The following is a 288,358-nucleotide window of genomic DNA, read 5'->3' as shown; positions in this document are numbered from 1 at the left end:
TTGTATCTCGGCATGGATTTCTTGGTTTTATCCTAGTTGGGGTTTGTGTAGCTTATTAAATCTGTAGCTTATGTCTTTTGCCAGATTTTGGGATTTTTCAGCCATTATTTTCTCTATTACATCTGGCTCCAAACTCTCCTCGGGACCTTAGAATAAATAAAGTGCAGTCTCCCCTTAAACACAAGATAATAGTCAGAACGAGTTTGTACTCCAAGAGTCCAGGTTGATAATACATATTACTTGAGGGAGAGTTTAAATAAATTCATGTGTATTAGGTGTTGAGGGAGAAGGGAACTTTCGTATGTGGAAAACCACTGGGATGCCCGTGAGATACTGCTATCTGCCTAGCAGTAGGGGCTTGGAGGGCAGTGGATTGAATTTGGCCTAAGCTGACATGTTTGGGGTAATTTCTAATTACTTTTAAAGCTTAGTTTTAGAAGTGCGATTCTAAAATACATTTGTTGAAAATAAAAATTGATTATTCCTTTGAAAGATGCCAATTTTGACCATAAAGTTTCGTTGTGTTTCATTGTTTTATGTATATTGTGGGGCTACGTTCTACAGTGGCATTTTAAAGAAATAAGTTGCAGAAAGAATATAATGTACTAGAGGCCCAGTGCACGAAAATCGTGCCTGGGGGGTGGTCCCTCAGCTCAGCCTGCACCCTCTTGCAGTCCAGGAGCCCTTGGGAGAAGTCAGCAGTCGGACATCCTTAGCGCTGCCACGGAGGCAAAGAGGCTCCCACCACCACCACTGTGCTCACCAGCTGTGAGGCTGGTTTCTGGGTGAGCGGTGCTCCCCCTGTGGGAGCACACTGACCACCAGGGGGAAGTTCCTGCCCCCAAGTGGTCAGTATGCATCATAGTGTCCAGTCGTTCCACCATTTGGTCAATTTGCATATTAGACTTTTATTATGTAGGATGGGCCTTGAGATCTTGAAGAAGATGGAAGCATGTATCTGAGTTGTTGCCTTGTCTGTCTGAGGGGCAGGTGAGGGACTACATGTGAAATGCTCTGACAAGGTCACATGTCCTAAAAGGTCATTGGTACCCAAAATTTCACTGACTTTTCTGATGAATCCAGTTCAGTTCAGATGTATCTCACCTAATGTAATTTATTACTAGTGCAAAGATCTGAGTCTGGGTTCATTTTATTAGTTCCTTTTCTGTTTTATAAATAAGTCCTGTAAAATTTGTTTTTGTTAATGATTTTTAAAGTGATATATGTACTTGATTTTTTTTTGGCATTGCCTAAATGTCCTTGTATTTTTTAAAAAAATTATTAGTGAAGGTATTACAAATGTGTCCTCATCCCCCCCATTAACCCCCAACCTCCGCCCCCGACTCCCAGCCCCACTCCCCGCACACTCATGCTCCCATCCCCCTGTTGTCCATGTCCATTGGTTTGGCTTCTATGCGTGTATACAAGTCCTTTGGTTGATCTCTTCCCATTACCCCCTCCCTCCCCAACTTTCCTTCTGAGGATTGATAGCCTGATTGCTGTTTCTCAGTCTTTGGATTTGTCCCTTTTCATCAGTCTATGTTGTTCTTTATAATCCACAAATGAGTGAGATCATGTGGTATTTTTCCTTCATTGACTGGCTTATTTCACTTAGCATAATGCTCTCCAGTTCCATCCATGCCATTGCAAATGGTAAGAGTTCCTTCTTTTTTATACCAGCATAGTATTCCATCGTGTAGATGTACCACAGTTTTCTAATCCATTCATCTACTGATGGGCACTTAGGCTGTTTCCAGATCTTAGCTATGGTGAATTGTGCTGCTATGAACAGAGGGGTGCATATATCCTTTCTGATTGGTGTTTCTGGTTTCTAGGGATATCTTCCTAGAAGAGGGATCACAGGGTCAAATGGGAGTTCCATTTTTAGGTTTTATTTTGTTTTTGTTTTTTATTTCTTACAATATTACAAAGGGTATTACATATGTGTCCCCTTTTTTCCCCCTGCCCATGACAATCCCCTGGCCTCCCCTACTCCCCAGTGTCTTATGTCCATTGGTTATGCTTACATGCATGCATACAAGTCCTTCGGTTGATCTCTTACCCCACTCCCTCCTGCCCCCCAACCCTCCCCGGCCTTCCCGTTGCAGTTGACAATCTGTTTGAGGCTGCTCTGCCTCTGTATCTATTATTGTTCAAAAGATTATAATGGTCTCTATTATCCCTGAATGAGTGAGATCATGTGGTACTTTTCCTTCATCAACTGGCTTATTTCACTTAGCATAATGCTCTCCAGTTCCATCCATGCCATTGCAAATGGTAAGAGTTCCTTCTTTTTTACAGCAGCATAGTATTCCATCGTGTAGATGTACCACAGTTTTCTAATCCAATCATCTACTGATGGGCACTTAGGCTGTTTCCAGATCTTAGCTATGGTGAATTGTGATGCTATGAACGAAGGGGTACATATATCCTTTCTGATTGGTGTTTCTGGTTTCTTGGGATATATTCCTAGAAGTGGGATCACAGGGTCAAATGGAAGTTCCATTTTTAGTTTTTTGAGGAAATTCCATACTGTCTTCCATAGTGACTGCACCAGTCTGCATTCCCACTAGTAGTGCACAAGTGTTCCTTTTTCTCCACATCCTCTCCAGCACTTGTCGTTTGTTGAATTGTTGATGGTAGCCAGTCTGACAGGTGTGAGATGTTACCTCATTGTTGTTTTGAATTGCATCTCTCGGATGATTAGTGACTTTGAGCATGTTTTCATATGTCTCTTGGCTTTCTGAATGTCCTCTTTTGAAAGGAGTCTATTTAGATCATTTGCCCATTTTTTGATTGGATTGTTTATCTTCCTTTTGTTAAGTTGTATGAGTTCCCTATAAATTTTGGAGATTAGGCCCTTATCAGATATGACATTGGCAAATATGTTTGCCCACGCAGTGGGTTTTCTCGTTGTTTTGTTGATGGTTACTTTTGCTGTGCAGAAGCTTTTTATTTTGATGTAGTCCCATTTGTTCATTTCTCTTTAGTTTCAAGTGTCCTAGGAGCTGTATCAGTGAAGAAATTGCTTTGGCATATGTCTGAGATTTTGTTGCCTTTGGATTCTTCTAGAATTTTTATGGTTTCCTGTCGTACATTTAAGTCCTTTATCCATTTTGAGTTTATTTTTGTGTATGGTGTAAGTTGGTGGTCTAGTTTCATTTTCTTGCATATGTCTATCCAATTTTCCCAACACCATTTATTGAAGAGACTATCTTGGCTCCATTGTATGTTTTTGCCTCCTTTGTCAAATATTAATTGAGCATATTGGTACGGGCCAATTTCTGGGCTCTCTGTTCTATTCCATTGATCTATATGTCTGTTCTTGTGCCAGTACCAGGCAGTTTTGAGAACATTGGCTTTTTTAATACATCTTGATATCTGGTATTGAGATCCCACCTACTTTGTTCTTTCTCAGGATTGTTGCTGCTATTCGGGGTCTTTTTTTATTCCAGATGAATTTTTGGAGAGTTCGTTCTAGGTCTGTGAAGTATGTCGTTGTTATTTTAATGGGAAGTGCGTTGAATTTATAGATTGCATTGGGTAGTATGGACATTTTAATGATGTTGATTCTACCAATCCATGAACACGGTATGTTCTTCCATCTGTTTATGTCTTCCTCTATCTCTTTTTTCAACGTCCTGTAGTTTTCTGAGTAGAGGTCTTTTACCTCTTCAGTTAAGTTTATTCCTAGGTAGCTTAATTTTTTTGGTGCGATGGTAAATGGGATTGTTTTTTTAGTTTCTCTTTCTGAAAGTTCACTGTTTGTGTATAGAAATGCCTCAGATAGCTTGGGGTTAATTTTGTGTCCTGCTACATTGACAAATTCATGTATTAAGTCTAGTAGCTTTTTGATGGAGTCTCTAGGGTTTTGTATGTATAATATCATGTCGTCTGCAAATAAGGACAGTTTTACTTCCTCTATTCCAATTTGGATGCCTTTTATTTCTTCTTCTTGCCTAATTGCAATGGCTAATATTTCTTTATTATTGTACTAGAGGCCCGGTGCACAAAAATTTGTGCACTCAGGGGGGGAGGGGGAGGGTCCCTCTCCCTGGCCTGTGCCCTCTCGAAGTCTGGGACCCCTCGGGAGATAATGACCTGCAGGCTTAGGACTGCTCCCGGGTGGAAGAGGGCAGGCCTAATCCCTAGGTGCAGCCCCTGTTCGGGCTCAGGGTATGGCTGTTTGGCGGATTGGGGCACTGCCCCCTGTCACACTCAAGGCAGGGTCGATGGGGAGGTTGCGGCGTCACCCCCTGTCACGCACAGAGCAGGGCCCATCAGGGGGTTGAGGAGCTCCCCCCTGTCACTCACAGAGTAGGGCCGATAGGGGAGTTGGGGCACTGCCCCCTGTCACACACAGAGCAGGACCGATCAGGGGGTTGGGGCACTGCCCCCTGTCATGCTGATCCCGGTGCCGGGAGGCCTCGAGGCTCCACTGATCCCGGTGCTGGGAGGCATAGTACCCTTTTACTATATAGGATAGAGGCCTGGTGCATGGGTGGGGGCTGGGTGGTTTGCCGTGAAGGGTGTCCCGGATCAGGGTGGGGGTCCCCACTGGGGTGCCTGGCCAGCCTGGGTGAGGGGATGATGGCTATTTGCAGCCGGTCACACACCCTTCAGGGTGGGGGTCTCCACTGGGGCGCCTGGCCAGTCTGGGTGAGGGGCTGAGGGCTGTTTTCAGGCTGTGACTGAAGCACCCAACTGCTCCTTTTATTCTTTTTTTTTTTTTTTTTTTATTCTGGGCCAGCTTTAGCCTGGCTCCAGCTCTGAGGCTTCCACTTCTGAAAGCAGGTATCTGGTTTGTTTCAGTTCTACAATCGAAACTCTGTATCAACTCCAGCTCTGAGATCCCAGCTCCCTGAAAGCTGGTTTCTGGGTGTTTTCTTTTAGCTTCTATTTGTTACTATGTTTCTTAAACTGCAGGCTGAGAGGCCAGCAAGGCAGGCGGGGAATGTTGCAGTCCTCCGTCACTGAAGCAAGCAAGCCTCATGTTCAGTTTAAGCTTCCTGGTTGCCGGCCGCCATCTTGGCTGACAGTTAATTTGCATATCGCCCCTGATTAGCCAATGGGAAGGGTAGTGGTCGTACGCCAATTATCATGTTTCTCTTTTATTAGATAAGGATTATGTTTTTTCTTTTTCTTATAATCCTCACCTGATAGTTTTATTGATTTAAGAGTGAGAGAAAGAGAGTCAGAGGGAGAGAGAGAAACATCTATGTGAGAGAGAAACATTGAATGCTGCCTTCTGTATGTACCATGACTGGGGATTGAACCAGCAACCTAGGTATGTGCCCTGACTGGGAATCAAACCTGAAACTTTTGGTGTATGGGACGATGCTCCAACCAACTGAGCTACCCAGCCCACGTGTTTCCTTATTTCTTAAAAAATGAAAATATAAAAGAAGGGGGCAAGATATGATCGCTGTTTATTGTACACTGTTTATTCTACATCTATTAAATGTTTTCTGTACCATAAATATAACTTTTCATAAAAAAGGAAGGCGACATGTCTATGGAAGCATTTATTTTTCTTTGTTGACAAGAGAAATGTGAATGGTGTAAATGCAGACCAAATCTGCACATACCACCAAAAAATAAAAATAAAAAATTGATGTTAATCATTGGGTTCTGATGACTTATCAGAGAATCACTTATTTTTTAAGAGCCCTTAGAATACACTTGGCTTAATAGACATCAGCTGGGACTCAGGGCAAGGTCAGAGCCATGCCCTGAGGGCGGGACCAGTCAAAAGATTGGATGTCACTCAGTCTGACTCTCCTGCCCAGTGTTAAGGGGATGGATCTCATGATGTCTCAGGCCCACCCAGATGTGATGTAACTTCCTGTAATTGGAGTATATAATAAACAGCTTTCAGAGCTGGCTCTCTCTGTGCCTTTCCCTCCAGAGGGCAGACTCTCTCTGTCTGTCCCTGGAATCAGAGGTCAGAAACCACACCCAGCCCAAGCTTTTAATCTATTTTATGTCTGTCTTTCATTATTCTTTAAACCCGAAAGAGCCTCCGAACTTGCTCGAACCGGTTCAAGTCTCCCCACCCTGCGGGATGTGGAGAAGAGACCACAGCCCCAGGGCACCCACCATAGTCATTTATGACTAACTTATCCTAAAAGAAAAATAAATAACAGCCAATAGCTTTTATTGAAACACAATAGATGTATTAGTTCTTCTAATGCAACAGGGAACTGTTCCAAGGCCAATGTGAGACATTGAAACCAAACAAAAACTGAGCTTCCTTATAAAAACTTGATTGTTCCCAATAATTACAGATAACAAGATAGTTGCTGCTCATTACTTACATATGGCTCAATAAATTCCAGTAACTAGCTATGGGATTAGCTTCCCAATGCTTGATAATTTACCTCATTTGTTGCAGGGGATTTGAGGTTTGGCCATTCTGCCTTGTTTCACAAAGTACATTGGACCTCATTTTATTGCCCCTTTGCCATTTCTTCTGCTAAGTTTAGAATGAGCCCTAAAGATTAAAGTAGACAGAACCTAGAGACAGAACCTAGTGAGAGAACATGGCAAAAGATCCTGGACAGAACCCGGCTACAGGAATTGGCTGGAGATCCTAGACAGAACTTGGCTGGAGATGCTGGCTATAGAACCTTGCTGAAGAACCTAGCAAGAGAACATGGCTAGAGAACCTGGACAGAACCTGGCGACTGAACCTGGCTGGAGAACCTAGCAAGAGAACATGGCTAGAGAACCTGGACAGAACCTGGAGACTGAACCTGGCTGGAGAACCTAGCGAGAGAACATGGCAAGAGAACCTAGCTACAGAACCTGGCTATGATGATCACCTGAACGCTGCCTATGTGTCATTCCTTCTTCGCCAACTCCGTCCACACCTTTGGGGACGCCTGGACCTGCTGGGGTTGGACCCCAGCATTAAATCTGATCTTTCGAAGTTCCAAAAAAAAAAAAAAAGACTAAAGTAGCATCCTGGATATTTGGTTAACATTCCCCAAAGGGGTGTGCTTTAGGGATAAATCTCCAATACAATATGTTTCAAGGCAATTTCGAGGATGCAATAACTTCCAGGAACTCTTCACATTTCGCCATTCTTGGAAAAAGATATCCTTGATGCCTAAAAGTGATCATTTCCCAATTGTACTAATTCTAGGAATAACCATGCAAAGCCTTATCTGCACATAGTAATATTGTTGGACTTGGGAGATAACAAGGTCCCTCTGTTTAAAATCCTCCCTGTGTCCCAATCAAAAGAGTGAGTCTATTCTTAGTGTTTTTCTAAATATTTACTGTCCCCTGCAATTCATTTGCCCTGTGTGGTGACTGTCTTTTAGCCATGCCAGTCTTAAAACTTCCAGATAATTTATATAATCTACCAGGTGACATTTATGGTTTATGAACATTCTGAAGTTACAAGAAAAAATACTTGCTCATACTTGCTAATACACCTTAGTTCCCAAAATTTCAGAAGCAATATTCTAAAAGGCCACAAGATGGGGGCATTCCTGCATACAAGCAAATTCTCAAAGCAGTGCACTGAGCTCCCAAGTTTCAAGTTCTGCTTTGTTGTTTGTCTGTTTTTCTAAAATTTCTTTATTGATTAAGTTATTGCATATGTGTCCTTATCCCCACATTACCCTCCGCACCCTCCCCACTCATGCCCTCACCCGCCTGTTGTCTATGTCCAGTGGTTAGGCCTATATGCATGCAAATAAGTCCTTTGGTTGATCTCCCCCTCTTACCTCCACCCTCCCCTACCTTCCCTTTAGAGTTTGATGGTCTGATAGATGTTTCTCTGTCTCTGGATCTGTTTTTGTTCATCAGTTTATGTTGTTCATTCTATGTACCACAGTCCCTGGAGGTCTAGTGGTTAGGATTCAGCGCTCTCAAGTTCTGCTTTGACCAATAAGGGAGTCATTACCCACATGTGGCTAATTTAAAATGAAGTAAAAGGTGAAATCACGCTCCTAAGTTGCACTAACCACCTCTCAAGAGCTCAATAGCCATATGCGGCTACTGGCTACTCTACGGCAAAGTGCAAAATAAAACATTTCTATTCTCAAAGGATTTTCTAGTGATTTTAAAATTAGTTCTCTTTAATTCAAAAAACAGAAAAAAGTTTTAGAAAGTGCTGATTCTTTTTATTATTCATAACACTGAACAAGTGGGAAAAACTTAAATGACCAGTGATAGAATTTTGGTTATCTGAATTGTGATTTAAACATATGCTGGAATATTACAAAGCCATTAAGATAGGACTCTCTTAGAATATGCGGGAAGGTTTATGGTATAATTTTAAGAACAAGGGGAAGCAAAAAGTATGTGTACATATATTTTTATAAATATATGTGCATACACATTTGAATATATAATTCCAAATTTGGCAACTTTATACTGTGCATACATATACATACCTATATAAAACAAAAAAACACACAAAGAAACAAAGGGAAAAGATCATACTATTATCTAACTGTGGGATGTGAAATTACGGAGAACTTTTTATGTTCTTCTTTCAACATGCCTTTATTTTTTTATCTTTTTCCAGTATTGGAGAAAAAAAAATCAACAAAGGAAGAAACTATAAAAAGAATGTGAAATTTTTTGAACTTTTGCAAAAGCCAAAATAAGTTTCAGAAGATTCAGTAATTCATTTTAAAAAAACAACAACTGAAGATTTTTTTCTAAAGAATTTTTTTAAAATAAGTTTTATTGATTTTCTACAGAGAGGAAGGGAGAGGGATAGAGAGTTAGAAACATCCATGAGAGAGAAACATCAACCAGCCGCCTCCTGCACGCCCCCCACTGGGGATGTGCCCACAACCAAGGTACATGCCCTTGACCGGAATCGAACCTGGGACCCTTGAGTCTGCAGGCTGATGCTCTATCCACTGAGCCAAACTGGTACTGGCTAAAGATTTTTTTGATTTATATAAAGTTTTGTATAACCCCTGAAGCCATCTGCATAATTCTTGTCAACAAGACAGGTGTCATGGCAAGTGTCATTCGTAGGATGCTCCCATGTCTACAGAGCAGCTGAGTGGTGTCTGGATTCTCTCTGTAGCTGCACGTGTCTAAACGTTGAGCCCAGTGTGACATTCATTCATTTATTCGGAAGCAGATCTGTAAACATTTTCTATGCTCCAATTGTTCTGAATGAGAGTCTCTTCTGTGTCCCTATTGCTGTCCTTAACCGTAAAAATTCTTTTCCCACTGGTCCTTTTGGAAATTGGTTGAAATTCATGAAGACACCAGCATGTGTCTTAGGAACGGAAGGTCAGACTTTCCATCAGGGAGGACAAGGAAACCCTGGACACAGGAGGCAGCTTGCTCTGGGGGAGCCGACTTGGCTGGATTTGGAACCCCACCAATTCTGGCCTCCTGTCTTCATTTCTCTGACTTCAGTTCTCTGCTTTATAAAATGGGAGGCACATGGGGACCATTGTGGGATTAGAACAATACATGTAAGGTGCCTGAATTATGGAAGACAACTAGGTTTTTTTTTCGTTCTTACTCAGATGTTTATTTAACAAAAACTTATCCATTTTTCCCTTTTATCAACCATTTTGAGCACTGTGAGATTTTACACTGTCTGGCCAGGTGTCAGGCTGTGTTTAACATTTGTGTAGCTGGAGGTGACAAAGGCTCCAAATACCTCTGAGGTCTCTGCTTTTGTTTTCCCTGCTGCCTTCAGATTACCCTAAGAATTCCTTCTCAGAAAGAGTTTGCTTCATGCAGTGCCATTAGTTGGCATGCATTCATAGTTCAGAGGGCTAGAGAGTGTCACACCCAGGGGCAATGGTAAGATTTCTTTGAGGAGGTGGGGAAGGCATAGTTTTCTTTACTAAAATGAGAGGAGAAACTGGGAAAGGTGAGATGGAAAAAAAAATAATCACAGATGACTCCTCAAGCAGATCAAATTTGAAAAGAGTACCTAGAAGGAACAGAATTTAGAAATTAATTTTCTCAAATACTTTGTAAACACTTACATACTCTTGAAAAGTCTTCATGTGCCCTGTTTTCCAGTGTTCTCAAATTTTCCATCAGGGAAGGTCTGTATGGATAGGAAGGAGAAGCAAAGCCTTCTGAGCTCTGGTAACTGTGGGAACAAATGAAGAGATTGAGGACAGGGAACTGCAGATGCCTCCTGTTCCCTCCTCTGCAGCCAGGACTCTCAGAGGGGAGAGGGGGACACACAGACACTGGGGTTAGAATTGGAGGGCTGAGGACTGCTCCCCTGGGATTATCTGGGCAGACTGGGAGCCCCCAGCAGGGATGCTGCATGTCCTCACTCTCTGGGTGAGAACTCCAGAGGGAAACTTGGAGTAGGACCCCACACATGGACCCAGACTAGCTACTCCCTGAGTGACAATAGGAGATACAAAGACTCTGCCCCTGTTGCCAGAAGAACAAAATAGCTCCACCTCCCATCCCATATAACACCAATGGGAAAGGCACTGTGTTCATTTAAAGACAGGATTCAGTTCATGAGGCTGAACTCAGATATTAAATTGAGCTAAATATTTTCTTTTGCTCTTGTCCCCTCTATCCCCTGGTGGGGGACTCAAGAGAAAATCCATTTAGAAATAAATAAATAAGCTATATTTTTTCTGCACATTGAACATACTGAATATATTTGCAACTTTGGTCCGTACTTATCTTTATTCATACAAAACTGTAACTCTATCTGACATTTCTTCTTAAAGGTTTTTCTTCCTCGGTACAATGTGCAAAGGAAATTTCTTATTATAAAAATCATGCTGTGGTTTCACCTGTTGTGTTTCTGTAAAGTAAGCTGACCTTCTTTCACTAGATACTGAGCAGGGGTCTTGTGAAAATAGCATAAAGGCTCTTGTGAGGGGAGAACCCTTCCTAGTATCTAGTGATAAAAGTAATTCAGAATTTGTATATATTTCTTAAAAAGAAACCTTCAAAAGTCATTGCTGAATTCCCACTCAGCACTGGGGACTCTTTGGTCCTAGCACAGGCCTAGGCACCTTCTGAGAGGGAGAGCCAGTACTGAAAAGGTCAGTTCTAGAAATGTCTGTAAAACATACATTTGGCAAATGAATGAACAAAGAAGCAAAGAAACACTCATAGAGAAGATGTTCCACTCTGCTGACTTAAAGTTCGCTTTCCAAAGGAGGTTTGAAGCTTCCTACTGTTTTTTCAGCTCCTTTGGATTTTTAAAAGGCAGGGCCTTTGAAGTCTAATGGGAGAAAGACAAGAAAGTGCTGGGCATTCAGAATCATGGGCAGTGGGAATATTGGGGAACCTCAGACCAGTCACTTCATCTCCCTGAACCAGTTTCAATCTGCAAAATAACTAATGTGTGTTTTTTTAAAAAATGTTTTTATTTATTAAATCCATTGGGGTGACATTGGTCAACAAAAACATACAGGTTTCAGGTGTGGGTTCTATGTTACAGGATCTGTATATTGCACCTTGTGACCAACGCGGGAAGCAACACCAGGCTGGTGAACAGGAGATGAGGTGTAAGGGCGCATCATGGGTCAACTGGCCACCAGAGGCCAAAGGACTGGCCTGTGAAGGACCAGGAACAGGAGCAACATCCTGGCGTGAACCTGGTCTGCAGTCAGAACCCTCTCCTCCCCGAGGCAGGACATAAAGCAGCTACTGCATTTCTGAACAAGAAATTGAGACGCGGGTTTTGACCAAAAAATTAAGATATTTTAAAAATTCATGAATCTATGTGGGATGTCCTAAAGAGGATGAAGATATCATATGTATGTACATGTTAATGAATCAGGTTTATTACAAATAAAAATATATGAAATCCGAAAAGAGCTCTTTGCTCAGGAAATCATTCAGCAAGTGTGTGCTGTCTACCTGGGTCTTGGGGGCGTGGCCTTCACAGGTCACCTTTCAGGTGCTGAGAGGGCCTGAGAGACAGACAGGTGAACAAGAACCAAGGCCACACTTTATTTCAGAAGATAGGAAGAGCCATGAAGAAAATAGACTTAGCTTATATGACTAGGGAGCCACAGGGACACAAAAGATTTCTATTGGTGCCCTGACCTATGACCTTAAACGCAGTGGTTCACAGGACAAAGTGTGGGATCCCAGGTGCTGTGGGTCAGAAACCTGAGGTGGTTCATTGGGTTGCCCTCCTCCCAGGAGGCCTCAGGGTCCTGCACATGGGGAGGTGCAGAATCCATTCCTTATGGCACAGTTCCCTTCTGTGTCCCTGCCAAAGCCACACCCAGCTTCCTGGGGCTCCCCAAAATCTTGGCCTTTGATCCCTTCCTCCAGCCTCAAAGACAGCAACTCAAGTGGAGTTCCTCCCTGGCTTCTCTGACCCACCCTCCCACCCAGTTTTCACTTTTAAGAACACCTAGTTACTGAGGGCCAGGACCCAGGAGAGCCACACCTCCTGTGGTTTCTGTAGAGGGCCTTTGGTATGTTGGGGTCAATAAATGTTTATTCACTGATTTTTAACAACACCACCACCAGAAAACTTGAGAGGTTGGCCCGCATGGCTGGCCTGGCATGGTGGCTAGGTTACCTCTATGACCTGTCTTACCATTCTGACCTCTGTTAGTATTGTGACCTACTGCCAGGTGATATACCATAGGGCTGGCTACATGGGGGCTTCAGAGCAGAGTGACTCCCTAGCAGGCTCAGGAAAGGGCTCCCCAACATGTTTAAACTGAGACATGGCTGTTGAGACAGAGCTGGCGCCATGGAGACCTGGGGAAGCCACCCCAAAAGGAGAGGCAGTGCCCCAGGGCAAGGACAGCCAGGCTGGATGGGAACAGCAGAGAGCGGGGGGTCGGGGGGGGTGCATAGAGGGCCCTAGTGTGGGTTGAAATTGCTATCACAGCAGGAAGGCTTTTAGGCACGAGAATAGGGGGATCTGATTTATATTTTTTAAAGATCACTCGGTGATTTGACATTTGAAATGATATTTGACATGTATCCTGAGAGCCCGGGAGGATCTGGGCAGATGAAGACGGTGAGATGTGCTTCATGTGCAGACAGTGGACATGGCCTGGAGGCAGGACAGATGAACACTGGGGACCAGAGCACATGCCTCGCAGAGCCTGTGAGTGATGGGAACAGGCAGGGAAACAGAAGACCCTGCATGGATGGGGCAGGGCAGGGGAAAGGGGTCCTTCCATGGATGGGAAAGGAAGGGAGGAGAAGGGACCCTTCATGGAGGGGAGAGGGCATGGAGGAAAGGGGACCCTCCATGTAGGGGACAGGTAGGGAGGAGAGGAGACCCTCAATGGAGGGGAGAGGGCAGGGAGGAGAGGGGACCCTCCATGGAGGGGACAGGAAGGGGGGAGAGAGAACCCTCCATTGAGGGGAAAGGAAGGGAGGAGAGGGGACCCTCCATGGAGGGGAGAGGGTAGGGAGAAGAAGGGACCTTCCATGGAGGATGCAGAGCAGTGGGGGCAGGGAATCCTCCATGGAGGGACAGGCAGGGAGGAGAGGGGACCCTCCATGGAGGGGACAGGGCCATGGGGAAAGGGAACCCTCCATTGAGGGGACAGGCAGGGAGAAGGGGGACCCTCCATGGACGGGACAGGCAGGGAGGAGAGGGGACCCTCCATGGAGGTGTCAGGCAGGGAGGAGTGGGGATCCTCCATGGAGAGAAAAGGGCAGGGATGAAATGGGACCCTCCATGGAGGGTGCAGGGCAGTGGGGAACCTTCCATGGAAGGGACAGGTAGAGAGGAGAGTGGACCCTCCATGGAGGGGTGAGGTCAGGGAGGAGATGGGACCCTCCATGGAGGCGGCAAGGGTAGGGAGAAGAAGGGACCTTCCATGGAGGGTGCAGGGCAGTGGGGACAGGGAACCTTCCATGGAGGGGACAGGCATGGGTGTGAGGGGAAACTCCATGGAGGTGATGGGCCAGGAGAAGAGGGGACCCTCCTTTCCGGGACACGTAGGCAGTAGAGGGGTCCCCCCATGAAGGGAACAGGCAAGGAGGAGCGGGGACCCTCAATAGAGGGGATGGGTCAGGGAGGAGAGGGATACCTCCATTTAGGGGAAGGGCAGGGAGGAGAGGGGACCCTCCATGATGGAGAAGGGCAGGGAGGAGTTGGGACCCTCCATGCAGGGGGGACTGTTAGGGTGATGGGAACTCTCCATGGAGGGGACAGACAGGGAGGAGAGAGGACCCTCCATGGAGGGGACAAGACAGGGAGGAGATGGGAACCTCCATGGAGGGGACGGGTCACGGAGGAGAAGGTACTCTCCATGCAGGGGGACAGTAGGGTTATGGGAACCCTCCATGGAGGGGACAGGTAGGGAGGAGTAGGGACCCTCCACGGAGGGCATGGGTCAGGGAGGAGAAGGATCCCTCCATGGAGGGTACAGGGCAGGGAGGAGAGGGCAGAGACGGGGAAAGGGAAACCTACAGTGATGGGCCAGACAGGGAGGAGAGGGGACTCCTCCATGGAGGGGACAGGGCAGGGAGGAGAGGGGGCATTCCATGGAGGGGACATGCCATGGAGGAGAAGGGACCCTCAATAAAGGGGACAGATCAGGGAGGAGAAGGATCCTTCCAGGGAGAGGAAGGGCAGGGAGGAGCTGGGAACCTCCATGGAGGAGATGGGTCAAGGAGGAGAAGGTACCCTCCATGGAGCAGGGAGCGTATGGGACAGGGAAGGGAGAATAGGGGACCCTCCATGGAGGGGGCAGGGCTATGGGGAAGGGATACAGGGAACCCTCTAAGGATGGGCTGGGCAGGGAGGAGAGGGGACACTGCATGAAGAAGGGAGGGCAGGGGAAGTGGGGGCCCTTCATGCAGGAGACAGGGCAGTGGAGCAGGGGACCCACCATGGAGGGAAGAGGACAGAGAGTGAAGAGACCCTCCATGGAGGTTATAGCTAAAGAGGAGATGGGACCCTCTGTGGAGGTAACAGGGCAGGGAGGAGAAGGGACCCTCCAAGGAAGGGAAGGATAGTGGGCATGGGTGCTCTATATGGAGGGGGAAGTGCAGGGGGTTTGGGGAACCGGGAACTCTCCATTGATGGGGCAGGGCAGTGGGGACTGGCAACATGGTACCCTCCAAGTATTGGCCGGTCAGAGAGGAGAGGGGACTCTCCATGGAGGAGGGAGGGCAGGGAAAGTGGGGACCTTCATGGAGTGGACTGGGCAGAGAGGAGAGGGGACTCTCCTTGGAGAGGACAAGGCAGGGAGGAGAAGGCACCCTCCATGGAGAGGGCAGAGCAGAGGAAAAGGGAACCCTCCTTGGATGCGACAGGGCAGGGGGGAGAGGGCATACTCCTTGGAGTGGACTGGGCACGGAGGAGAGGGGACCCTCCAGGGAGGGGGCAGGGCAGTGGTGACAGGGAAACCTCCATGGAGGCTACAGAACAGGTGGGGCAGGGAACCCTCCATGGAGGGGGCAGGGCTCGAGGGGGGGGGGGTGTCCAGGGAACCCAACAGGGATGGGTCAGACAGGGAGTAGAGGGGACCCTCGTTGGACGGGGCAGAGAAGAGCAACAGGAAACCCTCCATGGATGGGACAGGGCAGGGGGGAGAGGGCACACTCCATGGAGGGGACAGGGCAGGGAGGAGAGGGGACTCTCCATAGAGGCTGGAGGGCAGGAGACAGGGAAACCTTCATGGAGGGGGCAGGGCAGGGGGGCAGTGAAACCTTCAGAAAGGAGTTAGAGCTGGGGGATAGGAACTGCACTTGCAGGGATGGAATAGTGGGAACAGGAAACCCTCCATGCAGTGGGGAGGACAGGAAGGAAGGGAACCCCAATTATAGGGGGCAGGGCAGGGAGGAAAGGGGAGACCAGGAACCCTCTATGGGGAGGGGGCAGGGCAGTTGGACAGGTAATCCCCATGCAGAGGGTAGGGCAGGAGGAAAGGGAACCTCACTTTGAGAGAGCAGGGCACAGAGGAGACAGAACTATCCATTGAGGGAGCAGGGCAGGGGGACAGGGATCCCAACTTTAGGGGGAGAGGCAGGGAGGAGAAGGTACCCTCCATGGATGGGGCATGGCAGGGGTGTAGAGAACCCCACTTTGAGGGGGAGGGTCAGGGAGGAAGATTTCCTTCATGGAGGGGGCACGGCAGGGGGACAGAGAACCTCACTTTGAGGGGGCAAGCAGTGGAGAAAGGGAGCCCCGGTTTGAGGGAGAAGGGCATGGAAGAGACAGAATCCTTCATGGAGGGACAGGGCATGCATGAGAGGGAACAGGGAACCCTCCATGGAGAGGAGAGGCTGGGGGGATAGGGAAGCCTACTTTGAGACAGCAAGGATTTTAGCACAGGTCCTGAAATAGATGGCAGGGCAGGGGGGAGAGGGCATCATCCAGGGAGGTAGCAGGGCAGGGAGGACAAAGGACCCCACATAGTCTGAGCAAGATAGGGGGGTTAGGGCACCATCCATGGAGGGGCCAGGGAAGGGGGGACATGGGAGTAGAGATAGGTAACAGGAGAAACAGACCCCTCCATGGAGAGTTCCCTGTTCCCCATGGTGGAGCCCTTGCCCCCAGCCCTGCCCCTTGGCAGCATTCCCTCTCATACCTGTCCATCGGCCCCTCCCCTGGTCCCCTGACCCTGCTGCCCTGCCTTCCCATGGAGGGGCTGCTGTCTCTCCTGCTCTGACCACTCTGTGGTTGGTCCCCTTATCCCTCTGCCCTTTCCCTCCATGCAGGGTCTTCTGTTTCCCTGCCCTGACCCCTCACTCACAGGCATCTGAAGGGCATATGCTCTGGTCTGTCCAGTGTTCATCTCTCCTGCCTCCAGGCCGAATGTCCACTCTCTGTACCTGAAGCATATTCTCACCTTCTTCATCTGTCTAAATCCTACCCGTGCTCTCAAGACACATCTCAAATATCATTTCAAATGTCAAATCACAAGCAGGGGAAGGGGGGTGGAGGGTGGGGGCTGGGAAGTTGGGGGTGGAGGATGGGAGGTGTGGGGTGTGGGGTGCGTGATGGGGGGGCGGTGGGGGGTAGGGTTGGGGGTAAGAGTGGGAGGTGGGGGTGAGGGGTAGTGTTGGGGAATGAGAGCTGGCGGGAGGGGAGTTGGGGGTGGCAGATGGGGGCTGTGCATTGGGGATGTGGTGAGGCAGATTGGGGCTGGGTGTGTGGGGTGTGGGGTGGCAGGTGGGATGGCGTGTGGGGAGTAGGGGGTAAGGTTGGTGGGTGACAGGTAGGGGAGGGAGAAGAGGGCATAGGGGGGATAAATGGTGATAGAAGGAGACTTGACCTGAAGCCAGTGAGCACACAATGTGATATACAAATGATGCATTATAGAATTGCACACCTGACCTATGCAATTTTATTAATGAATGTCACCCAAATAAGGTTGATTAAAAATAAATAAAAGGTGGGTCTTTTGAGGTTGATTAGGTTATGAGGGTGGAGCCCTCGTGAATAGGATTAATACCCTTTTCAAAGATATCCCATGCTAGACTTATCAGGAGATGCTTTTATATGTTATATAAATGTCTGACCACTATTTTGTACACTTGAAACTAATATTGAATGTCATCCCTAATTGAAAAAAAATTAAAGAAGTAATTTTTAATAAAAATGAAAATGCAAATCAGAGTGATCTTTAAAAAATATAAATCAGATCATTACACTCTGTGCCTAAAAGCCTTAAGTGCTCCAGCAGGGGTCAGCTCTCCAGACAGAATCATGCCTGTGAGGGTGTTACACTGCTGGGAGAGGAATGCCCTGTCTTCTTCCTCCAGTAGCTCCCTTCACTGCTCTGGTGATGTGTGGCACTGGTGCAGGGCAGAACTGTGCTTCCTTGAGAGTGAGCTAAGCATCACTTTGGCTGCTTAGTTATAGTGTGGGAGCAGACACACAGAAAATAAATTTAAGCCGTAAAAGTTCTCACAGCATTTCAACCCTCCAAACGGACCTCTATCCTCCCTTCCCTACACTCCAGCCAGCCTGGCTCACCCAGCCTTGAGGAAAGAAGGCAGGGACAGTGCTGCCCGGGAAGCCAGTGAGCATGCATCTGGTCGGAAGTCTGGAGAGAGCTCCAGTTCTCCTAGGACAGAAACGGAGGGATGAATCTGCTGAAATCAGCCACCCATGAGGGGATTCTACTTTTCACTACGTGATGGCTGGATTGCACCTGCATGATCCCACCACGCTCTTGCTCCCCTGTGGGGATCCATGAGTCATCTACAACAGGAAGCAGCTCTCTGGCCTTTGAGAATCCACAGACCTTCTGCAAAGCCCTTAAGCTCACACAGCTGATCTCAGACTACAGATTCCAGACACCTTCAATCCTGGGAAGCAGCCTCTTTTGACTTTTTCATTCTCCTCCTACAAACAATGCCAGGTCTGTGTCTTCTGTACACTGCTCAAGGATGTGTGAGGACCCAGCGGGTGGCAGCTGGACCTGATATCCCCTGGGACATTTGCTGAGTGGCCTCAGACCCAACACTGACACTGAGCTTGAACCTGCATCCATCTGGTGAGCACCACTCACCTCTACCTGGGGACTCCCTGAGAAACTCCCTCATGCAACTTGAGTGCTTCCAGAGACTCTTTCATTAACTGAGACAAACAGGCACCCGGCAGATGGAGGCAGACAGGGAGGCAGAACATGGTGTGCTCTGGGGCTTTTGCTGACCTGCCCCCAGGCTCAATGCTAGTCAAAGCCAGCTTTGGTGCCCTGCTTGGACCTTCCTGTGCTCACTGGGCCTCAGCAGAGGCTGTCACAAATTGTGAATTGCTTTGTAGATGCAAAGAGTTTGCCCTGGGAGAGTCACATCAAGCATCTGACATTGTTCAGCACCAGAGTCCCTCCCAGGAAGCCCCAGGAACAACAAGCCAATAGCCAGCTTCAGAGCACATCAGAGAAGGATACAATTAGCCTCAGAAGCGGCAGATCCAAAGAGAGATCTAGGCAGGCACCAGACCCCGCTGAGATGAATTGCGCTCCACGTGGTCAACACCTGTCAGCAGCTCATACACACAACTGTAGGCAGGGTACACTGTGGTCACAGCCAACTAGCCTGAGCATCTTATCACTACATGAATGGGCCAACAGCCATCAAGAATCAACTGCCACAGGAAGGTTCACATTACACACACGGGACATCCCTGGAGCACTCAACTCAGATGATCAAGAAGAAATTGCCACTGGGTTCCACAGGACTCCTACTACACGAAACCACACTGCCAAGACCTGGATTTTAATACAAAGAAAGAAACACACAGAGGCAGCCAAAATGCAAAGAAACATGCCCCAAATTTAAGAACAGGGGACACATCCAGAAAAAATGCTAAACAAAGTGAGGCAAGCAATATTTCAGATAGTTAACTGAAGTTAGGTGAAGAATGGATGAAATCATTGGGAACTTGAAAACTGATAGTAGGCATGAAAAAGAACATCTAAGCCATATAAAAGATCCAGTCAGAAATAAAGAGTAAAATCTTTGAAATGAAGAATACACTAGAGAAAATAAATAATTTGATTAAGGAGAGAATCAAATTAGTGATTTGGAAGACAAGGTCACAGAAGACAAAAGCAGCAAAAAGAAAAAAGAACTTTTAAAAATGAGGAATGTTTAGGGGACTTTTGGGACAACATGAAACATTAACAACAACCACATTATAGGAGTATAAGGACAAAAGAAAGGTTAAGGGACTACACCATATTAAAAGAAATAATGACCGAACACTTCCCTAACCTGGTGAAGGAAGAGACACACGTCCAGGAAGCACAGAGTCCCAAACAAGATGAACCCAAAAAGGCTTGACACCAGGACACATCATCATGACAATGACAAAGATTAAAGACAGGACATCTTAAAAGCAACAAAAGAAAGACGGTCAGTTACCTACAAGGGAGCTCCCATAAGACTGTCAGCTTATTTCTCTACAAAAACATACCAGGCCAGTAGGGATTGGCACAAAATATTCAAAATAATGACAAGCTAGGACCTTCAACCAAGACTACTTTACCCAGTAAGGCTGTCATTTAAAATTGATGGAGAAATAAAGAGCTTCCCAGACAAGAAACAGGAAAAGAAGTGTGTTACCACCAAACCATTAGTATAAGAACTATCAAGAAGGAATAAAAGGGAAACAGAGTTAAAAGAATAAAACATATCTACAAATAATCACTTTAAATGTAAGTGGCTTGACTGCTGCAATTAAAAGACATGGTAGCTGAATCGATAAGAAATCAAGAACCATATATATGCAGTCAACAAGAGACCTATCTCAGAATGAAAGATATACAGACAAAAAGCAAGGGGATGGCAAAAGGTATTTCATGCAAATACAAATGAAAAATAAGCCAGGGAGGTAAACCTAGAGCTGACAAAATAGACTTTAAAACAAAGGCTATATTGAGCGATAAGAATGGACACCACAGAATGATAAAGAGAGCAATCCAACAAGAGGATATAACCCTTGCAAACATGTATTTCTTCAACATAAGAGCAAGTAAATGTGTAAATCAAATCCTGATGTACATAAATGGAGAGTTCAACAATAATACAGACGTCGTAGGGGATTTGAACAATCCCACTGGCATCAATGGCTGGATCTTCCGCACAGAAAATCAAGAAGCAAAGAGTGGCCTGGTGCTGGACTCTGCAGCAGCAGCAGCAGCAGCAGCAGCAGCAGCAGCAGCAGCACATATAGTAAAGCTGGAATGATGCAGAGGAGATTAGGGTGGCCCCTGCGCAAGGGTGACACTCAAATCAGTGAAGCGTTCCCTTTCCCTCTAGCGTGTGACATGCTCCCCTGGCTCCCCTAGGCTCCCCTGGCTCCCCTGGGCTGGGGCCCCTGCGGGTGGGGGTGGAGGGAGATGGGCGGGGGCTGGGGGGGGAGGGAGACGGGCGGGGGCTGGGGGGGGAGGGAGAAGGCGGGGGGGGGAGACTTGGGCCCTGACCTCCTCCTGGGCTGGGGTCCCTGTGGGTGGGGGCGGAGGGAGACAGGCAGGGGCTGGGGGGGGAGGGAGATGGGCGGGGGCTGGGGGGGGAGGGAGAAGGTGGGGGGGAAGACTTGTGCGCTGCCTCACCCTTGCACAGGGCGGCCTCACACCTAGTCTTTAAAAAAAAAAAAAAGAGTGGACTGAAATAACACAATAGATCAAATGGATTTAATTGGTATCTTCAGAGCATTTTCACCCTGAAGCAGTAGAATATACATTCTTTTTAAGTGGACGTGCAACATTATCTAGATAGACCACATGTTAGGGCACAAAAACAGTCTCAGTAAATTTAAGAAGATTGAAATCATATCAAGAATCTTTTCTGATCATAACTGTATAAAACTAGAAGTCAATTAGAAAAAACTGACCTACAAGTGATCTATTACTGAATTGTACACACCTAAAACCACCCATGCCCCAATAAATTTATTAACAGAGATAAAAGCAATGAAAAGCAAAAATGAATAAATAAATAAAAATTTGGGGATACATGGTGGTGAGAATTGCATGTCAATATACTTGATGTATACTTAAATGTGGTTAAAACTCTAAATCTTATATTTATTTGACCACAATAAAAATTAGTAATTATAGGATTAAAAAGAAAAAGAAAAAACTATAAAACACAGAAAGTCTTGGAGGCTAATTAACATGTTACTAAACAATGAATAGATAACAATGAGATCAAGGAAATAATGAAATAATACCTTGAAACACATGGAAATGAGAACACAACAATCCTAACGCTATGGAGCACAGGATAAGCAGTCCTAAGAGGAAAATTCCTAACATTACAGGCCTACCTCAAGAAACAAGAAAAATCTGAAATACATCATCTAACTTGACACTTAGAGGAACTAGTGCAAAAGAAAAACAAAGACACCATAAAGTGAGAAGAATAAAGAAAATAATAAAGATCAGAGCAGAAATAAACAAAGCAGTAAAAAACAAACATGAGATCAATGAAGCTAAGGCCATTGTGTGTCAGTGGTTAGAGATGTGGTCCACGGAACAAAGGATCATGCGTTCGATTCCCAGTCAAATGCATGTACCTGGGTTGCAGGTTCACCCCTGCCACCTGTTGAGGTGTACATGTGTGTGAGACAACCATTTGATGTGTGTGTCTCACACTGATGTCTCTCTCTCTCTCTCTCTCTCTCTCTCTCTCTCTCTCTCTCTCTCTCTCTCTCCTCTCTTTCTCCCTTCTTACCTCCCTCCCTCCCTCCCTCCCACATCTCTAAAAAAAAATTCATTGGACAATATATACTAGGTGAGAATTAAAAGAAAAAATAACTTCTCAACAAACGCAGGTGCTGGACTGGATGGCTTCACAGTGCATTTCATCAAACAGTCAGAGAAGAACTAGCACCTGTTCTCCTCAAACTCACCCGAAACACTCAAGACAGGGGAAGCCTCCCAAGCTCATTTTATGCGTGCAGCATTCTTCTAATCCCAAACCAGAATAAGACTTTATAAAGAAAAAAAATTATACGCTAATATCCCTGATGAATGTAGATGCTAAAATCCTCAACAAAATATTGGCAAACTGGATCCAGTAATACATTTAAAAGATTACACATCAGGATGAAGTGGGATTTATTCCAGGGATGCAAGCTTGGTACAGTATCTACACGTAAAAAACATGATACATCGTAAACAAAATAAAGAATCAAATTCACATGATTACAACAATAGACGCAGAAAGCATTCACCAAAACACAACACCTATTCATTATAACAACTCTCAGTGAAATGTGAATAAAGGGAATTCACCTGAACATAATAAAGATCATGAAGAAAGAAGAAAGAAAGAAAGAAAGAAAGAAAGAAAGAAAGAAAGAAAGAAAGAAAGAAAGCAAGAAAGAAAGAAAGAAAGAAAGAAAGAAAGGAAGAAAGAAAGAAAGGAAGAAGTGGAAGAAAGTGAAAGAAAGGAAGGAAGACAGGAAGAAGTTGAAGAAGATACAAATTAATAAAAGCACATATGGTGTTCAAAGATAGGAAGAATTAACAACGTTCAAATGTCCAATGACGTAATTCAGAGAGCTACAACAAATATCACAAAAATTTATATGGAAGTACAAAAAACACACAAAAAACACCAAAAAACCCAACACACACACACACACACACACACACACACACAAACAAACAAAACAAACAAAATAAAACCAAACCAATAGAGTAATCTTGAGAAAGAAGAACAAAGTGGGAGGAATCATGCTACCTGATAACAAACTATACTACAAGGCCATAGTAATAAATATAGTATGGTACTGGCATAAAACAGACATAAAGATCTGTGGAACAGAAGAAAAAGTCCAGAATTAAACCCATACATTTATGGTCAATTAATATTTGACAAAGGACACAAGAATATACAATGTGGTAAAGATAGTCCACTCAAAAAATGCTATTGGGAAAATTGGGCACATAAGTGGAAAAATAAATCAATGCAGACTACCTTCTTACACCATATTGAAGAATAAACGCAGAATGGATTAAAGACTTGAAAGTGACATTTGAAACCGTAAAACTTCTAGAAGAAAATAAAGGCAATAAATTTTCATAGAAATATTTTTTATTCTGATGTATCTATTTGGGCAACAGAAGCAAAAGAAAAACTAAACAAATGGGACTACATCAATCTAAAAAGTTGTTGCACAGCAAAGGAAACCACCAAGAAAATGAAAAGACAACCCACTGAAGGGGAGAACATATTTGCCAATGATACATCTGATAAGGGTTTAATATCCAAAATTTATGAAGAACTTAAAAAAACTCAACATCATAACAAAATTAAACAATCCAATTTAAAAATGAGCAAAGAACCTAAACAGACACCTCTCCAGCGAGGACCTGCAGATGATTATTACACAAAAAGATGCTGAGCATCACTAGTCATTACAGAAATGGAAATTAAAGTCACAGTGAGGTATCACCTCACATCTGTCAGAAAGGATATCATCAATAAATCAATAAACATCAAGTGCTGGTGAATATGTGGAGAAAAGAGAACTCTCGTGTACTCTTGGTGGGAATGCAGATTGGTGCAACCACTGTGGTAAGCAGTATGAAGTTACCTCAAAAATTAAAAATAGAACTGCTTTATGACCTAACATTTCCACTTCTGAGAATATCTCTGCAGAAACCTGAAACACTGATCGGAAAGGATATATGCAATGCTATGTTCACTGCAGCATTACTTACAATAGCGAAGATTTCACAGCAGCCCAAGTGCCCAGCAGCAGATAAGTGGAGAAAAGGCTGTGGTACATTAACACAACGGAATACGACTCACCCACACACACAAAAAGGAAATGAAGGAAATCTTACCTTTTACAACAGCATGGATGGAGCCGGTGAGTATTATGCTAAGTGAAGTGAAGTAAGCCAGTCAGAGAAATACAAGTTCCTTATGGATTCACTTATATGTGGAATCTAATGAACAAAATAAACTACAATCAAAATAGAAACAGACTCATAGGTGCAGAAAACTGACTGAATACTGTCAGAGGGGAGGAGGTTGGGAGACTAGGGGGAAAAGGTGAAGGGATTAAGCAAAGAAAAGACTTACAGACACAGACAGCAGTTTGGTGATTATCACAGAGAGAGGGGTGTGTGTAGAAGAGGGCTTAGAAAGGATAAATTGTGATGGAAGGAGACCTGACCTGGGGTAAGAGGGGAGGGAGGTGAGATACATAATTCAACATACAGGTGATGTATTACAGAACTGTATACCTGAAAGCTACATGATTTCATTACCAATCTCACCCCAATATATTCAATTTAGAAAAATAGGCCATTGTGGCACATGCTAAAACCTGGATGGACCCTGAAGACATGATGCTCAATGAAATAAGCCAGTCACAAAAGGAAAAATAGTGTGTGATCCCACTCACATGAGGTCCCTAGTGCCAACAAAGTCATAGAGGTAAGATGGAGGGTACCAGTAATGGGGGAGTGGATGCAGAGTTGTTGTTTAGTGGGGACAGAGCTTCAGTTGGAGAAGATGAGAACAGTGATGGAGCCGATGGTGGTAACGGCAGCACAACAATATGATTGTTAAGTTGAGTTAAGGACCACTTAACAGCACTGGACTGTGCTCTGAAAAATAGTTAAAATGGTAAATTTCAGTGTGTATATATTACTGTGATAATAATATACAAAAAAAAAAAATAGAAGGCTCTGTCCTGGGTGTGGGAGAATCAGGTAGAGCTGTTTTCTATCGGCCCTACATGGGCAGTTGGGTCACTGTCAATATCCTGGTTGTGAGAGTTTTATAAGATATTATTGAGAGAAACCAGGTCAGATTCCATGGGCTACCTCTGCGTTCTCTCTTATAAATAATGGAATCTACAATTATATTTTTAAAAGGTTAAAAACTAAAAGGGGAGACAACCAGATTTGGTTGTCTTGCCCCAGGGAATCTGGTCCAGCAGGTCCAGTTGGGGTCAGGGCTGAGTATAAGGAATTGCCCACAGGAACTGGTGGTCAGTGGGATTGAGGGCCACCATCCAGACCAGTGACCTACACAGCTAAGTTCTCATCCCATCATGAAGCTTCCACAGCTTTTAATACAGCTGCTGTGTCTCAGCCACCTCTAATGCGATCACTCGGGGGAACAGCTCCTTCACTGTGCCACCTGGTTTCTTAAGGGAGCTTCAAACCTTTTAACCATCTCACAAAACACAACACAGGTAGTGCAATCCTCCCACAGTGACCCTCTGCTTCATTAAACCACATCCACCAAGTGACAAGGATGGGCCTTTTGTGCCATTCCAGGAACGCTGGGCCAGGGTCTCGTCGACAGAGCAGATTCACTTCTCCGTGCCTTGGTTGGGACCTGGGCACAGGACCCAGGAGTGACGCAACCCAAGGACAAAGATGAAGGAAGGCAGCATTGTCCTTGGAAGCAGGTGCCTTTTAATCATCTACAGATCTCAACTGTAGAAAGATACCTATGCCCTGTTAAAGGTTAGGAAAGATAAATAGTTTTTCTCTTTGTACTCGACAGAGTGGTGCTCAAAATGAACTAAAAATAATACCCTGTCTTCATATGCTCTCTCCTTCCACAGATGGCTCCAATTTTCCTGTCAACTTGAATGCGAGATGGAAGAAGTAATGCTGGTGGATGAAATCAACACATCCCTATTTTAAGGGGTGAAACGTAGATGAGAGATGGAGTGTCACTCATTAAAGGTTTGGTACTTACTCTGTGGTCAAGTAGGGAGTTTGTAATTGTCCATCCAAACCTGTACCATTAGGGTAATAATGTAGGGCTGTCATGAAGGCCTTTTCAGTGTCTGTACCCCATAAAATCTTGCTCTTTTTGGTCCATGATGTGGGCCAGGGAGCCACCAAAGCTCATCCTCTGCACGCAGTGACTCAGGGCTCCAGGGCTCCCCTGGCTTGTGGATTTAGCTGGCAATGAGCACAGCTCAATGGTGTAGAGGTCGGACAGACGAGTGGTGTCAGGATGGCCTGGGAGCAGCCACTCATGGCTATCCTTGCCTCTGGCCAGAGCTGATTCACATGGTGAGAGAGGCTCAGAAATGCAGAACAGCACAAACTCCTTGCTACTTGGCACACAGGGCAGCACACTCACCCTCTTGTTCCTTTACCTGTGCAGCCAGCCAACTCAGTCACCTTCAGGAAGAATGTCCAGAAAGAATAATAAAATGAAAGTACCTCATGCCAATCCACATAGCACTTCAAAGTACTAAGAGTAAAAACTCACTGTCCATGCATTTCTACAGAAAGGCTACTTGCTGTCCAGACCCATATTCTTGCTCTTTTTTCTTCTTCTCAAAAGAAGAAAACACATCATTCTGGAGCCATCGAGATGGAGCAGATCAATGGCCAGCTGTCCACCCAGTGATGTCAACCATGGTCTCAGAGAGAATAGTATCTGTGGACTCCAGAGAGAGCAGCAGTGGGCTGAGTTGGGAGAGAATTGAGAACTTGACCAGTGACCAGCACGGTGGTGAGCTGATTTGTCTTGAAGGCAGTGAGCCTTAGCACTGCTCTGTGCGCAGGACGGGAATGACTCAGAGAGGACTGGACCAGGGGCCTGTTGGAGCCAGAGTGGCGGCTGCACTGGACCCTTCCCCCTTCTATCCTGGCCGGGCCCTGGACTCCAAAGTATTGTGGTGACTCCTGATTATTTTTCTTCTTTTCCTCTTGCCAGTTTTCCTTGAAAACCATCCTGTTATATGAAGCTTCCACACAGCTCATGGGTGGAGAGGAGTGTAAGGTTCTGAGAGAACCAGAGCTTCTAGCAGAAGGACCAGTAAGGTGGCTGAAATCCAGGGAGAGAGGAGCTGTGGGTGAGCTGGACCCCCACAGAGCGCTCCCCGGAGGCCAGCATAGGCTCTGCGCATGCTGATGCTGAGGTCACCCCCAGAGCTGCTGAGACACAAGTGACTCTGAACTTCATATGCTCCACAGCCTTACACAGGGGGCTCTCACCTCTGACACTCCATGGTGGGAAGACAGACTGTGGAGCACCGTCCAGCAGGGGCAGCAAATCCATCACCGGCCTCATGTGAAGTCTGGAAGGAGAAAGGATGTGCATGTGAACAGGCACAGGGGTCAAGCGCAAGGGGCCAGGGCAGTAGAGCCCCAGCCTGCAGACCCACCACACCCTGCACTTTAGTTCCAAGTACAAGCTCTTTTTTGCAATTGTAACAATTGTAGATTTGACTTTGAAGAAAAAAATAACCCAAATTACATTAGAGATTTCAATTTTGGTTTGTCACATCTTCAGTACATGTTAGCTGAACCCATTGTGGTAGTCATTTCACAATGTAGGTGAATCAAACCATCCTTTTGTCTGCCTTAAACTTATACAGTGGTGTATATTGATTATTTCTCAATAAAGCTGGGAAAAATAAACAGTGCCTTAATAAACAGGAAAAAAAGTGGTTATAGATGCAGTGGAATGAAAACACCATAACTAAGAGAAAACAAATCAGGATACACACATTAGAAATAGTATCATCTTGCCCTGGAGGCGTGCTCACTGGTTGAGCCTTGATCTATGAACCAGGAGGTCATACATGGAGTCCCTGTCAGAGTGCATGGGTCTCCATCCTTAGTAGGGGGCATGTAGGATGCAGGTGATGAATGATTCGTTCTCATCATTCATATTACTACCTCTCTCTCTCCTTCTCCTTTCCTCTCTGAAGTCAATACAACATATATTAATATAAATGAATTAATAGTATCACCTCGAAAAGGTATCTAGATATATAAATGTACGAAAGACAAAAGGAAACACTTTGAAATGTTGACAGTGGTTAACCTTGGATAGTGGAAAGAAGTGATTTCCTTTACTTTATACTATTCTTTTTAAAATTCTAATGATCCTATATTATTTTGATAATGAAAAAAATCTTCTAAAAAACATTTAAGTAACTCTTTTTCGTGTAAAATGCAGTTTGCATCCATGTTCAGTGACCATCCACTTATCTTTGAGAAGCTTAAAAAGTGCTTTGGGTTGTGAAATATCCTTTAAAATGCATTCTTGCACTCCAACAGCTCCTGAATGAGAACACTGGGCTTTGGAGATGCTGGGTCTGCTTGGAAAAAATAATGAGCAGGGGTTGGAGGCGCGGTAGGGGATGGGGCGGGTCAGCAACCCTGAAGAGTGGCTCTTAGGCAGGATGCCTCAGGGTCCACAGCTCAGGCTGTATTTGAAGAATTCCTCATTGGAAGGCTGATATCTACAGTAAAGTTTCAGATTTGATAAACTTAGGATATGAGCCACAGTAACTTTTTTTAAAACGGTTTTTGCCATTCTTATTGCAAAATCTATATATATAAAAGGCTAATGTGCTAAGGATTCCACCACCTGACCACTCGCTATGAAGAGCACTGACCACCAGGGGCAGACGTTCAATACTGGAGCTGCTGTGACCTGAACTGGCCATTTACAGAGGAAGGGCACTGCGCACCCAGAGTCCACAAGCAACACTCCGCTTTTCCCAAGTGGGACACAGGCCCCGCCACGAACCCATGGCACAAAGCCCACAGGCCAGCCCAGCACAGAAATGGTGGCTGTGGGCACCAGGTAATGATGTCACATAGTAATGCCAGGCTTCCTCTCCCTAGCGACTAGCCTCCTTGGAGTTTCTTCACCCACTTGCTTTATAGCCAGGTGCAAACATTTTACACTTTAACCAAATGTCTTTGAAGTGTTTTCATGTGCCTCATCTCATTTGATCCTCACTGAAGTCCCGGAATAGGTAGAGAGGAGACTTGGTAGAATCCTGTTTTTATTTCATTAGCCAGAAAATGGAGGTTTATAATGTTTTAAAAATTGACCCAACTGAAAAGAAGCAAGAAATGGTAGAACCTGAACATGACTTCAGGTTTTCTCACTGCACGGAATATAGTCAAACAGGGCTATAGTTAAATATTTCTCCCTTTGTTATCTCTGCATGATCCACAATAATAATCTACTTTCATATTGGTATTTATGCTGTTTTGCTGGCAATATCCTGAAAAAGAAATTGGGGCACTTCACTAGGCTGGAAAAAGTTTACCTAATCAGAAAGCAGGTCTAAGTAAGTGAGTATATATATATATATATATATATATATATATATATATATATATAATCACTGGCGCCAGTTGCATGTGTTTCCATCTGTCATTGTTTCCATCTGTCATTGTTGATTGTGAATTTGGTATACACTTCTATTATTGAGAATGGGCAAATAGTGATCTTACAGTATTTCTTCTAATTAATTTCCTTTCAATGTGCACGAATTCATGCACTGGGAATCTAGTAATTAAATAATACTATCAAGACTCCTAAGAGAAACATATATATATATACAGAAAAGATTTTTAAAGGATTCAGATCTCCGAAGTCACAGCTCTATGGTTCTAACCTCAACTGGGTCTACAGAGACTGACAGGAAAAATAGAATGAGCACTTGCCCTGGGTTCTCATTTGATCTCTGCTATTAATAGCTTGTGGACTTGGGGATTTCACTTACCCTTTCTGGGTCTCCTAGCTGCATCTATAGGATGAGGGTAAAATTAGACCTCTTAAATAAGGTTTCTACAAACGCTTCAAAAAATAATTGTAGGTTCAGATTTCTACAATGTTCCTAAATATCTCAGCAATAATAAACTTTTCCTTGTTTTAAACTTTGTGGTACAAAACTTCACAAAAATGTAAACACAGTTTTATAATACTACTCATTTCAAAAATATACAATCTCTATAAAACTTATCCTATAACATTTTGGTAGATACTATTAAACATTTCTTAGTAACTGTACTATAACCCAAATTCGTAAATTTAGCATTATCTTTTTAAAACATCAATTGCATATTCTTTGTATTGGTGTGAAAAGGCTCAGAAAATACAGATGTGTTGAGCACTATATGTCACTTGTATTAAAATTCAACAAGTAACTTTCCAGGTATGGAAAACTTCAGCTGAAGCCAATTTTTGGGGTGTAAAAATCAACTCTTGTAAACATCAAATTAAAATGTGGCTGTATTTTCTGCCTTAAAAGTTAAAAAATATAAGAGTTGTTATTTAACTCACTCAAATGGTTTGTGAAGCTGAAATACTTCCATGTAAGGTCTGCCCCATCCTGACATTAGCTTAGTGCACGTACTGAGAGCCACATGTCACCTATTCTGTCCAGGGAGGAAGGGAGCTGTGAGTGAATCATTCCTGCCACTAAGTCCCTTGGACAGCCAGCTGCTAGGCAGCAAGGATGCCAGCCTCAGCTCACAGGTGGCAGAACACTTCTGCCATCTCTCTCAGAACACTTCCAATCTCCGCCCGAGAAGGACAGGCCCTACCAGCCAAGACCAAGTCAGGCCACTGCTGGGCTCTAAGTAAAGACTGACGATTGTCTCTACCTCTTATTTCTTCTGAGACCAAACCAACCAACCTCCCATGCAACCAACCAACCTCCCACCCAACCAACCAACCACCCACAACCAACCACAATTTAATCATCATCCTTGACTGAAGCCACTGCTGAATAAACACCAAGTTGTATATGGGCTCACGTGGTGACTACCCTCCAAGACACATATTCCCAGGCCTGGAATAAGCTCTGCCCCTGCCCATTTTTTTCCCTCAGCTCGACTCTCCACACTCCCCGGCTCACTCCCCCCCACACACACACCCTATTTGACCAGGTTGTTAACTTTCTAGGGACTACAGATCTGTCTTGTCCCCTGGCTTGAGACACAAGCCCCAGAGAAGCAGGACACCTCACTGCCTGGCTTAATAGACAGGGGGCCCTGCTGGGGTCTGGCTGGAACTCTGTCCCCAGCTGCCACCTGTCAGCTCAGCAGCCACAACTCCTCCAGGTTCAGGGAGCACATGTAACCTGGCCCACAATGACAGGAGACCAGACCACACTGGGGCTATTGGTCTCTCACTGGGGCTCTTGGTCCCAGGTTGCAACTTGATGGAACCTCTCCACTCTCCTGCTTTCTCCCAGGAACCAGAGGCTGGCCAAGTCCCACCCTTCGGGAAAGTGACTCCTTGGCTGCCCCCACAGAGCAAGGCCCAGGGGAACCCCAATCCTCCAAGCGTTTTAAATACCCGACAAGCCCAAGTTCACCCTTGGAATGAGCCCTTCCCGCCCACAACAGCCACTACCCCGTGGGACACTCCAAGTCCCAGCACCTGGGACAGCCATGGGCAAACTATGGCCCGCGGGCCGGATTTGGCCAGTGTGAAATAATAAAACTAAAAAAAAAAAAAAAAAAAAGACCGCACCATTTCATGTAATGATGTTTACTTTGAATTTATATTAGTTCACACAAACACTCCATCCATGCTTTTCTTCCGGCCCGCCAAGAACCCATTGTGGCCCTCAAATCAAAAAGTTTGCCCACCCCTGTTCTAGAGACAACTGCCTTTCCAGCTCACTTGAGTGGAGAAGGTCAGGAGACCAGGATGTCTCTCTGTTGCTTCCCATTCTTCCAACGCTCTGGGCAGAAGAACGCCCAGGGCAAGAGATGTTTCTGTTGCTGGGGAAACAGGTGCAACCACCACCACCAATACCCCTCGCCCCCTGGCACGAGGCACACACAGGTAACCAAGGGCAGGCCCTTTCAGCTCACACTTGGGCGCCAACTGGGGGTCACACCTGGGGAGCCCACACCTCTTGCCCCTCATCCCGGCTGTGTGCATGTGTGTGTGTGTGTGTGTGTGTGTGTGTGTGTGTGTGTGTGTGTCCGGGATGGTGAGGGGAAGAAAGCAGGGGATGAGGGATGCTCATCCTGGGCTCAGGAGCAGGTTGGTAAGTGTCAGAAGTCTGGAGGGTGTTGGAGGGTGTGTCATGTTCACTGCCCAGGTCATGGCTCATAGGAAGGGAAGCTGAGTGCTGGGGTCGGAGCTCTGCTACCCACTTGTTAAATCACAGGGGTGCTCAAGGGGTCATCAACTTCACTCCCTGCCTGGAGGTCTTTGCAGATGCCCCTGTCTGCCTGATCTGGGGAGCAGAATGGGTGGTGGGCATCTTCCCCACTGGTAATGCCCGGGGCCCCTGATGCCTCCTGGCCCAGTAGCAGGCTGTGTCTATGCAGAGCTCCAACAAGGGCAGCGTTGAGGAGCTGGCTGACAGGTTCACTTAGGCCCTCAACGGGTACAAAGGGCATTTGCGTCAGGACAGGAAAACCGTCCATTGCCAAACTGAGGTGAGAGCTGGCCCACACCCAGGACCCTGAGGTGACTGGGGTGGGACCAGAAGTCAGACTCAAATCTGGGGCCTCAAAGTTCTCACAAGTCTACTCCCAAAGTGATCTGTACCTTCAGTCCTCCGGACCAGCTCCCTGGTAGGGGAGAAAAGCAGTCATTCTTCCTGTGCTTCTTGGGATCAGAGAAAAGGCATCTGTTGCTGTCTTTGCCTCATGCTCCTTTCAACTGATGAACTCCCTGCCCCAAGTATCCTGTGGACCAGCCCCAGCCTGACTGTCCTTGTAGGCCTTCTCCAAGCCTTACATATCATCCCACTTGATAGTGCTGTGTATTTAAAAAAGAAAAAAAAAGAGGGGGGAAGAAGGGGTAGGGGGGTTAGGGGCATAGGTAGGGATTAAGGTCTTGAATACTTTTCTCTGCAACCTATCACCTCACAGAGGACGAGAAACCATTGCAGCGTGGCCAGCTCAGGAGCTGTGGCCTGACCCAACTCCATATCATCCCAACAAGGACAGAGTTTTCCTCAGTGATTCAGGCTTTCACTGTGGCTCCACCTTGACACAAATCAATTGTTGCTAGCTCAGCAGGGCTGCCAGGAACATCCTCACTGTGTCCTCACAGACTAGGTCTGCCATGACACAGGACCACAGATTGGGTGGAAGGTTCCTGATGCCTCCTGGCACAGTACCCACTCTGTCTTTGCGGAGCTCCAAGGAGGACATCATTGACCCGACTACACCACCTACGGGGTCAGGGTGCAGGTGCACCAGGCTGACGACACAGACCAGTGCCTGTCTGAGGTGAGAGCTGGCCTCGAGGGTCTCTACACCCACAACCTCAACACAACCTGGTAGTGCCCAGAACCCACACTCACATCTGCGGACTCCCCGGGCACCCTCCCAGGACTCTCCCTAGTGTCCCACAGCCCCAAGACAAAAAAATGCGGACCCCCACGCCCCCCTCCAGCTACATGGGATGGTAGAGAGACGCTCCTCACATATTTGTAGCAATATCAGAGAGAGAAATGTCCTGTGACTTCACAGTGGACCATGAGCACTTGGGCATTTCGCTGTTTGTGTTGCTTAAACTACACTTGCCACGTATCCTCTGGAGCACTCAGCTCCACTGTCCTTGCAGACCTGGTCCAGTCGGGGAGGTCGTTTGCCCAGCGTGGCGGCCTTTCAGTGCTGATGGACATGGGCCTAATGCAGTTCAGCTGCCATGTCATCAGTGCTGCCCGGAACACTGATGTGTGTTGCAACGGACTGTGTTAGGTTGCTTGCTTGCGCTGCCATAACATAGGGCCACACTGGGTGGTGTTAACAGCAGACATTTATTTTCTCACCATTCCGGAGGCTAGAAGTGAGAGATGGTGCTGTCAGCGGGGCTGGTATCTCCTGAGGGGGTCGCTCCTCAGCTTGTAGATGGCTGTCTTCTCTCTGTGTGTCACATGGACTCCCCTCTGCACTGCCACGTGTCCTCCCCTCCTCTTCTAAGGACACTGGTCAGATTCAATGAAGACCCACACCACTGAATTCACATCACCTGAATGACTTGCTTGAAGACTAAAACACAAATGCAGACACATAATCAAGTTCGAGGGGTTGCAAAGTCATGGGATTAGGGGTACCCAATTCAGACCACAGGACATGTAATGTCCCCAGCTGGAGATGGACGCCCACTGCTGGGGGAAGGACGAGCATGTGTAAAATTTGAATGGCTGCAGGCAGATTCCAAAACCAAAGGGCTGTGGCAGGGACATTGCCAACAGCAGTTTCTGATGATGGCTGCTGCCTTGCTCCCAGCCTGGCCCGAGAAATCTCACTCATTGAAAGTTTCACCTGGCCGACATCAAGGTGTCCAACTCAAACACAGTGTTCCGTCCCTGGCAATTGCCTCATGGGGACACTGAGGCACCTGTCACTTTACACCTACCACATGGATTACCTCCTCGACAAGTCTTCGGGTCATATTCCTGCCCCGTGATCGCCTTTCTACCATCTGCAGTCTCCAGGCATTTGCCACCTTGCAGAATCTGCCATCTCCATAATGAGGGTCTTAAAATGCCTTTTAATGTAAAAGGATAAAACCTAACTTGCTCTTTTGAAGTCAAAGGCTTTCACAGGCCATATCTACTGTGTACACTGTTCCCACGCTGGGGAGGGACAACGTTCCCACACCCTTTCCACCCATGTCAGTAGCAGGGAAGTCCCCGGTACCTGAGAAGGAATGTCATGCAGGACAGTACCCAGTTCTGACCTGCATGCCCTTGAGCAGGCATCTGATATTTCCTAAGCCTCTGTGTTCTCATCTCTATAACAAGGACCTTTCTTTGGGACTCACAGGGCCCGGGCTCTTCATATACACTATCACGAAAAGGAGGTTGGTTGATCCTCAGCTAAAGGGAAGGGGGCGGGGGCGGGGGGTAAGATGCCGAGAAGGTGGCAATTGTATGAACATGTATGGAACTTCAGTGGCACTTTGAAGACTTAGAACCTTGTCCTGCCAGGACACTCCTGTCCCTCCTCTTGCACTCGTTCCAGTGGGGCTGGGACCTCCTGACTGAGCTCCAAATCTCCATCCTTGTGGGATTCACAGTCATGCCGCTGACATGGATATCCTTCCTTCTCCCACCCAGTGTGCAGATGAGCGAACTGGTAACCTGCATGAGTCCTGCAGGATGCAGGCCCTCCAGGAAGGCACCTCGGAGAAGGTGGCCAAGGCCATGGTACCAGCTTTCCCGGGGGGAATTGTCCCCCACGTCTCCACGTTGGCCTGCTACAGAGCCCAAGAGTTCCTGGACGAGCTTCTAACTAGGTGAGCACACACTTGTGATTCTGCCCACTGCTAGCTGTGAGGCATGAAAACGTCACCACATCTTCCCGAGTCTCAGGATGCTCCTCTGAAAAGTGGGCTGCTGGCGGGGGGGGGGGGTAACTTCATAGCACTGCTGTGTGGACAAGCCATGGCAGGTCTCACCTGCTCCCTGGCTCTGCAGACAGGGTAGCTGGATGTGCGGCGGTTGTTGGTGGCAATTCTTTCACTCTGTCCCATGGAAAGAACTCTGACACACCCATCAGCGGCCTGTGGCATCGGAGGTTGGAAAAGCACATGCAAAGCAACCTGTTAAGCAGTGTGAGATTTCACCTAGCCGGTCCTGGTCCTTGGTGGACCACACTGGGGATTTCTGGGGAGAGCAGGGGCCCAGGCCCACTCAGATGTATGGCATGCTTCTGCTGGGAGTTTCGTTACTCGAAAATGTGCACCCACTTTTGGAGACACTTAGCCTGACTCCAGGAATGAAGCAGACACAATCCCTGGGCCTCAGTTCTGGGCAATGGGTCCAGCAGTCACGCTGTCCATCATTCGCAGGTCGTGTCCACCATCCATCAGGGCTGATGCGATCAGAGTGATTTTTCCATCTGGAGGCACACCTGCTTACAATGCCCGGGCTGACACACCGCAGGACCAAGTCATAAAGTGAGTGGTCTCCGGGTCCAGAGGGAGGGCCCCCAGAGTCAGCATTGTGGGGACTGTGGTGGGTGGAGGGTGGAGAGTGCCTGGCAGAACCCTAATCTTATACATCATCTGATTCCCAAGACAGGCCTGGGCTCAGGAGTCTTCTATTCCAGGAGGATAGGAGTCAAAGATGACAGTGGGTGTGGTCCCGGGCCTTGTAGCCCCAGAGGGGACGCTGTGCGGAGTTGTCCCTCACAGTCCCCTCCCACCCCCCACAGACCCACCCCGCTCTGCCTGCCCCCTCCATATCCATCTCCCCTGACCGCGGTGGCCAGGCTCAGAACAGGACTGTGGTGAGCAGGATGCTCACAAGTCTGTCTCAGTCCTCAGCCCAGATGCCCAGGGCCTGGAGGGTGGGGGTGGGCAGTGCACTGGACCTTTAGGAGAGCTGCCAGTGGGAAGAAGAGTCTGACACAGACTCTGTGTTGAACCTGCTGGATCCCACAACTGCTACAACCAGGACAGCCACACAGGGGCAGGGGGTGGCATGGGGCTGTCCCCTGGGTGGGCAAGGGGGGCCTGCACAGAGGCTCAGATCTAAACAAGTGTGCCATGGGAGGGCAGAGTGGAAGGAAAGACCAGGACTCAGACTCTGCTGCCCACCTGCCTCTCCCCAGGGCCTTTGCTGCGATGGTGGGGACCTGGCTGGACCACGTCCAGGGTTTGGGGCAGCCCCTTCGTTTCGCCTGCTTCGAGGTAGAGCAGGCCTTGGTGCCCGTCAACTCCCCCGCCTCACACCTGGTGGGCCACGCCCAAAATCTATGGTTGGCGCTGCAGCACCTTGAGCCCACCAAGGCAACTCAACAAGGTGAGGCGGAATGATCATCTGGGCAGATCATCGGGGGAGGGCAGGCTCATGGGCTGGAGTTCCCTTAAAGGCGGTGGCATCATTCCTGTCTGCACTAAGTCACAGGAAAGCCAGGAGTGTGAATAAATCTGTCTCTTTCTCCTGCTCCAGGTCCACGCTCAGAGCTCCAGAGTTCTCCGGAGGCAGAGGAAGGGTCTGCTCAGGGGCCAGAGCCTGGTCCAAGGAGAGGCCCTGCCCTGGCCAGGCCTGGCCCGAGGCAGTACCTGAAGCCATTATGGAGCCAGCTACTGGCTGCGCTGGAAGCCTTCTCTCGTGCTGTCAGAAGAGTTCTAGGGGATTATCTTAAATAATTCAGAGGAATACATCCCAACTGTACATTTATAATAGTAAATAAGGATAATTTCTAAAAGTACCCACCTATTTATGTAGACTACGTCCCATTAAGTTAAATACTCCTTTTGATTAAATAAGGTATATTAAAAACACGTGTAGACCATGTCTTCTCATGTACATATACATAATTCCATACAAACACACACACACACACATGTACACATATATGCTGACATGGAAGGTGCTCACTGTATCATCCAGTTTTAAAATAAGTTTTGAAACATTTAATTTCTTCTGATATCTATGTATACACTGATAAAATGGGGAAATAAAGTCTGGAAATATATACACCAAAATGTTCACACTAGTGAACTGTCAGAAGTGAAACTACTAGAAGTGACAGTTTCTTCTCATTTTGCTTTATGTATAGGTTCTGGTTGACACAAGGATCATACCTCCAATATATAGATAGACAGTGGAGAGAGAGGAAGGGAGAGACAGAGAACATAGATGAGAGGTGCACCAGCCACCTCCTGCCCACCCCCGCCATGGAATTGACCGCAAAACCCTGCCACGTGCCCTCCCTGGGAACTGATCCGGAAACCTTTCAGTGCAAGGGGAGATGCCCATCCAATGAGCCCAATCAGCCGGGGCTAGACTCAGTATATATTTTAAAAAATACACTTTGATTGATTTCAGGGAGGGAGAAAGGGCGAGACAGAAACCTAAACCATGAGAGAGAAGCATTGATCGGTTTCCTCCTTCATGACCCCTATTGGTGATCCAGTCTGCATCCAGGGCCTGTGCCCTGACCCGGAATCAAACCAACTGTGCACTCCTGCCTGCTTCACAGGCGGACGCTCAACCACCGTGCAACACTGGCCAGACTCAATCATATCTTTCTAAACTTTCCCAAGTGCCAATTTGTCTCTTGAAATGGTCTCATGAAAGGAAAAATTACTTAATGGGGGGCATTGTACTTCCCTCGCCGTTTAGCTGGATTTGCCATTTGGCCAGAAACAACCAGTAGACTAGCTCTCAACCATACTTAAAATCACTAGGGATAGCAAGAGCATTGCTTTGGTTGCAACAGGAGTAACTCAAAACAACTCCCCCCACTAAACACTTCCTGAATCATTTCCCTTCCTCCATGAGCCCAGAATTTAACTCACCAGTCAAACTCAGCTTAGGGAGAGCCAATGGTTCCACTGGAACAGGACGGTAGGGAAACCAGGTACGCAGCCCTGGTTCTACCGGAGGGGCCATAATTCACTGACACCACCACTGGAACAATCTATAATTGAAACGAAAACCACCATGTCAGAAAATTCTAAGCAGAAAGGACAAAGGAACGCCACTGGTCAGTATTTCAAAAGGAGGCACGCTGTGCAAGAGGGGTCCATTCAGTGCTGTGGCCCAATCATCCAAAGCTCATCGTTCTCATGTGAGCAGCACTCTTGCTCTGAGGGGAGACACATTTCCTTTCTTTCATTTCATATTTGCTTTCAAGGCAAACCAGCTAGCTGGTCAATACACCAAGCCAACACTCCTCAGGTATCCAACAAAAGAAACCTAAATGTCTCAGTGAATTTTAAGTTTTACTAAATTAGAATTAAAAAAAAGTTTCATTTTAAAGTCATATGCGGCTGCCGGGCTGGCGTGGCTCAGTGCTTGAGCGTGGACCCCAGAACCAAGAGATCCCCGTTTCATTCCCAGTCAGGGCCCATACCAGGGTTGCGTGCTAGGGGCTATGGGACCAATGATCTTCTCTCATCATTGATGTTTTTCTCTCCCCTTCCCAGCCTCCTCACCTCCAATACCCCCACCCCCCGCTCTCTCTGTTCCCTTTCCCTTCCTCTCTCTGAGATCAATATAAACATATATGTTTAACCAGTTCTATGTGGATAATATGGACCCTATGAGACAGGGTACTTCAAAACACTAGGCAACCGTTGTGAAACAGTCATCCCTGAATCTCGGGACACCTTTCCTCCACAAGTCCACACAGAAGAAATGTACGGGGCCCTTAGTGATCACAGTAGAAACAGGAAGCTCACCATCCCACATGTGCCCACTGCCCTTCCCCTCACCACCTCCTCCTGGGCTGAGGCACCTCCTTCAGGAGCAGTTTGACACTAAACTGCCCCATGTCTCTTGCAATTCGGCCCGTTCTGCCCAAGGGTTCACACAAGAGTCTCATAGTTGATTTCTGAGACACTAAGTTCCTCCCTGATATAAAGCACAATAGCGAGGAGAGGATTTTTTCCCCCTCTTTGATGCTGGGAGCTTATCCTGACATCACTGAGCAGCTGAATTCAATATTGGATCCACCTACCTGTGGACTTGTTCTTTTGTGAGAAAGACGAGTCCCTACTGTTAGCTTCATCACTATTCTGCTGCTTATAATTCTCAGCTTCCACACTGAATGAGATCCTTAAAATTCCTGAGGGTGGACAAGGGTGTAGCATTTCATGTTATTGCAAAAAAAACAACAACAACAAACACGAAAACACAAAGAAAAAACGATGGGAGCAGAGAGCAGGACAGGGGAAAGATGGGAGATGCCAGAAAGAACACCAGCCTTCCACAGACTCCAGAGGGAGACGTCCGGATACAGGGCATGGCACAGCTCTAAGCTGGGCTGGCAGAGTGTGATGCCAATGAGGATCTCAAAGTGTGACCACAGAAAAGGGGTGAGGGAGAGACAAGACTGCAAAAGAAGCTAAGGTCGGTCCATGGAGGGCCTGGACGGACATGCTAAGGATTTGGGACTCATTTCTAAAGGCCATAGGAGACCACTGTCAGTTTTCAGAAGAGACATGATCATATTGACATTTTCAAAAGATCCTTCGGGCTGCCGGCAGGGAATGCTGAGGGACCTGGCGATACTAGAGTTTGACAGGTCACAGAGAACACATGGGATCAGGAGGCCCTGAAGTCAATGTGGCTTAGTACTCTTGCTGCTCACCTTGATGGCTTCACACTAGAATCATCGTATCAGGAATGTCAAGGTGGAAATCGATCCCACTCATGGGACTTGACAGCTTATGTCTAGAAGTTACAATAAAGTAGCACGATATGCCGTATCTTTTCTCGGACCAAGACACTCTCAGAACAAAGTGAAGAACATACCAAAACCAAGATTTGCTAAAGCGGTAAGGAAAAGGGTGTCGACTCAGCTTCCAGACAGAGTAACAGGTCAGTGGCACAGACAGAGAAAGGGAGAGAGAGGCTGAGAGGAAGGAAGGGACCTCAAGAACTAGAGAACCAGACAAGTGACAGGACCTGACACCCCATCAGCTGGGCTATACTCTATGTTGTTTAGAAGCGAGTTTATGACATAGAGTCCAAACATAACAGAAATACACGCAAATGTCACCATACTGTTCACAAAACTTTTAATGACTCAGATGCTTACCTTGATGAAGTGTGCATACTTCTTTATTTGTTCTGAAAAGCATTGTGTAATCCTTGCAGTAATGATCTAAGTAAAACTCCAATCTTAAGTCCCTACAACAACAAGAACATATAAAATACAAATAACTAGGAAGGTATTACAATATTCACCCCCAACAGTTAGCATTCATCAGTAGAACTTTCCCATTTAAAAACATACTCATGAGAAAAAATATAATCAAATCCAAAGCCCCTTTATTCTATTTCTGGACTTTCCTGTGCCCAGTATTGTAAGTGCAACCTCAACTACTTTTGCTAGACAAATTTTATGTAGGTGAAACTACTGTAAAAACACTGTGATCTCGGTTCTCTTCTATTACCTATTAGTTGTTGATCTTCAACAAACCATCTCTAGAGCCTCAATATTCTCTTCCAGAAAATGGGGAAATACCAGTTAATTCACTGTGAAGTTTTAAAACTAAATAAAATATGTGAAAAATACCAGAGCCCGTTATTAGGGTTGGAAATCATTTCATTATAAAACAGTTTTCATCATAGTAATGATTTGTCCTAAGAGAAATAAAAAAATTAAAAGTGCCATGTCTCATAATACAACTTCTTTATCTCAAGGAAGATCACAAAGATTAGAAAATGTTCTGTAATATTAACTCAGACGTTGATATTTTTATTCCATTCAATTTTATTATCAAGGGTCACAATACCCAAGTGTGTGACCTTTAGAATTCGGTGTTTAAACAGAGTGCTGGCAAGGCTGTGAAAGTGCAGTGTTAGCACCATTTAAATGCAGACACAGAAGGCGACAGCACAAGTGCAGCAGAGAGCCCACAGCTAACCAAGCGTCATGGTCTTGGAAACACACTCTGACAGGTTTTCTCATCACTAATGGGGATCATGATTCCCTGGCCTTGTTGACAATTTATGTAGCTAAACTGCAATTCTCTGAACTGTAAGCACTACTAGAATGTAGGTATTGTTACAGCATAGCAGGTATTGTTATAGACCTTCCACCACAATGCAGGCAGTCAGCCTGTCAACATGAAATGCTCTTCGGGTCACCCCCAGTGTTTACCATGTTTCCTGACTTCCTGCTGATCTTGGGACAAAGATGACTCACAAGCCCTTACATAGCCAGTATCTTCAAACAATTCTGTGTTTTGCAAAAAATGCTCTGGGTTCTTAAGGCCAATTTCTGAGTCACCTGAGCACTCCTGGAAGTTTTCACTCTACACACAGTATTTACCTTGCCAACTGAACAAGGGGGGTCAACAAGTGAATGAATTCCTTCTCCCATCAGAGTATTCCATTTAGGCTCCTCAGAGACCCAGTGAAGTAGGAAAAAGATTGCAGGTATGTGAGAGAAGTGTAGAAGAATCCAGACTGAGATTCTGTGAAAAGTCCTCATCCTTCATCTGAGAAACTTTCCAAAGGATTCAGACATAAAGATCTGTTCAAAAGGTGAGACTCAACCTTCTGGTGGTGGTCTGACTTCAGTAAATACTCCCAATCCCGAGAAGAAGAAACAGATGTTGATTTTTTAAATCATGCCTCCTTGTAATTAGGGGGGTGGGAGTGATCAAGGAGGGGTCGATGGGGGGAAAAGGAGACATATGCAATACTTTAAACCAGTGTTAAACTCAACCTTCCTAATGCCGCGACCCTTTAATATAGTTCCTCATGCTATGTTGACCCCCAATTTCACTGTTACAAATTAAACATAATTAAAGCATAGTTATTAATCACAAAAACAATATGTAATTATATATGTGTTTTCCCATGGTATTAGGCGACCCCTGTGAAAGGGTCATTCGGCCCCTAAAGGGCTCACGACCCACAGGTTGAGAACCGCTGCTTTAAACAATAAAAAAAATTCATTTAAAGCAATTCAAGTTCCATTTTCACATTAAGTTGATCTAAGAATATGAAAAAAAAAATCCCAATGCTGGCCCAGCAGGTGTGGATCAGTGGTTGAGCATCAATCCATGAACCAAGAGGTCATGGTTCAATTCCTGACCAGGGCACATGCCCAGGTTTCTGGTTTTATTCCCAGGAGGGAGTGTGCTGGAGGCAGCCAACTGATGATTCTCTCTCATCAAGGATATTTCTATCTCTCTCCCTCCCCCTTCCTGTCCCTAAAATCAATTAAAACATTTTAAAAATTAAGTAATCACAATGCTGGAAAATGAAAGGAATATCAAAACACCTAAATGACTTTAGTGATCTTCTAAATCCTCTGTTGTCATTTCCAGTCTCCAAAGCACTTTCTCCACGAGATTTGAGGCTCTTTGTTGTCATTTCCACAGTCTCCACAGCACCTTCTCCAGAAAGAGATGTGGGACTCTTCCTTTAATGAATAATATAAAAATGATTAGGCAAAACCACAATTATTCATTTTGTTTTGAACAAGAAAAAAAGAGGTATACATTTGGAATCAAAAAGTTCAATAAGATTCCAAAAAGAAACTTATTGTAGGCTTTTTCAGACTTACCCTGTGATATGATAAATGCCTAAAATTAAAACAAAATGCTTATATAAGAATTGCATCTAAATAATAGCCTATTAACAAATAATATCTAAATAAGAATTGTGGTGAGCTAGAAGGGGACAATAAAAAAGGGGGGACATCTATAATACTTTCAAAAGGAAAGATTTTAAAAATAAATAAATAATTATGACATATAGCTATATACTATCTTCTCACCAGCTCAACACATGCACCATGGGAACTAAAAAAGGTAAAATAAAATTAAACAAATTAATGATAAATATTATAAGAAAAGATAAACTATGTGTGTAAATAAATTTTAAGAAAAGAGTGGACAAAAATTTAAAAATCTACTAGATAGAAGCCTTGCCACAAAAGTGACCTCAAACCGTGGCTCAACCTGTATTGACCTTATGTCCTTTATAAAACTAGAGATTACCAGAAGAGCTATTCATAACCTACAGGTTTCTTAATGATCTCATCATTCTTAGACAGTCAGAAAAAAATCTTTAGAAAAACTAAACTTTCCCTTTCATCTTGCAAAACATAAACTAGGAAATGCCATTCAACTTTCACTAGCATGCCTAACAATCACTTGAAATTATTTAATGGTATTTTATGGGTTTTTTAATTGTGGTTAAATATACATAATGTAAAATTTACCATTATAACCATTTTGTGGTGTACAAATTCAGTACCATTAAATACATTCATTCATAAAGTTGTGTAACCTCAATGCTATCCATTTCCAGAACTTTTCCATTATCCCAAACAGAAACTGCCAATTCAACAACTCCCCCTTTCTCCCTCCCTCAGCTTCTATTATATTTTCTGTCCTTATGAATTTACCTATTCGAAGCAAAGTACCCCATGAAGGTGGAATTATACAGTATTTATGTTATGTTGGGTATAACATCCTCAAGGTTCATCCATGTTGTAGCACATCTCAGAATTTCCTTCATTTTAAAGGCTAAATATTTCATTGTAGACATATACCACATATTGTATATCCAGTCATCTCTCCATACACACTGGGGTTGTTTCCAATTTCAACTATTGTGAATAATGCTGCTATGAACACTGGTGTTCGACTGAGTCCCTGCTTTCAAATCTTTTCTTTTTATTTCAACATTTTTTTATTAAGCTATTACATATGTCCTTATCCCCCCATTGCCCCACACCCCACTCCCGTTCATGAACTCACTCCCCTGGGTCTGTGTCCATTTGTTATGCTTATATGCATGTATACAAGTCCTTTGGTTGACCTCTATCCCTTACCCGCACCCTCTCCTATGTTCCCTCTGAGGGTTGAGCATCTGATCGATGCTTCTGTCTTTTGTGTATATATGCTCAAAAGGGGAATTGTTGGATCATATGGTAATTCTAGGTTTAACTAACACCCCCCCGCTAATTTATCTTGAAATTTATTGTTGAAATTATTATAGATGTCCCTTTCTATCCCCCATTGATCCCCTCCACCCTGCCTAGGTTTAATATTTTGAGAAACAGCAAATGGTTTCCCGTAGTGGCATTTTTTTACTTTTCCACCAGTAATCACAGGGTTCCAGTTTCAACATCCTCACTTATTTTTTTCATTGTTTAATATATCAGTCATCTCAGTAGGTATGACATGGTATCTCACTGTGGTTTTGATTTGCATTTGCCTAATGATTAAACATGCTGAGCACTGTTTCATGTGCTCATTGGCCATTTAGAGAAATGTCCGTTCAAGCCCTCTGTCTAGTTTTAAATGGAATTGTCTGATCTGTGGTTGTTGAATTTAGGAAAACCCAGCATTAGAGCTGCACTCCCACCTGAAATGTCCCAAATCTATGCTGTACCTATTATTGACTCAGCTTCCTTTTATGAAATCCCATCCTCCAAGTCTCTAAAAGCAGATAGTATTTTTTTATTTTTTAAATCTATATTGTTGAAAGTATTACATAGGTCCTCCTTTCCCCGCATTAATCTCTTCCGGGCCACTCCCATCCCCACCCCAATAGTATTGTCATACTCTCCCTTACTCCTGATGTCTCAGGACTTGCACATTCCCTCAGCTCTGTCTCTCATCTCTGTCTTCTCTCTTCAGAGCCAATCTTTTCCCCCTGAACTATCATAGAACAGTATCCTTGACAACAGTCCCTCTACTCTCCAGCCAATACTATACATCCTACACACTGCCACCGAAGTCATATCTTCTCAAAATACAGAACTGAAGATGTACTTTCCATTTTAACAGCCTTGACAGGCTCCTTTTGGGTACAGTTTAAATTTCAAGTTCCCAGGTACAAACAAGGCCCTTCAGTTTGGATCCACTCAGCACCTGCAAGCATCTCTCCACACCCAAACCCTGTGTACATCCATTCTGAACTTAGAAAACATCATGTTTTTCCATAAATCGTTTGGCTGATTCGCTCTGCCTAGAATGCCCTTCTTTTCCCAACTTCCAGTTCAATCAGCAACTTCTTTGAGAAATCCTTCCTTCAGAGCCAGTCCCATGACTCTCACCACACTGTGGACACACAGGTATTATATGGCATTTTAATTTATCTGCATACAGCATTTTAGTTATCTGTTTATTTGTTCAACTAAATCACATGCACCTGGTATTGATTCCTAACCAAATACAAAATATCTTCCCCCATATAGTAAGAAGACTAAAGAACAATATGTTTTCCAGACCAAAAGGACTGAAATTAAAAATCTTATCGTTCTATTTACAAGCAATCTTAAGATAAAGGAGACAAAAGAGACAATTCATCTAACTGCACATCCATGGAATCTAGTAAACATGCAATCATCCTTTGGAGACTTTAAGATGGAAACATAGAAGCAAAGAATTAGTTTGAGCCCCGCCAGCATGGCTCTGTGGTTAAGCATTGACCAATGAACCAGGAGGTCACAGTTTGGTTCCATGTCAGGGCATATGTTTGAGTTGCAGCCTCGATCCCCAGTGTGGGTTGTGCAGGAGGCAGCCAATCAATGATTCTCTCTCATCACTGATGTTTCTATCTCTCTCTCCCTCTCCCTTCCTCTCTGCAAAATAAAAATACATATTAAAAAAAAAAAAACCAAACACTTGTTGGATATCGTCATGCCACTTTCACAACTACACTAACCATATGGTTACATGGGGGTGGGGAGGGCGGGGCGGAAATATCATCAAAATGGTCACTGGCGACCTAGCTGGTTTGGCTCAGTGGATAGAGCGTTAGCCTGTAGACTGAAGGGTCCCAGGTTCGATTCCAGTCAAGGGCACATGCCGGGTTGCAGGCTCAATCCCCAGTAGGGGACGTGCAGGAGGCAGCCGATCAATGATTCTCTCTCATCATTGATGTTTCTATCTTTCTATCCCTCTCCCTTCCTCTCTGAAATCAATAAAAATATATTTTTCAAAACATGGTCACTGGCTTCAACACTCCTGGACAGAAATACTTTTACACATGCCCTCAAGTTTAGGAATAATTCAGTTTATCGTTCCCAGTATATTGTTAGAAGGGTACAATGTTCATCAGGAAACAGTTAATGGGGGAAAACACAAAAAAAGCAATGTCCAGGTACCAAGATTGCAGTGCTTACCACTAAGGAATTTAACATTAGTCAAAAAGTCTTGAAATCTCTTGTCAATAGCCCAATAATTAATTCAACTGCTATAAATATATTCTCCCCCGCCCCAAAACTTTTTATTCTAAAAATATTCAGTAAGAAAAGGTGAAATAATACCGTGAACACCTGTTTCATCTAAATCTAACAGTTGTTAAGGCCTAGCCGGTTTGGCTCAGTGGATAGGGCATCGGCCTGCGGACTGGTCCTGGGTTTGATTCCAGTCAAGGGCACATACCCAGGTTGCGGGCTCAATCCCTAGTAGTGGGCATGCAGGAGGCAGCCGATCAATGATTCTCTTCTTACCATTGATGTTACTGATGTTCCTCTCTCTCTCTCTCCCTCTCCCTTCCTCCCTAAAATCAATAAAAAATGTTTTAAAAATAAACAAATAAATCTAACTGTGGTTACCATTATGCCATATCTGCTTATGTGCATGTGAGGGATTTGACTGGGAGATGCTGACTACCTGAAAATCCCCCACATCATGACTTCATCATGCATTTCCCCAAAATAAATATTCTCTCCTATACACGACAAAACCATCATCTTGCCTAAGAAAAAATTTTTCTAACATCACATAATATTCAGTCCATTTGAAACTTTTTCAAATTTTCCCCAAAGTGTTTTTTTAAGATAATTTTCTAGAACCAGGACTCAATCAAAGTTCATTCAAAATGGTGCAAAAAATATTGCATTTGGTGATGTCCTTTAGTCTCTTTTAACCTAGAATAGGCCCCACCTTTTCCCCCCTCCATGACTCTTTTTTTTTTTGCTTTTTACTACTGTTCTTTTTTATTTATTAATTACATCTTTATTGTTCAGATTATTACATTTGTTCCTCTTTTTTCCCCCCAGAACTCCCCTCCACCCAGTTCCCACCTCAGCCTCCTCCCTCACTCCCCATCCACTGTCCTCATCCATAGGTGCGCGATTTTTGCCCAGTCTCTTCCCACATCCCCCTCACCCCTTTGCCCCCCAAGAATAGCCAGTCCGCTCGCTTTCTATGCCCCTGATTCTATTATAATCACCAGTTCATTCTGTTCATCAGATTATTCACTTGATTTTCAGATTCACTTGTTGATAGATGTGTATTTGGTGTTCAAAATTTGTATCTTTACCTTTTTCTTCTTCTTCCTCTTCTTGAAGGATACCTTTCAGCATTTCATATAATACTGGTTTGGTGGTGATGAACTCCTTTAGCTTTTCCTTATCTGTGAAGCTCTTTATCTGACCTTCAATTCTGAATGATAGCTTTGCTGGATAAAGTAATCTTGGTGGTAGGTTCTTGACATTCATCACTTTGAATATTTCTTGCCACTCCCTTCTGGACTGCAAAGTTTCTGTTGAGAAATCAGCTGACAGTCATATGGGCACTCCCTTGTAGGTAACTGAGTTTCTTTCTCTTGCTGCTTTTAAGATTCTCTCTTTGTCTTTTGCTTTTGGCATTTTAATTATGATGTGTCTTGGTGTGGTCCTCTTTGGATTCCTTTTGTTTGGGGTTCTCTGCACTTCCTGGACTTGTAAGTCTATTTCTTTCACCAGGTAGGGGAAGTTTTCTGTCATTATTTCTTCAAATAGGTTTTCAATATCTTGCTCTCTCTCTTTTCTGGCACCCCTATAATTTGGATGTTGGTATGCTTGAAGCTATCCCAGAGGCTCCTTACACTATCTTCGTATTTTTGGATTCTTTTTTCATTTTGCTTTTCTGGTTGGGTGTTTTTTGCTTCTTTGTGTTTCAAATCGTTGACTTGATTCTTGCAATCCTCTAGTCTGCTGTTGGGAGTCTGTATAATATTCTTTATTTCAGTCAGTGTATGCTTAATTTCTAGTTGGTCCTTTATCGCAACCTCGAGGGTCTTATTAGATTTCTTGTAGATCCCATTAAGTTTATCGGCAGTTTCTAGAAAATTCTTGAAAAACCTTAAAAGTGTGGTTTTGAACTCTATATCCAGTAGTTTGCATTCCTCCATTTCTATCATTTGTGTCCTTCTTCTTTGTCTCCGCATTTTTATGCTTCCCTGTGTTGATAAAGTGGTTTTCTGTGCTGAGTGTCCACTAGGGCCCAGTGGTTGAGCCTCCCCAATTACCTGAGGACACTCTTGGTGCACCCCCTTGTGGTCTTTGTGCACAGTCTTGTTGTAGTTAAGCCTTGATTGTTGTAGTTATCACTGGGAGGAATTGACCTCCAGGCCAATTGGCTGTGAGAATCAGCTGTGTCTGCAGAGGGAGAACTTCTGTGCTGGACACACCCCTCTGGGGCAAGACTTGCTTCAATGGGGCTTTGGTGCTCACTGAGTCTGCCCCCTGAGTGCAACCCAAGCATGTGCAATGACAGCAAATTAGATTTTTTTTTTCTTTTCCCTTACTTTCTGAGTATTTTTACTATGAACTTGATTTTTATTTATTCAACACTTTGCAACCAAATATAATCATGTTCTAATATATTCTTATACCCTTAAATTTAAGTCTTATAAATTTTTTTGGCAATAACTAATTGAATTACTCAAGTGTTTAAACATTACCATGAAATTGACACACAACAGTGCAAAAAATGATGATATAGAAAATAAATGAAATGTTTATTTACCTACCATTATCTTCACTACATGTTAAAACATATATCTAGCTACTGGAATCATTATATATTGTTTTATTATTTCTGTTAAATTTTAGGATAAAAGCTTTGTTTTTTTAAAAAATTACTCAATAATTAATCAAATACTAAAATTCAAATCAACTCACCTGTTGAACAGGACTATCAATTGTAAAGGCCTTGTAAAGAGCCAATGCCTGGCTTTTACTTCCTTTGCTCCAGATCACCATATTTCCAGCCACATATAGTTCCTCGTCATAATCCACTTCTCCAATTTCACTTCCGCCTCTCCTTAACTGCCAGCTTTCCTTAAAAATTTACATACGTAAGACATGTTTAAGCGGTTTTTGTTTCTTTTGCAACATTATGGAGCAAGATTTACTAATTAAAATTGAACAGCAATCCAGATACAAGCCTCCTGCTCTGTCTGTGGAGTAAGACTCAGTCCAAGCCCAACTCTTAGGTTTGGTGCCACTGATTAACAGAGGAGGGGGTGTGGGTGCATGTATCATAGTGTATCTTACAGGATTTCAAAAATGGGAATTTACCTCAAGAATTCTCTATATTAAAGTATTTTATTATTACATTACCATTTTATGCTGCCAAAAACATAAAGAAACAAAAACTATACCTTACCTATATATCCAAAAATTAAACCAACATTCTTGGGAGACTAAAGACATATTAAGCATATGGGGGGTGAAGCAGAGGGGGCAGTGAAGTGCACATGGGACACTGGGGGAGCTTACCCACCATGCAGACTTCCCTGCTTCACAACTGCATATACATTCACCTTCCTGCCCTTGTGCCAACCATCAAAATGAACAGGGCAGAGAAAGGTTTGGATTCCTAACTACAGACTTCCGCTCCTGGAAATTTTGGTATCCCAAAAGGGATACAGAAATGGAATTAAGATGAGAAAGATTGACTGTTTAACATGCACTTACTTCTCATTCCCCTATTTAAAAACTAGTACTGTATCTACTTATGTGGCATTTCTTTTCTCCTCTAGAAACATGTAAGTTTTTGGCAGCAGGGACCATTGCTAACTTGACTATCTAACCATCAAATAACATGAAATCTGGTCCCAATACTAAGTGAAGAAAAAGAGATTTAAATGGACCATAATCATAGTGACTCTCATTATAAATCCCTGAGTTATATGTCTAAACAGCCATATCACTATAATACAATTAAGGTCATTATTTTTAGCTTTCATAAAAATTACCAAATCTTAACCTATACCCTAGAAGTAGCATCATACTCATTTCTCAGTTGCATCTGGGTAGCTTTAAATTACAAGTAGATCGAATCTCTCTACATTTCAAAATCAAACTGAGAATCTTGATAAAACCTTCTGTTTTTCGTGGATTGTAACCTCCTGCAGGGATCCCACCAAGCGAGCAGCACCATCAGAGGACCACAACTCAGAGGCTGGCTGCAGCTGCCGAAGCTGAAGGTTCAAAGCATTAGGGTGGTGTCTGCAGTGGTCTCGACCAAAAGGAACAAATTCCTGAAAATCCCCAGCTGCAATCATTGTTTCCCTTTCTTCAGAGAAGTTCAACATGGCTTTCAGATATCAATATTATTTCTGTATGAATTCAATCACATTCTGGCCAGCTGTTGGAATCAAAACGAGAAGAAAATTATCAGAAGTTTACAGAAGAGCCATTAATCCTTAGATGAGTGTCATACAATCCTATCACACTGTAGGTGTACAAGTAATCATAACATCAAAGGGCATTCCAGATCTGATTCTTTCAGGTAATTAGTTACCATGTCATAGTTACCTTACACTATCAGTACATAATTAACATTACAGCTACATGTTAGTTGCTGAAAAAATCAACTGTAGGAAATCACTGGGTTGAGAGATAAGCACTTATGTCTGACAATATTGATCCTACATTTCCTAGGACTACTCACTAATTTCTCCACATTTCACATTTAAGGATTTTGACAAGTTTTACTTTATAGTAAATGGCTCTCAACATTTAAGGGCATTTCTGTTCAAACGCTGGAACAACATTTAAAAATCACACCTAACAGATCACTGGCATATTGAAATGAAACAAACAAAAACAACATATCATTTCTAATTCATCAAAAGTTGAACCACTTGGTGCTTTAAGAAGCTATTAAATGTCATCATTAATTTTGAGCCTCAATCCACCTAAACATATAATTGCAAGCAATTCCAATTTCTGTTGCAAACCCAAAAGACCAAGGCATGAACAAAATTACTGGCAATGGAACAGTCACGCTTGTTTGCAAACTTAACAGTTCTAGCTTTGAAAGAACATAATCTACTACAGTTCAGCTTATTACTACAAAGAAGTGGATGAGCTGTGGGTGGAAAGAGCCCTCACCCCTTACTTCCAGAACATTTCTACGAACAGTAACTTACAGCCAGTCAAATGTGGCCACTGTATAAGGTGGATGACAGTTCTGTCTCAGACAACTCTTATATGAAAAACGGTTTTGTAGCATAGCGGTTATGCTGCAATCCTCAAATTCAGGAATCAAAACAAACATTCATGTCAGCACTAGACAACCTTTAAAAACAGTGTTTGAAATGGCTTTCACATCACAAACAGTTTAATTTGACTTTGTTTCTCCTCTGAGGTCTTTTTGGCACCAGCAGCTTTCTTGGCTGAAATATCTGAGCCTATGGTTCCCATGCAGCTCCTCTAGGGTTGCAGTTATGTTTTCTGTGAATTAAGTGTTATTCCTGAGATAACGGTTATGTCACATTCATGACACTTTTTCCTCCTTCTGATAAGTCAGTTTTGAGAACACTTAAACTTGGGCCATGACTGAGATAGTGCCTGTGGGAGCCTAATCAGAGTACGCCGGATGTTCAAGGCCAATCTGAGCAGAAGAATCCTAATCAGGATGTTCAAGGCCAATCTAAGCAAGGACACAGATATTTTACTGTACACACTGGGCAGGGGTACCTTAATATAACCCAAATACTGATGTCACTGTTGGGCAGGAAGCCTTTGTGTCTAAGTTAGTATAAACGTGTTACTAACCAGCCGGTGGGTGGCTGCTTGGTATGGCTCCTGTTTGCTACTGTATTAGCAAGGGCTGCTTGGCGCAGCCACTGTGTGAAGCTACTTTGAAGCACCGTTTTGTCTGATGGCTCCTTGTTAGCAATGGCTACATGGCCTGCAAAAGAGACTCTCCTGCCCTAACCGGTTTGGCTCAATGGATAGAGAACAGCCTGCAGACTGAAGGGTCCCAGTCCAGGGCATGTACCTTGGTTGCAAGCACATCCCCAGTAGGGGGTGTGCAGGAGGCAGCTGATCGATGTTTCTCTCTCATGATGTTTCTAACTATCCCTCTCCCTTCCTCTACGTAAAAAAATGAAAATATTTTTTTAAAAAGACTCTCCTATATGCCTCTGTCTTCTCATGTCCTCTTTGTCTACTACCCGGCGTCCACGGGGGGTACAGCCCCTGGCAGAGAAGGACTGTGCACCCCACAGTGCCTTATAAAACTTACACCAAACACCCACAAAATCCAGCCGGCCTTCCTATGTTCTAGTCAAGGGTTAACCAACTTATTAACTCTGAGAGGAAGCCACAGAATCGGTAATTAAAGAATCACCTGCACAGAACAATGACCACTTTGTGCTGATTAGTATTGTTATGCCCAGATTTCAAGATCCCCAAAAAACCACGCCAGGGAGCCAGTCCGATGCAAAAGCGGAGGGTCTCCTCTACAAGCTCGCTTGGTCCCCCCCTTGCCTCCATTACTGGGTGCAAGAGAGAGCCCGGAATCCCAAGAGAACAAAGAATTTATAGGGCTTGGGGTCAGGGGGTGGGCACTGATTTGGCCGATTCTGGTTGGTTGAGTGAGGGGGGGGGCAGTGAAGCAAGGGCAGGGTGCAGCTAGGGTCTGGTTACACAAAGACAGGGGGGGTGGCCAGCATACTTTTGGCCTTGGGCCAGTTTCCCCGCTTTCCCATTGGTGGAGATAAGGGCAGGCCGAGTAACTGATACACCCTGCGGCTTTTTCTTGGAAGAGGGGTTAAGGACACAGCCATCAGTCCTGCTCTGTCCTTTCAGTATATTTAGTTCTTTGCAGCCCCAGCTGTGTGCGGGCTTCCCAGGGCCCTATAACAGCACAGCATTGAACTGATGCTCTGGCAGGGAGACTGCGGCCTAGCTTCCTGGGAACAGGGACCTGCGGACCTGCCAAGAGCACGCGAGGCAGCTGGCGGGGACCCAAAGGCACAGGAGGCACCCGCGCAGGGTCTGGGCCGAAGGGCCGCGTCCAGGGCCTCAGGGTCTGCGAGACCCGTGGGCTGAGATGGGCCTCAGCAGCGCTGGCCTCTGGGCGGGCCCGCCCTGAGCTGAGGCCGCAGGGACACCGCGCTCAGCTGGGAAGGAGGCCGGGGGGGGGGGGGGGGGGGCGGCGCGGGGAGGGGCAGCGCGGAGCCCAGGCCAGGCCGCCCGGGGCTGTCGGGTGCGGGGTCAGGGACACCCGGCGACCAGCACCACTGCAGGCCTGGCCTCGCCTGAGTCACTCGGGACGCCTGAGGCGCGGGAGCCCGGCTGCGCCCCTGGGGCCACAGCAGAGTCGGTCACGGGGACTCTGCCACTGCTGCAGCGTTTTCTCCCCCTCCGCCCCCGCTCCCGAGAACCAGTGAGCGGCAGCCAAGGACCGCAGGCGTTAGCTCCCGATCCCAAACCAAAGGATGGGACCCAGCTGAATTTCCCCTCCTGCTTCGCACGGGGCCCGGGGGCGGGGCCTTGAAGCACCGGGTCTCCCGGGAGGCGCAGCAGTCAGCGGTCAGGCTCAGCTCTCCTGGGGGAGGATGCTGGGTCCGCCCACCGGTACTGCCTCCATCCCCAGCGCTGCTTGGAGCCCAGAAGCAGGACCCGGTCAGCTGGAGTCTGAGCTGTGACTGGACCATCCCTGCCTCTCCATCTGCGCTGGGTCCTGTTACTAGGAGCCTGAGCTGCCTCCACCAGGAGCTGCAGCACTTCCAGGCCAGTTCTGCTCGCTCCCCCATGGGACTGGGGCAGTGAGGGGCGCGCTGATTTCCTCTCTGCTGGTGCTCTTTCACCCTGTAGGGCCAGACCCTGTGAAAAGTGCAGGAAAGACACAGAGGTCCTCACAGAAACATGGAGTGCAATTTCTGAGCTTCACAGACACACCCCCAGGTGACCCCTAGACCTGGATGAAGCACCCCAGCTTTACCGGCCTTCGCTCTACTTGGACTTAGCTGTACAATCTCACACTGATGGAAACTAGAAAACTTTCCTGAGCTCTGCTCTCCCACTGCATAGGATGTCTAGGTTAAAAATATCAATGGAGTCCTAGCCTGCTTGGCTCAGTGGATACAGAGTCAGCCTGTGGACTGAGGGTTCCCAGGTTCGATCCAGGCCAAGGGCATATGCCTGGGTTGCAGGCTCCATCCCCAGTAGGGGGTGTGCAGAAGGCAGGTGATCTATGATTCTCTCACATCATTGATGTTTCTATCTCTCCTCCCTTCCTCTCTGAAATCAATAAAGAAATATATATTTTTAAAAAATATCAATGGAGCTCTGACCCGGTTGTTCAATTGGTTGAGTGTCCTCTTGTAACCAAAAAAGGTTGAGCGTTTGATTTCCAATCAGGGCACATACCTAGGTTGCAGTTTGATCCCGGGTGAGGGGCATGCAGGAGGCAATTGATTGAAGTTTCTCTCTCACATAGATGTCTCTCTCTTTCTCTCTCTCTCTCTCTCTCTCTCTCTCTCTCTCTCTCCCTCTCTCTCTCAATAAATAAATAAATAAATAAATAAATAAATAAATAAATAAATAAATATATCCTCAGGTGAAAACTGTATATGTATATATATATATATATTTTTCAATAGACAACTTATGGCCTAAGAAATCAAGTTCAAATTCTTTATCCAGAAATATAAAATTGGCTGAAACCTATGTCTGCACTAAGATCATCTCCTGAGCATCCCCAAACACACCTTGCACTTTGTGGTCTTGGGATCTGGGTACATCCTCATTTCTTTATTTGGAATGCCAGCCTTCAGGGTTTAGCTCAAATGCCTCTTCTCAGAAGACTTCAATACAAGAAGGAATGTGCTGAGAGGACTGAATACTTGTCCCCACCCCCCCCCCCCGCCCCAAAATTCCCATGTGGAAACCATATGCTGTATGTGATGGTGTGTGGAGGAGGTGCTTAGGTCATGAGAGTGGAGCATTCCTGACTGGCATTCGTGCCCCTTCCACAAAGTGAGGACCCAGTGAAGGGAAGGTTGGCAATGAGCCAGAAAGCAGGCCCTCAGCAGACACTGAAACTACCAGCACCGTGATCTTGGACTTCCCAGCCTGCAGAACCATGAGAAATAAATTGTTGCTTATAAGCCATGCGGTTTATGGTATTTTTGTCATAGCAGCCCAAACACTAAGACAGAGTCACTCTTAGAATTTAGAGTGGCCTGCCGTTCTCTACGGTCATTTCCCTAAAAGCAAACTATCCCCGTATTTCCCTGGCCTGAGGATACAGGGGGCAAAGTTTGATCTGTAGGAATAAGGCAGGAAGGAGCCAGTGAAGTCTCATTTCTTCTCTCTCGGGTGCAAGGAGATTGTCCTGTGTGACTGAGTGGGCACACCTGCCACACAGGTTCTCACCCACTGCCCGCAAAGGGCACGGGAACTTCCCTGCGGTGGCCCGCAGGGCCCTGGGCTGAGCTGCATGAACCTGGGCCTGCACCTGTGCACAGGGCAGAGGGTGGAAGTCCCTGAAGGGCCTGGTCAGGGACGGCTAGTTTGGGTGCTAGAGTGGGAGCTGGAGGAAATGCAAACCTGGCACCCACAGCTGCAGGACTCCTGCCCCCAAGAATCACAGATGCAGCCTCAGCTCTCAGGAGAACACGCCTCCTCCCTGGTGGTTCCATGAGCGGTGATGCTGGGCTTCCAGCAGAGGCCTTTGGAGAAAAGCCCAGTTAATGCTTCCTGTCCTGGGACCCTGCTCCACTTGCTGACCGTCAGGGCCTTGGGTCAGGAATGGTCAGGCTGTGGGACAGAGACACACCCAGTCAGATCACTCAATGACAATTCAGCGGCCACTTCTCTCAAGTTTCTAAATCCAAAGGCTCCTCGTGCCCACACCCTCCTCACACACACACTGTCACTCAACCCCAAATGGTGGCTTTTGGTAGGACACCCTGGCATCCACCCCACTGATTCTGACCCCATCCAGCCCCATCCAGGAACACATCTGAAGACAGCAGGAGAGCACATGTCCACCGTGGGGCAAGGACACATTGACGGGTTCCTCACACAGACTGCAGCGCCCATTCAGCTGGAGTTGCTGGCCCTTTGCTCTGTGGGTTCTGCAGCAGCAAGTGGCCCACGGGTCAAGAAGCTCCCTGTGGCCTCTCGGAGCTGAGGACGCCTGCTGCCACAGCCACAGGAGATCCACCCCGCAGTCCTACACCTGCAGGAAACCGAATTCTGCCCACAACTGGGGTGAGATTGGAAGCATCTCCTTTCCTCCTAGACACTCAGGGGAGACCACAGTCTCAGCCAAATCCCTGGTCTTGTGAGCCCCAAATCAGAAGGACCGCTTAACCAGGGGTGGGCAAACTTTTTGTCTTGAGGGCCACAATGGGTTCTTAAACTGGACCGGAGGGCCGGAACAAAAGCATGGATGGAGTGTTTGTGTGAACTAATATAAATTCAAAGTAAACATCATTACATAAAAGGGTAAGGTCTTTTTTTTTTTTTTTTTAGTTTTATTCATTTCAAACGGGCCAGATCCGCCCTGCAGGCCGTAGTTTGCCCACGGCTGGCTTACGCCATGCCCTGCTCCTGACTGCAGAAGCTGTCAGATAGCCAGGAATGTGTACTAGGTTAGTGATAATAGCAAGGAATATACGCCATGTCCTTTATCAAATCATGTTCTCCGTCCTCAGTTGACTTGTATAGAAGAACCTTCCTATTGGAGAGGGTGCTCATTCATAACACAATTTCCTGAAAGTGAAAGTTACATGTTGCCTGATGGGAGACAGTCCTCTGGGGCTCCCCCATGGTTCTGCTTGTCTTGCACAGAGCACTGTCTGCCCTTGTTCCTTGGTGTGTAGGGAACAGTTTTGGAAGAGCATGTCAGCCTCTGGAACAAAGGGCAGGCTTGCTTTCAGCCCTAGGAGATGCAGATGAGGTCTCCCTTTGAGATGTGGCTGGTCAAGGAGAATGGGCCCTGTCCATGGTGCTGATGTACACTTTGGTCAGGACACTGAAAGCAGACAAGCTCTGAAGGGGTTGGTGGGTTTTGCTTAGCTTATCCTGGTAGACATCTAACTCTTGATTCAAGAAAAGTGGTGTTCTTTCATCTGAACTGGGAGTAAAATAGTTGTATCTCGGCATGGATTTCTTGGTTTTATCCTAGTTGGGGTTTGTGTAGCTTATTAAATCTGTAGCTTATGTCTTTTGCCAGATTTTGGGATTTTTCAGCCATTATTTTCTCTATTACATCTGGCTCCAAACTCTCCTCGGGACCTTAGAATAAATAAAATGCAGTCTCCCCTTAAACACAAGATAATAGTCAGAACGAGTTTGTACTCCAAGAGTCCAGGTTGATAATACATATTACTTTAGGGAGAGTTTAAATAAATTCATGTGCATTAGGTGTTGAGGGAGAAGGGAACTTTCGTATGTGGAAAACCACTGGGATGCCCGTGAGATACTGCTATCTGCCTAGCAGTAGGGGCTTGGAGGGCAGTGGATTGAATTTGACCTAAGCTGACATGTTTGGGGTAATTTCTAATTACTTTTAAAGCTTAGTTTTAGAAGTGCGATTCTAAAATACATTTGTTGAAAATAAAAATTGATTATTCCTTTGAAAGATGCCAATTTTGACCATAAATTTTCGTTGTGTTTCATTGTTTTATGTATATTGTGGGACTAAGTTCTACAGTGGCATTTTAAAGAAATAAGTTGCAGGAAGAATATAATGTACTAGAGGCCCAGTGCACGAAAATCGTGCATGGGGGGTGGTCGCTCAGCTCAGCCTGCACCCTCTTGCAGTCCAGGAGCCCTTGGGAGAAGTCAGCAGTCGGACATCCTTAGCGCTGCCACGGAGGCAAAGAGGCTCCCACCACCACCACTGTGCTCACCAGCTGTGAGGCTGGTTTCTGGGTGAGCGGTGCTCCCCCTGTGGGAGCACACTGACCACCAGGGGGAAGTTCCTGCCCCCAAGTGGTCAGTGTGCATCATAGTTTCCTGTCGTTCCACCGTTTGGTCAATTTGCATATTAGACTTTTATTATGTAGGATGGGCCTTGAGATCTTGAAGAAGATGGAAGCATGTATCTGAGTTGTTGCCTTGTCTGTCTGAGGGGCAGGTGAGGGACTACATGTGAAATGCTCTGACAAGGTCACATGTCCTAAAAGGTCATTGGTACCCGAAATTTCACTGACTTTTCTGATGAATCCAGTTCAGTTCAGATGTATCTCACCTAATGTAATTTATTACTAGTGCAAAGATCTGAGTCTGGGTTCATTTTATTAGTTCCTTTTCTGTTTTTTAAATGAGTCCTGTAAAATTTGTTTTTGTTAGTCATTTTTAAAGTGATATATGTACTTGATTTTTTTTGGCATTGCCTAAATGTCCTTGCATTTTTTAAAAAAATTATTAGTGAAGGTATTACAAATGTGTCCTCATCCCCCCCATTAACCCCCAACCCCCGCCCCCAACTCCCAGCCCCACTCCCCGCACACTCATGCTCCCATCCCCCTGTTGTCCATGTCCATTGGTTTGGCTTCTATGCGTGTATACAAGTCCTTTGGTTGATCTCTTCCCATTACCCCCTCCCTCCCCAACTTTCCTTCTGGGGATTGATAGCCTGATTGCTGTTTCTGAGTCTTTGGATTTGTCCCTTTTCATCAGTCTATGTTGTTCTTTATAATCCACAAATGAGTGAGATCATGTGGTATTTTTCCTTCATTGACTGGCTTATTTCACTTAGCATAATGCTTTCCAGTTCCATCCATGCCGTTGCAAATGGCAAGAGTTCCTTCTTTTTTACAGCAGCATAGTATTCCATCGTGTAGATGTACCACGGTTTTCTAATCCAATCATCTACTGATGGGCACTTAGGCTGTTTCCAGATCTTAGCTATGGTGAATTGTGCTGCTATGAACAGAGGGGTGCATATATCCTTTCTGATTGGTGTTTCTGGTTTCTAGGGATATCTTCCTAGAAGAGGGATCACAGGATCAAATGGGAGTTCCATTTTTAGGTTTTATTTTATTTTTGTTTTTTATTTCTTACAATATTACAAAGGGTATTACATATGTGTCCCTTTTTTACCCCTGCCCATGACAATCCCCTGGCCTCCCCTACTCCCCAGTGTCTTATGTCCATTGGTTATGCTTATATGCATGCATACAAGTCCTTTGGTTGATCTCTTCCCCCACTCCCTCCTGCCCCCCAACCCTCTCCGGCCTTCCCGTTGCAGTTGACAATCTGTTTGAGGCTGCTCTGACTCTTTATCTATTATTGTTCAAAAGATTATAATGGTCTCTATTATCCATGAATGAGTGAGATCATGTGGTACTTTTCCTTCATCGACTGGCTTATTTCACTTAGCATAATGCTCTCCAGTTCCATCCATGCCATTGCAAATGGTAAGAGTTCCTTCTTTTTTACAGCAGCATAGTATTCCATCGTGTAGATGTACCACAGTTTTTTAATCCAATCATCTACTGATGGGCACTTAGGCTGTTTCCAGATCTTAGCTATGGTGAATTGTGATGCTATGAATGGAGGGGTACATATATCCTTTCTGATTGGTGTTTCTGGTTTCTTGGGATATATTCCTAGAAGTGGGATCACAGGGTCAAATGGAAGTTCCATTTTTAGTTTTTTGAGGAAATTCCATACTGTCTTCCATAGTGGCTGCACCAGTCTGCATTCCCACTAGCAGTGCACAAGTGTTCCTTTTTCTCCACATCCTCTCCAGCACTTGTCGTTTGTTGAATTGTTGATGATAGCCAGTCTGACAGGTGTGAGATGTTACCTCATTGTTGTTTTGAATTGCATCTCTCGGATGATTAGTGACTTTGAGCATGTTTTCATGTCTCTTGGCTTTCTGAATGTGCTCTTTTGAAAGGAGTCTATTTAGATCATTTGCCCATTTTTTGATTGGATTGTTTATCTTCCTTTTGTTAAGTTGTATGAGTTCCCTATAAATTTTGGAGATTAGGCCCTTATCAGATATGACATTGGCAAATATGTTTGCCCACGCAGTGGGTTTTCTTGTTGTTTTGTTGATGGTTTCTTTTGCTGTGCAGAAGCTTTTTATTTTGATGTAGTCCCATTTGTTCATTTCTCTTTAGTTTCAAGTGTCCTAGGAGCTGTATCAGTGAAGAAATTGCTTCGGCATATGTCTGAGATTTTGTTGCCTTTGGATTCTTCTAGAATTTTTATGGTTTCCTGTCGTACATTTAAGTCCTTTATCCATTTTGAGTTTATTTTTGTGTATGGTGTAAGTTGGTGGTCTAGTTTCATTTTCTTGCATATATCTATCCAATTTTCCCAACACCATTTATTGAAGAGACTATCTTGACTCCATTGTATGTTTTTGCCTCCTTTGTCAAATATTAATTGAGAATATTGGTACAGGCCAATTTCTGGGCTCTCTGTTCTATTCCATTGATCTATATGTCTGTTCTTGTGCCAGTACCAGGCAGTTTTGAGAACATTGGCTTTTTTAATACATCTTGATATCTGGTATTGAGATCCCACCTACTTTGTACTTTCTCAGGATTGTTGCTGCTATTCGGGGTCTTTTTTTATTCCAGATGAATTTTTGGAGAGTTCGTTCTAGGTCTGTGAAGTATGTCGTTGTTATTTTAATGGGAAGTGCGTTGAATTTATAGATTGCTTTGGGTAGTATGGACATTTTAATGATGTTGATTCTACCAATCCATGAACACGGTATGTTCTTCCATCTGTTTATGTCTTCCTCTATCTCTTTTTTCAACGTCCTGTAGTTTTCTGAGTAGAGGTCTTTTACCTCTTCAGTTAAGTTTATTCCTAGGTAGCTTAATTTTTTTGGTGCAATGGTAAATGGGATTGTTTTTTTAGTTTCTCTTTCTGAAAGTTCACTGTTTGTGTATAGAAATGCCTCAGATATCTTGGGGTTAATTTTGTATCCTGCTACATTGCCAAATTCGTGTATTAAGTCTAGTAGTTTTTTGTTTGAGTCTCTAGTATTTTGTATGTATAATATCATGTCGTCTGCAAATAAGGACAGGTTTACTTCCTCTTTTCCAGTTTCGATGCCTTTTATTTCTTCTTCTTGTCTAATTGCAATGGCTAATACTTCCAGTACTATGTTGAACGGGAGTGGTGAGAGTGGGCATCCCTGTCTTGTTCCTGTCCATAGGGGAAATGGTGTTAGTTTTTGTCCATTGAGTATGATGTTGGCTGTGGGCCTGTCATATATGGCTTATATTATGTTGAGGTATGATCCTTCTACTCCCATCTTGCTGAGAGTTTTTATCAAAAATGTGTGTTGGATTTTGTCGAATGCTTTTTCTGCATCAATTGACATGCCATATGGGTTTTTTTTTTCTTTCAATTTGTTTATGTGATGTATCACGTTTATTGATTTGCGGATATTGTACCATCCTTGCATCCCTGGGATAAATCCTACTTGGTCATGGTGTATGATCTTTCTGATGTACTGCTGGATCCGATGTGCTAAGATTGGGTTGAGGATTTTGGCATCTATGTTCAAGAGGTATATTGGCCTGTAATTCTCTTTCATTGTGTTGTCTTTACCTGGTTTTGGTATTAGGGTGATGCTGGCTTCATAGAATGAGCTTGGAAGTGTTCCTTCCTCTTGAATTTTTTGTAGTAGTCTGAGGAGGATAGGTTTTAGTTCTTCCTTGAATGTTTGGTAAAACTCCCCTGTGAAGCCGTCTGGTCCTGGGCTTTTGTTTGATGGAAGCTTTTTGATGACTGCTGCAATTTCTTCCATAGTATAGGCATATTGAGATTTTTAGATTCTTCCTGATTGAGTTTTGGAATGCTGTATTTTTCTAGGAATTTGTCCATTTCCTCCAGGTTGTCTAGTTTGTTGGAGTAGAGCTGCCCATAGTATTTTTTAACAATCATTTGTATTTCTGTGGGGTCTGTTGTTATTTCGCCTCTATCGTTTCTGATTTTGTTTATTTGGGTCCTCTCTCTTGGCTTCTTGGTGAGTCTTGCTAGCAGTTTGTCAATCTTGTTTATCCTTTCAAAGAACCAGCTCTTGGTTTCATTGATGTTCTGTATTGTTTTTTTTGGTCTCTGTGTCCTTATTTCTGCTCTAATCTTTATTATCTCCTTCCTTTTGCTCACTCTGGGGTTTTCTTGTTGCTGTCTTTCTAATTCTTTGAGTTGTAGAGTTAGATGATTTACTACCATTTTTTCTTGTTTTTTGAGATAGGCCTGTAGAGCTATAAACTTCCCTCTCAGGACTGCTTTCATTGTGTCCCATAGGTTTTGGATTGTTGTGTTTTCATTGTCATTAGTTTCCAGGATGTTTTTAATTTCTTCTTTGATATCATTGGTAACTGGACTGAGAAGGCGAGAGGGTGGCTCACAGGCAGGTCCCAGTGCTGTGGCGGGTTGCTCTGGGCTGCAGCCAGCAGTCCACGTGGCCTTGTGCCAACCCTGCACACTCAGACCGTGTCTTACAGGGTATGTCCCGTGGCCGTGAGTGTCCTACCAGGTGTCCTACCAGTTGATGCACTGGTTTTAAAAGGACTGACTCTTTCAGCATAAACGCCTCAGCTGGATGACAAGAAGGGTCCCTGAGAGGAGCGCGCTGCCACGATGGTCACGTGTGTGCGATGATGCTGGGTCTGTTTCACTCTTGCAGGTCTGAGCTCCCTCTCTGGAGGCCGCGCTGAGGAAGTTCGATGACGTCTATAGAAAGGGAAGCTAGGCACAGAGGGTGGCAGCTGGCTCACCATCCTTGCACTGCTGTATGACTTCCACCTGGTACAGTCTCTCCGCATCTCCTACATGTTGGAAAAACTGACTGGAACTTTCACAGAGAAAGATAAGGAGCTGATCCTGTTCAGGCTGAGAAATGGGGATTTTCATTGAGAAAACACGATGCTATGTCCCTGGCAATGATCAGAGAGACCAGGGCAAAGCCAGCGGGGCAGGCAGCACGATCCGGGACCAGACCAGGGACGGTGGGTCCCTCGAGCTGCCTCCTAAGTGCCTAAGTGCGCAGATGCTGAGCAGCAGGTGAAATAAGTGGGGAAATGCTGTGGGCCATGCCCTAGCCCATCTCTTATCGTCTGCTCCGGGGATGAAGATGTTTTTATCGTGAGTGTGTGAGCAAACCTTATTCCTTTACTAAAACTCGGATATTTTGTGAGTTAAGAATCGATTTAATTCACACTCATCTGTTCAACAAATGTTCACTGAGGAAGGCCGTGTGGCCCGGGGCTCAGGTGTCAGTGACCTGGACTTCTGGCTCAGCAGTGCACAGCAATGTGACCTGAGTCTTCCAAGCCTCAGTTTCCCCTTGTAGAACACAGGGCTGAGCAGAGCTCCTGCCTCTTTTCCTTTTGTGCAGATCAGAGATAGGGGAGGGCAGGGGAGCCCCGAGGGATGTGTGAGGAGTAGGGAGAGGGTTCGTGTGGGGCCCACAGGGGAGCAGGGCAGAGGCCGTTCCAAGGACTTGGGCGTTGATCCTGGAGGCACCTGGAGGGTTCTGAGTGGGAAAATGGCCTGGGAAGGGTTCGTGCTAACGGTCACCGTGGCTACAACGTAGAAGATGGAGGTGGTCAGGCAGGAAGACCCCCTTCAGGGGTCAGAGACGGTGGTGGGAGGATTAGCTCTGTGGTAGTGGATGTGGGTGTGGGAGAGGGTGTGGGAGTTGGAACTGACCAGGCGGCGAATGGGTGGGAGGGAAGGTGGGGTCAGCCCATGTTCTCAGCTGAGCCTTTAGTGGACAGCAGTGCATGCAGGAGACACAGGCTCAAAAGGGAGGACGCGACCATCCTGAAACCTGAAATGCTCACTGGGATGTGCTGTGGTCTGAGCCCTCTGATGACGCACAGCCCTTAACATACACAGTGGACACTGTGAATGGGTGGGTGTGATGATATGAGAATGCTCTCACTGAAAAGTGAATACTTGGGGAAATCTCAGACAGGCTTGTCTGGGAGGTCTCTGAATTGTGCTTGCAACTTTTCTCTCAGTGTGACATTCTTTCCACTTGAAAAGTTAAAGAGTGTACAGGACAGGGGTGGGGAAGGAATGGCCAATGTTGTGGAGAGGAGGGGTGGCTCAGAGCCCAGGGCCAGGAGGAAGGAGTGCAGGGAGGGGGGAGAACCAGTGGGAGGACGAGGGTGGAGGGGAGCAGGAGAGGGAAGGGGAGCTCTGTGGGTAGTGGTCCAGGCCCCGGTGGAGGTCTGGCGGGGGTCTGGTGCCGGGGGAGGTTAAAAGGCTGCAGAGGCTGGAGTGGGGATGGTCTGCCTGCGACCATCGGGTTTATCAGCAGTGGTGGCCACGTGCAGAGTTGGTTTGTTTCTTCCCAAGTTGAAGTGATGGCCATTTGAAATGGATGGCTCTCTCTTTCTTTTCTTTATGTTTTTAAGGTTCGCTGTGTGCTGGACACGATGTTGGTTCTGAAGAACATTGACATGCGGAGGATTCCGGGCTGTGAGCCTGAGCCTGTGGAGAAACTGAGGAAATTGCTAAGAGGGGAAGTGAGTTCCCTGTGAACGTGGACCCACCATGGAAGGGTGGGAGGTAGTTGGAGCCGTGAGTCGAGTGCCCGGCCTGGTCAGCAAGAGTTGCGAGGGATCAAATGGCAGCTGTGTTTCTGCGGTGAGACCCTGTGAGGGGCCCGTGTGCAGTGAGTCCCTGTGAGATCAGCATTCCCCCACACTTAGCCAGTGGTGCTGGACTCGGCTGTGCAGCAGAATCACCATAGGCCTTCTGATCACTTTGGAAGAGGGCCCACCAGGACCGGAGGCGTTAGCCCAGCAGGAGAGGGGCTTGTCTATGTAACCACCCCAGATATTTTTACGTGGGGCCACAGCAGAGACCCACCACCCTCTCCAGTCAGGGCATCCTCTACCCTTACTTCTTTGTTAATTTTTTTGAGGAGAATTCTTATTTTATATATACTTTTATTGACTTCACAGAAAACTGGAGACGGAGCGTGAAAGAGAAACGCCAATGATGAGAACCATTGATTGGCTCTCTCCTGGACACCCCGCACTGGGGATGGAGGCCACAACTGGGACATGGGCCCCGACCTGGAAGCCAACCATAACTGCCTGGTTCTGGTTCATAGGTTGACACTCACCCACTGAACCAGGCCGACCAGGCTCGGGTGCCGGTAAACCTGCTTGTATAAAGAAAAGAATGGTATTGCTGGTTTAGTTAGCTTCAAGGTATTCTTTGAAACTATTGGAGAAGTTGCTAAGAATTGATAACTGAAAATTTGAGAATGACTTTCTTCGACCTAATGGAACCCACTTTTTCTTAAATCCTATGGCAAGGATGTGCTTATTGATTTGAGAGAGAGAATCATTGATGCGAGAGAAAAGCATCAATTGGTTGCCTCTCATACACACTCCCACTGGAGACTGAATGCCCAACCTAGGTATTTGCCCTGACCGGGAATTGAACCCACAGCCTTTCCATGTAGAGAATGATGCTCCAGCAAACTGATCCACACCGGCCATGTCGTGGACCAATTTTTAGAAAAGAAAACATTCTGTGACTCCTAACCTTTGTGCATATCCGTGGTCCAAAATACAGCTCAGTCCATGGGAGTTCATGGAACACCTTGATGACTTTGAGTTGATTGAATGAGATGCAATGTGTACAATGTGCTCTTCACTGTGCCAGGCTTGTGCTCACTCTTTTGTGGTTTCACTCGGCCTCATCCTGTTTTCTATCTCATTCTTATGTATTTTCCTTAAAAATAGCGCTAGGTTCATAAATTTTGCATCGTTTCTCTAAAATGTTGGCCCTGAAAACTGGGAGCAGAGAGTTTGTAATTTTATCATCCAGTTTATATCCCTTTGGCATAAGCTCATCAATTCAACTGTTCTTGAAATCTTGATTTGCATAATGATAAATAGTTTTCATTATCTCAAGATTCCTTAAAGTATATGTTATTTGCTGTGTTCTCACTTCAGGTCACTGCATCTATAATTTTGTTTCCAGGTTACATCACATTTCAATGGACATTAATGGAAATCTCATCATGCTGCCGACAAATGAAGGCGGTTAGATTTATGGAATAGCTTCTGTACGAGGAATTGACTGAGATAGTTATGAAAAAGTAACCACTTTAGGTGGGATTTTTTTCAGTTTTGTTCTTTTGTTCGGGGCAGGACTAGACTGTTGGGGACTCACTGTGATTACAAGGAATACTAATGGTTCGCTGTTAACCATGATTGTTCTGTTCTAATGAGGGAAATCACGTTCTGATCTGGTGGAGAGTTGTCCGCCCTGGGACATGGGAGCTAACAAGGGAATGCAGGCCACCCTCCTTTCTGAGAAAGGCCTAGATCAGCAACCTCGTTGCCTGTAATCTGGTCCCGGAGCCACCAGGCCTCTGCCAACCCCCAGCCCGAGTTGCCTGTAACCTGTAACCACTATACCTTCCTACTTTCCCAGGCCAGAAATGTCTGCTTTCCCATGGGATCTTTGTCCTTCTACACAAGATAAGCAGCTGGCTTATCAGGGGTAGGGGACAGGGGGTAGAGCAGACGTTTGTGGGTGACCTGCTGCTCTTTCCTTCTGCTGCATTCATGGAATAAATGATCTCAACCCTGTCTCTGCTTCATTGGCTCAAGGAGTGACCAGCAGCCCGGACCCATCCAGATTCACTTTCAGTAATTTTATAACAGTCATTGGAGCTGGATAATGAATCGAAATGCTAATCAGTACTCTGCCCCTCACCCCCAATCTAAGTCCAAAGATTTCATCTACTTTAAACAATTTAAATTTATCTTAAATTAAGAATGAGATTTTAATTAACTCAAGTAAAACATTCCTAGTTTAGAAATAATTGATTGGCAGCCTAAATGTTTAAATTCTGTTCTGAGGGTGCCTGTATATTTGTTCTCTAAATGTCTTTCTTGCATGTGCTAATTTAGAACTCCTTGCACAGAAAGCTATATACAAAGTCCTTTTGTTAAAATATTTTCCAGTCTGGCCGGCATGGCTCAGTGATTGAGTGTATCACTATGACCAGGAGGTCACCATTAGATACCCAGTCAGGGCATATGACCTGGTTGGGGGCTTGATCCCCATTATGGGGCGTGCAGGAGGCAATTGATCAATGCTTCTCTCTCATCCTTGATGTTTCTTTCTCTCTATCTCTCCTTTCCCCTCGGAACTCAATAAAGATATATTTTTTAAAAAATATATGAAGTATAGCCCTAGCCAGTTTGGCTCACTGGATAGAGGGCTGACCTGGGGATTGAAGGGACCCAGGTTTGATTCTGGTCAAGAGCATGTACCTTGGTTGTGGGCACATCCCCAGTGGGAAGTGTGCAGGAGGCAGCTGATTGATGCTTCTCTCTCATCAATGATTCTAACTCTCTATCCCTCTCCCTTCCTCTCTGTAAAAAATCAATAAAATATATATTTTTAAAAATATATATGTATATAAAATATTTTTCAAATATATAGCTTTACTTTGTTCATTTTTCTTATAAACTACACATTAGTGAGTGGTCTGTCAAATTGTTTTTTAGGCAATTGACTGGTGGACTTGAGGGGTCTTATGTATGAACTATTGACAGTCGATGGGGAGAATTTCTGAGCTGGGCTCTCTAGGTAAGACTTCACAAAATAAAATGATTGTGTTGTTCCCTGAAAGGAACAAATCAAATTTCTGTAATGTGGCAGATGGGAAAAAATAATTTTTTGAAACATAGACAGACATATCAGAATGAAGTGGTTAATTTCCATTTATAATGGTATAGGATCTATAAACATAACCTTTATGTTTCTTTATATTTTATGTGCCAGATAGATCTTAATCTTCATGGGGAGAGTGTCCTAATTTTTGTGTATTCCTAAAGCAGTTAGCATGGGGCATGAGCCTCTGGCAGAGCCGTTTAGAATGCTGGGCCTAGAGCAGTTTGGTTGGGGGGCCAAGGAGACAGTGGAATGTTAGGTGTGGAGTCGGTGGGCGTGGAGTTGGAGGGTGCTGAGTCGGTGGGTGCGGAGTTGGTGGTGCTGAGTTGGTGGTGCGGAGTCAGTGTGAATTGTCTTTGTGTGAAGAGTCGGTGTGAAGAGTTGGAGTAAGAACAGTCGGTGGTCGTAGAGTAGGTGAGTGCAGAGCCTCTTCCTGTGTGAGAAGGGACTGTCCCTGCCTCCTTCTCAGGGCTCTTGTGAGGAGTGAATGTGCAAAGACAGAGGGCACCTGGCGCAGGGCCTGGGATGGGCAGAGAGACAGTGCCCGGGTGACTCCCAAGTCTGTGAGCAAACCCTTCCCGCTGCCAGGCTTTGATCAGAACCGTGTCCACTGGCGGCAGGTCCACGGCTTCCCTTCTACCAAGAACCTTGGGTTCTGGCTGGTGCGGGAAAGTGAACACAAGGTGGAAAAGCAGGAGCTACCACCCACTCCCAGTTGTTAGAACCGTGTGTGGGGCCAGCTTTGGGAAACTGCCACCGAGAGCAAGGGACACGTCAGGTGCATGCGTGTTCCCAAACTGTGAAGGCGCTTGGGGGGAGACACTGACCAGTGGTTCTGGGAAGGCTCCTGGGTGGGAGCAGAGATGAGGGGAAAGAGCTGACCGGCTCCCGGTGTGTGCTGGGCCCTGGGACCGGAATGGGCCCCGCGGACTCCTCCCCTGAGGGGGCCTGCGAGGGACCAGCCATGGCGTCCCACACCCAGCATGTGCCTGATACCTAAGGGCCCATAGTACCGTTTGCTGTGCCTTAGCCCTCGTTTCCGGGAAACTGCCCAGGGCTGTTGGTTTTCCAAGAGGTTGTGTGTGACCTGTTCACATAGGAACTGGGTGTTGAACAAAAACGAACCAGAACAGCCATTTATTTCCAGCTCCCCGATCAGTGGACTGACCGTGGAATTGAGAGGCCGAGGCTCAGCCCTCACACCCGGGATAGATCTTAGCCCCACCCCTTCCTTGTTAGGGAAACGGGCTCAGGGAAGTCCCGCACCTGTCAGCAGGTGCGCTTGTCCAACCAGATGAGGCTGTACATTTCAGACACTCTCGCATCCTGTGTACAACAGATGGGGGCCGCTTTAGGTTTATGTGGTGCCCTTCTCTGATTTTCTGCTACTGGGCGGGGGCTGCTGCCGACACAGTGACCTGCTACCAGCGAAGAGTCATATGCTAAGCTCAGTGGCTTAAGTGGGCAGCAGTGAAGGCCCTCAAAAGAGGCAGGGCCTGCCCGGCCGGGCCAATGCCCAGGTCGTGGGCTCCATGCCCAGGGGTGGCTTTGGGTAGCAGACGATCAATGATTCTCTCTCATTATTGATGTGTCTATCTCTCCTTCTCCTTTCCTCTCTGAGATCAATAAAAGTATATTTAAAAGAAATTTTATATATATATATATATATATATATATATATATATATATATATATACACACACACACACACACACACACACACACACACACACTAGCGGCCCAGTACACAAATTCGTGCCCCATAGGGGTCCCTTGGCCTGGCCTGCGGGAATTTGGCTGAAACTGGCTCTCTGACAGCCCCTGAGGAGTCCCGGATTGCGAGAGGGCATAGGCGAGGCAGTGGGACTCCATTGGTGTATGATGAGGGCGGGGAGGGACACAGGAGGTTGGCTGGCTAGTGGGGAGGGAACCTGGGAGGGCCCCAGGGCATGTCAGGCCTGTCTAGTTCAGCCCCAATCAGCCAGACCCCAGCAGCAAGCCAACCTGCCAGTTGCAGCGTCTGACCCCAGTGGTCGTCAGTGCACGTCATGGCAAGCTGGTGAGTGGCCTTAGCATATCATTCGTGTACTATGCTTTCATTGGTTGAATGGATGACCGGACACTTAGCATATTAGGTTTTTATTCTATAGGATGTTAAAAAAAACAAAAAACCAACGGATAGGGCTTGACTGCCGTGTTGCTTTCTGTAAGGATGGATGTAGGTGGGTGACTGGTAATAAGGGTCTCTGCTGGCAACTAGGATGTGGGCCGAGCTGTGATTTGGGAGTCCCTACGGCCTTTCCAAGACATGGTACACCAGCGAAGGGGCCTGAGAGCCGCCCGTCCTCCTGTCACCTGCGTCACAGCCCTGTGCTGTGCGTTACTTTGCTCAGACACCACAGAGGCCTCATGGGTCTTCATCACCTACCACTGGGTCAGCATGTTTTTAGTGGCTGTAGGTCTCCCAGCAGGACCCTGTGTTGGAGTCCCTTCTGTGCAGCTGTGCTCTAGGAAGTGAGCAGGTGCATGGAGGCCCTTCATCATGAGGAATGAGGGTAGCTGTACTGGGGCGGGTCGGGGCGGGGCAGGCCAGCGGGTTCCATGGTGCGCATCCTCACCCCACCCCTCTTCCTGCACTAGGATCGTGAACAGATCCCCCAGCAGTTCCTTGAGGAGCTGCTGGGGGACATCATGGCCCTCGAGGCTGAACAGGTCCAGAGGAGGAACCAGCCCGCCCACCAGAGCTGGGAGCCGGAGCTGCTGATAGAAGGTAGGCAGCAGCCCCTGGCACCGGGGAGCCAGCCTGGCTGTGTCTTCTCCCTCACCCAGGGAGCTGAGCCCTTGGCTATGAATCTCCTGGGTCAGCCCACCCTCAGCCCAAGTCAGTAGGGTGTGATTCAGGGGCCATTTGGGACCGTTTCATCGCCATTCTCCCCAAGGGGAACATGAGGGGCCTGGCAGCCTCGAAGTCAGGACATGAACTACAAGTAAGTGTTGACAGATTTCTCAGCGCCCGTGTGGACAGTCCCGGGAGCTTCCAGATGAGAGCACGCTGACCCCAGAGGCTGTCTTAGATCTGTCCTTGGGGGATTGAAAGCTCTGGATGGCAGGAGCTTCCCCAGTGCTCACTCACCTGCATTATAACAGAGGCCTGGGCTGATTTCCTCCGTTCATGTCCACCTCGGGCAGATGGGTGCAGTCTGCTCTCTGTCTCCCTGGGCAGGGGCTGCTCAGTGACCTGTCCTCCCGAAGGACCTCACCCACGGGTGGCAAGTCCTCAACACACGCGCCCCAGATCCGCTACCCCCCGCAGACATACTGGTCAATTGCCGTGCCTCCCACTCCCCAGCTGAGCCACCCAGACTCCCCCCACTCTGGCGGCTGGCCCGGACCATGCCAGGTCTTTGCCGTCTCTGTAAGTGTAGGAAATCCTTGACTGGACAGTCAGGTTAGTACTCGGTAAAAAGTGGTTCCAGCAGTTCCACCGTCTTGAACTTCTGCTTTGGCCTCTCCACGGTCACCTGCCTTCTTCTTAAGCTCTGGATGGCTCCCCTACCGGCCCCCAGCTGAGCCAGCACAGGGGCCACAACCAACAGCGACAGCACCTTGTGAACGACACCCAGCTGACCATCCCCGGCCCTCACACCTAGGCCTCGGTGTGGGGGGGTGGTCGCCTGGGGGGATGGTCCTCTCAGGGCCAGAGTCAGAGAGGGGAAGTGGAGGCCCTGGAAGATGGGCTCTGACTGCACTTTGCTCTTCAGCCTGCACGCGGATCACCGATTTGGAGGAGAATACCCATGCCCTCCAGGGCACAGTCAAGACACTGCAGGAGGAGAACCAGCAGCTCCGGAAAGAGGTAACAGCGGGCGGTGTCCGGAATAGACGGGCAAGCCGGTGGCCAGGTGTCCCGTGGGGTGGCAGGTTTGGGGCTTGCTCTCAAGCCAAGTTCACTCTGTGACCTGACTGTGGCACGGGCTGTGTCTTTGGCTCTGCAGCTGGAAGAGTTGGGGACCCAACTCACCCAGGACGAGGCCAACAGCCAAAAGGAAGAGCTGGAGGGAGAACTCCAGTCTAACATCGCCAACACCGTGAGGCCCTCCAGGGCCACGCAGGTAGGCCCTCCAGAGCGCATGTCCCCCTGGCGCCCCCGCCTGCCCGAGGGAGCCTCCTGGATCACAGCCGTGTCCTGGTCATTGATCAGTGATTCCTGGGTGACCAGTTCTCTCGCTCAGCTGCAGCTCATACCAGCCATTCTCAGCCGCTGCCGGCCGTGGGGGCAGGTGTTGCCTCCCAGGGACACTGGCCATCTTGGTGGTGGTTGACAGGACTGAGGGGAGGAGGAGGTCGGTGCTGCTGGCTGTGCCCAGTGGATGGTTGTTCCGTAAATATCAGGGTCAGTTGGCTGCTAGTGTTGTTCAGATATTCTGTATCCTGACTGATGTTCTATGTAATTTTTCTTTTTCTTTTATTTTTAAAATATTTTTATTGATTAAGTTATTATTTTTTAATGTGATTAATCACTATGCTTTTATTATGTTCAATTTGTAACAATGAAATTCGGGGTCACCACAACATGAGGCACTGTATTAAAGGGTCACAGCATTAGGAAGGTTGAGAACCACTGGTCTAAGGTTTATTTCGACCTCAATTGCTGGCCCCTACCTAGCCTGGCCCTGTTCCGGGCTTGGGCAGGAGGCAACCAACTGATGTGTTTCTCTCACATCGATTCTTTCTTTCTTTCCCTCTCTCCCCCACCCTCTCTAAACATCAAATATCCTCTCGGGTGGTAAACGTGGTCGGGGGTGAATGTTCTTGAGCATCTCCAGGAAGGCCTGCGGGGATGCTGCCTCCACATTCTGGAAGGTGTTCTGGACTCTGCTAAACAGGATGAAGGATTTCTCCTCCAGATCATGAACCCCAAGTGGTTCTCATCGAACAGGATGACGACTCCAGGGTAGCGCCAGTTTGAGGGACATACGGGAACAGTTTCTACGCCATAGAAACACATCCTGCAGGTCCGGGGGTAGTTCTGGTCCCTTGGGCTCACGCCCACAGGCAGAACAAAGGGACAGGCTGCTCCTCTGCAGCTGCAGCCTCGGACTCCCCGACGCTGGGCTGGGCAGGGCTCTGCCAGCCATGGCCCTCGCTTTCCTCGGTCCCGTCTTCTTGCTCTTGCTGCTGCTGCTCCCAGAGCACCTGCTCCTCCATCTCCCGGACCACGCTGGAGAGCTCGTGGAAGTCGCGGAAGATCTCGCCATGTCGCCGCTGGATGCGGCACGTGAGGTGGATCTCTAATATGTGGAATGTGATTCCCGTGATGTGCGTGAGCCTGGCACACTTCCCGTGGAAGCTGAGCATGAAAATCATGAGGCCCAAGCGATCGCATTTGCCTTAGAAGAGGCCTGGCCTGATGAGGTCGTCCGGATGGCTGGGCGGGAGGTAGAGGCGGAGGTAGGTCCGGCAGTGATGCTGCACTGTGACATTCCATATCAGCGCTGTCCGGAATTCCTCCCTAAGCCGCAATGGTGAATCCCTTGGGTGGTCTCTCTACTTGCACTGGCTGGTGAGCCTATCCTTCCGAATCTGCAGGTGGCGGCGGTGGGGCCTATGGCGGCGGCCTTCCATGCCCTCCACCTTGGCTGATTTCCGCTCCTTCAGGCGGATTCGGAACGCGGGCTTGAATTGCATTGGGCCGTCCACATGGGTGTTAAGACAAGGCCTGTACGTCCAACCAGTAATGCCTAAGCCGTCCACCGCTACATACAACAGTGTTTTATAGAGCTCAATATCTCGCCCCCACAAACCCAAAATGTGTCTGTATGGCTGGAACAGCTTGGCATAGACTTCTTGGTAAGAGGTACCTACTGCCCCCAGATTCTGCAAAGTTTCACAAACGCCAACCTCCTCCCGGCAGCGCCTTCTCCAGATGTTGTCGATGTGCAGGATGCGGCGGAATTTGGTGCAGACCTGGGCCAGGCTGGCCAGGTCGGTGACGGGGAGCGAGGCGAAGATAACCACCAGCATCTCCACCCGCAGGTCCTGCAGCTAGCAGTGCGGAGGCGGCCTGGGGCTCGCGATTCTTCCACCCCCTATCCAGCACCCTGCTGCGGTGTCCGCCTCGAGGTGCTTTTCTGCAGGGGCCAGCTTGCCCTTGGCCGCTGCCTTCTCAGCGTGGCGCTCGCGCTTCTGAGGACACCGCTTGCCCTCGGCCTTTGCTGTCTCAGCCGGGCCCTGGCGCTACTGAGGACACCCACATCCCCGCGAAGAGCCCAAGCCACAGAGGCAAGCACACTCCTCCATGCCTCCTTGCTTACCAGCCACCACAGTCGATTAAGTTATTACATATGTGTCCATATCCCCACATTACCCACTATTGGTGGGGGGAGGGAACTCATGCACTCAGCCTCGTGTTGTCCGTGTCCATTGGTTAGGCCTATAAGCTTGCATAGAAGTCCTTTGGTTGATCTCTATGTACTTTAAAAAAAATAGGCTTTTACATGTGGTCACAGAGGGCAGCCAAGGATCTGATCCAGAGAGCGGGCATCCTGTGCCCCTAAAGGTCCCGACTGTGGAGAGGGCACAGGGCTCTTGTAGCACCATGTGGGACCGGCCAGCGCAGTTCCTTCAGTGCTGGGAGAAACGCACTCAGCACAGCTGGTGCTGCCTGCCCCGAGGGTCCCTGCTCTTTTGGGGTGTGCACTTGCCCTGCTCTTCGCCCCTCACTGCGTGTGGGGGTGGTGCAGGGATACGGGGTCTGTTGCTCCCCAGGGCCTGCACCCAGTGAGGCATCCTCACCTTTTCCCTCTGGGCAGGAGGAACCTTCCAGTCTGGGTCCCCAGAACCAACAGGGGGCCGAGGAGAAGGAGCTGGCGGAGCCGGGGGAGCAGGAGAAGCAGCTGCCCGAAGTCCAGGAGGCCCTGAAGCAGGAGCAGGAGGCCAAGGCCCTTGACGCCACCGCCAGAGAGAATGAGAGGCTGCGGCAAGAGAATGAAAGGTAACCGCCCCGCCCCTGCAGCGGCATCTGCCCCCTTTCATTCACACCAACTCCCTCAGCTCCCGCTGAGCTCAGCTCAGGTGAGTCCCCTGGTCATGGTGCCCTTTCACCCGCCCTGTCACCGTCACAGCTGATGGTCAGGAGGGAAGGGCCTCCAGCTGGTGGCTGGGATGGAGCATCGTCTAGGTGTGGGGGACCGCCCCTCCCACATGGATGATGGTGATGACTGTGTTGGGCACGGGCATCTTCATCCTCTCTCACCAGCCATTCCAGAAGGACATACGCTTGCTCCACGTCATTCCCGCGTTCCCTGTTGGCGAACTCACCTCCTCGCTGAGATGCACTTGTCACCCCCCATTGGTCCCCATGGCCTGTCAGGGGCCTGTCCATCGGGCGAGATCCTGGAATTGCCTGATGTGCACATTTGCAGCTGCGGTTGAACAAGGCCTCTGACTCCTGCCTGTTTCAGCTCTCACACTGCACACGAGCGTCCCTTCTGTGGTCCATGGAGTGCCATGGAGTCCTCTTCTCTTGCTTTTTGGTGACGATTTCGCTGTTTGGAACGGCCCCCAGATGGAGTGCTTCAGTGCTGTCTAGTGTCCCAAGTGCACGCTGCGCTGGGCCTCAGGGAAAATATCCGAGTGGCACATGAGGGCCGTTCAGGCCCGAGGTCTGGTGCTGTTGGCTGTCCCAGTGAGCATATGGCACAAAGCGTCCTTATGTCTTGATTGGTTGACAGAAATGTGGTCAGAGACTCACAGGAACTGGTGGGGATAGTTGCAGTCTACACTGCTCAGTGCTCGCGGGGGCTCCATAGGACAGTATACCGTGAATCCTGAGAATTGACTGCGTTTTTATCCTTCTTTTCAAACAGATGAGGAAAGAGGCTCAGAGAGATTCAATAACTTGTTCAGGCCAGTCCTGCGTGTAGTGGCCCAGTCAGGACTCAAATCCAGGTCTTGTCTCAGCCCAGTGGCCTGACCACATGAAGCCTTCGTTCGCACAGCCTTGTTTTAATATGTTTGGAGCTAAAAGTCAGGTGCCTGCGGGGCCAGGCAGGTCCAGGAGGTGGGGAGAGAGTGTCCGCGGCAGGGCAGGCCCTCCTGGAGAATACACACCCTCTGAAGGCGGTCAGCTGCGGGGCGGACCCGGGCTGCCAGGCCATCCTTTTGTTTCTACTTTTTTATTCTTCTTATTATTTAATCCTCATCCCAGGATACTTTTTCCATTGCCCTTCTGAGAGAGAGGGACGGAGGGAGGGAGGGAGGGAGGGAGGGAGAGAGTGAAACAGCGATGGGAGAGACACATCTATTGGATGCCTACAGCACACACCCCTCTATGACTGGGAGCAATCCCACAGCCCAGGGACATGCCACTGGGAATTCAACCCATGACCGTTCCGGACACAGGCTGATTCTATCACTGCTCAGCTGCCCCTGCCAGGGCCTTTGCTTGATGCTTTCTCCCCACCCTCCCAGAATCTCGGTAGCTGAATGTTGATGTGAAACGGAACATTTTTAGAAATATTGAATAACTAATTAATTTAAATTAAATCACGGAGACTGTGTGGGCCTCACAGGGCCCATCTGTGTTCACATGGAGTCCATGAGCCTCTGGTCGTTGAGATTTCAGGTAGAACCCTTACCCCTGGAAAGCCAGTCGGGTAATTATGCCAATGAAAATGATGATGATGATGTCAGTGGCTTTACATAATGCTCCAGAATCTCTTATTTGTGTCAGGAGTTGGGATCAGAAAGGGACTTGGAATTGGGGAGAAGAGCTGGGCAAAGGCAGAGTTTCAGAGCAAAGATGTTCTGATTCCATGTTTTTCAAAAGTGTTTCAGTCGAAGAACCCTTTTTCCCAGGAGGCAGACGTGCAAAGCCTTCCACGGGAAGGATTTTTCACAGGCTGCTCTGTTGAATTGTGTCCGAGCCTGCCTGTCCTGTGTCCCAGCCCAGAGTGTGGCAGCTGGGGTGGCCGCATAGAACCCCAACGGACACAGTTTAAGAACCTCTGAATGTGCTCAGCCCTCATTTCCTAGGGGAAAACCTGAGGCTCAGAGAGGACGGGGGTGTGATTGAGGTGTCCATGGGACAGAGGCTGGGAGTGCTCCTGACCCTGGGCCGTGTGGCTCTCCACCCGCAGGCTCACTTCCTGGACTGAGCTGCTTCAGGCGGAGCAGGAGGAGCTACGCACCCACATCCAGGAGCTGCAGGCCTCCCTGGAGGAGGTGCAGCGGAAGAGGCGGATCTTGCAGGCCGAGTACCGAGACCTGAAGGCAGAGCAACTGCCCAAGGAAATCTTGCTCACTAAGCTGAGCATGCAGTGTGAGGTGAGGCCGGGGGCTGGTGACCCTCAGGACACCGGGCCTGAGCCCGGGGCTGACAGCCTGGGGCTCAGCCAGGTCCGAGTGGGTCCTCATTGGCACCTGTGCCCAAAGACTAGGTGGGAATGTCACCCAGAGGCCGAGAGGAAGCCAGAGGCATTTAACGGGGACAAGCACCTTGGCTGGTGGGGATGTGTTAGAAAAGACCTCTCAACAACCTTTGCTTTTGTATTTTTTAAATCTATTTTTCTTGATTTGAGAGAACAAGGGAGACGGAGAGAGAGATAGAAACATCTCTGAGGACAAAGAATCCTGGTTCCGCTGCCTCCTGCACCACCCCCGCGGGGTTCCAGCCCACAACTTGGGCATGTGTCCTTGACCGGATTTGAACCTGGGACCTTTAGTTTGCAGTCCGATGCTCTCTCCACTGTGCTAAACTGGTTAGGGCCTGACGTTTCCTTTTCGCAGGGCCGGGGGGCGTGCATGGAAGCAGCTAAGTGCTGTTTTCATTCTGTCCTCGCGGCTGAGCTCTTTGCTCTGTGCTCCCCGTGTAATCTCACTGAATTCTCACAATGCTTTTGTGAGCTGGCGCCCATCCTCATCCTCTGAGGTTGGGTCTGAACTCAGTTTGTTTGAAGCCAAAGCTTGGGCTTTCCCGCCACTCCAGCCCAATGATGTTCTGGGTGGAGAGTTGAGCAACCTCAGCCCCGAATTCCTATCCAGCCCGGCATTTATTTTTCTGATGTCAGAGAGAGGAAGGGAGAGGGGGAGAGGGATGGGAACTTCAATGATGAGAGAGAACCTCTGATGGGCTGCCTCCTGCACGCCCCCTACTGGGGATCAACCCCTCATCCTGGGCGTGTTCCTTGACCAGGCATCTCTTTTGTGAACTCCTGGTGCATGGGGGGCCGCTCCACCACCTGAGCCACACCCTTTGGGCTGCTTCCTAATGAGATACTTTACATTCTTTTGAAAAATGGCTGTCAAGTCCTCAGAGCCTCTTGTACATTTTTCACTGATGGCGCCTCTCTGCTCAGACTGGCTGTGTTTTCAGTGCTCAGTGGCCACATGTGGGCAGGGCTGCGCGACTGGCCGGTGCACTCGGCCATCCCCATGTCATTGGCTGTGTTGGTCCTTGTGACTGGTGAAGCTCATGCCGCAATGGCCATGTTCATGCACGTGGCCCTTTTCTCCTTTTGGGAGCAGTTTCCCAGCAGTGGAGTCACAGGGGCCCGTGGTGTTGAGGACATTGTTGATCTGTGTTTCAGTCGCTCACCCGTGCGAAGAAGGACTGGCAAGAGGATAAATGTCGCCTGAGGAGGGAGATAGACACCTTGCAAGAGCTGAACCAGAGCATCCTGGACGCATGTGACCAGCACTGCACTGAGAACGTGTAAGGGGGAGGGGTGACCGACACCTGTCCTCACAGGGCTGCGGGCTTCCAGCTCCACACCCAGGCATCCACTTTCTGGGCAGAGAGCCTGCGGGCCAACTGGTTTCCCCAGGGCAAGGGTACAGACCATCTTCCCAGTGCACCCTGCTCTCCTTTCCCTGGAATGGCTCTAGAATTCTGCAAGGAGCGGTGGTTGGATTTTGCTGGCTTCAAGGACCTGGCCCACTGCCTCCCGCTTCTTAATCTGCTTTTGGAATTAAGCTCAGTTTAAAAATGATGACACAGGTACAGAGAGGTACCTAGGGAAGCCATCCAGGTCGCGGGTTGAGCCTGTTCTCTGTCTGATTTCCGCTTGATGGGCTGGAGAGAGGGTTGTGGGTGCGCCGCTGTTGTCCTCCCTCTGCTGACACGACACGGACCTGGCTGTGGCGGAGGCCCAGCGAGGTGCACAGAACCAGTGACCTGGTGGCCACGCACCCGCAGGGGTGATGGCATGTGAGCAGAGCTGTGTGCCCAGCAGAAATATGTTGAGGAGCTCCAAGGTGGCGGAGAAGGAAGCGTGGTGTGGGAGTTGGGGTTCTGCAGCTGACCCGGATGGGGACAGGGCTACCCGGGGGGGGGGCATGGGGGGACGTGAATGTGGAGCACGGGTGGTCGGGGTGCAGGGAAGGTGCAGGCAGTGGCAGGAGGGAAGGCTGGAGCAGGGGGCACTCAGATGGGGAAGGCCTCCATGCCTTGCTAAGGAGTCAGATTCCCTGGGAGTGAGTGTTTATGGGAGGCTGGTCTAAGGGCCGAGGGAGCTGCCAGAGAGGAGGCAGGAGGAAGAGGCTTGGTGCTGGAAACCTTGGGGTTGGAAGTCAAGTGACCCGAGATGCATCTGGTGGGCCCAGGGTGGTCTTCACCCCTCGGTGCTGAGCTGCAGGCCTGTCCTTCCTTGTGATGGGGAGTGGCTGGCCATGAGGGACAGAGGGACATGGTCACAGTGGCCACAGGGGCACTGACCCAGCACCCCGGGGTCACGGTGCTGCTTCACTTTTCTCCCGGATTCTTCTGCTCATCTACAGCTGGCTCGTCACCTACCCAGGATGGTTTATAGGGAAAGCCACACTGTAGGTTGGGGTGGAAATGACCGTGGCCTGAGTTGGCTCTCTACAGCGCAGCGGGTCCCAATGACCAGCAGAGGTTGGGTAGGTGCCAACTAGAAGCATCGGGGCCTGCTACCCAGGGGGATGATCTGATGATGGTTTTGCATTAAACAGTGTGTGCAGGAGGCCAGGGATTGGGCAGGCTTCCTGAGCTGTTCCGAGTGGAGTCTTCCCAGCCCGGGGTGGGTTGGGGGCCTGTCTTGTGTGAATTTGTGCGCCTAGTGGTGGAGGTCGGTCAGAGCCAGATGGGAAAACGCTCTAGCATAAGGCCCAGCAGCACGGCTGAGGGAAGAGAGGAACACAGACTAGAACAGATGCTGAGCCAAGGCCGCTGGGAGCAGGTCAGGGTCGGTGGTCCTGGGCCCAGCAGTTTGCGAGTCATGGCTTTTCACAGCTGCTCACTTCACGGTGAACTCTCAGAAAAGCCCGTGTCTTAGGTGGGACCTCGGCAGCCTCAGGGCCAAAGGAGACTGAGCTGCTGCCTTGATCCAGGGGACTCATGTTCAAGCAAGGAAACCAGGGTCTCTGCCATCAAGGCCCACGGGTTTGCCATCCTGAGTTGCACATGGTTCGGGGCTTGCTCTCCTGAGATGAGGTCCAGCCTGCTCCTTGGTGCTGCAACAGGTCTCCTCACGTGTTAGGGTTCCCGGACCCACGCCACAAGCTCCCCTCCCCATCTTCCCCACTCGGCGAGCTTGACGGTCATGAGCACCGTGATGCCCGAGTCCCAGGAAAATGCCGGCCCTTCTGGGCCAGGTCCCAGCCGGGGCCGATGAGTCCATTTACACGTTTTATATAAAACCAGACTGTTCTTCTTTGTCCTCTGTTTCCAGTGACACCCGGCAGACTATGCCTACAGGAGAGGCGGAAGAGGACAGAATTGGGGATCCTCAGGAGGCTCAGTGTCCTGCTCCTAGGAAGTGAGTTGATTTCAGCAGCAGGAACTTCAACTCAGAACAGGAAGGTGCTCTTTCACAAATGGGAAAGCCATGTGGAGCAGTGACCAGTGTGTGGGGCCCGCACCTTCCCCTCTATGGCAGGTCCCCTGTGCGCACCTCCCTCCCAGCTCTGAAAGAATTTAGAGTTTCTTTCCAGCCTTCCTCGGGGTTATCCTCTGAGGGATGGCAAATGCCAGCAGCCATGTCCTGTTGAAGGGGCAGAGAGTCTGGATTAGAGCCACTTTAGCAGGACTATCAGGCTGTGTCTCCAGGTTTCAGGACCTAGAAAGCCATGTTTCTGTTTTGGGAAGGAAGCGTGGGCAGGACACCTGGGCCAGCACCCATGGTCTTCAGTCACAGGAACCTCTTGGTCTTCCCTCCATTCCTCTGGAGTCTCTGGACCCCAGGGTGGTTCTCCAACACGTTCCCTTCTGCAGAGCAGCAGCCCCGGTGGTGGGCGGCTCGGTCCCTGAGGCTGCGGGCTTCCATCCAGCAGGCCTTCCCCTGCGTCCGGGCCTGAGCCCCAGGAGCTGGGCCTTCAGATTGTCCTGCCCCAGCCCAGCCTTGAGGCCAAATCACCATGAATCCTGCAAGGGCTCTCTGTTGACATCACAAAACCACATAATTTCCCACCCTCCTCCTGTCCCTTGTGTTGGCGGGGACATTGAGGCCTCGATGAGGAAAGTACTCTAGTTGAGTCAGCACAGTATCGCTCTGTGGCAGAGCCAGGATTAGAACCAGCTGCGGTTCTTCTTGTGACATTAGAATGCCTCCATTTCCGGTTAGCTGCACTGTATTACCCTTTAAGTTCACTGTTTTCATTGATTCATTTTTATTTTACTATATATATATATATATATATATATATATATATATATATGTATGTATGTATTTTAACTGAATTCAGAGAAAAAGGCTGAGGGTGAGAGAGAGAAAGATCAGTGATGAAAGAGAATCATTAATTGGCTGCTTCCTGCACACCCCCCACCGGGAATTGAGTCTGTAACCCGGGTATGTGCCCTTGACCAGAATGGAGCCCAGAACCCTTCAGTCCATAGAGTGATGCTCTACCCACTGAGCCCAACCGGCTTGGGCTATTTTAATTTTGCTTAATCCTCACCTGAGGATTTTTTTTTCATTGATTTTTGGAGAGAGTAGAGCGGAACAAATGGTTGGGGTGAAGAGAGAGAGACATCAATGAGAGAGACATCAATATGAGAGACACATTGATTGGTTGCCATCCAGCACACGCCCCCAGTGTGTCCAGGGATAAAACTGCAACCCAGGTACAAGCCCTTGACCCAGAATCAAACCCTTGACCCTTCAGTGCTTGGGCCACTGCTCTAACCCCTGGGGTACACCAGCCGGTGTCCACTCTTTTTCATCCACATGGCCCACTGGGACCACCCTGTTCCCCCCTCACCCAGACTCCTCAGTGTCCAGAAGGGTCTAAGTCTGCCCGGCTGTCTCACCTATTGGGAGCTCCAGTGGGAAATGAGGAGGCCCTGACTCTCCCTGACATGGCCCTGGGATGCACAATTGCCAGCACACCTAGATGAGCACAGCACCTCTCCCGGTGCCTCCCGGTGACGCAGAGTGGAGGCTGCATGTGAGGTTCTGTTTCCCGAGAGGCTAGTGCGGGTTTCTGCCACAGAGAACGCTTCTCCCGTCCCTGGGTCTGTGCGAATGAACTGCAAATGGTGCTCCACGCCCTGAGGCCACATGCGATGATCCTGGTGCTGGCGATGCAGATTCATGAGGAACCTGGTGCTGAACCCCAAGTGAAGGGCCGCTTCCCCGGCAGGAGGGGCAGTGGGGGTTGGCAGTGTCCTAACCCTCTACTCCTAATAGGAAAAAGCGCTGGAGTCGAGCCAGAGCCTTCCTCAAATTGTTCCAACGCCAGAGAGATGGCTCACGAAAGCAAGCCAAGTCACCAGCAGACAGCCCTCCTGGGCCCCTGGAGGCCACCCCATCGTGCTCATACTGGGAGGAGAAGGGAGACGCCCGCAGTGAGCCCCCACCAAAAGGTAGGAGGGGCTGGCCTGGCTGCAGGAGGGCAGTGAAGGGGAGGATCTCAGGCCTTCCTCGAGGTCAGGGCAGAACCAACGAGATGCGAGCTGGGTGCACACATGTGTGCTTGGAGCCTGAAGGGGGCTCCGCACGCCCCCGTCTGCCCCCTCAGGTGTGTGAACACCCAAGTAGAACATGTAAGCCCACGTCACTGTGGTGGCAGTTTCATCCAGATCCATTTAGTTCCTTCAGCATGAGGAGCCTCCCCATCACGTACACTGTGGTGGGTCCTCGGATATCCAGAGCTGATCTCCAGATAGTTACCGCGGAGACACGCTCAGAAGAGGATGTGTTTGGGGCTCCTGGTCTCTGCCAGGCCTCGGATTAGCCATTTCTGTCGGGAGACCTCCCATGTAACCCGTCGTGGACATCTGCCAGGCCTTCAGCCAGGCTCGGGCTCTGCTCTTGCTGTGGCTCTGAAAAGCAGGTGTGGTTCTCTTCTCCCACCTGACCTGGCCCTGAGTCCTCCCACCAGGGGGCGCTGGACCTGCTCATTGAGGGCTGTGATGGGAGTGAGCCATTGGGTCCACAGTGGATTTGCAGCTGCATGTGCTGCCTGTATTTCCTGGGATCTAAGAGGCTGTCAGCTGTCAGCTGCCCGATTTTGTGCTCATAGAAAGAAAGTGATCGGGTGGTGGCAGTGAGGGTTTTTTCAGAATCGCCACCAGCTGACAGTGACTGGGAGTGATGCTCCAAGCTTCACCCTGATTTCAGAGATGGAAGGTTGCGGGAGGGGGGGGGGGTTCCTCTTAGAACCAATTAAACAAAGTCATTGACTGAAAGGTGGTTTAGTTTTCACATTCACTTTGAAATAACATTTTATTGATTATTTGCCTATAAACCTACCAAACATGCCCCCTGAGGAAGTTAACAATTTGATGAAGGACACTAGGACTTTCTGAAGACCGGGCCAGGCCCGAGACTCATGGGCTCCCAGGGGCTGGGGTGACAGGACCTGAGAGGACCCGGGGCTGTGACAAGGCGCCCTGTGAGTGTGACGGGTGCACCAGCCGTTCCGGGTGGCAATCACCACTGCAAGTCCTGCTGTGTCACTCGAGATGCAGAAATGAAGTGTGCGCACGAGGACACACTGTCTGGGGGATGCTGCTTGCATTCCCGGTCTCACAGGAGGTGAAGTCGGGGAAACTCTCACGTTCAGGTAAATGATCATGAAGCTTACTGCCTTGTTAGCATTTGTTTTCTCCAGAGGGTTCTGTGGCCTCGGGTTTTCATACTGCCTCCTCACACTTTTGGACATGTATCACGTCCACTGGTGTGATTGGTTAAGTTGATGAATGAGCTATAATCAGCCCAATTGAGTTAGCAAAACCTTCTGAGAAAAAACTGCTTGACAGATTCCCGCTGTGGTTTGGATCCGTGAGTGAGCAGGTCAGGGGCTGCAGTTAGTAACGGCAGCCGTGGGAGGGGGCTTTCTGGGCTCAGCAGCCTTTAGGTAGTTGACCCACTTCGTCCGTCTCCTTGAGTTCTAGCTGCCGTGGGAGGTCGGCTCCATTCCTGTCCCCCGTTCAGAGCTGGGAGGGGAGCTCAGGAATGCTTGACCAGGGTCAGCACTGGCCCAGAGAATCAGTGTTGGAGCTGGGACCCGAGCCCGCGTCTGACAGGTTCCGGGGCCCGAACTCTGAACCACTGTGAGCACTGCCTGCCCTTCAAGCTGCTTTGGTCCCTGAAGATGCTCAACCAACTTGGGGCCCCAGCACTGAGGAGTGGGTCCCTTCTCTGTGGTGTGAGCTGTTTCAGCAGGTGGCGCTGTGGGGGAAGTAATAGCAGTGGTGCAGCTGTGCACTTGAATCCTCCATCAGAACTGGAGAAGTCCCTTCTGTTCATGGATTGATGTGTTGAGGAAGTCACTAGACCAATTGTCTGCTCTCATAAGACTAGAACTTAAAGGCTGTGAGGGCTAAACCAAGAGGAGAGGATGCGGCGACATCTACACTGGAATAATGCTTGAGTTTGAGGATGTTTTGGTATCAGATAGAGGTAGGTATTTTCATTATGTGCACAGTCATCCTGAAATAAGAGGCTGTGAGAGGTACCAGAATTCTTAGTGAGCCTGCCCGTTTGTCTCAGTGGTTAGAGCATCGAAGGACCGAAGGGTCGCAAGTTAGATTTCCAGTCAAGCGCACATACCTCGGTTGCAGGGTTGATCCTGGCCGCGGTTGGGGTTTGTGAGAGAGGCAACCAGTGGATGTATCTCTCTCCCATCGATGTTTCCCTCTCTTGCTCTCTCCCTCCCTTCACCTACGTCCTCCCATCCACTCTCTCTCTAAAGACCAATGGGAAAAAATCCTCCCGTGAGGACTTTTTAAAAAGAAGTATGACTGAGGAGTCCAGGTGGACTGTTTCACTGCATGCAGCAGGCCAGAAACATGCCACTAAGTGTTTGGAGAGGAGCAGGATTTAGTTGTGTGTGAGACAGGATGTCCGGGAGCCTGTCATTAAAATGGATGAGTAAGCGCAGCTGGTGTGGCTCAGTTGGGTGAGCATCGTCCCATGAACCAGGAGATCACCTTCTGATTCTCGGTCAGGGCACACTAGTATGGGCATGCAGAAGACAGCCGATCCATCTTTCTCGTCATTGATGTTTCTATCTCCCTCTCCTTCTCCCTCTCTGTAAATCAATAAAAACACATTGGACAAAAAAGCGGATGAGTAAGGAAAGCTGCCCCCTACATCAATAAACACCCTTGCTTAATAATGTAACCCATGGAAATGGAAAAGCAGTCTAAGACATCGACTCCTTGAGCAGTACAGAATGCTCCTCTCCTGCTACGTGGAGCCCTGGCTCCAGCTGCCACTCCAACACTTGACTGGAGTCCGAGCAGAAAGGGTTCACCGGGCCCTGATGCTGGTTGTGCTGGGGGGAATGGTGCCGTCTCTCCCAGGCTGGACTGGATTCTGCCTTCCCAAGTACATTTGGCGAATGTAGCGTCATTTGTCCATTATTCAGTTCATTTACTGGCTGTTTTCTGTGTTTTTATCCTTCCTCCCTTGGTTATCCGGGATGACAATTTAGCGATGGAACAACAAAAGAGTGCCTTTTGGAGCAGAAAGAAGCATGTCGAGGTCAAAGACAAGCCTCCAGTGGCCAGCTCTGCTTGGTCTAACGTCATGAAATGCTGCATTTAATGCACCCACCCTCTCCTCCCTAACTTGCCTCTCCCTTTTTTCCGACCATGAAGATTTATAATCCTTTCCCTTTATCCCTGTCTTGATCATATACCCTTTCTTTCTTTCTTTTCTAATAAGTAAATTTTATTTTTATTGGTTTGAATATCTGTAGTTTATCTAAAAATGGATAAAATTGGTAAAGTTTTGGATCCACACATTTTTTTCTCATTTTTTAAACCAAAGCATAAAACTTTTATAACACACTCCTTATTCTTTTATTTTATTGCTTAAAGTATTACACAGGGTGCCAGACCTCTGAGCCCAGAGGGTTAGAGGGAGACCACGTGACAGATAGCAACCTCCCTTGGGACAGGCACAGCCCCTGACTGGGGAAAAGAGATCCGCAGGATTCCTGGCACTGCCGGGGGATTTGAGAGCTGGGTTCTGTGAGCACAGAGGACTGAGCCTACAGGGGAACAGCTTGAAGAGCTGAGCAGAGCATGCAGTTCCGATAATAGAAGATCTTGTAGAAAGTCAGCCTTCCCCGTTTCTGCGGCTGGCTTTTACTTGTTTATTTTCACTGAATCCTGTTCATAAGATATTTAGGATACAGACACTCACCTGTGCTGAAGAGAGGGAGAAGGTGCGGACGAGTGGAATCTGGGGAGAGTCTGGGGGGGGGGGGGCGGGAGAGGTGGCAGCGGATTGAGTGCTGAGACACCCCTGGGCCCAGGATCGGGGCAGCCATTCTTTCCAGAGGGTGGGACTGACCTACCTAGCCCCCAGGCAAGGAGCACAACCACACCCAGATTCCACCTTGAACAAGATCAAGGATTAAAATAATCTGATCACTCCCTGGGAGTTTACAGGGTCTGGCCTATAGAGGGATTTTCAATCCCAGCAACAACACAGAGTGGTGCCTGGTACACGGTGCCTTGTTGTGTTGTATTTTGTGCCTTTAAATCAATGCAGCAGATCCAAACAACAGCAGCCTCCTGAGCACCACACCCTCTGTCTGAAGAACAGCAGCTGTACGTGAAACCTCCCCCTACCAGGCAGAAGAGCTACCACAGCTGTGAACAGCACCCACCAGAGGAGCTGCTGCCAACTGAGAAGCAGCTGCTACCGCAACTGCCCGAAGAGCAACCACAGCCCAAGGAGTAACTACGACCAAGGGAGCAGCCACTGAACGACTCAACGTCTAGATATGTCAGTGAGATCAAACATGAGTAGACAAAGAAACCCCCAAAGGAAAGAAAAAGAGGTATCGCCAGAAAAGCAGCTAAGTGATACAGAGGCATGCAACATGACCGAAAAAGAATTCAGAATAAGGGTCCTAGAGTTCATAAACTGGACGGAGGAAAAAATCAATAACATATGCAAGAAGCTAGAAGAAACAGATGAAAAAAATCAACAACTTAAGTAAGACCCAAGAAGAAATGAAGAGTGCTATAGCTGCAATAAAAAACACCATTGAAAGTATCAACAGTAGACTAGGAGAAGCGGAGGACCGAATTAGTGAATTAGAAGACAAGGAAGCAAAACACAGCCAAACTGTACTGTAATTGGAGAAAAAAATTAAAAGACAGGAGGAGAGCCTAAGGGAGCTTTGGGACAACATGAAACGAAACAACATATGAATAATAGGGGTGCCAGAACAACAGAAAGAGGAACAAAGATTAGAAAACCTACTCGAAGAAATAATATCAGAAAACTTCCCTGAGGTGGGGAAGAAAAAAGTCACACAAGCCCAGAGAGTCCCAAACAAGGGGAACCCGAAAAGACCCACACCAAGACACATCATAATTACCATGGCAAATGTTCAGGAAAAAGAGAAAATCTTACAAGCTGCAAGAGAGAGACGGAAAGTTACATACAAGGGATCTCCCATTAGATTATCAAATGACTTCTCAACAGAAACACATCAGGCCAGAAAAGAATGGACAGAAATTTACAAAGTGATGCAAAGCAAAGGACTGAATCCAAGAATACTCTATCCAGCAAGGCTATCATTCAAAATTGAAGGGGAAATAAGAAGCTTCACAGACAAAAAAAGACTAAGGGAGTTTATCACCATCAAGCCAGCAATGCAAGAAATGCTAAAGGGACTGGTGTAAAAAGAAGAAATAAAAAGCTCAGAAAGAAAACAGCCACACAAAAAAAGAAATGGCTACAAACAAGTACCTTTCAATAATAACTTTAAACGTAAACAGACTAATTGCTCCAACCAAAAGACATCGAGTGGCTGAATGGATAAAAAAACATGACCCATACATCTGCTGTCTACAAGAGACCCACCTCATTAGAAGGGACTCACACAGACTGAATGTGAAAGCATGGAAAAATATCTTTCAGGCAAATGGAAAGGAAAAGAAAGCTGGGGTAGCAATACTTATATCGGAAAAAAGAGACCTCAAAGTGAAGGCCATAACAAGAGATAAGGAAGGCCACTTCATAATACTAAAGGGATCAATACAACAAGAAGATATTACCCTGCTAAACGTATATGCACCCAATGCAGGAGCACCCAAATTCATAAAAAAAAACTCCTGAAAGATATCAAAGGAGAGATCAACAACAATACAATCATAGTAGGGGACTTTAATACACCACTGACAGCACTGGATAAGTCCTATAGACAATCAATCAGCAAAGATACAGCAATCCTAAATGACTCACTAGATCAGATGGACTTAATAGACATCTTCAGAACACTTCATCCTAATGCCACAGAATATACATTCTACTCAAGTGCTCATAATACATATTCAAAAATAGACCATATATTGGGTCACAAGCAAAGTATCCCCAAATTCAAGAAGATTGAAATCATAAAAAGCGTCTTTGCAGACCATGATGGCATAATATTAAAAATAAACTACAATAAAAACAAACCAAAATACTCAAACACCTGGAAGCTGAATAGCATGCTATTCAATATTGATTGGGTTACCAATGAAATCAAAGATGAAATTCAAAACATCCTGGAAACTAATGACAATGAAAACACAACAATCCAAAACCTATGGGACACAATGAAAGCAGTCCTGAGAGGGAACTTTATAGCGCTACAGGTCTATCTCAAAAAACAAGAAAAAAATGGTAGTAAATCATCTAACTCTACAACTCAAAGAATTAGAAAGACAGCAACAAGAAAACCCCAGAGTGAGCAGAAGGAAGGAGATAATAAAGATTACAGCAGAAATAAATGACATAGAGACCAAAAAAACAATACAGAAAATCAATGAAACCAAGAGCTGGTTCTTTGAAAGGATAAACAAAATTGACAAACCTCTAGACAGACTCACCAAGAAGCAAAGAGAGAGGACCCAAATAAACAAAATCAGAAACGATAGAGGCGAAATAACAACAGACCCTCAGAAATACAAATGATTGTTAAAAAATACTATGGACAGCTCTACTCCAACAAACTAGACAACCTGGAGGAAATGGACAAATTCCTAGAAAAATACAACATTCCAAAACTCAATCAGGAAGAATCTAAAAATCTCAACAGGCCAATAACTATGGAAGAAATTGAAGTAGTCATCAAAAAGCTTCCATCAAACAAAAGCCCAGGACCAGACAGCTTCACAGGGGAGTATTACCAAACATTCAAGGAAGACCTAAACCTATCCTCCTCAGACTACTACAAAAAATTCAAGAGGAAGGAACACTTCCAAGCTCATTCTATGAAGCCAGCATCACCCTAATACCAAAACCTGGTAAAGACAACACAATGAAAGAGAATTACAGGCCAATATCCCTCATGAACATAGATGCCAAAATCCTCAACAAAATCTAAGCAAATCGGATCCAGCAGTACATCAGAAAAATCATACACCATGAACAAGTAGGATTTATTCCAGGGATGCAAGGATGGTACAATATTCGCAAATTAATAAACATGATACATCACATAAACAAATTGAAAGAAAAAAACCACATGGTCATATCAATTGATGCAGAAAAAGCATTTGACGAAATTCAACACCCATTTTTGATAAAAACTCTCAGCAAGGTGGGAGTAGAAGGATTATACCTCAACATAATAAAAGCCATATATGACAGGCCCACAGCCAGCATCATACTCAATGGACAAAAACTAACACCATTTCCCCTAAGAACAGGAACAAGGCAGGGATGCCCCCTCTCACCGCTCCTGTTCAACATAGTACTGGAAGTATTAGCCATTGCAATTAGGCAAGAAGTAGAAATAAAAGGCATCCAAATTGGAAAAGAGGAAGTAAAACTGTCCTTATTTGCAGACGACATGATATTATACATACAAAACCCTAGAGACTCCATCAAAAAGCTACTAGACTTAATACATGAATTTGGCAATGTAGCAGGATACAAAATTAACCCCAAGATATCTGAGGCATTTCTATACACCAATAGTGAACTTTCAGAAAGAGAGATTATAAAAACAATCCCGTTTACCATCGCACCAAAAAAATTAAGCTACCTAGGAATAAACTTAACTAAAGAAGTAAAAGACCTCTACTCAGAAAACTACAGGACCTTGAAAAAAGATATAGAGGAAGACATAAACAAATGGAAGAACATACCGTGTTCATGGATTGGTAGAATCAACATCATTAAAATGTCCATACTACCCAAAGCAATCTATAAATTCAACGCACTTCCCATTAAAATACCAACGGCATACTTTATAGATCTAGAACGAACTCTCCAAAAATTCATCTGGAATAAAAAAAGACCCCGAATAGCAGCAACAATCCTGAGAAAGAACAAAGTAGGTGGGATCTCAATACCAGATATCAAGTTGTATTGCAAAGCCACTGTTCTCAAAACTGCCTGGTACTGGCACAAGAATAGGCATATAGATCAATGGAATAGAATAGAGAGCCCAGAAATTGGCCCGAACCAATATGCTCAATTAATATTTGACAAAGGAGGCAAGAAAATACAATGGAGCCAAGATAGTCTCTTCAATAAATGGTGTTGGGAAAATTGGACAGATATATGCAAGAAAATGAAACTAGACCACCAACTTACACCACACACAAAAATAAACTCAAAATGAATAAAGGACTTAAATGTACGACAGGAAACCATAAAAATTCTAGAAGAATCCAAAGGCAACAAAATCTCAGACATATGCCGAAGCAATTTCTTCACTGATACACCTCCTAGGGCACTTGAAACTAAAGAGAAAATGAACAAATGGGGCTACATCAAAATAAAAAGCTTCTGCACCACAAAAGAAACAATCAACAAAACAATGAGAAAACCCACCGTGTGGGAAAATATATTTGCCAATATCATATCTGATAAGGGCCTAATCTCCAAAATTTATAGGGAACTCATACAACTTAACAAAAGGAAGATAAACAATCCAATCAAAAAATGGGCAAAGGACCTAAATAGACACCTTTCAAAAGAGGACATTCAGAAAGCCAAGAGACATATGAAAACATGCTCAAAGTCACTAATCATCCGAGAGATGCAAATCAAAACAACAATGAGGTACCATCTCACACCTGTCAGACTGGCTATCATCAACAAATCAACAAACGACAAGTGCTGGAGAGGATGTGGAGAAAAAGGAACACTTGTACACTGCTGGTGGGAATGCAGACTGGTGCAGCCACTATGGAAGACACTATGGAGTTTCCTTAAAAAACTGAAAATGGACTCCCATTTGACCCTGTGATCCCACTTCTAGGAATATATCCCAAGAAACCAGAAACACCAATCAGAAAGGATATATGCACCCCTATGTTCATAGCAGCACAATTCACCATAGCTAAGATTTGGAAACAGCCTAAGTGCCCATCATCAGATGAGTGGATTAGAAAACTGTGCTACATCTACATGATGGAATACTATGCTGGTCTAAAAAGGAAGGAACTCTTACCATTTGCAACGTCATGGATGGAACTGGAGAGCATTATGCTAAGTGAAATAAGCCAGTCAATGAAGGAAAAATACCACGTGACCTCACTCATTCATGGATAATAGAGACCATTATAAACTTTTGAACAATAATAGATACAGTGGCAGAGCTGCCTCAAACAGACTGTCAAACTGCAGCGGGAAGGCCGGGGAGGGTTGGGAGGCAGGAGGTAGGGGGTAAGAGATCAACCAAAGGACTTGCATGCATGCATATAAGCATAACCAATGGACATAGGACACTAGGGGATAGCGGAGGCTAGGGGACTGTCTAGCGTGGGGGGGGAATGGACACATATGTAATACCCTTTGTAATACTTTTAGCAATCCTATCTAATAAAAGAGAAACATGGTAATTAGCGTACGACCACTACTCTACCCATTGGCTAATCAGGGCAATATGCAAATTAACTGCCAGCCAAGATGGCGGCCGGCAGCCAGGCAGCTTAAACTGAACATGAGGCTTGCTTGCTTCAGTGCTGGAGGACTCCAACGTTCCCCGCCTGCCTTGCCGGCCTCTTAGCCTCCAGTTTGAAACATTGTAACATCTAGAAGCTACACAAAACACCAGAAACCAGATTTCAGTTGGCTGGGATCTCAGAACTGGAGTTGATACAGAGTTTCGATTATAGAACCCAAACAAACCAGATACCTTCTTTCAGCAGCGGAGGCCTAAGAGCTGGAGCCAAGCCTCAGAGCTAAAGCTGGCCCAGAATAAAAAAGAAAAAAAAGAAAAAAAGGAGCGGTTGGGAGCTTCAGTCACCCACCAGCCTGAAAACAGCCCTCAGCCCTTCACCCAGACTGGCCAGGCACCCCAGTGGGGACCCCCACCCTGAAGGGTGTGTGACCAGCTGCAAACAGCCATCATCCCTTCACCCAGGCTGGCCAGGCACCCCAGTGGGGACCCCCACCCTGATCCAGGACACCCTTCAGGGCAAACCAGCCAGCCCCACTCATGCACCAGGCCTCTATCCTATATAGTAAAAGGGTAATATGCCTCCCAGCACCAGGATCAGCAGAGCCGCGAGGCCTCTGGGCACTGGGATCAGCGTGACAGGGGGCAGGGACCAAATCCCCTGATCGCTCTGGGCCTCTGTGTTTGACAGGAGGTGGGGCCTCAACCTCTCTATCCGCCCTGCTCTGTTCATGACAGGGGAAGGTGCCCCAACCCCCTGGTCAGCCCTGCTCTGTGCCTGATAGGGGGGAGCTCCCCAACCCCCTGATCGCCCTGCAGCTCTGTGTGTGACAGGGTGCGGTGCCCTAATCTGCTGATCGGCCCTGCTCTGTGTGTGACAGGGTGCTGTGCCCCAACCCCCCCACCCCACGGGCCCTGCTCTGTGTGTGACAGGGTAGAGCCATAACCTCCCCATCAGCTCTGCCCTGAGTGTGAGAGTGGCGGCGCCCCAACCACCTGATCGGCTCTGCTCTGTGGGTTGTAAAGCACGGCGCCCCAACCCGCCCCCCCCCCCACGGGCCCTGCTCTGTGTGTGAGGGGGTAGAGCCATAAACTCCCCATTGTGGGTGACAGGGGACGGTGCCCCAACTCCCCTATCGGCCCTACTCTATGAGTGACAGGGGAGAGCTCCTCAACCCCCTGATGGGCCCTGCTCTGTGCGTGACAGGGGGCTGTGCCCCAACCCCCTGATTGGCCCTGCTCTGTGTGTGACAGGGTACCGAGCCCCAAACCCCCTGATGGGCCCTGCTCTGTGCGTGACAGGGGGCAGTGCCCCAACCCCCGGATTGGCCCTGCTCTGTCGTGACAGGGGGTGGCGCTGCAACCTCCCCATCGACCCTGCCTTGAGTGTGACAAGGGGCAGTGACCCAACCCCCCAATTGGCCCTACCCTGAGCGTGACTGAGGGTGGAATCACAACCTCCCGATCCGCCCTGCTCTGTGCATGATGGGGCGGCGCCCCAACTCCCTAATCGGCCCTGCTCTGAGCCCGGCCAGGGGCTGCACCTAGGGATTGGGCCTGCCCTCTGCCACTCGGGAGCAGGCCTGAGACAGCAGGGCATTATCTCCCGAGGGGTCCCAGACTGCGAGAGGGCACAGGCCAGGCTGAGGGACCCTCCCTTTCCCCCAAGTACACAAATTTTTGTGCACCGGGCCTCTAGTAATAAATAAATAAATAAATAAATAAATAAATAAATAAATAAATAAAAAGACTCCTAAGAGAAGCATATGTATACAGAAAAGGTTTTTAAAGGATTCACATCTCCTAAGTCACAGCTCTATGGTTCTAACTTTAACTGGGTCTACAGAGGCTGACGGGAAAAATAGAAGGAGCCCTTGCCCTGGGTTCTCAATTAATCTCTGCTATTAATTAGCTTTGGTCTTAGGGATTTCACTTACCCTTTCTGGGTCTCCTAGCTACATCTATAGAATGAGGGTAAAATTAGACCTCTTAAATAAGGTTTCTACAAACGCTTCAAAAAATAATTGTGGGTTCAGATTTCTACAATCTTCCTAAATATATCAGCAAATATAAACTTTTCCTTTGTTTAATCTTTGTGGTACAAAACTTCATAAAAATGTAAACACAGTTTTATAATACTACTCATTTAAAAAATATACAATCTCTATAAAACTTATCCTATAACATTTTGGTAGATACCATTAAACATTTCTTTGTAACTGTCCTATAACCCAAACTAGTAAATTTAGCATTATCTTTTTAAAACATCAATTGCATATTCTTTGTATTGGTGTTAAAAGGCTCAGAAAATACAGATGTGTTGAGCACTATATGTCACTTTTATTAAAATTCAACAAGTAACTTTCCAGGTATGGAAAACTTCAGCTGAAGTGAATTTTTGGGGGGTAAAAATCAACTCTTGTAAACATCAAATTAAAATGTGGCTGTATATTCTGCCTTAAAAGTTAAAAAACATAGGAGTTGTTATTTAACTCACTCAAATGGTTTGTGAAGCTGAAATACTTCCATGTAGGGTCTGCCCCATCCTGACATTAGCTTAGTGCATGGACTGAGAGCCACATGTCACCTATTCTGTCCAGTGAGAAAGGGAGCTGTGAGTGAATTATTCCTGCCACTAAGTCCCTTGGACAGCCAGCCGCTAGGCAGCAAGGATGCCAGCCTCAGCTCACAGGTGGAAGAAGTGCTGCCATCTCTCCCAGAACACTTCCAAACTCAGCTGAGAAGGACAGGCCCTACCAGCCAAGACCCAGTCAGGCCACTGCTGGGCTCTAAGTAAAGACAGACGATTGTCTCTACCTCTTATTTCTTCTGAGACCAAACCAACCAACCTCCCACCCACCCAACCAACCGCCCAACCTACCAACCAACCAACCACAATTTAATCATCATCCTTGCACTGCAGCCACTGCTGAATAAACACCAAGTTGTATATGGGCTCACGTGGTGACTACCCTCCAAGACACATATTCCCAGAGCCTGAAATAAGCTCTGCCCCTTCCCATTCCCTTCCCTCAGCTCACCTCTCCACCCTCCCTTGCTCACCCCCCCCCACACACACAAACACACACACACACATATACACACACAACCTATTTGACCAGGTCGTTAACTTTCTGGGGACTACAGATCTGTCTTGTCCACTGGCTTGAGACACAAGCCCTGGAGAAGCAGGACCCCACACTGCCTGGCTTAATAGACAGGGGGCCCTGCTGGGGTCTGGCTGGAACTCTGTCCCCAGCTGCCTCCTGTCAGCTCAGCAGCCACCACTCCTCCAGGTCAGGGAGCACATGCAATCTGCCCCAGAATGACAGGGGACCAGACCCGCACAGGGAAGGCGCCTACACTGGGGCTCTTGGTCTCTCACTGGGGCTCTTGGTCCCAGGTGGCGACTTGATGGAGCCTCTCCACTCTCCTGCTTTCTCCCAGGACCCTGGGGCTCTCCAACTCCCGTTCTTTGGGAAAGTGACTCCTTGGCTGCCCCCACAGAGCAAGGCCCAGGGAAACCCCAATCCTCCAAGCGTTTTAAATAGGTGACAAGCCCAAGTTCACCCTTGGAATGAGCCCTTCCCGCCCACATCAGCCACTACCAAGTGGGACACTCCAAGTCCCAGCACCTGGGAGGTGCCAGATAGGCTGGAACCCGCACTCAGTTGCAGGGAGGGGGGGCGGGGGGTTGACTAGGCTTTTAGGCGGGAGGCGCTGGGCAGGTGAGCTGGAGGGCACTCACCTTGGTGACACTGAGGAAGGTGGTCTGGCCCAGCGCTGCCCCTCACCAGCTTCCGCTCCAGCTCCTCCCTCAGATGAGCAAGTGCATCTTGCCCACATGCGGGAGAGGAGCGCCTGCAGGATGGTGGCCTGGACTCCAGGCAGATGCACTTGGTCTGGTGGCAGGGGCGGCTCCACACCAGCTGGGCTAGGCCTCCAACAGCTCCTCCTCCTGTGGGACCCTGGTGGACCTGGATGAGGCAGCAGCCCCCCTCATCCATGTGGGAGGCTGTGGCCAGATCTGCCAGGAGATTTGCCGCTGCTCCGCCACCTGGTGGGGCCTCTGCGCAGTACCAGGAGGCCACTCTGGGCTCCTTGCTGCCAACCTGCTGTGCTCAGTAGTGTGGGTTAGTTCATCCACCCAGCATTGCTTCCTGACAGTCTGTCCCTGCAGAATAACTTCAACACAGGACACTTCTGCATTCTGACCAAGTCACTGTCGAGAGCCAGAATTTTTCATTAGGTCACTGGTTTGCTCATCATCATGTAGAATATCTGAGCTTTTAATTTTGACTTATTTTATTAAATGTTTTATATTAAAGAAGGAACTAATTTTTATAGATGTTATAAAAGAGGATATGTCATTATATTATCTGTATACCAGGTGTCAGGAAGTTATAGTCAGTGGGTGATATCTGGACTATTGAAATACAATATTTGGAAGAAGCATATCTAAAGTAATTTCCGCAAGCTCCGAATATTCGTTTTTAACTTTTATCTACAATGAAACAAATCATATATTTTCATTACTCATTTTCAATCTTTCATCAGTTGCCAATTCCAACGATTATCCTTGAAAGTTACCTTTAAAATTAAATCATCTTTTGATGAAAGCAATGAATTCAAGATTCTATACATTGCTAGTGTCACAATCAAACACATTTTATTTTTTTGAACATTTTCTGAACCTTATGGAAAAACCAACAGGGACGATCAACTGGCTAAAAGAGAGCCTCCCTATTCCGTCTCACTCCAGTGCCTCTCCCCTGAAGCTCGCTGGATTTAGGGTCGCCAAGGTCACAGTTCTCAGGGGACCCAGCGCTGTGTTCCGAGAGTCCACACGAAGGAGGATCAGGGGAGGCGCCCGGAGGAAGCATGTCTGTACCGTGAGACTCCGGAGGCTCGAAGAATCGGTCCCCGCGGGTCAGGGCACACGGGGAGGTCGCACACCGGAGGAATACCGGTGCTCTGCGGCAGAGCGCGGACCGGCAGGACCGCAGTTCTCCTCTGGCTTGTGCACTGGCGGTCCGCAAGGCTGCAGCGTCTTCTCCATCACGTTGAAGCGGACTGGAGCTTTGCTCTCATTCTCCGCAATGGCGAAGTAGTTGAGGAGGTCGAAGTGGCCCAGGTAGGAGCAGTAGGAGTCGCGGTGCTGGTTCACCAGCCATTCCCACTTGGTGGTGTCCGCGTGGCCAGTGCCGATGTACTTGGACTGCAGGTGCTCCAGCTGGCTGTGGATGGTGTAGCGGTCCGTCATCTCGCCGATTTCCTCTTTGCTTGCAGGTCAGAGGCCTCGGAAAATGGGAACTGTCCTAGAAAGCCACACCAGAGAGGGACCGCTCCTCCAAACCTCCTACTTTTAAAACATTACAAGGCACAAGGTGTCCTACTGCACATGACCAGAACAGTTCCCACCACATGGGACTCACTATGAACTATGAAGGCAAAAATCGTATCTTACAATGGTGTCTGTATGGTCGGTCCGTGCGAGCCCTCTTCCAATTGCAGACTTCTGACTTCTTGTATTCTCACTTGGGGAATGTGGCAGGCAGCTCGCTCAGGCCCCCTTTATAACGGAACACATCTCATCATGAGGGCTCCACCCCCAGGACCTAACCCCCTCCCAAAGCTCCAGCTCCTAGTCCCATTAGCTGGGGCAATAGGGTTTCAATTTATGAATTTGGGGGATGGGGAGAGGAGTCACAAGCATTCACACCATAGCACTCATCTTCACTTCACTGTGCTTTATTGTCCTAAATGATTTACATTTTTTAGAAAAATTGGCTCTAGCCGGTTTGGTTCAGGGGATAGAGCATCAGGCTTCAGACCAAAGCGTACAGAGCTTGATTCCAGTCAAGGGCGTGTACCTTGGTTGCAGGCCCAGACCTGGTCACCGCCCCTGCAGAAGGCAAACAATAGATGTGTTCTCACACACCGATGTTTCTCTCTGTATTTTCCTCTCTCTTCCACTCTTTCTAAAAGTCAATGGAAAAATATCCTCGGTGAGGATTAACCAAAAAAAAAAAAAAATGGAATAAAGATAGAATTTGAAAATTTTCCTAGAATTAGCCATTTGGAAAAAAAAAATAATTGTGATAAAGCAATTGTTACTTAAGAAATTAAATCCTGTCATATCCCTCTCAAATCCCCTAAAACCTTGCCACATAATAACTTCCCACACCCGAAAGATCAAGGTTTATAGGCATAATTACAATAAATACATTTATTTATTACTCAGAATGAATCCTTCCTATGACCTGCATGTAGCTCTGTGCTATGACTTTAAAACTGTTTCCCGCCATTCCCAAGAATAACCTGAGTTTTCTGGGCTAATGCTCAAGGTGTAAAGGGAAGAGACGTTGGTCCAAGGCAAAGAGATGAGTCTTCATCTAAGGAATGGATGTATATGAGTCAGTTCAGTGCACTGAACCTAACCTGTAGAATCTGTAAAATTATGATTCCAAAACTATTAATTATTTTTCTAAATTTAATGATAGAAATTGGGTGTTACAATTTGCATTTTAAGGCTTTGAGACTGCTCCTATATGTAATCCTTAAAAGGCCAGGCCCTACTGAATTTTCAGCATTGTAAGACAGGCTGCCGTGATGAGAAGGCTAAATCATTTTGGGGTTGTTTTTTCTTTGAATGTGTTTTTACTGATTTTTAGAGAGAGAGGGAGGGAGAGGGATAGAGAGATAGAAACATGGGAAAGAGAGGAATATCCTCTCTCGGCTGACCGCCTCTTGCACGCCCCCTACTGGGGATCTTCAGAACCCAGACAGGTGCCCTGACCGGGTTGGCAGTGGAACAGGCAACCTCTTGGTTCCTGGCTTGATGCTCATCCGCTGAGCAACACCAGCCCAACTCGTGAGGCTAAAGAGTTTCAACAAACAGATCCACGAGTCTCCAGCCCTTTCCGTGCCTGTGTCTTTTGCCGTGTGACTTTGCTGTTCCTCCCAACAGGAAGCAGAGTATACCTTCCAACCCCTTGATTCTGAGTGTGGCCATCTGATTTATTTTAGCCGATGGGATAATAATGGATGTGATGCAAAAGGAGGCTTGAAAATCTGGGCTTGCTCTGTTGTGCTTCTGCCATCACAAAGAGGATGGGTCCAGCTAGCCGACTGTCCCGGGAGGAGGAAGAGGAGGAGGAGGAGAAGGAGGAGGAGGAGGAGGGTCACCCAGAGCAGAGCCTAGTCAGCCAGCCAGCCCAGCCTAAATCAGGTCCAAGCCTAATCCCCAGGCATATGAGTAAACCCAGTCAAGATCACATGTTGGCCAACCTAGCCGAAGCCTTCAGGCACCTGAGAAATAAATGTGCAGTGTTGTGTGCCACACAGCAATTTTGTGACACTAGCCAACTGCCATAGTTCAGTAAAAATTTTTGAAGAAAAGAGTGAATTTGGCTTCTTGGAAAATGTTTCTCTTTTCTGCTTTTCTGGTGAGACCTCCTTTTCTTTCCTTTGGGGGTTTCTTTGTCTACCCACGTTTGATCTCACCGACATATGTAGATGTTGAGTCGTTCTGGGGCTGCTCCTTTGGTGGCAGTGGCCCATCGGGCTGTAGTTGCTCCTCTTAGTTGCTGGCGGTTGTTGTAGCAGCTGCTCCTCAGTTGGCAGGAGCTCCTGTGGTGGGTGCTGTTCTCACCTCTGTGGTGGCTCCTCTGGCTGGTGGGGGGAGGCTTCACGTACAGCTGCTGTTCCTCAAACAGAGGGTGTGGTGATCAGGAGGCTGCTGTTGCTTGGATTGAGACTCAGAGGAGGTGTGGTGCAGAAGTAAAATACAAAGGTGTGGAGGTGCATGCGGAGAGGGCTGTCGGCTGAGGTCACAATTGTCTTTTTCAATCGGGAGGGAATCTCAGGGTCTGAGCTCCAATTCTGGGCGAGTCTCTGGGGACCCAGACTCATAAGGGAGAAACAGGACTGTCTGGCATCGGTTGGAACTCGAGGGCAGCTTTCTCTCAGAGGCACACGCAGCGATTCTGGCATTTAAATATATAAAATGAATATCAAAAATATAATTTTTTACTATGGTTGCAAATATTAAAAAAAAAGAATATTTCTATATGTGACACGGCACCAGAGTTAAGTTAGGGTTTTTCAAAATTTTGACAATCCGAGCTCAAAAGGTTCACCATCACTGCCTTATAGGGTACTTGTGGTGAAAAATAGATAAACTATGTGTGATTAATGATTGGGCTGTCTAAGTTCAAGGTCAGACTTAAACTGATTTTTATGAGATTGGGTTAAGGAAAATAAGCTTGAAGCCAGTGGACGGTAGAATGTGTATGGTTACCTTTGATCTAGGGGGTGAGATACATTTCACTGGGCAGTGTTTCTAAGAATGTTTCCTCCAGTGTCTTTTAGAAATGCAATGGTCCCCTTTCTTCAGGTGTGTGACTTGGAAAAGATTTGCTGTAACAGATTTCAAGACAATACCGTGGGACTTACATGCACTATCATTTGAAAAATAAAAAAGGGGGAATTTTCCGGAAGCCGTTCCATCCTTGCTGCTTAACACAGTCGCTGCAGGGAAGAAACATCTGCATGGCATATGTTTCAAGGGACCTGGCATATATGGCATACTGTTCTTAATATGTTTGCTCCCCTTCTTGGCGCTATGTGTTTTCACCAAGGTCACATCTCCAAGAAAGGTTATTTCCCCAGGTAGGGATTTTCCCCTGAAGTTAGGGAGGGAATAAAATCCCTAAACTATGTGCCAGGAGGGTAGTTAATCACTTTAACTAAGAAGGATCACGCTTAAGCTACATAATCTTTACTCCCTGGAATGGAGATAAGGAACGCCCCAACTTTGGAATAGAAATTGATAGGATTAAAATCAACTGGTATAAATACAGATGTTACAAGACAATCAAACACAGAACTTCGCTGGAGATCCAGGCTAGAGAACCTGGCTGGGCTGCTGATCAACTGAACGCTGTCTTGGTGTCATTCCTTCTTCACCGACTCCGTCCACGCATTTGGGAACCCCTGGACCTGCTGGGGTTGCACCCCAACAATTGGTACCTGAACAAGTAACTGGCCTTGTTCTCCACCTTTTGCTTTTGGTTCTGCTGACGCTGCCCGGCTCTCGTCAGCCTCCGGCACGCTTTCTCCTTGAGACCGAGCACCATGCCTCCAATTAAATTGCAGAGTTCTGATGGAGAGATATTTGAAGTTGATGTTGAAATTGCCAAACAATCTGTGGCTATCAAGACCATGTTAGAAGATTTGGGAATGGATGATGAAGGCGATGATGACCCAGTTCCTCTACCAAATGTTAATGCAGCAACATTAAAAAAGGTCATTCCGTGGTGAACCCACCACAAGCATGGCCCTCCACCGCCTGAGGATGATGAGAACAAAGAGAAGCTAACAGATGATATTCCTTTTTGGGACCAAGAATTCCTCAAAGTTGACCAAGGAACACTCTTTGAACTAATTCTGGCTGCAAACTATTTAGACATCAAAGGTTTGCTTGATGTTACATGCAAGACTGTTGCCAATATGATCAAGGGGAAAACCCCTGGAGAGATTCGCAAGACTTTCCATATAAAAAATGACTTTACTGAAGAAGAGGAATCCCAGGTACACAAAGAGAACCAGTGGTGTGAAGAGAAGTGAAAAGTTGTGCCTGACACTGTAACACTGTAGGGATTGTTCCAAATACTAATTGCACTGCTCTGTTTATAATTGTTAATATTAGGCAAACAGTAAAAATCAAATAAATAAATAAATAAATAAATAAATAAATAAATAAATAAATAAAAATAAAAATAAAAATTGTCTCCTCAGCCATGTCTAATTTGTTACTTCTGATTTGATGTTTTCTGATTTTGTCCCTTTTTGGGCCTGGCCCCAGGAGGAGGTTTGTGACGTTTCTCCCTATTAGGCCACCATTTTGGGGGAGGGAAAAAAACTTTCTCCACTTTCATTTTACCGTTATTAAAATGGTAAACACAACTTCCCACCAGAAATATTGTACAGATAAAGAGAGAAGAATGTTTGTGAACAATGTTGCACACTATTGACACTTCCTAAATGCTTCCCCCCTCCCCCTGGGTTTCAGAGCATGGTTTAATGCATTCATACATCAAAATTATTTTCAGAAACATGGAAAATCCTAAGTCACACTGTGGATTTCCTCGCGATCCTTGCTGAAGGCTGGGGCTTTTCCAGATGCAGCAAGGGCTGAGATGGAACCTGTTGGCAAAGGACCTAAATAGACACCTTTCAAAAGAGGACATTCAAGAAGCCAAGAGACATATGAAAACATGCTCAAAGTCACTAATCATCCGAGAGATGCAAATCAAAACAACAATGAGGTACCATCTCACACCTGTCAGATTGGCTATCATCAACAAATCGACATACGACACATGGAGCGAGTCAACGTCGTCTTCAATTATGACATGCCTGAGGACTCAGACACCTACCTCCACCGGGTGGCCCGTGCCTGTCGCTTTGCCACCAAAGACCTGGCTCTCACTTTTGTGTCTCATGAGAACGATGCCAAAATCCTCAATGATGTTCAGGTTCGGTTTGAACTCAATGTGGCAGAGCTTACTCAAGAAATGGACATCTCCACATACATGCAGCAGAGCCGCTAACCACACACCTGACATCCCGGAGCCACCCTGCTTCCCACGTGCTGCTTCAAGTCCTTTTTCTAGGCGACTGTGGGGCTTTCTTTTTCTGTTCAAACACTGTACATTTGTGTAACAATAAATTAGTATTATGGAAAAATAAATAAATAAATATAAGGGGTTGTATTTTGCTTCTGACCCCCATTTTTCAAGTCAGTCAGTCATCTACACTAATAAAAGAGATACATGGTAATTGGCGTATGACCGCTACCCTTCCCATTGGCTAATCAGCAAGATATGCAAATTAACTGACAGCCAAGATTGCGGCCGGCAGCCAGGCAGCTTGAAACTAACATGAGGCTTGCTTGCTTCAGTGACGGAGGACTCCAACGTTCCCCGCCTGCCTTGCAGGCCTCTGAGCCTGCAATTTAAGAAACATTGTAACAAATATAGAAGCTAAACAAAAACCCCAGAAACCAGCTTTCAGTGAGCTGGGATCTCAGAGCTGGAGTTATACATTGTTTTGATTACCTACTTTCAGCAGTGGAGGCCTAAGAGCTGAAGCCTCAGAGCTAAAGCTGGCCCAGAATTAAAAAAAAAGAAAAAGAAAAAAAGGAGCGGTTGGGATCTTCCGTCACCCACCAGCCTGAAAACAGCCCTCAGCCCCTCACCCAGATTGGCCAGGCACCCCAGTGGTGAGCCCCACCCTGAAGGGTGTGTGACCAGCTGCAAACAGCCCTCAGCCCCTCACCCAGATTGGCCAGAGCAATTTATGTCTGAAGAGTCACTTTCCATCTAATTTACTGCAGTCTCTCCCATCCCTATGAATACAGTGTTTCTGCCTCAATAGCAGTTTAACCTCAGAGTCTTACAACAAATGTCACAAGATTATGAAATTTTGTACTTCGTAGCACATGGCTCCTTTGCAATACATGGATAAGAGTTCCCCTAAACATTGCTGAGACTTATGTAACATATACTATGAACAGAGACCATAATTCATATTGTTAACAGAAGGACAGCAAAGGTCTCTTCTGGTTGATCATTGACCTCACCAATAACCAAGGTACTGGGATGCAAATTACAACCACAAAGTCATGCCATCTTTCTTTCTTTTTTTATTGTTTTATTGCTTAAAGTATTACAAAGGGTATTATATATGTGTCCTTACCCCCCCCCCCCCGCCCTTGACAATCCCCTGGCCGTATACCAGGCCTTGGGCAGCAACGCAAAATAAGCTGGTTTTGGACCAAGAGTGATTTTTTGCCATCATGCTCTGCCTTCTGAAGCACTGAAGTTTTGATGTCCCCACAATATCTGTTCATATCTACATGCTGACAGATCACAACAGTGCTTTCAAATCATGGCAGGCGGTGAATAGAACCAACACAATTAATGGTACAATAAGAAAAAAGTGTTTTTACCAAAATACCATAAACCAGAGCCAGCGGTGTTCTGATTGGTGAAATAGAACCTGAGCCAGTCATCACAGCATAATGTGGAAACCACAAACTCCCTCAAACAGGTACCATTTCCTTGCTGAGGATGGGTGTTCTGGACAAATCCTGGGTCAGTCCCATTCCATAGAGAGAAAGGAATGAAGATCCTGCCAAGAGTTCAGAATATTCAGAATTTATTTAAGCCCAAAAGAGCATGCAGGGTTTGTGACCTGGTTCACACTGTTCAGGTAAGCCAGGTGGTTGAGGAGAAATCACTTCAGCCACAATCACTCACAGTGATGTCAATCAGACAGTAGGCCAGGGCAGGATAGCAGTGCAAGCAGCTCCTTCAAGCCTCTCTTATACCTGAAACTCATGGGGAATCTAGCAAAGTGTCTGTCCTGATAAAAAGGGATTATATTAAGGTAAATGTGTAAGATCGAGTCACCTTAAGTGTTGCTATTCTGAGTAAGAAAAATGAAATATTCCCGACACATTTAAGGCAGCGTCTGCCTTCCCTGTCACCCCTGCTGCCCATCCCCTAATTTTTTTCTTTGTGGAGAAGAAGCTGCAAATGTTTTGTAGCTGCCAGCAGCTGTTTCCTGTGGAAACCTGGGGTGCCATCCTGTATAGATCCTGTTCCTGGGGGCTGCACAGCCCTCTTACTTTGTGTTATGGGGACTTCCCTATTGTGCCCTGCGTGCACCCCTCCCCAGTTTAGGAGTCTCTAGGGGCAGTGGCCATGTTCTCCCCCTGGGAAGGGGGCCCTGTGCCTCCCTGGGGACTCTGTGCCTGGAACCCTGCCTCATCTTTTGTTCCAGCCAGACCCTGTGGGTCACCCCTCTACCCTGGTGTCTGTAAGCTCTGGTTGGGCCAGGCCAGGATGGCGGGGGGAACGGGCCCTTCCTGTTGGGCTGGATTGTACATATGTTAATAGCAAAGACCCAATGCCACATTTTTATAATTGTGATTAAACTTTATTGTACAAAAAGAACTGTTTGAAAGAAACAGAAAAACAGTATTTCATTGCAAACAAAAGCTAGACAGTAACCGCACACTCCCCCAGTGAACACACTGGGAACCCGTGGCCCTGCGGCTGGCCACGGGCTCAGCGGTACGTGATGCGGAAGCTGCGCTCCCGCTCCTTGTGCCGCCCCTCGCACACCTTGGTCACCTCCTCCACCTTCCTCTGCGGCAGAGGGCCGAGTTCTGGTCGATTCACTGCAGGGAGTCCATGTGAGCGTTGAGGATCTTGCAGATCCGCTGCAGCGGGTCGCTGGTGACGGCGGGCCCCCAGACCTGTTCAGGTGCTCGATGATGTCCCTGAGGTCCTGGGCCACGCGCTTCAGCGGAGCGTCGATGTTCTTGGCCAGCTCATAGGTCTTCTCGTGCTCCTCCTCGGCGTGCTGCAGGCAGGTAGTCCCGCTCTGCTCCTTGACGGACTCCTCCAGAGGGCTCAGCGGGTCCTCCAGCTCCTTCCGCCGAGACAGGATGAAGTCCAGTTCTTGGTCCAGCCTCTTCTGGTCCAGCTTCACCTTCTCCACCTCGCGGTAGAGGGCGGTGATCTTCCCCCCCGTTCTCGATCAGTGGGCGGTCCCAGGCGTTGACCAGGGTGGCCTGCTGCAGGAAGTGCCTCTCCTGGTCCTCCAGGTCCAGGCTCCACTTGTTGATCAGACTCTCTAGCTGGGCATCGGTCATCACAGGACTGGTGGACACACCCAGAGGAACCTGCTCAACAACACTGTGCTGGCTGCCTTCCAGCGCCTTCTCAGTGAGCCCGAGCCCGAGGGCAGAGCGGGAGCCTGAGACTCCGCCCTGGAGCATCAGCTTCCCCGTCCCCTCATTGTAGGCGATTTAGTGGGACAAGACTGCTCCTCTGTAGTATCTCCTTCACCAGCCAGGACAGAGGCGCCCCAGCTACGATGGGAGTATGTGAAGTGTGCCCCTTACATCATGAGCAGCCACAGCCAGAGCCTGCCTCCTCGTGCTGCACCTGTGTGGCCACACTGCCTCCTCACAACTCAACTTCAGTTCCCCTTTTCCCTGCGAATGGAGGGAGATCTGTGTGCCTTTCTTGGAAGGATCCGTTCAGCTGTGGAGATTAAGGTCTGATGGTCAGGGTGCCAGGATCTCCAGGGTGGGGTCAGGACCCTAATGTTCAACTTCCACAGTCTGCTGCTGTGATGCCCCACGGCCACCAGGTGGTGCCAGAGGGCACCCCAAATACACATTCTTCACCAACTGATGGATAGAGAGGGTGGTGCTGTAGGGCTCAACCAGTGTCAGACACTTTGGGTGAAGATAACCACATTGTGGGTGGTCCTGATGCGGTCGGGATATGCTTCATAGATCATGCTAATGAGCAAGGTGCCCATCCAAGAGCCCATGCCCCTGCCCAGTGAGTGGGCCAGCTGGGCAGAGGCTGAGTGGGAAGCACATCTGTCCTATTGATGCCACTGTGACATGGATCCCAAGAAGTGGCACCAATTGACTACTCTGAACCATAGCCACCTCGTTGCCAATGGCCGTCCTTGAATAACTTGTGACAACACTCAGGAAATTGATGGAGACTTGAATTCTCAATCTTGGAAAAGTATAGTTAGTTGTACAAAAACACACCCCCTTTCCCCCTCCACCAGTTTCCAACAATGGCCACTGTTTGTGTTGACTCATTCTGAAACCTGTAGGTATGGTCCTTCAACCAGATGTTTCTCTCAGGGCATAAGTTAGGGCATAGTGATCCCTGAAATCCTAGTCCCTGCCAGAAGGACAAGGGGAAAAGGGGACCCACAGTGTTTGGGACAGCTGGACATGGGAGATTTCTGCCCTGGGGGCTGGCTAGCCTGCAGAGGAACCCCCCTATGCCTTCACTAGAAGAGCCATGAAATAAATGCTAGGCAGATACATGCTGGAAAAATGCCACTGTCACCAGCGAGACTCATCTACATGTGCTGGACATGTCACATGTCCACAATATGCCAGTAAGAGAGTCACAAAGACAAAAAAAAATCAACAAAATATGCTGGTAAGTGAAACAGTGAGTTGCCCAAGAGTGGGAGTAGAATGTTCCAAGCATGATGACTCCCGGATTTGCTGAGACCCTGTCCATGCTAGGACGATCTGTATGGCAGCCCTGTGTACTCACTGCTACAGTAGGCCTGTTCCTCTGCCTCGAGTGCTCCCGGGACTTGCTGTTTTTAGGGCAAACAGGCTGGAGTTGTGCACACCACACCTTATTTGCAGTCGCTTCTAGGCACAGCCAGCGCGGCTGGCAGGGGGCACTTACAAGGGGGTGCTCTAGTTTGCTTCTGTGTCAGCTCTGGTCTTACCTTCCGGGGCAACCGTAACCAGGAAACCAAGGGATCTATCATCCGGGCTGCCGGTCACTGCCCCTGCCAATGAAGCAGAGACAGGGTTGAAGCCCATATGAGCTTTTATTCCAATCCTGCCAGCAGCAGGGAGAGTAGCAAGCCACCCACAGGAATCTACACTGAACCCACCCCCACCCCCCTACCCACCCGCCAGTTGACTGGGTAGATGCACAGGAGGGAGAAGAGAGCTGTGGGGCAGCTGCGGGCTGCAACTGTAGCGGGGAAACGGGAGGGTAGGGAGGCCGCAGTCCGGCCTGCAGGAGCTCACAGTCCCATAACCTCCTTGTTCTGATTTACATTTGGGAGGAGGCAAAAGTGAAAGTTCCAGGGTTTCTCCACCTTCTCAAAAACTAGGAGTGTGAGTTTGTGCAGTTTCGTCCTTTGTAAAAAGCTTCTGACTTTAAGAATGTTAGATTTCTGCAGCACAAGTGTCAGGTGGGGTAGCATAGCCAGGACTTGATTCAGGGAGGACCCACCTAAACCTTCCCACCCCTCCATCCCCCGCCTCCCCCACTCTGCCTCCTGCTAGAAGAAAGGACCACAGCAGGAAAGCTAGCATTCAGGGTCCAGGCCTTGGGCTTCTGCGGGATGATGGGCATCTAGGGGCGCAGCAGGGGCAATGGGCTGCTGATGGGTGTCTCAAGGCGCAGGCAGGGGCACTCACCCTGTAGCTTGTGCTTGTGTCCTCCATGAGAGCCGTATAGTGGCCCTTGTGCTGCCCTTGGCGCTTACAGTGCCAGCAGATGAGCTGGCCCTCATCCTCTCAGAAGAGGTGCAGCCCCACCCAATGCTCCTGGCAGGACAGCTCCTGCTCCTGCTCAAGTTCCTGCTGCTGCTCCTGCTCCTGGAGGGTGGCGATGAGGCTGACCAGCTGCTTGTTTGTCCGCAGGCTGCCTCTCTGGCAGGGAGCCGAGCACTGGAAGCAGGAGAGGGTCACCCTGTGTTGCTGTCTCCCTGGGGAGGAGGGTGGGCCCATGAAGCCCAGGAAGCAGGATTGGCAGTAGCTGTGGCCTCCGCTGATGCTCACGGGCTTGGCCATCAGGTGCAGGCAGATGGAGCAGGTGGCCTCCTCCCGCACCTTCTTTCTGGTGGAGGCCAACGCCATGCCTCTGCCGAAAGCTGCAATGCCAGACCCAGAGGCTCCCCATAGCGGTGGAGTTGCCCCCACCCGCACTTCCTGTGGGCGCTCGGCTGCCAGTCCCCACGGGCCTTGAGCTCTTATCTGGAGGGAAGACCCAGTCTGCAATGTAGAAGATGCAGAGAGTGCAGATGTGCTGTGGACTAAGTAGGGACCCCAATTCCATTTACTAAATGAAATAGAATTTAACATTCAGATGTAGCCTCACCTGAGAATATTTTTCCATTTATTTTTAGAGAGAGCGGTGGGGCAGGGGGGAGGCAGAGAGAGACACTTCCATTGGTTGCCTCCTGTGCTATGGTGAGGGACTGTGACATGGAAAGCTTACAGAATGTGGAAAGGGGAGGGACTGAGATATGGAAAGATTACTAATTGTCTTAGGAAATAAAGTGTTATGATATGCTCCAGCCAGGTGTGACCCTGTTTTCCTACTGAACTTTTACCCTGCCTCTTACTGCTTTGTAGTTCTCGCAAAGAAAAAGCCTTGCGGGACCCTTGGTATGCACTACAAGCTGTGAGGCTCCCAGAGGGGGAGGGACGTGTTGTAGTCAGCTGCCCAGCTTAATAAAGGCTCCGAAATTTAAATTCTAAGTCAGTGGTCTATCTCGCTGATTGAACCCATAACATTTGGAGGCCCCAGCGAGATCCCTGGCAGGGGTGAGAGGGACCCCTTATTTAGGGCAGGAGGCTCTCCCCCATTTATCGCTGGGCATGCAGCGAGATACCCCACACCTGTGGGGAACGACTACCAAGGAGGCCTCCAGTCTCCGTCCTGGGTCCCAGGGAGGCGGAGGAGATTCCACCCAAAACTTTTGATTCAGAAACCGAGGCACCCGGACTCTCAAGAGGTAAGGACCGGTCGTTAAACAGGAATTGGGACATCCCACGGAGGGACGTATATGGAGGGCTGGACGCAGCAGTAATCCTGGTCCTGATCCGCGGCCATGACGGTGGCTGGGGTTCTTGGTTTGTGCGGCTTTAGGCTGCACCGGGTTTGTCTGTCTGGTGTTTGTTTGTCTTGGTGCTTGTTGTCAAAAAGTTATCTGCTTCTGTGCGCACCCTGCTGCAATGTTTTTTGAAAAATTTTCAGGACTTCAAGGAGTGAGTTGCAGGTTCCAGGCAACCTTAGGTTGCATTTGTCTGGTTTGTTTTGTCTTTGTTCTTTGTTGTCTTTGTCTTTGTCAAAATGGGTTAGGGTCAGTCGTCTTCGTCGACCCCCTATCAGTCAGGCCCACTCCGAGTGAGTGGAAGGGGAGCTTGATCACCTCCTGGGAAGCTATAGAGCTCCCTCAGGAATTGGGAATTAGTTAGGAATTGGGTGGATTGTTTAAACTCTGAGTGAATGTCTGGTGAAAGTGTGTGAGTGTGGAGGGAGGGGGCCTTCCCTCTCCTCTCCCGTGTGTGGCTCCATGACTTCGGTTATGGAGTCCGAGTGGGCCCCAACCTGAGGTTCTGCGATTCGTCATGTGGCATAACGGTGACTCACCCTCACATGGAGGTGACCAGGCCCGGGGTTTATACGGGTGCACCTTAGCTACGAGGTGCACCTAAGCTCCCAAGGGACACGGCCAGGCAGGCATCTGAGTGAGGATCTGTGAAAACAGGTCACCCCCTCCCTTGTTTGTCTCTCGCCACCAATTATCATGGGGTGGGGACAAAGTTTGTTTGTGTGGGACTAGTCAATTTACTACGGAGAAGGGGGACTGGATATAGCTTCAGCCTGGGCTAGTCTACTAAGAGAGTGTAAGTACGGGTGTTTGTCTGCCTTGGCTGCTCATTACTGGTCTGTGTGAAGTGAAAGCTACTTTGATTTATTCTGCTTTTCTGTTGATACGCTTGGCTGAACGTTTGGGCTGGACCCGTAATGGTCTGCAAAAGTCTCTTGCAGCTGTGAGAATTATTTTTCTGAGAATCTTTTGCTCACTATTAAAGGAGAATAAGTTCACTTCAATAATAAAGATTTCTGTCTATCAGTTGCTCTTACCTAGATTGTAAATTTTTTGTATTAAATTAAAGTTCTAGGGTAGATTTAAATGTTATGATGTTAATGCTTTTGATTTGCAGAAATTCTGTGAACGGGAGTGGCCCACTTTCCAGGTGGGATGGCCGGACGCAGGGACTTATGATTTAACCACAGCTTTTCAGGTTCACCATGTTGTCTACGGCCGGCCGGGTCACCCTGCCCAAATTCCCTATATTCAAGTGTGAGTCGATATTTTGACTGAAAAAACAAGGTGGTTAAAGAGTTGTCAGAATAAGGAAATGAAATTGGGACAGAGACAGACAGTCCTCTTGGCTTCGGCCCAGAAGGGCAAAACTCCTCCTGTTCTGCAAGATCCGGGTGAGGAGGCACTCCCCAGGGTCAGGCCTCCCCCGTATGCTCCTCCACCCACCTATCCCACGGTGGCAAATGACCCCTATCCGGAGCCCCTGCCTCCTCCACAGCCAGTTTTCTTTCCTCCAGAAACACCAGTCCAGGACCCGGCTCCATTCTCCCCTCCTCACACTAGGTGAGGGACAGCGTATGGAGACAAAGAGAGGGAGGGGGAGAACCTGCGGGACACTGCGACATCCGCCAGTCTTGCAGTTCCTATGTTGCCACTGCGGCAGGCAGTCTCTACGGGACCAGACGGGCAGCCCTTTGTGGTCTGTGTCCCCTTTTCTACCGTTGGCCTGTACAGTTGGAGGGGCCGGGGTCCTTCTTTCTCCCAGAACCCACAGGGGTTAATCTCTCTTTTGGAGTCCGTTTTTTTTATGATTGTCAACAGTTGCTGCAAACCCTTTTCACTTCAGGAGAGAGAGAGAGAGGGTCAGGGAGGAAGGGAGGAAACTTGTTCTGGGTCCGGATAGACAGCCTACATCTGACCAAAACAGATTAGAGGCTGTGTTTCCCTCCAGGCGACCCGACTGGAACCCCTATAGTGATAGGGGAAAGGAGGCTCTCGATCGATATCACCACACTCTATTGGGGGGCATCTGAGCTGTTGCTCAGAGACCCACAAACCTCTCTAAAGTAACAGAGAAGTCCAGGGGCCTAAACTTGATGACCCAGAAAATCGGAGGGCTGACATTGTTGCATTTGTTTCCCAGTCGGCCCCAATCATTAGAAAAACAATTGCAGAATTAGAGGGCTTTGAGGGGATATCAATCTCCAAGTGGGTTTAGGTGGCCCAGAAGGTTTTTAACAATCAGGGAGAACCCAACGTCAGGTTTAAACACCCAGATGGTGAAGGTCCTCCTGGCCATAAGCAAGGGAAAATGTCCAAGGGGCCAGAGAGACAACAAGGGAAAATAAAAGCCTCGCCAGAGAAAAGGAGTCCGACCCCGGCTTGGGAAAAATCAATATGCATTTTGCAGAAAGGAAGAACATTGGAAAAGGGTTTGCCCTGAACGTGGAGGGGGAACTGACTCCCGTGCTAATGGAGGAGGTGGATTAGGGTTTTCAGGGCTCAGCTGGCCCCCAAGAGCCCAGGATAGCCCTGACAGTGGGGGGCCAAACGGTGGACTTCCTTGTGGAACTCATAGCACTCACTCAGGCCCTCTGGTAGGAAAGGGAAAAAAGAGTAAACATTTCAGCTTCCTGAAAACAGCTGCCTTGAACCCTGCCACACTCCTCCCTGACCAGGAGGCAGAGGCCCCTTTGCATGACTGCAAGGAGACACTGATTACCCTCAGTTTCCTCCGTGAGAACCTTGTGGACCAGCACCTGCAGAATCCGGATGAGACCCTCTACATGGGCGGGAGCAGCACCATAGAAGAAGGTACCTGGTATGCGGGGGCGGCAGTAGTGACATAAGGAGGAGCCAGGGGAAATCTACAATCCACCAGGATTAGAAAGAAGCCCTGGTGAGTGCCCCAGCACTCGCCCTGCCAGACCTACCAGGGAATGCAGGGATATATCTCCTCACACTGCCCTTACAGGAGGACACGGGAGCCACCTTAAAGAAGTCTCCTGACTTCAGGTGGAAAGTAAAAAAGCTCCTGAGATACTAAACCACCTAGCAGCCATATAGGGGCCAAGGATGTGGCTAAAAGACCAGTAGGGCCCCTAGAAGTTCTCGTAGCCCTGCCAGCATGAAGGCTCCCAGAGAAGCCTACTCATCTGCCAGAGGAGCAGATGCTAGCTGAGAAACTAAGGGCCTGGGAAGGAGAGGCTGGATGGCTAATTCTGCCAGATGGGAGGCCTATAGTTCCAGAAGCCCTGGGGTGAACCATCGCTTCCCAGACCCACCACAGCACCCACCTGGGGGGAAGGAGGCTATCAGAAAATATCCCAAGAATTGGCTAGATGGTGCCAAGTGTGTGCCCGGGTGAACCAAGGGCCCACTGTTGTGGCCACGCCGGGGCAGTGATTCCGAGGTCAGAACCCCGGAGGACACTGAGAAGTGGACTTCACTGAGATCCCAGGAGGACAAGGAGGGTCTAAGTACCTGCTGGTTTTCATTGATACCTTCTCTGGCTGGCCTGAGGCTACCCAACCAAGGCAGAGACTGCACAGGTAGTAGTTAGGAAACTCCTCACTGAAATTGTCCCCCGGTTTGGCCTACCACTCTACACGGGGTCCGATAATGGCCCAGCGTTTATCGCCAAAGTTACACAATCCATAGTTAAGGCCCTGAGGGTTACTTGGAAATTGCATTGTGTCTATAGACCACAGAGTTCTGGACAGGTAGAGAGGATGAATCGGACCTTAAAGGAAACATTAACAAAGTTAAAATTAGAGACTGGCGAAAACTGGGTAAGTCTCCTTTTTGCCCTCCTCAGAGCTAGCTGCACCCCATACATAAAGGGCTCACCCCTTTTAAAATTATGTTTGGCAGGCCTCCACCTCTTCTTCTCCGCCTAAGGGAGGAAGAAATTGCCTGGCTGTCTACCCGAAATTTGCTTAAGTCCTTACAGGTTTTGCAGAGCAGCGTCACGTTGGCACAATGGGTGGTGAGAGCCGTACGGGAGGAGGACGCACTGAGAACCAGTCCAGCTCAGCCTGCCTTCTCTCCGGGTGATCTCGCCTGGGTGAAACGCCACAACCCTGGCAGCCTGGAACCTAGATGGGATGGACCCTACCAGGTGGTGCTGAGCACTCCAACCGCCATCAAAGTCGCAGGAAAGAGGCACTGGATCCATCGTATGCAGGTTAAGAAGGCAAACGACAGTGTCAAGGGATGGCGGGTCCAGAAGAACAGAGACCCGTTAAAGGCTCTGTTGTTGGAGTAGGGTCGCCCGGCATCCAGACAGATCTCTGCAAACTGTTTGGAGAAAACTGCGGAAATTCCCGTGGCCAAACCACATCAATCGGGTATGTGTATTGTTCAGAAAAAAATTGTGTGTATGTGTATTTGTAGAGTATGGCCCTAGCTGGTTTGGCTCAGTGGATAGAGCTCCAGCTTGCAGACTGAAGGGTCCCGAGTTTGATTCAGGTCAAGGGCACATGCCCAGGATGTGGGCTCGATGCCCAGTAGGGGGTGTGCAGGAGGCAGCCGATCAATGATTCTCTCTCATCTTGATGTTTCTGTTACTCCCTCTCCCTTCTTCTCTGAATAAAATTATATATATATATAGAGAGAGAGAGAGAGAGAGAGAGAGAGAGAGAGTATGTACACAGCAATAAAGCCACTCATATAAAATATTAATAAAAGGCAAATTTGGAAGAAACTAGGTAAATGGTATTTTTTTCTTAAAAATACATTCTTTTTGATATTTTACAGAGAGGAAGGGAGAGGAATAGAGACTTAGAAACATCGATGAGAGAGAAACATCGATCTGCTGCCTCCTGCACACCACCTACTGGGGATGTGCCCGCAATTAAGGTACATGTTCTTGACTGGAATCAAACCTGGGACCTTTCAGTTCACAGGCTACGCTCTATCCACTGAGCCAAACCGGTTTGGGTGGTAAATGGTGTTTTATATGTTCTTATTCTTGCAATTTTTCTGTAACCTTGAAATTATTTCCAAACAAATATAATAAAAACACAATTATGAAAATGTTTCATGAAATCATGTTAAGTGGTAAAAAGTAAAATACACACTGGGACTGTAACTACTGACAAATATATGTATATAGACAGGAACTTGTGAGACAGTAATATGTAGAAATAAAAACAGCTATTTCCAGCAAATGGGATTAACAATGTAGTTTGTCCTTCACAATAAGAGTTGCAGATGTAGTAAAAGTTAACAATTTGTGAATAGACATAAAAAGTAAAAGTGTTGACAATATTATACTTTCAATTTTTCTGTTGGTTTAAATATCTCAAAGAAAAAATATCATAAGAGGAATATACAGCAGCATAAAAATTTGAAACTTCAAAAAATAATTACATAACACCAAAAAAATAATACTACCCAGAGCAGTTATGTTGGCCATATTTTATGTGAATCTTTCCATATTTATGAATAATAATTTTTAAAAATATATACTTAACCAAAAAATAGAATTCTACTAGACGTTTTACAACTGTCATTTTCACTATAGCATAGTAATTGTAATTCTAGTCAATAAATACACTTTTATTATTTGTAATCTGAAAAAAGGTAATTACAATTAAGAACTAGTAAATTTTACATCAGGATCTGGAAGTTTACATTGCACATATTACTTAAAATATTTCCATTTTATAAGCATATTTTACTACTATGCCTTGATTATCTTTCATAGTGTCAATTTCCCCCTGAACAGCAATAAACAAGCACCACTGCAATTACTGAAAGTATTCACTTCAAGAGTAACAAATACCTATCTTATACTTTTTTGGATATAACACTAAAAATCATTAGGACTTAGATTTGCAAAGTTGCTAATTGATTACATTTAAGAGGCTTGAAAGAACACAATAACTAAAAGTTCACATTTGCTAGGCACTTCCTATTTGCCAGACACTTTATTGTATGAATTCATTTATGTGTGGAGAGAAAAAATTGACAATCTTTATTTTCAATAAGAACAATAAATGGTTTTGTAATTAGATAAATTTAGAAAAACAATTACAATAAGCTCTTACCAGAGAAGACATCAAATAAACTTGTTCCATCACCACTTTCATCATCTGTTGCCATGATCCGATTTCCTTTTGATAGTTGCCATCTAAAGTATTAAACAAAGATTTTGTACTGTTAGAAAAACAACCTCATAATTCAAAGAATAAACCCAGCTTTAAGTTAAAAAGCAACTTTCAAATTTGGAAACACTCACACTGAATGAGTTCACTCTCTGTCATGATTATATATAAAAAAAAAAAAAAAAAAAAAAAAGGCTAACATTTTCCAAAAGGTAAGATTATAAAGCAAATATATTAAAATTGATGACTTGATGATATGGTTAAGCCATGTCACAATGTGAATGATGCTAATTTAATAAAACAGACCAAAATACAAATTAACGTTTATACTCAAATTAGAGGCCCGGTGCACGAAATTGGTGCACTCCGGGGGGGTGGGGGGGGGAGCGGGCTTTCTCAGCCCAAATTGTGAGAGAGCGCAGGCCAGGCCAAGGGACCACATGGGTACACGATCGGGGCTGGGGACGGACAGGTTAGGTTGGCCAGCCATGGAGGGACCGCAGGAGGGCTCCAGGGTGTGTCCGGCCCGTTTTGCTCAGTCCCGATTGGCCAGACCCCAGTAGCAAGCTGACCTACTGGTCAGAGCGACTGCCCCCGGTGGTCAGTGCATGTTATAGTGACTGTTTGACTGTCTGCCCCCTGGTGGTCAGTGCACGTCATAGCAAGGAGTTGAGCAGCCTTAGCATATCATTAGCATATTACACTTTGATTGGTTGAATGGCTGACCAGACAACCGGACACTTAGCATATTAGGCTTTTATTATATAGGATAAGTCAACTATCATATCAAATAAGTACAACTATATGATAACTTCTGTGAGTCCTCAGCAAATCATCTAATTTAGGGATGGTCTTAGGGACACCAAACATACATGTTTTCACTAATAGGATAGTAAGGTAGGCCAACAGCAAAAAATTAGATACTGTACTAGGTTGGTAAAGGTGTGGAAAAACAGGTACTCTCATACATCACTCAAGTGAATACTGGTTCAAGCTCTATGGAAGCAATTTCATAATAGCTATCAAGTTTTTAAATGCAAATATTCTTTCACCCAACAATTTCATATCTAGTCATTTGTTTGGAAGATATACATGCATGTTGTTACAAAAATGCTATGTATGGAAATATTTAATGTGGCAAGACTGAAAGCCACAAAAGAATCCAAAATAGCCATGCCGGTGTGGCTCAGAGGTTGAGAGTGGACCTGTGAACCAGGTCATGGCTCAATTACTAGTCAGGGCACATGCCCAGGTTGTGAGCTTGATCCCCCAGTGCGGGGTGTGCAAGAAGCAGCTGATCAATGATTCTCTCTCATCACTGGTGTTATTCTCTCTTTCTCACTCTTCCTTCCTCTCTGGAATCAAAAATATATTTTAAAATAAAAAAAATAAAACCAATAAAAATAAATAGCTCCAGGTTATGCTGCTGCTCCATGGACCATACTTTGAGAATTACATTGTTAGACCAGTGCTGTCCAAAAGAATTTTCTATAATGATAAAAATGTTCCATATCTGAGTTGTCTAATATGGCAACTACTATCCATCTGTGGCTATTGAGTAGATGAAAATTGCACAGCATGACTGAGTGTATTAGTTTCCTAATGCTTCTTTAACAAATTAACCACAAACTCAGTGACTTAACACAAATTTATTATTTTACAGTCTTCTTTAAAAAGTGAAGTGAAGGCCATAAGAAGAGGTACGGGAGGCCACTTCATAAAACTAAAGGGATCGATACAATAAGAAAATATAACTCTGGTAAACATATATGCACCCAATTCAGGAGCAACCAAATATATTTTTAAAATTCTGGAAGATATCAAGGGAGAAATCAACAGCAACACAATCATAGTAGGGGACATTAATGCCCCACTGACATGACTGAATAAATCGTCTAGACAAAAAAATCAACAAGGGAACAGCAATCCTAAATGACACTCTAGAACCAATGGAACTAATTGACATCTTCAGAACATTTCACCCTAAAGCTATAGAATATACATTCTTCTCAAAAATCACATGTGTCATTTTCAAAGATAGACAAAAAGCTAGGACAGAAGCTAAGTCTCTACAAAGTCAAGAAGATTGAAATCACATCAAGCATCTTCTCAGACCACAATGGAAATTAGAAATCAGCTACAATAAAAACATTTAAACACATGGAGGCTAAACAATGCTATTTAAAGCATGCTATTAAACAATGAAAGGGTTACCAAAGAGATAAAAGGAGATATAAAAAACATCCTGGAAAAAAATGAGAATAAATACACAACAACTGAAAATCTATGGGAAACAGTGAATGCAGTCCTGAGGGAAGTTCATAGCATTACAGGCCTACCTCAAAGAGATAAGAAAAACTTTTAATAAGCTCTCTAACCCTACAATTTAAAGAATTATGAAGAGAACAACATAAAAAGGTCTGAGTAAATAGAAGGTAGTAATTAGTAAAGATCAGAGTGAAAATAAATGGCATAGCAACTAAAAAATACAAAAGTCAAGGAAACCAAGGGCTGGTTCTTGAAAGAATAAACAATATTGATGAACCTCTAGCCAGACCCATCCAGAAGCAAAGAGAGATGACTCAAATAAACGAAATCAGAAATGAAAGAGGCGAAGTAACAACTGACCCCACAGAAATACAATGGATAGTAAAAAAAAAAAAAAAAAAGAAAGAAAGAAAAGAAAGAAAGGAAAAAAAGAAAATTCTATCAAAGACTTTATTCTAACAAATGAGACAACTTGGACAAAATAGACATATTTCTAGGAAAATGCAACTTTCCAAAACTCAATCAGGAAGAATCAAAAAACCTGAATAGGCCAATAACTATGGAGTAAATTGAAGCTGTAATAAAAAAACTTCCAGCTAACAAAAGCTCTAGACCAGATGGCTTCACAGGGGAAGTTTACCATACATTCAAAGAAGAACCAAAACCTATTCTCCTCAAACTATTCCAAAAATATTCAAGAGGAAGGCACACTTCCAAGCTCTTCCTCTAAATCCAGCATTACCCTAATCCCAAAATCAGATAAAGACATGACAAAGAAAAAGAACATCAGGCCAATATCCCTGATGAACATAGACACTAAAATCCTCCACAAAATTTTAGCAAATCGGATCTAGCAATATATTTAAAAAGATCATACACCATGACCAAGTGAGATATTCTCAGGATGCAAGGCTGGTACAATACTCCCAAATCAATAAATGTGACACATCACATACACAGATTGCAAGACAAAATCACCTGATCATATCAATTGAGGCATAAAAAGCATTCGGCAAAATCCAATACCCTTTCTTGATAAAAACTCTCAGCAAAGAAGATGGCGGCATAAGGTACAAACCTGTACTGCTGCCCCCCACAACATTAACACCACAGCTATAAGACAAACAGCTATCACCCAGAACCGCTGGAAAGCTGGCCCAGTGGAAGTACTACCACTAGAAGGAAAGAAAAAAGCACATTGAGACCGAGTCGGAGGGGAGCGGCGCCAAGAACAGAGGCACAGAGGTGCAGGCCCACGCAGGAGGCTGCTGCACCGGGGTGCGCGTTTTTTTTTTTTTTTTTTTTTTTTTTTTTTTTTTTTCAATGGGAAGGGAATACAAGCTCTCCAAAGCGCACTTAACCAATCAGATGTCTTCTCACTCTGTCCAAGCTGTAGCTATAAAATGGTTTCTTCAGCTTAACATTCTCACATTGCCTTTTTGCAGCAGCTTTTTCTGCAGGTAAAAAGTTTGCCAATCTGTCCGGGCGCGGGAAGCAAGGAGGGAAGGCGTGTGCCAAGGCCAAGACACAGTCCTCCTGTTCTGGGCTGCAGTTCCCTGTGGGCCGCTTTCACTGCCTGCTCCACAAGGGCAACTATGCCTAGCGCGAGCGCATGGGGGCGGGCGCGCCAGTGTACCTGGCGGAGGTGCTGGATTACCTGAGGGCCAAAATCCCGGAGTATTAGGACTCTATTTTCCAGGGTTGAATCTCACCAAGGTTTTCTGGTTGGCCCATCCCCCTACACCCCAACCTCCCTTTCTTCCCCCCTCGCCATGCAACCACCAGCCACAGAAGTGGCAGGAACTGTGCTAAAGCCAAACTGGCAGGAAAACAAGTGAGCACCTGGATGGCGCCCCCGTTGAGCACCTGGTGGGGGGCAGGAAGGGGAGTGTGATTCTAATGGGCAACTGGACCGAGCTCATTAACCTGGGCTTTGGCTAAAGGCCCAGGCCCACTGATGCCAGGTTCTGTCCGACCAGCACTCCTTGTAGGTTGAACTGGGATCCTCGGTTCGGAATTGCCTCACCTGAGCCTCAGGTCCCTTTTCACTCACCGTCCAGGTTGCCTTTGAACCCAGCCCCGACTCTGACCAGGTGTGTGAGCTGGGTCAGGTGCTGGCGCTCTCGCCTCCTCTGCATCTTGGCTCACCTGTGGCTGGAAAGGCTCAGCGGTGTGGGTTCTGAGATCAGGGCAGGGTGCTGGAGAGCCATGGAGGACAGAAGCCCTCCTTGTGTCAGACACATTGGTACCTGCTCCCCGTCTATGAGCTCATTTTCCCAACCCCCTTGGAGGTAAATCCTCTCCTCTCCTATCCTGATTTTATTTTATTTCATTTTAAATATTTGTTTTGTATTGATTTCAGAGAGAGAGGAGAAAAAAAACAAAAACATCAATGAGGGAGAAACATTGACCGGCTGCCTCCTGCACACCCACTACCAGGGATCAAGCCCACAACTCCGGACTGTGCCCTGACTGGAAATCAAAAGCAGGACCTCTTGGTCCATGGGGCAATGCTCAATCCACTGAGCCACACTAGCTGGGCCCCCGACCTGATTTTAAAGCTGAGGAAACCAGAAAAGAGCGTGAACAACTTCTGTGTCCCACTGTCAGGAAGCCAATACTTCTCACCCCTGGCTAGACTATAACTCCTGCCCCTAAGAACAAGAAAACTGGTAAAAACTGTACACATAATAATAGGTCAATTTTGCCAACATACCATAACGTTAGAAATGGCATCCTGAACTCCAGCAAGAAGAGAAGGGAAGGTGGCAAGATGCCCCTGGAATCTCCATAGATGGCTGTGTGCACAGCGCACTCCCAGCAAGAAGCCACACACCTGGTTCAGTGTGTGACAAGGGAAGCAGGGGGACTGGGGGGGAATGGCTTGGGAACCGACTTGGTGAACTACTGTGGTGAGCAGTGAAAGGAGTTAGCTGATACTTGAATTTGAACTCTCTCCTCTAGGCACCAAACACCAAACGTTCTATTTAGTTACTTATTTGGGAATGATACGCTGTGTTTGTTTCATTTGTTTATTACGCCTGCAGCAAGACCTTAAAGACAAGGACCTCATCTTGTTAAAATGTAGCCGAAACCGGTTTGGCTCAGTGGATAGAGCGTCAGCCTGCGGACTCAAGGGTCCCAGGTTCGATTCCGGTCAAGGGCATGTACCTGGGTTGCGGGCACACCCCCAGTGGGAGATGTGCAGGAGGCAGCAGATTGATGTTTCTCTCTCATCGATATTTCTAACTCTCTATCTCTCTCCCTTCCTCTCTGTAAAAAATCAATAAAATATATTAAAAAAAAAAAAAGACAAGGACCTCATCTTGTTAAAAGGTTGATAGCTTACCCTAACTGGTTTGGCTCCCTGGCCAGAGCATCAGCCTGTGGACTGAAGGGTCCCAGATTCAACCCCTGGTCAGGGCACATGCCCGGTGATCCCCAGGGTGGGGCATGCAGGAGGCAGCCGATCAATGATTCTCTCTCATCATGGATGCTTCTATCTCTCTCTCCCTCTGTGAAATCAATAATAATAATAAAAAAGTTGGCTGATAGCATAGAGGCCCTGGCATGAAATCGACACTTGAGAAAGTGCGCTGGTGAGCAATAAACCCAGCGGCTTCCCTTGAACAGGGTTCTACCATGTCCTCAGGGGAATGGATGAGAGTGAAAAGCCCAGGACCTCCAATCCCTGAAGACCGCCAGGTACCAGGGATGAAGTTGACCCAAGGCAAGCATGTCAAACTCACGGCCCACAACGAATATTTCTGCAGCCCAGCCAATATCACAGTGTGCGCAGTTACTTACAATGATGAACGGAAGTAAGTCTCCTGTCAGATCCGGAATCACTAACATTCACCTGGGGTCGGTTTTGAAAGTAATCACTGCGAACAACATTTCCCCCAAAGTAGGCCAGAGAGTAGCAGAGCAGAGATGCCAAGTGTCAGGAAGAAAACATGATTTTTATCATTGCTCCTGTGCTTTTTATTATACTATACTGTTCTAAATAAACCTACGTTTCTATGAGAATGAAAGCTTTTTTTTTTTTTTTTTTTTTTTGCGGCCCACATACACTTAAACATTGTTTATTTGGTCTGTGTTAGCCTTTGCGTTTGACATGCCGGGTTTATGTAAGGGGTTTACTGAGAAGCCAGGCCGAGGCAGAATCATCAGTGGGGTATCGGGGGCGTCCCAGACACAGCACATCTGCTTGACACAGCATCACTGTGTATTATAACTCTTTTTATTATTTCAGAGGAAGGGAGAAGGAGAAAGAGAAATATCAATGATGACAGAGAATCACTAATTAGGCTGCCTCCTGCACACTTCCCTACTGGGCATGGAGCCTGAAACCTGGGCATCGAACTGTGACCTGTTTCATAGATTGATGCTCAAGCACTGAGCTACACCGGTGGGCTAAACCTCTTTTTATATTTTCAACTCCTCTGTGCAGCAATATCCTTTCCTTCATCCACCCCTCGCTCCCTGTTTTGTTTTTTTATGTATCGTTTGAACTCGTTTTTGACAAGTATGGTAAGTTTTATTATGAGTTGCAAACAGTTACATGTATTTTAAGGTTAGAATTAGGTTAACATGTGTTTTTCATCTGTTAATCCTAACTTAGAATTGAAAATGCAAATAACTATTCCTGTCAAGTATCATGTATGAGCTCAAATAAATTCAAATGCAAGTAAATATTTCTGTCAAGTATCATGTATGAATATTACTGGAAGATGTTAGGGATTTCATGGAAGATCCCTCATGCAGACAGAAATTGACAACAAGGGGTCATATTTAGCTCAGGAATTCTCCCCTCTGTTTTATTCCAAAACCTTAATATTGTACCAGACAGGTTAGCAGCACCAGGAGATCTACCAAAAGACAGTCATCTCCTGCATTGACACTAGAAACCGGCACCATTAATAAATAGAAAAACCAAGAGAGGGGGGGGCAGATTGATCATTGTTACTCCAAAAGATATTAGAATATACCATGTAGACTTCAACACAAGGTGACTCCAGGCAGGGAATCAATGTCGCCATATTGACAACATATCAGGACTCCACTGGACTTCTCACTTGACAGTTGCTGGGGTTGGAGTTTGGGAAGAAGAAGAACTTGCACATTTCTTGGGACTGAGGACGGATGCACCTTCCTTAGGGGTGAGGCTGTTTCTGAAAAAAAGTAAGTGTGCTGAGTGAGCTGTAGATTCTGTTACCCGTTTGCTGCCGGTTGGAGCTGCCACCTCACTGTGCTCTTCGCTCAGGAACACCAGGCAGTGACAGAGGGAAAACAAAGCAAAACAAATAACCACTAACCTTCCGAGCGGTTGGGTTATGCACAGAAGGGACACAGTTTCTCACCCCTCACACCGACGAGGACTCAGGACTGCTGGGGAGGAGGCGCTGCCACTGTCCTGTAAACTTGGCAGCAATTGTTCTGGCAATGCTGATTACAGATTATTATTAAACACACAGCCCAGCCAACATAGCTCAGTATCTCTCCCTCTCCCTTTCTCTCTGAAATCAAGAAAAATGTATATTTTAAAAATAGACACTTGGTCTTTTGTCCAACAAGGTAGTGTTAGATAAATAGGTAAATGAAAAGGGTAAAAAATAGATGCTTGGGAAGAGAAGGTGTTTACCATCTAGAACAGCAGTTCTCAACCTGTGGATTGCGACCCTTTTGGGGGTCCGTTTACGTTTAAAGTTATTATTGAAAGGTACTTGTTTGTAGCCATTTCTTTTTGTGTGTGTGTGTGGCTGTTTTCTTTCTGAGCTTTTTATTTCTTCTTTTTATACCAGTCCCTTTAGCATTCCTTGCATTGCTGGCTTGGTGGTGACAAACTCCCTTAGTCTTTTTTTGTCTGTGAAGCTTCTTATTTCCCCTTCAAGTTTGAATGATAGCCTTGCTGGATAGAGTATTCTTGGATTCAGTCCTTTGCTTTGCATCACTTTGTAAATTTCAGTCCATTCTTTTCTGGCCTGATGTGTTTCTGTTGAGAAGTCATTTGACAATCTAATGGGAGATCCCTTGTATGTAACTTTCCGTCTCTCTCTTGCAGCCTGTAAGAGTCTCTCTTTGTCCTGAACATTTGCCATGGTGATTATGATGTGTCTTGGTGTGGGTCTTTTCGGGTTCACCTTGTTTGGGACTCTCTGGGCTTGTGTGACTTTTTTCTTCCCCACCTCAGGAAAGTTTTCTGATATTATTTCTTCGAGTAGGTTTTCTAATCCTTGTTCATCTTTCTGTTGTTCTGGTACTCCTATTATTCGTATGTTGTTTCGTTTCATGTTGTCCCAAAGCTCCCTTAGGCTCTCCTCCTGTCTTTTAATTTTTTTCTCCAATTGCAGTACATTTTGGGTGTGTTTTGCTTCCTTGTCTTCTAATTCACTTATTCGGTCCTCCGCTTCTCCTAGTCTACTGTTGATACTTTCAATGGAGTTTTTCATTGCAGCTATATCACTCTTCATTTCTTCTTGGGTCTTACTTAGGTTGTTGATTTTTTCATCTGTTTCTTCTAGCTTCTTCCATATGTTATCGATTTTTTCATCTGTTTCTTCTAGCTTCTTCCATATGTTATCGATTTTTTCATCTGTTTCTTCTTGCTTCTTGCAGAGGTTGTCGAATTTTTCCTCCATCCGGTTTATGCACTCTAGGATCCTTATTCTGAATTCTTTATCTGTCATGTTGCATGCCTCTGTATTACTTAGCTGCTTTTCTGGAGAGTCCTCCTTCTCTTTCCTTTGGGGGTTTCTTTGTCTACCCATGTTTGATCTCACTGACATATCTAGACGTTGAGTTGTTCAGTGGTTGCTCCCTTGGTGGCAGTGACTCCTTGGTCTGTGGTTGCTCTTCGGGCGGTTGTGGTAGCAGCTGCTCTTCAGTTGGCAGCAGCTCCTCTGGTGGGTGCTGTTCACAGCTGTGGTGGCTCTTCCGGCTGGTGGGGCGAGGTTTCACGTACAGCTGCTGTTCCTCAGCAGAGGATGAGGTGCTCAGGAGGTTGCTGTTGCTTGGATCTGCTGCGTTGATTTAAAGGCACAAAATACAACACAACAAGGCACCACGTACCAGGCACTATACACAAATATATTCACGATATTAATAACCCCAATTAAAGGTGACCACCTGAATTAAGAGAATTAGGGGATAAGGAAGAAGGAAGAGAAAAAGATAAAAGAGAAAAAGGAAAAGAAAAGTAGGGACCAAAAAAAGGGAGTGCAAAAATGAAATTGGGAAAAAGGAAGGGGGAAAATAAAAGCGAGAAAAGAAAAGAAAAAAAAGAGCGAAAAGAGAGAATGAAGTGGAAGAGGGAAGAGACTTTTTATATGAGGAGAATACTCCTATAGAACAGCCATTAATCCCAACAAATTCCAGCAACAGCTCCCTGGATATGAATGCAAACTAGAAACAACCAATAATATAACGATGAAAATAGAATGGTGAACACTAATCCCAAAATAAAATAAAGAAAAAATAAAATGGCACTTTAAAAAATGGTAAAATGGTAGCAGTAATAATACTGGTTAAAAATAAGAAGGTAGTAATTAAAAGGGTAAAATCAGGTGATGGAAAAAGAAGAAAAGAAAAAAAGAAAAAAAAAGAACAGAAAAAAAAAGAATGAAAAAAAAATTGGTTTCTTAGTTAAAAAGTGAAAAAAGAAAAAAAATTGCAGTAGTGAAGGTCCTTCGTTTCTTCTATTCTTCAGTGTGGCTCGCCTTAGACCTTCCAGGTATTCAGGAGAGTGTTGAGTTTCCCTGCGATATACTGTTCCTCTGTGTTGTAAACCACAGTCCTTATTTTAAAGCATGCCGCATTTATTTCCCAGACTGCCTTATTTTGTGTTTAGCAAAGAGTCAGTTTGTGGGTCAGCCTCTGGGTGGCAGTGTTCTGGGGTTGGCCTCTGAGGCTATAGGGCCTCTCTGTCCAGTGGAAGTTCACTGCCCAGAGCTGACTGCGTAATAGTTAGTTACTGGGATTGAAAATCCCCCTATAGGCCAGACCCTGTTAACTCCCAGGGACTGATCAGGTTATCTTAATCCTTGATCTCGTACAGGGTGGAATCTGGGTGTGGCTGTGCTCCTTGCCTGGGGGCTGGGGGGAGGAGACTCCCTCTCAGGAGCGGGTGGCTGCCCCAGTCCCGGGCTCTGGGGTGTCTCAGCACTCAATTCACTACCACCTCTCCCGGCTCCCCCTCTTTCCCCAGTCTCTCCCCAGATTCCACTCCCCAGCACACTCTCCCTCTCTTCAGCACAGGTGAGTGTCTGTATCCGAAATGTCCCATGAACAGGATTCAGCGAAAACAAACAAACAAACGCCGGCTGCGGAAACGGGGAAGGCTTGGTTTCTGTAAGCTTCTTCTCTTACCGGGACTGCATGGTCAGGTCAGCTCTTCAGGCTGCCCCCTTTAGGCTCAGTCCTCCGTGATCACAGAACCCAGCTCTCAATTTCCCTGGCGGCGCCAGGAATCCCGAGGTTCTCCTTTCCCCCGTCAGGGGCTGTGCCTGTCCCAAGGGACGCGGCTGTCTGCCACGCGGTCTCCCTCCGACTCTCCCTTTTGGGGGTCGAATGACCCTTTCACAGGGGTCGCCTAAAACCATTGGAAAACACATATATAATTACATATTATTTTTGTGATTAATTACTATGCTTTAATTATGTTCAATTTGTAACAATGAAAATACATCCTGCATATCAGATATTTACATTACGATTCGTAACAGTAGCAAAATTACAGTTATGAAGTCGCAACAAAAATAATTTTATGGTTGGGGGTCATGACAACATGAGGAACTGTAATAAAGTGTCGCGGCATTAGGAAGGTTAAGAACCACTAATCTAGAAACAAAAGCCCCACTAGCACGGGGTCACATGCTGGTGGGTGTGACTAAATCAATGCTGTGCCACCCATGTTGCCTATTAGCTCTGCCCCTAAGGCACCAGGGACTGGCTCGGGTTGCCTGGTGATGAGCTGGGAAGAAAGCTGCTTCTCTCCCCGCGGGAGGACTAGCCCAGGCTCCCAGCTGCTGGGGGGCGGGCCTCCGAGTAGACACCCACATAGAACATGTTTCTCCTTATTCAAGTCGGCTCCCTGCTTTCTTTCTTTTAAAAATACTTTAAAAATATATATATTTAAAAATATATATTTTATTGATTTTTCTACAGAGAGGAAGGGAGAGGAATAGAGTTAGAAACATCGATGAGAGAGAAACATCCATCAGCTGCCTACTGCACACCCCCTGCCCGCAACCAAGGTACATGCTTGTGCTTATTACACAAACCTCACAGGATGCTGTCAGCCAATTCCTGCGCAAAAACGATCCTCTCCTCCCCTCTTGTGGCCATTCTAGGAATAACACCTTGTGCTGCTGTCCGTGGTGCTGAAACCCCAGCTAATGTCCTGTGAACAGGACCAACAATTCTGGAGGCCGAAATTAAGGAGGTAACCAGTAGCCTGGAGGCGGCCATGATTGGGGCAGTCCTACCCTGCAGGCCGCCATTAATGAGGCAGTCATTCAGTACCGAGAGATGCAGCGCCGGTTGGAGACCATTGGAGCCGCTAGATTCTTCACCAGGGCTCTGGCCCAAATTCGAAAAAATATATTTTATTGATTTCAGAAAGGAAGGAAGAGGGAAAAAGAGAGAGGAAAATCAACGATGAGAGAGAGTCATGGATTGGCTCCCTCCTGCAGGCCCCACACTGGGGATCCAGCCCACAACGCGGGCCTGTGCCATGACCCGGAATCGAACCATGACCTTCTTGTTCTTTGGTGGATGCTCAACCACAGAGCCACACCAGACGGGCTCTATGCGGTTGCTTTTGTCTGTAGCCATGCAGTGTGCAATCATGACACTGTTTTCCACAGTTACTTGTATTCATTTTTATCCTCCTCAATCCCTTCAGCAACAGTATGATGTTAACATACTACAGTCCGGTTCACCTGTTAGTGCTTTCATTGCATTTTGGGTTCCACCACTCCCATGGCCATTCATAGTTTGTTTATTTTGCTGGTACATGAAGCGTTACTATAGCTGTGAGAGTGAGAGTATGTCTGTACAGGAAGGCAGACTCAAAAGTGTGCCTCTCTCCTTCTTCCTGCTACTTTGATCCCCTTCCTCCACGTTCCTGCTCCTTTCAAACCCACCCACCCCAACAGGGAACCGGTCTCTGTCATTGCTTGGGTTTCTCTGTTCTGCACGGGTGAGCAGGGCACATGTGTTCCTACAGCCTCTTTCCCTGCAAGGGCATCACAGTATGGGTGCGGTTTTGCGCTGGCTTTTTCACTTCATCCTATGCCCTAGAAGTCTCCCCTTCTCAGTCCACAGAGATCTTGTTTATTTCTGTAGCATACATCACCCCGTGGCGCAGCTGCACCCGCTTATCCAGCCACTCGCACATGCAAATAATAAAGTTCTCTCTGACACTACTCAGCTCCAACCACCGTGCCGTAAGCAACCTTGGTTATGCAGCTCCCAGCTTGTTTGTTGTTTTGTTTTCATATATATTTTTTAATTGTCATTGTTGAAAGTGTCATATGTCCCCTTTTCCCCCACCCAGCCCCTCCAGCCCACTCTGCCGCCTGCCCCAGGCCTTCACCTCCTGCCCCAGGCCCTCACCTCCTGCCCCAGGCCCTCACCTCCTGCCCCAGGCCCTCACCATCCCACTGTCTGTGTCCATGGGTGATGCTCTGCATACAAGGACTTTGGTTGATCACCTCCCACCCACCCACCCACCCTCCCCCCCTCCCCTCTGAGATTTGCACGCTGTTCCAAGCTTCCCTGTCTCTGGACCCACCCTGTTCATCAGTTCATTAGATTCCATCCATGAATGGCAACTCACAGATATGGTTGTTGAGTTAAATTAAAAGCACGACAATGTTTCCATGCATAGATATCCTTGCCTTTTAGAAAAGTGTCCCAGGTCCACACCAAAAGCCAGGAGAGCACCTGCCGCCTTAAAAAGTCCCCGAGGAGGCTTCTGTCCACAAGGCTCTTCAGCAGCCCATCCTGTGCTGGTAGGACACACCTCCTAGCAGGGCCCTGGGAGGAGCGCGTTTTTTTTAGGAAAAACACCTCATCCCCAAACTCTGTCCCCCACGAAGCAGCCAGAACACACCCACATATCACCACCCAGAAACAACTAGGGTGCGGAGTGAAGGCAACCAAGTACCAGACTCTTTCCTTTGGGTTTTTCTGCAAAGCACGTGGCTGCTCTCAGCACAGCGTTCCCACCCCCCACCCCCGCTTCCTACCCCCGGGCCCTGGGAGACTAAGGCAGAGTGGCGACCGACCAGAAAGTCCTTTTGATCTTAGCAACAGGGCTCGGAATAGCTCAGGACAACAGTGAACCCCCTGCCCCCCCCCCAACCGCGTTGAGCCAGCACAGTGATGGCTGCACTCCACAGGGGCTCCGGCCCCACACTGAACAGCTGCGCAGGTAACTGACATTTCAGTTTATTTTCTAAATACATTTAAGCACCGTATTTCAGTTTATGTTTTAAATATATTTTTATTGATTTCAGAGAGGAAGGGAGAGGGAGAGAGAGAGAGACATCAGTGATGAGAGAGAATCATGGACCTGCTGCCTCCTGCATGCCCCCCACTGGGGATGGAGCCCACAACCCGGGCCTGTGACCTGAGCTGGAATCGCACCATGTCCTCCTGGTGCAAAGGTCAACCCTCAACCATGGAGCCATGCAGGCTGGGCTAGGATCCATATGTTAGACCCTGTTCTAGTTCATTACATCCTGATGCCACTGACCTCCGAACCTGTATGATTGTTCGGATCTCCAATCCGAGAAACACTGTCGTGTCGGCCCGGGCTTCCAGGTCAAACAGATGTGAGCTGGGACCCTGGAGGCAACCTTATCGCAACCTCAGGAGGTGTTCCTGCACCTGCGTGAGCCACGGGTCCCGAGGAAGGAGGGAAGATGGTGCAGAGCAGGGCTTGTTGCATTGACTCAGTAACGAGGCAGGGAGCACACAGGGCAGTTGTGACATCTTGTTGTTGTTGCTAATCCTCACTGGGTGATGTTTTCCCCATTTATTATTTATTTATCCAGTTATTTATTTATTTTAGAGAGAGTGGAGGGGACAGAGAGAGAGGCATTGATGCAGGAGAGACACACCCATTGTTTTTCCCCTGCACACGTCCCAACCAGGGCTGGGCATCAAGCCTGCCACTGAGGTATGTGTCCTTGCCCAGAATCACATTCAGTCCATGAGCCAAAGCTATGTCCATGGAGCCACACCAGCTACAGTGGGAAAGGGTGGTTTTTATGAAGAGTGATCACATGGGGCCAGAAGTGGAGATGCTGTGCTAAGGATTCCAGTTGTCAGCAGGCAGCCAGGGCCCAGTGGTCCGCCTGTGGCCACTAGGGTCCTTATCCCTCCATAGCCCACTCTGGAGCCGGGTCAGGCAGGAATCTGTGGATGTGAGGATTCGATGGCTGCTGCCCCATCCCCCCACGGTGCGGTCATATCTGGTGTAAACGTCATTGGGCAGGTCTCACAGGCAAGTCCAGAAATCCACACGCTCACCCCTCAGCCTGTCACCACCTCCTGTGAGCGTGGCAGTCATTTCCCAAGGTGGGTGGGCCCTGGCCAGCAGCTCACCTGGTTAGAGCATTATCAATGGCAAGATTTCACAGCACAAGCCCGGGTGATTTTGACAGTCCATTCATTAAAGCTGGGGACTGAAACGAAGGAAGGACTGTAGAAGAAGCAACAGGAGAGAGCCTAGGACCTCAGTGATGGCAAGCCTTTTGAGCTCAGCGTGTCAGCATTTTGAAAAACCCTAACTTAACTCTAGTGCCGGGTCACATATAGAAGTTTTTTGATATTTGCAACCATAATAAAACAAAGATTTATATTTTGATATTTATTTTATATATTTCAATGCCATTTAACAAAGATAAATCAATCAAAAAAAATGAGTTTGCGAGTCACCTCTGTGGAGGGAGGAGGTAATGGGAAGAGATCAACCAAAGGACTTGTATGCATGCATATAAGCCAAACCAATGGACATGGACAACAGGTGATGAGAGCATGAGTGGACGGGGGGAGGATGGGGTGTAATGGGGAGGAGATGAGGACACATTTGTAGTAACTTAACTAATAAGAATTAAAAAAAAAGAAAGAAAGAAAAAGAAAAAAGAATACAAAAACATGAAGATAGTGTAAGCAGCCTCTGGAACAACTTCAAGTATACAAACATTCACTTTATGGGGGTGCCAGAAGAAGAGGGAGAGCAAGCTATGGAAACCTATTTGAAGAAATAATGACAGAAAACTTCCCCTACCTGGTGCAAGAAATAGACTTACAAGTCCAGGAAGCACAGAGACTCCCAAACAAGAGGAATCCAAAGAGTGTTGGGATCCAACCCCTGCAGGTCCAGGGGTTCCCAAAGGTGTTGATGGAGTCGGCGAAGAAGGAATGACACAGAGACAGCGTTCAGTTAATCAGCAGCCTAGTCAGGTTCTCCAGCCAGGGTCTCCAGCCAGGGTCTCCAGCCAGGATCTCCAGCCAGGTTCCGTGTTTTATTGTCTTGTTACATCTGTATTTATACCAGCTGATTTTTTTAAAAATATATTTTATTGAATTTTTACAGAGAGGAAAGGAGAGAGATAGAGTTAGAAACATTGATGAGAGAGAAACATCAATCAGATCAGCCGTCTTCTGCACACTCCCCCACTGGGGATGTGCCCGCAACCAAGGTACATGCCCTTGACCAGAATGAAACCTAGGACCCTTGAGTCCACAGGCTGACGCTCTATCCACTGAGTCAAACCAGCCAGGGCTACCAGTTGATTTTAATCCTATCAATTTCTATTCCAAAGGTTAGGGCATTTCTCATCTCCTTTCCAGGGAATAAAGATTATGTAGCTTAAGCATGATTGTTCTTAGATAGAGTCGTTAACTACCCACCTGGCACTTATTTAAAAGGTTTTATTCCCTCCCTTATTTCAGGGCAAAATCCCTATCTGGGGAAACAACCTTTCTCAGAGAGTTGACCTTGGTGAAAACACACAGCCCCAAGAAGGGGAGCAAACATATTAAGAAGAGTATGTCATATACACCAGGTCCCTGCAGTGACTGTGTCAAGCAGCAAGGACGGAGCAGCTTCTGGTAAAAGAGGACCACACCAAGACACATCATAATTAAAATGCCAAGAGCTAAAGACAAAGAGACTTTTTTCTTTTTTTCTGTTGGATATGACCTTTATTGAGCTTATCCACTGGAGTGGAAATAATGTCTGTACAAAACCAAATGTTTGTTCCTATAACTTCTGCATCACAATTAAAATCCAGACAGTTTTTTAAAAGCAGTCAACTCAATCAAAACCACTACTTCAGAATCAAGGTTCTTTGAAGCCAAAGTAACACTTAAATACGGTTACAACTCGAATGCAGAAATGTGGTTGGTTGGAAAGCTAATTAAACTTGCGACTTGCTCAAATAGAATTACACAAAGGCAAACTTGTGTTTTTCACAGAGATACAGTCCGCTGGAATCACCAACACTAGACAGCTGTTAGGGTGTTTAGAGTCCTGAGATAATAAGAAATCCAGGCATCCTTCAGACAGTCTTCTGTTGTCCTTTCTTCCCAATCAGAGATTGGTGGATGTGTGGAATAACACCACCACCAGCAATTGTAGCCTTGATGAGAGAATCCAATTCTTCATCTCCACGAATAGCAAGTTGCAAATGACGAGGGGTAATACGCTTTACCTTTAAGTCTTTTGATGCGTTGCCTGCCAATTCAAGTACCTCTGCCGTGAGGTACTCCAGAATGGCTGCGCTGTACACAGCAGCGGTAGCGCCTACACGTCCATGGCTGGTCGTCCCAGATTTCAGGTGTCGATGGATACTGCCCACCGGAAACAACAAGCCGGCTCTCTGCGAGCGGAAAACCGCCTTTGTCTCGGCCTTTCCGGAGTCTTTCCCAACCTTACCACCAGCCATGTCGATTTCTGCTGAAGCTCAAGCGAGCAGGGCAGAGAAAGGAAGAGCCAGACACCCAGCAAGATCCCAGCACTGACTCACTGGCACCGCCATTCAAACTGCGCGGTCGCCCCCTTTCCCTGCTCCTTTTATAGGGCAGAATGTTGCCTCATCCAAATACTTGGATTGCTCAGTCCCCCAATGGCTGCCGCCCACCCTTGGGGTGCGCGTCCTTGAGGCTTCAGCCAATGAGCAAGCGCAGAGGAGGCTGGAGGGGCGGGCGCTTCACAGCCCAAGCCGCTATTAGGACCTGGGAAAGGAGGGAGGAGAAGGGAGGAGAAGGGAGGGATGGGAACTGGGAGGAGAAGGGCACCAGGGTGGGAGGCAGAAACAGAGCCAAGAGAGACTCTTACAAGCAGCAAGAGAAAAGCAGTCAGTTGCCTACAAGGGAATGCCCACACAACTGTCAGCTGACTTCTCAACTAAAACTTTGCAGGCCAGAAGGGAGTGGCAAGAAATATTCAAAGTGATGAGTAGCAAGAACCTACAACCAAGATTACTCTACCCAGCAAAGCTATCATTTAGAATCAAAGGTTAGATAAAGAGCTTCACAGACAAAAATAAGCTAAGGAGTTCATCACCACCAAACCAGTATTATGTGAAATTTGAAGGGTATTCTTTAAGAAGAGGAAGAAGAAAAAGATAAAAATTATTAACAAAATTTTATCGGAGAGGTGACCTTGGTGAAAACACATAGCGCCAAGAAGGGGAGCAAACATATTAAGAAGAGTATGCCATATACGCCAGGTCCCTTGAAACATATGCTGTGCAGATGTTTCTTCCCTGCAGCGACTGTGTCAAGCAGCAAAAATGGACAAGCTTCTGGCAAATTCCCCCTTTTTTATTTTTTAAATGACAGTGTATTTAAGTCCCACAGTATTGCCTTGAAATCTGTTACAGCAAATCTTTTCCAAGAGTGTCTTGGCCTTTTGCTCTTTCATACCATTGTAGAATTTGGCTTTTCCATGTTCACACACCTGAAGAAAGGGGACCCTTGTATTTCTAAAAGACACTGGAGGAAACATTCTTAGAAACACTGCCCAGTGAAATGTATCTCACCTCCTAGATCAAAGGTAACCATTCACATTCTACTGTCCACTGCCTTCAACCTTATTTTCCTTAACCCAATCTCATAAAAATCAGTTTAAGTATGACCTTGAACTTAGACAGCCCAATCAGTAATCACACATAGTTTATCCATTTTTCACCACAAGTACCCTATAAGTAAGTGATAGCGAACCTTCTGAGCTCAGCATGTAAACATTTTGAAAAACCCTAACTTAACTCTGGTGCCGGGTCACATATAGAAATATTCAATTTTTAAAATATTTGCAACCATAGTAAAAAAAAGATTTATTTTTTTGATATTCATTTTATATATTTAAATGCCATTTAACAAAGAAAAATCAACCAAAAATATGTATAACGTGAACAAAAGCAGAAACAGGTTCATACTTGGTGCACTTCAAGGCCAAGCAAGCACCACTAACTTCATCTCTTAGCCCATTTCTTATGTTCGTTGTAATATTATTTAATGCTGAGAACAAAGTCTCACAAAAATATGTTGCTGAAAAAATTCTTAGCAAAGCGATTGCTAGATTTTTTTATTTCGCTAAAAGTGTCAGGCACTCTGTTTGAAGCACACAAAATTCCTTGTTCATAGTTGCACTCTTCTTCCTTATTCAAACGAATAATGAACCTGCAATCAAAGAATTAGCAGACAAACTTCAGCACCAAAAAAGTCACTAGTTTCTAGTTTTCATACCATTTGATTATCATTGTTTTTATTATTATTTTTTCCTAAATGTACATTGTTTTTCTGTATTTTTTCATTTTATACATATTTTTGGTTGATTTTTCTTTGTTAAATGGCATTTAAATACATAGAATGAATATCAAAAAAATAAATCTTTTTTTTTTACTATGGTTGCAAATATATAAAAATGAATATTTCTATATGTGACATGGCACCAGAGTTAAGGTTTTTCAAAATTTTGAAAAGCTGAGCTCAAAAGGTTCACCATCATTGCCTTATAGGGTACTTGTGGTGAAAAATGGATAAACTATGTGTGATTACTGATTGGGCTGTCTAAGTTCAAGGTCATAATTAAACTGATTTTTTATGAGATTGGGTTAAGGAAAATAAGGTTGAAGGCAGTGGACGGTAGAATGTGAATGGTTACCTTTGATCTAGGGGGTGAGATACATTTCACTGGGCAGTGTTTCTAAGAATGTTTCCTCCAGTGTCTTTTAGAAATAACAATGGTCCCCTTTCTTCAAGTGTATGAACATGAAAAGTCAAATTCTACAATTGTATGAAAGAGCAAAAGGCCAAGTCACTCTTGCAAAAGATTTGCTGTAACAGATTTCAAGGCAATACTGTGGGACTTAAATACACTGTCATTTAAAAAATAAAAAAGGGAGAATTTGCCAGAAGCTTGTCCATTTTTGCTGCTTGACACAGTCGCTGCAGGGAAGAAACATCTGCACAGCATATGTTTCAAGGGACCTGGCGTATATGGCATACTGTTCTTAATATGTTTGCTCCCCTTCTTGGTGCTATCTGTTTTCACCAAGGTCACCTCTCCAAGAAAGGTTGTTTCCCCAGATAGGGATTTTCCCCTGAAGTTAGGGAGGGAAATAGGCAGGTAGTTAATCACTTTAACTAAACAATCACGCTTAAGCTACATAATCTTTACTCCCTGGAATGGAGATAAGAAACCGCCTAACCATTGGAAGAGAAATTGATAGGACTAAAATCAACTGGTATAAATACAGATGTTACAAGACAATCAAACACAGAACTTCGCTGGAGATCCAGGCTAGAGAACCTGGCTGGGCTGCTGATCAACTGAACGCTGTCTCCGTGTCATTCCTTCTTCGCCAACTGCATCCGCACCTTTGGGAACCCCTGGACCTGCTGGGGTTGGACCCCAACAATTGGCGCCCGAACAAGTAACTGGCCTTGTTTTCCACCTTTTGCTTTTGGTTCTTCTGACGCTGCCCGGCTCTCGTCAGCCTCCGGCACGCTTTCTCCTTGAGACCGAGCACCATGCCTCCAATTAAATTGCAGAGTTCTGATGGAGAGATATTTGAAGTTGATGTTGAAATTGCCAAACAATCTGTGACTATCAAGACCATGTTAGAATATTTGGGAATGGATGATGAAGGCGATGATGACCCAGTTCCTCTACCAAATGTTAATGCAGCAACATTAAAAAAGGTCATTCCGTGGTGCACCCACCACAAGGATGACCCTCCACCTCCTGAGGATGATGAGAACAAAGAGAAGCGAACAGATGATATTCCTGTTTGGGACCAAGAATTCCTCAAAGTTGACCAAGGAACACTCTTTGAACTAATTCTGGCTGCAAACTATTTAGACATCAAAGGTTTGCTTGATGTTACATGCAAGACTGTTGCCAATATGATCAAGGGGAAAACCCCCGAAGAGATTCGCAAGACCTTCCATATAAAAAATGACTTTACTGAAGAAGAGGAATCCCAGGTGCGCAAAGAGAACCAGTGGTGTGAAGAGAGTGAAAAGCTGTGCCCGACACTGTAACACTGTAGGGATTGTTCCAGATACTAGTTGCACGGCTCTGTTTATAATTGTTAATATTAGGCAAACAGTAAAAAACAAACAAATAAAAATTAAAATGAAAATTGTCTCCTCAGCCATGTCTACTCTGGTGCTTCTGGGTGGATGTTGTCTGATTTCGTCCCTTTTCGGGCCTGGCCCCAGGAGGAGGTGTGTGACGTTTCTCCCTATTAGGCCACCATTTGGCGGGTTGGGGGGGACTTTCTCCACTTTCATTTTTCCGTTATTAAAATGGTAAACACAACTTCCCACCAGAAATATTGTACAGATAAAGAGAGAAGAATGTTTGTGAACAATGTTGCACACTATTGACACTTACTAACTCCCCCCCCCCCGCCCCGGGTTTCAGAGCATGGTTTAATGCATTCATACATCAAAATTATTTTCAGAAACATGGAAAATCCTAAGTCACACTATGGATTTCCTCGCGATCCTTGCTGAAGGCTGGGGCTGTTCCAGATGCAGCAAAGGCTGAGATGGAACCTGTTGGCACCACCAGGCACCAGAGGGGTCTGAGGAGGGTCAATGTAATTAGTCATCCTTCTTAAACTTGCCATTGATGTAGGCTACCCAGTCTAGAATCAGCCTCCACTCAGTGGCCCACACTAGCCCCATGGTGCCCATGGTGCCCCATATGCCCAGCATGGGAATCCAGTTCTTGGCCAGTTGGACATAGCAGGGGCCCAGGAACTTGCTCATTGTCTCATCGAGGTCTGATGTTCAGGGTGACCCAGGTGGACGCACAGCCTAGGCCCACAGAGATGCCACAGCCTGGGTCAACATTTCACGCGATATCTGGATTCCTGGGCTGCTGCGCACACAGATCCACTTAGTAAAACTTTTAAGAGCTTCACTTTCCTTCTCTTGCTGTGCTAGCTGGATGCTCATGTCCTTAACTGCTGAAGGGAAGGCCTGGACTGCCAGCAGCAAGGCTGGAGTCTGCCCTGAAGTCAAGTGGACTTTTTCAAAATGTTTAAACTCCACTACCTCTTGCCTGGCATTTCTAGAAAGTGCACTGCACCCCACCTTCCAAAGAACTTAGAACCAGAAGCAAAAGAAATAGCACAGGCAAGGGAGGCAGGGACACTGAGACAGTCACAAGGTTGAGAAGCTGTTATTACTGCCTCTCCATCACCTTGCTTTCATTGTGAATTACGTATACTCATGCTTGGTTTAAAGTAGCATCTCTGTTACATTTGAATGGGTCTACATAGCTTTAAAGTGTAAACGTGCTTATATATATATAAGTCCCTGGGACACAGTGATTCTTGGTTCTTAAAATGTATAAGACCATATTGGTTTATCTTGCTAGAAAAGACCAAGGGTGCTACGGAGGTCAAAGTAAGTATTCACTTTTACAATACAGCTCATAGAAGATGAGGTTAAAATACGGTTGGACTTACGGGTATGATAGAACATCCTGCTATCATAAATTGATGTCAAGTTAGAAGTCTGATTGGTCTGGATGAGCCTTAATTAAAAAGAATTGTCACCCTAGCTGGTTTGGCTCATTGGATAGAACGTCGGCCTGCAGAATGAAGGGTCCCAGGTTCAATTCCAGTCAAGGACACATGCCTGGGTTGTGGACTTGGTCCCCAGTAGGGACATGCAGGAAGCAGCCAATCAATGATTCTCTCTCATCGTTGATGTTTTTATCTCTCTCCCTCTCCCTTCCTCTATGAAATATATTAATAATTGTCTCAATGGCCATTCAAGGCTCAGGAAGAATTTGGAAGTACACGGAGCTAACAGGAGTTTTGAGGAGAATAGAACGCTCTAGACAGGAAGGGAATGATCAGACTCGAGTCCTGGCTTGGTCACTAACTTGCTATGTAACCTGGATATGGCCCTCAGCTCCTCATAGACTCAGAGATCTGCAAGCTGTAGGTAGGGGATTCTGAGGTTCACTCCTTTCTCAAGCACTTTTTGTGAAAGTTACATTCCTTTGAGTCTATTAAGACCCCTTGAGAAGAGGAGAATCCTATACTGAACATAGACTACTGGGTAAAAATGAGGTGTGGAAGACAGAGAATGGAAAACAAAATTAGCAAATGCAAAAAAAAACACCCATAAAATATAAATAATTTTTTTTAATTTTTATTTATTTTTTAAAGTATTAGCGATGTCCCCTTCCCCTACCCCCCCCCCGCCCCTCACCCCTATCTAGCCCTCACCCTTGCCCCACCCCAGGCCTTCACCACACATTGTCTGTGTCCATAGGCTATGTATATATGCATATAAGCTCCTGGTTCATCTCTCCCCACCCCACACCATGCTTCCCTCTATAATTCACCAGTCTGTTTTATGGTTCTATGTCTCTGGATCTATTTTGCTCATTAGATCCACATATGAGTGAGATCATGTGATACTGGTCTTTCTCTGACTGGCCTATTTCGCTCAGCATAACACTCCCCAGGTCCCTCCATGTAGAAATACATTTTTTTAAAATACATTTTATTGATTTTTTACAGAGAGGAAGGGAGAGAGACAGAGAGTTAGAAACATCGATGAGAGAGAAACATCGATCAGCTGCCTTCTGCACATCTCCTATTGGGGATTTGCCCGCAACCCAGGTACATGCCCTTGACCAGAATCGAACCTGGGACCTTTCAGTCCGCAAGCCGATGCTCTATCCACTGAGCCAAACAGGTTTCGGCTTTATGTTCTTCTTTCAACATGCCTTTATTTTTTATCTTTTTCCAGTATTGGAGGGGAAAAAAAATCAACGAAGGAAGAAACTATATAAAGAATGTGGAATTTTTTGAACTTTTGCAAAAGCCAAAATAAGTTTCAGAAGATTCAGTAATTCACTTAAAAAAAAACCAACTAAATATTTTTTTCTAAAGAATTTTTTTAATAAGTTTTATTGATTTTCTACAGAGAGGAAAGGAGTGGGATAGAGAGTTAGAAACATCCATGGGAGAGAAACATTGATCAGCCGCCTCCTGCACGCCCCCCACTGGGGATGTTCCCACAACCATGGTACATGCCCTTGACAGGAATCGAACCTGGGACCTTGAGTTTGCAGGCTGACGCTCTACCCACTGAGCCAAACTGGTACTGGCTAAAGCTTTATTTGATTTATATAAAGTTTTGTATAACCCCTGAAGCCATCTGCATAATTCTTGTCAGCAAGGCAGGTGTCAAGGCAAGTGTCATTCGTAGGATGCTCCCATGTCTACAGAGCAGCTGAGTGGTCTCTGGATTCTCTCTGCAGCTGCACCTGTCTAAACGTTGAGCCCAGTGTGACATTCATTCATTTATTTGGAAGCATATCTGTAAACATTTTCTATGCTCAAATTGTTCTGAATGAGAGTCTCTTCTGTGTCCCTATTGCTGTCCTTAGCCGTAAAAATTCTTTTCCGCCAAAGCCGGTTTGGCTGAGCGGATAGAGCGTTGGCCTGCGGACTGAAGGGTCCCGGGTTTGATTCCGGTCAAGGGCATGTACCTGGGTTGCAGGCACTTCCCCAGTGGGGGATATGCAGGAGGCAGCTGATCGATGTTTCTCTCTCATCGATGTTTCTAACTCTCTATCTCTCTCCCTTCCTCTCTGTAAAAAATCAATAAAATATGTTTTTTTTAAAAAATAAAAATAAAAATAAAAAAAATCTTTCCCCACTGGTGCTTTTGGAAATTGGTTGAAATTCATGAAGACACCAGCATGTGTCTTAGGAACGGAAGCTCAGACTCTCCATCAGGGAGGACAAGGAAACCCTTGACACAGGAGGCAGCTTACTCTGGGGGAGCTGACTTGGCTGGATTTGGAGCCCCACCAATTCTGGCCTCCTGTCTTCAGTTCTCGGCTTTCTAAAATGGGAGGCACTTGGGGACCATTGTGGGATTAGAACAATACATGTAAAGTGCCTGAATTATGGAAGACAACTAGGTTTTTTTTAGTTCTTATTGTGCAGATGTTTATTTAGCAAAAACTTATCCATTTTTCCCTTTTATCAACCCTTTTGAGCACTGTGAGATTTTATACTGTCTGGACAGGTATCAGGCTGTGTTTACCATTTGTGTAGCTGGAGGTGACAAAGACTCCAACTACCTCTGAAGTCTCTGCTTTTGTTTTTCCTGCTGCCTTCAGATTACCCTAAGAATTCCTTCTCAGATAGAGTTTGCTTCATGCAGTGCGATTAGTTGGCATGCACTCATAGTTCAGAGGGCTGGAGAGTGTCACACCCAGGGGCAATGGTAAGATTTCTGGGTGGAGGTGGGGAAGGCATGGTTTTCTTTACTAAAATGAGAGGAGAGACTGTGAAAGGTGAGATGGGAAAAAAATAATCACAGATGACTCCTCAGGCAGATCAAATTTGAAAAGAGCACCTAGAAGGAACAGAACTTAGAAATTAATTTTCTCAAATACTTTGTAAACACTTACATACTCTTGAAAAGTCTTCATGTGCCCTCTTTTCCAGTGTTCTCAAGTTTTCCATCAGGGAAGGTCTGTATGGATAGGAAGGAGAAGCAAAGCCTTCTGAGCTCTGGTAACTGTGGGAACAAATGAAGAGATTGAGGACAGGGAACTGCAGATGCCTCCTGTCCCCTCCTCTGCAGCCAGGACTCTCAGAGGGGAGAGGGGGACACACAGACACTGGGGTTAGAATTGGAGGGCTGAGGACTGCTCCCCTGGGATTATCGGGGCAGACTGGGAGCCCCCAGCAGGGATGCTGCATGTCCTCGCTCTCTGGGTGAGAACTCCAGAGGGAAACTTGGAGTAGGACTCCACACATGGACCCAGACTAGCTACTCCCTGGGCGACAATAGGAGATACAAAGACTCTGCCCCTGTTGCCAGAAAAACAAAATAGCTCCACCTCCCATCCCATATAACACCAATGGGAAAGGCACTGTGTTCATTTAAAGACAGGATTCAGTTCATGAGGCTGAACTCAGATATTAAATTGAGCTAAATATTTTCTTTTGCTCTTGTCCCCTCTATCCCCTGGTGGGGGACTCAAGAGAAAATCCATTTAGAAATAAATAAATAAGCTATATTTTTTCTGCACATTGAACATACTGAATATATTTGCAACTTTGGTCCGTACTTATCTTTATTCATACAAAACTGTAACTCTATCTGACATTTCTTCTTAAAGGTTTTTCTTCCTCGGTACAATGTGCAAAGGAAATTTCTTATTATAAAAATCATGCTGTGGTTTCACCTGTTGTGTTTCTGTAAAGTAAGCTGACCTTCTTTCACTAGATACTGAGCAGGGGTCTTGTGAAAATAGCATAAAGGCTCTTGTGAGGGGAGAACCCTTCCTAGTATCTAGTGATAAAAGTAATTCAGAATTTGTATATATTTCTTAAAAAGAAACCTTCAAAAGTCATTGCTGAATTCCCACTCAGCACTGGGGACTCTTTGGTCCTAGCACAGGCCTAGGCACCTTCTGAGAGGGAGAGCCAGTACTGAAAAGGTCAGTTCTAGAAATGTCTGTAAAACATACATTTGGCAAATGAATGAACAAAGAAGCAAAGAAACACTCATAGAGAAGATGTTCCACTCTGCTGACTTAAAGTTCGCTTTCCAAAGGAGGTTTGAAGCTTCCTACTGTTTTTTCAGCTCCTTTGGATTTTTAAAAGGCAGGGCCTTTGAAGTCTAATGGGAGAAAGACAAGAAAGTGCTGGGCATTCAGAATCATGGGCAGTGGGAATATTGGGGAACCTCAGACCAGTCCCTTCATCTCCCTGAACCAGTTTCAATCTGCAAAATAACTAATGTGTGTTTTTTAAAAAAATGTTTTTATTTATTAAATCCATTGGGGTGACATTGGTCAACAAAAACATATAGGTTTCAGGTGTGGGTTCTATGTGACAGGATCTGTATATTGCACCTTGTGACCAACGCAGGAAGCAACACCAGGCTGGTGAACAGGAGAAGAGGTGTAAGGGCGCATCATGGGTCAACTGGCCACCAGAGGCCAAAGGACTGGCCTGTGAAGGACCAGGAACAGGAGCAACATCCTGGCTTGAACCTGGTCTGCAGTCAGAACCCTCTCCTCCCCGAGGCAGGACATAAAGCAGCTACTGCATTTCTGAACAAGAAATTGAGACGCGGGTTTTGACCAGAAAATTAAGATATTTTAAAAATTCATGAATCTATGTGGGATGTCCTAAAGAGGATGAAGATATCATATGTATGTACATGTTAATGAATCAGGTTTATTACAAATAAAAAATATATGAAATCCGAAAAGAGCTCTTTGCTCAGGAAATCATTCAGCAAGTGTGTGCTATCTACCTGGGTCTTGGGGACTTGGCCTTCACAGGTCACCTTTCAGGTGCTGAGAGGGCCTGAGAGACAGACAGGCGAACAAGAACCAAGGCCACACTTTATTTCAGAAGATAGGAAGAGCCATGCAGAAAATAGACTTATCTTATATGACTAGGGAGCCACAGGGACACAAAAGATTTCTATTGGTGCCCTGACCTATGACCTGAAACGCAGTGGTTCACAGGACAAAGTGTGAGATCCCAGGTGCTGTGGGTCAGAAACCTGAGGTGGTTCATTGGGTTGCCCTCCTCCCAGGAGGCCTCAGGGTCCTGCACATGGGGAGGTGCAGAATCCATTCCTTATGGCACAGTTCCCTTCTGTGTCCCTGCCAAAGCCACTCCCAGCTTCCTGGGGCTCCCCAAAATCTTGGCCTTTGATCCCTTCCTCCAGCCTCAAAGACAGAAACTCAAGTGGAGTCCCTCCCTGGCTTCTCTGACCCACCCTCCCACCCAGTTTTCACTTTTAAGAACACCTAGTTACTGAGGGCCAGGACCCAGGAGAGCCACACCTCCTGTGGTTTCTGTAGAGGGCCTTTGGTATGTTGGGGTCAATAAATGTTTATTCACTGATTTTTAACAACACCACCACCAGAAAACTTGAGAGGTTGGCCCACATGGCTGGCCTGGCATGGTGGCTAGGTTACCTCTATGACCTGTCTTACCATTCTGACCTCTGTTAGTATTGTGAGCTACTGCCAGGTGATATACCATAGGGCTGGCTACATGGGGGCTTCAGAGCAGAGTGACTCCCTAGCAGGCTCAGGAAAGGGCTCCCCAAAATGTTTAAATTGAGACATGGCTGTTGAGAAAGAACTGGCGCCATGGAGACCTGGGGAAGCCACCCCAAAAGGAGAGGCAGTGCCCCAGGGCAAGGAGAGCCAGGCTGGATGGGAACAGCAGAGAGCGGGGGTCGGGGGGAGGGCATAGAGGGCCCTAGTGTGGGTTGAAATTGCTATCACAGCAGGAAGGCTTTTAGGCACGAGAATAGGGGGATCTGATTTATATTTTTTAAAGATCACTCGGTGATTTGACATTTGAAATGATATTTGACATGTATCCTGAGAGCCCGGGAGGATTTGGGCAGATGAAGACGGTGAGATGTGCTTCATGTGCAGACAGTGGACACGGCCTGGAGGCAGGACAGAGGAACACTGGGGACCAGAGCACATGCCTCGCAGAGCCTGTGAGTGATGGGAACAGGCAGGGAAACAGAAGACCCTGCATGGATGGGGAAGGGCAGGGGAAAGGGGTCCTTCCATGGAGGGGGCAGGGTAGGAGAGGCAGTGAAACCTCCATGGAGAGGGCAGGGCAGGGAGGAGAGAGGACCCTCCATGGAGGGGAAAGGAAGGGAGGAGAAGGGACCCTCCATGGAGGGGAGAGGGCATGGAGGAAAGGGGACCCTCCATGTAGGGGACAGGTAGGGAGGAGAGGAGACCCTCAATGGAGGGGAGAGGGCAGGGAGGAGAGGGGACCGTCCATGGAGGGGACAGGAAGTGGGGAGAGAGAACCCTCCATTGAGGGAAAAGGAAGGGAGGAGAGGGGACCCTCCATGGAGGGGAGAGGGTAGGGAGAAGAAGGGACCTTCCATGGAGGATGCAGGGCAGTGGGGACAGGGAATCCTCCATGGAGGGACAGGCAGGGAGGAGAGGGGACCCTCCATGGAGGGGACAGGGCCATGGGGAAAGGGAACCCTCCATTGAGGGGACAGGCAGGGAGAAGGGGGACCCTCCATGGACGGGACAGGCAGGGAGGAGAGGGGACCCTCCATGGAGGTGTCAGGCAGGGAGGAGTGGGGATCCTCCATGGAGGGAAAAGGGCAGGGATGAAATGGGACCCTCCATGGAGGGTGCAGGGCAGTGGGGAACATTCCATGGAAGGGACAGGTAGAGAGGAGAGTGGACCCTCCATGGAGGGGTGAGGGCAGGGAGGAGATGGGACCCTCCATGGAGGCAGCAAGGGTAGGGAGAAGAAGAGACCTTCCATGGAGGGTGCAGGGCAGTGGGGACAGGGAACCTTCCATGAAGGGGACAGGCATGGGTGTGAGGGGAAACTCCATGGAGGTGATGGGCCAGGAGAAGAGGGGACCCTCCTTTCCGGGACACATAGGCAGTAGAGGGGTCCCTCCATGGAGGGAACAGGCAAGGAGGAGCAGGGACCCTCAATAGAGGGGATGGGTCAGGGAGGAGAAGGATACCTCCATGGAGGGGAAGGGAAGGGAGGAGAGGGGACCCTCCATGATGGAGAAGGGCAGGGAGGAGTTGGGACCCTCCATGCAGGGGGGACTGTTAAGGTGATGGGAACTCTCCATGGAGGGGACAGACAGGGAGGAGAGAGGACCCTCCATGGAGGGGACAAGACAGGGAGGAGATGGGAACCTCCATGGAGGGGACGGGTCACGGAGGAGAAGGTACTCTCCATGCAGGGGGACAGTAGGGTTATGGGAACCCTCCATGGAGGGGACAGGTAGGGAGGAGTAGGGACCCTCCACGGAGGGCATGGGTAAGGGAGGAGAAGGATCCCTCCATGGAGGGTACAGGGCAGGGAGGAGAGGGCAGAGACGGGGAAAGGGAAACCTACAGTGATGGGCCAGGCAGGGAGGAGAGGGGACCCCTCCATTGAGCGGACAGGGCAGGGAGAGAAGGGACCCTCAATAAAGGGGACAGATCAGGGAGGAGAAGGATCCTTCCAGGGAGAGGAAGGGCAGGGAGGAGATGGGAACCTCCATGGAGGAGATGGGTCAAGGAGGAGAAGGTACCCTCCATGGAGCAGGGAGCGTAGGGGACAGGGAAGGGAGAATAGGGGACCCTCCATGGAGGGGGCAGGGCTATGGGGAAGGGATACAGGGAACCCTCTAAGGATGGGCTGGGCAGGGAGGAGAGGGGACACTTCATGAAGAAGGGAGGGCAGGGGAAGTGGGGACCCTTCATGCAGGAGACAGGGCAGTGGAGCAGGGGACCCACCATGGAGGGAAGAGGACACAGAGTGAAGAGACCCTCCATGGAGGTTATAGCTAAAGAGGAGATGGGACCCTCCGTGGAGGTAACAGGGCAGGGAGGAGAAAGGACCCTCCAAGGAAGGGAAGGATAGTGGGCATGGGTGCTCTATATGGAGGGGGAAGGGCAGGGGGTTTGGGGAACAGGGAACTCTCCATTGATGGGGCAGGGCAGTGGGGACTGGCAACATGGGACCCTCCAAGGATTGGCTTGTCAGAGAGGAGAGGGGACTCTCCATGGAGGAGGGAGGGCAGGGAAAGTGGGGACCTTCATGGAGTGGACTGGGCAGAGAGGAGAGGGGACTCTCCTTGGAGAGGACAAGGCAGGGAGGAGAAGGCACCCTCCATGGAGAGGGAAGAGCAGAGGAAAAGGGAACCCTCCGTGGATGGGACAGGGCAGGGGGGAGAGGGCATACTCCTTGGAGTGGACTGGGCACGGAGGAGAGGGGACCCTCCAGGGAGGGGGCAGGGCATTGGTGACAGGGAAACCTCCATGGAGGCTACAGAACAGGTGGGGCAGGGAACCCTCCATGGAGGGGGCAGGGCTCGAGGCGGGGGGGCTGGCCAGGGAACCCAACAGGGATGGGTCAGACAGGGAGTAGAGGGGACCCTCCTTGGAGGCGGCAGAGCAGAGGAACAGGAAACCCTCCATGGATGGGACAGGGCAGGGGGGAGAGGGCACACTCCATGGAGGGGACAGGGCAGGGAGGAGAGGGGACTCTTCATAGAGGGTAGAGGGCAGGAGACAGGGAAACCTTCATGGAGGGGGCAGGGCAGGGGGACAGGGAAACCTTCAGAAAGGAGTTAGAGCTGGGGGACAGGAACTGCACTTGTAGGGATGGAATAGTGGGTACAGCAAACCCTCCATGCAGTGGGGAGGACAGGAAGGAAGGGAACCCCAATTATAGGGGGCAGGGCAGGGAGGAGAGGGGAGACCAGGAACCCTCTATGGGCAGGGGGCAGGGCAGTTGGACAGGTAATCCCCATGCAGAGGGTAGGGCAGGAGGAAAGGGAACCTCACTTTGAGAGAGCAGGGCACAGAGGAGACAGAACTATCCATTGAGGGAGCTGGGCAGGGGGACAGGGATCCCAACTTTAGGGGGAGAGGCAGGGAGGAGAAGGTACCCTCCATGGATGGGGCATGGCAGGGGTGTAGAGAACCCCACTTTGAGGGGGAGGGTCAGGGAGGAAGATTTCCTTCGTGGAGGGGGCACGGCAGGGGGACAGAGAACCTCACTTTGAGGGGGCAAGCAGTGGAGAAAGGGAGCCCCGGTTTGAGGGAGAAGGGCATGGAGGAGACAGAATCCTTCATGGAGGGACAGGGTATGCATGAGAGGGAACAGGGAACCCTCCATGGAGAGGAGAGGCTGGGGGGATAGGGAAGCCTACTTTGAGACAGCAAGGATTTTAGCACAGGTCCTGAAATAGATGGCAGGGTAGGGGGGAGAGGGCATCATCCATGGAGGTAGCAGGGCAGGGAGGACAAAGGACCCCACATAGTCTGAGCAAGATAGGGGGGTTAGGGCACCATCCATGGAGGGGCCAGGGAAGGGGGGACATGGGAGTAGAGATAGGTAACAGGAGAAACAGACCCCTCCATGGAGAGTTCCCTGTTCCCCATGGTGGAGCCCTTGCCCCCAGCCCTGCCCCTTGGCAGCATTCCCTCTCATACCTGTCCATCGGCCCCTCCCCTGGTCCCCTGACCCTGCTGCCCTGCCTTCCCATGGAGGGGCTGCTGTCTCTCCTGCTCTGACCACTCTGTGGTTGGTCCCCTTATCCCTCTGCCCTTTCCCTCCATGCAGGGTCTTCTCTTTCCCTGCCCTGACCCCTCACTCACAGGCATCTGAAGGGCATATGCTCTGGTCTCTCCAGTGTTCATCTCTCCTGCCTCCAGGCCGAATGTCGACTCTCTGTACCTGAAGCATATTCTCACCTTCTTCATCTGTCTAAATCCTACCCGTGCTCTCAAGACACATCTCAAATATCATTTCAAATGTCAAATCACAAGCAGGGCAAGGGGAGTGGAGGGTTGGGGCTGGGAAGTTGGGGTTGGATGGATGGGAGGTGTGGGGTGTGGGGTGCGTGATGGGGGGGCGGTGGGGTTAGGGTTGGGGGTAAGAGTGGGAGGTGGGGGTGAGGGGTAGTGTTGGGGGATGAGAGCTGGTGGGAGGGGAGTTGGGGGTGGCAGATGGGGGCTGTGCATTGGGGATGTGGTGAGGCAGATGGGGGCTGGGTGTGTGGGGTGTGGGTTGGCGTGTGGGGAGTAGGGGGTAAGGTTGGTGGTGACAGGTAGGGGAGGGAGAAGAGGGCATAGGGGGGATAAATGGTGATAGTAGGAGACTTGACCTGAAGCCAGTGAGCACACAATGCGATATACAAATGATGCATTATAGAATTGCACACCTGACCTATGCAATTTTTTTAATGAATGTCACCCAAATAAGGTTGATTAAAAATAAATAAAAGGTGGGTCTTTTGAGGTTGATTAGGTTATGAGGGTGGAGCCCTCGTGAATAGGATTAATACCCTTTTCAAAGATATCCCATGCTAGACTTATCAGGAGATGCTTTTATATGTTATATAAATGTCTAACCACTATTTTGTACACTTGAAACTAATATTGAATGTCATCCCTAATTGAAAAAAAATTAAAGAAGTAATTTTTAATAAAAATGAAAATGCAAATCAGAGTGATCTTTAAAAAATATAAATCAGATCATTACACTCTGTGCCTAAAAGCCTTAAGTGCTCCAGCAGGGGTCAGCTCTCCAGACAGAATCATGCCTGTGAGGGTGTTACACTGCTGGGAGAGGAATGCCCTGTCTTCTTCCTCCAGTAGCTCCCTTCACTGCTCTGGTGATGTGTGGCACTGGTGCAGGGCAGAACTGTGCTTCCTTGAGAGTGAGCTAAGCATCACTTTGGCTGCTTAGTTATAGTGTGGGAGCAGACACACAGAAAATAAATTTAAGCCTTAAAAGTTCTCACAGCATTTCAACCCTCCAAACGGACCTCTATCCTCCCTTCCCTACACTCCAGCCAGCCTGGCTCACCCAGCCTTGAGGAAAGAAGGCAGGGACAGTGCTGCCCGGGAAGCCAGTGAGCATGCATCTGGTCAGAAGTCTGGAGAGAGCTCCAGTTCTCTTAGGACAGAAATGGAGGGATGAATCTGCTGAAATCAGCCACCCATGAGGGGATTCTACTTTTCACTACGTGATGGCTGGATTGCACCTGCATGATCCCACCATGCTCTCGCTCCCCTGTGGGGATCCATGAGTCATCTACAACAGGAAGCAGCTCTTTGTCCTTTGAGAATCCACAGACCTTCTGCAAAGCCCTTAAGCTCACCGGGCTGATCTCAGACTACAGATTCCAGACACCTTCAATCCTGGGAAGCAGCCTCTTTTGACTTTTTCATTCTCCTCCTACAAACAATGCCTGGTCTGCGTCTTCTGTACACTGCTCAAGGATGTGTGAGGACCCAGCGGGTGGCAGCTGGATGTGGTATACCCTGGGACATTGGCTGAGTGGCCTCAGACCCAACACTGACACTGAGCTTGAACCTGCATCCATCTGGTGAGCACCACTCACCTCTACCTGGGGACTCCCTGAGAACCTCCCTCATGCAACTTGAGTGCTTCCAGAGACTCTTTCATTAACTGAGACAAACAGGCACCCAGCAGATGGAGGCAGACAGGGAGGCAGAACATGGTGTGCTCTGGGGCTTTTGCTGACCTGCCCCCAGGCTCAATGCTAGTCAAAGCCAGCATTGGTGCCCTGCTTGGACCTTCCTGTGCTCACTGGGCCTCAGCAGAGGCTGTCACAGATTGTGAATTGCTTTGTAGATGCAAAGAGATTGCCCTGGGAGAGTCACATCAAGCATCTGACATTGTTCAGCACCAGAGTCCCTCCCAGGAAGCCCCAGGAACAACAAGCCGATAGCCAGCTTCAGAGCACATCAGAGAAGGATACAATTAGCCTCAGAAGCGGCAGATCCAAAGAGAGATCTAGGCAGGCACCAGACCCCGCTGAGATGAATTGCGCTCCACGTGGTCAACACCTGTCAGCAGCTCATACACTACACTGTAGGCAGGGTACACTGTGGTCACAGCCAACTAGCCTGAGCATCGAATCACTACATGAATGGGCCAACAGCCATCAAGAATCAACTGCCACAGGAAGGTTCACATAACACACACGGGACATCCCTGGAGCACTCAACTCAGATGATCAAGAAGAAATTGCCACTGGGTTCCACAGGACTCCTACTACACGAAGCCACACTACCAAGACCTGGATTTTAATACAAAGAAACAAACACACAGAGGCAGCCAAAATGCAAAGAAACATGCCCCAAATTTAAGAACAGGGGACACATCCAGAAAAAATGCTAAACAAAGTGAGGCAAGCAATATTTCAGATAGTTAATTGAAGTTAGGTGAAGAATGGATGAAATCATTGGGAACTTGAAAACTGATAGTAGGCATGAAAAAGAACATCTAAGCCATATAAAAGATCCAGTCAGAAATAAAGAGTAAAATCTTTGAAATGAAGAATACACTAGAGAAAATAAATAATTTGATTAAGGAGAGAATCAAATTAGTGATTTGGAAGACATGGTCACAGAAGACAAAAGCAGCAAAAAGAAAAAAGAACTTTTAAAAATGAGGAATGTTTAGGGGACTTTTGGGACAACATGACACATTAACAACAACCACATTATAGGAGTACAAGGACAAAAGAAAGGTTAAGGGACTACACCATATTAAAAGAAATAATGACCGAACACTTCCCTAACCTGGTGAAGGAAGAGACACACGTCCAGGAAGCACAGAGTCCCAAACAAGATGAGCCCAAAAAGGCTTGACACCAGGACACATCATCATGACAATGACAAAGATTAAAGACAGGACATCTTAAAAGCAACAAAAGAAAGACGGTGAGTTACCTACAAGGGAGCTCCCATAAGACTGTCAGCTTATTTCTCTACAAAAACATACCAGGCCAGTAGGGATTGGCACAAAATATTCAAAATAATGACAAGCTAGGACCTTCAACCAAGACTACTTTACCCAGTAAGGCTGTCATTTAAAATTGATGGAGAAATAAAGAGCTTCCCAGACAAGAAACAGCAAAAGAAGTGTGTTACCACCAAACCATTAGTATAAGAACTATCAAGAAGGAATAAAAGGGAAACAGAGTTAAAAGAATAAAACATATCTACAAATAATCACTTTAAATGTAAGTGGCTTGACTGCTGCAATTAAAAGACATGGTAGCTGAATCGATAAGAAATCAAGAACCATATATATGCAGTCAACAAGAGACCTACCTCAGAATGAAAGACATACTGACCAAAAGCAAGGGGATGGCAAAAGGTATTTCATGCAAATACAAATGAGAAATAAGCTGGGGAGGTAAACCTAGAGCTGACAAAATAGACTTTAAAACAAAGGCTATATTGAGCGATAAGAATGGACACCACAGAATGATAAAGAGAGCAATCCAACAAGAGGATATAACCCTTGCAAACATGTATTTCTTCAACATAAGAGCAAGTAAATGTGTAAATCAAATCCTGATGTACATAAATGGAGTGTTCAACAATAATACAGACGTAGTAGGGGATTTGAACAATCCCACTGGCATCAATGGCTGGATCTTCCGCACAGAAAATCAAGAAGCAAAGAGTGGCCTGGTGCTGGACTCTGCAGCAGCAGCAGCAGCAGCAGCAGCAGCAGCAGCAGCAGCACATATAGTAAACCTGGAATGATGCAGAGGAGATTAGGGTGGCCCCTGCGCAAGGGTGACACTCAAATCAGTGAAGCGTTCCCTTCCCCCTAGCGTGTGACATGCTCCCCTGGCTCCCCTAGGCTCCCCTGGCTCCCCTGGGCTGGGGCCCCTGCGGGTGGGGGTGGAGGGAGATGGGCGGGGGCTGGGGGGGGAGGGAGACGGGCAGGGGCTGGGGGGGGAGGGAGAAGGCGGGGGGGAAGACTTGGGCCCTGACCTCCTCCTGGGCTGGGATCCCTGTGGGTGGGGGCGGAGGGAGATGGGCAGGGGCTGGGGGGGGGAGGGAGATGGGCGGGGGCTGGGGGGGGAGGGAGAAGGTGGGGGGGAAGACTTGGGCGCTGCCTCACCCTTGCACAGGGCGGCCTCACACCTAGTCTTTAAAAAAAAAAGAGTGGACTGAAATAACACAATAGATCAAATGGATTTAATTGGTATCTTCAGAGCATTTTCACCCTGAAGCAGTAGAATATACATTCTTTTTAAGTGGACGTGCAACATTATCTAGATAGACCACATGTTAGGGCACAAAAACAGTCTCAGTAAATTTAAGAAGATTGAAATCATATCAAGAATCTTTTCTGATCATAACTGTATAAAACTAGAAGTCAATTAGAAAAAACTGACCTACAAGTGATCTATTACTGAATTGTACACACCTAAAACCACCCATGCCCCAATAAATTTATTAACAGAGATAAAAGCAATGAAAAGCAAAAATGAATAAATAAATAAAAATTTGGGGATACATGGTGGTGAGAATTGCATGTCAATATACTTGATGTATACTTAAATGTGGTTAAAACTCTAAATCTTATATTTATTTGACCACAATAAAAATTAGTAATTATAGGATAAAGAGAAAAAAGAAAAAGAAAAAACTATAAAACACAGAAAGTCTTGGAGGCTAATTAACATGTTACTAAACAATGAATAGATAACAATGAGATCAAGGAAATAATGAAATAATACCTTGAAACACATGGAAATGAGAACACAACAATCCTAATGCTATGGAGCACAGGATAAGCAGTCCTAAGAGGAAAATTCCTAACATTACAGGCCTACCTCAAGAAACAAGAAAAATCTGAAATACATCATCTAACTTGACACTTAGAGGAACTAGTGCAAAAGAAAAACAAAGACACCATAAAGTGAGAAGAATAAAGAAAATAATAAAGATCAGAGCAGAAATAAACAAAGCAGTAAAAAACAAACATGAGATCAATGAAGCTAAGGCCATTGTGTGTCAGTGGTTAGAGATGTGGTCCACGGAACAAAGGATCATGCGTTCGATTCCCAGTCAAAGGCATGTACCTGGGTTGCAGGTTCACCCCTGCCACCTGTTGAGGTGTACATGTGTGTGCGACAACCATTTGATGTGTGTGTCTCACACTGATGTCTCTCTCTCTCTCTCTCTCTCTCTCTCTCTCTCTCTCTCTCTCTCTCCCCTCTCTTTCTCCCTTCTTACCTCCCTCCCTCCCTCCCACATCTCTAAAAAAAATTCATTGGACAATATATACTAGGTGAGAATTAAAAGAAAATATAACTTCTCAACAAACGCAGGTGCTGGACTGGATGGCTTCACAGTGCATTTCATCAAACAGTCAGAGAAGAACTAGCACCTGTTCTCCTCAAACTCATCCGAAACACTCAAGACAGCGGAAGCCTCCCAAGCTCATTTTATGCGTCCAGCATCCTCCTAATCCCAAACCAGAATAAGACTTTATAAAGAAAAAAAATTATAGGCTAATATCCCTGATGAATGTAGATGCTAAAATCCTCAACAAAATATTGGCAAACTGGATCCAGTAATACATTTAAAAGATTACACATCAGGATGAAGTGGGATTTATTCCAGGGATGCAAGCTTGGTACAGTATCTACACATAAAAAACATGATACATCGTAAACAAAATAATCAAATTCACATGATTACAACAATAGACGCAGAAAGCATTCACCAAAACACAACACCTATTCATTATATCAACTCTCAGTGAAATGTGAATAAAGGGAATTCACCTGAACATAGTAAAGATCATGAAGAAAGAAGAAAGAAAGAAAGAAAGAAAGAAAGAAAGAAAGAAAGAAAGAAAGAAAGAAAGAAAGAAAGAAAGAAAGAAAGAAAGAAAGAAAGAAAGAAATGGAAGAAAGAAGAAAGTGAAAGAAAGGAAGGAAGACAGGAAGAAGTTGAAGAAGATACAAATTAATAAAAGCACATATGGTGTTCAAAGATAGGAAGAATTAACAACGTTCAAATGTCCAATGATGTAATTCAGAGAGCTACAACAAATATCACAAAAATTTATATGGAAGTACAAAAAAAACACAAAAAACACCAAAAAACCCAACACACACACACACACACACACACACACACAAACAAACAAAACAAACAAAATAAAACCAAACCAATAGAGTAATCTTGAGAAAGAAGAACAAAGTGGGAGGAATCATGCTACCTGATAACAAACTATACTACGAGGCCATAGTAATAAATATAGTATGGTACTGGCATAAAACAGACATAAAGATCTGTGGAACAGAACAAAAAGTCCAGAAATAAACCCATACATTTATGGTCAATTAATATTTGACAAAGGACACAAGAATATACAATGTGGTAAAGATAGTCCACTCAAAAAATGCTATTGGGAAAATTGGACACATAAGTGGAAAAATAAATGAATGCAGACTACCTTCTTACACCATATTGAAGAATAAACGCAGAATGGATTAAAAACTTGAAAGTGACATTTGAAACCGTAAAACTTCTAGACGAAAATAAAGGCAATAAATTTTCATAGAAATATTTTTTATTCTGATATATCTATTTGGGCAACAGAAGCAAAAGAAAAACTAAACAAATGGGACTACATCAATCTAAAAAGTTGTTGCACCGCAAAGGAAACCACCAAGAAAATGAAAAGACAACCCACTGAAGGGGAGAACATATTTGCCAATGATACATCTGATAAGGGTTTAATACCCAAAATTTATGAAGAACTTAAAAAACTCAACATCATAACAAAATTAAACAATCCAATTTAAAAATGAGCAAAGAACCTAAACAGACACCTCTCCAGCGAGGACCTGCAGATGATTATTACACAAAAAGATGCTGAGCATCACTAGTCATTACAGAAATGGAAATTAAAGTCACAGTGAGGTATCACCTCCCATCTGTCAGAATGGCTATCATCAATAAATCAATAAACATCAAGTGCTGGTGAATATGTGGAGAAAAGAGAACTCTCGTGTACTCTTGGTGGGAATGCAGATTGGTGCAACCACTGTGGTAAGCAGTATGAAGTTACCTCAAAAATTAAAAATAGAACTGCTTTATGATCTAACATTTCCACTTCTGAGAATATCTCTGCAGAAACCTGAAACACTGATCGGAAAGGATATATGCAATGCTATGTTCACTGCAGCATTACTTACAATAGGAAAGATTTCACAGCAGCCCAAGTGCCCAGCAGCAGATAAGTGGAGAAAAGGCTGTGGTACATTAACACAACGGAATACGACTCACCCACACACACAAAAAGGAAATGAAGGAAATCTTACCTTTGACAACAGCATGGATGGAGCCGGTGAGTATTATGCTAAGTGAAGTGAAGTAAGCCAGTCAGAGAAATACAAGTTCCTTATGGTTTCACTTATATGTGGAATCTAATGAACAAAATAAACTACAATCAAAATAGAAACAGACTCATAGGTGCAGAAAACTGACTGAATACTGTCAGAGGGGAGGAGGTTGGGGGACTAGGGGGAAAAGGTGAAGGGATTAAGCAAAGAAAAGACTTACAGACACAGACAGCAGTTTGGTGATTATCACAGAGAGAGGGGTGTGTGTAGAAGAGGGCTTAGAAAGGATAAATTGTGATGGAAGGAGACCTGACCTGGGGTAAGAGGGGAGGGAGGTGAGATACATAATTCAACATACAGGTGATGTATTACAGAACTGTATACCTGAAAGCTACATGATTTCATTACCAATCTCACCCCAATATATTCAATTTAGAAAAATAGGCCATTGTGGCACATGCTAAAACCTGGATGGACCCTGAAGACATGATGCTCAATGAAATAAGCCAGTCACAAAAGGACAAATAGTGTGTGATCCCACTCACATGAGGTCCCTAGAGCCATCAGAGTCATAGAGGTAAGATGGAGGGTACCAGTAATGGGGCAGTGGATGCAGAGTTGTTGTTTAGTGGCGACAGAGCTTCAGTTGGAGAAGATGAGAACAGTGATGGAGCGGATGGTGGTAACGGCAGCACAACAATATGATTGTTAAGTTGTGTTAAGGACCACTTAACAGCACTGGACTGTGCTCTGAAAAATAGTTAAAATGGTAAATTTCATTGTGAATATATTACTGTGATAATAATATACCCCCCCAAAAAATAGGAGGCTCTGTCCTGGGTGTGGGAGAATCAGGTAGAGCTGTTTTCTATCGGCCCTACATGGGCAGTTGGGTCACTGTCAATATCCTGGCTGTGAGATTTTTATAAGATATTATTGAGAGAAACCAGGTCAGATTCCATGGGCTACCTCTGCGTTCTCTCTTATAAATAATGGAATCTACAATTATATTTTTAAAAGGTTAAAAACTAAAAGGGGTGACAACCAGATTTGGTTGTCTTGCCCCAGGGAATCTGGTCCAGCAGGTCCAGTTGGGGTCAGGGCTGAGTATAAGGAATTGCCCACAGGAACTGGTGGTCAGTGGGATTGAGGGCCACCATCCAGACCAGTGACCTACACAGCTAAGTTCTCATCCCATCATGAAGCTTCCACAGCTTTTAATACAGCTGCTGTGTCTCAGCCACCTCTAATGCGATCACTCGGGGGAACAGCTCCTTCACTGTGCCACCTGGTTTCTTAAGGGAGCTTCAAACCTTTTAACCAACTCACAAAACACAACACAGGTAGTGCAATCCTCCCACAGTGACCCTCTCCTTCATTACACCACATCCACCAAGTGACAAGGATGGGCCTTTTGTGCCATTCCAGGAACGCTGGGCCAGGGTCTCGTCGACAGAGCAGATTCACTTCTCCGTGCCTTGGTTGGGACCTGGGTACAGGGCCCAGGAGTGACGGAACCCAAGGACAAGGATGAAGGAAGGCAGCATTGTCCTTGGAAGCAGGTGCCTTTTAATCATCTACAGATCTCAACCGTAGAAAAGATACCTATGCCCTGTTAAAGGTCAGGAAAGGTAAATAGTTTTTCTCTTTGTACTCGACAGAGTGGTGCTCAAAATGAACTAAAAATAATACCCTGTCTTCATATGCTCTCTCCTTCCACAGATGGCTCCAATTTTCCTGTCAACTTGAATGTGAGATGGAAGAAGTAATGCTGGTGGATGAAATCAACACATCCCTATTTTAACGGGTGAAACGTAGATGAGAGATGGAGTGTCACTCGTTAAAGGTTTGGTACTTTACTCTGTGGTCAAGTAGGGAGTTTGTAATTGTCCATCCAAACCTGTACCATTAGGGTAATAATGTAGGGCTGTCATGAAGGCATTTTCAGTGTCTGTACCCCATAAAATCTTGCTCTTTTTGGTCCATGATGTGGGCCAGGGAGCCACCAAAGCTCATCCTCTGCACGCAGTGACTCAGGGCTCCAGGGCTCCCCTGGCTTGTGGATTTAGCTGGCAATGAGCACAGCTCAATGGTGTAGAAGTCGGACAGACGAGCGGTGTCAGGATGGCCTGGGAGCAGCCACTCATGGCTATCCTTGCCTCTGGCCAGAGCTGATTCACATGGTGAGAGAGGCTCAGAAATGCAGAACAGCACAAACTCCTTGCTACTTGGCACACAGGGCAGCACACTCACCCTCTTGTTCCTTTACCTGTGCAGCCAGCCAACTCAGTCACTTTCAGGAAGAACATCCAGAAAGAATAATAAAATGAAAGTACCTCATGCCAATCCACATAGCACTTCAAAGTACTAAGAGTAAAAACTCACTGTCCATGCATTTCTACAGAAAGGCTACTTGCTGTCCAGACCCATATTCTTGCTCTTTTTTCTTCTTCTCAAAAGAAGAAAACACATCATTCTGGAGCCATCGAGATGGAGCAGATCAATGGCCAGCTGTCCACCCAATGATGTCAACCATGGTCTCAGAGAGAATAGTATCTGCGGACTCCAGAGAGAGCAGCAGTGGGCTGAGTGGGGAGAGAATTGATAACTTGACCAGTGACCAGCACGGTGGTGAGCTGATTTGTCTTTAAGGCAGCAAGTCTTAGCACTGATCTGTGCGCAGGACGGGAATGACTCAGAGAAGACTGGACCAGGGGCCTGTTGGAGCCAGAGTGGCGGCTGCACTGGACCCTTCCCCCTTCTATCCTGGCCGGGCCCTGGACTCCAAAGTATTGTGGTGACTCCTGATTATTTTTCTTCTTTTTCTCTTGCCAGTTTTCCTTGAAAACCATCCTGTTATATGAAGCTTCCACACAGCTCATGGGTGGAGAGGACTGTAAGGTTCTGAGAGAACCAAAGCTTCTAGCAGAAGGACCAGTAAGGTGGCTGAAATCCAGGGAGAGAGGAGCTGTGGGTGAGCTGGACCCGCACAGAGCACACCCTGGAGGCCAGCATAGGCTCTGCGCATGCTGATGCTGAGGTCACCCCCAGAGCTGCTGAGACACAAGTGACTCTGAACTTCATATGCTCCACAGCCTTACACAGGGGGCTCTCACCTCTGACACTCCATGGTGGGAAGACAGACTGTGGAGCCCCGTCCAGCAGGGGCAGCACATCCATCACCAGCCTCATGTGAAGTCTGGAAGGAGAAAGGATCTGCATGTGAATAGGCACAGGGCTCAAGTGCAAGGGGCCAGGGCAGTAGAGCCCCCAGCCTGCAGACCCACCACACCCTGCACTTTAGTTCCAAGTACAAGCTCTTTTTTGCAATAGTAACAATTGTAGATTTGACTTTGAAGAAAAAATAACCCAAATTACATTAGAGATTTCAATTTTGGTTTGTCACATCTTCAGTACATGTTAGCTGAACCCATTGTGGTAGTCATTTCACAATGTAGGTGAATCAAACCATCCTTTTGTCTGCCTTAAACTTATACAGTGGTGTATATTGATTATTTCTCAATAAAGCTGGGAAAAATAAACAGTGCCTTAATAAACAGGAAAAAAGTGGTTATAGATGCAGTGGAATGAAAACACCATAACTAAGAGAAAACAAATCAGGATACACACATTAGAAATAGTATCATCTTGCCCTGGAGGCGTGCTCACTGGTTGAGCCTTGATCTATGAACCAGGAGGTCATACATGGAGTCCCTGTCAGAGTGCATGGGTCTCCATCCTTAGTAGGGGGCATGTAGGATGCAGGTGATGAATGATTCGTTCTCATCATTCATATTACTACCTCTCTCTCTCCCTCTCCTTTCCTCTCTGAAGTCAATACAACATATATTAATATAAATGAATTAATAGTATCACCTCAAAAAGGTATCTAGATATATAAATGTACGAAAGACAAAAGGAAATACTTTGAAATGTTGACAGTGGTTAACCTTGGATAGTGGAAAGAAGTGATTTCCTTTACTTTATACTATTCTTTTTAAAATTCTAATGATCCTATATTATTTTGATAATGAAAAAAATCTTCTAAAAAACATTTAAGTAACTTTTTTTGGTGTAAAATGCAGTTTGCATCCATGTTCAGTGACCATCCACTTATCTTTGAGAAGCTTAAAAAGTGCTTTGGGTTGTAAAATATCCTTTAAAATGCATTCTTGCACTCCAACAGCTCCTGAATGAGAACACTGGGCTTTGGAGATGCTGGGTCTGCTTGGAAAAAATAATGAGCAGGGGTTGGAGGCGCGGTAGGGGATGGGGCGGGTCAGCAACCCTGAAGAGAGGCTCTTAGGCAGGATGCCTCAGGGTCCACAGCTCAGGCTGTATTTGAAGAATTCCTCATTGGAAGGCTGATATCTACAGTAAAGTTTCAGATTTGATAAACTTAGGACATGAGCCACAGTAACTTTTTTTAAAACGGTTTTTGCCGTTCATATTGCAAAATCTATATATATAAAAGGCTAATGTGCTAAGGATTCCACCACCTGACCACTCACTATGAAGAGCACTGACCACCTGGGGCAGACGTTCAATACTGGAGCTGCTGTGACCTGAACTGGCCATTTACAGAAGAAGGGCACTGCGCACCCAGAGTCCACAAGCAACACTGCGCTTTTACCAAGTGGGACACAGGCCCCGCCACGAACCCATGGCACAAAGCCCACAGGCCAGCCCAGCACAGAAATGGTGGCTGTGGGCACCAGGTAATGATGTCACATAGTAATGCCAGGCTTCCTCTCCCTAGCGACTAGCCTCCTTGGAGTTTCTTCACCCACTTGCTTTATAGCCAGGTGCAAACATTTTACACTTTAACCAAATGTCTTTGAAGTGTTTTCATGTGCCTCATCTCATTTGATCCTCACTGAAGTCCCGGAATAGGTAGAGAGGAGACTTGGTAGAATCCTGTTTTTATTTCATTAGCCAGAAAATGGAGGATTATAATGTTTTAAAAATTTACCCAACTGAAAAGAAGCAAGAAATGGTAGAACCTGAACATGACTTCAGGTTTTCTCACTGCACGGAATATAGTCAATCAGGGCTATAGTTAAATATTTCTCCCTTTGTTATCTCTGCATGATCCACAATAATAATCTACTTTAATATTGGTATTTATGCTGTTTTGCTGGCAATATCCTGAAAAAGAAATTGGGACACTTCACTAGGCTGGAAAAAGTTTACCTAATCAGAAAGCAGGTCTAAGTAAGCGAGTATATATATATATATATATAATCACTGGCGCCAGTTGCATGTGTTTCCATCTGTCATTGTTGATCGTGAATTTGGTATACACTTCTATTATTGAGAAAGGGCAAATAGTGATCTTACAATATTTCTTCTAATTAATTTCCTTTCAATGTGCACGAATTCATGCACTGGGAATCTAGTAATTAAATAATACTATCAAGACTCCTAAGAGAAACATATATATACAGAAAAGATTTTTAAAGGATTCAGATCTCCGAAGTCACAGCTCTATGGTTCTAACCTCAACTGGGTCTATAGAGGCTGACAGGAAAAATAGAATGAGCACTTGCCCTGGGTTCTCATTTGATCTCTGCTATTAATAGCTTGTGGTCTTGGGGATTTCACTTACCCTTTCTGGGTCTCCTAGCTGCATCTATAGGATGAGGGTAAAATTGGACCTCTTAAATAAGGTTTCTACAAACGCTTCAAAAAATAATTGTAGGTTCAGATTTCTACAATGTTCCTAAATATCTCAGCAATAATAAACTTTTCCTTGTTTTAAACTTTGTGGTACAAAACTTCACAAAAATGTAAACACAGTTTTATAATACTACTCATTTCAAAAATATACAACCTCTATAAAACTTATCCTATAACATTTTGGTAGATACTATTAAACATTTCTTAGTAACTGTACTATAACCCAAATTCATAAATTTAGCATTATCTTTTTAAAACATCAATTGCATATTCTTTGTATTGGTGTGAAAAGGCTCAGAAAATACAGATGTGTTGAGCACTATATGTCACTTGTATTAAAATTCAACAAGTAACTTTCCAGGTATGGAAAACTTCAGCTGAAGCCAATTTTTGGGGTGTAAAAATCAACTCTTGTAAACATCAAATTAAAATGTGGCTGTATTTTCTGCCTTAAAAGTTAAAAAAAACATAAGAGTTGTTATTTGACTCACTCAAATGGTTTGTGAAGCTGAAATACTTCCATGTAAGGTCTGCCCCATCCTGACATTAGTTTAGTGCAAGGACTGAGAGCCACATGTCACCTATTCTCTCCAGTGAGGAAGGGAGCTGTGTGTGAATCATTCCTACCACTAAGCCCCTCGGACAGCCAGCCGCTAGGCAGCAAGGATGCCAGCCTCAGCTCACAGGTGGGAGAAGTGCTGCCATCTCTCTCAGAGCACTTCCAATCTCCGCCCGAGAAGGACAGGCCCGACCAGCCAAGACCAAGTCAGGCCACTGCTGGGCTCTAAGTAAAGACTGACGATTGTCTCTACCTCTTATTTCTTCTGAGACCAAACCAACCAACCTCCCATGCAACCAACCAACCTCCCACCCAATCAACCAACCACCCACAACCAACCACAATTTAATCATCATCCTTGACTGAAGCCACTGCTGAATAAACACCAAGTTGTATATGGGCTCACGTGGTGACTACCCTCCAAGACACATATTCCCAGGCCTGGAATAAGCTCTGCCCCTGCCCATTTTTTTCCCTCAGCTCGACTCTCCACCCTCACCCGCTCACCCCCCCCCCACACACACCCTATTTGACCAGGTTGTTAACTTTCTAGGGACTACAGATCTGTCTTGTCTCCTGGCTTGAGACACAAGCCCCAGAGAAGCAGGACACCTCACTGCCTGGCTTAATAGACAGGGGGCCCTGCTGGGGTCTGGCTGGAACTCTGTCCCCAGCTGCCACCTGTCAGCTCAGCAGCCACAACTCCTCCAGGTTCAGGGAGCACATGTAACCTGCCCCACAATGACAGGAGACCAGACCACACTGGGGCTATTGGTCTCTCACTGGGGCTCTTGGTCCCAGGTTGCAACTTGATGGAACCTCTCCACTCTCCTGCTTTCTCCCAGGAGCCAGGGGCTGGCCAAGTCCCACCCTTCGGGAAAGTGACTCCTTGGCTGCCCCCACAGAGCAAGGCCCAGGGGAACCCCAATCCTCCAAGCGTTTTAAATACCTGACAAGCCCAAGTTCACCCTTGGAATGAGCCCTTCCCGCCCACAACAGCCACTACCCCGTGGGACCCTCCAAGTCCCAGCACCTGGGACAGCCATGGGCAAACTATGGCCCGCGTGCCGGATTTGGCCAGTGTGAAATAATAAAACTAAAAAAAAAAAAAAAGACGGCACCATTTCATGTAATGATGTTTACTTTGAATTTATATTCGTTCACACAAACACTCCATCCATGCTTTTCTTCTGGCCCGCCAAGAACCCATTGTGGCCCTCAAATCAAAAAGATTGCCCACCCCTGTTCTAGAGACAACTGCCTTTCCAGCTCACTTGAGTGGAGAAGGTCAGGAGACCAGGATGTCTCTCTGTTGCTTCCAGTTCTTCCAACGCTCTGGGCAGAAGAACGCCCAGGGCAAGAGATGTTTCTGTTGCTAGGGAAACAGGTGCAAGCACCACCTCCAATACCCCTCGCCCTCTGGCACGAGGCCCACACAGGTAACCAAGGGCAGGCCCTTTCAGCTCACACTTGGGCGCCAACTGGGGGTCACACCTGGGGAGCCCACACCTCTTGCCCCTCATCCCGGCTGTGTGCATGTGTGTGTGTGTGTGTGTGTGTGTGTGTGTGTGTGTGTGTGTGTGTGTCCGGGATGGTGAGGGGAAGAAAGCGGGGGATGAGGGATGCTCATCCTGGGCTCAGGAGCAGGTTGGTAAGTGTCAGAGGTCTGGAGGGTGTTGGAGGGTGTGTCATGTTCACTGCCCAGGTCATGGCTCACAGGAAGGGAAGCTGAGTGCTGGGGTCGGAGCTCTGCTGCCCACTTGTTAAATCACAGGGGTGCTCAAGGGGTCATCAACTTCACTCCCTGCCTGGAGGTCTTTGCAGATGCCCCTGTCTGCCTGATCTGGGGAGCAGAATGGGTGGTGGGCATCTTCCCCACTGGTAATGCCCGGGGCCCCTGATGCCTCCTGGCCCAGTAGCAGGCTCTGTCTATGCAGAGCTCCAACAAGGGCAGCGTTGAGGAGCTGGCTGACAGGTTCACTTAGGCCCTCAACGGGTACAAAGGGCATTTGCGTCAGGACAGGAAAACCGTCCAGTGCCAAACTGAGATGAGAGCTGGCCCACACCCAGGACCCTGAGGTGACTGGGGTGGGACCAGAAGTCAGACTCAAATCTGGGGCCTCAAAGTTCTCACAAGCCCACTCCCAAAGTGATCTGTACCTTCAATCCTCCCGACCAGCTCCCTGGTAGGGGAGAAAAGCAGTCTTTCTTCCTGTGCTTCTTGGGATCAGAGAAAAGGCATCTGTTGCTGTCTTTGCCTCATGCTCCTTTCAACTGATGAACTCCCTGCCCCAAGTATCCTGTGGACCAGACCCAGCCCGACTGTCCTTGTAGGCCTTCTCCAAGCCTTACAGATCATCCCACTTGATAGTGCTGTGTATTTAAAAAAGAAAAAAAAAGAGGGGGGAAGAAGGGGTAGGGGGGTTAGGGGCATAGGAAGGGATTAAGTTCTTGAATACTTTTCTCTGCAACCTATCACCTCACAGAGGACGACAAACCATTGCAGCGTGGCCAGCTCAGGAGCTGTGGCCTGACCCAACTCCATATCATCCCAACAAGGACAGAGTTTTCCTCAGTGATTCAGGCTTTCACTGTGGCTCCACCTTGACACAAATCAATTGTTGCTAGCTCAGCAGGGCTGCCAGGAACATCCTCACTGTGTCCTCACAGAATAGGTCTGCCATGACACAGGACCACAGATTGGGTGGAAGGTTCCTGATGCCTCCTGGCTCAGTACCCACTCTGTCTTTGCAGAGCTCCAAGGAGGACATCATTGAGGTGCTGGCCCATGGACCCGACTACACCACCTACGGGGTCAGGGTGCAGGTGCACCAGGCTGACGACACAGACCAGTGCCTGTCTGAGGTGAGAGCTGGCCTCGAGGGTCTCTACACCCACAACCTCAACACAACCTGGCAGTGCCCAGAACCCACACTCAAATCTGGGGACTCCCCGGGCACCCTCCCAGGACTCTCCCTAGTGTCCCACAGCCCCAAGACAAAAAAATGCGGACCCCCATGCCCCCCTCCAGCAACATGGGACGGTAGAGAGACGCTCCTCACATATTTGTAGCAATATCAGAGAGAGAAATGTCCTGTGACTTCACAGTGGACCATGAGCACTTGGGCATTTTGCTGTTTGTGTTGCTTAAACTACACTTGCCACATATCCTCTGGAGCACTCAGCTCCACTGTCCTTGCAGACGTGGTCCAGTCGGGGAGGTCGTTTGCCCAGCGATGTGGCCTTTCAGTGCTAATGGACATGGGCCTAATGCAGTTCAGCTGCCATGTCAGCAGTGCTGCCCGGAACACTGATGTGTGTCGGAACGGACTGTGTTAGGTTGCTTGCTTGCGCTGCCATAACATAGGGCCACACTGGGTGGTGTTAACAGCAGACATTCATTTCCTCACCATTCAGGAGGCTAGAAGTGAGAGATGGTGCTGTCAGCGGGGCTGGTATCTCCTGAGGGGGTCGCTCCTCAGCTTGTAGATGGCTGTCTTCTCTCTGTGTGTCACATGGACTCCCCTCTGCACTGCCACCTGTCCTCCCCTCCTCTTCTAAGGACTCTGGTCAGATTCGATGAAGACCCACACCACTGAATTCACATCACCTGAATGACTGGCTTGAAGACTAAAACTCAAATGCAGACACATAATCAAGTTCGAGGGGTTGCAAAGTCATGGGATTAGGGGTACACAATTCAGACCACAGGACATGTAATGTCCCCAGCTGGAGATGGATGCCCACTGCTGGGGGAAGGACGAGCATGTGTAAAATTTGAATGGCTGCAGGCAGATTCCAAACCCAAAGGGCTGTGGCAGGGACATTGCCAACAGCAGTTTCTCATGATGGCTGCTGCCTTGCTCCCAGCCTGGCCCGGGAAATCTCACTCATTGAAAGTTTCACCTGGCCGACATCAAGGTGTCCAACTCAAACACAGTGTTCTGTCCCTGGAAATTGCCTCATGGGGACACTGAGGCACCTGTCACTTTACACCCACCACATGGATTACCTCCTCGACAAGTCCTCGGGTCAGATTCCTGCCCCGTGATCGCCTTTCTCCCACCTGCAGTCTCCAGGCATTTGCCACCTTGCGGAATCTGCCATCTCCATAATGAGGGTCTTAAAATGCCTTTTAATGTAAAAGGATAAAACATAACTTGCTCTTTTGAAGTCAAAGGCTTTCACAGGCCATATCTACCGTGTACACTGTTCCCACGCTGGGGAGGGACAACGTTCCCACACCCTTTCCACCCATGTCAGTAGCAGGGAAGTCCCCGGTACCTGAGAAGGAATGTCATGCAGGACAGTACCCAGTTCTGACCTGCATGCCCTTGAGCAGGCATCTGATATTTCCTAAGCCTCTGTGTTCTCATCTCTATAACAAGGACCTTTCTTTGGGACTCACAGGGCCCGGGCTCTTCATATACACTATCACGAAAAGGAGGTTGGTTGATCCTCAGCTAAAGGGAAGGGGGCGGGGGCGGGGGGTAAGATGCCGAGAAGGTGGCAATTGTATGAACATGTACGGAACTTCAGTGGCACTTTGAAGACCTAGAACCTTGTCCTGCCAGGACACTCCTGTCCCTACTCTTGCACTCGTCCCAGTGGGGCTGGGACCTCCCGACTGAGCTCCAAATCTCCATCCTTGTGGGATTCACGGTCATGCTGCTGACATGGATATCCTTCCTTCTCCCACCCAGTGTGCAGCTGAGCGAACTGGTAACCTGCATGAGTCCTGCAGGATGCAGGCCCTCCAGGAAGGCACCTCGGAGAAGGTGGCCAAGGCCATGGTACCAGCTTTCCCGGGGGGAATCGTCCCCCACGTCTCCACGCTGGCCTGCTACAGAGCCCAAGGGTTCCTGGACGAGCTTCTAACTAGGTGAGCACACACTTGTGATTCTGCCCACTGCTAGCTGTGAGGCATGAAAACGTCACCACATCTTCCCGAGTCTCAGGATACTCCTCTGAAAAGTGGGCTGCTGGGGGGGGGAAACCTCATAGCACTGCTGTGGGGACAAGCCATGGCAGGTCTCACCTGCTCCCTGGCTCTGCAGACAGGGTAGGTGGATGTGCGGCGGTCGTTGGTGGCAATTCTTTCACTCTGTCCCATGGAAAGAACTCTGACACACCCATCAGCGGCCTGTGGCATCGGAGGTTGGAAAAGCACATGCAAAGCAACCTGTTAAGCAGTGTGAGGTTTCACCTAGCCGGTCCTGGTCCTTGGTGGACCACACTGGGGATTTCTGGGGAGAGCAGGGGCCCAGGCCCACTCAGATGTATGGCATGCTTCTGGTTGGAGTTTCTTTACTCAAAAATGTGCACGCACTTTTGGAGACACTGAGCCTGACTCCAGGAATGAAACAGACACAATCCCTGGGCCTCAGTTCTGGGCAATGGGTCCAGCAGTCACGCTGTCCATCATTCGCAGGTCGTGTCCACCATCCATCAGGGCTGATGCGATCAGAGTGATTTTTCCATCTGGAGGCACACCTGCTTACAATGCCCGGGCTGACACACCGCAGGACCAAGTCATAAAGTGAGTGGTCTCCGGGTCCAGAGGGAGGGCCCCCAGAGTCAGCATTGTGGGGACTGTGGTGGGTGGAGGGTGGAGAGTGCCTGGCAGAACCCTAATCTTATACATCATCTGATTCCCAAGAAAGGCCTGGGCTCTGGAGTCTTCTATTCCAGGAGGATAGGAGTCAAAGATGACAGTGGGTGGGGTCCCGGGCCTTGTAGACCCAGAGGGGACGCTGTGCTGAGTTGTCCCTCACAGTCCCCTCCCACCCCCCACAGACCCACCCGCTCTGCCTGCCCCCTCCATATCCATCTCCCCTGACCGCGGTGGCCCGGCTCAGAACAGGACTGTGGTGAGCAGGCTGCTCACAAGTCTGTCTCAGTCCTCAGCCCAGATGCCCAGGGCCTGGAGGGTGGGGGTGGGCAGTGCACTGGACCTTCAGGAGAGCTGCCAGTGGGAAGAAGAGTCTGACACAGACTCCGTGTTGAACCTGCTGGATCCCACAACTGCTACAACCAGGACAGCCACACAGGGGCCGGGGGTGGCATGGGGCTGTCCCCTGGGTGGGCAAGGGGGGCCTGCACAGAGGCTCAGATCTAAACAAGTGTGCCATGGGAGGTCAGAGTGGAAGGAAACACCAGGACTCAGACTCTGCTGCCCTCCTGCCTCTCCCCAGGGCCTTTGCTGCGATGGTGGGGACCTGGCTGGACCACGTCCAGGGTTTGGGGCAGCCCCTTCCTTTCGCCTGCTTCGAGGTAGAGCAGGCCTTGGTGCCCGTCAACTCCCCCGCCTCACACCTGGTGGGCCACGCCCAAAATCTATGGTTGGCGCTGCAGCACCTTGAGCCCACCGAGGATACTCAACAAGGTGCGGCGGAATGATCATCTGGGCAGATCATCGGGGGAGGGCAGGCTCATGGGCTGGAGTTCCCTTAAAGGCGGTGGCATCTTTCCTGTCTGCAATAAGTCACAGGAAAGCCAGGAGTGTGAGTCAATCTGTCTCTTTCTCCTGCTCCAGTTCCACGCTCAGAGCTCCAGAGTTCTCCGGAGGCAGAGGAAGGGTCTGCTCAGGGGCCAGAGCCTGGTCCAACCAGAGGCCCTGCCCTGGCCAGGCCTGGCCCGAGGCAGTACCTGAAGCCATTATGGAGCCAGCTACTGGCTGCGCTGGAAGCCTTCTCTCGTGCTGTCAGAAGAGTTCTAGGCGATTATCTTAAATAATTCAGAGGAATACATCCCAACTGTACATTTATAATAGTAAATAAGGATAATTTCTAAAAGTACCCACCTATTTATGTAGACTATGTCCCATTAAGTTAAATACTCCTCTTGATTAAATAAGGATGTTTATTAAAAACACGTGTAGACTATGTCTTCTCATGTACATATACATAATTCCATACACACACACACACACACACATGTACACATATATGCTGGCATGGAAGGTGCTCACTGTATAATACAGTTTTAAAATAAGTTTTGAAACATTTAATTTCTTCTGATATCTACGTATACACTGATAAAATGGGGAAATAAAATCTGGAAATATATACACCAAAATGTGCACACTAGTGAACTGTCAGAAGTGAAACTACTAGAAGTGACAGTTTCTTCTCATTTTGCTTTATGTATAGGTTCTGGTTGACACAAGGATCATACCTCCAATATATAGATAGACAGTGGAGAGAGGAAGGGAGAGGCAGAGAACATAGATGAGAGGTGCACCAGCCGCCTCCTACCCACTCCCGCCAAGGAATTGACCGCAAAACCCTGCCACGTGCCCTCCCTGGGAACTGATCCGGAAACCTTTCAGTGCAAGGGGAGATGCCCATCCAATGAGCCCCATCAGCCGGGGCTAGACTCAGTATATATTTTAAAAAATACACTTTGATTGATTTCATGGAGGGAGAAAGGGCGAGACAGAAACCTAAACCATGAGAGAGAAGCATTGATCGGTTTCCTCCTTCATGACCCCTATTGGTGATCCAGTCTGCATCCCGGGCCTGTGCCCTGACCCGGAATCAAACCAACTGTGCACTCCTGCCTGCTTCACAGGCGGAAGCTCAACCACCGTGCAACACTGGCCAGACTCAATCATATCTTTCTAAACTTTCCCAAGAGCCAATTTGTCTCTTGAAATGGTCCCATGAAAGGAAAAATTACTTAATGGGGGGCATTCTACTTCCCTCGCTGTTTAGCTGGATTTGCCTTTTGGCCAGAAACAGCCAGTAGACTAGCTCTCAACCATACTTAAAATCACTAGGGATAGCAAGAGCATTGCTTGGTTGCAACAGGAGTAACTCAAAACAACTCCCCCCACTAAACACTTCCTGAATCATTTCCCTTCCTCCATGAGCCCAGAATTTAACTCACCAGTCAAACTCAGCTTAGGGAGAGGCAATGGTTCCACTGGAACAGGACGGTACTGAAACAAGGTACGCAGCCCTGGTTCTACCGGAGGGGCCATAGTTCACTGACACCACCACTGGAACAATCTATAATTGAAACGAAAACCACCATGTCAGAAAATTCTAAGCAGAAAGGACAAAGGAATGCCATTGGTGAGTATTTCAAAAGGAGGCACGCTGTGCAAGAGGGATCCGTTCAGTGCTGTGGCCCAATCATCCAAAGCTCATCGTTCTCATGTGAGCAGCACTCTTGCTCTGAGGGGAGACACATTTCCTTTCTTTCATTTCATATTTGCTTTCAAGGCAAACCAGCTAGCTGGTCAATACACCAAGCCAATAGCCCTCAGGTATCCAACAAGAGAAACCCAAATGCCTCAGTGAATTTTAAGTTTTACTAAATTAGAATTTAAAAAAATTTCATTTTAAACTGATATGTGGCTGCCCAGCTGGGATGGCTCAGTGCTTGAGCGTGGACCCCAGAACCAAGAGATCCCCGTTTCATTCCCAGTCAGGGCCCGTACCGGGGTTGCGCGCTAGGGGCTATGGGACCATTGATGCTCACTCATCATTGATATTTTCTCTCCCCTTCCCAGCCTCCTCACCGCCCCCACCACCACCCCCCGCTCTCTCTGTTCCCTTTCCCTTCCTCCCTCTGAGATCAGTAGAAACATATATGTTTAACCAGTTCTATGTGGATAATATGGACCCTATGAGACAGGGTACTTCAAAACACTAGGCAACCGTTGTGAAACAGTCATCCCTGTATCTCGGGACACCTTTCCTCCACAAGTCCACACAGAAGAAATGTACGGGGCCCTTAGTGATCACAGTAGAAACAGCAAGCTCACTATCCCACATGTCCCCACTGCCCTTCCCCTCACCACCTCCTCCTGGGCTGAGGCACCTCCTTCAGGAGCAGTTTGACACTAAACTGCTCCATGTCCCTTGCAATTCGGACCGTTCTGCCCAAGGGTTCACGAAAGACTCTCATAGTTGATTTCTGAAACACAAAGTTCCTCCCTGATATAAAGCACAATAGCGAGGAGATGATTTTTTTCCTCTCGTTGATGCTGAGAGCTTACCCTGACATCACTGAGCAGCTGAATTCAATATTGGATCCACCTACCTGTGGACTTGTTCTTTTGTGAGAAAGACAAGGCCCTACTGTTAGCTTCATCACTATTCTGCTGCTTATAATTCTCAGATTCCACACTGAATGAGATCGTTAAAACCCCTGAGGGTGGACAGGGTTGTAGCATTTCATGGTATTGCAAAAAAAACAACAACAACAAACACGAAAACACAAACAAAAAACGATGGGAGCAGAGAGCAGGACAGGGGAAAGATGGGAGATGCCGGAAAGAACACCAGCCTTCCACCGACTCTAGAGGGAGACGTCTGGACACAGGGCATGGCACAGCTCTAAGCTGGGCTGGCAGAGTGTGATGCCAATGAGGATCTCAAAGTGTGACCACAGAAAAGGGGTGAGGGAGAGACAAGACTGCAAAAGAAGCTAAGGTCCGACCATGGAGGGCCTGGAAGGACACGCTAAGGATTTGAGACTCATTTCTAAAGGCCATAGGAGAGCACTGTCAGTCTTCAGAAGAGACATGATCATATACTGACATTTTCAAAAGATCCTTCGGGCTGCCGGTAGAGAATGCTTAGGGACCTGGTGATACTAGAGGTTGATAGGTCACAGAGAATGCATGGGATCAGGAGGCCCTGAAGTCAATGTGGCTTAGTACTCTTGCTGCTCACCTTGATGGCTTCACACTAGAATTGTCGTATCAGGAATGTCAAGGTGGAAATCGATCCCACTCATGGGACTTGACAGCTTATGTCTACAAGTTACAATAAAGTAGCACGATATGCCGTATCTTTTCTCAGACCAAGACACTCTCAGAACAAAGTGAAGAACATACCAAAACCAAGATTTGCTAAAGTGGTAAGGAAAAGGGTGTGGACTCAGCTTTCAGACAGAATAACAGGTCAGTGGCACAGACAGAGAAAGGAAGAGAGAGGCTGAGAGGAAGGAAGGGACCTCAAGAACTAGAGTACCAGAGAAGTGACAGGACCTGACACCCCATCAGCTGGGCTGTACTCTATGTTGTTTAGAAGCGAATTTATGACATAGAGTCCAAACAAAACCGAAATACAAGCAAATGTCACCATACTGTTCACAAAACTTTTAATGAAACAGATGCTTACCTTGATGAAGTGTGCATACTTCTTCAGTTGTTCTGAAAAGCATTGTGTAATCCTTGCAGTAATGATCTAAGTAAAACTCCAATTTTAAGTCCCTACAACAACAAGAACATATAAAATACAAATAACTAGGAAGGTATTACAATATTCACCCCCAACAGTTAGCATTCATCAGTAGAACTTTCCCATTTAAAAACATACTCATGAGAAAAAAGGTAATCAAATCCAGAGCCCCTTTATTCTATTTCTGGACTTTCCTGTGCCCAGTATTGTAAGTGCAACCTCAACTACTTTTGCTAGACAAATTTTATGTAGGTGAAACTACTGTAAAAACACTGTGATCTCGGTTCTCTTCCATTACCTATTAGTTGTTGATTTTCAACAAACCATCTCTAGAGCCTCAATATTTTCTTCCAGAAAATGGGGAAATACCAGTTAATTCACTGTGAAGTTTTAAAACTAAATAAAATATGTGAAAAATACCAGAGCCCATTATTAGGGTTGGAAATCATTTCATTATAAAACAGTTTTCATCATAGTAATAATTTGTCCTAAGAGAAATAAAAAAATTAAAATGCCATGTATCAGAATGCAACTTCTTTATCTCAAGGAAGATCACAAAAATTAGAAAATGTTCTGTAATATTAACTCAGACGTTGATATTTTAATTCCATTCAATTTTATTATCAAGGGTCACAATACCCAAGTGTGTGACCTTTAGAATTCGGTGTTTAAACAGAATGCTGGCAAGGCTGTGAAAGTGCAGTGTTAGCACCATTTAAATGTAGATCCACTAGGAACCTGAAAGACACAGAAGGCGACAGCACAAGTGCAGCAGAGAGCCCACAGCTAACCAAGCGTCATGGTCTTGGAAACACACTCTGACAGGTTTTCTCATCACTAATGGGGATCATGATTCCCTGGCCTTGTTGACAATTTATGTAGCTAAACTGCAATTCTCTGAACTGTAAGCACTACTAGAATGTAGGTATTGTTACAGCATAGCAGGTATTGTTATAGACCTTCCACCACAGTGCAGGCAGTCAGCCTGTCAACATGAAATGCACTTTGGGTCACCCCCAGTGTTTACCATGTTTCCTGACTTCCTGCTGATCTTGGGACAAAGATGACTCACAAGCCCTTACATAGACAGTATCTTCAAACAAGTCTGTGTTTTGCAAAAAATGCTCTGGGTTCTTAAGGCCAATTTCTAAGTCACCTGAGCACTCCTGGAAGTTTTCACTCTACACACAGTATTTACCTTGCCAGCTGAACAAGGGGGGTCAACAAGTGAATGAATTCCTTCTCCCATCAGAGTATTCCATTTAGGCTCCTCAGAGACCCAGTGAAGTAGGAAAAAGATTGCTGGTATGTGAGAGAAGTGTAGAAGAATCCAGACTGAGATTCTGTGACAAGTCCTCATCCTTCATCTGAGAAACTTTCCAAAGGATTCAGACAAAGATCTGTTCAAAAGGTGAGACTCAACCTTCTGGTGGTGGTCTGACTTCAGTAAATACTCCCAATCCCGAGAAGAAGAAACAGATGTTGATTTTTTAAGTCATGCCTCCTTGTAATTAGGGGGGTGGGAGTGATCAAGGAGGGGTCGATGGGGGGAAAAGGAGACATATGTAATACTTTAAACCAGTGTTAAACTCAAACTTCCTAATGCTGCGACCCTTTAATATAGTTCCTTATGTTATGTTGACCCCCAATTTCACTGTTACAAATTAAACATAATTAAAGCATAGTGACTAATCACAAAAACAATATGTAATTATATATGTGTTTTCCCATGCTATTAGGCGACCCCTGTGAAAGGATCATTCGACCACTAAAGGGCTCATGATCTACAGGTTGAGAACTGCTGCTTTAAACAATAAGAAAAATTCATTTAAAGCAATTCAAGGGAGCAAATGGAGTGAGCAGCTGAAACTAATAAAACCCACCCCGAATTGGCGAAATTTCTCAGCTGGTGAGACCGTTTGCAGCCGGGAAGGGCAGAACTCGCCTGGAAAGGTAAAAAAAAAACCCACAGGGATTTGGGCAGGAAAGTTTGCCAGACCTCTGAGCCCAGAGGGTCGGAGGGAGATAGTGTGGAAGACAGCCGCGTCCCTTGGGACAGGCACAGCCCCTGACTGGGGAAAGGAGATCCGCGGGATTCCTGGCGCAGCCGGGGGATTTGAGAGCTGGGTTCTGTGATCACGGAGGACTGAGCCTAAAGGGGGCAGCCTGAAGAGCTGACCAGACCATGCCGTGCCGGTAAGAAAAGAGCTTACAGAAACCAAGCCTTCCCCGTTTCCGACGCCAGCGTTTTTTTGTTTGTTTTCACTGAATCCTGTTCATAAGATATTTCGGATACAGACACTCACCTGTGCTGAAGAGAGGGAGAGGGTGCGGAGGAGTGGAATCTGGGGAGAGACTGAGGAGAGAAGGGGAGCCGGGAGAGGTGGCAGCAAATTGAGTGCTGGGATACCCCTGAGCCCAGGACTGGGGCAGCCATTCTCTCTGAAGAGTGAGACTCCTCCCCCCAGCCCCAATTCAAGGAGCACAGCCACACCCAGATTCCACCCTGAATGAGAATAAGGATTAAAATAATCTGATCAGTCCCTGGGAGTTAACAGCGTCTGACCTATAGAGGGATTTTCAATCCCAGCAACAACACAGAGCGGATAACTATTAAGGAACCAGCTCTGGATAGTTGACCTATCCAAATCAGTTTTAAATGCGATAGAGAAGCCTTATAGCCTCAGAGGCCAACCCCAGAACACTGCCACCCAGAGGCTGAGCCACAAACTGAGTCTTTGCTAAACACAAAATAAGGCAGTCTGGGAAACAAATACGGCCTGCTTTAAAATAAGGACTGTGGTTTACAACACAGAGGAACAGTGTATCGCAGGAAAACTCAACACACTCCTGAATACCTGGCAGGACTAAAGGCGAGCCAGACTGAAGAACAGAAGAACCGAAGGACTTTCACTACTGCAATTTTTTTTTTCTTTTTTCACCTTTTAACTAAGAAACCATTTTTTTCTTTTTTTTCTTCTTTTTCCATCACCTGATTTTACCCTTTTAATTACTACCTTCTTATTTTTAACCAGTATTATTACTGCTACTATTTTACCATTTTTTAAAGTGCCATTTTATTTTTTCTTTATTTTATTTTGGGATTAGTGTCCTCCATTCTATTTTCATCGTTATATTATCAGTTGTTTCTAGTTTGCATCCATCTCCAGGGAGCTGTTGCTGGAATTTGTTGGGATTAGTGGCGGTTCTATAGGAGTATTCTCCTCATATAAAAAGTCTCTTCCCCTCTTCCACTTCATTCTCTCTTTTCGCTTTTTTTTTCTTTTCTTTTCTCACTTTTATTTTCCCCCCTCCTTTTTCCCAATTTCATTTTTGAACTCCTTTTTTTGGTCCCTACTTTTCTTTTCTTTTTTCTCTTTTATCTTTTTCTCTTCCTTCTTCCTTATCCCCTAATTCTCTTAATTCGGGTGGTCACCTTTATTTGGGGTTATTAATATCGTGAATATATTTGTGTTTAGTGCCTGGTACGTGGTGCCTTGTTGTGTTGTATTTTGTGCCTTTAAATCAACGCAGCAGATCCAAGCAACAGCAGCCTCCTGAGCACCACACAATCTTCTGAGGAACAGCAGCTGTACGTGAAGCCTCCCCCCACCATCCAGAAGAGCCACCACAGCTGTAAACAGCACCCACCAGAGGAGCTGCTGCCAACTGAGGAGCAGCTGCTACCGCAACCGCCCGAAGAGCAACCACAGACCAAGGAGTCACTGCCACCCAGGGAGCAGCCACTGAACGACTCAACGTCTAGATATGTCAGTGAGATCAAACATGGGTAGACAAAGAAACCCCCAAAGGAAAGAGAAGGACTCTCCTGAAAAGCAGCTAAGTAATACAGAGGCATGCAACATGACAGAAAAAGAATTCAGAATAAGGGTCCTTGAGTGCATAAACTGGATGGCGGAAAAAATCAACAACTTCTACAAGAAGCAAGAAGAAACAGATGAAAAAGTCAACTACCTATGCAAAAAGCAAGAAGAAACAGATGAAAAAATCAATAACATATGGAAGAAGCTAGAAGAAACAGATGAAAAAATCAACAACTTAAGTAAGACCCAAGAAGAAATGAAGAGTGACATAGCTGCAATAAAAAACACCATTGAAAGTATCAACAGTAGACTAGGAGAAGCGGAGGACCGACTTAGTGAATTAGAAGACAAGGAAGCAAAGCACACCCAAAATGTTTTGCAATTGGAGAAAAAAATTAAAAGACAGGAGGTGAGCCTAAGGGAGCTTTGGGACAACATGAAACGATACGACATACGAATAATAGGAGTACCAGAACAACAGAAAGATGAACAAGGATTAGAAAACCTATTTGAAGAAATAATATCAGAAAACTTCCCTGAGCTGGGGAAGAAAAAAGTCACACAAGCCCATAGAGTCCCAAACAAGGTGAACCCGAAGAGACCCACACCAAGACACATCATAATTACCATGGCAAATGTTCAGGACAAAGAGAGAATCTTACAGGCTGCAAGAGGGAGAGACAGAAAGTCACATACAAGGGATCCCCCATTAGATTGTCAAATGATTTCTCAACAGAAACACATCAGGCCAAAAAGAATGGACAGAAATTTACAAAGTGATGCAAAGCAAAGGACTGAATCCAAGAATACTCTATCCAGCAAGGCTATCATTCAAACTTGAAGGGGAAATAAGAAGCTTCACAGACAAAATAAGGCTAAGGGAGTTTCTCACCACCAAGCCAGCAATGCAAGGAATGCTAAAGGGACTGGTATAAAAAGAAGAACTAAAAAGCTCAGAAAGAAAACAGCCACCCAAAAAAAGAAATGGCCACAAACAAGTACCTTTCAATAATAAATTTAAATGTAAACGGACTAAATGCTCCAACCAAAAGACATCAAGTGGCTGAATGGATAAAAAAACATGACCCATACATCTGCTGTCTACAAGAAACCCACCTCATTAGAAGAGACTCACACAGACTGAAAGTGAAAGGATGGAAAAATATCTTTCAGGCAAATGGAAAGGAAAAGAAAGCTGGGATAGCAATACTTATATCGGAAAAAAGAGACCTCAAAGTGAAGGCCATAACAAGAGATAAGGAAGGCCACTTCATAATACTAAAGGGATCAATACAACAAGAAGATATTACCCTGCTAAACATATATGCACCCAATGCAGGAGCACCCAAATTCATAAAAAAACTCCTGGAAGATATCAAAGGAGAGATCAACAACAATACAATCATAGTAGGGGACTTTAATACACCACTGACAGCACTAGATAAGTCCTCTAGACAAACAATCAGCAAAGATACAGCAATCCTAAATGACTCACTAGATCAGATGGACTTAATAGACATCTTCAGAACACTTCACCCCAAAGCCTGGGAATATACATTCTACTCATGTGCTCATAAGACATATTCAAAAATAGACCATATATTGGGTCCCAAGCAAAGTATCCCCAAATTCAAGAAGATTGAAATCATAAAAAGCATCTTCGCAGACCACGAAGGCATAATATTAGAAATAAACTACAATAAAAACAACCCAAAATACTCAAACACCTGGAAGCTGAATAGCATGCTATTAAATATTGATTGGGTTACCAATGAGATCAAAGAAGAAATTAAAAACATCCTGGAAACTAATGACAATGAAAACACAACAATCCAAAACCTATGGGACACAATGAAAGCAGTCCTGAGAGGGAACTTTATAGCTCTACAGGCCTATCTCAAAAAACAAGAAAAAATGGTAGTAAATCATCTAACTCTATAACTCAAAGAATTAGAAAGAGAGCAACAAGAAAACCCCAGAGTGAGCAGAAGGAAGGAGATAATAAAGATTAGAGCAGAAATAAATGACATAGAGACCAAAAAATCAATACAGAAAATCAATGAAACCAAGAGCTGGTTCTTTGAAAGGATCAACAAGATTGACAAACCTCTAGCCAGACTCACCAAGAAGCAAAGAGAGAGGACCCAAATAAACAAAATCAGAAACGATAGAGGTGAAATAACAACAGACCCCACAGAAATTCAAATGATTGTAAAAAAATACTATGGACAGCTCTACTCCAACAAACTAGACAACCTGGAGGAAATGGACAAATTCCCAGAAAAATACAACATTCCAAAACTCAATCAGGAGAATCTAAAAATCTCAATAGGCCAATAACTATGGAAGAAATTGAAGCAGTCATCAAAAACCTTCCATCAAACAAAAGCCCAGGACCAGACAGCTTCACAGGGGAGTTTTACCAAACATTCAAGGAAGAACTAAAACCTATCCTCCTCAGACTACTACAGAAAAATCAAGAGGAAGGAACACTTCCAAGCTCATTCTATGAAGCCAGCATCACCCTAATACCAAAACCAGGTAAAGACAACACGATGAAAGAGAATTACAGGCCAATATCCCTCATGAACATAGATGCCAAAATCTTAGCGCATCGGATCCAGCAGTACATCAGAAAGATCATACACCAGGACCAAGTAGGATTTATCCCAGGAAAGCAAGGATGGTACAATATCCTCAAATTAATAAACACATAAACAAATTGAAAGAAAAAAAAAACCACATGGTCATATCAATTGATGCAGAAAAAACATTCGACAAAATTCAACACCCATTTTTGATAAAAACTCTCAGTAAAGGCGGGAGTAGAAGGATCATACCTCAACATAATAAAAGCCATATATGACAGGCCCACAGCCAACATCATACTCAATGGACAAAAACTAACACAATTTCCCCTAAGAACAGGAACAAGACAGGGATGCCCCCTCTCTCCACTCCTGCTCAACATAGTACTGGAAGTGTTAGCCATTGTAATTAGGCAAGAAGAAATAAAAGGCATCAAAATTGGTAAAGAGGAAGTAAAACTGTCCTTATTTGCAGATGACATGATATTATACATACAAAACCCTAGAGACTCCATCAAAAAGCTACTAGACTTAATACACGAATTTGGCAATGTAGCAGGATACAAAATTAAACCCAAGAAATCTGAGGCATTTCTATACACCAATAGTGAACTTTCAGAAAGACAGATTATAAAAACAATCCCGTTTACAATCGCACCAAAAAAATTAAGCTACCTAGGAATAAACTTAACTAAAGAGGTAAAAGACCTCTACTCAGAAAACTACAGGACGTTGAAAAAAGATATAGAGGAAGCCATAAACAGATGGAAGAACATACCGTGTTCATGGATTGGTAGAATCAACATCATTAAAATGTCCATACTACCCCAAGCAATCTATAAATTCAACGCACTTCCCATTAAAATACCAACGGCATACTTCATAGATCTAGATCGAACTCTCCAAAAATTCACCTGGAACAAAGAAAGACCCTGAATAGCTGCAGCAATCCTGAAAAAGAACAAGTAGGTGGGATCTCAATACCAGACATCAAGATGTATTACAAAGCCACTGTTCTCAAAACTGCCTGGTACTGGCACAAGAATAGGCATATAGATCAATGGAATAGAATAGAGAGCCCAGAAATTGGCCCGTACCAATATGCTCAATTAATATTTGACAAAGGAGGCAAGAACATACAATGCAGGCAAGATAGTCTCTTCAATAAATGGTGTTGGGAAAATTGGACAGATATATGCAAGAAAATGAAACTAGACCACCAACTTACACCATACATAAAAATAAACTCAAAATGGATAAAGGACTTAAATGTACGACAGGAAACCATAAAAATTCTACAAGAATCCAAAGGCCACAAAATCTCAGACATATGCCGAAGCAATTTCTCCTCTGATACAGCTATTAAGGCGCTTGAAACTAAAGAGAAAATGAACAAATGTGACTACATCAAAATAAAAAGCTTCTGCACAGAAAAAGAAACCATCAACAAAACAATGAGAAAACCCACTGTGTGGGAAAACATATTTGCCAATGTCATATCTGATAAGGGCCTAATCTCCAAAATTTATAGGGAACTCATACAACTTAACAAAAGGAAGATAAACAATCCAATCAAAAAATGGGCAAAGGACCTAAATAGACACCTTTCAAAAGAGGACATTCAGAAAGCCAAGAGACATATGAAAACATGCTCAAGGTCACTAATCATCCGAGAGATGCAAATCAAAACAACAATGAGGTACCATCTCACACCTGTCAGACTGGCTATCATCAACAAATCAAAAAACGACAAGTGCTGGAGACAATGTGGAGAAAAAGGAACACTTGTGCACTGCTGGTGGGAATGCAGACTGGTGCAGCCACTATGGAAGACAGTATGGAGTTTCCTCAAAACACTGAAAATGGAACTCCCATTTGACCCTGTGATCCCACTTCTAGGAATATATCCCAAGAAACCAGAAACACCAATCAGAAAGGACATATGCACCCCTATCTTCATAGCAGCACAATTCACCATAGCTAAGATCTGGAAACAGCCTAAGTGCCCATCAGTAGATGAATGGATTAGAAAACTGTGGTACATCTACACGATGGAATACTATGCTGCTGTAAAAAGGAAGTTACTCTTACCATTTGCAACGGCATGGATGGAACTGGAGAGCATTATGCTAAGTGAAATAAGCCAGTCAATGAAGGAAAAATACCACATGATCTCACTCATTCATGGATAATAGAGACCATTATAAACTTTTGAACAATAATAGATACAGAGGCAGAGCTGCCTCAAACAGATTGTCAAACTGCAGCGTGAAGGCCGGGGAGGGTTGGGGGACAGGAGGTAGGGGGGTAAGAGATCAACCAAAGGACTTGTATGCATGCATATAAGCATAATCAATGGACATAAGACACTGGGGGATAGGGGAGGCTAGGGGACTGTCTAGGGCGGGGGGCAAAAAATGGACACATATGTAATACCCTTTGTATTAATTTAAGCAATAAAAAAAGAATCAGATATTATGAATGAGAGAGGAAACTTTAAGAACCTCCAGTCCTGAGTCCTCATTTTAACCTGTTATCTTCTCTGAGTCCATGTATAATGCCCTTTTATTAAAAATACTGCTAAATACTACAAAATAAAAATCATGTCCTCCAATGTGGGCTCCTTGAAGTCAAGGGCAGTATATAAAAAAAATAAAAAATAAAGCAATTCAAGTTCCATTTTCACATTAAGTTGATCTAAGAATATGAAAAAAAAAATCACAATGCTGGCCCAGCAGGTGTGGCTAAGTGGTTGAGCATCAATCCATGAACCAAGAGGTCATGGTTCAATTCCTGACCAGGGCACATGCCCAGGTTTCTGGTTTTATTCCCAGGAGGGAGTGTGCAGGAGGGAGCCAACTGATGATTCTCTCTCATCAAGGATATTTCTATCTCTCTCCCTCCCCCTTCCTGTCCCTAAAATCAATTAAAACATTTTAAAAATTAAGTAATCACAATGCTGGAAAATGAAAGGAATATCAAAACACCTAAATGACTTTAGTGATCTTCTAAATCCTCTGTTGTCATTTCCAGTCTCCAAAGCACTTTCTCCACGAGATTTGAGGCTCTTTGTTGTCATTTCCACAGTCTCCACAGCACCTTCTCCAGAAAGAGATGTGGGACTCTTCCTTTAATGAATAATATAAAAATGCTTAGACAAAACCACAATTATTCATTTTGTTTTGAACAAGAAAAAAAGAGGTATACATTTGGAATAAAAAAGTTCAATAAAATTCCAAAAAGAAACTTATTGTAGGCTTTTTCAGACTTACCCTGTGATATGATAAATGCCTAAAATTAAAACAAAATGCTTATCTAAGAATTGCATCTAAATAATAGCCTATTAACAAATAATATCTAAATAAGAATTGTGGTGAGCTAGAAGGGGGCAATAAAAAAGGGGGGACATCTATAATACTTTCGAAAGGAAAGATTTTAAAAATAAATAAATAATTATGACATATAGCTATATACTATCTTCTCACCAGCTCAACACATGCACCATGGGAACTAAAAAAGGTAAAATAAAATTAAACAAATTAATGATAAATATTATAAGAAAAGATAAACTATGTGTGTAAATAAATTTTAAGAAAAGAGTAGACAAAAATTTAAAAATCTACTAGATAAAAGCCTTGCCACAAAAGTGACCTCAAACCGTGGCTCAACCTGTATTGACCTTATGTCCTTTATAAAACCAAAGATTACCAGAAGAGCTATTCATAACCTACAGTTTTCTTAATGATCTTATCATTCTTAGACAGTCAGAAAAAAATCTTTAGAAAAACTAAACTTTCCCTTGCAAAACATAAACTAGGAAATGCCATTCAACTTTCACTAGCATGCCTAACAATCACTTGAAATTATTTAATGGTATTTTATGGGTTTTTTAATTGTGCTTAAATATACATAATGTAAAATTTACCATTTTAACCATTTTGTGGTGTACAAATTCAGTACCATTAAATACATTCATTCATAAAGTTGTGTAACCTCAATGCTATGCATTTTCAGAACTTTTCCATTATCCCAAACAGAAACTGCCAATTCAACAACTCCCCCTTTCTCCCTCCCTCAGCTTCTATTATATTTTCTGTCCTTATGAATTTACCTAATCAAAGAAAAGTACCCCATGAAGGTGGAATTATACAGTATTTATGTTATGTTGGGTATAACATCCTCAAGGTTCATCCATGTTGTAGCACATCTCAGAATTTCCTTCATTTTAAAGGCTAAATATTTCACTGTAGGCATATACCACATATTGTATATCCAGTCATCTCTCCATACACACTGGGGTTGTTTCCAATTTCAACTATTGTGAATAATGCTGCTATGAACACTGGTGTTCGACTGAGTCCCTGCTTTCAAATCTTTTCATTTCAACATTTTTTATTAAGCTATTACATATGTCCTTATCCCCCCATTGCCCCCCACCCCACTCCCGTTCATGAACTCACTCCCCTGGGTCTGTGTCCATTGGTTATGCTTATATGCATGTATACAAGTCCTTTGGTTGACCTCTATCCCTTACCCCCACCCTCCCCTATGTTCCCTCTGAGGGTTGAGCATCTGATCGATGGTTCTGTCTTTTGTGTATATATACTCAAAAGGGAAATTGTTGGATCATATGGTAATTCTAGGTTTAACTCCCCCCCCCGCTAATTTATCTTGAAATTTATTGTTGAAATTATTATAGATGTCCCTTTCTATCCCCCATTGATCCCCTCCACCCTGCCTAGGTTTAATATTTTGAGAAACAGCAAATTGTTTCCCGTAGTGGCATTTTTTTTTTACTTTTCCACCAGTAATCACAGGGTTCCAGTTTCAACATCCTCACTTATTTTTTTCATTGTTTAATATATCAGTCATCTCAGTAGGTATGACATGGTATCTCACTGTGGTTTTGATTTGCATTTGCCTAATGATTAAACATGCTGAGCACTGTTTCATGTGCTCATTGGCCATTTAGAGAAATGTCCGTTCAAGCCCTCTGTCCAGTTTTAAATTGAATTGTCTGATCTGTGGTTGTTGAATTTAGGAAAAACCGGCATTAGAGCTACACTCCAACCTGAAATGTCCCAAATCTACGCTGTACCTATTATTGACTCAGCTTCCTTTTATGAAATCCCATCCTCCTAGTCTCTAAAAGCAGATAGTATTTTATTTTTATTTTTTAAATCTATATTGTTGAAAGTATTACATAGGTCCTCCTTTCCCAGCATTAATCTCTTCCGGACCACTCCCATCCCCACCCCAATAGTATTTTCATACTCTCCATTACTCCTGATGTCTCAGGACTTGCACATTCCCTCAGCTCTGTCTCTCATCTCTGTCTTCTCTCTTCAGAGCCAATCTTTTTCCCCTGAACTATCATAGAACAGTATCCTTGACAACATTCTCTCTACTCTCCAGCCAATCCTACACATCCTATACATTGCCACCAAAGTCATATCTTCTCAAAATACAGAACTGAAGATGTACTTTCCATTTTAACATCCTTGACAGGCTCCTTCTGTATACAGTTTAAATTTCAAGTTCTCAGGTACAAACAAGGCCCTTCAGTTTGGATCCACTCAGCACCTGCAAGCATCTCTCCACACCCAAACCCTGTGTACATCCATTCTGAACTTAGAAAACATCATGTTTTTCCATAAATCATTTGGCTGATTTGCTCTGCCTAGAATGCCCTTCTTTTCCCAACTTCCAGTTCAAACAGCAACTTCTTTGAGAAATCCTTCCTTCAGAGCCAGTCCCCTGACTCTCACCACACTGTGGACACACAGGTATTATATGGCATTTTAATTTATCTGCATACAGCATTGTAGTTATCTGTTTATTTGTTCAACTAAATCTGAGTCACATACACCTGGTATTGATTCCTAACCAAAATATAAAATATCTTCCCCCATATAGTAAGAAGATTAAAGAACAATATGTTTTCCAGACCAAAAGACTGAAATTAAAAATCTTATCATTCTATTTACAAGCCATCTTAAGATAACGGAGACAAAAGAGACAATTCATCTAATTGCACATCCATGGAATCTAGTAAACATGCAATCATCCTTTGGAGAACTTAAGATGGAAACATAGAAGCAAAGAATTAGTTTGAGCCCAGCCTGCATGGCTCTGTGGTTAAGCATCGACCAATGAACCAGGAGGTCACAGTTTGATTCCAGGTCAGGGCATATGTTTGAGTTGCAGCCTCGATCCCCAGGAGGCAGCCAATCAATGATTCTCTCTCATCATTGATGTTTCTATCTCTCTCTCCCTCTCCCTTCCTCTCTGAAATATAAAAATACATATTTTAAAAAAAACAAACACTTGTTGGATATTGTCATGCCACTTTCACAACTACACTAACCATATGGTTACATGGGGTGGGGGTGGGGGTTGGAAATATCATCAAAATGGTCACTGGTGTCCTAGCTGGTTTGGCTCAGTGGATAGAGCCTGAGCTTGTAGACTGAAGGGTCCCAGGTTCGATTCCAGTCCAGGGCACATGCCCGGGTTGCGGGCTCAATCCCCAGTAGGGGGCGTGCAGGAGGCAGCCGATCAATGATTCTCTCTCATCATTGATGTTTCTATCTTTCTATCCCTCTCCCTTCCTCTCTGAAATCAATACAAATATATTTTTAAAAAAATGGTCACTGGCTTCAACACTCCTGGACAGAAATACTTTTACACATGCCCTCAAGTTTAGGAATAATTCAGTTTATCGATCCCAGTATATTGTCAGAAGGGTACAATGTTCATCAGGAAACAGTTAATGGGGGAACACACAAAAAAGCAATATCCAGGTACCAAGATTGCAGTGCTTACCACTAAGGAATTTAACATTAGTCAAAAAGTCTTGAAATCTCTTGTCAATAGCCCAACAATTAATTCAACTGCTATAAATATATTCTCCCCCGCCCCAAAACTTTTTATTCTGAAAATATTCAGTAAGAAAAGTTCAAATAATACAGTGAACACCTGTTTCATCTAAATCTAACAGTTGTTAAGGCCTAGCCAGTTTGGCTCAGTGGATAGAGCATCGGCCTGCGGACTGGTCCTGGGTTTGATTCCAGTCAAGGGCACATACCCAGGTTGCAGGCTCAATCCCCAGTAGTGGGCATGCAGGAGGCAGCCGATCAATGCTTCTCTTCTTACCATTGATGTTACTGATGTCTCTCTCTCTCTCTCTCCCTCTCCCTTCCTCACTAAAATCAATAAAAAATGTTTTAAAAATAAACAAATAAATCTAACAGTGGTTACCATTCTGCCAAATCTGCTTATGTGCATGTGAGGGATTTGAGTGGGGGGTGCTGACTACCTGAAAATCCCCCACATCATGACTTCCTCATGCATTTCCCCATAATAAATATTCTCTCCTATACACCACAAAACCATCATCTTGCCTAAGAAAAAATTTTTCTAACATCACCTAATATTCAGTCCATTTGCAACTTTTTCAAATTTTCCCCAAAATGTTTTTCTAAGACAATTTTCTAGAACCAGGACTCAATCAAACTTCATTCAAAATGGTGCAAAAAACATTGCATTTGGTGATGTCCTTTAGTCTCTTTTAACTTAGAATAGGCCCCACCTTTTTTCCCCCTCTATGACTTTTTTTTTTTTGCTTTTAACTACTGTTCTTTTTTTTTCTTATTAATTAAATCATTATGTTCAGATTATTACATTTGTTCCTCTTTTTACCCCCCATAACTCCCCTCCACCCAGTTCCCACCCCACCCTCCTCCCTCACTCCCCACCCACTGTCCTCATCCATACGTGCACGATTTTTGTCCAGTCTCTTCCTGCATTCCCCTCACCCCGTTGCCCCCCAAGAATAGCTAGTCCACTCCCTTTCTATGCCCCCTGATTCTATTACAATCACCAGTTCATACTGTTCATCAGATTGTTTACTTGATTTTCAGATTCACTTGTTGATAGATGTGTATTTGGTGTTCATAATTTGTATCTTTACCTTTTTCTTCTTCTTCCTCTTCTTAAAGGATACCTTTCAGCATTTCATATAATATTTGTTTGGTGGTGAACTCCTTTAGCTTTTCCTTACCTGTGAAGCTCTTTATCTGACCTTCAATTCTGAATGATAGCTTTGCTGCATAAAGTAATGATGGTTGTAGGTACTTGGCATTCATCACTTTGAATATTCCTTGCCACTCCCTTCTGGCCTGCAAAGTTTCTGTTGAGAAATCAGCTGACAGTCGTATGGGCACTCCCTTGTAGGTAACTGACTTTCTTTCTCTTGACGCTTTCAAGATTCTCTCTTTGTCTTTTGCTCTTGGCATTTTAATTATGATGTGTCTTGGTGTGGTCCTCTTTGGATTCCTTTTGTTTGGGATTCTCTGCGCTTCCTGGACTGGTAAGTCTATTTCTTTCACCAGGTAGAGGAAGTTTTCTGTCATTATTTATTCAAATAGGTTTTCAATATCTTGCTCTCTCTATTCTTCTGGCACCCCTATAATTAAGATGTTGGTATGCTTGAAGCTGTTCTAGAGGCTCCTTACAATATCTTCGTATTTTGGGATTCTTTTTTCATTTTGCTTTTCTGGTTGGGTGTTTATTGCTTCTTCGTATTTCAAATCGTTGACTTGATTCTTGCAATCCTCTAGTATGCTGTTGGGAGTCTGTATACTATTCTTTATTTCACTCAGTGTATGCTTAATTTCTAGTTGGCCCTTTATCACAACCTCGAGGGTCTCATTATATTTCTTGTAGATCTCATTAAGTTTATTGGCAGTTTCTGGAAAATTCCTGATAAACCTTAAAAGTGTGGTTTTGAACTCTATATCCAGTAGTTTGCTTTCCTCCATTTCTGTCATTTGTGTCCTTTTTCTTTGTCTCTGCATTTTTTATGCTTCCCTGTGTTGATAAAGTGGTTTTCTGTGCTGAGTGTCCACTAGGGCCCACTGGTTCAGCCTCCTCAATTACCTGAGGAGGACACTCTTGGTGCACCCCCTTGTGGTCTTTGTGCACAGTCTTGTAGTTAAGCCTTGATTGTTGTAGTTATCACTGGGAGGAATTGACCTCCAGGCCAATTGGCTGTGAGAATCAGCTGTGTCTGCAGAGGGAGAACTTCTGTGCTGGACACACCCCTCTGGGGCAAGACTTGCTTCAATGGGGCTTTGTTGCTCACTGAGTCTGCCCCCTGAGTGTGTCCTTTATGGTTCCATGGAGCTGCAAACTAGATGGTCCCACTCTGACCTCTGGGTTTCCTGGCTCCTGGATCTCTAGGGAGGTGCTAATCTAGCCTTTGCCTGAGGCTATCCAGCAAAAGCCTCCCTGCAGGACTTGGGCAGGGTGGGTCCCACAGGATCAACAGGGCGGAGCTAGCAGTTATGGCTACTCTCAGTCCAGCCCTCAGAGGCTCTGATTCTCAATGTCCCTGTAATCACTGTAAGCACCTCAGAGAGAAAGCTACCCTCTAGTTCTGACCTATGCCAGACAGTCCCACTTCTCCTGTATGAGTCTGGGTCCCTAGAGACTCGCCTGGAACTGGAGCTCAGAGCCTGAGACTCCCTCCTGATTGAAAACGACAACCGCACCCTCAGCTGCTAGTCCGCTCTGCATGCACCTCCGCACCATAGTATTTTACTGCCATACTGCGTCTCCTCTGAGTCTCGGTATGCTTTTCTCTTTCCTTCTCCCTTCTAGTTGTAGAATTTCCACTCAGCCAACCTTCCTGTGGTTCTGGATGATGTCTGTTCCGTCTTTTAGTTGTATTTTTGAAGTGGTTGTTCGAGGCAGCAAACTCCAGTATTTACCTATGCAGCCATCTTGGTTTCTCTCCATGACTAACTCTTTAAGGAGACCAGAATGTAGACTATCCCATATTCTGGATTTGTCTAATTGTATCTCATAGTGTTTTTTTCTTTAAGTCTTTATGATAGAAAATTTCAAATATATACAAAGTAAACAGAGTAACACAATAAATCTCCAACAGCCAGCTTCAATAATTCTCAATTTCTGGTGGTTCTTGTTTCATCTACACCTCCACCCATTCCTCATCTCATTTTACAAACTGATCCTCTAGCCCCCATACTTCCTATAACTGGAAGTTAGGTCTCCTTTCATGTCAAATATTTTGGGGAAGAAAACTGAATAGATGACATCATGTCTCCATGCCCCATTACAGCTATAGGTATAAAAGAGTCCTCTGTCCCCTATCAGTGATGGTAAACCCACCAGGTTGTGGAGGTGGAGAACAACATGCAGCTTCAAAGTAGAGATGCATTTGTTTCTTCACTTTGGGTGACACCTTGGTGCCATGCTAACACCTTTCACGCAATGGCATTACTATCCCATTTACAATCCTTGTCTGAATCAGAGGTTACACTGGAGTAAGAGTTTACACAGAATAGCGATTTTCAAATTCTACCATTCCTTCTATAATTATTAGCTGGTATTCTTCTTTAAATAAGGGTTTTCCTTTATTAACTGGAGATGAACTGCAAGGCTTCCTAAAAAGGCAGGGCAAATGCTTAATTCTGTCCCTTTAATTACTAATTTCTATTTGTTTCTATTCTTTTTTTATAATCAGTTACAAATATATGTAGTTTACATATAAATAAATATACATATAAATTGATATATAAATTTATTAAATATAAATACATATATAAATGTATTTTCATTGACTTCAGAAAGGAAGAGATAGATAGAAACATCAATGATGAGAAACGCTGATTGGCTGCCTCCTGCATGCCCCCTACTGGGGATCAAGCCAGCAACCCAACCATGTGCAATTACAGCAAATTAGATTTTTTTTTTCCTTTCCCTTACTCTCTATTTTTACTATGAACCTGATTTTTCTTTATTCAACACTTTGCAACCAAATATAATCATGTGCTAATATATTCTTATACCCTTAAATTTAAGTCTTATAAAAATTTTTGGCAATAACTAATTGAATTACTCAAGTGTTTAAACATTACCATGAAATTGACAAAGAACAGTGCAAAAAAATGATGATACAGAAAATAAATGAAATGTTTATTTCCCTACCATTATCTTCAATACATGTGAAAACATATATCTAGCTACTGGGATCATTATATATTTTTTTATTATTTCTGTTACATTTTAGGATAAAAGCTTTGTTTTTTAAAAATATTACTCAATAATCAATCAAATACTAAAATTCAAATCAACTCACCTGTTGAACAGGACTATCAACTGTAAAGGCCTTGTAAAGAGCCAATGCCTGGCTTTTACTTCCTTTGCTCCAGATCACCATATTTCCAGCCACACAGAGTTCCTCGTCATAATCCACTTCTCCAATTTCACTTCCGCCTCTCCTTAACTGCCAGCTTTCCTTAAAAATTTACATACGTAAGACATGTTTAAGCGGTTTTTATTTCTTTTGCAACATTATGGAGCAAGATTTATTAATTAAAATTGAACAGCAATCCAGATACAAGTCTCCTGCTCTGTCTGTGGAGTAAGACTCAGTCCAAGCCCAACTCTTAGGTTTGGTGCCACTGATTAACAGAGGAGGGGGTGTGGGTGTATGTATCATACTGTATCTTACAGGATTTCAAAAATGGGAATTTACCTCAAGAATTCTCTATATTAAGTATCTTATTATTACATTACCATTGTATGCTGCCAAAAACATAAATAAACAAAAATTAGACCTTATCTATATATCCAAAAATTAAACCAACATTCTTGGGAGACTAAAGACATATTAAGCATATGGGGGGTGAAGCAGAGGGGGCAGTGAAGTGCACATGGGACACTGGGGGAGCTTACCCACCATGCAGACTTCCCTGCTTCACAACTGCATATACATTCACCTTCCTGCCCTTGTGCCAACCATCAAAATGAACAGGACAGAGAAAGGTTTGGATTCCTAACTACAGACCTCCGCTCCTGGAAATTTTGGTATCCCAAAAGGGATACAGAAATGGAATTAAGATGAGAAAGAATGACTGTTTAACATGCACTTACTTCTCATTCCCCTATTTGAAAACTAGTACTGTATCTACTTATGTGGCATTTCTTTTCTCCTCTAGAAACATGTAAGTTTTTGGCAGCAGGGACTATTGATAACTTGACTATCTAACCATCAAATAACATGAAATCTGGTCCCACATACTAAGTGAGAAAAAGAGATTTAAATGGACCATAATCATAGTGACTCTCATTATAAATGCTGAGTTATATGTCTAAACAGCCATGACACTATAATACAGTTAAGGTCATTATTTTTAGCTTGATAAAAATTACCAAATCTTAACCTATACCCTAGAAGTAGCATCATACTCATTTCTCAGTTGCTTCTGTGTAGCCTTAAATTACAAGTAGATCGAATCTCTCTACATTTCAAAAGAAAACTGAGAATCTTGATAAAACCTTCTGTTTTTCGTGGATTGTAACCTCCTGCAGGGATCCCACCAAGCCAGCAGCACCATTAGACGACCACAACTCAGAGGCTGGCTGCAGCTGCCGAAGCTGAAGTTTCAAAGCATTAGGGTGGTGTCTGCAGTGGTCTCGACCAAAAGGAACAATTTCCTGCAAATCCCCAGCTGCAATCAGTGTTGCCCTTTCTTCAGAGAAGTTCAACATGGCTTTCAGATATCAATATTATTTCTGTATGAATTCAAACACATTCTGGCCAGCTGTTGGAATCAAAATGAGAAGACAATTATCAGAAGTTTTCAGAAGAGCCATTAATCCTTAGATGAGTGTCATACAATCCTATCATATTGTAGGTATGCCAGTAATCATAACATAAAGGGCATTCCAGATCTGATTCTTTCAGGTAATTAGTTACCATTTCATAGTTACCTTACACTATTTAAACTAATAAAAGAGAAAAATGGTAATTGGCGTACGACGATACCCTTTTCATTGGCTAATCAGGGCTATATGCAAATTAACTGCCAACTATGATTGGCAGTTAACTGCCAACTAAGATTGGCAGTTAACTGCCAACTAAGATTGGCAGGTAACTGCCAACTAAGATTGGCAGTTAACTGCCAACAAGATGGCGGTTAATTTGCATATGTAGGCACAATGCAGGGAGGCGAAAGGGAAAGCAGGAAGAAGCCCCCTGCCACTGACAGTGATCGGAAACCCAGGGCGGAGCTAAGAGCTGGGGGGCAGGGCAAGGCGGCCCTGGGGCCGCCTTTGCCCTGCCCCCCAGCCATGATCAGAGAATCAGGCGCCTTTGCCGCCCTGGCCAGTGATAGCAGGAAGTAGGGGTGGAGCCAGCGATGGGAGCTGGGCAAGGTCGAAGCTGGCAGTCCCAGGAGCTAGGGGTCCCTTGCCTGGGCCTAAAGCAGAGCCCACGATAGCGGGGCTGCTGCAGCTGCGGGTCCCCGCTGCCCGAGCCGGACGCCTCAGGCCTGGTCAAGGGGCCGATCCGGTGATTGGTGATTGGAGGGTGATGAGGGTCAACTCCTCTGGCTGAGGCATCAGGCCAGGGCGGGGGGCTGAGCCGGGGATTGGGGGGATATGATGGTCCCCTTGCCCAGGCCTGAAGCCTGGGTCAGAGGCATCAGGCCAGGGCGGGGGGCTGAGCCGGGGATTGGGGGGATATGATGGTCCCCTTGCCCAGGCCTGAAGCCTGGGTCAGAGGCCTCAGGCCTGGGTGGGGGCCAGAGCCAGTGATCGGGGGGAAATGAGGGTCCCCTGCCCAGGCCTGACACCTCTGTCAGAGGCGTCAGGCCTGGGCAAGGGGCCGATCCTGCGATTGGAGGGTGATGGGGGTCAATGCCTGAGGGCTCCCAGTATGTGAGAGGGGGCAGGCTGGGCTGAGGGACACTCCCCCCCACACACACCCAGTGCACGAATTTCGTGCACCGGGCCCCTAGTCAGTACATAATTAACATTACAGCTACATGTTAGTTGCTGACAAAATCAACTGTAGGAAATCACTGGGCTGAGAGATAAGCACTTATGTCTGACAATATTGATCCTACATTTCCTACGACTACTCACTAATTTCTCCACATTTCACATTTAAGAATTTAGACAAGTTTTACTTTATAGTAAATGGCTCTCAACATTTAAGGTCATTTCTGTTCAAATGCTGGAACAACATTTAAAAAGCACACCTAACACATCACTGGCATATTGAAATGAAACAAACAAAAACAACATATCATTTCTAATTCATCAAAAGTTGAACCACTTGGTGCTTTAAGAAACTATTAAATGTCATCATTAATTTTGAGCCTCAATCCACCTAAACATATAATTGCAAGCAATTCCAATTTCTGGTGCAAACCCAAAAGACCAAGGCATGAATAAAATTACTGGCAATGGAACATTTATGCTTGTTTGCAGACTTAACAGTTCTAGCTTTGAAAGAACATAATCTACTACAGTTCAGCTTATTACTACAAAGAAGTGGATGAGCTGTGGGTGGAAAGAGCCCTCACCCCTTACTTCCAGAACATTTCTACGAACAGTAACTGACAGCCAGTCAAATTTGGCCACTGTATAAGGTGTATGACAGTTCTGTCTCAGACAACTCTTATATGAAAAACGGTTTTGTGGCATAGAGGTTAAGCTGCAATCCTCAAATTCAGGAATCAAAACAAACATTCATGTCAGCACTAGACAACCTTTAAAAACAGTGTTGGAAATGGCTTTCACATCACAAACAGTTTAATTTGACATTGTTTCTCCTCTGAGGTCTTTTTGGCACCCGCAGCTTTCTTGGCTGAAATATCTGAGCCTGTGGTTCCCATGCAGCTCCTCTAGGGTTGCAGTTATGTTTTCTGTGAATTAAGTGTTATTCCTGAGATAACGGTTATGTCACATTCATGACACTTTTTCCTCCTTCTGATAAGTCAGTTTTGAGAACAGTTAAACTTGGGCCATGACTGAGATAGTGCCTGTGGGAGCCTAATCAGAGTACGCCAGATGTTCAAGGCCAACCTGAGCAGGAGAATCATAATCAGGATGTTCAAGGCCAATCCAAGCAAGGACACAGAGATTGTACTGTACACACTGGGCAGGGGTACCTTACTATAACCCAAATACTGATGTCACCGTTGGGCAGGAAGCCTTTGTGTCTAAGTTAGTATAAACGTGTTACTAACCAGCTGGTGTGTGGCTGCTTGGTATGGCTCCTGTTTGCTACTGTATTAGCAAGGGCTGCTTGGCGCAGCCACTGTGTGAAGCTACTTTGAAGCACTGTTTTGTCTGATGGCTCCTTGTTAGCAATGGCTACATGGCCTGCAAAAAAAGGCTCTCCTGCCCTAACCGGTTTGGCTCAATGGATAGAGAACAGCCTGCGGACTGAAGGGTCCCAGTCCAGGGCATGTACCTTGGTTGCAGGAACATCCCCAGTAGGGGGTGTGCAGGAGGCAGCTGATCGATGTTTCTCTCTCATGATGTTTCTAACTATCCCTCTCCCTTCCTCTATGTAAAAAAATGAAAATATTTTTTTAAAAAGACTCTCCTATATGCCTCTGTCTTCTCATGTCCTCTTTGTCTACTACCCGGCGTCCACGGGGGGTACAGCCCCTGGTAGAGAAGGACTGTGCACCCCACAGTGGCTTATAAAACTTACACCAAACACCCACAAAATCCAGGCGGCCTTCCTATGTTCTAGTCAATGGGATAACCAACATATTAACTCTGAGAGGAAGCCAAGGAATCGGTAATTAAAGAATCTCCTGCACAGAACAATGACCAATTTGTGCTGATTAGGATATTTAGATCTTTGCAGCCCCAGCTGTGTGCACGCTTCCTGGGGGCCCTATAACAGCACCGCACTGAACTGATGCGCTAGCATGGAGACCGCGGTCTCGCTTCCTGGGAACAGGGACCTGCCAAGAGCAAGCGAGGCGGCTGGCGGGGACCCGAAGGCACAGGAGGCACCAGCGCAGGGTCTGGGCGGAAGGGCCGCGTCTGGGGCCTCAGGGTCGGTGAGACCCCAGGGCTGAGCCAGGGCCCCAGCAGCGCTGGCCGCTGGGCGGGCCCGCCTGGAGCTACAGCCGCGGGGACACCGCGCTCAGCTGGGAAGGAGGCCGGGGCGGCGCGGGGAGGGGCGGCGCGGAGCCCAGGCCAGGCCGCCCTGGGAGGTCGGGTGCGGGGTCAGGGACACGCAGCGACCAGCAGCGCCTTGGCCAGGCCTCGCCTGAGTCACTCGGGACGCGTGAGGCGCGGGAGCCCGGCTGCGCCCCCAGGGCTACAGCAGAGTCGGTCACGGGGACTCCGCCGCCGCTGCAGCGTTTCCTCCCCCTCCGCCCCCCGCTCCCGAGAACCGGCGAGCGGCAGCCGAGGACCGCGGGCGTTAGCTCTGGATCCAAAACCAAAGGATGGGACCCAGCTGAATTTCCCCTCCTGCTTCTCGCGGGGCCCGGGGGCGGGGCCTTGAAGCACCGGGTCTCCCGGGAGGCGCCGCAGTCCGCGGTCCGGCTCAGCTCGCCTCGGGGAGGATGCTGGGTCCGCCCACCGGTACCGCCTCCATCCGTGGCGCTGCGTGGACCCCGGAAGCAGGACCCGGTCAGCTGGAGTCTGAGCTGTGACTGGACCATCCCCGCCTCTCCATCTGCACCGGGTCCTGTCACTATGAGCCTGAGCTGCCTCCACCGGGAGCTGCCGCACTTCCAGGCTAGTTCTGCTCGCTCCCCCATGGGACTGGGGCAGTGAGGGGCGCGCTGATTTCCTCTCTGCCAGTGCTCCTTCACCCTGTAGGGCCAGACCCTGTGAAAAGTGCAGGAAAGACACAGAGGTCCTCACAGAAACATGGCGTGCAATTTCTGAGCTTCACAGACACACCCCCAGGTGACCCCTAGACCTGGATGAAGCACCCCAGCTTTACCGGCCCTCCCTCTCCGTGGACTTAGCTGTACAATCTCACACTGATGGAAACTAGAAAACTTTCCTGAGCTCTGCTCTCCCACTGCATAGGATGTCTAGGTTAAAAATATCAATGGAGCCCTAGCCTGCTTGGCTCAGTGTATACAGAGTCAGCCTGTGGACTGAGGGGTCCCAGGTTCGATCCAGGCCAAGGGCATATGCCTGGGTTGCAGGCTCCATCCCCAGTAGGGGGTGTGCAGAAGGCAGCTGATCAATGATTCTCTCCATCATTGATGTTTCTATCTCTCTCTCCTCCCTTCCTCTCTGAAATCAATAAAGAAATATATATTTTTAAAAAGTATCAATGGAGCCCTGACCCGGTTGTTCAATTGGTTGAGCCTCCTCTTGTAACCAAAAAAGGTTGGGAGTTTGATTTCCAATCAGGGCACATACCTAGGTTGCAGTTTGATCCCCGGTGAGGGGCATGCAGGAGGCAATTGATTGAAGTTTCTCTCTCACATAGATGAATGAATAAATTCTCAGGTGAAAACTATATATATATATATATATATATATATATATACATATATACATATATATACATATGTGTATATATATGCATATATATACATATGTGTATATATATATATATATATATATTCAATAAACAACTTATGGCCTAAGAAATCAAGTTCAAATTCTTTATCCAGAAATATAAAATTGGCTGAAACCTATGTCTGCACTAAGATCATCTCCTGAGCGTCCCCAAACACACGTTGCACTTTGTGGTCTTGGGATCTGGGTACACCCTCATTTCTTTATTTGGAATGCCAGCCCTCAGGGTTTAGCTCAAATGCCTCTTCTCAGAAGACTTCAATACAAGTATGAGCGCGCTGAGAGGACTGAATACTTGTGCCCCCCCCCCCCGCCCCCAAATTCCCATGTGGAAACCATATGCTGTATGTGATGGTGTGTGGAGGAGGTGCTTAGGTCATGAGAGTGGAGCATTCCTGACTGGCATTCGTGCCCCTTCCACAAAGTGAGGACCCAGTGAAGGGAAGGTTGGCAATGAGTGAGAAAGCAGGCCCTCAGCAGACACTGAAACTACCAGCACCATGATCTTGGACTTCCCAGCCTGCAGAACCATGAGAAATAAATTGATGCTTATAAGCCATGCGGTTTATGGTATTTTTGTCATAGCAGCCCAAACACTAAGACAGAGTCACTCTTAGAATTTAGAGTGGCCTGCCGTTCTCTACGGTCATTTCCCTAAAAGCAAACTATCCACGTATTTCCCTGGCCTGAGGATACAGGGGGCAAAGTTTGATCTGTAGGAATAAGGCAGGAAGGAGCCAGTGAAGTCTCATTTCTTCTCTCTCGGGTGCAAGGAGATTGTCCTGTGTGACTGAGTGGGCACACCTGCCACACAGGTTCTCACCCATTGCCTTCCAAGGGCACGGGAACTTCCCTGCGGTGGCCCCCAGGGCCCTGGGCTGAGCTGCATGAACCAGTGCCTGCACCTGTGCACGGGGCAGAGGGTGGAAGTCCCTGAAGGGCCTGGTCAGGGACGGCTAGTTTGGGTGCTAGAGTGGGAGCTGGAGGAAACGCAAACCAGGAACCCACAGCTGCAGGACTCCTGCCCCCAAGAATCACAGATGCAGCCCCAGCTCTCAGGAGAACACGCCTCCTCCCTGGTGTTTCCATGGACGGTGAAGCTGGGCTTCCAGCCAAGGCCTTTGGGGAAAAGCCCAGTTAATGCTTCCTGTCCTGGGACCCTGCTCCACTTGCTGACCATCAGGGCCTTGGGTCAGGGAATGGTCAGGCTGTGGGACACAGACACACCCAGTCAGATCATTCAATGACAATTCAGCGGCCACTTCTCTCAAGTTTCTAAGTCCACAGGCACCTCGTGCCCACACCCTCCTCACACACACACTGTCACTCAACCCCAAATGGTGGCTTTTGGTAGGACACCCTGGCATCCACCCGACTGATTCTGATCCCATCCAGCCCCATCCACGAACACATCTGAAGACAGCAGGAGAGCACATGTCCACCGTGGTGGCACCGACACATTGACGGATTCCTCACAGACTGCAGTGCCCATTCAGCTGGAGTTGCTGGCCCTTTGCTCTGTGGGCTCTGCAGCAGCAAGTGGCCCACGGGTCAAGAAGCTCCCTGTGGCCTCTCGGAGCTGAGGACGCCTGCAGCAGCAGCCACAGGAGATCCACCCCTCAGTCCTACACCTGCAGGAAACCGAATTCTGCCCACAACTGGGGTGAGATTGGAAGCATCTCCTTTCCTCCTGGACACTCAGGGGAGACCACAGTCTCAGCCAAAACCCTGGTCTTCTGAGCCCCAAATCAGAGGGACCGCTTACACGAGGGGTGGGCAAACTTTTTGTCTTGAGGGCCACAATGGGTTCTTAAACTGGACTGGAGGGCCGGAACAAAAGCATGGATGGAGTGTTTGTGTGAACTAATATAAATTCAAAGTAAACAGCATTACATAAAAGGGTATGGTCTTTTTTGTTTGTTTTATCCATTTCAAATGGGTCGGATCCGGCCCGCGGGCCGTAGTTTGCCCATGGCTGGCTTACGCCATGCGCTGCTCCTGACTGCAGAAGCTGTCAGATAGCCAGGAATGTGTACTAGGTTAGTGATAACAGCAAGGAATATACGCCATGTCCTTTATCAAATCAGGTTCTCCGTCCTCAGTTGACTTGTATAGAAGAACCTTCCTATTGGAGAGGGTGCTCGTTCATAACACAATTTCCTGAAAGTGAAAGTTACATGTTGCCTGATGGGAGACAGTCCTCTGGGGCTCCCCCATGGTTCTGCTTGTCTTGCACGGGGCACTGTCTGCCCTTGTTCCTTGGTGTGTAGGGAACAGTTTTGGAAGAGCGTGTCAGCCTCTGGAACAAAGGGCAGGCTTGCTTTCAGCCCTAGGAGATGCAGATGAGGTCTCTCTTTGAGATGTGGCTGGTCAAGGAGAATGGGCCCTGTCCATGGTGCTGATGTACACTTTGGTCAGGACACTGAAAGCAGACAAGCTCTGAAGGGGTTGGTGGGTTTTGCTTAGCTTATCCTGGTAGACATCTAACTCATGATTCAAGAAAAGTGGTGTTCTTTCATCTGAACTGGGAGTAAAATAGTTGTATCTCGGCATGGATTTCTTGGGTTTATCCTAGTTGGGGTTTGTGTAGCTTATTAAATCTGTAGCTTATGTCTTTTGCCAGATTTTGGGATTTTTCAGCCATTATTTTCTCTATTACATCTGGCTCCAAACTCTCCTCGGGACCTTAGAATAAATAAAATGCAGTCTCCCTTTAAACACAAGATAATAGTCAGAAGGAGTTTGTACTCCAAGAGTCCAGGTTGATAATACATATTACTTTAGGGAGAGTTTAAATAAATTCATGTGTATTAGGTGTTGAGGGAGAAGGGAACTTTCATATGTGGAAAACCACTAGGATGCCCATGAGATACTGTTAACTGCCTAGCAGTAGGGGCTTGGAGGGCAGTGGATTGAATTTGACCTAAGCTGACATGTTTGGGGTAATTTCTAATTACTTTTAAAGCTTAGTTTTAGAAGTGCTATACTAAAATACACTTGTTGAAAATAAAAATTGATTACTATTCCTTTGAAAGATGTCAATTTTGACCATAAATGTACAGAATTTGAACCCATCTCTACAGTTTTGGCCCCTTTTGTGTTTCATTGTTTTATGTATATTGTGGGGCTAAGTTCTACAGTGGCATTTTAAAAGAAATAAGTTGCAGGAAGAATATAATGTACTAGAGGCCCAGTGCACGAAATTCGTGCACTGGGAGGGGGGAGGGTCCCCTCAGCCCAGCCTGCACCCTTTTGAAGTCCAGGAGCCCTTGGGAGAAGTCAGCAGTTGGACATCCTTAGCTGCCATGGAGGCGAGAGAGGCTCCCACTCCCACCGCCGTGCTCACCAGCTGTGAGGCTGGTTTCTGGGTGAGCAGTGCTCCCCCTGTGGGAGCACACTGACCGCCAGGGGGAAGCTCCTGAATTGAGCTTCTGCCCCCAGGTGGTCAGTGGGCATCATAGCGTCCAGTTGTTCCAACATTTGCATATTAGACCTTTATTGTGTAGGATGGGCCTTGAGATCTTGAAGAAGATGGAAGCATGTATCTGAGCTGTTGCCTTGTCTGTCTGAGGGGCAGGTGAGGGACTACACATGAAATGCTCTGACAAGTTCACGTGTCCTAAAAGGTCATTTGTACCCGAAATTTCACTGACTTTTCTGATCAATATAGTTCAGTTCACATGTATCTCACTTAATGTAATTTATTACTAGTGCAAAGATCTGAGTCTCGGTTCATTTTATTAGTTGCTTTTCTGTTTTATAAATACGTCCTGTAAAATTTGTTTTTGTTAATCTTTTTAAAAGTGATATATGTACTTGATACTAAACGAAAAGGAATCACAGAATTGCACAAGGAAAGAAGTGAAAGACCCTTCTCCCCTTGCCCCAGACAGCATAGTCCCTGTTAACTGTTTGGGGGTATTGAGGTTTTCTGGTGTTTCAGAGAGCTTCCTACATGCCTTAAATGAGAAAATATCATTTCTGGTTCTGAACATCATTTGTGCAGTGAGAACCAAATGGCAGCCTAGAAAGCCCATGGACCTTTCTCCCCAGGTGAGTCATCTGCTGAATGAATGCAATAGAAGGTGAACTTCTCTTATCTGTCAACTGATAGGCAATTAATTTCTAAGGCAAGAATGTAAAGTGTATTTCTGAAATGGCATGGTTATGTTAGAAAATATGGGGTCAGATTCAAATCTTTATTTAATGTTCTTTGAAGATGTACATAAAAATTACTCTCGTTATTGACTCAGCAAAGTCATAATTCCTGAATCATCTCATTCAATGCATTTCAGGGTTCAAATCTAAGAAATCCCCTCTGATGAAAACAGAAAAATGACATTTAGGAGGTGTTTTTCAAAGATGAAAGCTGTGCTTTCTTCAGATAAAATCAAGGTTGACATCTAGGTCCTGGACATCACGCCCAGGGACTGTTAATACAGGGATGAAGGGACTGGAGTGACACCTGGTGGTTTCCAACCCCTGAGTCAGCACTGCGTGGTAGCAATGAAGATGAAGGTGTTGGTGCTCTTTTGATAAGATTAGTTGTCTGTGGTTTATTTCACTTTATTTTCTCTTCCCTCACATTTTCATTGCTTTAGTATTTACTTCCCTGCCACACTAGTTCCCGTGTGTCCCTGCACCCTAAGAACCTTCATTAACTCCCTCTTATGGCATCAAAAGACCTTAAAGCAGGACAGAGGTTCAGTGAGAGGGCACCAGAGGTACCCGCACCCTGTGTGCTGTGTGTGCACACGTGTCTGGAGTACAACTCCTGAAAGGCCCTGTGATCCTCTAAGCTTCCTCCTGCTGGTATTTTGGCACAACACTTCATAGTCCTGCTGTGGTGTGTCTGTGTATGTGAAGTGTTTGGAGTAGAGTTTTCTAATGTTTTCTCAGACATAGAGGTGAACTGTTTGGAAGGACAAGTAGCTGGTGCAGTATGTCATAGCATTAATCAAAGGCAGCGGTTTTCAACCTGTGGGTCGCTACCCCTTTGAGAGTCGAACGACCCTTTCACAGGGGTCACCTAAATACATCCTGCATATCAGATATTTATGTTATGATTCATAACAGTCGCAAAATTACAGTTATGAAGTAGCAATGAAGATAATTTTATGGTTGGGGATCACCACAACATGAGGAACTGTATTAAAGGGTCGCGGCATTAGGATAAGTATTTCATTTAATAAAATGAAATTAAGCATCTGTGAGGTACAAGGCACTCTTCCTAGGTATTGAGGGAACTTACATGGTGTTAGGGAAGGAACCTGTGCACACATAATTAAACACCTGTGTTTATGCAGCTCTAACCATGTGCATTATCTCATGGAATCCTTAGAGCACACTACGGGGTGGGTACTGTTAGAACTGTCTCAATGGCAGAATGTAGCAGTTATGGGCCTCCTGTGCTGTGGAAGCACAGAGGAGGGAGAACTAGACCTTGAAGGATGGTGGGGTTTTATTGGCAGGAAAGAGGTATGTGATTGTCCCAGGAGAGGGAGGAGAATGAGCAAAGGGAAATTCACAGGGCTCACATGCCAATGTGAGTATGAAGTCTTTAATTTTAGCTCTGTTCACAAGGAACTGTGGCCAGTATAAAGATCTTATATGTGCAAATGACATCCATCACACCTCTGGGCGCGTAGGTGTAGTACTTGTTTTACTTAGTCTCTCTAAGGAAAGCGTAAGTGAACGTAAAGTTATTTCCCTTTAACACAAAGTTAAAGTTTTACATTTCAAATCATTAGTTCAGATGAGTCCAGTCCATCTGCTTTTTGTTTCCTGTAAGAGACCTTTACTCTGCTACAAGTCACGAAGCATTTACAAGTGAATGGAGCTGAACACTCCCTCCCCCCCACCCCCCGTTTTAATTGTTATTGATGACTTTAATTTTTTCATTATTTCAGGTTACTGGCACCTTGCCATGCTTGCTTGATGGTGATTGTTTCATCAGGCCAAATCCTTCATCTCCAGATCTTGGGATATTATTTGACCTTAGAATGTCTTATATTCCCAATGTATGTCAGTTGAAAGTTAAAGCTTTCTAATGTATTAGTTGAAAGAGAAGGTTTCAAAAAAACCTTGTATCTACCAGTAAAATAATTGATGTTTTTATTGTAGTAGAATTGTAATCCTTGAGGAATGGGGATGGCAGTGGTTTCACTTTTACATATAGTGCTGCCTATTCTGTAGCATTTAAAATCAAATTATAGGAGATGCTCAAGGTCACTAATCACAGGGAAAATGCAAATAAGAACCACAAAATGTCACCTCCCACTGCCAGAAAGACCATTACCAAAAAGACAAGAAGGGACAAGTGGTGTGAGGAAGTGGGGAAAAGGGAACCCTTGGGCACTGTTGGTAGGATTATACATTGGAGCTCCCCCTGAACAGTGGCACCCCTTGTGGAAAAGGTGTGGAAGTGGATCTTTCAGTCTCCAGAAGGGGTATAGCTCCCACAGGGCACCTCCCTTCCTGGCCTTAGAGATCAAGCAAACAGGAGGCATCCGAGAAGATGGCCCTGTTCTAACACAAATAGGAAATTCACGTGTTGAAAATGTTTTGCTCCATGCTGAAGTCTTGGTCACTTTATCTGAGTGCTTCTTTTCTTGACAGCACACCTGAGACTCTCCTGAAGGAAATGAGCAAGTTTGAGGAGCCTGTCTTTGCTCCTTCTCATTGAGCACTCGGCTAAACTCATAACCAGGTTAATCCAGAGACTGTCTATCCCTTGTCCAAGGGTGTAGACGTGCAGTTGTGTTGTATCGGGCAGATTGCCCTCCAGAAATACGGAGCACCGTCCAGTATGTTCCCTGGCCAGGCCCTGCCGTGGGCAGTGGGCATGGAGAGTCAGACAGGGGTGGTCCGTGCCTCCTGCAGCTCTGAGCCTGACAGCCTTGGACCTTCCCCTCACTCCTTAGGCCTCCCCACTGCTGCTGTCGGGGCTGTGCCAGGCCCTCTTCTTGGGACAGAAAGGAGTTCGGGGTCTGGCATGCAGGCGGTTGGACCTAAGGTCAGATATGCTTTTTTAAAAAATTCTTTAGGGTAATTATTTATTTTTAAAATATTTTTCAATGTATTTTTATTGATTTTAGAGAGAGAGGAAGGGAGAGATAGAAACATTGAGGAGAGAGAAACATCCATTGCCTGCACGCCTCCTGCTGGGGATGGAGCCCGAAACAGAAACATCATCCTGCACACCCCCTACTGGGGATCAAGCCCGCAACCCAGGCATGTGCCCTGACTGGGAATGGAAAGGTGACCTCCTGGTTCATGGGTTGACCCTCAAACCCTGAGCTACACTGGCCAGGCCAGATATGCTTTTTAAACTCCCCTCCCCCCAACCTTTTTTTTTTTTTTTGTAATCTGGCAACAATGATGAAATTGCCAGGGATGGCACTGGTGCTGAAAAGACTTTGTTGTGTTATAGCAAAATACCTTGTTTTTTAATTAAAATGAAAATACTTGGTTGTGTTTTACTTAAAGTTGGGACATTTGTTAACATTTTAAGCACATGGCAGTGTTTTCCCTCAGATGATGATGAGGAGGAGGCAGCCAGCAGCTTCTGGTAACACTGAGGTCTTTGAACAGAGGATCAAGAGACTTGTGAAGCTGGTGCGGCTCCTGTCTGTCTGGGAGCTCAGGTCACTCAGCATGTGGGCCATCTCTGCTCCCAGCTTCCCTGCTTGTCACCTTTTGTTGGTTATTTTTTCCTCATTAACTCGTCTGCCAAAGATCTCTAAGGAAATGGAATGGTAATAAAGTTCAGATTAGCTTACTCTTCTACTTACTCCTTCGCACAAAGGATAGATTTGGTCAGAAATAGTGTGGAGAACTTCTAAGTGGGCTTACCGATCCATGAGCCTATCTTCAGAGAACTTTTTTTTCTTTTTTAATACTCACCTGAGGATATTTTTCACATTGATTTTTAGAAAGAGTGGAATGGAGGGAAGGAAGGCAGGGGAGAGAGAGACAGAAACACTGATGTGAGAGACACACATTGATTGGTTGCCTCCCATATATACCCCATCCAGGGCTCTGATTGAACCTCCAACCCAGGTATGTGCCCTTGACCAGGAATCAGACCCATGACCTTGGGTGCGTAGGCTGACACTGAGCACATGGGCGAAGGCAGATTATATATATATATATAAATTGATTTCAGACAGAAAGGGAGAGAGAAAGAGATATAAAAACTTCAATGACGAGAATCATTGATTAGCTGCCTTCTGCACGCCCCCTACTGGGGATCAAGCCCGCAATCCAGGCATATGCCCTTGACCGGAATCGAATCCGAGACCCTTCACTCTGCAGGCCAATGCTCTATCCACTGAGCCAAACCAGCTAGGGCCAGGTAACTTTTTAATTTTAAGTTTGTTGACTTCTGACAAACATATACAGTCATGTAACTGTCCACACAGTCAGATAGAGAATGTGTCCATCACCCAAGCAGCACCTCTGCCTCTTAGTCATCAATGCCCCAGCCCAGCCTCAGCCCCAGGCAATCACTCCTGTTTTCTTTCCCAATACTTTTGCCTTTTCCAGAATGTCTTATACATCAGATCATACAGTATGTGGCCTTGTGAGTCAAGCTTTCACTCAGCCTAATGCTTCCAAGGTTCATCCATGCCGATGCACATATTAGAAGTTTGTTCTTTTTCATTCTAAACAGTACAGGCACACCTTGGGGATACTGTGAGCTCGGTCTTTATGTCTAGGAAACAATATATATACCTTAATTTAAAGTAGGCACCTGGCTGGTGTGGCTCAGTTGGGTGGGTGTCATCCCATGCACCAAAAGGTTGCTGGTTCAATTCCCATTCAGGGCACATTGCCTGGGTTTCAGGCTTGATCCTTGTCAGCAGGAGGCATGCAGGAGGCAGCCAATCGATGTTCTGTTCTCACACCAATGTTTCTCTTTCTCTCTCCCTTTCCCTTCCTCTCTCTCTAAAAATCAATAAAAATATTAATTTAAAAATGCTTACCATTATATGAGTCTGTTGGAAAAGTGGCCAATATAATTTCTCAGTGCAGGGTTGCCACAAATCTTCAATTTTTGTAAAAAATTCAGTATCTGCGATGCACAATAAAGTGAGGTGGGCCTGTGTTCCATTGGCAGGATACACCATAGAGTGTTTATCCATACATTAGTTGATGGACATCTGGGTTGTTTCTAAGTTTGGGCAATTATGGATAAAACTGTGCTGAGTAGTTGTGTATGAGTTTTTTTTTTTTTTTAAGTTGGACATATGTTTGTATTTCTCATGGGTATAGACACCTGGGAGTGGGATTGCTGGGGCATCTGGTGTTTGTTTTTACGAAGTTACCAAACTGTTTTCCAAAATGACCGCACTATTTTACACGCTCACCAGTAGTGTATGAGCGTTCCAGTTATTCTTGACAACACTTGGGATTCTCTGGGGTTTTGGTGTTTGATTTGCATTTTCTGCAGGGAGCCTTTATACTAGAAGAATCCAGGTCTATCCATTTCTAACTCAGGAACCTCTTGGACAAGTGAAAGCACTGCCTCCCTGGGGTCTCAATGTCTATATCTTTAAAACAGGCACAGCAGAAATATAACCCCATCAGCTATAATGAGCTTTAATGAGAAAATACACATACGGTACTTAGCTACTATTTATAGTGCATGGCACACATTAACACACTGAAAGTGTGAGCTCTAAGTATTGACTGCTGTTGTAATTATATCCTATATAATAAAGAGCTATTACGCTAATTGGAACAAACAGCAGAACAACCGTCCGGACAAACTTCCAGATAAAGCCAGGGCAGAAAGGGCCAGCCGAGGCTATGAGGGGCTGCGAGGGCCAAGCCCCTTGCACAAATTTCATGCATCGGGTCTCTAGTGTGTAAAAAAATGCAAATGTAATGACAGGTAGCTGGTGCAGTATGTCATAGCATTCATCTAAGGCAGCGGTTTTCAACCTGTGGGTCGCGACCCCTTTGAGAGTCGAACAACCCTTTCACAGGGGTCACCTAAATACATCCTGCATATCAGATATTTACGTTATGATTCATAACAGTAGCAAAATTACAGTTATGAAGTAGCAATAAAGATAATTTTATGGTTGGGGATCACCACAACATGAGGAACTGTATTAAAGGGTCACGGCATTAGGAAGGTTGAGAACCACTGATCTAAGTGAAGATGTGTGAGGTAGCTTGTAAGACAAGGGGCATTTGAAATGGGATTTGAAGGATTGGAGATGTGCCCTGTGAAGACGTCAGGAAAGGGCCTTTCTACAGAGGTGCACAGTGGACGGGTAGAGGGGGCACACAGCACGGGACATGACTGGGACACACCCTGACTGTCCAGCAGGACATGCTCACTGTGGCAGATTGTCCAGAAGTAGGAAGCCCTGGCCGGTGTGGCTCAGTTGGTTGAACGTGATCCTGTGTACCAAAATGTCACCAATTTGATTTCGGTCAGGGCGCATGCCCGGGTTGCAGACTCCATCCCCAGTAGGGGGAGGGCTTGCACATCCATCAATGTTTCTCTCTCTCTATCTCTCTCTTCCTCTCCCCTCCTCTCTCTCTAAAATCAATAAAAACATATATTTTTTTTAAAGTTACAATTAAAAAAAGAAGCAGAGTAATAATGAATGAGAACTTGGCCTACCTCTCTGAGTGGTTGTTTTTGTCATTCTAGAGTCTAGACCATGCTCTGAGTGGAACTTGACCTTGTTCTTAATATCCAATACTGAAATGTGTCTTGTAATTATAGTATTAACAGTTAAATCTTTCAGTCAGTGCAGGTGTTACAGAAGAGTGGAGAAAAACCAAGCAATGCTTAGAGAGATGGAGTTACATTTATTATTGCACGCAGGCCCAGAGAAAAATGACTCTAGAATTCTGGGCGAAGTCACAAAGAAAGTTTCCTGTATTTGTATCTTTTTACCCTCTTTGTCTCCCAAATATGGGGTTTTCTGGTCCCCTTTGTGAGTTCTTAGAAAGCCCCTATGTGCTGGGTCTTTGAGACCTCAACCAAAGGCTTGGCCTGGTGCCAGCACTGAAAACTTTGTCTGGGGAAGATGGATACTTCATTCCCCACTGGTTTTCTATACAGGAGTCAAATCATTGACTCTTTTGGGTCATTGTTGGGGAGGGAGTTATATTGACACCTGAGGACTATAAGCTTAATAGAATTAATTCTCTGCCAAAAAAGTCAGTGGGCTTGCTTATAAGGGCCTGGAATGAGGGCCAGGAATAATCTCTAGAGGGTCCGAAGAGTCCTGGACTCTCTATTTTCCATGGCTGTCTTAAGCTGGGTGTGATGAAGACACTTCAGGATCCCGTCGACCTTGATTGCCGTGGGGGTGGTCCTTTTCATGTAGGAGTCAGTCCTTGGGTGGCAGATTTCTTTATCTAAACGGAGTCACCAGGTTGGAAGGGATGGACCAGATCAGAATTTGGTACAGGCAGAGCGTCTTGAACGTGCTTCTGGACTGCTTTCTGGATGGACTGTAATGCCTGCAAGAACTCGAGAAAAGATTGGTTATGGATTTCGGCTTTTCTAGATTGGGAAGGTCAGCGTCTGAAAGAGTCACTAGAATCTGTAGAGGCCCCAGTGGTTTTAGGGCAGCCTCCCAGGCCACTTTGTCTGTGGCCCAGTTCCCTCTTGCTTCTGTGGAGTCTCCTTTCCTTGTAAATAGCATTATGTACATGAGCCATTGCAAATGAGTACCTGCTATCATTATAAATTGTTACTGATTTTTCTTTTGCCCACTGGAGAACCTGAAAGTGGGTGACTCGAGCGTTTGACATCTAGCGCTCCAGTGTGTTCTGGAGTAAAGCCTTGACTGCATGTGGGCCATTAGTTTCTGCCCTCTGGTTAACTTATTTGCTTTTTTGATAAGCATAGCTGTGGCTGCTACTGCCCAGAGGCAAGTAGGTCACCCAAATGTAAAGGGGTCAAGTCTTTTGGACAAATAGGTTACTGGCCTTTTCTAGGGGCTGAGACTTTGGTTGAGTACCACTTTGGCTATGCCCCTTGTCTTAAATACCCATAATGAAGTATAACATTGGCACTGCGGACACTTCTGACAGCTAAATCTTTTGCTACTAAACATGACACATGGTAGAGCTATACAAACATCTTAGGGAGGTGACCTTCTATTTTTGACCTTCTCACACAAAGCAAAACTGTCCTTGTCTCTCTGGAGTCATGTCCATGAAGACGCAGGCATTATCGAAGTCTATTATACAGTTTTCTGGAGGCTACTGTCAGGGATGTGTATGGTGGCCAGTTCCTTTTTTTTCTAGCCACAAACACAGTCTGTTCAATTTCCCTAAAATGTATTCTGAGTTGTTTTGCTATACACAGGCAGCTTAACCACTATACAACTGGGCTTGGACCTCTGTCTAGAAAACTGTAGTTTATAAGTTCAATATGCAAACTCCGGTTCTCCTAACCCAATGGGGTCTCAGCCAGTCCCTCGGTCAGACTCCTCCTCTCTTGGAGAATCTCAAAGTCCTGAAGGCTCCCCAGTCCAGGGAGAGTGTCTTTCCTTTGACCTTTGACTTTAAGCTGCCAGTCCAAAACAGCCAGAGTTGAAGTTAGAAACAGCTTTGCATATTGCAAAACACTCCTGTGGCAGTGACTTGGGTATTAGGCCCCTTGTCTTCCTACCAGTCCCCTTTGTGGCATAGCAGCAAACAGGCCTCTCCCAAGGGAGTGCACTGTAAGGGGATATCAGCCCCTCTTCTTCCAGCAACAACAGGTACTGAACCCTTTCAGTACATTTGCAAACAGGGAGCTTTCACTAGCTCTATCTGCTGCTTTCACAGATCCTGAGCTCACTGCTCTATTCCTGGGGCTGCAGGAAGTCTAGTAACAGTCACTGGCTTCTGGTTTAACTGCTGTAGCCAGCAATCCAAAGGCCTAAGTCTTGTATTGCTTGTTGCAAAAACACTCATTACTCACTAGGCGGCAGTGGGGCAGCTCTAATATCAGGTAAATGTCTGCTGTCCTCCACTTTTCTGAAGGCAGCTCACGAATCCAGCCCCTACCCCCGCTTCTTTCACCTGGCTTTCTGGGGCTGAGTCTGCCTAGCAACCAGTTCTAAATCACCAGGGCAGCTGCGGACTTCAGCTCCATTTCTCCTCCACTTGGCTCTTGGGAATTTAGTGTGTGTGTGTGTGTGTGTGTGTGTGTGTGTGTGTGTGTGTGTGTGTTTAATGTATTAGAATTCTTTATTTTTAGAAATGTCAATCCTTTAATGATTACCAAAAGTGAATTGTCAGCATTTTTATTTATTTATTTTATTTTTTTTAATTCTTTAAATTCTTTATTAGTTAAGGAATTACAAATGTGTCATCATCCTAGTCAGCATTTTTAGATTAATATTTATGAACTTAAAGTATATTGTATCGGTCTAATTTAGTATTCGGTTAAAAAGAATAAACTGGGACAGAGAAAGATTAATTGTACTTGCAGAAAACTTGCGACCTTGAATCTAGTGAAGTTCTGATAAGACACCTAGTAGGCTATGGACCAGACCCCTACACCAGCAGAGTGGTCTGCAGCCAGTAAAAATCAATAAAAACCTACCTTTCCCTGCTTCATAATTAACAGCCGACACCCCCCTGGTCCCCCAGCCCAGGGCCCGTTGCTTGTCTCCCTCTCCTATTGTGAGTCAGAGGAAGACAATTCCTACAGAGGGGGGAAATAGAAACAGTGGGAGTTGTGGAGAAAACCACAGACTACCACTGTAGTAGTCCTCCCTCCTGGAGGCTGGGGTCCACCCTGTGGAGAAAAATGACTTTTAGTCAGCCTGGAAAGATAGCAGATGAGGATAAGGTTGTGTAGGGAGATCTTGCAACTGAAAGCCTGGAGGGTCTCCTGAAAGAAAAGATCTTTAATCCAGTTACAGATGTTGTCAGAATCAGGATGAAGGAGGAAGGGAAAGACCAGGTTATGTCCTCTATGAGGAGCCTAATAAGTAACTGAAAACAGCAAGTCAAACAAAAAACACAACCACGAAGACAACAGACTGCACAAGACACACAAACAAGGTTAATGGGGTCCATAGACAGTTAATAATAACTTCAGACTTAGTTCCGCCTCAGGTGGCTCATGTTGGACTATGATGTCACAGGCAGGGGCAGGGCCCTTAAATCTCTCTGCCCTGCGGAGCTGTAAGCCCTGCCCCTGGAAGTCTCTGTCCACCAAAAGAGATAAGAAAAGCCATAAATAACAAGTTTTTGTTTTTTGAAGTTTACTACTTTGTTGCAAATAGTTAACTTGAAAACACTTCTCTCTTGCTTTTCTTACAAGCAATCTCAAAACCAAGCAATCTTGGAACCTAGCTGGCCTTTGTTTAAGCCTTTAAATTTACCCCAGAACTTCAAAAATTCCTATTTAATACAGCAAATTCACAACTCAGGGAAGAGCAACCACTAGACAGAAATTTTTATTAGCTAAGTGGGCTGATTCCCTCTGTGATAGAGAGCAAACGTCTCTGAGAAAAATAACTCAGCAGCACTGCTTAAGACTTTTGCAGATTATCATGGGTTCATCCTTTAATAAATCAAACGTTTAGCCAGACGAATCAACAGAAATGTAGAATAAATCAAAGTAGCTTTCTCTTTTACACAGGCTTTCACACTTATATTTATACACCAGACAATCCGAGTTTTTTTACTTTACCAGATATTTACTCAGAGTTTAAATAGTCCATCTGATTCCTGATTAATTGCCTAAGGAAGCTGTAGGCAATTAATGGCTTCCGGGGAGGTGATCAAGCTCCCCCTTCCACTCACTTGGAGTGGGCCTGACTGATAGGGGCCCCTACCTTACCAATTCTGTCGACAGGTCCAGAGGTGTCTGTCCACTCTCTCCAGATGCAGGCCAGGTCCTGGGCTGAGGTGCGGGAGTGCTCAGAGTCCCCAGGTTTAATTCTGCTAAGATCAGCAGTGTGCATGCCTCTCAGAGGCCTGTCCGACACCCCTGGGTCCCCAACCGAGTCCAATCAGCGGAGGCCAAAAGGCCAAGCATGGGTTGGTTTTCTTGGTCAGGGAACCAATAATGTTACAGAAGACCGGAGAAGAACCAAGCAATGCTTAGAGAGATGGAGTTACATTTATTATTACGTGCGGGCCCTGAATTCTAGAGACATTTTTCTCTGGGCCCACGCATAATAAAAAATGTAACTCCATCTCTCTCAGCATTGCTTGGTTCTTCTCCGGTCTTCTGTAACAGGTATCTCCTAGGTGGAGGCCACCAGGAGAAGAGGAGAGAGAAGGAGGGCATGTGAAAGGTGAGTCAGGGTTAAGACCCAGGCCACCAGACTGTGTCAGGCAGAATCAGTCTGCGGGATAGCTCAGCATCCTAGGAGACACCTCCACCTACCAACTCCCTGGCCCATGAAGACATCTGGATGCTCAACTGGCCAGAGACACAGCCTGCTGTTTCACATGCCAGTTAGGAGTCATATACCCTGGGAGTTTGTCCAGGAAGACCTGCGGTCACTAATACAATAGGTACCGTGTATCACCTGCTTCCCATGTGCCAGGCACCATGCTAGAAACTATAGGTGCAATTACAAAAGAACAAAACAAAAACAACATCCCCTCCCCCACTCATTCAATTATCAGAGCAATCTTGCAAGGTTGTATTAAGGTAACCTTCAACAGTGAGGCCACAGTCCAGCAGGTCTCACATCTAGAGAGTGGCAGGTGGGGGTTGAACCCACAGCTGCCCGGCTCTGCAGCCGTCTTTCACACCACCCGGCCCCTCTCTGCACAGTTCTACATCTTTGACACCCATCTTCATGAGTGCACCCTCCCTGGCCACCCAGAGGACCCATCTGTGACACCCTCACCCAGCACCAAGACTCAGGGAGCGGAGGCAGGGGCACGGTTGTGAATTCCACTTCTTCAGGCCTGCTCAGGGGTGTCAGGTTAGTGGGGTGAGCACGCTGGGAAGTGGGAGCGAGATGGCTCTCAGGAGGGAGTATCAGCTTCCACAACCAGCTCCTACAGCGAGGCTGCTTTGGTCTCACTGAGGCTGAAAAGGACCAGGTGACCTCTGGGCACTTGGTGGTGATGCAGATTCTCAGGGAGCCCCACCCCCGGCCCCTGAGCCAGAAACCGAGGGTCCGTCCTGTGTCAAGGCAGCCCAGGTGAGCGTGAGGCAAGCCGCAGTCTGAGAAGCACGCATCAGACCATGGACTTGAGGGCAGGGCTTTGGTTTCTCTCCAGCCCCGGCGCACAGTGCTCTGTAGACAGAAACAGAAATGATGGGAGGCAGAGACCATGTACATATTGCCTTCAGGACTGCCCACCTGACTAGGCACCTGGTTTACTTTGTTTTTTGGGGGGAGCAGGCATCATGCGTGCTGCCTAACACAGAGTACACGCTCAGTACATATCTACTGAACAAATAGTCTGTATTCCGTGTCACCAGGCTCCACTAATGCAGGCCAGAGAATTCACTATGTGGCCGGAGAGAGTTCCACTGTGTATGCTTAAGGGGAGGGAGACAATTACTAAAATCCTCCAAGGGTCTCAACTGTCAGGCAGTGACCTTCATCTGTGCATGGAGGCAACAGCTCAGTAACAGGTGCATGTGCAGGTTCAGGAAAGCTACATGGAGACTCGAGGGTTTCCTAAATCCGCTGACGACCAGGGGTCAGAGGTGCAGAGCAGTGCTCAGCAAACTGGTGGTGCAGGCTGACTCCAGCTCGCCACCCTTCTTTTGTTTGTGTTAATCCTGACCCAAGGATATTTCTTTCATTGATTTTTATAGACAGTGGAAGGGGTTAAGGGAGGGGCAGAGAGAGAGAAACATCAATGTGAGAGAGACACAATGACTGGCTGCCTCCTGCACATGCCCTGACCAAGACTGGTGGATCAAGCTTGCAACTGAGGGACATGCCCTTGACTGGAATCGAACTTGATACCCTACCGTCCACAGGCTGATGCTCTAACCACTGATCCAAGCCGGCTAGGACTTGCCACTTGTTTTTGTATGGCCTGTGAGCTAAGCAGTCTTTACATTTTTTAATGATTAAAACAAAATATTTTTAAAGAACAGACTTTTGTAAAAACTCTATAGAATTCAAAGGACAGTGTCCATAACAAAAGTGTCATTGGAGCACAGCCTTCCCGTTTATTGACAGATGGTCTAGGACCGCCTCCTGCCCAGCGGCAGCGTAGAGTAACTGCACACAGACTGCATGGCTCAGGCCCTCCATGCTGGCCTTTCTGCCCGCTCCCTGCACAGATGGAGAGAACAGCCTCCCAGGTCTGGGTGGGCTGCCAGCACAGTCACTTTCTGGCTAGTGGTTATGTTCCCCATCCAAGCCAGCTCTGCAGCCAGGTGGCGCCAGCCCCACCCCATCCCTCTCTGTGACTTTGCTGTCCAGGTCTCCCCTCTGGTCCAGGTCCATCTGAGGGGAGAGAGGAAAGAGCACTCCCAGGCCTCACACAGCATAGGGGGAGCGCGGTCAGGCTCCTCCAGGAACTCCTCCAGGGTGACCATCCTCTGCTCTGGGGGACCCAGGGCTGCCCCAAGGCCTGGGGCTGGGCCCCACCCCTCTACTGGATGCCTCCTGGTGGAGAGGCCCATCCTGGGTGGCGGGTACTCCTGGAGGCTGAGGGTAGTGTGGCCTGGGGTGCTGGCATCGCGGGGCGGGGCAAAGTGCTGTGTCCCTGCTGGGCATCAGGTCCTCACTGCTCTTGGGTTTGTGGTGGAGCCGGCCGAGTCGGAGGAACCTGGTGTCAGGGCGAGGGGACACAGAGGGACACACGTCAGTCTCTCACTCTCGCTCACCTACCTCCAGTGGGCTCTGTGCTGCCTCCGGCTCACGGAACACAGGGAGCCCCGCTGGGGAACCCAGAGCACACTTCTCCCAGGCTGGCACTGGGATGTCAAGGACATGTTGGGATTCTCTAGAAGTTCACAGTGGGGTTTAAAAACAAAATAACGTGGGAGGGAAGCACAGAGCTCCTGCTAAAGCTGAAATTAGCAACAGCTGTGAGGCACCACTCTCCTTAGCCCTTGGGACAGCGTAGACAGACCATCTTCTGCACCATTAACAAACTTAAACGCTGTAAAGGAATCACACTCACCCGTGTCCTCTGACCACGATGGACCGGAACTCCCAGCCCTGTCCCCATCTGGAAGCTGCAGGAACCCACACTTGGAGGATGGGTGGCTCGCCCAGGTGCCCAGAGCTGGTCAGTGAGGAGAAGGGATCTGGATCCAAATCCGTGAAAACTCTCAGGTCTGAGCCTGAAACTGCATGATGTGCCCTATGGAGGCAAACCCATCATGCTGTGAAGAACTTGCGAATTGTCTTCTTTAAATCACACAAATAACATAAAGCCCAGAGCCCAGATCCAAGGGCACTGGAAAGTGCCCAGAAGGAAAGCCGACTTACCCTTCAGGCCACGAGGTGAGCTGTCACTGGACGGATCACTAGGGCTCTCCAAGATGCCTGATCGATACCCTGAGAGGAAAGGACAATTCTTTTATTTATTTATTTATTTATTTATTTATTTATTTATTGCTTACAGTATTACAAAGGGTATTACATATGTGTCCCTTTTTTTCCCCCCGCCCTTGACAATCCCCTGGCCTCCCCTACCCCCCAGTGTCTTATTCCATTGGTTATGCTTATATGCATGCATACAAGTCCTTTGGTTGATCTCTTACCCCCCTCCCTCCTGCCCCCCAACCCTCCCCGGCCTTCCCACTGCAGTTTGACAATCTGTTTAAGGCTTCTCTGCCTCTCTATCTATTATTGTTCAAAAGTTTATAATGTTCTCTATTATCCATGACTGAGTGATATCATGTGGTATTTTTCCTTCACTGACTGGCTTATTTCACTTAGCATAATGCTCTCCAGTTCCATCCATGCCGTTGCAAATGGTAAGAGTTCCTTCTTTTTTATAGCAGCATAGTATTCCATCGTGTAGATGTACCAGAGTTTTCTAATCCATTCATCTACTGATGGGCACTTAGGCTGTTTCCAGATCCTAGCTATGGTGAATTGTGCTGCTATGAACAGAGCGGTGCATATATCCTTTCTGATTGGTGTTTCAGGTTTCTTGGGATATATTACTAGAAGTGGGATCACAGGGACAAATGGGAGTTCCATTTTTAGTCTTTTGAGGAAACTCCATACTGTCTTCCATAGTGGCTGCACCAGTCTGCATTCCCACCAGCAGTGCACGAGTGTTCCTTTTTCTCCACATCCTCTCCAGCACTTGTCCTTTGTTGATTTGTTGATGATAGCCAGTCTGACAGGTGTGAGATGCTACCTCATTGTTGTTTTGATTTCCATCTCTCGGATGATTAGTGACTTTGAGCATGTTTTCATATGTCTCTTGGCATTCTGAATGTCCTCTTTTGAAAGGTGTCTATTTAGGTCCTTTGCCCATTTTTTGATTGGATTATCTTCCTTTTGTTAAGTTGTATGAGTTCCCTATAAATTTTGGAGATTAGGCCCTTATCAGGTATGACATTGGCAAATATGTTTTCCCACGCAGTGGGTTTTCTTGTTGTTTTGTTGATGGTTTCTTTTGCTGTGCAGAAGCTCTTTGTTTTGATGTAGTCCCATTTGTTCATTTTCTCTTTAGTTTCAAGTGCCCTAGGAGCTGTATCAGTGAAGAAATTGCTTCGGCATATGTCTGAGATTTTGTTGCCTTTGGATTCTTGTAGAATTTTTATGGATTCCTGTCGCACATTTAAGTCCTTTATCCATTTTGAGTTTATTTTTGTGTATGGTGTAAGTTGGTGGTCTAGTTTCATTTTCTTGCATATATCTGTCCAATTTTCCCAACACCATGTATTGAAGAAACCATCTTGGCTCCATTGTATGTTCTTGCATCTTTTGTCAAATATTAATTGAGCATATTGGTTTGGGCCGATTTCTGGGCTCTCTATTCTATTCCATTGATCTATATGCCTGTTCTTGTGCCAGTACCAGGCAGTTTTGAGAACAGTGGCTTTGTAATACATCTTGATGTCTGGTATTGAAATCCCACCTACTTGTTCTTTTTCAGGATTGCTGCAGCTATTCAGGGTCTTTCTTTGTTCCAGGTGAATTTTTGGAGAGTTCGATCTAGATCTATGAAGTATGCCGTTGGTATTTTAATGGGAAGTGCGTTGAATTTATAGATTGCTTTGGGTAGTATGGACATTTTAATGATGTTGATTCTACCAATCCATGAACACGGTATGTTCTTCCATCTGTTTATGTCTTCCTCTATATCTTTTTTCAACGTCCTGTAGTTTTCTGAGTAGAGGTCTTTTACCTCTTTAGTTAAGTTTATTCCTAAGTAGCTTAATTTTTTTTGGTGCGATGGTAAATGGGATTGTTTTTATAATCTCTCTTTCTGAAAGTTCACTATTGGTGTATAGAAATGCCTCATATTTCTTGGGGTTAATTTTGTATCCTGCTACATTGCCAAATTCATGTATTAAGTCTAGTAGCTTTTTGATGGAGTCTCTAGGGTTTTGTATGTATAATATCATGTCATCTGCAAATAAGGACAGTTTTACTTCCTCTTTTCCAATTTGGATGCCTTTTATTTCTTCTTCTTGCCTAATTGTGATGGCTAATACTTCCAGTACTATGTTGAACAGGAGTGGTGAGAGTGGGCATCCCTGTCTTGTTCTTGTTCTTAGGGGAAATGCTGTTAGTTTTTGTCCATTGAGTATGATGTTGGCTGTGGGTTTGTCATATATGGCTTTTATTATGTTGAGGTATGATCCTTCAATTCCCACTGTGCTGAGAGTTTTTATCAAAAATGGGTGTTGGATATTGTCAAATGCTTTTTCTGCATCAATTGATATGACCATGTGGTTTTTTTCTTTCAGTTTGTTTATGTGATGTATCACGTTTATTGATTTGCGGATATTGTACCATCCTTGCATCCCTGGGGTAAATCCTACTTGGTCATGGTGTATGATCTTTCTGATATACTGCTGGATCCGATTTGCTAAGATTTTGTTGAGGATTTTGGCATCTATGTTCATGAGGTATATTGGCCTGTAATTCTCTTTCATTGTGTTGTCTTTACCTGGTTTTGGTATTAGGGTGATCCTGGCTTCATAGAATGAGCTTGGAAGTGTTCCTTCCTTTTGAATTTTTTGTAGTAGTCTGAGGAGGATAGGTTTTAGTTCTTCCTTGAATGTTTGGTAAAACTCCCCTGTGAAGCCGTCTGGTCCTGGGCTTTTGTTTGATGGAAGCTTTTTGATGACTACTTCAATTTCTTCCATAGTTATTGGCCTATTGAGATTTCTGGATTCTTCCTGATTGAGTTTTGGAATGTTGTATTTTTCTAGGAATTTGTGCATTTCTTCCATGTTGTCTAGTTTGTTGGAGTAGAGTTGTCCATAGTATTTTTTAACAACCATTTGTATTTCTGTGGGGTCTGTTGTTATTTCGCCTCTATCGTTTCTGATTTTGTTTATTTGGGTCCTCTCTCTTTGCTTCTTGGTGAGTCTGGCTAGAGGTTTGTCAATCTTGTTTATCCTTTCAAAGAACCAGCTCTTGGTTTCATTGATTTTCTGTATTGTTTTTTTGGTCTCTATGCCATTTATTTCTGCTCTAATCTTTATTATCTCCTTCCTTCTGCTCACTCTGGGGTTTTCTTGTTGCTGTCTTTCTAATTCTTTGAGTTGTAGAGTTAGATGATTTACTACCATTTTTTCTTGTTTTTTGAGATAGGCCTGTAGAGCTATAAACTTCCCTCTCAGGACTGCTTTCATTGTGTCCCATAGGTTTTGGTTGTTGTGTTTTCATTGTCATTAGTTTCCAGGATATTTTTGATTTCTTCTTTGATCTCATTGGTAACCCAATCAATATTTAATAACATGCTATTCAGCTTCCAAGTGTTTGAGTATTTGGGGTTGTTTTTATTGTAGTTTATTTCTAATATTATGCCATCATGATCTGAGAAGATGCTTTTTATGATTTCAATCTTCTTGAATTTGGGGAGACGTTGCTTGTGACCCAATATGTGCTCTATGTTTGAATATGTCCCATGAGCATCAGAGTGGAATGTATATTCTGTGGCTTTGGGGTGAAGTGTTCTGAAGATGTCTATTAAGTCCATCTGATCTAGTGAGTCATTTAGGATTCCTGTTTCTTTGCTGATTGTTTGTCTAGCGGACTTATCCAGTGATGTCAGTGGTGTATTTAAGTCCCCTACTATAATTGTATTGTTGTCGATCTCTCCTTTGATATCTTCCAGGAGTTTTTTTTATGAATTTGGGTGCTCCTGCATTGGGTGCATATATGTTTACCAGAGTTGTATCTTCTTGTTGTATTGATCCCTTTAGTATGATGAATTGGCCTTCCTTATCTTTTGTTATGGCCTTCACTTTGAGGTCTATTTTGTCTGATATAAGTATTGCTACCCCAGCTTTCTTTTCCTTTCCATTTGCCTGAAAGACATTTTTTCAACCCTTACTTTCAGTCCGTGTGAGTCCCTTCTAATGAGGTGTGTCTCTTGTAGACAGCAGATGTATTGGTCATGTTTTTGTATCCATTCAGCCACTCGATGTCTTTTGGTTGGAGCATTTAGTCCGTTTACATTTAAAGTTATTATTGAAAGGTACTTGTTTGTAGCCATTTCTTTTTTAGTGTGGCTGTTTTCTTTCTGAGCTTTTTATTTCTTTTTTTACACCAGTCCCTTTAGCATTTCTTGCATTGCTGGCTTGGTGGTGATAAACTCCTTTAGCCTTTTTTTGTCTGTGAAACTTCTCATTTCCCCTTCAATTTTGAATGATAGCCTTGCTGGATAGAGTATTCTTGGATTCAGTCCTTTGCTTTGCATCACTTTGTAAATTTCAGTCCATTCTTTTCTGGCCTGATGTGTTTCTGTTGAGAAGTCATTTGATAATCTAATGGGAGATCCCTTGTATGTAACTTTCCGTCTCTCTCTTGCAGCTTGTAAGATTCTTTCTTTGTCCTAAACATTTGCCATGGTAATTATGATGTGTTTTGGTGTGGGTTTTTTCGCGTTCACCTTGTTTGGGACTCTCTGGGTTTGTGTGACTTTTTTCTTCCCCACCTCAGGGAAGTTTTCTGATATTATTTCTTCGAGTAGGTTTTCTAATCCTTGTTCCTCTTTCTGTTGTTCTGGCACCCCTATTATTCGTATGTTGTTTCGTTTTATGTTGTCCCAGAGCTCCCTTAGGCTCTCCTCCTGTCTTTTAATTTTTTTCTCCAATTGCAGTACAGTTTGGGTGTGTTTTGCTTCCTTGTCTTCTAATTCACTAATTCGGTCCTCCGCTTCTCCTAGTCTACTGTTGATACTTTCAATGGTGTTTTTTATTGCAGCTATATAGCTCTTCATTTCTTCTTGGGTCTAACTTAAGCTGTTGATTTTTTCATCTGTTTCTTCTAGCTTCTTGCATATGTTATTGATTTTTTCCTCCGTCCAGTTTATGAACTCTAGGACCCTTATTCTGAATTCTTTTTCGGTCATGTTGCATGACTCTGTATCACTTAGCTGCTTTTCTGGCGAGACCTCTTTTTCTTTCCTTTGGGGGTTTCTTTGTCTACCCATGTTTGATCTCACTGACATATCTAGAAGTTGAGTCGTTCAGTGGCTGCTCCCTGGGTGGCAGTGACTCCTTGGTCTGTGGTTGCTCTTCAGGCGGTTGCGGTAGCAGCTGCTCTTCAGTTGGCAGCAGCTCCTCTGGTGGGTGCTGTTCACAGCTGTGGTAGTTCTTCTGGCTGGTGGGGGTAGGTTTCAGGTACAGCTGCTGTTCCTCAGACAGAGGGTGTGGTGCTCAGGAGGCTGCTGTTGTTTGGATCTGCTGCATTGATTTAAAGGCACAAAATACAACACAACAAGGCACCATGTACCAGGCACCACTCTGTGTTGTTGCTGGGATTGAAAATCCCTCTATAGTCCAGACCCTGTTAACTCCCAGGGACTGATCAGATTATTTTAATCCTTGATCTCGTTCAGGGTGGAATCTGGGTGTGGTTGTGCTCCTTGCCTGGGGGCTAGGTAGGGGAGTCCCACCCTCTGGAAAGGATGGCTGCCCTGATCCTGGGCCCAGGGGTGTCTCAGGACTCAATCCGCTGCCACCTCTCCCGGCCCCCCCTCTCTCCTCAGTCTCTCCCCAGATTGCACTCGTCTTCACCTTCTCCCTCTCTTCAGCACAGGTGAGTGTCTGTATCCGGAATGTCTTACGAACAGGATTCAGTGAAAATAAACAAGTAAACGCCAGCCGCGGAAACAGGGAAGGCTGACTTTCTACAAGCTCTTCTATTACTGGCACTGCATGCTCTGGTCAGCTCTTCAGGGTGCTCCCCTGTAGGCTCAGTCCTCCGTGATCACAGAACCCAGCTCTCAAATCCCCCGGCGGCGCAAGGAATCCTGCGGATCTCCTTTCCCCAGTCAGGGGCTGTGCCTGTCCCAAGGGACGTTGCTATCTGCCACGCGGTCTCCCTCTAACCCTCTGGGCTCAGAGGTCTGGCAAACTTTCCTGCCCAGATCCCTGGTTTTTTACCTTTCCAGGGGAGCTCTGCCCTTCCCGGCTGCAAACCGTCTCACCAGCTGAGTAGTTTCGGCAATCTGGCGTGGGTGTTATTAGTTTCAGCTGCTCACTCCATTTGCTCCAGGAGACGACCTGGGACCCCTCTGCCTATATCGCTGCCATCTTGTTGAATCTCTCAGAAAGGACAATTCTTAACTGAAAGGGCCGATGACCCAGTCTAGCCCACACTAAGCCCTCCAGACTGACAACAAGGACATAACAGAGCGATTCTGTCACAGCTCAGGGGAGCACCCCCAGGAGCACAGCTCGGATTCTGGAGACGCCCCAGGAGGGGTCCTGCCTCCCCTGATTGCCTGGCCCCGTGCACAGTGGGCATGAGCTGTACGGGATGACAGCCTGTGTTTCTGTGTCTGTGAGGTCTGGGGCTGGGCTCAAACAATTTTGTTAACAAAGGAAATTTCACGCAGAACTCCGGTACAGGCCAAACAGGGCGGCTCTGGGAAAGCGAAGGGTTGGAGGGGTGTGGAGCCCACCCTTACTACACATGGAGCTTTCTAGAACACATGGAAACACCCTGCCTAGACCAGGACAGTGGCACCTGGTGAGGGCGGGAGGCAGCACAGGGCAGAGTGTGTGCGCCACGTGTGCACAATGTAGCCTGTGCCTGCTCCAGGGCCCGCTTCCCCTCGGTGGTCCGAGGGGCGGGTGCTGGGGTCTCAGGAGGAAAGAACATGCTGGCTTTCCATGGCTGTTTGCTGTCCTTCAGCTCCTTCTCTTTTTTGTTTCAAATTGACATCTGCTCCGAAGGGAAAAGAATCAGACCTCCCCTGTGACAAGTGTGGGGCAGCTGCCCTCCTGTCTGTGGTGTGTGCCCGCCTAAGCGTGCCTAGGGCAGCCCTCCCTGCCTCCCTAGGATCACAGGGGGAGCACCTGCTGCAGGGAGGGTGGCACCTCCCGGTCAGGGCAGGTGGTCCCTTCCAGGCCTGCAGACCTCCCCTCCTGGTCCACGCCTCCAGCACACGCAGTCCCACGGCGCAGCCCCTCCCCCCCCCTCCGGTATCATCAGACTGGTCCTACTGCACAGTCATAGCTGGGGACAGGGACTGTGTGCTCGTCGTCCCTGCACACAGCTGGTGTTGAGCTGAACTGCACTGATAACCAGGGACACACTAGGAGCGGATCTGCTTCCTGCCCCACCAAGCAGTCTGCTCTGGACTCACTGGGGCACAGGGCTCCCAGGTCCCCAGCCCTGGCACGCTCCCCAAATAGCAGGCACCAGAAAAAGCCTCTTAGCAGCGGGGTTTGGGGGTGAGTCAACAAGTACTTGGTTTCCGTGAAGAGCACAGAAGCAGAATGAGCCCCCTCTTTCAGAAGGAAAAACTTGAACAAAAAAACCCACCTTCCTCTTGGAAAAGGATGTGTCATTGAAAGGCAACTGTGATGCAGATCAGCGGCTCCCAAAGCCTCCGTCCATTCCAGTCCTGCTCTGCCCACCCCTTTGCCTCTGTCTCTTGATGAGAGAAGCTCGAGGAATCAGAACACTTAGGAAGACAATCCCTTTCCTCAGCGGATTCAGCATAAATCTGGCCCCTCGGTGACACTTCCAAGAACAGTGGCCAACTCCTCCTGTCGTGTTACCCTCCACCCAGTGTGAAGAGGGTGGGCTCCGCAGTGTCACAATGCCCCCCACAGAGCCTGTCTCTGCCCATAAGTTGCAGGAGCCCATGCCAGCACCATGGAGCTTTCTAGGCAATGGGAGGGTGGGAGATAGGGCTCCTCCTGCACTTATTGTTGATACTTCAGAAGCCGAAGCCAATGTAAATGCTCTCAGTTTTTGTTTTAATTAAAAAGTTAGCTCCCCACCCTCCTAGGATTTTGTTCTTTGGAAATTATAAAGACCCGAAGCGACTGTTAATGGTCGAGAAGGCTGGTCTCATTCCCTGATTCCCTTCTGCCTCCATGAGATGGCAAGAGTTTCCATCAGTTTCTAAGATGAAATTTACCACTGGGAGCTGCTCTGGGCAACTCCAATCCAGGTGAGGAAAGTGAGACCTTCCTGCAATCAGTGCTGTCTGCCTGGGCCACTAGGCCTTCCTTCAGGAAAGGGCAGTCCAAGCCTCCAGAAGAGTGACTCCCCATCACGGAGGGATGGAAGCAGGAGCTGCATGCTTAGGCCCCTCGGGGAGACAGGGAAGGGGTGTTGAGGAACTGCGGGTCCCCATTCCCGCTTCAGCATAACACCTCCACTTTCACCTCCTTTGTGTGTGGGACTTGCACACAGGCCTTAGCTTGAAGGAAAAGCACTGCTGATGGAAACAGGTCTGAGAACACAGGCTGAAGGGCACCACGCACCGCCCACTCCCCGTGCTGCCTGTGGTGGGGAACTGGAGCTCCAGGGACTGCTCACAGGGGCTGTCATCTGAATTCTAGCCCGTGGAGAACATAATGCTGGTGAGTCAGCGGACCTGGAACATCCACGGGGAACCTGGGCCTTTTGCCAGATGGCCACCTCTGACTCTGGCCCAGCCCTGAGTCGTGGTCGTGTCCAGCTCCTGGAGGAGGGAGGGATGGGTGGACCCTGCCCTTAGGGAGTACGTGCCCTGCATGTCCTATATCTCCCCATTTCTCCTGCTGGGACAGCCTCACACTCAGGACTCTCTCTGACTTAACTTTAAATCACTCTTCCGCCTGCGCAATGACTGGGACTCCAAAGGACAGAAGTGTCCTGGCCTAAGGGCCATGCAGCAAAGGCAGCTGATACTTAGTATCCTGGGAGCACCTCCACCTCCAGGGCCAGCTGCACCCAAAGCAGGGCCCTGAGAGCAATCCCCTCCCAGGGGCCTGGGCTCTCCGGCGGGGGGCGGGGGGGGTGTTGGAGGAAGGTAAAGGAAAGAACCACCACCTGAGGGAGGAGGCAGGTTCCCTAGAGAATGAGCCTGCACCAGCAGCTCCTCATCAGCAACATCAGGAATCCATGGGCCACCAGTCACTGCTCTTCCCTGAGAAGGACTAGGATGCCCTGTGCCTCAGGCCTGCCAGCTGCTCTCTGACAGCAGCCCTGGGTCCCCTCCAAAGGGACACCAGGGTCTCCATTTTGCAGACAGTTCTAGGTCCCCCTGAGCGTGAGCACTGGGCTGCCGGGAATCACCGTGGGCAGTGCTGGGCGTGCAGTATGGGGGGCCCTGGGGCAGGCTCCGCAGGCATCTGAACAGGCCTGGGCTCTGGCTCAGGGGGGATCCAGGCTGAGGCAGCCAGAGGGTTCGCCTGGAGGGCCGGAGCTAGAGCCACACAGCCTGCTGGCAGGCCCAGGGGAGGGGGTGCTCCTGGCTCCTGCTGGAGCCCAGGCAGGGCTTCCGCTCTGCAGAGCCTGGGAGACTGGGCCGACTGCTGAGTGGCCACAAGGAACACAGAGCGAGCCCGTCCCAGCTGCACAGGGCACAGCACCCCGACACCCAAAAGTCACTGGCTGCCGTTTCAGTGTCTGTCCAGGAGCACAGAGGGACTGCCTCCTGCCCTGTGCTCACTCACCTCACCTTCTCCCAGGGGTGCTCCTGATTTGTAAACCAGGGGCCAGGTCCTGAAGCTGAGCCAGGGAGTGTTGAGAGCCGGGGCCCTGTCTGTCTTTGCTGGGCTTGTCAAATTACAGTTATGCTTGTCATAGCTCCCAGGGTCCAATGGGAGGTAAGATGATGAAAAATCATAACCCCTTCTCTTCTTGTCAGTTTCTAACACCTCCGGGGCGGTCATTTCCAGCTCTTCTGCTGTCCTCAGATGCTGTCATCTCTAGGTCATAATCAGAATGTCTTTTTAAGTTTTAAGCTGTATTTCTCCCATCTGTTGCACATTTTAAATTTCCCAGTGCTCATCCCCAGATGCTCCTTTTCATAGCATCCTGCCCTGGTTGCACTGTGCAAAGTGGTTTACTCTGCTGTCATGATGAGCATTTTAAAGCTTTTGTCTCTGCCCAATGCCTGCTGACCCTGTTGCTCTCACATTGGTTTGTCTCTGGTGTTGCAGACGCTCCTCAGGTGTCCGGGAACCCTGACCTCTCATGGGCTCCCCCTGGAACATATGACCCGACTACCCTGCTGGGAGAGTCTCCCGCTAATCAGATGCCTTGAAGAGGACCATAATTTCCCATGTAAGGTGCGAGCACGCAAGGCTACTGGCATCTGGGAGGCATCCAACCTGTCAATCCTCCCTGAATCCCCTTGTTTTTCAGTCTAGGAGACCTGCCCTCCTCGCCATGGACTGGCCTCCAGGGCAGGGACCCTGTCAAGTCTCCTCCCGGAGAATAAACCTCCAATGTTGCCTGAAGTTAGCCCAAACTCTGGTTCACCTCTGTTCAGGAGCCACTTGTTGCTACCAATTTCTGAGCAGTGGTGTGGGTCCCAGGGCTCAGGCCCAGCCGTCCAGATGGCTGAGTTACCCTCCCAAAGTCGCACAGCTGTAGGCGGAGCTGAGTTCTGAACCTGTGACTGTGGGATGCCAAACCTGTCCACAACGTCACCCACCTGCTGATCACCTCTCAGTCTGGGAGGCGCCTCCTGCCCCTGTGAGCCGGGGTCTTTGGGAAGGACCTCAGGCCGAGATGCTCATCCCTCTTGGTTCTGGAGCAACCCGTGACTCACCGTGGGTGCGGCCTGGGTGCCGGGAGGTGGAGGTGGAGCTGGAAGGAGCTGTAGTGATGGCTGAGGATGAACAGGCCCCGGAGCCCAGCTCTGATGGCCGGGGCTTGGTGGCTGGGTCAGCAGAGGCATCTCCTCGAGTGCGGTCAAGGCTGCCTCTGTGTGGGGCCACTCCCTTTGGTATTGGGTCCCCAGGGCCTGGGGCAGAGAAGGACAGTGAGAAATGAGGCTGCAAAATCCCATGCCAAGTTGGGGTGATCACCTGAGGCCTAAAAGCAGAGGCAGCAGGGCCAGGGAGCCCAGGGACAAAAGCGGGGCTGTGTGCCTCACTGTCTGTGGTCTAAGGGGGGGCCCTGGCGGCAGCCTGAGTTGGAGGCCCCAGGATGCCGGCCCTGGCTCTAACCATGGCTCACAGTGTGAATCCCCAGCAGCCGGGAGGAAATAAAGGGTGAGCTCAGGAAGCTCAAAAAAATGTTGGTAAAAGTCCAACACATTCACTACTGGCCCCCCTGCCGTGTCCCTCAATCCCTGATCACTAGTGAGTAGACCTGGCCTGTGGCTGCTCAGGACCACTCCCGACCTGGGGCCAGGCCCTCAAGGTCCGGGATGTGCACCCTGCAAACGGGCTTCCCTTCTGATTTGAGAAAGAAGTTCACTGCCACCCTAATAATCATCTGTTTAAGAAGTTTTCATCTCTCATGGTGACTGCAAGAATGAGTTTTACCTTGTATGTTTGGCAATCTCTGAGTTTTCTACTGTGAACATATACTCTTGTCCAAGTTAAATAAAACCCCAATGAAAACAGCAACATTGGGAGCAAAAACAAACCTAAAAGACCTTGGACTACCTCGTAGTAGGAAAGGGGATGGCTCTCCAAATACAAATGAAAAACGAATGTGGTTGGAGTTCCTCAGAGCATCAGGACAAGGCTGTTTTGCACAGTGTCCTGCTCCAGGCAGCCGGAGGGCTATGGTCCCGGAGCCACGCCCACTGTGGGGATTCTGGGCTCTCCACTCTCCGAGGACCTGCTGCCCTTGCCCTTCAGCCACCCAGTGTCTGGACTCACGGGGAAGTTTTAAGCACCCAAGCCTTGCAATTGAAACCAAGGGGAGATTTGGATTCTGAAAGATAACCTTGATGAGAAGCAAGATTCAAGTCTGGTGGGATGAATCTGACAGGCGTCCACTGCGTGAAGTCAGAGTGAGCAGTAGCCGGAGGCAGATGCGCCAGACAGCAGCCAGGGCAGAGAGCGCGCGTTTCCAACAGCATGCTGGGCAGGCAGGCAGGGGACCAGCACACGGCAGCCCAGGAATCAGAGGGATGCATGTGACAAAGTCAGTGCCACATCAACTGACAGGAGCAGTGTGAGAATCACCCGTTTACTTTTACGGTGACCTTGTGTTTATATGATAGTGGTTTTCCATTTACGGTACGGATAACAATCTTTTAAAATAAAGTGGAAACCACAAGTCGATTCAAGGGGAAGTATGTAAGTATCACTCAGGTGAAATAGACTTTGCAAAATCATGGAGATGGTATGAGGATGGCTGAAGACAGAAAACAATGCAGTAGCTAAAGGCTTCTGTGGACCAGCGCTCCCAGCTGACGCTGACTTTGAGCTGATGTCCTGTCTGTCCACTGCTGCCCTCACAGCAGCATCCAAGACGTCAGAGGACCTCAGCACAGTCCTAAAACGTCACTTTGGGCTGAACCCCGGCTGAGCAACATCGATCCGATTATTTGAGATGCTGAGTGGAGTAGTAAATTCTTCAAAACACAGAACACATCTAAAAATGGACTGCTCTGCAAAAGCCAAGATTCTGTGCTCTGACTCAGAAGGTGGAGACAAGGGCAGCAGATTTAAAGTTAGCGGCCCAAAAATGAGTCTGAAAAATCTCACTTGACAGGAGGTGCGCAGTTTCGGAAGCATAGCGACCGCTGATGAGTTCTGCACTGCACAGGGGCATGGTCTACAAGCCTGCAGGTGCGAGAGAGGGGGCGGTACTGGGCCCGGGGCCTCACTTAGCACAGACACCCTGGCCATGGATACCCCAAACCTCCCCTAACACTGCGCTGCGCTGGAGTCAGGTCCAGAGTCTGAGACAACTGGTCTCCTTTAAAGTCAGAATCCAGGTTGGCTACTTTAAGCTTGGCTTGGAATTTGGGTCAGGAGGAGGGGTCCACTATGGGTCATCTGGCCTTTAGCTACTGTTTTTCTGTTTGTTTTTTGAATTTCAGACATGAAGGCAGGTACATTGTGAAGACACTGATGGATCTGAAATCCCCACTGTCTGCGAAATGGAGGGGCTAGTGAGAAGCAGGTTTGATGTCAGAGGAGGTCCAGAACCTCAGGCGTTTACAGAAAGCCAGCCGGGCTGATGAAGACTTGGCCTTGTCCTCACTTCCGCTTCTGCAAAAGCGACTCTTTATGTGCCGAGTTGCTAAATTGTGATCCCCCGATAACCCAAGAGAGGAAGGAAAAACAAAACAAAACAGCAAATAAATGAAATGAATAACAAATGACTGCGTTAGCTAAATGTTCTTGGGAAATCAGAGTCCTGTCCTGCCCAGGAGAGTTGGAAACAATACCCACAGCACAATCAGAATCAGGACTTGATGAACCATTATGCTTTGACCCCACTTAATTAATTTAGTGGCATCCTTGTGCCCAGACTTTACTTAGCCCGTGAGGAGGATTCTATATTGCTCTAGGAGCCAATGCCTTAGACTATTTTTCAATTTCAACGTGTTAAATTATTAAATAAGAATGTTTATTGGTTTAGGACCCAGTTTTCCTTAGTCCTCCACCCTAGTGACAAGATCCCTGGCAACTTGGCTCTCACACAACTAATTCCTGCTCCTTTTCGAACACCTTGGGACACTTCCTGGTGTGCTTCAGGCTGCTGCAATGGGACAGGCCACCTGAACTGCTCACTAATAGTCCTTGTGCGTCTCAAACAGCCTCTTATGGAAGGATGAGTTTGAAATTCATCTTTTTCAGACCAAAATACTGTCAACGTCAAGAATTATTCCCATTTAGATCCCTATGCATCTTCTACTGCAAACCTACACTTCATGACCTTTAAATTATGGAGTCTCATCAGAGCAGACAATTGGCCTAACTTCCTGAACATGTCATGTACATGAGCGTAACTGACTTATCTGATTTCTGACTTAGGATTCAAGTTCATAGCAGGTCCACCATTATTTCTCTCTCCACAGCACCACCTGGTGGCCACAGCTCACACCACAGGAGAAGGAACCCACTACCAGTGATGGTGAACCTTTTGGGCTCTGCCTGTCAGCATTTTGAAAAACCCTAACTTAACTCTGGGGCCGTGTCACATATAGAAATTTTTTTGATATTTGCAACCATAGTAAAACAAAGACTTATATTTTTGATATTTATTTTATATATTTAAATGCCATTTAACACAGAAAAATCAACCAAAAAAATGAGTTCGCGTGTCATGGTTTCGCCATCACTGCACTATGCAATGCTGGTGCCCCAGGCTTGGTCAGCACCTTCAGGGACCAAAGCAGCCTCAACTGCAGGCAGTGCTCACAGTGTTTAAGAGTTCAGGCTCTGTAATCTGTCAGGCACAGGTTCAGATGCCAGCACCACCCCTTATTCTCTGGGCAAGTGCTTAACCTTGTCAAGCCTCACTTTCCCAGTCCTGGAAAGGGGATAGGAATCGTACCTGCCTCACATGGCAGTTGGAACTAAAGGAGAGATGTAAAGTGTGAAACTAGCTAAAGGGTGCTGAGCTCAGAAAGAGCCCCCATTACATGGCTGCCGTTACTAATATCTACCACTGACCTGCTCATTCATGGATCCAAACAGTTGTTCTTTATCTTTTTTTAAAAAAAATTTTATTTTATTGCTTAAAGCCATGGTCGGCAAACCGAGGCTCTCGAGCCACAGGCAGCTCCCTGCCCTTCCCCTCCAGCCCCCGAGTGTGCCTCCTCCACAAAACACCACGTGCGGGCATGCACATACAGTGCGATTGAGACTTTGTGGCCCATGCACAGAAGTCGGTTATTTTGTGAAAGAGCCGGTATTTTGTGTAAGAGCCACACCCAAGGGGCCAAAGAGCAACATGTGGCTCGTGAGCTGCGGCCCGCAGATCCGCAGTTTGCCGACCACTGGCTTAAAGTATTACAAAGAGTACTACATGTTTCCTTTTTTCCCCATTGACCTTCCCCTGGCCTACCCTACCCCCCAGTATCTTGAGTCCATTGTTTATGCTTATATGCATGCATACAAGTCCTTCCGTTGATCCCTTACCTCCCCCACCAACCCTCCCCAGCCTTCCTGCTGTAGTTTGACAGTCTGTTCCATGCTGCTCTGCCTCTGTATCTATTTTTGTTCACCAGTTTATAATGCTCTTTATTATCCATAAATGAGTGAGATCATGTGATATTTTTCTTTCATTGACTGGCTTATTTCACTTAGCATAATGCTCTCCAGGTCCATCCACACTGTTGCAAATGGTAAGAACTCCTCTTTTTTTTTTTTTACAGCAGCATAGTATTCCATTGTGCAGATGTACCACAGTTTTCTAATCCATTCATCTGCTGATGGGAATTTAGGCTGTTTCTAAATCTTAGCTATGGTAAATTGTGCTGCTATGAACATAGGGGTACATGTATCCTTTCTGGTTGGTGGTTTTGGTTTCTTGGGATATATTCCTAGAAGTGGGATCACTGGGTCAAATGGGAGTTCCCTTTTTAACGTTTTGAGGAAACTCCATACTGTTATCCACAGTGGCTGCACCAGTCTGCATTCCCACCAGCAGTGCACGAGTGTTCCTTTTTCTCCACATCCTCGCCAGCATTTGTCCTTTGTTGAACTGTTGATGATAGCCATTCTGACAGGTGTGAGATGATACCTCATTGTCGTTTGAATTTGCATCTCTCTGATGATTAGTGACTTGGAGCATGTTTTCATATGTCTCTTGGTTTCTGAATGTCCCCTTCTGAAAAGTGTCTATTCAGGTACTTTGTCCACTTTTTATTGGATTGTTTATCTTCCTTTTGTTAAGCTGTATGAGTTCCCTGTAGATGTTGGAGATTAAACCATTATCGGTGATAACATTGGCAAATACTTTCTCCCATGCAGTGGGCTTTCATGTTGTTCTATTGATAGTTTTGTGTGTGTGTGTGTGTGTGTGTGTGTGTGTGTGTGTGTGTGTGTTTGCTATGCAGAAGCTTTTTATTTTGATGTAGTCCCATTTGTTTATTTTCTCTTTAGTTTCTATTGCCCTAGGTGCTGTATCGGTAAAGATATTGCTACCACAAATGTCTGCTATTTTGCTGCCTATTGCTTCTTCTATGATTTTTATGGTTTCCTATCTTAAAGTCCTTTATCCATTTTGAGTTTACTTTTGTGTATGGTGGAAGTTGGTGGTCTATTTTCATTTTTTTTGCAAGTATCTGTCCAGTTTTCCCAACACCATTTATTGAAGGGATTCTCTTGTCTCCATTGTATGCTCTTGCCTCCTTTGTCAAACATTAATTGAGCATGCTGGCTTGTGTTGATTTCTGGGTTCTCTGTTCTGTTCCACTGGTCTTTATGTTTGTTCTGGTGCCAGTACCAGGCAGTTTTGAGAACAGTGGATTTGTAGTATAGCTTGCTATCTGGTATTGTGATCCCTCCTACATTGTTCTCTCTCAAGATCGCTGCAGCTATTTGGGGTCTTTTTTTATTCAAGATGAATTTTTGGAGAGTTTGTTCTAGATCTCTGAAGTGTGCCATTGGTATTTTAATGGTGATTGCATTGAATTTATAGATTGCTTTGGGTAGTAGGGGCATTTTAATGATGTTGATTCTACCAACCCATGAACATGGTATATTCTTCCATTTGTTCATATCTTCCTCTATCTCTTTTTTTCAATGTTGTGTTGTTTTCTGAGTACAGGTCTTTTATGTCCTCAGTTAAGTTTATTCCTAAGTATCTTAATTTTTTTTTTTTTTGTGAAATGGTAAATGGGATTGTTTTTTTTTTTTTTTTTTTTTTTTTCGCTTCTCTTTCTGTGAGTTCATTATTAGTGTATAAAAAGGCCATAGATTTCTGGGTGTTAACTTTATATCCTGCTACTTTATCAACTTCACTTATTAGGTCCAGTAGTTTTTTAATGGAGTCTTTGGGGTTTTTTATATATAGTAAGATGTCATCTGCTAATAAGGACAGTTTTACTTCTTCTTTTCCAATTGGATGCCTTTTATTTCCTTTTCTTGTCTGATCACTATGGCTAGCACTTCCAGTACTATTTCAAACAGGAGTGGTGAGAGTGGGCATCCCTGTCTTCTTCCCATTTGTAGGGGAAATGAGTTTAGTTTTTGCCCATTGAGTTTGATGTTGGCTGCAGGTTTGTCATTTAAGGCTTTTATTATGTTGAGGTATGGTCCCTTTATTCCCACTTTGCTGAGAGCTTTTATCAAGAAAGGGTGTTGGATTTTCGCAAATGCTTTTTCTGCATTGGTTGATATAATTATGTGATTTTTGTCTCTCAGTTTGTTTATATGATGTATCACATTTATTTATTTGTGGATATTGTACCATCCTTGCACCCTCGGAATAAATCCAACTTCGTCATGGTGTATGATCTTTATAATGTAATGCTCAATTCGATTTGCTAGAATTTTGTTGAGGATTTTTGCATCTATGTTCATCAAGGATATTGGCCTGTAGTTCTCTTTTTTGTGGTGTCTTTATCAGGTTTTGGAATTAGGGTAATGCTTGCTTCATAGGAAGAGCTTGGAAGTGTGCCTTCCTCTTGAATTTTTTGAAACAGTCTGTGGAAGACAGGTTGAAGTTCTTTGAATGCTTGGTAGAACACCCCTGTAAAGCCATCTTGACCAGGGCTTTTGTTTGCTGGAAGATTTTTGCTCACTGCTTCAATTTATTCGGGAGTCATTGGCCTATTCAGGTTTTTTGATTCTTCTTGATTGAGTTTTGGGAGCTTGTATTTTTCAAAGAATATGTCTATTTCATCTAGGTAGTCCACTTTGTTGGAATAGAGTTGTTCAAAGTACTTTTTCATAATCATTTGTATTTCTGTGGGATTGGTTGTTACTTCATTTCTTTCATTTCTAATTTTATTTGGGCTCTCTCTCTTATCTTCTTGGTGAGCCCGGCTAGAGGTTCATCATTCTTGTTTATCCTTTCAAAGAACTAGCTTTTGGTTTTGTTGAACTTTATTATTGTTTTTTTTTTGGTCTCTATGTCACTTATCTCCATGCTGATCTTTATTATTAGCTTCTTTCTGCTTACACTGGGATTTTCTTGTTGCTCTCCATCTAATTCTTTGAGTTGTAGGGTTAGATAATTTATTACCATTTTTTCTTGTTTTTTTGAGATAGGCCTGCAAAGCTATGAACGTCCCCCTCAAGACTGCTTTCACTGTGTCCTATAGATTTTGGATGTTGTGTTTTCATTGTCATTTGTTGCCATGATTCTTTTTACTTCTTCGATCTCTTTGGTAACCCAATCATTACTAAAAAGCATTCTATTTAGCCTCCAGGTTTTGATTTTTTAATGGTTTTTATTGAGTTGATTTCTACTTTTTTGCCATTGTGATCTGAGAAGATGCTTGATATGAATTCTATCTTCATGAATTTGAAAAAAAACTTTACCTGTGCCCCAATATGTGGTCTATCTTTGAAAATGACCCATGTGCACTTGAGAAGAATGTATATTCTGTGGCTTTGGGGTGTAATGTTCTGAAGATGTCAATTCCATCTGATCTAGTGAGTCATTTAGGATTGCTGTTTCTTTGCTGACTTTTTGTTTAGGGGATTTGTCCAGTGGTGTTAGTGGGGTACTAAAGTCCCCTACTATGACTGTATTCCTGTCAATCTCTCCCTTGATATCCTCCAGAAGTTTTGTTATGTATTTGGGTGCTCCTCTATTGAGAGCCTCTATGATTACGAGAGTTATATCTTCTTGTTGAATTGCTCCCTTCAGTATTATGAAGTGGCCTTCCTTATCTCTTGTTATGGCCTTCACTTTGAGATCTAATTTGTCTGATATAAGTATTGCTATCCCAGCTTTTTTTTTTTTTTTTCATTTCCATTCGTCAGAAAAAACCTTTTCCAACCTTTCACCATCAGTCTGTGTGAGTTCTTTGTTCTAAGATGAGTTTCCTGTAGACAGGAGATATATGGGTCATGTTTTCTTATCCACTCAGCTACCCTATGTCTTTTGTTTGGGGCATTTGATCCATTTACATTTAAAGGTACTTGTTTGTCACCATTTTTATTCTTTATGCCTGTGTTCCTTCTTCCCTTCCTATTTCTTCTTTTTATAGCACACCCTTTAGCATTTCTTGCATTGTTGGTTTGGGGGTAATAAACACCCTTAGTCCTTTTTTTTGTCTGTAAAGATCCTGATTTCACCCTCAATTTTAATTGATAGCCTTGCTGGATACAGTATTCTTGGATTCAGACCCTTTCTTTGCATGACTTTGTATATTTCATTCCATTCCCTTCTGGCCGATGTGTTTCTGTTGGGAAATTAGTCAATAGTCTGATGGCAGATCCTTTGTAGGTAACTTTCTGTCTCTCTCTGGCAGCCTTTAAGATTCTTACTTTGTAGTTGGTGTTTGCCAATTTAATTATAATGTGTCTTGTTATCAATCTTTTGGGGTTCATCTTGTTTGGGACTGTGTGAGCTTTTTCTTACTGATATCAGGGAAGTTTTCTGTTATTATTTCTTCAAACAGATTTTCTATTCCTTGTTCAGTTTCCTCTTCTCCTGGCACCCCTATTACGCGAATGTTGTTTCTTTTTGTGTTGTCCCAAAGTTCCCTTAGGCTCTCATCCTGTTTTTTAAGTTTCTTGTATAGATGCTGCTCTGCTTGGGTATTTTTCCTATCTTGTCTTCTAGCACACTGATGTGGTCCTCCGCTTCTTCTAGTGTACTGTTGATGCTTTCTATTGAGTTCTTTATTGCAGCGATGTCATTTTTTCATTTCTTCTTGCTTCTTCTTCATTTCTTCTTGGTTCCTACACATATTGTTGAATGTGTCTTCCATCCTTTTAAGTGACCTTATGACCACTTCTCTGAATTCTTTCTCTGTCATACTGCTTGCCTTCATTTCATTTCCTTCCTTTTCTGGTTAGTCCGCCTTTCTTTTGTATGCGGGCTGTTTCTTTGTCTCCCCATGATCTCTCCTCTCAGTGCTTCTGGTTATGTAGCTCTCTGTCTCCTGCACTGACTTTCTTCAGGCAATGCCAGCTGTGTTTACTTTGCCAGTTCCAGGTGAGTGCTCTTTGATTCAGCTGTTCCTTCTGCTCTGTGACAAGGCACAGGGCTTGTCCATGAGTTCGCACATTTGTCTCCCTCAGAGAAAACGTGCCAGGTGCCCGTGGTCGGGGAGGTTGGAGTTCTGGCATTCCTAGATTCGCAGCTGAGATAACTGGTCCCTGGAATTCTTGGTTTTAAAGTCCCAGGAAGCATCCGAGATCTCCCCAGTTGAAGGTAAGACTGGGGTTCTGATCACAGTCCGTCTCTAATCACAGCCATCTCCCCTACAAGATGGCTTGGTCTCTACAGCAGAGCTGGCCACTCCAGAAGAGATTTCAGCTGCTGTAGAGTCTGCCCAATCATGGGCGGCCAGTCCGCCAGTCCCAACAGTCCCTTGGAGTATAGCTGTCCCTCACTCACAAATACAGATACTCCATGCACTCTCCTTACGTTCTCTCACTCTCACAATATCTAGAAGCCTGCAGTCCTGTCAACAGCCATCTTACTTCTCCTATTTTTTTGTTTTGTTAATCCTCACCTGAGGATATTTTTTTCAGAGAGTGGAAGGGAGGCACAGAGTCAGAGAGAAAAACATCTTTGTGAGAGATTGATTGGGTGCCACCCACACACCTTGACCGGGCCAGGCAATGAGCTTGAAACCCAGGTACTTGCCCTTGAACAGAATCGAACCCTGGACTCTGTGATATGAGAGATGATGCTCTAACCACTGAGAAAAACCAGCCTGGGCAGTCAAGCATCTTTTCTCTGAAAGGGTTGCTAAGTCAATTCGGCTGATTATCATTAATTAACTCAACTTAGACAATAACACAAGGGGAGGTGTGAGTGTGAAAAAAAATATGTATCCTGTATGAAAACCAGAGGCAACAGATACCTCTAGATAAATGTTAATAAGTTTGTTATCATTTCCCTGCATGTGAGGATTTTACCTAATTCACCTCCTGTAAAGACTTGGAATGCAAGCATTAGTCCCCAAACACTAGTATGGATGCATGTACACATTGTGTTTTATGAGTTTCGAGGGACACACCAGGTCCCGAAGTGGTGAATGTCACCCAGAAAGGCGTGTGCACAGGTCACACTCAAGAGGCGGCTTGTCAGGGGCCCTGGTGCTGTCACAGCTGCCCCTGAAAGGGCATGAGTCTCAGGCCTGGGTTGGTCTTCAGGAAGTCCTGGTGTCCTTCATAAAATTTAAATGCTCAGGGTGCACGTTTGGCAGGTTTATAGGTAAGTCATGTAGAACATGGTATTTAAAAGTAAATTGAAAACTAAGCCATGTTTAAGGCAAGTAAGATGCACTTTCCCCCTCTCCCAAACCTTAACATCTCTGAAATCAGGATGCAGCTTCGAGCCTGTCTCACAGTCACTGTCGACCAGGTGGCAACTGTGACAAAATCGTCACTGCCACAACCCATTTATCTTCTTCTTATGTGAGCACCCTTGTCTGACAGCCTCTTAGATTCGATGAAATACATACAGCACATGCAAGTAGGAATCCACTTCAAAAGCTCTGGAAATTCCACATGACAACCCTGAATGATGAGGTACAGTGCACACCGTGGTGGCAGGAATCAAGGCCAGATCAAGTCAGAGAAGAAAACTGGACCCGCTTGTCACAGTGACAGGAAGATCAGAGCCACAGGAGGCCTCGCTGAAGACCTTGCAGCTGTCCATCACGTGTTAAATGCACCGGGGATCTCCCTACAGAAGTGGCCTGGAGGAAACATCCGCTGTGGAGCTATCTCTGCAGGAACTGTGTGGAGATCAGTTCTGGATATTCGAGTCCCTACCACAGTGTCCATGATTTGTGAGGCTCCTCATGCTGAAGGACCTGAATTGTTCTGGGAGAACATGCAGCCACACTGACGGGGGTTTATGTTTCCTACTTGGGTGTTCACATACCAAAGGAGACAGATGTGGTGTGTGTAGCATGCCCCCTTCAGGCTCCTACACACACACACACACACACACACACACACACACACACACACACACGCATGTACACACCTAGCACGCAGTCTCCTTGGTTCTCCCATCCCTGAGGGAGACCTGAGATCCTCCCCCCTTCACTTCCCGCCTGCAGCCAGGTAAGCCCTTCCTACCTTTTCCCCTGGGCCCCCTGCAGGTGTCTTGCTCTTCTGTCACCTTTGAGCAGCATGGGGTGGCCTCGAGGGGTTCCAGCTGCGATTGAAGAGGCTGAGAAGTACTGGGCGAGGCCTGGTCTGAGGACCCCAGCGGCCAGGGAGGCCTCTGTGGGGTTGACTTTGGTCTTTCTCTGGATCCCCCTTTCTTTAGTTTGATGAGTTTGAGTAAGAATTTAGCTCCAATCCAGTGCTTTTTCCTGTAAGAAGTAGGTTTTTAGGACACAACCAAGCCTCACTGCCCCTCCAGCAGGTGTCTGGGTGCCCTACTCAAGCTGGGATTTCCATCACCAGCCTGAGAAGGTGGCGCTTAATTTGGTTCAGAATGAGGGTGCTTGTTTCCATCACCATGCTCATCCCCCCTGGGGCTCAGGAGGTGGCACAAAATGTGCAGTTAATCTGCACAGACCCAGGGGTGGTGGAGGCCTTCAAATGGCAGGAACCCACACTAGCCCCTCGGGAAAACAGAACTTCACACCCAGCTCTCAGCTCTTGATTACTGTGCCAAGTGCAGGAAGTGGTGCCGTGCTGACCTAATCATGCTGGTTGGCAAAATTCCACCAAAACGCCATTTTCAGAAAGAGTCAGGGACCTCCTCATTTTCTGCTAGGTGTAATAATACATGAAATTGGCTGGCATACTCTGCCCATTCTCGTCATTGAGGAATCTGGGTGAGGGGAAGAGGGTAGGAGAGTGGGCCATTTGAATTAAAAACAGTGAGCCCTGGGTGGTGTTGCCTGGTGGTTGAGCGTCGGCCTGAGCACTGATGGGTGGTGGGTTTGATCCCCCAACAAGGGCACATACCTGGGTTGCAGGTTTGATCCCCGGCCCTGGTCAAGGTGTATGAAGATGGACACCAATTGATGTGTCTCTCTCACATAGATGTCTCTCTCTCTCTCCTTCTCTCTCTCTCTATCTCTCTCTCTCTCCCTCCCTCCCTCCTACCCTGTCTCCCTCTCTCATTTCCCCTTTCCCTTCCTCCCACCCCTACTCTCTCTAAATCTCAATGGGAAATATATCCTCGGGTGAGGATTGGAAAAATAACTAAATAAATGAAAATAGTGAATGTAAAAGGTAATTCACTGCAGCTAACAGGAAATGAAGCATTCTAATGTAACAAGGACCACAGCGGGTTCTGGTCCTGGCTCTGCCATGAAACAGCACTGTGCTTACACAAGCCACTCAATTTCCTCATCGGTGCCTCAATTTCCCTGTCGACAGAAGGGTCAGGCGGAGGTTCTGAAATTTTGTGATTTCTACAGAGAGGCCATGCGGGACTCATGGTGATTTGACCTCAAGCCTGGGCTGGGACAGGACAATGGGAAGGCCCTGCTCCTGGGCTCAGGCCCGGGCCCAGGGGGAAGCCCTGCTGGACGGAGGCTGGCAGTCCTGGGGGTCAAATTGGCCCACCACCGGGCTGCTGCTCTCTGGGGAAGGGAATGTGTTTGTGAACCTGCCCTGGGGGGGTCCAGTGAACCCAGAGGAATGGAGGACAGAACAAAAGGTTCCTGTGCTTGAAGACAGGGGTGCTGGTCCAGGTATCCGCCCCAAGCTTCCTTCCCAAAACAGAAGCATGATTTTCTAGGTCCGGCAATCTTGAGGCAAAAGCTGATATGCCTGCTTTAGTGGCTCTAAAAGCACCGATTCTGCCCTTAAACAGGCTCCTGGCCAGCAGCATTCACCATCCCTCATAGGATAACCCTGAGAACTGAGGGCGGGACTGAAAGAAACTCTAAATTCTTTCCATGCTGGGATGGACCTGCACACAGGGACCTGCCATACAGCGGAAGGTACGGGCCCAACAAACTGGCCGCTGCTCAGGTTGCTACAGCTTCCCCCACTCGTGAAAAAGCAAGCTTTCTGTCCTGGGTGTAAGCTACTGACGCTTAAATCAACTCACTTCTTTGGCGCTGGATCATGGAACTTGTGCTGAGCCATGCTTTTTACTTCCAGTTTTTCATTTTGTCTCTGTAAGGCATTGAATTTGTCTCTAACAGAGGAGAGAGAAAAACAGTCTGTTTTTTAAAATAAAACACATAAATTGACGCATCACCCTGTCTGGGACCTGGCCCAGAAGGAGCCAGTGTGTTTCTGGGACTCAGACATCACGGTGCTCATGACCACCATGACCCCTGAGCTGGGAATACGGGGATGGAAGCATGTGACGTGGGTCCAGGAGCCTAACACGTCGAGGAGGCGGCTGAACACCGAGGGTCAGGCTGGACGTCACCTCAGGAGAGAGACTCCGAACCATCTGACACTCAAGCTGGGAAACCCCGAGGGTTCCTGCCATGTCAGCTCAGGACGTTGGGCACTCGGGTCAGACGAAGGGCTAGGCTAGCTCCTGCGGGTGCAGCCCAACGATACCTTTAGTGGTGGGGAGGGGTCTGCCCTCTGTGACTTAGACGCACATCAGATTAAAAAGGTCAGTTTAGCAAAGTCAGACCTCCGACCAGGGCCCACTCCAATGTTGGGCTTCTGCTAACACTTCTAGTGAAGCAAACTCAAAGCCTTTTGGGAGCCAAACAGATAAGATCAGGAGCAAAGTGGCCTGGGAGGACCTGAGGGAGGAGTGGGGGCTACGGCGAGGCTGAGCGCTTGGTGCCACCTGGGACCTAACGCGGGGCCTGCAAACGAAGCGCCGCTCTCCATGTGGCGGAGCTTCTGACAGCTTTTCCCGAAGGATCCAGAAGCCCCGGCTCTGAAGCACAATCTCTTAATTCCTAAACGTGGGAAGTCAGTTCACATTTTTAAAAACACAGAAAGGACCAGAGAGACACCTCTTAAACCTTGGGCTGCCAGAGGGCACCCCTGCTCCTGGGAGAGGGAGCCTGGCCTTCCTGAAGCAGAGGGCATGGCATGCTTTCCTGTTGTCTGTCTAGGACAGTGATGGCGAACCTATGACATGCGTGTCAGAGGTGACACGCGAACTCATTTTTTGGTTGATTTTTCTTTGTTAAATGGCATTCAAATATATGAAATAAATATCAACAATATAAGTCTTTGTTTTACTATGGTTGTAAATATCAAAAAATTTCTACATGTGGGAGAACCAAGATGGCGGCATAGGTTAATGCCGGAGTTTGCTGCTTTGAACAACTACTTCAAAAGTGAAACTAAAAGACGGAACCGACATCACCCAGAACCACAGGAACGCTGGCTGAGTGGAAGTCCTACAACTAGGAGGAAAGAGAAACGCATACGGACACTCAGAGGAGGCGCAGTGCTGAAGTCAAATTCTGAGGTGCGGAGTGCGTGGAGCCCGCTGGTGGTGGAGGGCGCGGTTGGCGTTTTCAATAGGGAGGGAGTCGCAGACTCTGAGCTCCAGATACAGGCGAGTCTTTAGGGACCCAGGCTCAAACGGGAGAAGCGGGACTGTCTGGCTTCAGTCAGAGCGAGTGCAGCTTTCTCTCCCAGCTTTGCAGCAGGTGCTGGGACTCAGAGAGGCAGAGCCCCTGGGGACAGGACTGAGAGCCCCCATAATTGCTCTCTCCGGCCCACCCTGTTGATCCTGTGCGACCCGCCCTGCCCAAGCCCTGCACAGAGGCATTTGCCAGATAGCCTCAGGCAAAGGCTAGATTAGCACCTCCCTAGAGGACAGAAGTTCTCTCACAGCTGACACAGCTGATTCTCATAGCCACTTGGCCTGGAGGTCAAACTCTCCCTGGTATTAGCTACAACAATCAAGGTTTAACTATAAGACTGCGAACAAAGACCACTAGGGGGTGCACCAAGGAAGCATAACAAAATGCGGAGACAAAGAAACAGGACAAAATTGTCAATGGAAGATATAGAGTTCAGAAACACACTTTTAAGGTCTCTCAAGAACTGTTTAGAAGCCGCCGATAAACTTAATGAGATCTATAAGAAAACTAATGAGACCCTCGATGTTATATTGGGGAACCAACTAGAAATTAAGCATACACGGACTGAAATAACGAATATTATACAGAGTCCCAACAGCAGACCAGAGGAGCGCAAGAATCAAGTCAATGATTTGAAATGAGAGGAAGCAAAAAACACCCAACCGGAAAAGCAAAATGAAAAAAGAATCCAAAAATGCGAGGATAGTGTAAGGAGCCTCTGGGACAGCTTCAAGCGTACCAACATCAGAATTATAGGGGTTCCAGAAGATGAGAGGTAGCAAGATATTGAAAACCTATTTGAAGAAATAATGACAGAAAACTTCCCCTACCTGGTGAAAGAAATAGACTTACAGGTCCAAGAAGTGCGGAGAACCCCAAACAAAAGGAATCCAAAGAGGACCACACCAAGACACATCATAATTAAAATGCCAAGAGCCAAAGATAAAGAGAGAATCTTAAAAACAGCAAGAGAAAGAAACTCAGTTACCTACAAGGGAATACCCATACGACTGTCAGCTGATTTCTCAACAGAAACTTTGCAGGCCAGAAGGGAGTGGCAAGAAATATTCAAAGTGATGAATACCAAGAACCTACAACCAAGATTACTTTATCCAGCAAAGCTATCATTCAGAATTGAAGGTCAGATAAAGAGCTTCACAGATAAGGAAAAGCTAAAGGAGTTCATCACCACCAAACCAGGATTATATGAAATGCTGAAAGGTATCCTTTAAGAAGAGGAAGAGGAAGAAAAAGGAAAAGATAAAAATTATGAACAACAAATATGCATCTATCAACAAGTGAATCTAAGAATCAAGTGAATAAATAATCTGATGAACAGAATGAACTGGTGATTATAATAGAATCAGGGACATAGAAAGGGAATGGACTGACTATTCTTGGGGGGGAAAGTGGTGTGGGAGATGCGGGAAGAGACTGGACACAAATCGTGCACCTATGGATGAGGACAGTGGGTGGGGAGTGAGGGCAGAGGGTGGGGCGGGAACTGGGAGGAGGGGAGTTATGGGGGGGGAAAAAGAGGAACAAATGTAATAATCTGAACAATAAAGATTTAATTAAAAAAAATTTTCTACATGTGACACAGCACCAGAGTAAAGTTAGGGTTTTTCAAAATGCTGACACGCCGAGCTCTAAAGGTACACCATCACTGGTCCAGGAGCCATGCACGCAGTGCTCGCTATACAGCGCCCCCCACTGGGCCGCCGGCGCCTGTCCAGTTCCTGCCTCTCCTCACCCATGTGGCCTTGACATCTCAGACCCCAGCTTTCCCTGCTTGAAAATGAGTCCTCGGAATCCAGGCAGCTGCTCAGGCTCCTTCAGTCAAGAAGGTGCCCAGGCCCCCTAATCCAAGGGCTTTCCCGCGAGTTCACCGCAAAGTGAGCACCCGCGAGAAGTGATCGCTTGCAAACCACTGGGTCCCTGGCCACGAACCTGCTCTGCTCCCAGCGCCCTCATTTTGGACTCTGTTCTTCTAGTCTGTGTTATTCTGTTCCCACAGCCGTCCCCTAGCCCCACAAACTCATGGCCTAGCTATCCCAGGGCTGGGGAAGACTCCGCTTGGAGCAGGCTCAGGAAGCCTGCCCACTCTCTGACCTCCTACAGACACTTTCTAATACAAACCCATCACCAGATCATCCCCCAGGGTACCAGGTCCCTACTCTTCTAGTTTGCACCTGCCCAAGCACTGCTGGTAATTTTTAGCAGCTGCGTTATAGAAAGCCCACTTCAGGGTGCAAACTCTCACTTCTACCCCAAAAGTACAGTGAGGTTTTCCATGTCAACCATCCTTGGTAGGTGTTGAGCCCCCTGTAGATGAGCAGACGAATCTGGGAGAACAGTGAGCAGAATCGTCACCCTGGGGAGCTGGGACAGTGCCCCAGTGGCCACTGTGGCCATGTCCCTCTGTCCCACACTGGCCAGCCATTCCCGATCGCAAGGAAGGACAGTCCCAGCAGCACAGCCCCGAGGGGTGAAGACCACCCTGGACCCACAAGATGCATCTCAGATGACTTGACTTCCAAACCACAAGGTTTCCAGCACCAAGGCTCTTCCTCCTGCCCTCATTTCTGGCAGCTTCCTAGGCCCTGTACACCAGCATCCCTTAATCACCCACTTCCCAGTGAATCCGACTCATTAGCCGGGCATGGAAGCCTTCCACAGCTGAGCACTGCCTCCCCCAGCCTTCCTTCTTGCCCCACCTTCTTGCCCCTATCCCCCCCCACACACACTGGCCAGCTTTCTTCCCATCCATGTCAGCAGCAGAACCCCAACTCCTACCACTATGCTTCCTTCTACCTCCATGGTGCTCCTCAACGTCTGTGTGCACATAGCTCTGCTCACATCCCATCACTCCTACTGGTTCATGGAGACCAGGTAACTGGTTCTGTGCACTTTGCAGGGCCAGGCCTGTTGTCAAACACAATGTCCGCAGAGGGAGGACAGCCACTGTGCACCAACAACCCACTCTGCAGCCCATTAAGGGAAAAACAGACGCAGAAAGGACTCAGCCTGCGATCTGAAGTCCTTCCCTAGGAGCCTCTCTTCATCACTGTTGTATTTTTCAAAGTGAACTTGATCCCAAAAGAAGATTAAGAAGCATCTGTCAGGGGGCAGTGTCTCTGAAAAGCCAACAAAGCCAACCGCCCCTATTTGCAGAAATCTAGAACCATTCCTGGGAAAACGAGAGAAGGATGTGCTGGTAGGATGGTCCGTCCCCTTGCCTGGGACACCAGTGCACCCAGGGGTTCTCTGCTGCCCAGAATGGTGCGGTCTAGTCGTGGAGCTGGAAGCCACGGCCCCTCTGTTGACAGGCGTCCGTCAGCCCACACCCCTCACACATACTGCTGCTGCTCCTCCTGGTGCTGGTCCTTGTCCTCCACATCCTCCTGGAAAAGCCTCTGGTTCTGCTCTTTCAGCCTTTGGATTTGGCTCTGCAGGTGACGGTTTTCTCCCTCCAAGTTGCCCTTGAGGCGGGAGACCAGCTAAAACACAGATGGACAATGTCTCAAACACCACACGCTCCCGTGATTCCACTGCTGGGAATCTACATCCAAAAGGAGAAAAAGGCCACGTCCACAAAGGTGGTCATTTTGGTATGATCTACGTCAGCTGGCATGACCAATACGGCCAATGCCATGGGGATGGCCAAGCCTTCTGCCGCTGCACCGTCCAATCAGGCAGCCACTGGCCACGTGTGGCTGCTGAGCACTGAAAACGCAGCCAGTCTGAGCTGAGCCATAAGTGCAAAATATATAATAGGTTCTGAGGACTTAATAACAATTAAAAATAATGTAAAGTATCTCATTAATAAGCTGCCCGGTGTGTGTGTTTCTCAGTAGGTTGAGTGTCCCATTCACTAAGAAATCACCAGTGTAATTTCTGAGTTGTGGTGAGCCGGCACGGCCATGGCATACTCAGCCCCAGGCTGCCTTATGTGCCAGGCCAGCTCAGCCTGGTTCAGTGACCCTGAGAGGGGTCAGTGAAGGATTAAGAAAAGACAGCAAGAGAATGAAAGCTGGGTCTCAGTGGGATGCTGCTCCTCTGACATAGAGACAGCGCCAGCACCAGCGCCCACAAGCCGTGTCTTTATTTTATAGCAGATGCCACGAGGCAAAGGAAGGGCGTGATCAAGATGTTGACAACATTCTCGTGGGTTTCAGTCCTACTCAACTACATGCACATGAACTCTATCACTCAGGCATGTGGGGCCACGTGTTCGGACCACAGGTTCAAGCTTACCACTGTAGCTGTTGGCTATAATTGTGCTGGGAAGGCTCTGCCCTCCAAGCTGGGCATTGCACGTCGCAATGAGAGGACTGTGCCCTTTCATCAGTCCAAGGCTTGAACCTGTCCAAACACTGTAGCTGCGCCCCACACTGATCAAGGCACATGCCTGGGTTACTGGCTCCACTCCCCAGTAGAGGGCATGCAGGAGGCAGCTGATGGATGTTTCTCTCAAAAAATCAATAAAAAATCATATTATTTTAAAAAATCTCATTAATAAGCTTTTGGGGTTACATGTGATATTTTAGATATAAGGGTTAAATAAAACAGACCCCTACATTAATCCCACCTGATTCCTCTTACTTTTTGAATATGGCTACTAGAAAGTTGTCTGTACACAAACAGGCGTGAAGCTGGACCTGAATTTTGGGCTGAGGCTGGCCAGCTCCTGCTCTAGAATATCATCATGGTTGGTGTAGCAGGAAAGTCCCAAGCTTTGGCTTCAGACAAACGGGGTTCCAACCCGCTACTTCAGAGGGACAAGGATGGGAACCCCAGCTCACAAGATCATTGTGAGAATTAAATGAGATGACACAGAGAGCAGAGTGCTCAGTCGAGAGGATGGAGATGAAACGGTACTTGGATGCTTCCATGCACCTCCCTGACAAAAAGCAAAAATCAGGTGAAAGGTGTTCTGTAGCACACCCCTGCCAGTCATGGTGTTCATCCCAGTCAACTGCCTCTGGCTTCCTCTCTGCCTCTGAGTGACATTCACACACACCCTTTGAGCAGAGATGCCAATGAGGACCCATTCCCACCTGGCTGAGCCCAAGGCGTCAGCCCAGGGAACAGGCCCACCCAGGGTCCTGAGGCCCTCCAGCCCCAGGCCTCACCTGGCAGCGGTTGTCCAGCTCGGTCAGCAAGATGTCCGTGCTCTGAAGCTCCTCCCTCAGCCAGTTGCACTGGTTCTGCCAGCAGTTCACCTGCAGCTGCGTGTCGTTCAGGGAGGTTCGCAGCTTCTTGTTGTCTGTGAGCAGCTCATCCTGCTCCCCCTTCAGCTCCTCATACTGGCCCTGCCAGCTGTTCACTTCCTGCTGCGTGTCATGCAGGGACAGTTGCAGCTCCTTGTTGTCTGTGAGCAGCTCCTTGGTGAGGGCATACAGCACCTTGGTGAGGGTGTACAGCTCCTTGTTGAGGGCGTACAGCTCCTCTTGCTCTGCCTTCAGCCCCTCGTACTGGGCCTGCCAGTGGTTCACCTCCAGCTGCGTGTTGTCCAGGGAGGTTTGCAGCTTCTTGCTGTGAGTCTGCAGCTCCTCCTGCTGCCCCTTCAGCTCCTCGTACCGGGCCTGCCAGCTGTTCACTTCCCGCTGCGTGTCATTCAGGGACAGTTGCAGCTCCTTGTTGTCTGTGAGCAGCTCCTTGTATTCTGTGAGCAGCTCATTGGCGTCAGCCTGCAGCTCCTTGTTGAGAGCATACATCTCCTCTAGCTCCGCCTTCAGCCCATCGTACCAGGCCTGCCAGTGGTTTACCTCCAGCTCCCTTTCATGAAGGGAGGTTTGCAGCTCACTGGCGTGGGTCTGCAGCTCCTTGGTGAGTGTGTGCATCTCCTCTTGCTCCCCCTTCAGCCCATCGTACCGGGCCTGCCAGTGGTTTACCTCCAGCTCCCTTTCATGAAGGGAGGTTTGCAGCTCACTGGCGTGGGTCTGCAGCTCCTTGGTGAGTGTGTGCATCTCCTCTTGCTCCCCCTTCAGCCCATCGTACCGGGCCTGCCAGTGGTTTACCTCCAGCTCCCTTTCATGAAGGGAGGTTTGCAGCTCACTGGCGTGGGTCTGCAGCTCCTTGGTGAGTGTGTGCATCTCCTCTTGCTCCCCCTTGAGCCTCTCGTACTGGGCCTGCCAGTGGTTTACCTCCAGCTCCCTTTCATGAAGGGAGGTTTGCAGCTCCTTGTTGTCTGTGAGCAGCTCTTCCTGCTCCTTCCTCAGGCAGTTGCACTGGGCCTGCCAGCGGTTCACCTGCAGCTGGGTGTCGTTCAGGGAGGTCTGCAGCTTCTTAGTGTGGGTCTGCAGCTCCTCCTGCTCCCCTTTCAGCTGCTGGTGCAGGGAATTGGCCCTAGGGGTAGAGAGACACAAGGCCAAGGGCTGAGGCGCACTCCCAGGCACTGTCCCAGTTGTGCAACCTTAATCAAAACTGCAACCTCTCTGGGCCTCAGTTTTTTTCATGTGTTAATGAAGGGTTGAACAAAATCAGCGGTTTTCAAACTCTGTTCATTGGGGTTCGAGGAGGCTACCCCAGGTACCCCACTGCCAGCTGGGGTAGAACGACAGGCAGGCTCGGACACCACGGCAACAGAGCATCCCTGTTAAAGTCCTTTCTATCTGAGGCTTTGGCACATCTGCCTACTTGGAAAAAGGGTTCTTTGATTCAAACATTTAAACACTGAATCAGAACATTACTACTCTAAGACTCTATGTCTATATCCAGCTCTTCTCCCCAATTCCAAGCCCCTTTCTAATTTCAACTACTGAGATAAATAAAATAGAAGATTCTGGAGTGTTACCTATATCCACTTAAATCATCATCATCATCATCATCATCATCATCATTACCTGGGATTCCTTGGGGTAGATTATACCAAAAAAGATCATATGACCAGAGGCTCATGGACTCAATGTGAACACAGGTGTGTGAAGTTTGGCCCACACAGCTTTTTAATTTTTTTTTAACATTTACTTATTTTATTCTATTTTATTTCATTTTAAAGTGTGTATGATTTTATTAATTGATGTCTCTCCAATAAAGACAACTAAAAAAAATCTAAACTAATAAAAGAGAAAAATGGTAATTGGCGTACGACGATACCCTTTTCATTGGCTAATCAGGGCTATATGCAAATTAACTGCCAACTAAGATTGGCAGTTAACTGCCAACAAGATGGAGGTTAATTTGCATATGTAGGCACAATGCAGGGAGGCGAAAGGGAAAGCAGGAAGAAGCCCCCTGCCACTGACAGTGATCGGAAACCCAGCGGGGAGCTAAGAGCTGGGGGGCAGGGCAAAGGCGGAGAATCAGGCGCCTTTGCCGCCCTGGCCAGTGATAGCAGGAAGTAGGGGTGGAGCCAGCGATGGGAGCTGGGCACGGTCGAAGCTGGCAGTCCCGGGAGCTACGGGTCCCTTGCCTGGGCCTAAACCGGAGCCCACGATCGCGGGGCTGCTGCAGCTGCGGGTCCCCGCTGCCCGAGCCGGACGCCTCAGGCCTGGTCAAGGGGCCGATCCGGTGATTGGTGATTGGAGGGTGATGAGGGTCAACTCCTCTGGCTGAGGCATCAGGCCTGGGCGGGGGGCTGAGCCAGGGATTGGGGGGATATGATGGTCCCCTTGCCCAGGCCTGAAGCCTGGGTCAGAGGCGTCAGGCTTGGGTGGGGGCTAGAGCAAGCGATCAGAGGGAGATGGGGGTCCCCTGCCCAGGCATGATTCCTGGGCCAGAGGCCTCAGGCCTGGGCAGGGGACAGAGCCAGTGATCGGGGGGAGATGGGGGTCCCCTGTCCAAGCCTGACACCTCTGGTGGAGGCGTCAGGCCTGGGCAAGGGGCCCATCAGGTGATCAGAGGGTGATGGGGGTCTACGCCTCTGGCTGAGGCATCAGGCCTGGGCAAGGGGCAGAGCCAGAAATCGGAGGGGCCTGGGGGTCCCCTGCCCAGGCCTGATGCCTGGGCCAGAGGCATCAGGCCTGGGCTGGGGGCAGAACCAGTGATGGGGGGAAATGAGGGTCCCCTGCCCAGGCCTGACGCCTCTGTCAGAGGCGTCAGGCCTGGGCAAGGGGCCAATCCTGCGATTGGGGTGATGGGGGTCAACGCCTGAGGGCTCCCAGTATGTGAGAGGGGGAAGGCTGGGCTGAGGGACACTCCCCCCCACACACACACCCAGTGCACGAATTTCGTGCACCGGGCCCCTAGTAAAATAACATAAAAAAGAAACAGAACAAGATAAAAAGATTCGCCATTGTGGTCCTGTGAATACTCGCGGGTTAGGTTTAAGGGTCCCTGGCCTCAAATATGTCTCCAGGTCCTCCCATTCCTCTGTCCTGCCCAAAAAAGCAGATTTAATAAAAAACACAAACAAAACAAAAAAATAATTACTGTATCAGCATTCCAAACTTTTAAGGTACCCATCAACATTCAGATATCTTTTAAGGTACCCATCAACATTCAGATATCTTCTTCTCAGGGAAAAAAAACAACAAAAAAACAAACAAAAACAAACAACAACAACAAACCTACAGAAGGAAGACCTGGCAGCCCCGCCTGCCTCCCAGCTGACAGCCTCTATAGCTGGGCTGTATTCTCCACCAGGGCCTGTCTATTGCTGACTCTCCTGCCCCACCTGCTGGACGTGCCCGGCCACTGCAGGCAGCTGAGTTTACTCAGGGCTGTAGGAAGGAAGGGTTCATATGGTCACGCCTCTGGGTTGAGGCAAGACTTGGATTCGAATCCTGCCTGTGTCACTAACTAGGAGCATTGACCTTGAACAAGTTGTTTAATCTCCCTGAGCCTGTTTCCTCCTCTGTTGCTGTGGATTTTTTAAAGGATAACAATAGCTCAGTCAACTCTTGTGATTCACAGTATAATGTTCTGCCCAACCACGTGAACCCTGAATTAGTGAGTACTGAAACTATTCCCACCGGTTCCTGGGAGTCTCTGGTCACATTTTGTCAGCTCATCAAGACATAAAGACGCCTCGTGTAATACACTCAGAGCCAACAGCACCATACCTGGGCCCGAATGACCCTTGTGTGCCACTCGAATATTCCCCGTGAGGCCCAGCGCAGCCTTGCACTTGGGAACACTAGACAACGCTTCAACACTCCATTTGGGGGCCATTTCAAACAGCGAAATCGCCTCCAAAGCACACAAAATAGAACACCATGGCACTCAGTGGCCCATGAAGAGGACGCTGGTAGGTGAGAGCTGAAACAAGTCTGGGGTCAAAGGCCTTGTTGAACCTCAGCTGCAAATGTGCACATCAGGCAACTCCAGTATCTCCCACTCTGGGCACGTCCATGACAGGCCACGGGCACTGATTTGGGGGTCACCAGTGCATTTCAGCCAGGATGTGAATTCACAAATGGGAATGCGTGAATGCTGAGGACCACGCCCCCTCCCTCATGGGATCGCTGGTGTGAGAGGATGCAGGTACCCCTGCCCGACAGTCATCAGCATCATAATTGTGGGAGGGGAGACTGTCCAAACCGAGACAATGCCCCATCCCAGCTGCCGAGTCCTTCCTTCCAGCCACCAGCTGGAGACCCCTTTACCTTGTTCCCACCAGCTGCTTCCAGGGCAGGGTTGGTAAAAATGCACCATCACCAGGGGTCTCACTTGAGCTCAGCTCAGCGGGTGCTGAGTGAGTGGGTCTGAATGACATCCCGGCAGAGGCGCTGCAGGGGGCCTGGTGGTTACCTGTCCAGCTCTCGCTGCAGCCTCTGGTTCTCCTCGGCGGCCATGGTGCTCGTCCTCTGCTCCTGCTGCAGAGCCTCCCGCTCGGTGGTCAAGAGCGTCCCCAGCTGCTCCAGCGCCGCCTTATGTTGGAGCTGGTCCTTGTATCTGTTGAAGGGAAACACACCCGCTAGGAATGGAAACCCAGGGAGACCTCAAAGCCTGGGTGAGCGGCTTCTCTCTGCAGAGCTGAGGGAGAGGGGGATCCGCGTGGGACAGGGCTGGACAGAGAGAGGGGACAGTCACTGGGCCACCTCCGGGGGTCTCCTCCAGCACAAGAGGCAAGTCCTCCCTCCTCCCACCCGATGTGTCTCCATGGTCCCTTCCAGTCCCTGTCAAAGCAGCCTCCCTCCTTCATCCCACTGGGAACAAAACCACTGTTTTATGAACTCCACGCCCTTCTCAAAGAAACCACTGCAAACACAGCAGAATTCCACCACCCATAACAGCTGATCCCCCTCAATGGGCCCTGGGTGAGCCCTCCGCCCCAGCTCAGGAACACGACTCTTCTTGCTCTGATCCAGGCAGCTTGGGGGCCAGAGTCTTGCCTGGTGGGGCCCAAGCAGCCATCATGGGCAACTGCACACCCTCATGGCTCCTCAAGGCACCCCCAGTCCAGCCCTTGCCCTTGCTCTCCCACAGCCTCCCCCTCAGCTCGGGCTTTTATTTCCTTCCTGTCTCAGTCTGCAGAGGGTCCCACACAGCCTCTCCGGAGGGCAGCAGAGCACAAGAGGGAGCCCCTGACCAGCCCCAGGCTGTTCCTCCTCCTGCAGGAACCTTCCCTGTTCAGGTGACTCAGGGGCCTCCCCAGGTCCTAGGTGGAGACTGAGTCATCACCTTTCAATCTTCCCCAGGCAGGCAAAACCCTTTCCAGACCCCCTTCCTGAGGTGTCCACACCCAGATACAGGCTGACAGAGTCCACCCAAGTTCCAGGGTTTCAGCCCCTGCCTGCAGCCCTCCATCCAAGCCCACCCCATATCAGCTGTACTTGTACCATCTGCCTGGAGCCAAGACTTGTGCGGACTCAGACACACACACACCTGCTTGGTCGGCTGTTGGAAGACAAACATTCCTTCCTGTGGCCTTTAGCCACAAGTGGAGGCTGCCCAGACATGGGAAATGGAAGGTGGGGGTGATGGCTCTGCTGGGCTTTCAGGGCGGCGATCTTTCTCATCCAGGTTTGACAAACAGGGCTATGGACCATTAGGGTCCCCACCTCCTGCTTCCCTGTTGTGTCTTGGAAAAGCACAGGATCAAGCATATCGCAACCATCAGTAACCACCCTCCTGCAGGGCAGAAACTGCGAGTGCTTCTCCCCACTGAATCCCGGGTACGAGGCTTGACACCCAGTGCATGTGCACCAGGGGAAGGAAGGAGCGAGTGTCTCAGTCAAGTGTCAGGTGAAATGAATACAGAGCCCCCGGCCTGTGTTCCAGGCACCTCCACCTCTAACCTGCAGCCCTGCTGCAGACACACCAAGGGCCTCCAGCTATCTGTCCAACCAGCAAAAACCACTGAATCACACAGTAGGTCCACCAAGCAAGGAGTCATAGGCAGAGCAATGAACTCCTCCCTCAGACCAGTCAAATGCCACCTGTACAAACCTTCCCATGTTAACAGCCATAAGAATATATCCACACGGTTATCATTGAGGGGAGGGCCCGCAACACCTGGTGAGGGGTGGGCACCACAGGAGGCTCCCATCAGTAGTCAGCTGGGTGCATTCAAACCATGTTAGACAGCACCAGGCGCCCAGTGGGTGCTTACTAAGCATCTCGTGAACACAGGATGGGTGCGGAGGAGGCAGAGATGGAGATGCCAAGAGGCAGAAGATGCTCATTCTGGCTGGAAGAAACGAGAGTCTGATAGGAGCAGACATCTCGGCACCCCCGAAGGATGGGCATCTGGGTGGAGAAAGGGGTGGAAGGCTCTGTGGAGAGTCCACAGGAAGCACTGGGTGAGTGTGTAAATGTATGTCATCTCCCCCAAGTTCATGCAGCAGCAGGCGCCCTCCGCAGGCTCTGCAGGCTCAGTGCCCTCCTGGTCCCTGTGATGCCAAATCCCTGCACCTCAGCTGCTCCCAGGGAGCCCCAGCCTTTGCCTAGCATCTTGCTGAGGCAGAGGCCTGGGAAGAACTCATCAGGGACAACTCACAAGCACAGGAAGTGGACAGCTCCCTCCTGGGCTGCTCCAAGTGTGGGAGAGCCTCTCTTTAGCGCATCTCTCCCTCTCTCTCCCCACCACATTGGAGTCCTCTGTACATCTCACTTCCCCCAGGCTCTGGGTCCCGGTGCACCTGCTGGGGCCATTGCAATCAGGGATCTGCCTGGCAGGAGCTCAGACGAAGTTGGCTGACAACATGCACACAAAGCCCTGATTTTGAAAAAGTGCAAAGTTAAGATTTATGCATTTAAGGTACATCAATTTTACCTTAAAAAGGTATATGGAGAGTCAGAGGTAAAGGTGACATGAGAATGGCAGAGTACTGATAATGCTGCTGCAGGTGAGGGGAACACGGGGTTTTCACTATACTAGTCTGTACACGTCCATATATTCAAAACTTTCCAAAATTAAAAGTAAAAAAAGAAAATCAGAAGTGCAGACTTTGAGACTTGGACAGGGAAAAGGCCTGGGGAGCTAGATAAGGCACGCCCCTGAAAATTGGCAGCTGTGGTGACTTCTCCTCCTGGTCCTTGGTTTGGAGAGGAAAGGAAGAGGGGGTAGGAATCCCCCAGGAGCTGGGACCCCAATGCTGACACCTGGTTTCCCTGAGCCGGGATTAGTGGGCACACCCTTCTCCCCTGGGGGACCCTCCTGCCCCTCAGTCTCCAGCCACACCAACTCCACATCGCTGAGGGTGAAGGTGGATTTACTACTCTTCACTGTGAAGCAGCGGGACCAGAGGAAACATGAGCGGCCAGAGTGAAGGGGGGACAGGAGCCCGGGGAGCCTGTCCGTCACCCCCAGCCACAGGCACCCACCTGTCACTGAGAGCCTTGCTCTCCAGCTTCAGGGTCCAACTCAGCAGTGTCTTCTGGTGGTGGTACTTGTCCAGAAGGGCCTCGTGCTCCCTAGTCAGGCGCTCGTGGAGCGCGCCCAGGCACGCGTGTTCCTGCTGCAGGGCCTTGTGGGCTGCCGCCAGCTGCTGGTGCTGGAGCTGCGTGTTCTGCTCTGTGAGCGCAGTGAGCGAGGCGCTCTGGGAGCTCAGAGTGGAATTTTCCACCTGCTGGGAGGGAGAAGGGGATGATGCCTCACCAGGTGCAGGCCCAGGGGGACCACAGACTCCGGATCCCCACGTCCCCACACGGAGTGAGGGGCCAAGAGCAGGTCAAGTGTTGACACCAAAATAGCAGCACCCTCAGGAGAGGCAGCACCCAGCCGTGCTGAGGACAGTTCTCCCTGCACTCAAGGAGCTGCTCTGGGAAGGCCCACGGCAGAAACAGACTGCCCCATGGGCCTAAGCTTAGTCCTGTGCCCCTCTCTGCACATGTGACCTTTCTTGGCAATTTGTGCCCTTTCTCTGGATAAGTTCCTTGGGTACCCTCTCTGGCCACTTTGAAAAGTGCATGGAAAATCAGTAAGGATATAGAGAACCTGAACAGCACTACCAACCCATTTCTCCGATATTTACACAACACCCATCCAACCGCATTCAAACCACCAGAAAGTTGACCGGGAGGAATCCGTCCTAACTCATTCTGAGGCCAGAATTACCCTGGTGTCCAGCTGCTTGTCCTGCTCCAGGCCCTCGGGCTGCAGGGTGTCCAGAGACGTCTGCAGCCTCTGGTTCTCCAGCAACAGGTCCGGGCTCTCCCGCTCAAGGGCGTGGACCTTCTGAGGGGCCGTCATCAGGGCGCTGACCTCCATGGCCAGCTTCTCGATCTCCTCCTGCAGGCGATGCAGCTCCTGCTCCAGCTTCTGTGTCCGCACCATGTGCTCCTTCACCCGCACCTTCCTGTGCTCCAGCTCCTGTGCCTGCGCCGCCTGCGCCTTCACCTGCTCCAGGTCCCGGCACAGCTGCCGCCGCTCCCACTCCATCATGGTCACTTTCCTTTTGGTGTCCGTCACCGTCTGGAGGAGCACTTTTTTCTCAGTCTTCTGGCCCTTCATGCGGGCCTTGCTGCTGGTCTGTGAACTATCCCGCAGTGAACGCACCAGTTGTTTAAGATCCTTGAACTGCAGGAAAACACAATGGAAATGACACTGGCGTGATTTCGGTCCAAATTGGAGACCTAAAGTGTAGGCCTGGAATGCCCATTTCATCATGGACCCAAAGGACGTCTTAACGTTTCCCAAAGGCCTGATATGGACAGAAGGTGAAGGCATGGAGATCCCCACCCAGACAGTTCCAGTCTAAACACTTTCACAGAAGCCAAATGACTTAGAAACAAAAACCACATCTTCTCTTAAAACAATGAAAGTGATTTCCTTGGTGCTTTTTACCCTGGTTCACAGTGGCTCGAGAGCTGACCGCCCACCTCTGTGGCTGCCCCTCACGCCACTCTCCCCTGCAGACATTGCACATGATCTTCCCTCTGCTGTGAATGCTCACCTGCCTCCACCCGCAGCCTCCAGCATCACTGGCTCCTTCTCATCCTCCAGGGCTCAGTGTGATTGACAGCTACTCAGGGAAGCCCTGCACCGTGATTCTAAATGTCCTCCACCTAATAAGACTCTCCCTGGACCCACGTATATTCCCTCAATAGCACACGTCTCAAGTCACCTGTCCTTCCACCTCCTAGACTGGAAGCCATATTGGGGGAGGGTAGATGCATGCCTCTTAAGTCTACACAGCACCTCCCCAAGCCCCTTTTCTGCAATACTAGAGAGGCTGAAGAACTCAAGTACCTGATACCCAGCCTCCCTTGCAGTTAGGGTTAGTCATGTGTCAGGTGTGGCCAATGAGATGTCCACAGAGGATCCCGGGAGGCCTTCCCACTGTCTCTTCACACTCCACATTCTTCCTGCCCACTTCTTTGGAGAGGAAAGGAAGAGGGGGTAGGAATCCCCCAGGAGCTGGGACCCCAATGCTGACACCTGGTTTCCCTGAGCCGGGATTAGTGGGCACACCCTTCTCCCCTGGGGGACCCTCCTGCCCCTCAGTCTCCAGCCACACCAACTCCACATCGCTGAGGGTGAAGTTGGATTTACTACTCTTCACTGTGAAGCAGCGGGACCAGAGGAAACATGAGCGTACAACAGCCACTGCCAAGACTGGCAGAGCAGGAAGAGAAAAGCCTGGTTTCTGGGTGGCGTCCCTGAGCCGCTGCCCCAGCACTGGGCTGCCTACCCTAGGACTTCCTGTGGGATGAGGCAGGTCAACCCTGGAGGTTATCCAGGGCTCTGAGTGTGAAGCTGGACATTTGAAGGGGGATCTTTGTCCTATGGGCTGTCCCATGAGCTGCAGGACATTTAGCAGCATTCTGGCCTCTCCCACCACAGACTGGAGCACAGCCAGGAGCACCTCCCCTCTCCTCCCCCAAGTCATGACAATCATAAACAAGATGGCCAGTGATCTCCAGCCAGTGTGGGTCAATGCTTTAGCATCAACCTATGAACCAGGAGGTCACGGTTCGATTACCGGTCAGGGCACATGTTCAGGTTGCTGGTTCAATCCCAGTAGGTGGCATGCAGGAGGCAGCCGATCAATGATTCTCTCTCATCATTGATGTTTTTATCCCTCTCTCCTTCTCCCTTCCCCTCTGAAATAAATAAAAAATAGATTGAAAAAACAAAAAGATTGCCAGTGTCCCTGGGAAGCAATATCTGTCCCCGCGCCCCTGCTGTGGCTGGAATTGCTGGTGTGACCTGCAGCTGAGGGAAGAGACTGGTAACCCGCGAATCACTGCTGTATTCCCAGGACAGCCTATGGTCCTGGACTCTCCCTCTTGCAGGCAGGGGCGCCAGGGGAGGCATGGCGCTGGAGGGCCTACCTCCTGGGCTTCCTCAGCCTTCAGGGTCTCGATGTCACGGAGCAGCTGTTCTCTCTCCTCCACCAGCTCCTCACAGAGAGCCGCCAGATCCCGGCTGGTCTGCTTTTCTCTTTCCATCTGGACTTGCCAGTCTTCAATCTGCGGAGCCAAAGACCCAGCCCATGCAAAAGTCCGTTTCAGGGAGTGAACTGTGTTTTAAAGCAAACCCGAAACCTGTCAGCCCCACGGAACACTTTATCAGGCCTTTTCTTAAGGGAAACCTTCTTGCCCACTTCCTGGGGAGGTACATCAGCCACTGCCAAGGCTGCAGAGCAGGAAGGGAGAAGCCTGGCTCCTGGGTGGCATCCCTGAGCCGCTGCCCAGGTCAGGCCTAGTTGTGCAGTGAGCTCCCCATACCCTGGACCATCACCTCTCAGCCCATGGTGTACACTTCCAGCTCATGGTAGAGAAAAAGGCCATGGACACCCATCGGTCAGCTTCCCTCCCAGCTTTCCACTGCTCACTCTCAATGCTTCCGTCTTAGGCGGTGCCCACTACTGTCCTGAGGGTCAGGCCACATTCCTGGGGCCAGCAGCCACCACTGGATGTCCTACAGGGACTTCACCCAGTTGGTGACATTCCTATTCATCCAGATGCTCTGAGGGGTCCTCTGCTCTCTCTCTCCCTCCTCTCCCCTCCAAGTAAATGGACCACCAAGGCCTGTCCTCATTCCCCATGTGGCTCCCCCTCCACACCCCACTGCTGCCCAGGCCAGACCAGCTCCGTCCTGTCTGGACGACTGCCCAATCAGCGGCCCGACAAGGAGCTCTTCTGCGGGAACCACCAGTGCCCACTCCCTGAACATGAACTGCCTGGACCCGCACGTCTCACACTCTGTGCCTGACACCTGAACACCGTGATGGATGCAGATTCAGACTCAGGGTGGGCCCTGAGGTGCGACTCCCAGGCGAGGCCCGTGCTGCTGTCCCTTCCCACTGACAACAAACTCATGACCACAGGGGACGGGAAGAGGGTCATCCCCTGCTAACGATGTGACTGTGAGCAGGTGTCCTTAACTGACAGTGCCAGCAAGCAGCAGGCATTGGCGCCAGCTTCTGTCAGGGTGACATGCTCAGCTCACACCTGGCAGGGGGCAGGTACAACAAGAGCTGACCCCTCCTGAGAGCGCCAGGCCCCTCCCACCCTCAGAGCTTCTGACATGGTCATTCTGGACTGGGGCCCAAGAGCCTGCATTTGACTTTTGACCCAGATGCTGGTTTGGGATGATGGCTCTAAAGCTAAAACAGAGGAGCCCCACGATCCAGATCAGGTGGCTCTCAGAGCTTTTAGACACCTGAGACCTCAGGCCACTGACTAGAACCTCTGGGGGCAGGACCTTCAGACACCCTGCAACCCAGTGAGCAGCAGGACCGAGAGCTGGCTCCATTCACCGGGCTGGGGGTGGCCTGGTACAGGCAGGTTGACAAACTCCCGGAAGGATCGCTGCTCTAATGCCAGCTCTGCCTACTTTTCCTGGGCCGAGGCCGCCCTGCCTTTATCTCACAGGTCTGGGCACTGTCTCCAGACTCCTAGGAAGTATCAGGCAGGGAGCTTCTTCCCCATGAGGGGGAGGGCCAGGCACAGTGGGGCTCATATCCGTGCCCTCACAGCACCCTGTGGGCACACCCAGCCCCCTGTCCCAACATGGGGAACCGAGGACGGGGCAGCCCCACCCAGCCAGGGTCAACAGCAAAAGGCGCTGCAAGGAGCTATGTGTCTGAGTCTTTCTCACAAGTGAGAACACCTTTCTTCTCCTTCCTGATCGCTGCCTCACTTCCTAGCACCAGGTCTGGGCTCAGCAGGAAGCAGGCATCTGCCCTGATGGCAGCGCCTGCTCTGGAGCTGGCCCTGAGGGGGAAGGCCCTGCACAGCTGTCAATCCCCCTCATTCAGAGAAGGACACCAGCCCAGGGAGTCCAGTGATCTGCCCAGAGCCCCACAGTGAGGATGCGGCAGAGCCGAATGCACCGCAGTGGGCCGACCCCAGGCCTGCTCTCTCAGACGGGGCCTGGGGTGTGTGCCCCCCAACCTCCTGCCTTGTTCACCCCCCTCCCTGTCTTACTGTTAATCCTTCTCCCTGCTGCCCCCCATCTGTCCCAGTGAAAGGAATGTTATGTCCAACCTTTGCATATCTGGCATGGCTGCTTCTTGTCTGAAGCTGTGATTGCCCCATGCCCCCCCAGCACCCCCCACCCGCTGGACACCCCCATCTTTCTCTGCTTCTGTTTGCCGTGGAACTGGAACTCTCACTCCTGTCCTTCCCTGAAGGCCCTCCCTTCCCCTAGGGCAGCGGTTCTCAACCTGTGGGTCGCGCACAATGAAAATACATCCTGCATATCAGATATTTACATTACAATTCATAACAGTAGAAGAACTACAGTTATGAAGTAGCAATGAACATGATTTTATGGTTGGGGGTCACCACAACATGAGGAGCTGTATTAAAGGGTCGCGGCATTAGGAAGGTTGAGAACCACTCTGAGAGCTCACTGGGCTGAGATGGTTTCCTGTCTTCCTCAAAGCACCAGGCTTGGGCCGCGGGCTCCTGTGTGGAGGCTCCAGGCCATCAGCCCCTGTGCTGCGCTTGTGTTCCCACGATAGGCCCCAAAGGGCTGCCCTCTTCCTAAGAGGAATGCAGTCTGAGGATGTCAGTGCCAAGTGAGGGTGGGGGGCGCATCCTCTCTAAGGTCCACAGAAAGGTCATGAGTTACAGGGAAGGACGTGAACTTCGGGAACTAAGGTTTACACAGACCGAAGGGAGCCTACATCCTGGGCGACACTGGGTGGTGGGAGAGCCGAGCTGGCACCGGGGGCCTGGGACTCCAAGCCGCCTGTCCTGGCTGACCCTGGTCCCTTCTTCTCAGACACCTCCCAGAGGGCCACGTTGTCTGGACGTGTCCAAGATGGGCCTGTCCTGGCTCCAGGGAGGTCAATGTCAGGCCACGTCCCCTGTGGTTTTTAGCTGATGGCCCAGATGCACCATCGATCCAACATTAGGGAGGACCCATGATGCAGCCAGGCCCCAGCGGGCTGAGCAGGACAGGGAGGAGAGCAGAAGGGCCGCCTTCGCAGGGCTCCTGGCAGCAAACAAGGGACAGTGCTAGTCTGGGAACTGTGGTCCCTCCCTCCCACCAGGGGCTCAGAGCCAAGACAGGTCTCTGAGGGCTGTGGCAGGACTGCCCTGGGGTCCTACAGGGAACTGATCAGGAGAGGAAGTGGGGATGGGACCCGAGAAACAGGGCTAAGGAGTCATGTGGGGAGGCGGCAGCCCCCACCTGTCCTGTGTGTGCGGAGGAGGGACCGGAGTGGACGCCGAGGGCAGGAGAAGCATCAGAGATCATTTCTCAGCCCTGCCGGGAGCTGGGCCAGAGGCTACAGTGCAGGCCTCTGCAGCTCACCCCTGAGGACCCGCCCCGTTGGAGGTTCTCATCTTTCTAAAGGTCAAGCCTTTCTATGTCGGCAGAGGTTGAGCTGCCATTTACAGAGACATTCACTGTGCCCGCCCACATGAATCTAAAACCCAGGCTGTCTGGTGGCTTTCCCTGAGCTGCGCTGCACAGAGTGACGCGGTACGAGGAGGGCCTTCCTCCGGGCCCCCAGGGAGAGGACACGCTGCTTGGCCGCTGCTCTGCTGCGAGGCGCACGGAGCCTCAAAGGACGAGAAGCGTGAGTCACGGAACCTCGGACGCCCCATGAGAGGCCTGGAGAAACCACTGCACAGGAGGAGGGGCGGTCCCAGCCTCACCCAGAGATGAAGTTCCAGCAGAGCTGTGACCAGCGGCACCCAGGTCTCCGGTCTGCAGCCCACGTCCCTTCCATTGCCAGGGCAGCCTCAGCAAATGACGCTGGCAGGACCCCTGGGCCGGTCGGGACAGACACCCAGACACCTGAAAGCACCAGTCCTGCCAGGTGGTCAGCAAGCAAGAGTGACCTTGCGCCTTCCTCACCCGGAATCCGGGCACCCGTCAAGGTGTGCTCAGAGCCCGTGACGCAGCTGTGTCACCCGTGTTGGCTACATGGACTGAGGCCCTCTGACCCAGAATGACCAGCACAGGGAGGCCGTCACTAGCCTCTCAGGGCCCTTCTTGCCATGTGAATGGGGTCCTGGTAACTGTAGGATGAACCTGGCTGGTAAGCCTGTCTGTCCTCCCAGATGTCTGTTCTACTGTGCTACTGGGAAGACCTGGTTTGTCCAGAAAGGCAATGCAGTCCAGCCATCTCCTCTTCCTCATCCCCTCGACCGAAAGGAGAGAGTGGGCACTGCGCTCCTGTCACCAGCAGCCAAACCCTGAAACGGCCCATCCATGGTCTCCACACGGGAGCGAGTCTTCCATCGCGGCTTCTCTACCGGGCCCGCCTGATGGTTTCTAACAGGGCGCTGCTCTCCTTCCATGAGGCACTCACCACGGGCTGGACCCTCTGCCTGCACTAACTCACACCATCCTCACCACACCTACTGGTGGGTGCATCGCTAACCCCATTTCACAGATGAGGGCAACGAGGCACACAGAGGTCCATCGTGTGCGGTCTCACTGCTGCAGGGACTCTTCATGCTGCCTCGTGACGCCTCTCCAGGAGGCCTCCTGTCCCCCTACCATAACAGTGGCTGCACTGGACTTTGCCTGTCCCCCAACTGTGCATGCTCACCGACACCTGGGTGCTCCCCCTGGCCACTTTCATGCCTGTATGTTCTGGACACCACCCATGGGTACCTGCTTTCTGAGCTGCTGGTTCTCCTCCTCCAGCTCCCGGCGCTGGAGGCTGCTCTCCTGCATGGCCAGGGAGGCGTCGCGCAGCCCCTGGATGGTGTCCTGGAGGCTCTGCTTCTCCTTGTCCAGCTTCAGGAAGCAGCTGGAGGCTGAAGAGCAAAGTGGAGTCAGAGCCCATATTCCAGGGGCCTCAGCTTCTGCTCTCTGCCCCCGGCCCTGAGATGGCCATCACCCTGAGCCCTAGGCTTGAGGGTCTGGGATGGTCAGCTGGGTGCCCTTCCTTTTTCCCAGGGCGCTGTTGCTGTCTGCACCTGAGGGTTCCTCGGGCGGTTATGGCCCCTCTGCTGGCTCAGCTGGGTTTGTTAGGGGAGCAAGCAGAGCTTAAGAAGAAAGCAGGTGATGGTAGAGAGAAGCCAATGCAAACGTTCAAGACAGTGGAATTGCTGGCACCACTTTCTGCCACGTTTTAACCTGATCGTCAAGCCAAGGATTTCAGAGACTAACGGAGATGGCAAAGAGAGTGAGCTCTCTGTGCCAGACTCAGAGTGGTGGGAATCCAGGTGGCTCAGCCGAGGGTGTAGCGGGGACACGATCATTGACCGCATGTCTGTGGGTGGAAGAGGCTATGGGGCGCATATGCCCAGTACTCGCCATCTCTGGGTAAGGTCCTTCAGTCAGAGATTTCATTTTGTACTTTCACAGTTGCATTGAAAGAGAATGAGACAATGTATCCAAATTGCTTTTAAAATTCTAAGTGAGATGAAAACATAAGGTAGAAAAAGGCAATGTCCTCCTTTGCTTTTAAACAGCTTCAATGCGGAACAGAAAGGGAGCACAGACCTGAGAAGAATGGGAGTTCGCGGCCCCTCCCTGCCGCCAGCAGGTGTGTGACTTTGGGAAAGTCCCGGGGCTTGTTCAGGAGGAAAGCATGACTGTCTGAGGGGTCAGGGTTGTTCCCTCGCCTGTCCCTCCAGGCCACACACTCAGCTCTGGGAGCCTTATCACACTGTACTGCTAGTAGGGCTGCTCACGAGCACCCCAAGAAGCAGAGTAATGGGTATCTTTGGATAAGACAAGGGCGAGGAGAACAGCGATCCTTTGTTGGCGCCCCGTGGGCCAGGCACAGCCTAATGCTTCACTGCCTCCTCTCACAAGATACCCATAGCAATCCTGTGAGGCAGCTTCATTACCCCCATTTTTCAGATAAGAAAACTGAGGTGCAGAAGAGGTCACCTGGCTAACACGTATAGGAGCCAGGACTTTAAACCAGGCCTTTCTGACTCAAGAAGCCACCACCCCAACCACACAAAGTACGTTCACGCTTTGTTCGTGAGCTGCCAGCTGAGCAGTAGGAGTTGGGAACACGAAGAAGAAGTCAGTCATTGAAAGGCCTCACAAGCTGCACTGAGCATCTGGATCAGGGAGGCTTTCCAACCCCATCAGCCACCTTGGTCTCTAACAAGCACATCTGGTCTGAGCCAGGCCCTGCCAGCTGGCACCACTTCTGTGTCCCACCAGGGGGCAGTGTGCTCCCCAGGAACCTGAACTCCCAGAGCCTGGGTTCCCAGGACTGGGGAGACACCAAACCACGGAAAGAACTAACTTCTCACACAGACTCGCAGTTCAGTGAACTGATTTTAGGTTTGGAGTGGATGGGACGCCTTGAAGAGAAGGAATCCCCAGCTGCTTTCAACAGCCTTTCCATGACGCTGAGGAATGTTGCTCAGAATTGAAAAAGCAGCCCCTCCCCAAACCAGCCTAAGGCCCTCCTGGCTCTGCAGAGCTCTAAGCAAACCCTAACCTGCACTCTCAGGTGCACGTGTGCTATTATTGGACACAGGAACTGGCTTGTTGTTTGCCGGGTGCTGAGGCTCCTGCTGCACTGCCGGCCACCACACCCACGTTTCCTGGCCACCCCCTCACCTCCTCTGGGGGCTGGGAGGGGGCCAACACCAGAGGGAGTGGAAGAGGCCTGGGTCCCCTGAAGAGCAGCCACTGAGCAGCCCCAGCCCAGGAAGACGGAGAGCAGACCATACCCATCTGTCCGATGATGAAATCAACGGAGGAAACCATGCCCCGGGTACAACTATCATGGAGGCGAGTGACCACTGGGGACGCCTCCTGCATCCCGAGCTTCCACTCCTCCCCCGGACAGATCGAAGACCCCCCTGGGCATCAGCGTGCTGTCACCTGGAAGCTCCTGGCACTGGCTGAATGGAAGCTGAGAAAACTGGCAGCACTTCCTTCGCATTTCGCGGCCTGACTCAAGGTGGCCAGGCCCTTCATGTTCTTGGGGAGAATTGCAATGACACAGTTCCAAATGGCCCTTCAATAAAACCCTATTTACTTGGGTAGAGGAAGGGCTGACACATGAGTTTCAGAGCCAAGGGCTCAGCTCCCTGGGTAAGAGAGAATCCACAGCCAGGCTGGCTCTCAGCCACCAGGGGCTGCTGCTTACCCTCTGACAGCTGCTCCAGCTCCCAGTGCAGGTGGGCGGGCTCCTCCACACTCTGCCCTTGTGCAGTCTTGAGGGCCATGATCTCTTCCCGCAGTTCCTCAAGGCATTTCTGGTCTGTGTCCCGGGCCTAGTGCAGGAAGTGGGGGTGGGGGGTGAGGATGTGGACTGGGGCACGCTCTGGAAAAGCCCGGGCCCCTGTGCATCTGTCCTCATTCCCTCAGGATGAAGGGCCTCCATGCCCCTGCTCAATTCCAAAAACACAGCTGCACAGAAATGACTCCAGTACATGGCCCAGCGGTGAGACTTACAGCCACTAAAAGGTATGCTGACCCAGTGACCTAGGGGATGAAGACACCCGAGGTCTCTGAGGGGTGTCTGAACAAAGTGACGTACAGCGCAGGGCTTTAGAGCAAGTGCTATGGTGACGGCAGCTCTGTGGCCCCTTAGCAGGCCTAATGCCTTGGAAAGGCCGTAGGGACTCGCACATCACAGCTCAACCCACATCATAAACGCCAGGGAGACCCTTTTTTGCAACAGAGGCCCAACCCCTCCATCCTCACAGGAAAGCAACATAGCATCAGGCCCTCTCTGTGTTGGAGGCTTCAGTGTTGCCCACTCAAGCCACTGAGCTTAGCAAGCGACTCTCCGCCCTCAGAGCGTCACTGTGTTGGCAGCAGCACCGACCCAGTAGCTGAACATCAGAGAAGGGCACAACATGAACCTAAAACTGCCCCCATCTCTGCTACACGTGGTGACCACAGCTTGTCCTACCAATTGGAGGTGGTGCAGCCTCGATTTCAGCTGCACATTCTCCTCCTCCCGCTCGAATAGCTTATCAATCCAATACCAAATCCAATGGTCCTGGAGATGGCTCTCAGTGTCCATGGAAAAATAATCGTCTCCAGTCGGCACCTGGTCAGCAAGAACACACATGAGAGCCATCAGGTTAAGGCCCCTGATCATGACAACAGCTCTTCCAGTCACTGGGCCCAAACCAACAACCTAGGGATGACCCTGCTGCCACGGGAAGCTCTGTCTCCACTTTTGAGCCCCTGCCCTTCTCCATTAGGCCAGGCCAGATGGAAAAATCCCCGCAGCAAGACACTATTTAAATTCGGGAAGGGAACACTGTGAGAGTGTCTGACATGTACAGCCTCTGTGGTTGGATGCGTGCACCTGCTGACAGGTGTGGGATGTGGCTGAGCCACTTTCTTAAACAAGGAAGGGGTGGGGCTGAGAGTCTGTCCTGGCTTTGAGGGCCGAGTCTAGGCCTCTCTCAGTCACTCCACTGATCTGGGTCATGGAACAAAATTCAGAGGAGCTTTTGTTCAATAGCAGGTCCTATTTGAACATGTCACACGCCTACTCTTAGAGAAACAACAGCTCTGGGCAGTTTCCCGGCAATGAGGGTCTGTAAGACACAACAAGCAAACCAGTACTATGGCCTCTGTGTGCCAGGCACATGCTGGGGGTGGAACACAATGGTGGGGCCCCTACAGGCAACCTCACGGGAGGCGTCCACTGCACTCACTCCTGTCCCAGTGCCCAGCACACACCGGGGAGCTGTTCAGCTCATCCCCCTCATCTCTGGTCCCGCCCCACCCCCACAAGCCCTCCCAGCGCCACTCAGTCTCAGGGCGACTGAGTCTCCCCTGAATGCACTCAGAGTCTGCAAGCACGCATCCACGGGGACATGCCCATTTCTCTTGGCGGGCTGTTTTCCAAGGCTTGCCCCACTCACGGGTTCTAACACCTGGGAGCGGGCCAGTAGCTCCTGCTTATCCATCACGTGTTCATTTCCCCGCACGGGCCAGAACCCCGGATTCTCGGTAGAGGGGAAACCGTGCACCTACCACCAGTGGACACGGTTCTGGTCAAAGCCTGGCAGCTGGAAGGGTTTGGTCAGTGACTCTGGCTTAACCTCGCAGCCCCCTTCCTGCCTGTTCCTGGCCCTGCACTAGGTGCTCTCTGTCTCTGCCACATTCACTCTTCACAACAGCCCCCAGAGGGAGGCAGGGACAGTCCCTTCCTACACACGAAGAGGCTGACTTGGGTCAATTAAGGAATGAACCCCAAGTCACAAAGCCAGCCAGGGGTTAAGCTGGGCTTGTATTCAGGCAGGAGAGGTCCAGTCCTGTTTCTTCACTGCCCTCAGCAGCCTTGCACCTTATCCTTAAGGAGCCCGCGTGGGTAAGGAGCCCCAACCACTATCAGAGCTGTGAGCCAGAGCTCATGGAGGGGCTTCTACAGGAAGGAGGCCCATCTCTCCCCTCTTGGCCACTGCCCCCAGAATTCTCATCTTGTGTCTACCCACCAGTACTTACCAGTCTCACCATATTCTCAGGCCCTGAAGGATCCCATAGCACAGCCTCTCAGTCATCCTTACAACCAACTCCTACTCAGCCTTCAAAACCCAGCCGGAATTGCCCACTCTGAGGACTTCAACTCCACTCTATCCCACCCACTGAGTCAGATGCTGGGCACCCAGAATGCCCACTATGAGGCAACACTGAACTGGCCTGTGAGCCCGCCCCCCGCAAGGCTATTCCTGCAGGGCAGGACTATGCCACTCCTCTTCGCATGGGGCCCCCAGAAGTGTTCAAAGACACTTGTCAGCTGAATCATACCATGAGGGGGAGTCAGAGGTGCCATGTGAGTTGGGCCCTGAAGGACCTGGGGAAAGGCAGGATGGACAAGTGTCCAGAAGCAGAGTACAGCATGGAACGAAATGATTTACAGCTATTCTTCCAATGGGCCTCAGTTTTCTGGGGGTGTCAGCCTTCCCCATGTATCAGGCAGCAGAAACATCTAAACCTGCTTTGCACACCCCACCACCGCAGAAGTGAGAGACCAGACCCCGAGAAGCTGTGCCCAAGTCGTAAAGTGGCAAAGGCTGGGCCTGGAGGAGGCAGAGAGTGTGAGACCACCTGCCCCGGGGCCCGATCTTAAACCCAGCTCCTACCTGCCTTGCCACCACCCGCCCTGCCCCTCCCTACACGATCGGATCCAGGGGCCCCATCTGTGGTCAGAACGTCACGTTATAAGCTCACTAGAAACGTGTTCCTATCGACGCCACCCGCTGCCAGGGCACGAGGGGCTCAGAGGTGCCTCGACCACCTCTTCTGTGATGGATGGGGACAAGGCTTGCTCCACACCCAGCAAGTGGAGTGAGAGCTGGGACTCCCCTGCGGAGCCTCCGCCGCCTCTGGGAGCAAGACCTGCCCAGGAAGCTCAGTGCCTATCCCTCTCTGAGGGGCAGAGACAGGCCCAGCTGGCCCTCAGCTGCTCAGGACCCTCAAGGCACCCGCACGTCTGCGCTCTGGAAGTGGGAATTTCAGCCAAGGACAAAGCATGGGACCAGCGGGACCTTCCAGGCACTCTCTCTCTGCCTCTGTCCTCCACCCCGGGCCCTGGCAGCAGAGGTGGGATGAGCGTTTGCAGACGGAAGTCAAGGATCCCCTGGTGCACCCCCACTTCCCAGCTGTGCCTAGGGGCGCCCAGGCCTGTCTCCTCAGGTTGTGGCACTGACACCCTCCCCTTTTATGTTTCTCAGTGGCGACACTGGACGGCCACCCAGGCCGTCTGTGGCTCCCCCTACACCCATAGGAGGGCCCCGAGTGGTGGGTGTCCACGTGACAGTCGTGTTTGGCTCTCTGCTCTGCTGCCCATCACACCCGACACTGTCACCGTCCGAAGGAGACAACACCTCTGATTCCTCCATCCTTCTCCCCAGGTTGCAAGTCTTTTCATGCTGAGATGTGTTTTTACTTGGCCTGTGAGGTCACTACCAAGTGACTTGTGTGTGCCAGGCCCAGGCATGCAGTCAGACAGGCCCTGCCCCTGCCCTCAGGGGCTCGAGCTGCACACAGGAAACCTGGTCCAGCAGGGCTGACTGGAGGCTCTGCACAGTCTGCAGGGCTGTTGGCACCACTGTGATGTAAGCATGTGGGCGCAAGCTCTGTCTTCGCTGCTCCCTGGGCCCTGGCACACGGGCCTTGGAGAACAGTGTGACTCATCCTCTATGTGGCCTGGTCTCCATGGACCTCTCTATTTCTCTTGTAATTCATTTACTAATGGAAAGTGTAAGGCATTACTAGTTTCACAGCAAAATGATTAATTGACTAGAGGCCTGGTGCATGAAATTCCTGCTGGGTTGGTCCCTAGGCCTGGCCGGAGATCGAAGTGTGAGCGCCTGGTGTGGAAGGGCAGGTCACAGCTGACCTCTGGGCCCCTGGCCCCTATGCACCCCCCTCCCCCCCATACCTGAGTCATGGTGCCCAAGTCTCCATACGGAGATGTGGTGAGCAAGGCCAGACACTGTGGGCCGGAGAGCAGTGTAGGCCTCTGGTCCACCCAGTGGTGTCCCCCGGAAGCACGGCGGGCAGCACGCTCTCTCCTGGCCGGCCTTGCAGACCAGCTCCTGCTCGAACCCACCAGGAGCCCCACAGGCCCCTGTGGTCCTGGCTGCTGTGGCCTGGCTCACCTTAAAGAGGTTGTGCGGGTGCAGGGTGGGCTCCTCCTGGGCACCCAGCACCTGAGCTCAGGGGCTTCCCTGGCGGGCGAGCCCTGGCGTCCCGGGGGAGGGTTGCAGGGGGAGTGAGAACCAGCTCGCATTCTTACAGCACCTCCATCCCTGTCACCCCCGCTCCGGGTTAGCCAGCAAGAGGTCGCAGCGCATTGCCAATGCCAGCAATGTTCCACGCCGTCCCCCGGTGGTCAGCGCATGTCATAGCAAGCAGTCGGACTCCTGGCCTCCCTGTGGAACTCCCATCCAAGGGGACAATTTGCATATTAGGCTCTTATTAAATAGGATATTAAAAATGTTGCTGCTGTTATCCAGAGGCACGCACCTTGAGAACACGGAACAGGGGTTCCCACAGGAAACCCTGCAAAAGCCCAGAAGCTCCCCAGTGCCAGGAGTGAGTCTCGCTTTGTGTTAGATCCCCTGCTCCTGGCGCAGGGCTTGGCGCCACACAGGCCTTCAGTCACTGCGTCTGCATGACTGAGCGAGGCTGCTTGGACAGGCCCGGAAAAGACACGGAGACAGAGGCTGAGCCCTGAAACCTACCCCCATCCACGGGGCAGAGTGTTGGCTGAGATGTGGGCCTGCCTTAGGTTCCCCGTGTGCAGGAGGCTGCGGAGGCGGCAGCCTGGGGAAGCTTGCACATGACCTTCCGCAACCCTCCTACCTGTGAGTGAGGGTGCCCGTGCCCCACACCTGTCTGTGCTGCAGATTGATGCCCTTCATCACCAGTAGGGCCAGGGGACCATTTCCAGGACAAAGCCGAGAGCTGGCCTCCCACCCCCACCCGTCCTGGGCCGGGCTGCTTGGGCACAGCACCCAGGGTGCCTTCTCCCCAGGGGGCAGAGCAGTGAGCCACCAACATTCCTGTGGGAACAACCATTCCCTGAGTAGGTGGGAGGAGCAAACAAGACTGGAAGAGAGGGTCCTGAACCCACTGCTCACATGAGGCAGCTGGGTGCATGGTCAGAGCATCAGTAACCCTGCCTGGGTCTTGGTCTCCATCCCCCCTCAGCCCTGACACCCTCCCCTGAACAGGCCCATAACCTCGGGATCTGAGTAGGCTACACCACGGAGAGCTTCATATGGGACTTGCCCAAATACCAGGTATTTTACCTCTTTCATTGTATAAACCTCACAGACTAGTACAGTTATCTCTGTTTTATAGATGAGGAAACAGTCCTGGTAAGATTTAGCCATAGAGATTACAAGGAGTCTTAAAGAAAAAGATTAGTGAATAGAAAGTCATCACTATAGCATGAAGGAGGAGAAGGGAAAGTCCTAGAAGAATCAGGGCCTTTCAGCCACAATCCCAATCCTATTCCTTCCACTACCAGAGGGAGCCCAGGGGACTGGCAGACAGTCTGGGGTGCAGGGAGAGGGCCAACTGGGGAGGCATCATGGCCCCTCTCCTCTCTACCAGGAAACAAGTGCCTGCGGGCTGCCTGACCCTGCTGGGGTCACTTCCATGCGGCTGCATAGAAGTCTATGTCTTTCTCCTTCTGCCTGAGGCCCATCGCCTCCATCTCCAGCCTCTCCACGCGCCTCACCTTCTCCCTCAGGGAGTCCAGCTCAGGGAGGGGGCAGGAGCAGCCTGGGCGCTGGCTGCCAACTCCATGTTCGGGGAGGTGGGCAAAGGCAGGGGACCTGGCTCAGAGCACCCTCGGGGCTGGGGAAAGGCCCAAGTCCCTGCAGCCCCAGGAGAAGCCAGGGTCGGCCAAGCTGGTCCATGTGCAGGCCCCTGTGTGGGGGCCCCACATGCTGTCACTGCACCATGTCACCCCCCAGAAGCTCCCAGGACAGCTGGCTCTCAGGCAGCGCTGCTTTGAGCAGGAGGGAGAGGTGTCCCAGGTCACGTTCCTGGACCTGGGGTCCCGGTGACTGGGGCGTCCCAGCCCCTCACCCCCGGCCCACAGGATAGGCCTCCTGCTCACATTGCGCCGGGCCTCCTGCAGCTCCAGCACCAGCTGGTACAACTGATGCCTGGCGTCCGCCAGCTGCTTCGTCTTCTCCTCCCTGCGGGCGATGAGAACACGTGGTGAGGGCTCCTCAGAAGCACCCGGAAAGCCCACCACCTGGGAGACCACAGCGGTGAAAGAGGGGGTCCTGGCTTCTAGGAGTGAGGAGGGCTTCTGCACGTGGGGCTGCAATAACGCTCTGGAGTCCAAGGTGAGCTTTAAGTTGTCACTGCAGCGCTCAGACTACACCACAGACCTGAGCTTTCCTCTGAGGTGCAGACAGGGAAGGAGCCCCCAGAGCCACTGCTCCCTCCACAGTCAGGCAGGCAGGGAGGCCCCCTGGCAGGGAGGTGAAGGGGGCAGCTTCCCAGGAAGTGGGCATGGTGCCATCACCAGCTGCAGGAAAGGGGGAGCAGGCCCACTGGATGGGATGGGAGAGACACATCCTCCCTCCAGCCAAGAGCACCCACACTGGGCCAGAGGCTGAGCAGCAGGCTGCTGCTCTGAGTCTGACAGGTCTGGACTGGCCAGAACCCTACAGGCCCCGCAGAACCCTGCTGTGCAGGCCCGGGGAGGGGAGGGAGCGGGCTAGCCCAGGGCCCAACAGGGACCCAGCTCACAGCAGAGCCCCGTCACCCCAGGGCACTGTGAGAGCTGCCCCTTTTGCTGCACCACATGGCAGTGAACCACATGTGTGAGCAACGCGGGTGACACAGGGCACAAGAGCAGAAAGACCGGGTCACTGGGGGACTCACAGCTCCTGCCTGACGCCGCGCAGCGTGGCCTTGGTGTCCGCCAGCTCCACGGCCAGGGGCTGCGTGTCCTCGCTGGGGCGGCTGCTGGTGTTCCACTCCTGGGTCAGGGTCACGACCAGCTACAGCAGGGCAGACAGAGGGGTCTCACCGGCGTGCTCCTGTGCCCGGCACAGTGCCCGCACTAGAACGTGGTGAAGAATGACCAAAAGACGGAAGAAAGTAAAAGAGAAGATGGCAGCCGAGACTGCAAAGCCAGGAGGGAGGCAGGAGAAAGTGGGGAGTTTTTAAGAAGTGAGGATATATTTAGTGAGAAAGAAGGGCCAAGGGAATGGAGCAGGCTCCCCAAGCTCAACCTCTGAGCTCACACAGTTGTCTCAGGGGACTGTGCCCTGCAGGGAAAGTGCCCACACCCTGCCCCCTCGGAAATGGGCCAGGAGGACAGACAGTGCGCAAGCTTGAGGGGAAGTCAGGATGAGGAGCGCGACCATAACTAGGGCCCCAGACCCAGGCCCCTCCCCACTGTCCCCCAGGCTGTTGAGCCACCCGCAAATGCAAACACACCTCCCTGTAACTGTCTTGCTCAATTAAGAGCCTCCTGAGGCGACAGGTCATGTTGCTGGAGAGAAACTCCAGCTCCTCCAGGGCCATGTCTGGGGCCTCCAACCTCTGCAAGTTAAACAGGGTCTCCTGGTGGTGGGTCACCTGAGGGCACACAAGGGTAAGGTGCTGCAGAGGTCGGGCAGGGAGCAGCGCTGGGGTCCCCGAGAGCACCCACCTCCCAAGGCCACGCCCCCTGGGACCTAGGCCCACTCTCCCACAGCTGACCCACCTCACTGACATTATTAACCCTCAGCCACCAAGTTCCTGTGGGGGCGGGCAGGCTCCTCAGCAAGTGCAGCCACACTCTGCAGCCCAGCTCTTTCCTCACACACCACTGCTGCTGTCACACTAGCTCGAGGAGGACACTGACTTCCCACCGGACAGCACTCCTCCCAGTGTGGGAGCTCCCTCAACTGTCCCAGGGATTTCAGTCGCACACCACCCATGTGTCACACAAAGAGGGTAAGCCTGGGAGGGGAGGGTCAGGAGGGATGGCATCTTATTCTGCAAATAAAATCTAACGCGAAGATGGCAAAATATCAGAGCGATTATGTCAGAAGGTTGGGTCCATGACAATCTTATATTTTAAGGAAACCATTCATAACCTGAAATACTTCTCAGGAGAGCCTGTATCTCATCCCCACTGGCCACACAGGACCACCTGGTTCCCCTTTCTGCCGGGTGTGAGCGCAGGCCCATGGCCTCATCCTCACTGGGCAGCCTCTCCTCCACCTGCCGACATCACCTCCTTCAACCCAGGGACATGCCCTTGACAGGGAATCAAACCTGTGACCCTTTGGTCGGCAGTCCAACACTCTAAACCACTGAGCGAAACCATCTAGAGCCTGGACCCGCAGCCTAGCCCGCTGGCAGGAGCAGTGAACTCATCTCAGTCCAGGGCTGGAAGCGCCAGGGGGTCCTGCACCTGGTGCATGGGCTCCAGAGTAGGAAACCCCTCAGGTTCCCAGGCCAGGACCCCCGCCCCCAGTTTGGAAACCTGTGAAGACCCCTGAGTCCCAGGACTGCTAGTGTCCAGGAGGGTGGGGTCTGTGGAGACCCCAGGGGGGCGGGAGAAGAGCCAGGGCACCCGCAATGGGACAGGGAGGCAGGTGCACTCACCCCCGCCACCAGCGTGCTCTGCAGAAAGAGCTCCATGAGCTCTCGTACAGTAACGTCCATCCTGAGGCTGTGTCCACCGTCCATCGCTATGCACACAGGCTCTGGGCCCACCGTCTCTGAGCCCACCAGCTCTGCGCCAAGCAGTGCCAACGGCTACTCGCCCCACATTCCAAATGGCTCATCACCCCACATTCTAAACTGCTGTTTGCACCACATTCTAAACTGCTATTTGCTCCACATTCGAAAAAGGCTCTTTTCCCCAAATTCTAAACGGCTCTTGAGCGTGTATTCCTAACAGCTCTAGGACCCATATTCCAAAGGGCTCTAGCAGGGAACACAGCTGGGTCAGAGGCTGTGGCAGCTCCCGGCCAATGCTAAGTGCTTTGGAATACACAAAAATTATGACACACTCCCTGTGAAATTTAAAATCATTCTGGGCACATAAAATATGAGGAAATATAAAAGGTCTATGTCTACATCCTATGTACTTATAAATGTAAATTAACCACTTCAACATAATTTTGCCAATCTCCATTTTTAATTATTTTTTCCATCAGCCAAATTGCAGAAATTTGATCAGTTCCTTTGAAGTAACCATTCGTTTTATTTTGTTAAGTCTGACCTAGTAGCTCAGCTTGGGAGTTCTCTTTCCCATCACAGTGAACGGAGACCCTCCAGTTGGTAGTTCATACATTACAACACCTAAACCCACCAATTAGCTGCCTACAAAACGATTTGATAGAATATTAACTAGTAAGTAATTTAGAGGAAAGAAAAATGAACAAAATAAAGCTGCGTATTTGGGAAATATTTTAACAAAAAGAGCCTGTGCATAGCTTTCTGTGCAAGGAGCATTAAACTAGCACATGCAAGAAAGACATTTAGAGAACAGATATGCAGGTATGTCAGAACAAATTTAAACATCTAGGTTGTCAATCAATGAACTAGAAGTGTTTTAATTACTTTCTAAACTAGTAATCGTTTTATTTTGGTTAACTAAAAATTTTATTTTGATTTAAAATAAATTTAATTTTTTAAGTAAATGAAATCTTTGGACTTATGATAGAGGGGGGACAAAGTACCAGTTAGCATTTTTAGTAACTACCCAGCTCCAATAAATATTACAAATTCCCTAAAGTCAAAGAACAAAAATGAAAAAAAAAGCCCACCTACAGGTGTTATTTTTTCATACTCACCTAAATCAATTCCTCTTATAAAACCTACCAAAAGTCTAATAGCCTTCATTTGTGAGAAGCATGATGAGATTTAAAATAATGCAAAACAAAATGTGACCGAAATGGGAAACAAATTTATAAATGTAGTTACCTGAACTGAGAACACAGCACATTACATATAACTTAGAGATTCTTGATAAATTTCTTTAATGATTATGCAAATCAGGATTTGAATAACGGTTGATTATATGAGCTTATGCCAATGAGATATTAACTGGATACTAAAATTTTAAACTCTCTGCTTCCAAATTTCAGGGCCAAGGTTTCAGAGAAATGCAGCACAATTTATGGGACAAGAACTGTTTTAAAGAAAACACGTAACAGTGACATAGAAAACAGGGTCAGGCAGACTGAAACCACAAGAGTGAGTGCAAGCCAGGCACAGTGATGAGCACGTTGCACACATTATAGCTCATTCAATCAACTCAAAGGCCTCCAGGTGTTCCATCAACTCCCACTGACTTAGCTGAACTTTGGACCTCAGGTATGCAGAAATTCTAGGAGTAATATAAGGTTTTCTTTCCTGAAAACCGGTTCCATGCCCTGGCTGCTATGGCTCAGTTGGCTGGAGCAGCATTCCATTCACTGAAAGGTTGTGGGTTTGATTCTAGTCAGGCCATATACCTAGGTTGTGGGTTCAATCCCCAGTCAGGGTGTATATGGGAGGCAACCGATCAATGTTGCTCTCTTACTTAAATGATTCTCTCTCTCTCTTTCTCTCTCTCTCTCTCTCTCTCTCTCTCTCTCTCTCTCTCTCTCTCTCCATCTCTGTCTCTCTATCTCTTCCCTCTCCTCTCTCTCTCTCTCTCTCTCTCTCTCTCTCTCCATCTCTGTCTCTCTATCTCTTCCCCCTCCCCTCTAAAATCAATAAGCATATCCTAGGGTTAGGATGAAAAGAAAATGGTTCTATTAAATCTTAGAAAACTTAGAAAGTAATTTTCAAATTTTAATAGTTATAAATTCCTATCAAAATTTCCAATAGTTACAGAGAATGCCTTGACTCGAACTAAACCAACAATTCAATTATTTTATTATACAAGCAGTTTTACTGCCATCTGAGTCAGACCCTCAGAACGTTCTGCCGTTGGATTGGAAATCAATAGATACAGCTCTACAATCAGATTCCTAGTTGGGAAAAGTTGAATAATAGTCTTTAAACATACGATGAGACATTAGCAAACACCTCTACACTTAAGATATGTGGACTGTACATGTGGGATTTTGCAAGGGAATGAGGAAGAGGGGAGGTGAGAAACAAAAAAGTCAGAATCCCTTACTTGGAGAAAGTTATTAATAAAGCAAAAGTGTTAACAACTGGACAGCCCTAACTGGTTTGGCTCAGTGGATGGAAGTCGGCCTGCGGACTAAAGGATCCCTCTCTGGTTAGTTTCCAGTCAAGGGCATATATCTTGGTCGCAGGCTCGATCCCCAGTAGGTGACGTGCAGGAGGCAGCTGGTTGATGTTTTTCTCTCGTCGATGTTTCTAACTCTCTGTCCCTTTCCCTTCCTCTTTGCAATATCCATAAAATATATACTTTTTTAAAAAGATAAAGAACTGGACAGGTGTGTACCTTTTCATTCATGAAATAAAAATATGTGACCTAGATTTTATAACATAATTACTTAGAAAGCCTCTTCCCAGCCTTCATTTTGCAAATACAAAGAAAGTGGGAAGGAAAAAATTGAGCTCTTTAGAGCAGCGGTCGCCAACCTTTTGGACCTCACGGACCACCAGTGGTCTGCGGGCCACTGGTTGGTGACTGTTGCTTTAGAGGGCTTAGGAGAACAGAGACTATCTTGGATTTTCTTTCTCCAAGGAGTGTTACAATGATTATTTCTGTGGGAGAGATAATCAACAAAGTCTCCAGTATGTCTACAAAGTTAAAAGCACAATTGGAAATGAAAAATAGGAAAGATTCCTTTTTCAATGCCCTCTTACAAAGCAAATATCAACCTAAGGTGACACAGCCAACGATATGTCCCGTGTATTTTTCTAACAAAAATCAATAATGCCAAAAAGCGCTGTCCAAAATCATCACGCGCGACTCAGACAGGAGCAGTGGACAGTCTGCGCATTCAGTGACTCCTCTGCCCTGTGCTGTGGCTCAGCTGAGTCCTAAAAGAGCAGGCCCCATGCAACAGAAAATGAATGATTTTGGTTTTATATAGAGTTACCACTGGTACTTTGCTCAAGATACAGATTCTTTTCATGGAGATAACGTAAAAATTATTATATGAAGAATTAGTTGCTTTTGAAGTTTCCTTTAACAAAGTGTTCCTCTATAAAACAAAAGATGATCCTCAGCAGTAACCCTTGAAAAAAGGGAAATCCAGAATGTCCTAACTTTTCTATTATCTTTTCCCTCACAACCCTAGATACCATAATGTGTTCATGTATACAAAGCAAAGGAGAGAAAAAGTAAAGATAAGGCAACACCAGAAAGAGGACTCTGTTAAAAACTCTACCTAAGTTATTAGCTACGATTCTTATTATACAGTTTATAGCGATATATAAAGATGTGTCAAAAACAGAACATACCTTGTCATGTCCTGAATCTCCGCCTCTGACAGTATCTGGTGCCATGTGTTCAATAGTGCCACAGAACAAACACAACAAATCGAAAAGGTATGACAGGCAAGTTTCTGGTGGGAGACAGGAAATTTTGTAGGTCATATTTTATGAACTACTAGAGGCCTGAGCCAGGCCTGCACCCTCTCACAGTCTGGGGCTCCCTGTGGGCAGCTGGACAGCCTTAGCTTTGCTGCAAAGGCAGGCTCCTGCCACTGCCACTGCCCCTGCACTCGCCAGCTGTGAGCCAGGCTTCTGGCTGAGCTGCTCCCCCTGTGGTAGCCCACTGACCACCAGAGGGCAGCTCCTGTGTTGAGCATTTGCCCCCTGGAGGTCAGTGCGGGACACAGCATCATAGCTTGGTCTTTCTGCCATTAGGTCGATTTGCATATTAGCCTTTTATTAGATAGGATGATATAATAGACTAGGATAATATAGCTAAATTCTATTGTGATTACTGTTTATTGTAGCACCTAAAAAGAAATAAATGAAACACAGACCATATTTTATTTTTATTTATATATGTATATATCATAATTAAGTAGTTTTAATATACTTATTAGCATCTACCTATGACACCAGGAGGTCTCAGTTTGATTACAGTCGGGGCACATCTAAATATCCCTTTTTTTTTTTTAGGAAAATCTTTATTGCTGAGAGCATTACAGATGCCCCCCTTTGCTCTCCAGGGCCCCCATCCACCCAGATCCCACCCCACGCCAGACCTTCACCACCCTATTGTCTGTGTCCTTAGGTAATGCATATATGCATATAAGATTTTTCCTGAATATCTTCCCATACCCCTCTCACTCCTTTCCTCTGAGATTTGTCAGTCTGTTCTGTTTTCATGCTTCTGATTCTATTTTATTCATCAGTTTATTTTGTTCGTAAGATTTCTTGTTCATTTATTTTGATTTTTAAATTCAGTTGCTGATAGATATGTATTTATTGCCATTTTGTTGTTCATATTTTTTCTTTTTTTCTTCTGCCTCTTCTTCTTTAAGAATACCCTTCAACATTTCATGTAATACTGGCTTGGTGGGGATGAATACCTTTAGCTTCTTCTTGTCTGTGAAGCTGTTTATCTGATGTTCAATTTTAAATGATAGCTTTGCTGGGTAGAGTAATCTTGGTTATAGGTTCTTGCTATTCATCTCTTTCATTATTTCTTGCCACTCCCTTCTGGCCTGAAAAGTTTCTGTTGAGAAATCAGCTGACAGTCATATGAGTGCTCCCTTGTAGGTAACTAATTGCTTTTCTCTTGCTGCTTTTAAAACCCTCTGTTTTTCTTTAACAGTTGCCACTTTAATTATGATGTGGACCTCTTTGGATTCATCTTGTTTGGGACTTACTGTGTTTCCTGAACTTGTAAGACGATTTCTTTTACCATGTGGGGGAAGTTTTCTGTCATTATTTATTCAAATAATTTTTCAAGATCTTGCTCTCTCTTTCTTCTCCTTCTAGAACCCCCATAATGGGAATGTTGGTACACTGGAAGTTGTCCCAGAGGCTCCTTACATTATCTCCATACCTTTTTATTCTTTTCCCTTTTGTTCTTCTTATTAGGTGCCTTTTGCTTCCTCATGTTCCAAATCATTTATTTGATTCTCAGAATCCTCTACTCTACTGTTGAATTCTTGTAAATTATTCTTTATTTCAGTTAGTATATGCTTAATTTCTCACTGGTCCTATTTTTATGTCTTTGGCATTCTCACCAAGATCCTTGAACATCTTAATAAGTCCCTTGAATCTCTCATTAATTCCCTTGAAGCTCTCATTAAGTCCCTTGAACCTCTCATTAAGATCCTTGAGTGACCTTAGAACCATTGTTTTGAACACTGTCTCCAGGAGTTTGCTTACTTCCATTTCTTTCATTTGTGACATGTTTCATTGTCTCTGTATTTTGGCAGCTTCCCTGTATCTGTATTTGTTTCTATGTATTAGGTAGAACTACTATGTCTCCTGGAATTGGTAGAGAGAACTTGTATATTAGGTTTCCTGTAGGGCCTAGTCACGGTTCAGACTCCCCAGTCACCTGAGCAGGGCACTCTGTGTCTGCTCCTGTGTGGGCTGTGTGCACAGTCTTGTTGTAGTTGATAATTGACTGCTGTTGGCATCACTGGGAGGAATTGATTTCCAGGCTGATGGGCTGTGAGGACCAGCTGCATCCCAAATGGAAGAGCTTCTGTGCAGGAGACACCCATATGGAACAGGACTTGTTTCAGTGGGGCTTTGGTGCTCACTGAGTCAGCTCCTTGAGTGTGTTGCTTGTGGATGTGCAGAGCTGTAATCTGTTATGATATGAAGCTGTCCACCAGATTCATTGGCTTTGGGGCCTCCAGGAGGTGCAAAGTCAGCCACTGCCTGGGGCCACCTAGCAGGAGCTACAGAGGTATCTGCAGATGGCTGCTATTTGTTTTGGGCTAGGAAGTGCCCAGGCAAGACCCAGCTGTAAAGCAAAACAGGCTGGTGCTAGTACAGAGTCTTCGGCCTTTTATTGATAGGTTCGATGCCAGCTGTTGCTTGTTTGAGATTCTAGCAAAGTCTGAAGCCTGAGCCAGGATAGGCCACTCATATGGAAAATTGGCTACAAACAGCTTGGGTAGGGCTGCAAATTGGATGGGGTGAGGTCTCAGGGAATAACCAGGGTGGAGAAAACAGTGAGAGCCACACTGATGGAAACTCAGATATGGTTGCCAGTCAGCTTTGTGACTGGGGAGGGCCCAGCACAGGAACAATGAACCTTGCAAGCACACACTTGACAATCATGCTGGCAAGTTACTCTCAGGGATCCTTCTTTTCAACAAAATTAGATGTTTATGTTGAAAGAGTCAGTACTTTAAAAATTAATGCATAAGTCGGGCCAGTGTCACTCAGTGGTTGAACATTCAACTATAAACCAGGAGGTCACAGTTCAATTCCAGCCAGGGCACATGCCCAGGGTTTCTGGCTCAATTGCCAATAGGGGGCATGCAGGAGGCAACCCATCATGTATTCTTTCTCATCATTGATGTTTCTTTCTCTCTCTCTCTCTCTCTCTCTCTCTCTCTCTCTCTCTCTCTCACCCCTCTCCCTTTCTCTCTGAAGTCAACAAAAATATATTAAAATTAACACATAGGTATACATATGATAGGATGTACACTACCACAGGGCATAATCTTTGCAAACCAGTCTGAGTGTACAGTATTGATGCACAACAGCATAGACTGGTGAATGAAGCACAGAGCAATCTGCCACAGCTCTCAAATCTCCCCTGTAAGTACACCCCCTCGTCTCCTACAAGGTGGTGTGCTTTGGCCAGCAGCCATCTGGTCCCCTGGCAAAATAGCACTGTTAGAAGTGTTCAAACGCATCTCTGTCTGTAACGCTGCACAACAATGCATATCTAACAGCACTCATTCTGAATTGCAGGCTGAGACTGGAGGAGGAGGAGGTAGAAGTAGGATGACTTGGATGGATGTCAACGGTCCAGTAAGGAAGTGAGACCCAGACCTGGAGGAACACAGCTGTGCCGGACAATTAGCAGGTGTGACCAGCCACTCAGACACTTGATGGGAAGGTTTAAACGTTGGGGAACAAAAGCTGGAAAAAGAAAATGGGGGGAGAGCAGATTAGTGGGGGCTAGTTAAAGTGTGGGTGCAGGTGAGCTCAACAGTATATACATGTGTCACTGACAAAATGCAAACACTAAATGTTAGAAGACCCCAGAGAAAGGCACCGATGGGCAGGATGGTACAATGACTTCACAGAGTCCAGCTCCTATAGACTTGGAATATTCTTTAGTTAATAAATAAATGTAACCAGTAAACTCCCCATTTGAGTCCCTTCACTAAAGATAAACCTTAAGTGCCACTATATTATGTTCAAATATAACTTAAAAAAGAGAAATTAGAATTCTTTAGATATCAAGAAAAAATCATGCATAAAAGCCACTCAGGTTGGACGTTTTGAACACAGGAATGGTATTATTTTATTATATCAAATTTTATCAAATTTTAAATTCATTTGATGTCTTCAAAATAAATATAACTTAATATAACATTTAAAAATAGCAATGCCGTTTATGTTAGTGAAGTTATTTAAGCACATACATTCATTCGATGGGATTTTAACACAAATCAGCAGAGACCTGGTTTTATTTTTAAGTGACTCAAGGGCCACTCAGTGACTGGCGCCAAGGGCTTCGTGCCCCTCTCATCCCGGGAGGCCCTTCCTGGCCCCACAGAACTGGAGTTCCATGGGCGCAGCGTCGGGAGAGCTCCTCGCTGGGCACAGGCTTCAGGGGCTGCCCTGGGCTGAGGCGCCGCAATGGCTTCCCTGGAACCGTCATTGCTGGTGCCCTTCACGCCACGAGTGAAGGTGAAGTGAGGAGTGGCCATCACCTCCCGTGTTCCCGTCAGTGGACTGACCTGCTAGGTGGTCAGGCCCATGGCTGTCCCTGCATCTCCCTGCCATCCTGTCCTGGTCAGAACCGTGTGGCTGTGGGGGGGTCCCAGTCTGACAAGGGGGGGGGGGGGCGGGGCTGGGAAACTCTGGATCCACACGGGCTGGAGGAAGGCCCTGGCTCCTTTACACCCTGCAGGGAGCAGCGGGCCTGGCGAGGTGAGGAGGGAGGGAATCCCGACCTTAGAAGGCGGCTCCCTACGCAGCTGGTGCCCACAGAGCGGGGGCTCAGCTGGGAGGACCAAGCCCGGCCTGCCCTGCCCTGCCTGGCCCTGGCCACCTTCTGGGGAAGGAACGGACCACCTGCAATGGGCGCTGCTCCCCCGCGGGGCTGGCTTCTGAGGCCCCAGCACAGACTCCTCACCAAGGGCTTAGCTGCTCCAGGGCCCCGCCCGCTGCCCTCTGTGCTCCAGCCCATGCCTGCCTGAGGCCATGAGCACTGGAAAGCCACCATCTTCCAGAGACAGGAACTCCAACTTCCAGCAGGGGCGGGACTTCCTGAGGAGAGCAGGCAGCAGGGAGGGGCGGAGCATCCTGGGGAGAGCAGGGATCAGGGAGGGGCGGGACTTCCTGGGGAGAGCAGTCAGCAGGGAGGGGCGGAGCTTCCTGGGGAGAGCAGGCAGCAGGGAGGGGCAGAGCTTCCTGGGAGAGCAGGGATCAGGGAGAGGCGGGACTTCCTGGGGAGAGCAGGCAGCAGGGAGGGGCGGAGCTTCCTGGGGAAAGCAGGGATCAGGGAGGGGCGGGACTTCCTGGGGAGAGCAGTCAGCAGGGAGGGGCGGAGCTTCCTGGGGAGAGCATGCAGCAGGGAGGGGCGGAGCTTCCTGGGGAGAGCAGGCAGCAGGGAGGGGCGGAGCTTCCTGGAGAGAGCAGGGATCAGGGAGGGGCGGGACTTCCTGGGGAGAGCAGGGCGCAGGGAGGGCCGGGGTAACGCCCCCTGCTGGCCGGAGGGCCGCAGCCCCGGAAACGCGGCCACAGTGTGTCCACTCTCAGAAGCCTGGTCCCCTGATGGCAGTGAATGCAGAGCTAGGCTCTCACTTCAAGTCAGGCGGGTCTGGCTTCTCCTATGGTAACTGGCACTTAGGGAATGTCTACTTCACATCTTAATAAGGTATGACTTTCAAAATACTGTCTTGTTAATTCTGTGTTAGCACTCAAAAGCTGAATTCCAAATGTGTTTCCTTCTTTTCTGCTCTCAGAATCCTAACCACACACATTCCTCTTGCCCAGGTAAGAAAACCACCCCCTTCCTTGCCATGAGATGGGTGCCTGTGGATGGTCAGGGTTGGTCACATACACAGCAATGAAAAGATAAAGGCACCTGAGCATCAAAAATACCACCCCCATTCTGGTAATGTCTCCAGGAAAAGGGTAACATTTCACTTTCTCTGTGTACTTTCTCATGCTGCCTAGCACATAGTAGGTGCACTTGGGGGTGACCAACGTCCCACCGTCGGGCACTTTGGTCTTTGGCCGGAACAACTACTGGATTTCAGAAGGCTAGAGAAATGGCTGACTGTGGTACAAAGGTGAAAGAAAGATCTGCTCTTTAACAAAATCTTGTATTCATAGTTTCAAACTGTAAGTCATTGCTCCGTGTGAGAAACACCAGGACAGAGGACTGAGGGAGGGGTTATCTTCTAATAATGTGCAATGAAGGACATCTGTGCCATGGTGCTGGGCTCAAAGTGGTGGCGGGCACGCGATGGAGATGTCCCTCAGGAGACAAGGGGTTGTGCCCTCGACCTCTGTCAGCGCCACACCGCAGTGACTTGCTCAGATGGCCCCACCACTTGGCTGGGGCCCTCAGAGTTGGGGGCTGTGTCACTGGCACCTGCCTCATAACATAACTTCCGTCCTGGCAGTCCTCTGGGAGTGACACCCTTTTCTGTGTCCTTCACAACCAGAGCCAAACTCCTCACTGACCTCTCTATACCATTTTGGGGGGACACCTTATATTTACATTCCATTGGTATCATTGTCCATCATGTGTCTGGCCTCTTAGTACTTGTTTTTGGGGGACACCTTATATTTACATTCTGTTGGTGTCATTTTCTATCACGTGTCTGACCTCTTTGTATCTGTTTTGGGGGACAAACTATATTTACATTCAATGGGGACTCATTGTCCATCAACAGCCTGCCCTCTCTATATCTTTTTGGGAAACAGCCTATATTGACATCAATTGACATCAATCTTTCTCCTGGGGTCTCAGCTATAGTGTGAATTTGGCTGGTTTCCTGACACATGGTTTCGTGTTTACTAAGGTGCTCTCCTGGGATGGGCTAAGCCTGGGGACTGGGGTTCTATAAAGAGGTTTTCCTTTGGAGTTAATGTGCTGAGTAAGAACTGGGTGTGCTAATGTGTTCTGTGTCTGAGTGTTTTGACACATATATTAAATACCTATTGATTCTGGAACACAAGGAAGGGTTTTTAATAAAATGAGTTGGAGTAGAATTGAGTCCTGGATTTCCTCACCGCTCCACACTGGCAGTGATGTCCGGGCTCCGGGCTCCCCACGTCCGCCCCCGGGTCCTGGGCCCCTGGAACACAGACATCCCTTGGCTAGGAGGCCAGAGAATGGGAAGCCAGGTTTCCTGTTTCCCAGGCAGCCGATCTTCCCAGGCCTTGGTGTATTTTAAGTCCCTCTAAGTTGAATCCCATTTTGATTTGGGATTTATATCACAGCAGGAGCTCAGCTTAAAATGATCCTTGGGTTTTCCAAGGCCACTCAACTAGGAAGAGGCTGAGGAGGGAGGAGGACGGCAGGTGAAGATCCCCCCTGACCTGACCTCATGGCGGCCCATCCAGCTGCCGCCTGCGTGTCCCTGCTCCCTCACCAGCCTCTTCTGTAAGGTGCCGCCTTTGGCCTCCTTTCCCCTTCTTTCCAAGGCCCTGCCCCTGGGGGAGCTGCCCCCTCCGCGAGCTGCCTTCCCCAAAGCTGGGAGCCAGACTGAGCATGTGGACCCCTGCAGGCCGCCTCCCCTGCGCCATTGCTTGTTGCAGGGTCTGAACCTGACCGGTCACCCCTGGGAGCTCTCAGCCTCTGTCCCCTGATTCTCTCCCGTCTGGGACATCTCTTCAGGGCGCAACTGGCCGGTCCCTGGGTCGCCCCTCATCCTTTCCACAAACACTCATTGAAGCTCCCTGTGTGCTCGCTCCTGGGTTCCATCGTGGAGGCAGCCCCCTCCCTGCCCCTCTGCTGGGCTGAGCCCACTGCTCCCCAGCACTGACCGCTCCTGAGCTTCAGGCCTGAGGTCGCTGCCTTAGACCCCCTGCCCGGGCTGCAGGCTTCTCCACTGTCCCTGACTCCTCTGGGCTGCCTTCTTATTCAAGGCCATCAGCTGTCAATCACAGAAGCCAAAACCTGGGGTGCAGGCTGGACCCCTCCTCTCTCCACTTCCCACAGGTGGTCGCTCCCCTGAACCTGGGTCTGGATCTGGAATGTGCCAGCCCCTCTTAGCTGACTGTCCTCATCCCAGGTCCCCCCAACACCCTTGTCCCTGGGTCTTGGCAGGGCCTGGCCAACTGCTCTGCCTGCCTCCCACAAGTTGTCAGCTCCCTGGCACCTCTGGCATCCACCCCGCTCACCTACCTTTGTGAACCTGTTATGGGTTGACTTAGCGAGATAGACCACAGACTCAGAATTTAAATTTAGGAAGCTTTATTAAGCTGGCCAGCTGTCTGCAGTCCCAGCACTCCGCCAAAGCAAAGGCTGAACTGCAGCAATGACTGCAAGCGTTACAGCCTATTTATTTGCAAAAACTACAAAGTTACAAAGCCTTGTTTATGCAATTTGTTTCCGATACAGTATAGCATTATCACCTTCCTATTTATGTTCTCTGGGAACAGAGAGCACAGTATATTGAGGAGGGACCATGAGACCATATCTCAAGACCTGACCTGATGTCAGTACCTTCCTATCTGTCTGTTCCAGGAACAGATAGTACAGCGCGCCCCGATATGCAGCCCAGTACATTCCCTACTGGTTTTATTGGGAATCAAATCTTTGCTTCAGCGTCCTCCTGTAAGATTCTGGAGTATTGGGTGTATAAAACCATTAACTTTACAGCCTGTATTTGATTTTGTATGAAATTGAGGAGGCATCTGGCAATGCAGGGGCCAAAGATGAGCCCTCAGAGGAGCAGAACGACTGGTCCTGCCAAGGAGGAGAGCAGGGTGGTTAGCCGGCGGGACCAGGAAAATGAATTCTCATACCAATGGCCTTTAGCCTTTCTAGCCTCTTTTTGGTCAGCCAGCCGTTTTCGCAGCTGGCTAAGGCTTTTCCTGATCACCCCCGAGTGGTTGGTGTAGAAACAGCAAGACTCCCCTAGGGCCAGACAGAGGCCTCCCTGCTTCAGGAAAAGCAGATCTAGGCCTCGTCTGTTTTGTAGTGCTACCTCTACGAGTGAACCAAGGGAGTCCTCCAGTTGGCTAACAGAATTTTTGAGAGAGTTTAAATCTTGATCTATCTGTTTATTTAATTTTTTATAATTCTGGTGGCCAGTTGCTAGGGCGGCTGTTCCGATGGCCGTGGATCCTGCTAGTCCTATTCCCATAAGGAGGGGGACTAGGATGGGGGCCCTTTTAACTTTTCTGGGTTCGAGGTTTAAATGTTCTCGGCCCCCTTCTCCCGAATAGTAATATACCTGTGGGAGGATATGAGTTAGAATGCATAGTCCAGGGTTCATCGGATTCTGGAGGACTGGAGAGAAGATGCAAGGGGTTATACCAGTTGTACATGGCCACCAAGTCCCCTTAGGAGCTACTAAGTAGGTGGGGGTCTGTCCTGTATAATTCTTTGGAAGTATGATAGATGGATTACATAGATCTGTATAGGTGGAACTGCTAAGGGGGTAGTTCATAGGGTACACACAAGTCCCGGGGTTTAAGATGTCCCCAAGAGTAAGTCCTTGGTGTTTGTGTCCCCGCATACACAGTCCGTCTGGCAGACTTTCTGCCGAAAGGTTCCTGATGGCAGAAGCGTCCTTCCCGAGCTGGGCCCCTGCCCCTATCCTAACATAAGGGGGTTCAGGGTTGAAGCACAGCCAGCAATCCGCGGTCAGGTTTGGGGAGGTGCGATTTAGGAAAGAAAACATTAAGTCCAAGGTTCCCAGTAGCTTCCGGTTTGGTTTTCCTGCGCCTGTATTTAAAAGCTGTTGTAGGTCCCCAAGGGCTGGCGAGGTCATGGCTGCAGGTGGAGTAGGGCTGGGGCTCCCAGAGCTTTGTGCCCCAGGGGAACCAGGAGGTTTAGCTGGGGCTGGGTACTGTGGCTGGCTCGGCCTCTCTGGCTTGTCTAGGGGACGCAAGGGGCCAATTGGGTTGAACCACCGGGGAAGAGTCCGGCGTTGAATGGTGAAGAGCTGGCCAGGGTCTCGGCCGCTTACATAGAGTCTTAGTCCCCACGTCTTTCCTCCTTCCCATTGGTCAGTCCACCAGGCGAGAGGCATGAGGAGGACCAGGTTACAATTTCCGATCCTGCAGTTCTTCTTCGGGGCCCCAGGTCGAACCTCTCTGTTCGGACGGAGGAGCTTGTCGGTGGGAGGTTTTTTCCATGGGGCTAGGGTCTCACAACCCCAAGAGGCACAATAGAAGGCACCCTCTCCTCCACAGTTACTACCCCCTTCCCAGGGGCAGACATAATGTCGAGTGTGCCACAATTCTTGCTCTAGGGTTATTTCTCCGCACCCGTAACCCCTGGCTTTGGTGACCTGGGGATGGCCCCAGGAGCCTTACCCAGTGGATGCAGTTTTGCTACGGGAATTTCCCCAGTTTTTTCCAAAGAGTTTACAGAGATCTGTCGGGATGACAGGCGCCCCTATTCCAACAACAGAGCCTATAACAGTCCCATCAATAGTACCTGTGACCTCCCAAGATTAATTTCTGGCCGAATGGGGGTTTCCCAGTCCGGCTGCAGGCAGATGAGGAGAGTTAGGAAGAACACCGAGTGAGTCTGACCTTCAACGGGTCTCCGGTCTTCTGGACCCGCCATCCCTCGACGCTGTCTTTCGCTTTCTTAACCTGCGTAGGATGGATCCAGTGCCTCTTTCCTGCGACTTTGATGGTGGTTGGAGTGCTCTGCACCACCTGGTAGGGTCCAGCCCATCTAGGTTCCAGGCTGCCAGGGTTGTGATGCTTCTCCCAAACGAGATCTCCCAGAGAGAAGGCAGGCTGTGTTGGACTGGATCTCAGCACGTCCTCCTCCGGTACGGCTCTCACCACCCGTCGTGCCGACGAGGCGCTGCTCTGCAAAGCCTGTAAGGACTTAAGCAAATTTCGGGTAGACAGTCGGGCAAGCTCTTCCTCCCTTAGGTGGGCAAGAAGAGGTGGTGGCCTGCCAAATATAATTTCAAAAGGGGTGAGTCCCTTTATGTATGGAGTGCACCTAGCTCTGAGGAGAGCAAAAGGAAGGAGACACCCAGTTTTCCCCAGTCTCTAATTTTAACTTAGTTAATGTTTCCTTTAAGGTCCGATTCATCCTCTCTACCTGTCCAGAACTCTGTGGCCTATAGACACAATGCAATTTTCAGGTAACCCTCAGGGCCTTAACTATGGATTGTGTAACTTTGGCGATGAACGCTGGGCCATTATCAGTCCCCATGTATAGTGGCAGGCCAAACCGGGGGACAATTTCAGTGAGGAGTTTTCTAACTACTACCTGTGCTGTCTCTGCCTTGGTTGGGTATGCCTCAGGCCAGCCAGAGAAGGTACCAATGAAAACCAGCAAGTATTTATACCCTTCTTGTCCTTGTCGGTGAAGTCCACTTCCCAGTGTTTTCTAGGGTTCTGTCCTCGGAATCGCTGTCCTGGCGCGGCCACAACAGGGGGCCCTTGGTTTACCCGGGCATACACTTGGCACCTCCTAGCCACATCTTGGGATATTTTCTGGAGCCCTGGGATGTAAAATTCTCTTCCCAGTAGTTTTGATAGCTTCGTTTTCCCCAGGTGGGTGCTCTGGTGGGTCTGGGAAGCGATGGTCTGCCCCAGGGATTCTGGCACTATAGGCCTCCCGACCGGCAGGATTAGCCATCCAGCCTCTCCTTCCTGAGCCCCTAGTTTCACAGCTAGCCTCTGCTCCCCCGTCACATAAGTAGGCTTCTCTGGGAGCCTTCGTGCTGGCAGGGCTACGAGAACTTCTAGGGGCCCTACTGGTCTTTTAGCCACGTCCTTGGCGGTTTGGTCTGCAAGTCAATTTCCCTATGCTTCAGGACTAATACCCTTCTGGTGCCCCCGGCAATGAATTACTGCCACTTCTTTTGCCCACATGTGGCTGCCAGGAGGTTAAGTATCTCAGAAGCATTTTTAATGTCCTTTCCTCCTGAGGTCAGGAGGCCTCTTTCCTGATATAGGACCCCATGCACGTGTACAGTGGCGAAAGCATACCGACTGTCTGTGAAAATGTTCACTCTTTTTCCTTTTCCCCACCGGAGGGCCTGAGTGAGTGCTGTAAGTTCTGCCTTTTGGGCTGAGGTGCCTCGTCCTAAGGCCTGTGCCCAGAGAACCTCCTTTTGTGTCACCACTGCCGCCCCCGCATACCGGGTACCTTCCTGTATGAAGCTGCTCCCGTCTGTGTAGAGGGTCTCATCTGGATTCTGCAGGGGCTGGTCCACAAGGTCCTCTCGGAGGGAAGTGAGGGCAGTCAATGTCTCCTCGCAGTCATGCAAAGGGGGCTCTGCCTCCTCGTCAGGGAGGAGTGTGGCCAGGTTCAAGGCAGCTGTTTTCAGGAAGCTGACTCGTGGTGGGTCTAGCAGTAACACCTGGTACTGGGTAATGCGGGCGTTGGACATCCACCTCTCCGGGGGGCTCCTTAATAGGGTCTCAACTGCATGCGGAGCAACTACTTGGAGATTTTGGCCAAAGGTTAGCTTTGAGGCTTCCTTTACCAGGAGGGCGGTGGCTGCAATGGCTCTCAAGCAGTTGGGCCATCCTGAGGCCACTGGGTCAAGTCTCTTAGAGAGATAAGCTACGGGGCATTTCCATGGTCCTAGGGGTTGTGTGAGGACCCCTTTCGCCACCCCTTTGTTCTCAGCTACATATAGCTGAAAGGGTTTGGTTAGGTCTGGCAGGGCGAGTGCTGGGGCGCTTATCAGGGCTTCTTTCAGTCTTTTATAAGCCTCTTCTTCCTTTTCTGTCCAGACCAGGATGGCCTCCTTTCCCCCCGTTGCAGAGTATAGTGGTCTCGCAATTTCTGCAAAACCTAGTATCCATAGCCTGCAATAACCCACTGCCCCGAGGAACTCCCGGACTTGCCTTTTGGTGGTAGGCCTGGGATTGACAAGATGCCCTTTATTCTGCTACTGAATAAAGTTCGCCTACCCCCTTCTATGTTGTAACCCAAATATGTTACTCGGGTAGTGCATAGCTGAGCTTTCTTGGTTGAGACCCGATACCCCAAATGATCTAGGGTGGTCAGCAACTCTCGAGTGGCCTGTCTACAGTCCTGTTCCTCCTCCGTGGC

At 47.5% G+C, this 288,358-nt stretch overlaps 5 protein-coding genes, 4 non-coding genes and 2 pseudogenes across 9 annotated transcripts; 6 read left to right on the top strand and 5 right to left on the bottom strand.

Annotated features, from left to right (window-relative positions):
• Positions 1 to 17,595: 17,595 nt before the first annotated feature.
• LOC132214037 (small nucleolar RNA SNORA74) lies at positions 17,596 to 17,798 on the top strand. The gene has a single exon (XR_009448137.1). It is a non-coding gene; the product is annotated as a small nucleolar RNA SNORA74 (small nucleolar RNA).
• Positions 17,799 to 20,580: 2,782 nt separating this feature from the next.
• Positions 20,581 to 20,684, top strand: LOC132213998 (U6 spliceosomal RNA). Its single transcript, XR_009448106.1, has one exon. It is a non-coding gene; the product is annotated as a U6 spliceosomal RNA (small nuclear RNA).
• A 76,834-nt stretch (positions 20,685 to 97,518) lies between these two features.
• Positions 97,519 to 97,924, bottom strand: LOC132213909 (splicing factor 3B subunit 5-like). The gene has a single exon (XM_059660788.1). The coding sequence runs from the start codon at positions 97,849 to 97,851 to the stop codon at positions 97,519 to 97,521; it is 333 nt and encodes a 110-aa protein (XP_059516771.1). The 5' UTR covers positions 97,852 to 97,924.
• A 3,705-nt stretch (positions 97,925 to 101,629) lies between these two features.
• LOC132213005 (S-phase kinase-associated protein 1-like) lies at positions 101,630 to 102,310 on the top strand (annotated as a pseudogene).
• Positions 102,311 to 105,727: 3,417 nt separating this feature from the next.
• On the bottom strand, positions 105,728 to 106,320 carry LOC132213908 (nuclear pore glycoprotein p62-like; annotated as a pseudogene).
• Positions 106,321 to 132,902: 26,582 nt separating this feature from the next.
• On the bottom strand, positions 132,903 to 133,536 carry LOC132213008 (histone H2A.Z-like). Its single transcript, XM_059658963.1, has one exon. The coding sequence runs from the start codon at positions 133,414 to 133,416 to the stop codon at positions 133,030 to 133,032; it is 387 nt and encodes a 128-aa protein (XP_059514946.1). The 5' UTR covers positions 133,417 to 133,536; the 3' UTR covers positions 132,903 to 133,029.
• A 2,900-nt stretch (positions 133,537 to 136,436) lies between these two features.
• On the top strand, positions 136,437 to 137,035 carry LOC132212999 (S-phase kinase-associated protein 1-like). Its single transcript, XM_059658956.1, has one exon. The coding sequence runs from the start codon at positions 136,508 to 136,510 to the stop codon at positions 137,018 to 137,020; it is 513 nt and encodes a 170-aa protein (XP_059514939.1). The 5' UTR covers positions 136,437 to 136,507; the 3' UTR covers positions 137,021 to 137,035.
• Positions 137,036 to 137,587: 552 nt separating this feature from the next.
• Positions 137,588 to 137,755, bottom strand: LOC132213012 (cytochrome b-c1 complex subunit 10-like). Its single transcript, XM_059658968.1, has one exon. The coding sequence runs from the start codon at positions 137,753 to 137,755 to the stop codon at positions 137,588 to 137,590; it is 168 nt and encodes a 55-aa protein (XP_059514951.1).
• A 48-nt stretch (positions 137,756 to 137,803) lies between these two features.
• LOC132213907 (protein Daple-like) lies at positions 137,804 to 271,740 on the bottom strand. The gene is given in 22 exon segments (XM_059660787.1): positions 137,804 to 138,000; positions 225,060 to 225,254; positions 236,428 to 236,666; positions 238,367 to 238,456; positions 243,186 to 243,331; positions 244,967 to 245,041; positions 246,071 to 246,182; positions 249,528 to 249,671; positions 252,546 to 252,787; positions 253,279 to 253,470; positions 253,516 to 253,740; positions 255,498 to 255,635; positions 260,248 to 260,386; positions 262,711 to 262,829; positions 263,474 to 263,614; positions 266,966 to 267,019; positions 268,697 to 268,806; positions 268,809 to 268,845; positions 269,159 to 269,240; positions 269,938 to 270,056; positions 270,499 to 270,639; positions 271,657 to 271,740. Coding segments are annotated over 22 exon segments (3,021 nt in total).
• On the top strand, positions 149,073 to 149,275 carry LOC132214036 (small nucleolar RNA SNORA74). The gene has a single exon (XR_009448136.1). It is a non-coding gene; the product is annotated as a small nucleolar RNA SNORA74 (small nucleolar RNA).
• Positions 152,058 to 152,161, top strand: LOC132214009 (U6 spliceosomal RNA). The gene has a single exon (XR_009448114.1). It is a non-coding gene; the product is annotated as a U6 spliceosomal RNA (small nuclear RNA).
• Positions 271,741 to 288,358: the final 16,618 nt, after the last annotated feature.

The sequence above is a fragment of the Myotis daubentonii genome, chromosome 12 (assembly GCF_963259705.1).
Source record: "Myotis daubentonii chromosome 12, mMyoDau2.1, whole genome shotgun sequence".
Lineage (NCBI taxonomy): Eukaryota > Metazoa > Chordata > Mammalia > Chiroptera > Vespertilionidae > Myotis > Myotis daubentonii.
This window is presented reverse-complemented; position numbering and strand designations above follow the sequence as displayed.

Excerpts from the sequence above, each read along its gene's own strand:
- LOC132213012 (XM_059658968.1), bottom strand. The coding sequence starts at position 137,755 with ATGAGCAAGTTCCTGGGCCCCTGCTATGTCCAACTGGCCAAGAACTGG.
- LOC132213008 (XM_059658963.1), bottom strand. The coding sequence starts at position 133,416 with ATGGCTGGTGGTAAGGTTGGGAAAGACTCCGGAAAGGCCGAGACAAAG.
- LOC132213909 (XM_059660788.1), bottom strand. The coding sequence starts at position 97,851 with ATGACGGACCGCTACACCATCCACAGCCAGCTGGAGCACCTGCAGTCC.
- LOC132212999 (XM_059658956.1), top strand. The coding sequence starts at position 136,508 with ATGCCTCCAATTAAATTGCAGAGTTCTGATGGAGAGATATTTGAAGTT.